Consider the following 288,358-nt stretch of genomic DNA (forward strand, 5'->3'; position numbering starts at 1 on the left):
CCCTCAGTGGAGAAAGACAGGGTGGCGTAGCCCTTACTAAAATGGCTGTACATTAGACAGAGGCTATTCCTGACAAATGTCATCAAATGGAATTTCAGCTCAAATGTACTGATCCAAAATTGGCTCACCAATATTCTTTTTATGCCATAATTGAAAATAACTATCTAACTTTATCAGTAATTCACCATTTGTGTAAAAGCCATTTACAAATATTATTTCATCACATTGACAAAATAAATGAATCAGAAGTGATGAATGTACCAGCTTTGCTTAACACAATTTAATTGAATAAAGGATGTAGGCCTAATGGTTTACAGAAAGTCACACATAAATAAGATAAGTTCAGGGTAAAGATCCACTTATAATCCATTAAAATGCCATTGAAATCATAGCCCTGCTCTACAGGAGAAGGTAATTGTACTGTCTAATGATTTAAAAAGAAAAGTCGTTATAAGGAGATGTAGAGAACTACGTAGTCTTCAAGATTAGAGAATGCATGATAAATCTTATATGAATGTATTTAGTACTTATATTCTTACCTTATTAATTTAACAAGTTAGAAAGCATAGTGTATAATAAAGCTGTATTTAAGTTCACATGTGGAATTAAACAGGAAGACTTATGTGGACAAATTGCAAGTTATGTTTGCCTTTCATATTTCAAAATTGCTTCTGTGAGTTCCTTAAAAGTGTTGAAAAATATTGTTTGGTTATACTATTGAGATGTTATTTAAAATTATGAAAACAATCTCTAATGGAGAGTTTATGTATGAAATTAAAATAACATCAATTTAGAAGAGAGCTCAGAGATTTTTTTTTTTTTTTTTAATTCAGTAGGTGAGGATCTAGGGCCAAGAGTTGAATGAGAGAAGATAGTCTTCTTTGTACTACTAATACTGTATTTCAAAATGGATGGGTTCAAAATTGAGAAAGGAGTACAGCAAGGCTGTATATTGTCACTTTGCTTATTTAACTTATATACTGACTACATCATTCAGATGCTGGGCTGGATGAAGTACAGGCTAGAATCAAGATTGCCAGGAGAAATACCAATAATCTCAGATATGCAGATGACAACACCCTGATGGCAGAAAGTGAAGAAGAATGAAAGAGCCTCTTGATGAAAGTGAAAGAGGCAAGTGAAAAAGCTGATTTAACACTTAACATTCAAAAACTAAGATCATGGCATCTAGTCCTATCACTTCATGGCAAATAGATGAGGAAAAAATGGAAACAGTGACAGACTTTATTTTCTTGGGTTTCAAAATCACTGAAGATGGTGACTGCAGTCATGAATTTAAAAGACACTTGCTCCTTGGAAGAAAAGCTATGATGAACATAGACAGTGTATTTAAAAGCAGAGACATCAATTTGCCAACAAAGGTCCATCTAGTCAAAGCTTTTGTTTTTCCAATAGTCATGTATCACCTATGGATGTGAGAGTTGGACCTTAGAGAGAAGGCTGAGTGCCGAAGAATTTATGCTTTTGAACTGTGGTGCTGGAGAACACTCTTGAGAGTCCAGTGGGCAGCAAGAAGATCCAACCGGTCAATCCTAATGGAAATCAACCCTGAATACTCACTGGAAGGAATGATCCTGAAGATGAAGCTCTGATACTTGGCTGCCTGGTGGGAAGAGGTGGCTCACTGGAAAGATCCTGAGACTGGGAAAGTTTGAAGGCAGGAGGAAAAGAGGATGACAGATGATGAGATGGTTGGATGGCATCATCGACTCAATGGACATGACTTTGGGCAAACTGCAGAAGATAGTGAAGGACAGAGAGAACTGGCATGCTGCAATCCATGGGGTCACAAAGAGTGGAACATGACTGAGTGATTGAACAATGAGTATCTTATATATTAAGCCCTTAAAACAACCAACATCTAATAAACAAGGCCTACAGAAAGCAATTTTATGAGCATTCCATTTTTCTTAGTAAATTTTGCCAGTGTGGAACAATTTTTACCAGTGTTGAGGTGAGATGGAAAAACAGTAATTCCAAACAGCAAGTTGGGAGTAGGGAAGCTTTGTTTACAATGGTAGATGAACTGTTTTTATTTATATTATTCCCCACTGAACTTAACCTTAAAATTCATATATAACAACAAATCAATCAGAATGGGGCTACCCATAAGCTTTTGACACATTTCTAGAAGACAGAAAGCAGATGATAAAGTGGTACTATTGCAGAAGGATAGAAAAATCTGTGGCCTAAAGAATATGAGGAAAAAGTAACAGTAATTAGGAAAGCGTCAATATATGCTACAAACCTACAGGATGTTTTGGAACCGGATTTTCCAGTTACCATAAAAGGGGATGAGTAATTTATGGCAGGTAGATGGAAAAATTAATCTACTCTATTTCTCACAACTGAATACAGAACACTTGACACCTATCTTTTTAACTATGAGATCAAAAATTAACCTTTTAAAGTTTTACGTGTGTGGAAGTAGCCACCCTATAAGACCATCTATATTCTGATTTAAGGATCCAAATACGTAACAATTCAGCTTTCTGACCTTATCCTAAGCAGGCTGACAATGAGCAAATACCTTACACATCAGAAAAACTGATACTCCTGAGGCCACATAAATGGATAACCAAAGTTGACAGGAAAGTTTAGGAAAGTATGAACTATAAGAAAGCCAAGTGAACAGATGAATAAGTGACTCTAAGGAAATGGATAATTAACCAAAGAGAATAAAAGATCCAAGAATTTAATAGGGTCATTAGATTTTTATAAACAATATACTGCTTTCATAATATAAGATTCTATGACAAAGAAGTAGTCAGAGAACAGAAGGTATTACTTAGCAGTTAATATTTTATTGCACCTAAAATAATTAATTAAGAAGCTTAATAGATAAACTCAAAGAAATTTCTCAAGAAGATAAAGAAGATAAAAGACAGAGAAGATCAATCCTTGGGACTGAACATCAAACTAGTAAAAACCTCTAGAAAGCATACAGAGATAATATACAAGGAAAGGGGTTAAAAAGAAATTAACAGATACTTGTGAAAGATGCTGGTGTAAGTCTACAGATTAAGAGGACTAATTTATTGTTTAGCAGAGTATGTGAAAAAGATACACATTTTAAAAAGTATTATAGAAGCTCAGTATAGCAAGGATAAAAAGGAGTTCCTAAAAGGTCAAACTGCTACCACCAGACTTCTTAACAGTAAAATTGAATTCTGGAATAAAGTGATATATGCCTTCAAAGTTGGTCAGTCTTCATCCTGGATCATATGGAGAAAATGGTGAACTGAATAAAGTCACTGCCACACAATTAAGCTGTCAGGAGGTTACTTTCCACATAGCCCTTTCTTAGGTGGTTCCCTAAGTGTGTGTTCTTGGTGGGCTACAGTCCATGGGGTCACAAAGAGTCAGACACGACTGAGTGACTTCACAACTCACAATAAGTGTGTGTTCCAGAAAAAAAAAGAGAAATAAATGAATAAACTAATATGAAAAACATGAAGACAGATATATGGAATATAGAAAATAAAGAATTCAATCATCAAGTCATATAGATATGGACCAAAACGTTTCATAGATAAATCAGCCCATATTGGAGAAGAACAAGTTAGAGAAGGAAATGACTTCATGAGGTAAAGAAGATTTCATAGGTTTGTTATTTTGAGAATTTCAAAGAACAAGAAAAGTAAAATTTACAAAAAAGAAAGTCACCTAAACTACAGCAAATATATAAATGATGGTGTGAAAGAATGAATGAAACTAGGTAGAAAAGAAAATGTTATCACAGTATGACATAGTTCCATGGTAAACACTATTTAGATGAAAATGAATTTTTAAAAAATACCTCATATTGCCTTTCAATTCTAAAACTAAGCTATAGGTAGAGACCACAGGGTCACTTATTGCTATGGAACAAAATACATTGTAACCAACCTTGACAATAAATAAGAAAATGTTCAAGTGACTGAAGAGAGGAAGTTGGAGAAGAGCTGGAGGAGAGGCTGTGGGTGGTAATAACATGCAAGTCTTAAACAATGATTCAGGAGATACTGGCTATTGTTGATGGAATAAGGAGTGAACGTGTAAGAATATAGTTTATAATAAAAATAAAACTAAAAGAGTAACAAAAAGTGATAGCAATTTCTCTTTTACAGGGATAGAAGATGGAAAGTAAATTAAATATTGTGTGAAATCTCTGCTTCCACCAATCAGTCATTCCATGAACAAGAAACATGATCTCTAAATTAAGAAATATTAACATAGGCCTTTATACATGTTTAAAATGAGACTAAACAAAGAGAGTACTTGGCCAGAGAATTGTAAGTCCACCTCTACTATTTTCTTTTAAAATTGGTACTACTTTTTAAAAAATAAACTTCCTATTTTGTAATACCTTTAGATTTACAGAAAAGGGGCAAAAAGTATACAGAGTTCATATATACTTAATTAGTTTCCCCCATTAGTAATTTATATTACCATGATACATTTATCAAAACTAAAAAACTGACATCGGTACATTGCTGTTAACTGAACTCTAGACTTTATTTGGATTCCACCAAGATTTTCATGAACTCGTCTTTACATTCCAGATTCAAGGTAGCGCATTGCATTCGGTTGTCAGGCCTCCCCAGTCTTCTTTGTTTTGTGGCAGTTTCCCTGTCTCTCTTTGCTTTTATAACTTTGACAGTCTTTAAGAATACTGGTCAGGTATTCTACATAATGTCTTCTCATCTTGGTTTGTCTGTTGTTTAATGACAATTAGACTGAGGCTAAAGGTTTTAGAAAGAATACAACAGAGATGAAGTGTCCCTGCCTTCTCACCATATCAGAAGTACATGCTATCTTGATTACATCATTCATGGCATTATTCTTTTTTGGTTAAGGTAGTGTTTTCTATGTTTCGCCACTGTACACTCTATTTCTCCTTTTGATGTTCTGTTCCTTGAAAGTAAACTATTAGGTCTTAGTTCAGTTCAGTCACTCAGTCATGTCCGACTCTTTGTGACCCCGTGAATTGCAGCACGCCAGGTCGGAGAAGGCAATGGCACCTCACTCCAGTACTCTTGCCTGGAAAATCCCATGGACGGAGGAGCCTGGTGGGCTGCAGTCCATGGGGTCACTGAGAGTTGGACACGACTCAGTGACTTCACTTTCACTTTTCACTTTCCTGCATTGGAGAAGGAAATGGCAACCCACTCCAGTGTTCTTGCCTGGAAAATCCCAGGGACAGCAGAGCCTGGTGGGCTGCTGTCTATGGGGTCGCACAGAGTCAGACACGACTGAAGCGACTTAGCAGCAGCAGCAGCAGCAGGCCTCCCTGTCCATCACCAACTCCCAGAGTTCACTCAAACTCACATCCATCGAATCGATGACGCCATCCAGCCATCTCATCCTCTGTCGTCCCCTTCTCCTGCCCCCAATCCCTCCCAGCATCAGAGTCTTTTCTAATGAGTCAGCTCTTCGCATGAGGTGGCCAAAGTACTGGAGTTTCAGCTTCAGCATCATTCCCTCCAAAGAAATCCCAGGGTTGATCTCCTGTAGGATGGACTGGTTGGATCTCCTTTCAGGCCAAGGGACTCTCAAGAGTCTTCTCCAACACCACAGTTCAAAAGCATCAATTCTTCAGTGCTCAGCCTTCTTCACAGTCCAACTCTCACATCCATACATGACCACAGGAAAAACCATAGCATTGACTAGACGGACCTTTGTTGGCAAAGTAATGTCTCTGCTTTTCAATATGCTATCTAGGTTAGTCAAAACTTTCCTTCCAAGGAGTAAGTGTCTTTTAACTTCATGGCTGCAGTCACCATCTGCAGTGATTTTGGAGCCCCTAAAAAGAAAGTCTGACACTGTTTCCACTCTTTCCCCATCTATTTCCCATGAAGTGATGGGACTGGATGCCATGATCTTTGTTTTCTGAATGTTGGTTGAGCTTTAAGCCAATTTTTTCACTCTCCTCTTTCACTTTCATCAAGAGGCTTTTTAGTTCCTCTTCACTTTCTGCCATAAGGGTGGTGTCATCTGCGTATCTGAGGTTATTGATATTTCTCCCAGCAATCTTGATTCCAGCTTGTGCTTCTTCCAGCCCAGCGTGTCTCATGATGTACTCTGCATATAAGTTAAATAAGCAGGATGATAATATACAGCCTTGACGTACTCCTTTTCTTATTTAGTCCAGCCTTAACTTAGGATAGGGACAGGAATTACTGTTTACCTCTTGTAGCATGGAGTATCTACACATATTATTCGGAATTCTTCTGGGAAGAAACATTTATTTATTTATTTAGTCATTTATTTATATCAGCATGAACTCATGTATACATATTTTATAGTTTAGGTTATAACCCAGTATGATGCTATTTGGACTTCCCAGGTGGTGCTAGTGGTAAAGAATCTACCTGCCTATGCAGGAGATGTGGGTTTGATTCCTGGATCAGGAACATCCTCGAGTAGGAAATGGCACATCACCCCAGTATTCTTGCCTGGAAAATTCCATGGGCAGAGGAGCCTGGCAGGCTATCTTCCATGAGGCCACAAAGAAGGGGACATGACTGAATGACTGAGTACACACACACCCTGTTATTTATTTTATTGCTCAGATTATTTGCGTTTAGGCCATTGGGAACTCTCTTAAGTTAGTCATGTCTCTTTGAAGTATCTCCATCCTTTCATTTTTGAACATTTCCTTTTCTTTGGAGCTATAAGATAATCTAGGTTTATTTATTTATTTTTTAACCCTGATCCTAGAAACAGCTATTTCTCCAAGGATCCACAGTACCTTTTTATTGGAAAATAATGTTTTGAGGCCAAGATCTAGGTATTGGATGTGCTTGCTGTTACTTTGTGTTATTGCTGATCAATGTATATAGCTAGATGATACACACACACACACACACACACACATACCAGCCATAACTCTTGAGGATATATGCATTAGAAAAACAGAACCAGTAGGGTGTGTGTATCATAGAAAGAGATTTACTTTTAAGAATTGGCTCATGCAGTTAATGTGGACTGACAAATACAAAATCTGCAAGATGGCCCAGCAGGTAGGAGCCTCGGAGAAGAACCAGTGTTGCAGTTTACTAGCAATGGTCATCTGCTGCAGAGTTCTCTCTTGCTCAAAGGATGACAGTCTTTTTGTTCTACTCAGGCTTTCAACTGATGGGATGAGTCCCACCCATTTTATGGAGAGCAATAAACTTTACTCACAGTCCACTGATTTAAATATTAATTTCATCCAAAAACATTCTCAGAGAAACATCCAGAATAATATCTGGCCAAATATCTAAGCACAGTGGGCCAGTCACGTTGACCTATAAAGTTAGCCATCTTTCGTATGTATCTATAACTGCTTCTGTTTCCATACATATTTATATGTATTTATATGACTGGTGTGTTACCATCCACCGGGTTGCAAAGAGTCAGATGAGACTTAGCTACTGCACAACAACAACAAATATAAGTTCATTGTAATAGTTCTGACTCTTAGCCAGTCTCAATGATATTTTTGTAAATATGTCTTAATTTTTTAGCTAAACATTTAAGACATGAAACATCTTGACTTTCATTAATAAATGTGAAATTGAGAATTGTATGTTACCTGTAATTAGAAAATGTTTGAAATTAGTGAAGCAGGGAAATGATCAATGACTCCTAATACATGTTAGATATTTCATATTTTTTATTTTGCTTAAACTATACAATTATGGGAGGGAAACATCACTGATAACATTGTTCAAGTCAGAAATCTTCAGCTCAGGGAGAAGAGAACTTGTATAGATCCTCACAGAATGTTAGTTTATAACAAATAGTATAATTCAGAGGAAAGGAGATGGAACGGTGCAGGAAGCAGGAACCAAAAATTAGTTAACATTAAATTTCTGCTGTAACAAAGTGCCTCAAACTGGGCCATTTAAAATGACAGAAATTATTCTGTCACAGTTGTGAGGTTAGAAGTCCAAAATCAAGGTGTTGAGAGTTCCACGTTTCCTCTGAACTCTCTATAGGAGAATCCTTCCTTGTTCCTTTCAGTTTCTGATAGCCCCAGGTGCTCCTTGGTTTGTGGTAACGTAACTCCAATCTGTCACCATAATTCATATGACCTTCTTTTTTTCAAGACACCAGTCATATGGGATTAAGGACCCACTCCAATGACCTCCTTCTAACTTATCTTTGCAAGGACCCTATTTCCAAATAAGATCACATTCACAAGTATGAGGGTTAAGACTTCAGCATATCATTTTGAGGGATACAGTTCAATCCATGGCTCCTCCCAAATAACGCTGACATAATTTAAAAAACCATTGAAACTATAGTCAAGACAATGTGATCATGACTTACATAGAGAAAAGATGTCCAACAGGATATAGCAGGGCCAGACAGTGATGACCTAAGGGAGGTGGAAAGGAATGTAGATTCCTGAGTACTACATTGTGTTTCTCCTGTGTTCATTCAGATTTATTCCCTTTCTTAGCTTTCTTTGTTTTAAAATCTTAGGTGAGGATTATAAAGTAAAATATGGTGAACATAACGTGCTGTAAATGCTAATAGAGCTATTCCCTGCAAAATGCAAACTTACCTCATACAGCTCTCTGTTACAAAGTATCACCATTTCCTTCCACTTCCAACCTTCTTTGGCATTGTGCACAGCAAAACTTTGTTTCCTTAGTGATATCCATATTTAATAGCAGACAGGGAGGCTTTGACTCAAAAGTAGAAGAGAAAAGAGACAGGGTACCTGACTGTAAGAGCATTAAACATTTCAAGAAATGCTTTTATACTAGTGGAGGACCTTCTTTGGGTTAAACTATTATACAAATTGACAAGTAGAGTGAAATATGTATCATCTATGTGACTTGATTAATTACCAGGTTGCAGTCTGAGAAAAGTAGATTTATACTTAAATCTATGCCAATCTGTGATTTTGTATCGTAACTTAAAAATAGTGAAAGTGAGCAGTGAACTGGTTATTTTTTCTAAGTCTAAATATGAGGAAAATGCTAAACTTTAAAAGTAAAGCACATTTGTTTGCCCTTCAAAATCTGAGAAGATAAAATCATAACACATGCAAAAATCTCACTGAGTATTAGCCAGTGAATTGTTGAAGCAGTCAGTGTTTAAAATATTGCCAAAGGCTACTTTCTCTCCTATAAGTAAATTATTGTGTTTCAATTTGCAGATACTCTCATCATGTTTTGGTTTCACTCAAATAATAATCCTAAAATAATTTAAAAAAAATCTGATAAGGGAGGAAATGCAAAAAAAAAAGGGGGGGGGGGAACATTTTGGAGTTACGAGTGCCTTAAATGAAAATGAAAGACTGTAAGAATCATAAGAACATTCATATTTTGTATGAAAGTGATATAAAACAAAATCATACCCCAGGGTATGTATGTGCATATGATGTTAAAGTATATAAAGAACATAAATTCCATGGAGAAACAACATATTGTGACCAAGAGCTTATGCACACTCAAGAGACTTACAGTGAAAGTGAAAGTCTCTGAGTCGTGTCTGACTCTTTGCGACCCCATGGATAGTCCATGGAATTCTCCAGACCAGAATACTGGAGTAGGTAGCTGTTCCCTTCTCCAGGGGATGTTTCTGACCCAGGAATTGAACCAGGGTCTCCTGTATTGCAGGTGGATTCTTCACCAGCTGAGTTACCAGGGGAGCTCCCAAGATAGACTTAAATGGAAGTTAAATAATGAAATATTTCCTAATATCGAAAATTGTTGCCTTTTAGAAACCTTAACAGTTGGTCTATACATTAAATAATGAAATATTTCTTATGTCAAAAATTGTTGCCTTTTAGAAACCTTTATATTCGGTCTATACATATATCCATAGGCAAATGACAGCATCAATAATTGGATGCAAGTTCTAATTTGTATTTTCAAAACTGAGATGATACCTTCAGTATACCTATGTTCTAATAGAGTTATATTATCTTTTAATGTTTATTCTTAAACTGTAGATCCAGAGTCAGAATATTCCTAGAAACTTTTAATATTTCTTCAAAATATATGGGTATGTATGGGGATAGGAGAGGTGCTGTTTTTAACTCCAGGAGAATAAATAGTTCATTCTGAAAAGAAAAGTTCTCCATATAAAAATCTTACAATGTAATGAATTTTCTGGGGTTACAGGTGCACATTTATACTTTCTAAGGGATCGATAGAAAAGTATCCAACAACTAGCACTTAATTCTATGGCTGGAGCTCAATGTCTCTCAATAAGATTTTATATATAAAAAAAAACTTCTGTACATTTTATAATATTTTATAAAAGTTTTATAAAATCTTTGAAGTTTTTAAAATTTATCAAACTTTTATAAAAATTTCATATTTTCTATTATGAAAAATATAGGAAGTACAAATGCTTTTTTCCCCCTACCTAATATGAATTTGCTATAGATAAATAAAAATAATATACCATGTGTTCCTGAAATAATATGCTTATAATTATAAATGTTTTGCATTAATTTACTCATCATAGAATTTTGTTTTGTTTTTAATTAATTAATTATGGGTGTGCTGGGTCTTTGTTGCTGCATGCAGGCTTTCTTTAGTTGCGGTGCATGCACTTCTCATTATGGTGACTTCAGTAATTTGTGGCTCACAGATTATAGAGCAAGGGCTTAGCAGTTGTGGTGCAAAGGCTTAGTTGCCTTGCAGCATGTGGAATCTTCCCTGCGCAGGGATCAAACCTGTGTCCACTGCATTGGCAAGTGGATTCTTAACCACTACACTATCAAGAAAGACGCTTCACAGAATTTTAAAACTGAATTGGTATTATTGGTGTTATTTTTTATAGCTCTTCATTTAAACCATAGATATATTCTGAAAATATATATGCTTTTAACATGAATGCCAACTAAACAAAATTTTTGGATCGATTGAAGAACCCTTTGATAAAGTAAGTTTTTAAAACTCATGCTATTATTACAGCATTAGGTAATCCAAGATATTTAATATATGATATTTTGTTAAATGATATATACTTAAAAGTAATGAAATTGGGATGAAATCTGCAGAATATGAAAATAAAATTTGTAGAAAGTTTAAATCTTAAAAGATTATACTTTTGTTGGTTCAAATTAAGACCTTGGTAGAAGAAAGCTTAAATGAAACAACTCTAGAGTAAAACATGAGAAGAAACAAAATTATATTCAGTTATTGGAAATAGATATTTTTTTCCCTTTCTATCCCAAGAGTTGCTGCTACTAGGCTCTTTTTAATCATGTATGCTGTTATTTTTATGTTTAATGTGATAGGAGTTTCCCAGAACCTTGTTTTAAATTTTAAACAGAGAACTCAAAACATGTTTTCTGAATTTTAATTTTAAACCTCAAAGTTTAAAATTTGAATTAATTCATACCACATGTTCTTATAGCAGTTGATTATCAAGAATGAAGCCAATTCAAATGTTCTCACAGATTTTACAAACTCAAATTAAAATTCAAATGCAGCCTGAAGAGGAAAATACAAACATAATTACCTTTGGGAGTAAAGTTATGAACCTTGGAAAGTAGTTACTTAAAAAGTCAGTAAGAAACTCCATATATTGCAATGAAACACTATTAGTAACAATAAAATATATTATTTAGGCTTCTTCAGGTCCACAAAACATTACTAAAAGAAAAGTTTGATATAGTTAATTGAGCAACGATTTATCAAGCAGTCACTGTGTACCGACTTGACTTTGCTTCTGGCTACAAAATCTCTAGAGGTCGATGTCCTGTCCTGTGGCAGTGGAGTTAAAGGAGAACATTTTCACACAATGGTAACATAAAATATACAGCAGAGACTTCCCTGGTCGCCCAGTAGTTAAGAATCCGCCTGCCAGTGCCAGGGACACGGGTTCCATGTCTGGTCTGGGACGATCCCACATGCTGCAGAGCAACTAAGCCCGTGAGCCACGACTACCGAAGCCCACGTCCACAGCGCCTACGCCCGCAGAGCCTGTGCTCCGCAACAGGACAGGCCACCGCAGTGAGGAGCGCGCACACCGCAAGGAAGAGCAGCCCCCTCCCACCGCAACTGGAAGAAAGGCAGCGTGGCAACAGAGACTCAGCACAGCCAAAAAAACAAATAAATACGTATTTTTTAAAGTATACAGCAGAGGGATAAAGAAATTTATGGCAATAATGAGAGAGAAGGTGTCATCATACATTATAATATCTAATTAACCATCAAGCTAACAGTAGTTGGTATAATTCTCATTTTAAAAATAATAAAAATAAAACTGGAAATCACACGATACTCAAAATAGTAAGTTAATGTATCAAAAATATAAATAAAAATCTATTTGACGTCAAAATTGATGTTATCATTTTATGTATAATACCCGACTTCACTAATGTTTGCCTAGGATTGTAGGAGTGTTCTACAGAGAGGATTTGTCTCAATGAATGAGAAAGAATTTGCCAAGTGGGTGAGATGGAGGAAAACAGAGGAAATGGCATGTGAAAACCACAAAAGGTGACGAGGTACAGTATGGTCAAACAATTGTAAGGCGAGGCATTTGATATATAGACGTTTAAGGAGCAAGGGGAAGGAATAGGTGAGAGGGGAATGAAGGATTATCTTGGACCAGTCAGTGAAAGGGAATGTCTGAGCCATGAAAATAAGCTGGAACATTATCCCCAGTGAATGAACAAAAGACTATTCAGAAACCCTGGTGACAACTGGCGTAACAGGTAACCTGTAACTTGCCGTTTAAAAGTCAGGTGTGACCTGCCTTGATATCACTGAACCTCATGTTACTTAGGCTTGAATTCACTGTGCAGATTTGTTTCTGGATTGGCTTTTACTATATTTACACAAGTAACAAACTAGACTTAAAGGAAGAGAACTAATTTGTTAATATATAACTATAAATATGTTCGGATAGATGATAAAAAATTATTCAGGGATTTTGTTTCATAATTGTGTGGTCTTTTACCTAGTCAATTTATTATTGATTCCTTCTTCTACCTATATTTCCTGAAATACTTCTCCATCTATATTTCAAGGCTGTTCATTAATCATCGCAGTTCTAGCTATTCTATAAATGCAAAGGAGAAATACATAGTGATTTTGCTTTGAAACTTCCTATACTTTCATGGTGATAATAAAACATCTGAATTTATAATTCAGATGTGTGAGATAAAGTATTTAGTATCCAACAAAAACAAAAAACCTTCTTCAGGACCTAAATAGGAAGCAAGGTAAAGTTTTCCACTTCTTCCTGCTTACCGGACTGAACCAATGTACTCACAGTAGTGAGAAGCGGACTTTGACACAGGCAGATCTGAATTCACTGCCTAGAGACAGGGCCCAAGTAAGAGCAGGTGACTCAATTTTTTTGCACTGGCTCTCTATTTGCATAATGTAAGCACTTATATTTTCTTTTTAGGACCATTAAGGAGTTTAAAAGAAATAGTGTTTGTAAAATATCTATTAAGTAACATGTGCGTGTTTGCTAAGTTGTTTCAGTCGTGTCTGACTCTTTGTGACTCCGTGGACTGTAGCCTGCTAAGCTTCTCTGTCCATTGTATTCTCCAGGCAAGTATACTGGAGTAGGTTACTATGCCCTCCTCCAGGGAGTCTTCCCAAACCAGGGATTGAACCCACATTTCTTATATTAGCAGGACGGTTCTTTGCCACTAGGACCACCCGGGAAGCTCATTAAATAACATAATCTCTTCTAACTCATACTCCTTTTTCTGGTACACTTCTGGTCTAAAATTCAACAAGCCCATTGCCATGGATACAATCCATCAAAGAAAAGCTATTTTGTGGAAATGTACCCCAAAGTTGCATATCTTATGTCACATTTTTTTAAAAAAATGAAAATTGTTTATCTCCTTTAAAGTTTTTAAACCCCACTTGAAATGTCAAAGCACTAATTATCATGACTAAAATTAATAACAAGTAGTTGATGCTTTTAAAATTTATCGCACAGCCTTCTCTATCTCCCAGAGATCAATGGTAGAGAAGACGACTTTGTCATGTAATTTTCATTATGAAACTGCCTTTGTTAGGATGTAAAAGTTGTTTATACAATTTAATATTCTACTTTCTAATCAACCACTTAAGGTTCATGAAGAATAGAAAAGTAGTAAAATTTGAAAATAACGTGGAAAAGGCCTTTGACTAGGTTAAAAAGCTGTAGATGGGAATTAGCTATAACTAACAATCCTGAACTCATTGCTCCAGCTGGTAATTATTTTTGAGCCTTGTTACACACATCTGACAATCAGAGGTGCTCACATTGGCCTCTTGTAGCTCTCCTGTGAGAACATGTGGGAAAGAGTTTTATACTGCCAGATAGAGAAACAGAGCTCAGGATACAATAGATCTAGCAAAGTGGTTGGCCTTTCTTAAGCAAAGTCTGATGGTGTGTGTGTGTGTGCATATATTCAATTAGTAAACTCTATTTATTAAGGAACTATCATTTACTTTGCAACTGCAGTTGTTGATGCTCAGTTGCTAAGTCTTGTCTGACCCTTTGCAACCCCATGAACTGCATCTTGCCAGGCTTCCTGGTCCATCACCAACTCCCAGAGCTTGCTCAAACTCATGTCCATTGAGTCAGTGATGCCATCCAACCATCTCATCCTCTGTTGTCCCCTTGTCCTCCTGCCTGCAATCTTTCCCAGCATCAGGGTCTTTTTCAGGGAGTCAGCTCTTTGCATCAGGTGGCCAAAATATCGGAGCTTCATCTTTACCATCAGTCCTTCCAATAAATATTCAGAATTTATTTCCTTTAGGATTGACTGGTTTGATCTCCTTGCTGTCCAAGGGACTCTCAACAGTCTTCTCCAGCACCACAGTTTGAAAGCATCAGTTCTTTGGCACTCAGCCTTCTTTACGGTCCAACTCACATCCATACATGACTACTGGAAAAACCATAGCTTTGACTAGAAGACTTTTGTTGGCAAAGTGATATCTCTGCTTTTTAATACACTATCTAGGTTTTTCATAACTTTTCTTCCAAGGAACAACTGTCTTTTAATTTCATAGCTGCAATCACCATCTACAGAGATTTTGGAGTCCAAGAAAATGAAATCTGTAACTGTTTCCACTTTTTTCCCATCTATTGTCATGAAGTGATGGGACCAGATGTCATGATCTTAGTTTTTTGAATGTTGAATTTTAAGCCAGCTTTTTAACTTTCCTCTTTCACCTTCCTCAAGAGACTCGTTAGTTTCTCTTCACTTTCTGCCATGAACAGTATGAAAACGCAACTGCAGTTGTTTACAGTTGATCTTGAAGACAGATACTACTCCCCTCATGAAGTTTCCCGTGAAATATTCCTATAAGGACAAAACAAATGCAGAGTTCACATTTTACCCCTGTGATAATATGAGTGACCACAATACTGTTTTACAAGCTTTGTCATGTGCACATAAAAAATAAAATAAAATCACTAACAGACTCTTACTACTGAAATTCCTTACCATTCTACTTCTGTGTTTGAAATACAGTAATATATAGACATTAGAGAGAACATACTTTTATTTGGCTGAGTTGGGAAATATAGAACTTTATTGTGTATGAACAATTTAAAAGTATTTAAAGTAATGCTGAACTAGATTTCACATTTTATAAAATCTTATACATTCACCTGCTATAAAATCACAAAGGCAAAAAGGTACAAAGAAGCAGCAATTTCTTTCTGGCAGTTTCTCTCTCCAGAGCAAACCACTATTGCCAGTTTATTTTGTTTAATGCCAGGAACTTTACAAGTTGAGAAGCCTAGGGTTTAGAACACATCAAAAGAGAAAGAGATCAAGGGTCAAGGATATAGATTAGCAATGGGTTAAGAATGAAAGTACAGATACACTCATCGTATTGAAAAATAAGGAATGATTTTAATGGAGGAAATACTAAAGCGTATTAGCCATGCAGATAGCAATTCCACACACATATTTCTAGACCAGACCTGTTTGACTGGCTTGGTCTCAGAACAACTAAGGTAACCAAAAGAGAATGCTGATGTGAACAAAGTCAATAGCCGTTTGCAGTACAAACGTTCTAAAGATATGGTTCAGGAGATTTAAAATGCTATCATCTAGAATTTGAGCAAATGAGGAAGTTAGGAGGCAGGAAAGTCAAAGAGGAGAAGAGAATTAGAGAAGGGAGGAAACATATAATATAACTCACATTGAAAAAATTAGACAAGTCATTCAATTAGTTCAAGTTATTTCCCACCTATGAGGACAGGGTCAAAACTGCATCCAAGAAAAGTGTCACTGGCCATTAATGTTTCTTATATAAGTCCTGTCAAGGTTTTTTAGGCTTCTAAGTAGTTTGGAAAAAGAGGGGCAGAGATAAATCTTATTATGGTCACCTATTGACCCTCTTAAAATTTCACTATATGGCCCAAGTTTCAGTCAAACATGAGAAGTAATTGTGTCCTTGTGCTTGAATCTGACTTGACTAATGCCTATCAATATTTTCATCACTCATTTTGAGGTGTGGTCAATGGTAAATGTCTGAGTCCTGTGCAAATACTATTAACGTCTCAGTACTGGGCAAATACCGTTCAGTTAAATACACTGAAAGAAGTTTATTCAGCAAGGAAAGAGAGTATCATAGCACAAGTTTCATAGACTGGTTAAATATAAGCTATTTTCATACCCTCTAAAGCCTTTTGAAGAATTGAGTTTTGGTAGTAAATTTGGCGTGCATTTCACCTTGCATTTCTTTATCTTGGTTCCCTGTGTAAATATATTCTACTTTGCATGGGTTTACAGATTAATCAGTGTCTAATGGGGCTTCTCTGGTGGCTCAGAAGTAAAGAATCTGCCTGCAATGTAGGAGATCTAGGTTTGATCCCTGGAGGAGGGTGTGGCAACCCATTCCAGTATTCTTGTCTGGAGAATCCCATGGACAGAGGAGCCTGGTGAGCTGTAGTCCATAGGGTCACACATAGTCAGACACAACTAAAGCGACTAAGCAACTGCAGCAGCAAGTGTCTAATGACTCCACATTTGGAAATTCAGGATTATACAGTTTGTTAATGCTCACTGCATTCTTCTTTCTAATGATTTATTCTTTTCCCTCCCTAATTTACAAATGCTGAAGGATATATACAAATACATCAGTAGGAAAGTAATAATGATCACTATAACTCGGATCTTAATCAGTTTCAGATGTATTTCAGAGAAAACCATGCATAGTGTTTACTCATGTTTACATCTGGTTTCTAATACTGTCAGATGTTTTGTCAGTTAAATTCATTATTACAAACATGTCAAGGAGCTGCTCGCATTTTTATTTCACTAATTATCACAAAAATAATGTAACTGTATTAGATTTTTTTAAAGAACAGATCCACTTAATTTGAAATTTCTTTCATAAACAGTTTGTGTCTGAAGATAATATTGGTCATGGAATATAATTTTTGAACACAAGTTTGCATTCTTATTTGGCATAATCCCTTCATATCTCACTGCACAGAAAAAGTTAGTGGCATAACATAAGAAGTGGTGCTTAGATACATGAAAGATGTGTCTTAATCACTTCTCTTCCTTCTAGTGAGATTTAGCTCAGCTGTCCCACTCCATCAAAGATTTTGCACTCTCAGAAGTATTTTCTATGATAGTTTATAAGAATTTAGTGATCTAACTTATTTCATAAAGAAAATTATAAGAAACACGGTAGAGAAATTTCACTCCATGTTCTCTCTGTATAGTGACATCTACTGGGCTGTAGCTCACAGTGATTTTTAAGCAAGTACCTGCTCATTTTATGGAGATGGAAGCTCATTCCTCCCCAAGTACAAATATGTAGTTAATTGTGATCCAGAGAAATAGTTTTCACTTAAACATCAACGTTAGTTCCAGAATTTAACAAGGTTACCTGAAGGTAGTGCTGGAAATATATACCCTTGATGTCTAGATTCGTAAACCTCTGTTGGTATAATTCAAAACAGGCTTCTTCTACACAACTGTGAAATAATTTCTTATAATTATGTTTTGGGAGTATCCCGGAAGGTAGGGTATTGTATATGAGTGACCGTGGAAAGGTCGACAAAGTTACTGCATTGGGGACATTAAGGAAGCACAATAGGAAACAATACCCATTAAAAGGATAAACTTCTGCGTTGAGACTGTTTTATGTCGACCGGTTTTAGAAAACGTTCTACAGGAAAAGGACGAGACTCATGCCTTTTAAAAACCCATCTACTTGCCTTAAAAGGATGCTGTGATCCTTTTCTGGCAAAAACTGCTTTGCACTTTGATAGTTAAGGCCAAGCTTAATCCTGAATGCCTTCCCAGAGCAGCCGGTAACAAACAAAAACCTTGGAACACACCCTGTAAGTTGCTCACTCCACCGCGGAGTGAGAAAGGAGCAGAGTTGTTTAGTTGGCCCCCTAGCCTGCTGCAGCGCATTCCTGTATCTCGAGGGCAGCTTGTCCTGGGGTCGGCCCCGCCCTGGCGGCTCCCTGCCACCCTCTCGCGGGCGCGCTCTGGGTGGGGCCTCGCGGCCGGTGGAGATGCGGCCGAGTGTGTTGGGCGGGTGATGTGAGCTGGCTGGGCGGCGCGCCGGGGCAGCCGGAGCCGTGCGCCGCGTAGCTGTAATCGGACACCCGAGCGCTCGCCCCTTGCGCCGGCCACTTTCCATTCACTCCCGAGTGCTTGATTGAGCGACGCGGAGCAGGGCTCCGGGTGCCGCGCCGCGGCAACGCTGAGGATTCCTTTACAAAGGAACTCAGAAGGCAGGAAAGAAAGAATTTCATCGCTGGGACGCCCTAGAAATTACGGTCTTTTGGGGAAAGCGCTAGAAAAGAGGATCCAAACTTGTAGCACATTGACGACTTTTCCGCGCTGATCTCCTTCCACCTCGGTAAGCCGGATTCGTTGTTTTCAACATTACAAATTTAGCAAAATACAACTTTGGATCTGTGTATAGACTTTTCACACATCCGTGTTCTCAAATCTGGGCATTTTCTTAAGAGCGCATGTAGTTTGTCATGGAAGTGTTTCCCTAGCAGAGAGCCTGGCTGGAATTGTTTTTTTAGGTTATGACACCTGCGGAGAGTTTAAAGTTGAGTATCCCTGCCTTCTAAGGCAAAATTACTGGAGAGAATTTTATAAGAGGCCTTTCATTACATGTTATTAGTGTTCAGTCGTTACAAGTGAACACAGTAAGCATCGTGTCTTAAGTGTTTGAGTTAAAGGGGAAAAGTCATAAAATGTGAGGGGCGGGGGCGTGTATAAGATACTTGACTTTCTCTCACTTCTCATCTCTGGATGGCTTGAAATCACGTTGCTCTTTATACTCACTCCACTTGACCTGTCATTTCATCTCCAATGTTATTTTTTGCAATTTGTGGCATATGTTGCTTTCATAGGGACATATCAGATAAGATATTGATAATAGCAATATGTAAAAATGTGTATTTATTGTCCTGCTTAATACAGAGGCAGAGGTTAGGCATATTTTTATATTTGGTGGGGAATTTAACTATGAAGTCAACAAAACCAGGGAGCAAATTACTAAGGGAAAATCACCGTATAAAATCGGTTTTCTTTCAAGTTAATTTAGGGATAACAAGGTGAAGAGGTTGTGGAAGCAGGAAGAAAGTGTTTCTTTTGAAAATTAGGAACACAAACATCTCTAGGGTTTTCTCCATCTGTGTGGTAAAAGAAGCATAGAATTTTTTTTTCTACCTCTTACATGTACCACCTAAGAAATCAATATAAGTTTTGTTTACAGTGGCATGTTCAGTTTAATTGTTCCTTTGATTCTGTATTACTGAAGCTTCTCTATTGCTCCTGTACTGTATTACTTGTCAAATTTTATTGGCATTTCTTTATTGAATAATTGTGGTAAGATTTTACTTTTAAAAGCCACATACTATTGAAGATCAGTATTGTTATAACCTGTAAAAATAAGTTTCTAGATTAAACTCTGTCATGTCATCTCGTTGTATAATTGTGTTAGACTCAAAATGATTTTTCTTTTTCATGGTCCTGAGTTTATTTTGCATGTGGCTAGTGGAGCTCCTATAGATTTGATATTACACATGTGATCTCTGGTGTTCAGACATTAGTTAATAGCATATATCAATTATATAGATACGGTTTTAAACAGTAATACCTGTCCCTCTGATTTATCCTTTGAAATTTTGACAGCCCACTTTCTAGGTGATTTATTTTAAAAAAGCATTGAGGGATACATGGTTCACTGGATTGCTCACCACTAGGTCATTGGTTTGTATTTGGCACAAATTCATGGTTACCTCATCTACATCATTTAACAGCTGTATGGTCATCTGTATAAACTGGCAGATAACTAATTCCAGTGATATAAGTGATGAAGAATTGAGCCCTGGTAGATTTTTGTGTAGAACTATCATTTCAGAGATGGTTACTCCAAAGAGCTAATGAGTGTGTGGAAGTGAAATTTTATGTGAGGTTTTTCTACTGCTACTGTATTTATGGTAGAAAGAGAAGTTTCCATCTCTTAATCCCTATTGGCACCATTCTCAAATCTTTTCAATGTAATGTGTTTTTTGTTGTTGTTGTTTAAAGAGAATAACAAGTTTAAATATTGGTTTGTCCTTTGGGAATTGACAACATTTTCCTGGCTGCTTTGTTTAATATTCACATTATTTTGCTGGATGATGAAATAATTTCACTTTTAACAAAGACTTCCAGATACAAATGAATTCAAATCCAAATTTTCACATGTAAGACAGAAAGTCACAGCACCTCCTACTGTTTGCATGACTCTGAAAGTTCAGATATGTCTTTGTGAATAAGGTGCTGTCTAGATTGCGGGTTTTGTGTGTATGGGTGGGTGTGTGCTCCTAAAGTGTGAAGTAAAATATAACAAACTTATTATCTTTATTGTAAAGGTATTTTCCCTTGGATATTAACTTGCAAATCTGAAGAAATGGCATTCCAGGCAGTTTGCCTCTTGGTTGGAGTATTTGTTTGTTCTACCTATGTGAAAGGATCGTCTCAGCCCCAAGCAAGAGTTTACTTAACATTTGATGGTAAGAAAGTTGATAAACAATCTGAGAAAAATGTTGAAGTCTGTTTTTTTTTTCTTAATCCAGATACAAAAATTAGTAAAGAGAGTAAAATAATAATTGAGTATTGATTAGCATTAAAAAATGTCTACTGGATTGCTTTTTGGATGATGTGGCTGTTTTAAATTATTGATTACCAGACAAAACCCTCTATTTCATTTGTTTATGAAAATGTTTGAAATGGATTCTGCCCTTTTTTGAAGTTCCTTCTGTGTTTACATGTACATGCATGAGGAGATGGTGAGGACGCCAAAGCCTAAGGTCTTTAAGCTTAGTAGTCATTTACCTTTGATGAAGAATACCCCTTATATGGAACTTCTCATCCATAGAAAGAGCTGTGCAGGTTTAGTTATTGAAATTTTTTTCTAATACCTTTTGAGCCTTAAATTCAAGACTGGGTCTCTCCATATATTGTTCTAATGGTGTTCTTCTATTTCCATGAGGAGATCCTGAGGTTGGCAAACTCTCCTAAGTAATTAAAAAGGACCTCAAATAATATGCTTTGGATTGCTGTTATATGCAAATGCTCTCTTCCGAATCTTGGAAAATGAGTGTGATTTCAAATATTCACGAACATGAAAGGCATATTAAGGTCCTCTGAGGGAATGGTTTGCCAAATGTGTGCGTGAGCTTTAATGTATATAATATAAAAGACTTGGAGATGGATGATTTTGGTTGTCATGTAACCCAAAATAATTGGACAGATGGAATAAGAGATGGATCAGGAAGATCATCTTGCCAGTCAGAGTCACTTATATTTTTATTGCTCCTTTCAGCTTTATCTCTGCATAAACATTAGTGTCACTGGGCATATTTTCATTCATTTGAGAAACGGTATACTCTCAGGCCTTATATAGCTGTGAGCCTTTGAAACTCTGTTATTTTGAATTTCAAACAGCAGTATGACTGACAATTATGAGTCAAATGTCCATCTTTTTTCTTAGTTTCTTAAATCACCAGTACTTTCCCCAGGGTAATCACAAGCACTGAAGGAGCCTTATTTGGAACTTAGAGTGTGTGAGCTTCTGATTGTTTCCTTAGCTTCTGAATTAGCCATTCCCCTCAAGAACCCGTGGCTATCAAGTTGGGAAGAAAAAAGACCTTTTGAAATGTCTTTTTTTTTTTTTTTTTTAAATTACTAACACAACTTGCTGGCTGCTTTCACCTCTTCTCCCAGGATGAAAACTGTGAATTGTTGTTGTTGTTTACTCACTAAGTTGTTTCTGACTTTTCTGCAACCCCATGGACTATAGCCCATAGGCTCCTCTGTCTGTGACGTTCCCCAGGCAAGAGTGCTGAAGTGGGTTGCCATTTCCTTCCTCAGGGGATCTTCTAGACCCAGGGATTGAACCTCCATCTCCTGCATTGCAGGTGGACTCTTTACCACTGAGCCACCAGGGAAGCCCTAGAGCTGTGAATTATCTAATCAAGTAAAAAAATAAAGGCATTAAGGAGCAGTGCAATTCCCTCCCTGTTTTCTGTATTTCTCTCAGGACATAGGAAGATGACATGGCAACCCACTCCAGTATTCTCACCTAGAGAATTCCGTGGACAGAGGAGACTGGTGGGCTGCTGTCCACAGGGTCGCACAGAGTCAGACACGACTGAAGCGACTTAGCATGCATGCATAGGAAGATGAAGTGATCGCATAGGTTAGGTATCTAAACCTGCTTTCTGTTACACTGATAATTAAAAAATTTTAAACTGAAACTTAAGCTTGAATATTTAACTGTTAAAAACAAGTTTGTCACTAGAGATAGTTCATCAAGGCTGTTTTTGAAAAGACAGTTACATTTTATCTTTTAAAGAGGAAATTAAGTAATACAGTCTTTTGAAACCAGACTTCAGTATCTTATAGGATAATGACTACTGTTTACAACATGACTGGAAATTATGATGAACTTTTAAAAATACTGTATATCTAAAATTTTAAGTGCTCTGAAATTTAAAAAAATTCTTATAGAATAATACTTAATTTATAACATATGCCGAATACAGCATGATTAGATAACTATCTGAAAATCTTATAATTCCTATTTTATTCTTCCCAAGAGTCTTACTTGGAAATAACTATATAGAATTCACTTAATTTGGATACTGTTTTAAAAATATATATCACCAAGGATAATGAAATCCCACAATTTATAAATTAATAACAAAAAAACCCTCCAAAAATTAACTATGTAATAGGAAAAGTATCTTGAGAAAAACCAGTTGTTTAAAATGTATAAATTTTAATCATTAGGTCATAGTAATTTTCTTAACTGATTTGACTGTACCTGCTTGAAGTCTTGTTCCAAATTTCTTATTACTTAAAGTGTCTCAGTGATCTTATTATGATTTGTCTGAGTATCACACTGAATAGGTTACTAAAGATATAGAATTTTTATACAGGGTTGACATATATACTTTCTTTCATTTATTAATAGTTTAAAATTTCTGAGTGACCCATTAGAAGAATCCTTTCAGTTTTGTCTTACTGTCCAGTTAAGAATCACAGTCAGGTTAAAGGTGTGTGAAACAAGAGATCTCTTCTCCCATACACATTCTGTCCCTTCTTGTGGTGGTGGAGTGATGGAGTGATAGCATTTGGGAAACAGTGACTTACAGATTTGCCTTCCCTATTAATCTAGCACAAGGTCACCCAGATGGTTATCACTCCTAGGGGAGAATATACTTCAGGTGTTATTAAATAATTACGTATGCTGGATAAATCTTGAATGTTAAAAGAGCTGTTATTCCGATTAGATACTGTGTTTCGTAAAATTTTACGCCAAATAGCTTTTCAAATGAATAAAAAGTTCATGCAAATTATTTTTGTTTGAATTGAATTTTTCTTGAAAAAACGCAGTAGTTTATGGATTCATATTTCATAACATTATTGTCATATTCTTTCCAGAAAATCTTTAGGACCAATAAGGTTCATAAGGAAAAGCAAGGCTATGTACATAAATAGAACATGTTTTGATTGCTAATATTAAATTGTTAATGTTCAGTCAGTCGGTCAGTCATGTCTGACTCTTTGCAACCCCATGGACTGCAGCTCACAAGGTTCCCTGTCCTTCACTGTCTCCCAGAGCTAGTTCAAACTCATGTCCATTGAGTCAATGATGTCATCCAATGATCTTGTCCTCTGTTGTCCCCTTCTCTTCCTGCCTTCTATCTTTCCTAGCATCAAGGTCTTTTCCAGTGAGTCGGCTCTTCACATCAGGTGGCCAAAGTAGTAGAGTTTCATCTCTAGCATCAGTCCTTCCAATGAATATTCAGGGTTGATTTCCTTTAGGATTGACTGCTTTGATCTCCTTGCAGTCCAAGGGACTCTCAAGAGCCTTCTCCAGCACCACAGTTCGAAAGCATCAATTCTTTGGCATTCAGCTTTCTTTATGGTCCAACTCTTACATCCATACATGACTACTGGAAAAACAATAGCTTTGACTCTACGGACCTTTGTTTACAACGTAGCGTCTCTTGCTTTTTAATGTGCTGTCTAGGTTTGTCATAGCTTTTCTTCCAAGGAGCAAGCATATTGAAAGATGTTCCCTCTATTCCTACGCTTAATATTTCTTGTAAATGAATGTGGAATTTTGTCAAATACTTTCTGTGCATCTATTTAAGACAATCAGTTTTTCTGGGTTTTCTCCTTCATTTTGATACTGTGCTATATCATGATGGTTGTTTTGCAGGTATTGAACCATTCTTACATCCCTAGAATAACTCCCAGTTGATTATGGTGTATGCTTCTGTTAATGTATTGTTGAATTCTGTCTGCTGATAGTTTGTTGATGATGTTTGTACCTATGTTCATCTGGGATATTGGCCTATAAATTTGCGTGTGTGTTTGGTGTCCTTTATGATAGATTTTCATGGCAGCCCACTCCAGTATTCTTGCCTGGAGAATCCCTTGGACAGAGGAGCCTGGTGGGCTACAGTCCATGGGGTTGCAAAGAATCGGACATGACTGAAGGGACTTAGTATAGCATAGCCTAGCATGATAGAGTTTGGTGTGTTGTATTTCCATTTTCATGTGTCCCAAGATATTTTCTTAATTTTTCTTTTGATTTCTTCATTGACCAGTTGGTTGTTTAGTTGTTGTTGTTTAACTGCTAAGTTGTGTTCAAGTTGTTCAGTAACATGTTTAATCTCCACCTATTTGCAGAGTTTTGTTTTCATTTCTCAGATTTTTCTTGTAATTGATTTCTAGTCTTATACCATTGTGATCAGAAAGAGACTTGATTTGATTTCAGTCTTCTTAAATGCATATGACCTAAAATGTGATCTATCCTGAAATATTCCATGTGCCCTTGAGAAGAATGTTTATTATGATGCTTTTAGATAGAATGTTCTATATGTATCTGTTAAGTCTTTCTGGCTTAATGTTTTGTTCAAGACTGATTTCTGTTGATTTTATGTTGGGATGATCTATTCATTGATTTAAAGGCGATATTAAAATTATCTCCTTTTATATTGCTGTCATTTTCTCCCTTTAGGACTGTTAATATTTGCTTTATATATTTAGGTATTCCTATTTTAGATGAATAAATATTATAAATTTATCTTTTTTTGTTGGTTTGACAACTTTATCATATAATAACCATCTTTGTTTTATTTTTTACATTCTTGGTTTAAAGTCTATTTTGTCTGATAGAAATATATCTACTCCAACTTTCTTTTGGTTTCTGTTTGCAAAGAACATCTTTTTTTTCATCCCTTAACATTTAGTGTATGTATGCCTTACATCTGAAGTCAACCTCTTGTAAGAAACATGTAGTTGGGTCTTGTTTTTAATCCATTCAGCCATTCTGTGTGTTTTGATTGTAGAATTTATTCCATTTATATTTAAGGTAATATTAAACAAGTCTGTATGATTTTTCTATTAATAATTGTTTTCTTGCTATGTTCCTTTCTTCTCTTATTCTCCTCCCTTGTCCATTTGTTGTTGTTGTTTGTTTCTTTTTTTATTGCTTGATAGTTCTCTTTTCCAATTTTTATTGGAATATAGCTGATTTACAGGGCTTCCCAGGTGACTCAGTAGAAAAATCCATCTGGCAATGCAGGAGACACAGACTATGCAGGTTTGATACCTGGGTCAGAAATATTCCCTGGAGGAGGGAATGGCACCCCACTCCAGTATTCTTGCCTGGAGAATCACATGGACAGAGGAGCCAGGCAGGCTACAGTCCATGGGGAAACGAAGAGTTGAAATGACTGAGCCAGTCAGCACACACCTCACAGTTGACTTACAGTATTGCATTAGTTTTGGTTGTAGAGTGCATTAAGTCAGGGATGTGAATGCATATATCTACTCCTTTCTTCCCTTAGATTATTTTCCCATATAGGCTTTTACAGGGTATCTTCCTTTGTGTTTTGATGGCTTTCTTTACTGTTATGCTCAGATTTTTTTCTTATCTTTTATGTACCAGTGAGATTTTTATTATCATATGTTTTCTTGTTACCTGTTGGTTCCCTTTCTTTTCAGCTTAATGAAGTTCCTTTAACTTTTCTTATAAGGCCAGTTTATTGGTTGTGAACTCCTTTGGTTTTTTCCTGACTGGAAAACTTTTATCTTTCCTTTGGTTCAGGACGATAACCTTGCGGGGCAGAGTAGTTTTGGTTGGAAGTGTTTTTTTTCTCCTTTCAGCATTTTGAATATACCATGCTGCTCTCTTTTGTCCTTGAAAGGTTTTGCTGAAAATTCTTATGATAAGTCTTACAGGGATCCCATTATATGTAACCATGTAACAAGTTGCTTTTTTTTCCCCTTTCTTGCTATTTTTAAGATTCTTTTGTGATCTTTAAATTTGACCTTATAATCACAGTGTGCCATTGTGTGGATCTCTTGGGTTCTTCTTATTTGAAACTTTCAGGGATTCTTGGATCTGGATGTCCTGTTCCAAAATTAGGGAAGTTTTCAACCATTATTTCTTTGAATAAATTTCCTGCCTTTTCTCTCTTTCTTTCACTTCTGGGACCCTGGTTAAGCAAATGTTACTCCTTTTCATGTTGTCATACAGGTACTGTGAAGTGAAGTGAATTCACTCAGTCGTGTCTGACTCTTTGCGACCCCGTGGACTGTAGCCTACCAGGCTCCTCCATCCATGGGATTTTCCAGGCAAGAGTACTGGAGTGGGTAGCCATTTCCTTCAAAGCTATCTTAACTTTTTAAAATTCTTTTTGTTTTGTTTTGTTTCCCTGTTTGGGTGAATTCTACTGCCCTGTCACCAGATTACTGATTCTTTCTTCTGTTTGATCTTGTCTGCTGTTGAACCCTTCTACTGTATTTTTCAGTTCAGTTTGTATATTCTTTAATTCTGAGACTTCTGTTTTGTACTTTCTTATCTTTTCTGTATTGTTCAGGTTCTCACTGTCTTCATTAGTCTTATAAATTCAGTGAGCATCTTTATGACTTATGCTTTGAACTGTTTATCAGATAAATTTCTCATCTCCATTTAATTCAGATTTTTTTCTGAGGTTTTATTTTGTTCTTTGTTTCTGTGTATTATATGAAATAGCTACCTCCCTCAGTATTGAAGGAATGGTCTTATGTAGGAGATGAACCTTAATTGTTCAACCTTGAGCTAACATTTACTTGTCTCTCAAACTTTTGTGATTGTCTGAAAGTGAAAGTGTGAAAGTGTTTAGCTCAGCTGTGTCTGACTCTGTGACCCAATGGACTGTAACCTCTGTTCATGAAATTCTCCAGGCCAGAATACTGGAGTGGGTTGCCATTCCCTTCTCCAGAGGATCTTCCCAAACCAGGGATCAAACCCCGCTCTCCCACATTGCAGGCAGCTTCTGCAAGCCTTTTGATTGTCTAAGGAAGCCTTGTGATTGTCTAAGCAGTCTGATTCATTCTTGATGGGTCACAGATGAGGATGTAACAATGACTGTGAGAGTTTCATAGCAAGGGATCTTAGGAAAAACCTAGTTTCAGGCTGATTGGAAGACTTTCCTCATGTAGCAGCTTTTGAGATATGCAAATATATACAGCTCTGTGGGACCACAATTTTAAGCCCTGCTGTCCTCTAGACCAGGTGATATGAAGGTATCCCCTAGATGACAGTTGTGAAACTCAGGGCTCCAAACAAGTGTATAAACTATTTTCTGGTAGGTACTAGTGAGCTGAAGTGAGGCCAGAGGAGAGTACAACCATGGCATTCTCTGGCCTACATTCCCTGAGAGCACTTCCATAGCCTCTGGTGTGTGGCAAATGTTAAGTCTCCCCCTAAGACTGAAGCTCAAGAAAATAGGTCTCTCTCTCTCTCTCTCTCTCTCTCTCTCTCTCTCTCTTTTCCACAGAAAGTCGGGTTGTGTTTCACTATGCTATGTCTGTTCAATGTCCTGGGTGTGGTAGCCTCCCAACAACTGACTCTGATTGTTTCCGTCCAAAAAGCTCGCCAGGCCACCAAGCCATATAATCAGGGTGCATCTTCTGTGTGGACTGGGCATACCTGCTGGCTTTAGTGATCCAGCAGGAGAGCTCAGGGTCATGATGAATCTGCAGACTTTAACAGTAGTGACGAAGCAGAAGAGTGCAGTAATGCAACTTCCAGCTTTAGGAAAGCAGCAGGAGAGCACAGGGCAAGTCACGAATGCCAGGAATATTGCAGAGCAACAGGAGAGTGCTGTGACTGTGCCTACTGGCACTAGCCAGGTACTGGGGAGAACACAAAAAAATGTCACTCGCCAACACCTCAGTCCCCAGAGAGAGTCCCAGCAGTCCACTACTCCTCCCCTGCACTGCCCCCTCGCCCCACCCCCGACCCCAGCAGATGCTTTAAGACTGGCAAATGAATTACCTTCACGTATAGACTAGGAACTTTTTAGGCTGCTACTTTTCTGCTGAGTCCCAAGGTGAGTTGTCTATAAGTCTTTAAATAGCAGAATCTAGGCTCTCACAGCCTTTTGGAGCCTGAAAATAAGCCCCTGGAAATAAATCCCTTGGTTTCAAAGGCAGACATATGGGAGCTCACCAAGGGTTGAGGTACTTGATATGGGGCACAAACCACTCCTCAAGGAGACATTCCATATTTGTGAGCTGATTGTGGGTTGCTGTACCAGAGATGGATTTTTTGGCAAGAAAACATCTCTGCCTGTCCTGCCGCTTTTACCCTTTGAGCTCTTTACCTAGTTTCTAGCTCTTTTTTTTAGAGGGAATCATTCCTTTTGTAGTAGAAGATTTGGTTGTGTTCATGTGAGATGGTGAGTTCAGGATCTTCCTATGTTTCTTGGCTTGAACTGACCAAATTCATTTCAGGTCAGTTGCTCAGTCATGTTGGACTCTTTGTGACTCCATGGACTGCAGCATGCCAGGCTTTTCTGTCCATCACCAACTCTTGGAGCTTGCTCAAACTCATGTCCATTGAGTTGGTGATCCCATCCAATCATCTCATCCTCTGTTGTCCTCTTCTCCTCCTGCCTTCAATCTTTGCCAGCATCAGGGACTTTAATGAATCAGTTCTTCGAATCAGGTGGCCAAAGTCTTGGAGCTTCAGCTTCAGCATCAGTCCTTCCAGTGAATATTCAGGACTGATTTCATTAGGATTCAATAGTTTGATCTCCTTAAAGTCCAAAGGACTCTCAAGAGTCTTCTTCAACACCATAGTTCAAAAGCATCAGTTCTTCAGAGCTCGGCTTTCTTTATGGTCCAACCTTCACATCCAGATATGAGCAGGTAAAAACATAGCTTTGACTAGACGGACCTTTGTCAGGAAAGTAGTGTGTCTGCTTTTTAATATGCTGTCTAGGTTTGTCACAGATTTTCTTGCAAGGAGAATGCATCTTTTAATTTCATGGCTGCAGTCACCATCTGCAGTGATTTTATAGTCATGTTTTTAATTTCTGTTATTAAGTACTGACTTATTTAGGAGTGTTACACTTCTTGATAAATTTAGCTCTTTTCCATTATGAAATATCTCTGATTATTCCTGGTAGTAATTTTTCTTCTGAAATGTATTTTGTCTGAATGTAACAATTTCATTTTTCTGGTAGAATGAAAAATATTAACAAAAATTTAATTATAATTTAGTGGGGGAAATATTAGTTATGATTTCAGTGCCCTTGAGGAAATTGTTAATAAAATATTATGAAATACATTTAAACAAATATTTTTATGTACATAAATGTATGAATATTAGATTGGCAGTGTGGTATAATGAGAACAGTGTTTACATGGAAATAAATCCTTCAGGGGTTTCAGTCCTTACTTCTTCAGTAATTAACTGTGAAACTTTGTCAGGACCTCAGTTTCCTCAATCAGGTACAAAAAAATTTGGATTAAATTGTTTCTAAGACCCCTTGCTATAGCCGTTGGTAAAATTATATGATATTTGAGCTTAGTTTTATATTATAAATATGACCTCCTTTGAGTAAATCTTTCACAATAATACCCTTAGTATTTTTAAGAACATTTGTGTGAAGAACCTAGGCAAGTGGAAGAAAAGAAACCTAAACAATTTTTTAAAAATTCGTGGGTTTTATTACTGGTTTTCAGTCATAGTTGTTTGCTCCTTTCTGGGCATGCTGTATTGGGGTGGTCACTTAATTTTCTTAATCCAGAATTTTGTAGTCTGTAACATGATGATACTACTTCGTAAAATCAGTTTGAAAATTAAATGAGTTAAGTTTGTAAAGTGTTTAATGTTGTATGTAGTGTTCATTCTATTATACATGAAGGCTTGCCTGAGTTATTGTTTGTAAATATGATCTTCATTTGGCCTCCTCTGGTGGCTCAAACGTTAAAGAATCTGCTCCAATGCAGGAGACCTGGGTTTGATTCCTGGGTCAGGAAGATCCCCTGGAGAAGGAAATGGCAACCCACTCCAGGATTCTTGCCTGGAGAACTGCATGGAGAGAGGAGCCCACCAGGCTACAGTCCACAGGGTCACAAGAGTCAGATAGGACTTAGTGACTAAACCACCACCAGAAAATACCTGACCATCACCTGCATAGCAGGGGATGGATCTAAATTCATTTGTGTAAAAAGTAACAAAAATTCCTCTCTCGTGCTGTTCCTGTTCTGGTGCTATGGTGAAGAAATGAGTATCTATTGCATTTTACCTGGTATCTATCAATTAAAAAAATTAAAATTCCCTGAAGAGTGATTGTACTGTACAAAAGCTTTATTGCCTGCGAATGTGTAGTGGTAAATGGGTATCAAAACTTAAGTTAATTCATCATTTATTGAGCAATAACAAATAGCAGTCTCTATGCTAAGTGGAGTGAAATGAATTACAGTACAAATGAAGACCATGTTGTTGTGTTAGTTAGCTGTATCTGACTCTTTGCAACCCCATGGAGTGTAGCCTGCCAAGCTCCTCTGTTCATGGAATTCTCCAGGCAAGAATACTGGAGTGGGTTGCCATTTCCTTCTCCAGGGGATCTTCCTGACCCAGGAATCAAAGCCAGGTCTCCTGCATTGTAGGCACATTCTCTACCGACTGAGCTACGAGGGAAGCCTCTATTTACTTCCAAACTCTTCACAGTATACGCTAAATATTCAGTGCGGTCCGGGAATTCACCTTTCTATGTTGACCCATTTCAGTTAATTCTCAAACTTCTAATTATTCTGTGTCTTTCCCCATCAACATCTAACCTGTAAAATTTTGGACATTTTCTACAAGAGAACCTTCTGTGCTTTTTGATTAGAAGCCTGGCTTCCAGTGTTAAATGAAAGATACTGCATAGAGGCCCTTGATAGGTAACCTGCCAATAGTATTAATAGTATTAATTGATAGGTAACCTGCCAGTAGTATTAATAGTATTAATTGATAGGTAGTATTGTCTTAATCCTCAGTGTCCTTGGCATTTATGTATGCTAGCATGTTTGGCATATCTAGATGTCTAGAATTTGGAAGTATTGACCCAAATGAATAATTTTTTTAAGATTCTGTTTTTCTAAAGTTGAATTTTTCATGATGAGCTTAAACTTATAAGCATATAATCTACTTTTTGACTGTCATGGCACATAGTATGTGGCTTGAAATTGTAGACAACAATTTGTCATTCTTGGCGCACTTAAGAGTATTATAAAACCTCAGAAAGGAGAGCATGTGGGATGATTCCTGATCCATTTCTGCACTATAATATAAAATTTATGTGTATAAAAATATCCATAAAAACATGCTAATAAAATCAATCACAAATATAAATATACCCATGTAAATAACAAATATGAGCATACACTCAAAACAATGGTTGTTAAATAGTTTGTTTTTTTCATACTTTTGATGTACTTGAAATTGATTCAGGAATATTTGCATTGTATAAGAAAATTTAATATACCTTAAGTCTGATATTTTAATTGAGAATTACTGGATTTGTTAATTTTATATTAACCAATGAAGATATATAGTATTAACTTTCTGAAAGAGTACAGTATCTTGGAGTGAGTGTGTGTGTGTGTGTGTGTGTGTGTGTGTGTGTGTGTGTTTAAGTTTGGATTGTTGTTGTTGACTCTTTTGTGACCCCATGGACTATAGCCCACCAGGCTCCCTGTCCATGGCATTTCCCAGGCAAGAATACTGGAATGGGTTGTCATTTCCTTCGCCAGGGGATCTTCCCGACCCAGGGATTGAACCCACATCTTGTATATTGCACTCGGATTCTTTACCACTGAGCCACCAGGAAAACCCCTAAGATCAGGTATCAGCTGCAATCCAGAAGTTAACTTATCGTGCATCATACAATAGCGTCCCCTCAGTTACCAAAGAAGCAATAATTCAATCATGTGGATTTTTTTTTTTTAGTACAATCCTTTATCAGACTTGATTTTTTAAGTAATCCTAAAAAATACTGGATTATCTTTTTTTATTATATGTTTTTAAATCTAGAAAGATAATATTCTGAAATAAAGAAGTAGGGTAAAACTAAGGTGTGCTCAGTTAACACACAGGGTTCAAAAAGTCTAAATATCATTTTACTAAACAGGCAGCTGCCTGGCTCTACTTCAGGTTTTCTTTTGGTTAAAAACTCTTATGAGTTATCATGGTACCTATGGAAATATTTTAAAATGCTTTATAAAACTATGAATGCTCACAAGTAAATTCACTGATAGTAAAACGCATGGCAAAAAAAGTCCATTATTTGTGATTGCTAGTAATTTTTTGCTTATGTTCACCAAAATAGATATGACTTCCCACTGCTAAAGTGTTCTACTCCCACTTAAGCCTGTGACTAATTTCCTAAAGCTCAAAAGAAAAGTGACAATTAAAAGATTAAAACTCAATGAAGATTTTTATTATTTGGATGCATAGCTATTATTGGCCAGTTTTCCAGTCCGAAGTTGAGTTTTACAGTTACATTTACATATGTATGAGAGCAGTTTAAAAACATAAAAATGTCAGTGTGAGTTGTATTGGGAAACAAGTGTATTAACTGCAGAGACTAGGGTTGCGTAAGAGTATAAGCTCTTTCAGTTATTTACCTTGTGATTCTTTCTGCCTTCTTTCAGTGCTATATTTTAATTAATAAGTTGTTAAAATCTCCAGGTCATTGATAATATATAAATGAAAGATGATGAAATTTTACAAAACCTCTTTTCTCTTTTAATATCTGTCTTATTTGACAAGACGCTTAGTTAATTAGACAATAAATGAAAGGACCCCTGTGAATTCATAGGCTAAATCTGAATGCTGATGAATTGTTACTGGACAATAAACTCAAAATAATAAATCACCTCTTTATGAACTCTGGTAGCATTAACATTGCAAGGCACATTTGTTGAAAACTGTCTAATGGCTGCCCAAGATATAAAAATAAACTCAATTGTTCTTGGTTTCTGCATTAATCTTAGAGAATGCTCACTCTGATTGTATGGAATCTTCTGAAATATTTAGTTCTTGGGAAAACTTATGCTTCTACAGTTTCCTTTAATTTCCCTTCCAGTGGTCTCAGTTAAACATCAATTAAACATATTAAATAACACCTGCATGTTTTAATAAACTTAGCTCAACAAGGGGTGCTGTGTGAATAAGAAGCTCTTAGCATTCTTCTCCTCTGAGAGAATCGCTGAACTCAGGAAGAGGTTGATGAATACAAGTGTGAGTTGGACATTACCTAAAGCATGAAGATTTTTAAGTAGAGTAACAGTAAGTTTGTTATGTAAAGAGCAAGTTAAAATAGTTGTAAAATACTATGGAGACAGAAAATGAGAAGAAATTGTCAGAAATTTTAAATGTATATTTTTCTGTAAGGAATATATTGACACGAGACTCTAGTAGTCAAATAAGACAGAATCTGTTTCGTAGCCTTGAATTGTGAGAAGTTTTAATTATTTCAAAGACTGTCTCTTGGGAAATATTAGAAATTATTATAGAATTGTATTGATTAATTAATTGTATTAATTAGTACAAAAATGCATTATAGTGATATGCTGTGAATCTCTTTCTAAATGATTTTTAGAAAAAAGTTGGAAACCTGTATTTTGCTGTCAATTCTTGTACTAGGTAAGCTTTCTCAGAATCTAATAAGCTTGATTATGTTGCCAAAGGATGATGCTGTGATGTTAAGCCATTCCTAGAGGTACAAGGTTTCTGCAGTTGGAAACAAAGAGGGTTGCTTCAGTGAAATGAAATCAGAAGAGTGAGCTTATGTTATCTGGTTAGTCAACCATCAATAGCAATTCCATGGAAAAAGGATGTTATATTTCATGATTATGATAGATACATGTGGATATTAGTGGTTGAACTGTCAAATGAAGATGGCTCAAGTGATGCTAGATAATTTTAATACATTTACATGTTGGTCAGGACTTCCCTGGTGTCTCAGATAGTAAAGAATCTGCCTTCAGTGAGGGAGACCCGGGTTTGATCCCTTGGTCCAGAGGGAATGGCTACCCACTCCAGTATTCTTTCCTGGAGAATTCCATGGACAGAGGAACATGGAGGGTTACATTCCATGAGGTCACAAAGAGTTGGACACGACTAAGTGGCTAACATTTTCACTTTTTTCTTTTTATATTGATCAAATATGTGAATATGTTCTTCACAAGAGTGAATAATGATGTATGTTACATAGACTTTCTCTGCAGTTTTGATTTAGATAATTATACCTAGAACTAAATATATGCATTTTCCATCCTTCATAGATGTGTGCTACCATTTTGCCTTCTGTGTTTCTAAAATATTTTGATAATTTATTCATCACTTCATGGGAAATAGATGGGGAAACAGTGGAAACAATGTCAGACTTTATTTTGGGGGGCTCCAAAATCATTGCAGATGGTGATTGCAGCCATGAAATTAAAACATGCTTACTCCTTGGAAGGAAAGTTATGACCTACCTACATAGCATATTGAAAAGTAGAGACATTACTTTGCCAACAAAGGTCCATCTAGTCAAGGCTCTGGTTTTTCCTGTGGTCATGTATGGATGTGAGAGTTGGACAGTGAAGAAAGCTGAGCACCAAAGAACTGATGCTTTTGAACTATGGTGTTGGAGAAGACTCTTGAGAGTCCCTTAGACTGCAAGGAGATCCAACCAGTCCATCCTAACAGAGATCAGTCCTGTGTGTTCATTGGAGGGACTAATGCTAAAGCTGAAACTCCAGTACTTTGGCCACCTGATGCGAAGAGTTGACTCATTGGAAAAGACCCTGATGCTGGGAGGGATTGGGGACAGGAGTAGCAGGGGATGACAGAGGATGAGATGGCTGGATGGCATCACTGACTCGATGGACATGAGTTTGAGTAAACTCCAGGAGTTGGTGATGGACAGGGAGGCCTGGTGTGCTGTGATTCATGGGGTCACAAAGAGTCGGACATGACTGAGCGACTGAACTGAACTGAACTGATGCATTGTAATAGTAATCACTAACATTAATATTGCCTTTGTGCCAGGCACTATTTATACACTTCATGTTATTTAATTCTGTAACTACACTGTGAATAGGGACTATTTTTATCCTCCTAAAAAAGTACAGAGTAACTTGCCTAAGGTCACAGGAATGGAAAGGAACATGATAAAGCACGAGCAATCAGCGTGTGGAACCATTTCTGGAAATACTGTTAGAATTAGTTTTAAGCTCCACAAAAAAGTCACAATGGAAAGAAGAAAACATTTTCTGCGGAAGTCATATATAACTCCCTTTATCACTGACATTAAAGGTGTCAGCATATTTTTGGTTACCTCTTGAAACGGCAAACCTTCATGAACATAATGGATATAAAACTCATTCTCTACACCATTCCTAATCCCCTCTTCAATTTCAGATTCATCAAGGTGACGATGAGGGAATTAGCCCTCTGGAACAAGTTTATTTTGTTGCTATAGCTGAGGTCTCCTTTTGTGGCTCTGAAAGTTAAGCCTAAACTCAGAAATGATAGAAAACTAGTTATTCACTCTCCTCACCTCACTATGCAGGTTTATCAGGATGTGTCTACATAAGTTCAATATAGCCTATATTTTCTTTTAAAGAAAAAAAAAATCATGTGTTCTTGTTTATGAATACCATTACAGTGTCAAGTGACTATAGCAGTGAGAGACATTCAATGTTTTCATTTCCCAAATATCTTTTATATAATGAGGTAAAAAAAAATCCAGTCATCTTGATTTAGTTCCATTACTATCCAAAATAAAAGTATTGAGAAAGAGAGCTGCAAACTTTGGGCAAATTCCAATACTCTTTTTTGCCTTCTACATTTTCATTTGTGTGTTACTTAGAACCTCTGTTGTTAATGAAAACAGAGTTAAAAGCGAGGAGCAGAAAGGTTAGACATTTTCTAAGGCAGAGTATGGTTGGCAAGAAGGGCACATAAAAGGCAGAGCTCAGAGCTGAGCCATGTGCTATTTTAGGGCAGCACTAACTATGAAACAATGTGCTGAGCTGTAAAAGATGGCAAGTACATACTACTTTTCCAAGGAACATGCTCAGAAACAATCATTTCAACCTTCCCTCCTTGTTTAGTAAGAATGAACTGCCTTTGAGCCCTCTGTAGTAATATGTTACTTCTACAGGGTGCTTTTCAACTTTTCAGAGAATTTCCACATGTTATCTCATTTATTACAGAATTCTTAGGAAATGAGTGGGCATGGAGTCCCTGAGGGACTGCATGTCTTGGTTAAGGACCTACAGCTTGATGGTAGCAGAGACAAGACTGGAAGAGGGAAATGGTATAGGAAGAAGCAAATTAATTATGTAGAGAATCAGAGACATTCTGCAAATGCATATTACAAAATCTGAAGAAATGCCAGGCCATTAATTTGAATATTAGCAAATTTGTCTCCTGCTGTTTGCTTTCCCAAATTATACACAACACTGTAGCTTTAACTTACCTTAAATTGTTAATTACTGATTTGTAGCAATAATTTGGAGTTTCCCAGGTGTTTCAGTGGTAAACAATCTGCCTGCCAATGCAAGAGACCTGGGTTCAATAATGCCTGGGTCAAAAAGGTCCCCTGGAGAAGGAAATGGCAACCCACTACAGGAATCTTGCCGGGTTGTCCCATGGACAGAAGAGCCTGGTGGGCTACAGCAATAATTTATGGATTATTATATGTCAGGTTGCAATATATTGAATAGTAAATCAGAAATGTCTCTAAATTTTCTTTGAAAAGATTGAGGCAATACATAAATACCAAAATTTCATATTTTTATTTCTAATTTATGTAAGTTAATGAACATACTTTCTTTGTCTTGCCTTCTCTGAGTTACTGCTCTTGTAGTCAGGAGTTTCACTTGCTGTGCTGTGTACCTCAGGATTATATTTTCTCCTTTGTCAATCCCTAGAAGAGAGTATTCTATGTATTATCTTAGAAGGAAGCAATCATTTAAATAATCTTAAGATCTGACTTGAAGTGATGCCAATGAAAGTGCCAAATATTCTTGCCTTTCTCAACTTCAACATTTTCTAGCACTTAGGGTTCTTGATAATAAAAATGAAAAATATTCTACGTAATTAATTCCTAAATTACTACTTCACTGAAACTGTTTTCTTATAAAAAATTAGCAGGTACCAGACTTTGATATGATTGCTTATATTAAATCATATATATAATGTAATAACTAATGTCAAGTCTCTAGCCAATACGGAATTGATAGACCGAAGGAGTCAAACCAACATAATTTTGCAGAAGGTAATTGCTGTTTCTTCTAAGAAGATAAGACTGCTGATCATGCAAAAAGAAAATCATGTCTCTTTAGGAGTAATAGTGTTAAAGAAACGAATGTTAAATTCTTTCTTGAAAAACTTCCTATTCCCTTGTTATAGGCTTTCACTTTCTTTTTCCTTTTGTAAAAATTTTAAATTAATTAATTTTTTTGGCAGCACTGTGTCTTTGTTGCTGCGCACAGGCTTTCTTTAGTTGTGGCGAGGTGGGGCTCCTCTTCCCAGTGCTGCGCAGACTCCTCCTCGTGGTAGTAACATGGAGAAATCTCCTGGAGGGGCATGGGCTCCAGGGCAAGGGCTCAGGAGTTGTGGACTGGAGCTCAATTGCCCTGACGGCACGTGGGATCTTCCCTTCCAGCATCGAATCTGTGTCCCCTGCACTGGCAGGCAGATTTTTAAGCACTGGACTACCAGGGAAGTCCAGCTTTTTACTTTCTAAAGATAAATTATTTATGGAGAGGAAATATATATCTGAGTTGAGATAAATGCACAGTCTTTACATACACATACATGTATACACATATGCTTTGCCGGTGGCCAAGCAGTAAAGAATCGGCCTACAATGCAGAAGACACAGGAGCGTGGTTCAGTCCCTGGGTCAGGAAGATCCCCTGGAGAAGGAAATGGCAACCCACTCCAGTATTCTTGCCTGGAAAATGCCATGGACAGAGAAGCCTGGCAGACTACAGTCCATGGGATCTCGAAGAGTCAGACACGCCTGAATGACTGAGCATGTACATATGCATACTCTGTGGGTAAAGATCTAGTTAGGGGCTTTCCTGGTACCTCAGCTGGTAAAGAATTGCCTGCAGTGCAGGAGATCCCTGTTTGATTACTGGGTCGGGAAGATTCCCTGGAGAAGGGATAGACTATCCACTCCTGTATTCTTGGGCTTCCCTGGTGGCTCAGCTGGTAAAGAATCTGCCTGCAGTGTAGGAGACCTGGGTTCGATCCCTGGGTTGGGAAGATCCTCTGGAGAAGGGAAAGGCTACCCACTCCAGTATTCTGGCCTAAAGAACTCCATGGGCTGTACAGTCCACGGAGTTGCAGAGAGGGGCACACAGCTGAATGACTTTCACTTTCACAGGTCAGTTATATTTCAGTATGGTTTCAGTCTTTCCTAAGTGTGCATTCTAAGTGCATATAACAAAACCTGAAAAGTAACAACAACAGAAAGAGTTGTATTCCTGACACCACTTTTATTATGCATTACTTATATGTTTTCTTACTTAAAAGTTGTGATTACTACAAATTTGTCATTTAATAATCAGATAATCAGCTTGACAAACACTTTAGTACTGTAAATATTAATGTAACAGTTATACAGTAATAGCTAGTACAGTTGCGCTGAAGACCAGGACAAGAAATTGGTGGCTTATGTATTTGAGCATTTCCTCCCTCCCATTACTGATGGCTAGAACTGGTGGGAACAAAATGACCTGTTGCCAGAACAAAGTAATCCATCCTTAGCATAGATAATAGGAACTTAAAGGAAGTGAGTGGGACAAAAACAATACGTAAAGTAACTGTAAAGTAAATACCTAAATTTGTTTACAACCTTTGCTTCTTTTACAGCAATTTAAGTCTTCCAACCCAAGTTGCTAGTGTTAACTATGGTTAGCATCAATTACCAAGGACTTAGCAGGGTCCCAATTGTAGCATATGAAACATAATCTTTCATTATGAGCTTCTCTTTCTAAAATCTTTGCAAAATTCAGATCAGAAAATCTTTGTTTTTTCTTTTCTAAATAAACATAACTCTATACAAACAGATGTGAAGTGCACCAAGCTTGGGCTTCATTCATTACTGAAATTTTATGATGGATACAAGGATCTGAAGCCTTTCAGACAACACTAACATAATTAGAAACTGGGAGTAAGGGGAATAGAACAGAACGTCTTAATACTCCTTTCCTTGTTTATTTGGGTCAGGTAGAAGTGGTGTATGTGGCCACACTTTGTTTTAAATGGTAGAGACTTACAATTCTACAGAACTGTAATTCTTAACACAAGACCTCTTTTTCTAATGAAGTGATTATAAATTTGGCTTGTATAAAAAAGCATTCCATTGAATTTCATAATGGAATTAAGAATTACATCTATATGTATCAAATCATTCAGTAGACTGAATTTTAAATATATTTATTTATATAAACTAAACTGAAGATGATGATAAGGCATGCAGAAGTTTTGATAATATGATGTGGTGAATATTTCAAAGCACTTTTTATAAGTTTACCAGCCTCTTAAATACACAGTCCACAGAATTCTCCAGACCAGAATTCTGGAACGGGTAGCCATTCCCTTCTTCAGGGGATATTCCCAATCCAGGGATTGAACCCAGGTCTCCTGCAGTGCAGGTGGATTCTTTACCAGCTGAGCCACAAGGGAAGCCCTAAACATACACCAGTTGTCATGAATCCAAGCAAAACCAAGACCTCATGCCTTAAATTGTCTCTTCATTTGAAAGATTCTCTGGATAATTAATTGTGTCAGTTGTCAATAAGAACCTTAAGCTTTCTCTAAAAATGATCAAACTGGTTCTGTATTCGTATCTAAATGTTATTGTGTAATAATGATGTAGACAGTGGGAAAAGATTGGAATCTCATTGCTGTTATTTACAAGTCTTAAAGGTTTAAATAGAGCCATAGCTTTTAGAGGCCGTTTTTCTGGCATCAAAAGTTTCCAAATTTTGTTGGTCCATCCAGCCAGACTGTCACTCCATAAATTCACATTCATGGATTTTTTTTTTTCTTTCCCCTGAATGGTAATACTCAGAACATTCCAGGAGACCAGAACATTAAGCTGGAATAAAACAATGAAGGTATTATCATCACCAAAAGAGCATTTTGAATTTTATTAGAAGAAACCAATTAGGATGTTATTTTCAAGCAAAGGGCCTGGCAAGGCTTCAGAAAGTTACTTTCCGGAGGCGGGTAAGGGTTTAGCTGGCACAGAGAGCAGATCTTTAGCTTAGAGTCTTGACAGCTTTAATGCACATGCAATTGGTTTTTTTTTTTTTCCCCTTTAAGCTGATTCTCCTAAAAGCCATGCTTCCTGCCACTGTTCAAAATAATTGCATCAATTCCATTTTCCATTAGTACTCAAAACCTGCTGATATGACTGGATTTTTAAAACCTTTGTGTGAAAATCTAGTTATACATATTTTTCCAGGGGAATCTGATAATGCATATGTTCCAGAAAGTTATTTTTTTATCATGATATCTAGCATCGATCTTTATACTAGTCATATACCTTGGTTATTCATTTAATTATATTCACTAGAGTGGTATAAGCAATTTTCTATTATGGGAGGAAAAGAACATTCAATAGATTCTATTATGTTGAAGGACAAAGAATCAGTTATCGGTCTGCTACAGATAATAAAATATTCTGACTTCAGGTGGAAGGAAATGACTCTTTCTCTTTTTATCATGTCTTAATATCTATGTCCCTTTTATAAAGTGCTTATTTTCAGCCGTTTGTCTTTGTAGATATTTTATAATGATCTTCATTGATTTACTTCATCTTATATATTTCTACTTTTTTGATACTTATTTGAAACTTTTCTATACTTATTGCTATGTATAGACATTTCAGATATTACTTTAGAAATTTTCTAATTTTTTCCTTGCATTCCTTCTTTGTTTTGTTTTGTTTTTTTCCTTTTTTAATTGAATTAAGAAAAAGATCATGAAGCTTAGCCTGGACTTATTCACAGAATGGTGAAGGCCTCAGAGCCAATGTCCTGATGGAACATGTAGCAGGAACCGAGTTAAAGATGGCCTGGAGTTAAGATGCGTCATTCATATGTGCTTTGGAAATGAAATTTAGCACCATAGACACTTAGATGAAATTATTGTTAAAGCAGTACTATCTTTGGTTTCCAAATTTTACAATAAATATTTGATGCTAAAGCAGAATTTTAACGTCTTTTCTAAAGTTGCTTCTGGGTTAAGAGAAAGAAAACTAGAATTTCAATAACTGAAGATAAGTTTGCTGAGGTCCATTGATAATAAAGCATGGATATTTTTCAAGATATACAAGTATCTGTATTAAATTCCAACAGCATACATTATGTTCACCTTAAACTAGAAGCTTGAAAATCTGGTTAGAATTGATTGTTGGCAAATTGTGAGTCAATGTAAGAAAATAGCTTTCAGGCTTTTATAAATAATGTTCTATCCACCTGTCTCTTACCTCTTTACTCCCCACTCATCCACCCTACTTTGGAGAGATTCCACTAAATACATTGTTCAGTTTTTTAAAGAGACACGAAGAACTTCATTGAATTCCATGAATATTTTAGAGAACCTGCCTTGTACAATGTGATTGCTACATATATAGGTACAAAGAGAAGTATGGCACAAATCCTGTCCTCACTGACCACCTATTTAGTCAACAAGATAAGCCAACTATATAAATATTACACCAGCTACTACCTAATGTGTGCCACAAAAGAGGCACAAACAAGTGACAGAAGATGCCAGTTATGAAATAAAAACATTATGTTTAACTTGGTTTTGAAAATTGGCTTTAAACCCATTGTGGTTATTAATCATTCTGCAAGCAGGGCTACAGTTTTATCCTGGTTATAAACTGGATTGAGGGGGAGTTCAGTTGGAATGCAGATGGAGACGTTATTGCGCTTCACCAAGGCTCTCTAAGCCTCTGGTGCAAAACACTTTTGCTAGGCTTTGTTTTGTCTTGTTATTCACCTCCAAATCTCTAGCAGGGCCTGTGCAATGTAGAATCATTATGAGTGATATACTGACAAATAGATTAGCACCAATTTGCCAAACTGTCCTCAAATGCCCAGGGTATTTAAAATCCCCTAGACTCTCTATAGAAGTGGTAGGGGTAGGGGACTATTTTCAGTCTTCTCCATTTCTCAGATTCCAGATCTCTCTCATTCTCTTATTTGATCTCTCTCTCACTTCTCTCCCTCTCACACACACACAATGTTGGCCATATTTGAAGGATGGAATAAAGACTTGAAGCAGCCTGCCTTAAACATCTAACTAAATAGATTCAAACTAAATAGCTCTTCACAAATATCTTGTTATGCACAAAAATGAATTCCATATTAGAGGTCAGAAGTTCCTTTCTCTGAGTTTTCATTCCCATCAGCAGTTTGCCATCTCGTCATAAGAACTACATGACAGAAGAATTTAGACCAGGAAAAAAAAAAAAATCTATAAATATACGTGTTTGAAAACACTAAGTTAAACCCAAGAATTTGTGGTAGTGATTCTCCGTGTTGGCTACACATTCGAGTCACCTGGGAGCTTTAAAATTCTGATTCCAAGACCACACCCAGACCAATTAAGTCAGTATCTCTAGGGATGGGGTGTAGCCACTATTGTCTTTAAACCACTCCAGGTGGTTCCGATCTGCAGTCATGTTTAGAGACCACTGCCTCCAAATCCCCCCAGATTCAGTTTCTGTTAGAGAATGTGTACTCTCCAAGGAGCTTTTAACGATAAAAGATAATTCTATTCAGTCTGTTGCTCTAATGGTTTCCAAAATAGAGTCTTTGCTAAACATTGAAATATAGTCACTTTACTCAACAGTGGAGATTTTCGTTGCCAGAGAAATCATCATTAATGTAGCCACAGTGCTGCTTGAGGGTTCACCGCCTATTGAGTGAGCAGATGCCCTTCACTTACTTCTGTGTAAGATGTGAAAGTCATGTCAAAGTCATGACCTGGAAAATTATGTTCTGTTTTCTCTTTCCTTTATACTTTGAAATGTAGTAACATCTCAGTGAGATTCTTGAAAGTCTAAGCTAGTCTTGACTTAGGTTATGGTCTAACCTAGAGCCTGATGCCAAGAGAATTCAGTATAGATCTGTACTGTTTCACAGACAATTTCATTTGTACGCATTTGTGTCTAAATGTGGGATATCAGATTCTCTAAGGCAAAGAGGCCCTCTATAATGGCAGTTGTAGGCAGAGTGGTAGTGGAAGATAGGGAGGGTTTCTTCTCAGAAAAAAAATCACCTATGGCAATAGGTCCTGATCTTTTTCTGTATATCATTCTTTTTCCAGTCTCTTTAATGATGTATAGTAGATGCTCAGTTAATTCCTAAAAGTAAAAGAATGAATGAATGATGTCTTCATTAGCAGTTTTAGAGAACTGGAAGGGAGCAGAAGTAGGTCAGGAAACAAAAAGTGAATAAAACCCTTGCCAAGTTTATGTTTCAGGATGATAAGTTGCCAATAATTCAAAGAGGACTTTCTTAATATGTTTTAACCTTCAATACCAAGTTATTATGGTAGAAATAAACTAAGCAATATTATGGGCAAGTCAAGAGTAAACAGAACACAAGCTGAGAAGTTTAGATCTTTGAAAATGTCAGTATTGGGTATGAAGGACATGTCAGGTTTACCTGTTCTTATTAAAATGACATGGGTTTAAAAATTTACTTGGCCATTGTCAGGAGCATTGTAGTATATGTTTACTTACCAATATGATGTCTTTCCTTAAAGGTGAAATCGAGAAAAACTCTTTTTATGGACACTGTAAGTTCAACACCTTAAAATGTATAGCATACCTCAGATGGACAAGTTCAGAAAACATGTTTTGCTCATTGGATGCAGTTTAGGAAAGAAAAAAAAAAAGGGCAGCCATCTTATTAAATGAAGAAACAAATTACATTCTAGGATAGTGTGAGTTTTTAGAATTCTAGTCATATGAAGCTAAGATGTCATTCTTTCCATGCTTCCATGTATAACTTTATTGATTGACCTATAATGGGAAGGTATGCATCTTGCCTTTGAAAGAATTAGATTTAATGTGTTCCTATTATTTAGGACTTTGTGGCAGGTCTTGCAAAGTACGTAGGCAAAGCAAAGTAAGTGGGAACTGACAAGTAAGAAATAAAAGCTTAAAATATTTCCAGGAATAAATATCAACATCTGTAAGAATACAACTCCATGTGCATCAAAATGTAGGTTTCCCAACTGTATTTATCTGAAGGTTATGAAAAATCACTTTGCTAAGTGGAAATTACTTCTGTAAAATACTGAAATAGCCACATTGATAAATCGTGGCGTCATGTACTCAAAGGTAGTTTTTAATTTTTCCTGGAGTATTTTATTTTTTTGTTAGCTTTGGAATATTGTTGTTAAACTTATATTATCATTTAATTCTAATGACAGTTGAAAAAATTGCTTCACTGTCTTATAACATCAGGTTCTTAATTCATTTCTGGAGTTCATCCACCAAAGTGAAGTGTGGTAATTCTTTGTACCACCCTCTTCAGCAGGCAAAACTATGACTCATTTCTACCACCCAATTATGCCAGAAGTGTTTAGTGCACTGTTATGAAATGAGATGTAATAGTTCAATATTTCACAATTTATGTTTGAGCCATTTGAACAATGTCTGTGCAACATCTTTTTGCCTTTTCATACTGTTCATGGGGTTCTCAAGGCAAGAATACAGAAGTGACTTGCCATTTCCTTCTCCAGTGGACCACATTTTGTCAGAGCTCTCCACCATGACCTGTCCATCTTGGGTGGCCCTAAATGGCCTGGCTCATAGTTTCAGTGAGTTAGATAAGGCTGTGATCCATGTGATCAGTTTGGTTAATTTTCTGTGATTATGGTTTTCATTCTGTCTACCCTCTGATGGATAAAGATAAGAGACCTATGGAAGCTTCCTGATGGGAGAGACTGACTCTGGAATCTGGGTCTTGTTCTGATGGGCAGGGCCATACTCAGTAAATTTTCAGTCCAATTTTCTGTTGATGGGTGGGGCTGTGTTCCCTCCCTGTTGTTTGGCCTGAGGTGAAACTATGATAGGGGTAATGAAGGTAAAGAAAACCTCCTTCAGAAGGACTTATGCCCACACTGTTGTGTTCAGTGCCCCTGACCCTGCAGCAGGCCTCTGCTGACCCACGTTTCTGCTGGAGACTCCTGGATACTCACAGGCAAGTCTGGCTCAGTCTCTTGTGAGAACACTGCTCTTTTTTCCTGGATCCTGGTGAGCACAAGCTTTTGTTTGTGCCCTGCTAGAGTCTGTTTCTCCAGTCCTGTGGAAGTTCTATAATCAAATCCCACTGGCCTCCAAAGTCAAATTCCCTGGGGGTTCTCAGTCCCTTTGCCAGATCCCCATGTTGGGATATCTGTTGTGAATCCTAGAACTTTCTTAACAGTGCAAGAACTTCTTTGGTATAATTTTCCTGTGGTTTGTGGGTCGTCTGCTCAGGGACTGTATGGTGGGGCTAATGGCAACCTCCTCCAGGAAGGCTTAGGCCACAGGCCACACGTCCCAGGTCTGCTGCAGCCAGAGGCAGTGTCCCTGTGTCAGGCCACTGCTGACCCGCGCTTCTGCTGGAGAATCCTGGATACTCACAGGCAACTCTGGCTCCATCTCTTGTGAGAACACTGCTCTTTTTTCCTGGATCCTGGTGAGCACAAGCTTTTGTTTGTGGCCTCCAAAGTCAAATTTCCTGGGGATTCTCAGTCCCTTTGCCAGATCCCCAGGTTGGGAAATTTGTTGTGAATCCTAGAACTTTCTTAACAGTGCAAGAACTTCTTTGGTATAATTTTCTGTGGTTTGTGGGTCGTCTGCTCAGGGACTTATGCCACAGGCCACACATCCCAGGTCTGCTGCAGCCAGAGGCAGTGTTCCTGTGGCAGGCCACTGCTGACCCATGCCTCTGCAGGAGACACTCAAAACGCCTCAAAGGCAGGTTTGGCTCAGTCTCTGTGTGGTCTCTGGGTCCTGGTGGACACAAGGTTTTGTTTGAGTGTCTTCTGAGCCTTTCTGGCAGGTATGGGGTTTGATTATAAATGCAATTTCGTCCTTGCTACAATTTTGTTGGGGCTTCTCCTTTGCTCTCGGATATGGCATATCTCTTTTTGGTGGGATTCAACATTCTCCTGCTGATGGGTGTTCAGCAGCAAGTAGCAATTTTGGAGTTCTTGCAGGAAAACAGTGCACATTCTTCTACTCTGCCATCACGTACCTATTTTTCATAATGTTTAAGGAAAACAATAGAATGGGAAAGACTAGGAATGTCTTCAAGAAAACTAGAGATACCATGGGAACATTTCATGCAAAGATGAGCACAGGAAAGGACAGAAATGGTATGGACCTGAGAGAAGCAAAGAATAATAACAGGTGTGAAGAATATACCAGAAGAACTATACCAAAAAGAAGAACTATACCAAAAAGAAGAACTATACAAAAAAGATCTTAATGACCCAGATAACCACGATGGTGTGTTCACTCACCTGGAGTCAGACATCCTGGAATGTGAAGTCAAGTGGGCCTAAGAAGCATTACTAAGAACAAACCTAGTGGAGGTGATGGAATTCAAGTTGAGCTATTTCAAATCCTGAAAGATGATGCTGTTAAAGTGTAGCACTCAATATGCCAGATATTTGGAAACTACAGCAGTGGCCACAGGACTTGAAATGGTCAGTTTTCGTTTCAATCCCAAAGGAAGGCAATGCCAAGGAATGTTCAAACTGTCACACAATTGCACTCATCTCACAGGCTAGCAAAGTAATGTTCAAAATTCTCCAAGCCAGACTTCAACAGTATGTGAGCTGAGAACTTCCAGATACTCAAGCTGGATTTAGAAAAGGCAGCGGAACCAGAGATCAAATTGCGGATAACTTTTGGATTATAGAAAAAGCAAGGGAATTTCAGAAAAACATCTACTTCTGCTTTATTTACTAGGCAAAGCCTTTGACTGTGTGGATCTCAACAAGCTGTGAAAAATCCTTATACAGATGGGAATACCAGACCACCTTACCTGCCTCCTGAGAAATCTGTATACAGGTCAATAAGGAACAGTTAGAACTGGACATGGAACAACAGATTCGTTCCAGATTGGAAAAGGAGTTTCCAAGGCTGTATATACAAGGCTGTATATTGTCACCTTGCTTATTTAACTTATATGCAAAGTACATCCTGTGAAATGCTGGGCTGGATGACAAATAAGCTGGAATCAAGATGGCCAAGAAAACTATCAATAACCTCAGATATGCAGATGACACCACCCTAATGGCAGAAAGCAAAGGAGAACTAAAGAGCCTCTTGATGAAAGTGAGAGAGGACAGCGAAAAAGTTGGCTTAAAACTCAACATTCAAAAAACAAAGATCATGGCATCCGGTCCCATCACTTCATGGCAAATAGATGAGGAAAAAATGGAAACAGTAAGAGACGTTAATTTGGGGGGCTCCTATCTTCCCTGGTGGCTCAGATAGTAAAGTGTCTGCCTATAATGCCTACCATGTGGGAGACCCGGGTTCAGTCCCTGGGTCGGGAAGATCTCCTGGAGAAGGAAATGGCAACCCACTCCAGTATTCTTGCCTGGAAAATGCCATGGATGGTGGAACCTGGTAGGCTACAGTCCACAGGGTTGCAAAGAATCAGACATGACTGAGCGACTTCCCTTCCCTTCCCAAGGCACTGCAGATGGTGACTGCAGCCATGAAATTAAAAGACATGAGCTCCTTGGAAGAAACGCTGTGACAAACCTAAACAACATATTAAAAAGCAGAGACATTACTTTACCAACGAAGGTCTATCTAGTCAAAGCTATGGTTTTTGAGAGTTCCTTGGACTTCAAGGAGATCAAACCAGTCCATCCTCAAGGAAATCAGTCCTGAATATTCACTGGAAGGACTGATACTGAAGCTGAAACTCCAATACTTTGGCCCCCTGATGCAAAGAACTGACTCATTAGAAAAGACCCTGATGCTGGGAAAGATTGAAGTCAGGAGGAGAAAGGGATGACGGAGGATGAGATGGCTTGATGGCATCACTGACTCGATAAACATGAGTTTGAGCAGGCCCCGGGGGTTGGTGATGGACAGGGAAGCCTGGCGTGTTACATTCCATGATGTCACAAAGAGTCAGACACAACTGAGTGATGAACTGAACTGTGAGCTTCAAAAGTGATAAGATTTTGAATGACAACAAACTACAAAATTCTTGAAGAGATGGAGATATCAGCCCACCTTACCTGCCTCCTGAGAAACCTGTATGCAGGTCAAGAAGCAACAGTTAAAACTGGACATGAAACAACAAACTGGTTCAAAATTGAGAAAGGAGTACATCAAGGCTGTATATTGTCACCCTGCTTATTTAACTTATATGCATAGTATATCATGTGAAACGTCGAGCCGAATGAAACACAAGCTGGAATCAAGATTACCAGGAGAAATATCAATAACCTCAGATACACAGATGACACCACCCTTATGGCAGAAAGCAAAGAGGAACTTAAGAGCCTCTTGATGTAGGTTATAGAGGAGAGTGAAAAAATTGGCTTAAAACACAATATTCAAAAAATTAAGATCATGGCATCTGGTCCCATCACTTCATGGCAAATAATGGGGAAACAATGGAAACAATGAGAGACTTTATTTTCTTGGGCTCCAAAATCACTTCATATGGTGACTTTAGCCATGAAATTAAAAGATGCTTGCTCCTTGGAAGAAAAGCTATGACAAACCTAAACAGTGTATTAAAAGGCAGAGACATCACTTTGTCGACAAAGATATGTGTAGTGAAGCTGTGGTTTTTCCAATAATCATGTACGGATATGAGAGTTGGACTATAAAGAAGGCTGATTGACAAAGAATTGATGCTTTTGAATTGTGGAGTGGAGAAGACTCTTGAGAGTCCCTTTGACAGCAAGGAGATCAAACCAGTCAATCCTAAGGACGTCAACCCTGAATATTCATTGGAAGGACTCATGCTGAAGCTGAAGCTTCAGTATTTTGGCCACCTGATGCAAAGAGTCGATTCATTGGGAAAGACCCTGATGCTGGGAAAGATTGAAGGCAGAAGGAAAAGTGGGTGACAGAGAATGAGATGGCTGGATGGCATCATCAACTCAATGGACATGAGTTTGAGCAAACTCCAGGAGATAGTGAAGGACAGGGAAGCCTTTGGTGTTGCAGTCCATGGGATCGCAAAGAGTCCAGACACAACTCAATGACTGAACAACAAATATTTTGCTAAATATTACCAGACAAAATAACACTGCCTGGAGCATATGTATCAATGTGTACATAAATTTTTGTATTATTATTATTATGTATTATGACATCTTTATCTTTGTTTCTGTTCTTATAATGGAGCTCAGTGTTACTCATCTTTAACAAAAATTATTTCACATTTAGCATTTGGGTTTATATATTTTTCATTTTTTAATCTTGGAGATTATCTAGAAAAAGTAAATCTTTTGGAAATGGTCAACATAAACTGTATCTAAATGCTCCCTTGTTATTCTTTATGACAGTTGGCAGGAGTTTTAGCAAGGCATGTTAAGCTGTAACTACAAAGAAAAATAATACAATTTCCAAGTTCATGAAAAGTTTAGAAAGTTATGTATTCATTCAAACATAATTTATGTACTGTCTGACTGTACTATCAATAAGTAAAGGTACTGCATAGCAAACTGAAAAAAATCCTAATTTGAAAATTCATAGTCAAAGTAGCACACAGGTTTAATCTTTAAACTGTAAATGCAGCAACCTTGTTCTCTTAGCCTGAATTTCCATTCAACTCTTTGTTTTCCTCAGTATCAAATCTTACAATCAATTAATTAGCTTCACACTGTTTTCCAGCATTTGTCCTTAGCTAGTTATCTTTCTTCTCTTTGAGTGTCCTGATTCTCATTCCTCCCTTCTTTACCTCTGAACACTCTTTTCCATCTGTGTGCTCTTGTCGTGTACATGCCCGCTCATTTTCGCATTCCCTTCAGTTTTCTTCTCTGGTGTTCTTGCAGGGAGACTGAAATTGACCTAGACATGCAGCTAAGTCTGAAGACTGTGGTTTAAAACTTACTTAAGCAACCATTTTACCACTAAATCTTATACAGCCCCCAGCCCCCGCCAAAAGGAGGACCTTCCTTCCCTCTGGGTATCTCCTTATTCCTCAAAGAACAAAAGAAATAAATGTTGACTTTTAATGGATTTTTTGTTTTTTATGTTTTGGTGAAAATTCATAAGTTTAATATTGCCTTTCAGTGCCCTACATCCCCATACTCTGTTGCACAAGCCAGGAATCAAAAAATGAATAGTTCATCTACCTCTAATTCATTTTAGATCTTTATTTTTTAAGGGAAATTTCCGTTTAGTAGATAGTAAAAAATAAAGATCTAAAATGAATTGTGCAAGAGTGAAAAAGTTGGCTTAAAATTCAACATTCAGAAAACTAAGATCATGGCATCTGGTCCCATCACTTTATGGCGAATAGATGGGGAAATAGTGGAAACAGGAAGAGACTTTATTATTTTGGGCTCGAAAATCACTGCAGATGGTGACTGCAGCCATGAAATTAAAAGACGCTTGCTCCTTGGTAGAAAAGCTATGATCAACCTAGACAGCATATTAGAAAGCAGAGACGTTACTTTGCTGATAAAGGTCCATCTAATCAAAGCTATGGTTTTTGCAGTAGTCATATATGGATATGAGAGTTGGACTATAAAGAAAGCTGAGCACTGAAGAATTAATGCTTTTGAACTGTGATGTTGGAGAAGACTCTTGAGAGACCCTTGGACTTCAAGGAGATCCAACCAGTCCATCCTAAAGGAGATCAGTCCTGAATATTCATTGGAAGGGCTAATGCTGAAGCTGGAACTCCTATACTTTGGCCACCTGATGCAAAGAATTGACTCCGTTGAAAAGACCCTGATGCTGGGAAATATTGAAGGCAGGAAAAGAAGGGGACATCAGAGGATAAGATGGTTAGATGGCATCACCAACTTGATGGACATGAGTTTGAGTAAGCTCCAGGAGTTGGTAATGGACAGGGAAGCCTGGCGTGCTGCAGTCCATGAGGTTGCAAAGAGTTGGAGAAGACTGAGCAACTGAACTGAAAAGGGAAACTAGAAGGTGAAGGGAAGAGAATTACCTATTTTCAGAGCATATAGGCCAGTGAATTAGTTGGGCCATGCAAGCTGCTGGATGGTTGCATAGCCCCATGCTGCCATATGGGGTCTGTGTGACTCTGTGTCTCTCTCACCCCCATCTCTCCCCAAAAGCCATGTTCTCCTCAAGCCTTGCTGCCTTACCACAGAGTCTTATCAGATCTCCATTTTTGAGAGGTTAATTCAGGAAGAAGCCTAATACAAAATAAAAGTTGGCATAAGAGGAAAAGAAGCCAAGATGTAGGCTAGCTGTGTTGCAAGATGACAATATTAGAGTAGACAACACAGAAGTGATGGCACTTCTAAAGGAGCAACTAACTACTAGGGTTGATAGAGGATCATAAGAGACCCATTCAACCGTTAGAGCTGCTAGTGTACTCCAGTTGAGGTCCAGTTCACTATTGGGCTGATACAGGTGGTTGTAAGATGACTTTTTATGCTTCCCTTTCTATCTTTCCTATATATTTTTCTGTTTAGATCCTTGTGCAAAAGGTAAACTGAGATATACCTGTTTTTGACATTAGGTATATGACTGTGTGTGTGCTTAGTCACTCAGTTGTGTCTGACTCTTTGCAGCTCCGTGGGCAGTAGCCTGCCAGACTCCTTTACCCTCTGAGCCACCGGGACTTAGCAACTGAACAACACAACAAACTTTATTTATATAATAGTATCATATGCCTAAAGATCAGTTAATTTAAGAGTGAATTGTATAAGAAAACTTTTTAAATGATGGCAATTGAAATAATCGATTTTTGTAGGATAAACTTTGCTTTAGATAGCCCTAGATTGAATCATCCTTCCTTTTTCCAGTTTACAGAAATATTTTAGAAAATGAAGTAACTGTTTGGATATTTAACAGGAGACTTTTTCAGGTGTTCTGCTTTGTGTTTTTTAGTGTCCCTCATTTTTCTAGATCTAGGTAATTAAAAGATTGCCTGTATTACTAGACCCCTTTTTGTTTAAACTTAATCTATACAATTTTCTAATCATTCTTTGCTAATGTATAGCTTTGTGAGCATGTAAAAAAATTGGATTTGTTTTATTTATCAGTGATTAGAATTTCTGTATATTTTTATTTAACACCTTTATGAAAGTTTGCCACTTTTTGAGCAAAGAGATACATTTTTAAAATTAAAAGATTGCTGTATCTGAACACTGGATGCAGGGAACACTGCCCTGCTTTGTCAGTTTACATAGGGAAAACTAATGAGGCTATAAAGAAATACTATCTGTTTTATTAGAACTTTTTTAGTAGTGAAACAGCTGGAAAAACAAGAGTTAGTCGGCTGGCTTCCATTTTCCATTGCTTTCTGCCCTTTAAATTCAGGTTTCCTCTTGTTCATGACCACATGCTCACCACACACAGACTCCTTAGTTTGTTACTTTAAGCCAACGGAGATTAAGCATCATTAGTAAAGACTAGTTTAGGAAAGGTTTTAACTAAAATAAATGGCGCTTTCAAAGAGAATCTTGATTTATGGAGTTTGTGTATGTGTGTGTGTGTGTGTCTGGGTAAATCAGTAAGGAAAAAATCAGATCATAGTGGTTGGGTTGAGTGCCATTAGTCATTGAGACATGTTTTCTGTTGCAGTCTTATTTGTAGTAAAAATGTACAGTTTAATTGTAGTACAAATGCAGCTTTGCGCAGCGGCAGTATTGTAGCCAATGACATTTATCTGAGGCAAGACTATTGCTAATTGAAACTAACTGTGGTAAAAATGCTTAGTAGCAGCCTAGTGACCAGAAAGAGTATGTATCTCTTTACTATATTTAGAATCAAAATTTTGTTGCTGAAAGGGAAATTAGGTATCACTTAATCTGGTCTTTTATATTATAACTGAGACTCAAAGAGATTAAATGTCTTAGTTAGTAGGTAGAATAAGTAGAATTTGGGTATACTTGTTAATTGCAGATCAGAGAAGGCAATGGCACCCCACTCCAGTACTCTTGCCTGGAAAATCCCATGGACAAAGGAGCCTTGTAGGCTGCAGTCCATGGGGTCGCTAAGAGTCGGACAGGACTGAAGCGACTTAGCAGCAACATCAGCAGTAGTTAATTGCAGATAGCATTCCCACATCATCGTCACTCTCTTTTCTACCTATCCTCTAAAGAGGTACATGGAGAAATTGGAAATTCAGTGTGAAGGAAGATGAGAGCAGATAAGAATGGAGCCAATCAGGCTTTAAAAATACATAATTGTGAAAGGTAAACTGACACCAATTAATTAGGAGCTTTGGGACTAAAAACAAATGAAAATTATTTGATTTAAAAAATACCTATTATTTGCAGTTTGATCTCAAGAAAGATGAAATTAAAGCATTTACAGTCATCTGCCTCCAAAAATCCATTAAGTGCTAATTAGCTGGTATCTGAGAAGGTCCAAATCTCTCTACATTGGAAACTTGTTCTTTAGTGAAATATATGACTTAAAAAACACACACACAAAGCATCTGTTGGTAGAAGCATATATCCATGATCTCTACATTTCTGAAAAATTGACATATTTATTGTAGGGAAAAAGAATCAGAAAAAAACAAGTCATGTAAGTTTAATTCTAACAAACATACTACTGCAATGATAATGTGAAATAACTATAAAGCATATGAAATATAGTTTATATTCCACTTTACTTGGGAGACACAAAGAATTTATCTTTATTTTACATGTATCTAAATTTAATTCACTGTGCTTTTTAAAATATTCTTTACCAATAGATGTCAACACATTAAATAAGAAAAATCAATATATTCTAATACACTCTGTTATGCAACTGCCACAAGAAAATTGTAATTCACAACATTCAGAAACCAGTCTGAAGTATTTGTACTGTCTACCAAGGGAAAAATTATCTCATTGTTGTCCTATAAATTGCATATTTATTTCATAACAGTGGCAAAAATGGGTTATCTTTGAGAGGTAGGATTAGTTTTCTCAGCATTCATGTGTGACAAAGGCTAAAACTCAAATGAATCATAGCAGTAGTATTCAAAGAACAGAAATGTCTTCAGTTACCTTTCAGTCATGGTACAGCATTAAAAGTCTTCTAACTTCTAAGGATTTGTTTACATTAAAAGTACTTGGCTATTTCATAATGACTAACTGGCAATTTAAGTTAATTTTTTGATAGAGTGATCTTTCTTTAGTTTTTAGGAATTAGCTGATATATTCTGGAAATTATGTTAATATAATTACCTAAGTTATTCATGAAATCTCAGAATAAGAGACTACATCAATACAGGATGAAAACTAACACAGTTCATAATGGTACATATGAATCTGACATGTCCCTTAGCCTTTCAATATATTTTCTAATTTAAAATATTCTGATTGAGAACCTACCACATTTAAGGCATTATCTCCACTGTTGAGTAGAATATCAGTAAATGACTGATTTCTTGCTTTCCAGGAATTCACAATCCCATTAAGAAGATGAAGAGAATAATAACTATAGAGCAGATGACATTGTTTATGATTAGTGTTGGAGGCTAAAGAGATAAGGAAAAAAATGAAAGTGGGGATATAAAATCTGAGCTTAACCTGAAACCTGAAGAAACAATACAGTTTAAGAATATATAACCAAGAAAGATGGTAGAGAGTGCATCTGATACACAGTGGTATAGAAATGAATTTCTCAACTCAATCTGTTTGAGTCTAAGACAGCATGTGATGAATTTGAACAATGTTGACTATAGGGATTAGGATGAAATGGGATTGGAGAAACTAACCTGGCTAATATGTGGTCCTAATGATGAGGCTGGTTGCCATAGCAAGGCAGTTGTGTGGAATTCAAGGTACAACAAAAGGAGAATGAAGGGCTAGGCAGGAAATCAATGTAAACTGAACTAGTGAAAGGGATTATTATGATTGTTAAAAAGTAGAAACTCCGGATATCACGTTTTCTGCCTCTTCCTCATTAATTATCTAATGAAAGAGTTTAGGTACAAAAGATTTCATAAGGTTTAGTACAACTTCAGACTATCCAGTGCAGCACCATTCCTAGCTTCCATCCCTTTCTGGACAATGGTAGAATAATCAATAGTCAATGTCAAAATACTCCTTCAGAATAAAATTACACGAAATATAATATTTTTCTTGTTAGAACAATAAGAAGTAGAGAAAAAGATGATAATATAGCCACACATTCCAGACTTTAACAGTGGAGGTAGTTATTCAGAGTAGGAGTTTTGTTGGGAACTTGAGCAGATAAAGAGCAAAGTACTTTACACCTGAATCATTAGAAATGCCTGTTTTAAAAAATGCATGTTAGCTGGCATGTTTTTCAATAGTCTATATTTATGCAAAATGATTTAGTAGCTAATACCCCTCAACTCAGAAAAGATCACTGCCCCTAAGGTATCTATTAAATGTAGGATATTATCTTGCTCTTTTTCCCTTCTGTTTCCGAGTGTTTTAGTGTATCATTTCCCTATCATGTCTAGGACCTACTTCTGTCTCCCTTTTAGACAGTGTACACAATGAACTTAATCACAGTTAGGTCTATAATAAGAAGCAGAGAATCGTCTTGAAAGAAGAAAACATCGTGACTGTCTTTTAAATATTGTGCATATACCCCCAAGGAAAGAATCCATGTAAGTGAAGGATATAAATTATTTTGGTATTATAATGATAAAAAACCCACATTAACTGGTAAAATTAAAACTGATTTATAAATACAATTCAATAATCTGTCCTGTCTCCTATAAAAACACTGATATGGAATCAACTTTAACTATGAAATATCACAGAGAACTGCAAGATGGATTAAATGTCAAAGTGGTCTAAGTGAATTTGTACAGCGATAGTTTATTGTCTCCTGTAAATATATTACCTACACAAGCCAGTTATTTTATATGTGATTCTAAAGTAGTACCATTATGCTGAGTGTTTATATGTTTAAATGAAACAGCCTACTTTGGGTTCCCTGCTGGCTCAAGTGGTAAAGAATCTGTCCGCAATGTATGAGACCCAGTTCAATCCCAGGGTCAGGAAGATCCCTAGAGAAGGGAGTGGCTACCCACTCCAGTGTTCTTGCCTGGAGAATTCCATGGACAGAGGAGCCTGGTGGGCTGCAGTCCATGGGATCACAAAGAGACAGGGACAACTGAGTGACTAACACTTTCACTTTGATTACCAACAGAAAAATAAACGGAGGAATATATGTACTTTAAAAATATTACCTGTTTCAGACTTTTGATAATGTTATTATCATAATCATATATTACTTTTAGAAAGACCAGAGAAAAAATAAATTTTCGTAGTTGATCACTGTTCCTTGAATTCCACAACTACAATTTCTAATGCTTTTTATATTCAAGAGTAAATGTAATAGTAATACCATTTGCTAGTTAGCATGGGGAAAATATTCTTCATTTAGGAAAGTGTAACAGTTCATTATCTGGAGAATGTTTTTTTATATAAGAAGGCAAAGTTACGAGTCTTTATCACTTTGTAATTTCTAGTTTGATTTTGAGTATTATATTTAGCAGAAAAGTGAGGACATTTTTTTCCCAGAACTTAAGAAAATAGTTTGCATAATTTTGTTTGTTCTTTAAGGAAATTTGGCACTTCCTTCTTTGAATATAGTTTTATCAATTTATCTTACTCATGAACTTTATTTCAAACAAGGGGAAAAGCATGAAAAGGAAGCATATTTATGCCTGCTTGTTTTCTTTGCTTTTTCTGTTCTCTTTTCCTCATTCCCATTCCATTCTTTGTATCCCAAATTATTTGACGATTTCATGTGTGTAATGTGATGGGTGAAGTCCATGAAGATAAGCTGGTCCTATAGGCTACTACTACTACAGAAGTAGTTGAGATATCATGAGGAGGAGGAAAAGTGGGGAGATTCATTCTGCAACAGGTTGTGCACAGTGAAGAGGGACAATTATCAGGAGTTTGGACTCAAAAGGGATACAGAGAAAATATGGCTGAGGGTTTCAATGATTGGTAAGACCCCCTCCTATCTCACTCATAGACTATTTGTAAATTTGCTAAGCATCACAGATGCTAAATGTGTCCAAAATTTCAGTGGAAGCCAACAAAAAGTTGAAATTCACAAGCCTTATTTTACATAGTGTAGATGCATGCTGATTGTTCTGAACCAACAGGTGAAAGAGAAAAAACACAACAGAATTTGTTGTAGAATTCCTAGATTTGTAACTGTATCAACCCCAGAAACATGGTGTCTGAAACAAGATTCACCACATCTTGTAAGTGCAGAGAAGCCTCAGGTAATATATAGATTGCATGTGTATATACTTCTCAAAGAAACACTGACATCCAGTACTACAATGATCATAAAATAATAGCGTTGCACCTAAATAATGCATGCATTTGCTGCATTAGGCATTTGACTGGTGCTTTGGATTTTGGAGAAAGTAGTAATATGCTAGAAGAATTGATGCTTTTGAACCGTGGTGTTGGAGAAGACTCTTGAGAGTCCCTTGGACTGCAAGGAAATCCAACCAGTCCATTCTAAAGGAGATCAGCCCTGGGTGTTCTTTGGAAGGAATGATGCTAAAGTTGAAACTCCAGTACTTTGGCCACCTCATGCGAAGAGTTGACTCATTGGAAAAGACTCTGATGCTGGGAGGGTTTGGGGGCAAGAGGAGAAGGGGATGACAGAGGATGAGATGGCTGGATAGCATCACTAACTCGATGGACGTGAGTTTGAGTGAACTCCGGGAGATGGTGATGGCCAGGTAGGCCTGGCGTGCTGCGATTCATGGGGTCGCAAAGAGTTGGACACAACTGAGCGACTGAACTGTACTGAACTGAACTGAATATCATATGGCCTTTGATAGTATTTGTCTAAAGCCTTGTCAGAATCTAAACTTTCTCTATGGAGACATTTCTCTGATACTGAGCTTTTGGTTCTTCTTTTGTTTTTGGAACTCCATGAATTTTGTAGTGTGCCAGACTAGCTGGTGAAGGTTACTTACTGCTGGACATGTATATTTCCACCTTCAAACCAACAGATTAAAAAAGTAGAAAGTATATATAATAAAATAACTCAGCCAAACCTCAAGTGAAGAGCAACTTTGGTCATTTTTTGAGTCTTTAGATTTAGTTGTTTATAAGTGGTTTCCAAAGTTTATTTTACCAAGTGCCCTTTCAAGATTTTAAGTTTTCTGAACTTACTTTCATTTCTTTATACACTCTTAAACTTAGCATTCATTTTTATTGAGCTTTATGGAGAAGGCAATAGCACCCCACTCCAGTACTCTCGCCTGGAAAATCCTGTGGACGGAGGAGCCTGGTAGGCTGCAGTCCATGGGGTCGTGAAGAGTCTGACACTGAGCGACTTCATTTTCACTTTCTTGCATTGGAGAAGGAAATGGCAACCCACTCCAGTGTTCTTGTCTGGAGAATCCCAGGGACGGGGGAGCCATCTATGGGGTCGCACAGAGTTGGACACGACTGAAGCGACTTAGCAGCAGCAGCAGCAGCATGGTCTGTATAGAAAAGGGTGCTACAAGTAAAGGGAAAGATATCTTTGGAACTTTGAAAGACCCTTCCTTAAGAAAGCATTTGCCCCTATCAACCACGGAGGACATAGTAATTCTAAAAAAAGCTTTCTTTTTTTCTTTGCCTTGCTCGAGCCATTGTAAAATTTTATCCAAAAGTGATAGCAATGGATATTAAAAATTTATCTACTGAAAATAGGATAAATTAAATTGAACAAGTGCCCAGATTCTCAAAGACAACAGACATTTTAACCACAATGTAAATGCCTTCAATATGCCAAACTTCTAAAAACAAAGTTTCCCCTAACACACATCTAATCTGATTCATTACTGAACATTTTAATTACTTTTCCCAATTATGAGGACAATAGACTACATATGAGGAAAGCAAGCATTTGAAGAATGAAGAATATGCCTTCCAATTTTACATAAAGTTGCCAAAGTTATGATTTGAATGATTGTTCACCCACTCTCAACTCCACGCGGTTGTCTTCACTGAATTAGTTATTTGTGATTGTGCCATTTAAAACTGTCATAAATGGAAAAATATTTGTATCATTGGACATTATTTAAGAGGGTGCTGCAAATAAATCATTTTTTCTTTTTACAGTATATTAATAGAATGTGTCCTCATTTTCGTCATCATATTTATGCTTAAGATAAATATAGCTCAGCCTTTAAAACACTGTGTTCTATTTGGAAATGTAGATAATTATTTTGATTTGATTATTTTATCTAAAATAATATGGAAAAACTGGCAGACTTTATTTTTTGGCCTCCAAAATCAATGCAGATGGTGACTGCAGCCATGAAATAAAAAGATGCTTACTCCTTAGAAGAAAAGTTATGGCCAACTTAGGTAGCATATTCAAAAGCAGAGACATTACTTTGCCAACAAAGGTCCGTCTAGTAAAGGCTATGGTTTTTCCAATAGTCATGTATGAATGTGAGAGTTGGACCATGAAGAAAGCTGAGCACTGAAGAATTGATGCTTTTTAACTGTGGTGTTGGAGAAGACCCTTGAAAGTGCTTAGGACTGCAAGGAGATCCAACCAGTCCATCCTAAAGGAGATCAGTCCTGGGTATTCACTGGAAGGACTGATGTTAAAGCTGAAACTCCAATACTTTGGCTACCTGATGTGAAGAACTGACTCATTGGAAAAGACTCTGATGCTGGGAAAGATTGAGGGCAGGAGGAAAAGGGGATGACAGAGGATAAGATGGTTGGGTGGCATCACCGACTCAGTAGACATGTGTTTGGGTAGACTCCAGGAATTGGTGATGGACAGAGAGGCCTGGTGTACAATAGTCCATGGGATCACAAAGAGTCGGACATGACTGAGTGACTGAATTGAACTGAATACTTATTATAACTAATAATGCATAATATATTTGTAACCATGCTTCCTTAAGGATACATTTTGCAGGTTAGACTAAATTATCATTTCAAGCCAATATAACAGATGCCAGATCTCTTACAGGAATGTGAGGTAATATAAGAAAGAGGAAATTCATATGTTCTGTACTAAAAGATGGAAAATAGATGGGGAAACAGTGGAAACCGTGTCAGACTTTATTTTTCTGGGCTCCAAAATCACTGCACATGGTGACTGCAGCCATGAAATTAAAAGACGCTTACTCCTTGGAAGAAAAGTTACTACTAACCTAGACAGCATATTCAAAAGCAGAGACATTACTTTGCCAACAAAGGTCCGTCTAGTCAAGGCTATGGTTTTTCCAGTGGTCATGTATGGATGTGAGAGTTGGACTGTGAAGAAAGCTGAGCACTGAAGAATTGATGCTTTTGAACTGTGGTGCTGGAGAAGACTCTTGAGAGTCCCTTGGACTGCAAGGAGATCCAACCAGTCCATTCTGAAGGAGATGAGCCCTGGGATTTCTTTGGAAGGAATGATGCTGAAGCTGAAACTCCAGTACTTTGGCCACCTCATGAGAAGAGTTGTCTCATTGGAAAAGACTCTGATGCTGGGATGGATTGAGGGCAGGAGGAGAAGGGGATGACAGAGGATGAGATGCCTGGATGGCATCACTGACTCAATGGACATGGGTTTGGGTGAACTCCAGGAGTTGGTGATGGACAGGGAGGCCTGGCGTGGTGCGATTCATGGGAAGAGTCGGACACAACTGAGCAACTGAACTGGAACTGGTACTAAAGAAAATCATGAATAATAATTATTTGCAAATTTATTTATAACACATAAGGTGATTGATTATATGTAACACAGGGTATATAGAATTGATATTGAGACCTAATTCTAGTTTTAATTTTACTATGTCTTATTCCTTTAAGCTTCACAAACTTTCCTTTTCTCATATTGAGATTAAAATAATTATAACTACCTTTTTTCAAGCAGGGCTACAGGGAGATTAAATGGAACATAAAATTCAAAGTCATCAACTCATGCGAAATGTTGACCCATTGGAAAGGACTCTGATGCTGGGAAGGATTGGGGGGGGGGGGAAGGGGATGACAGAGGATGAGATGGTTGGATGGCATCACCAACTCGATGGATGTGAGTTTGAGTGAACTCCAGGAGATGGTGATGGACAGGGAGGCCTGGCATGCTGCGATTCATGGGGTCGCAAAGAGTCGGACACGACTGACTGACTGAAGTGAACTGAAAATTCGAAACATAAGTATAATTCAGTTCAGTCACTCAGTCATGTCCAACTGTTTGCGACCCCGTGGACTACAGTACGTCAGGCTTCCCTGTCCATCACCAACTCCCAGAGCTTATTCAAACTCATGTCCTTGAGTCGGTGACTCCATCCTATCATCTCAACCTGTCGTCCCCTTCACCTCCTGCCTTAAATCATTCCGAGCATCAGGGTCTTTTTCATTGAGTCAGTACTTCACATCCGATGGCCAAAGTATTGGGATTTCAGCTTCAACATCAGTCATTCCTTCCAATGAATATTAAGGCTTGATTTTATTTAGGATGGACTGGTTGGATCACCTTGAAGTCCAAGGGACTCTCCAGAGTTTTCTCCACCACCACAGTTTAAAAGCATCAATTCTTTGGCGCTCAGCTTTGTTTATAGTCCAACTCTAACATCCTTCCATGACTGCTGGAAAAACCATAGCTTTGACTAGATGGACCTTTCTTGACAAAGTAATGTCTCTGCTTTTGAATATGTTGTCTAGGTTGGTCATAACTTTTCTTCCAAGGAACAAACGTCTTTTAGTTTCATGGCTGCAGTCACCATCTGCAGTGATTTTGGAGCCCCCCATATAAAGTCTCTCACTGTTTCCACTGTTTCCCATCTATTTCCCATGAAGTGATGGGACCAGATGCCATGATCTTCGTTTTCTAAATGTTGAGTTTTAGGGCAACTTTTTCACTCTCCTCTTTCACTTTCATCAAGAGGCTCTTTAGTTCTTCTTCACTTTCTGCCATAAGGGTGGTGTCATCTGCATAGCTGAAGTTATTACTGTTTCCCCTGGCAATCTTGATTCCAGCTTGTGCTTCATCCAGTCCAGCATTTCTCGTGATATTCTCTGCATATGAGTTAAATAAGCAGGGTTACAATATACAGCCTTGACTTACTTTTTTCCCAAGTTGCAACCATTCTGTTGTTCCATGTCCACTTCTAACTGTGGCTTCCTGATCTGCATACAGGTTTCTCTGGAGGCAAGTTAAGATAGTCTGGTATTCCCATCTTTTTAAGAATTTTGCACAGGTTGTTGTGATCTGCACAGTCTAAGGCTTTGGCATAGTCAATAAAGCAGAAATAAATGTTTTCCTGGAACTCTTACACTTTTTTGATGATACAGTGGGTGTTGGCAATTTGATCTCTGGTTCCTCTGCCTTTTCTAAATCCAGCTTGAACATCTGGAAGTTCATGGTTCACATACTGTTGAAGCCTGGCTTGGAGAATTTTGAGCATTACTTTCCTAGCATGTGACATGAGTGCAGTGTATGGTATTTTGAGCATTCTTTGGCATTGCGTTTCTTGGGGATTGGAATGAAAACTGACCTTTTCCATTCCTGTTGCCACTGTTGAGTTTTCCATATTTGCTGGCATACTGAGTGCAGCACTTTCACAGCATCATCTTTTAGGATTTGATATAGGTCAATTGGAATTCCATCACCTCCACTAACTTTGTTCATAGTGATGTTTCCTAAGGTGCACTTCACTTCGCATTCCAGGATTATCTGGATCTAGGTGAATGGTCACACCATCATGATTATCTGGGTCATGAAGATCTTTTTTGTATACATCTTCTGTGTATTCTTGCCACCTCTTCTTAATATATTCTGCTTCTGTTAGGTCCATACCATATCTGTCCCTTATTGTGCCCATCTTTGCATGAAATGTTCCCTTGGTATCTCTCATTTTCTTGAAGAGATCTCTGCTGCTGCTGCTGCTAAGTCCCTTTAGTCGTGTCCAACTCTTAGCGACCCCATAGACGGCAGTAGCCCACTAGGCTCCCCTGTCCCTGGGATTCTCCAGACAAGAACACTGGAGTGGGTTGCCATTTCCTTCTCCAATGCATGAAAATGAAAAGTGAAAGTGAAGTTGCTCAGTCGTGCCCGACCCTTAGCGACCACATGGACTGCAGCCTACCAGACTCCTCCATCCATGGGATTTTCCAGGCAAGAGTACTGGAGTAGGGTGACATTGCCTTCTCTGGAAGAGATCTCTATTCTTTCCCATTCTATTGTTTTCTTCTATTTCTTCACATTTGCATTTCAAGTATAAGGTTTAATCAAAATATGTTTTCTCCCTAAACTAAGACACAAAATACAGCATACTTTATTTCATTAATTAAACTTAGTAAATTTATTTAATATCAGTAATTGTCATTATAAATATTTAAAATGTGGTTTCCATCTAAGGATAATCAAAATCAGTTTAAGGGTCATTATACTTTTGAGACATGGAACAGAATTAGTGGTGTAGACCAAAAATCAAACAGCTAAGAAAGGTACCATACCTTCCTCATTCTTTGTTAATAACAGGGTAAATATGTGTTTAGTGTATACTTCCTTCCTTTCAGATCTCTCTTCACTACGTTATTATTATAGTGTGTGTACTGTGTGTAACGAGTGCATGCTTAGTCGTGTCCCACTCTATGCAGCCCCATGGACTATAGCCCACTTGGCTTCTCAGTTCATGGAATTTTCCAGGCAAGAATACTGAAGTAGGTTGCCATTTCCTATTCCAGGGGATCTCCCTGACCCAGGATTGAACCAACATCTCTTGTGTGTCCTGCATTTGCAGGTGGATTCTTTACCATAGGCACCACCTGGGAGGCTAGGTTAGTGTTACAAGCTTACTCTTTATGTCAGTATCTCATCAAAGTTCTCAGAGTTCTTTCATTTTATGTTTCCTAGAGGCCACCTAAGCAATCATCTCTTAAGTGGTTTAAGGGGGAAAATTGCCAGTAAACATCTTTCTAAAATGTTTCCTGCGTGTTAGAATATATAAATTCATTTATCTTTAAAACCTACAGAGACTTCTTTAGACAAATAGTATTAGTCTACATTCAGTTCAGTTCAGTTCAGTTCAGTCGCTCAGTCGTGTCCGACTCTTTGCGACCCCATGAATCACAGCACACCAGGCCTCCCTGTCCATCACCAACTCCCGGAGTTCATCCAGACTCACATCCATCGAGTCAGTGATGCCATCCAGCCATCTCATCCTCGGCCGTCCCCTTCTCCTCCTGCCCCCAATCCCTACCAGCATCAGAGTCTTTTCCAATGAGTCAACTCTTCGCATGAGGTGGCCAAAGTACTAGAGTTTCAGCTTTAGCATCATTCCCTCCAAAGAAATCCCAAGGCTCATCTCCTTCAGAATGGACTGGTTGGATCTCCTTGCAGTCCAAGGGACTCTCAAGAGTCTTCTCCAATACCATAGTTCAAAAGCATCAATTCTTTGGCGCTCAGCCTTCTTCACAGTCCAACTCTCACATCCATACATGACCACAGGAAAAACCATAGCCTTGACTAGATGGACCTTAGTCAGCAAAGTAATGTCTCTGCTTTTGATTATGCTGTCTAGGTTAGTCATAACTTTCCTTCCAAGGAGTAAGCGTCTTTTAATTTCATGGCTGCAGTCACCATCTGCAGTGATTTTGGAGCTCCAAAAGATAAAGTCTGACACTGTTTCCACTGTTTCCCCATCTATTTTCCCATGAAGAGATGGGACCAGATACCATGATCTTCGTTTTCTGAATGTTGAGCTTTAGGCCAACTTTTTCACTTTCCACTTTCACTTTCATCAAGAGGCTTTTTAGTCCCTCTTCACTTTCTGCCATAAGGATGGTGTCATCTGCATATCTGAGGTTATTGATATTTCTCCCGGCAATCTTGATTCCAGCTTGTGTTTCTTCCAGTTCACCTTTTCTCCTGATGTACTCTGCATATTGTCCTCCAAACTACATTCTGTATATAGACTATTTACTATTGATGAACTAAAATTCAAATTACAGGCTTTGGAATATCTAAGATGACATAAAAATCAATATTCATAAAGCTTCTGTACTGGATTATGTTAAATATTTGAATATTTCTGTAAAGAGATGAATATCTTTGGAGTCTTAAGATTATTTTTCCACGATAGATATGTAATTGCATGAAATACAGTCTCAGTTACTCTTTATATTTCGGATAGGCAGTGCTTTCAAATCTGTGTTATAATTAACTCGGAAGTGTGAAACCTGTAACCAGCATCTCAATAACTGGTTTGAAAGATTGAAGATAATAATCTAACCTTTGCCTCAAGGCTACTGTAGTTTTCATTACTGTAATTTGTTAGACATACTACCAGTACTTTGATTTGGTGATTTGATTCATCCATTTAATCTTGGTTTAGGGAGTTGAACCATTGTTTTAATTCTTCTGCTTATTATAAATTCAGTATATTTCCTGAAGATAGAACTTTAGTGAGAGGCACTCAAAAACTCAGTTATAAAATGTCAGAGGGTCACTCTTTTCTATTTATTAACATTAGTTCTTCAACCTGTCTGTTTCTGTTACACCAAATTGAAATAATTGTTTGGGCACCAGCTAAAAATTGCTAGGTTCAATCTGTTTAGATATTCAATACCTCTGTCCATTTAAAACTTTGGTTACTTAAAAAAATTTTTTTAATATTTAAATAAATTTAAATATTTCAGGTGAAAATGTAAATTTACTTGATATATTATGCTTTAAATTGCATCTGCTCTATAAAATTACATAGCTCCATTAAAATATAAACCTTTTCATGGGACATTTTAACTTAACTACCTAATAACTCTGAGTATAAACTAAACACTGAGTGAATGACAATGCATGCCATAGTTTTATTAAAAAACCTGTTATTGATTTTACACATAGATGTACACATTTAAAAAACCCTAGTGGTCAGTGTTGGAATGAGAGAAAAATCCATCAATATTTGTTACCTAGAAATATTCTAATAACTTTCTTATTCGTCTTGTTATAAGGAAATATTGAGTTAGTGAAATTTTTAAATACTTATATAAATTCAACTATATTTTCAGCGTTAAAAGCAAGACTGAATTCTGGTGACTTTTTAGCACAAAGCTGGCTCAATAAATTTTAACATATTACGTTTAACTAACTCCTAGAATTCTGAATCTTTGCTCACTGAGCAATTTCTAAAAGTTGTTTGCAATGGGAAAGCCTGAGAATGCAAGTAATCCTTTAAGAAGTTTAATTTCTGACTGTAAGTATTAACAGACTCAGCTGAGCCTTATACGTGAACATATCAATACATATTGCACATACAGTATAAGTTTATTGCACGAATGCCAGCTTAGAAACACTTTACCAGCTGTTAGAAATAAATTCACGAAAGTTAAAAAAAAAAATAGACAATATGTGCAAAGCTATAATTAATTAATTTGCTGATTGGTATTTACCTTTAGATGGCATCTTCAACAGGACATGCATTCAGTAGTGATTAACTGTCCTTCAATTTGAATTAGTTTGAATGGGTAATGTGAGTATGCTCTGGACTGAGTGGGCTCTTAGAAAAGCACAGCTGCTTTATAATCTTGAAGGGGAACAACTGAAACTAAAAAAAAAAAAAAAAATCAATATGTCACCAGCAGGTTTGTTGTAATAGATGCTTAGCACAGCAGGTTTGTATGAGCTAATGGCTTATTAGGCATGACAAGACAGTTATATTAAATGACTGCATAGGCAGAATCACTGGGGCAGCAAGATGTGCAACTATATAAATGCAGTGTTTTTTTGGCAGAAAGAGGGCCAGACAGGAGTGTGGGTCAGAGTTCATAGGTACCTGTGTTGGAATATAGTACTGAAAACATTTTAAACGTAATAAATTTACATGGATGTAACACTCACTTTGAATTTACCCGTGCATTTAAAACTCATCATCAAACAGCTGTTAATTTTTATTTTAAATGATAATAATTTTATATGAATTTACCAATGTACCATTTTCTTTTAAAGGCAAAAGTTATTCTTTACACAATTAATCTAGGGATCAAATAGGGGGAAAAGCTATGTTTCGAATGTCTGAAAAAAATAAAAAGAAAGTCTATGTATATTTAAGAGATCAGGTAATAGTCTGCTTCAGAAACAATATACAGGGAAAAATCCCAAGATGTAAAACATTTAACAAGTTAAATTCAATCATAATAATTATCTTCTTTTCTCATTCTAAAGTGAAATATTATCACCATATTGTAATCTTATGAAAGCTTGCAAATGAAATGATCTCATAAAAAGAATGACTTCAACTCACCAGTAAATTATTTTACATATACTTCCTCATGGGAACCAGAGATTTCCTTAGAAGACTTTTATACAGGCACTAAAGCTATGTTTTTTAATTCATGCACTGGCCTTAATGTTTATTATTCTCTAGTTAATTTCACAGTTTTTCTTTACAGTCAACATATTATTACAACCTGAATTGTGATGTTTCAACACAATCTTGTGACCTTTTAGCAGAAATTTATGGTATACATTGAAGCAGTAATATACACATAAGAAATTCTTCTACAAAGAAACAGTTACTTCAGTATTTCTGCTGAACATGTGGCTAGAGTTTACATCTTGGCTACCTTGCACAAGCTTCCATGAAAAACAGTTCTACTGTTTGTATGAGAATAGACTGCTGATGTTCTCCCATCAAAGAGGTTTAAGTTTCTACTAGGGCTTTCTGTTTAGATTGCTGGGAGACACTTGCTGCTCATCTTCACTATAGAATTGTCAGTACAAAAGGCTGTAAAAACACAGTTTTTTATTCATTTCTTTGCCATAGTATAGCATAGTTGTATTTTTTAAAATCAGATATTCTTACAATGTCTCTCATGTTTGAGAAGTTAGTTAATTTACCTTGATTCTTTCTGTAACAGCCTTTTGATCTTGGCCCAGTCTCAAATTTCCCACCTGTAAGTGTTTCTTACTTGTAAAATTCAAACGGATCCTTATATCTAAAATATTTCAAAGGTTTTAAGGGAAATAAGTTTATCAAATATATGAAATTTTACTCATATATGTCAGTATATAAAATTAGGGATGCATTTCTTTTTCTTACAACTGTTTTTATGACTATAAAAGGAAAATAAGTCTACCTATGAATTAAAATTTAAATTTGAAGCTAATAAAATTCAAATGAAGAGCGTTAACATAGTAGATGTTTTTTACTGAAATGCCAGTTTTACTAACAAAGTAACCTTGACACTGACTGACTCTCGAGATTAGGGTATAATTCCTCGCATTTATCATAGTGCCTCCCACTTAGTGTGGACTCTAGAAACATTTCTTATAGGAAATAATGGCTACCAAGTGAAAATGAAAGATGAGTGATGATTCTTGCAAATTATGGGTTATGCTGGTATGAGGTAATTTTGTTGACATCTTGGGTCTTTTCCTCATGATTTAAAGATATGCTTTGATACTGTGAAGGGCTGCAGAGCAGTGAATCACTGCAAAGCTGCTTGTGAAGTATGTCTTAGGAAAAATTGTGAGCTTTTATTTGTGTCCAGGGTGGAAGGAGCAGCAAGAAGCATGCATGAGTCATAGGACAAAAACACAGAATGCCATTCCAGAGAGAGTGGTGACCTTATGTCTGAGGATGCAGAAACCAAATTGGGGAAATAAGCTGTCTTGTCTCAAAAGTTCATGTAATGAGGATAAAACCAATTTTTTTCCCTTAGAAGGTTATACCATTGAATTACAGAATTACTTTTATTTGATATTCCAAGTGAGTTACCTCTGCTTCAGTTTGAAACTACCCCAGATGAGACAGAGTCCAAACATAGACCTTTCTTAGCCTACTACTGCTGTTTGTAATTTGGAACAAGGGATGCTGTTAAAGGTGTATGCTTCTGCCCCCTGAGAGTTGAAACAATTTCTAAATTCCGTGTTTCCTGTGATCTACTTAGGTAGAATCTACATTTCTAGGCCCCTTTCGATTTTAGAAAGAGGCTAAATGTTCGAATTAGCAATTTGTACATTTTTTTTTTTTTTTACTGATTGCTAAATATAAAAAGAAGTACATACGGAAGGTTGTGGCATATTAGCAAATACTCAAGAAAAAAATGTATTATAATAGTAAGATATGAGAGAAGTCATTACTTTGTGGAAGAGAACACTTGTTTCCTAAATGCCCAGTGTCATGGAATGTCAGGCCATGGAATCCTCATTCTTTTATTCCAAGTGTGTTTACTATCATTCCTCCTTTTTCAAAAATGAGTTTAAATGCTTTTCACTTGTTGATATGAACCTTCCATTCAGGATCTTTTTCTCTTTAAAATTTTCATATGTGTAGATCCATTTTTATGTGGAAACTGTCCAACTTAAACATTTGTGTATGAAAGTTTTCCAGAGAGCTCTCAAAGAATTCTACTGGATGTCTTTACTGTATTATAAGACTTGTACCAAGAAAAGGGAACAAAGACCATATCCAATTAAAACAAGGAAAGAACTCTTGAACCCAGCCATGCATACAAGAAAAATAAATTGTTTGAAGTGAGACATGAGGTAATCGTGACTCCTCAAGGGAGAAGCCAGTACTAATCTGGCTTCTAATGTGCTGGTTGGAGATGAAATGTTTCATTGACATTAGCGCTTAACAAATCACCAAATGTTCGATGAATACTTACTATTTCAGGAGCTCTGTTAAATGGTTTTTCTTCATATGCTCGCATTTCAGCAAATATGTAAATTATATGAGGCACAGTTGACAGTGTCAAATACCAGGAAAAAAAAAATGCATTTCCTAAAAATTCCAGAATGTATTCTGAGATTTTACTCAGTGCTATACAGTGATTCAAAGTTATTGCTACAGTCTAGCCTATGAGAAAATAAAAATACTAGAAGGCATGTTGCAGTTTAGGCCGTGAAAATACTTCCCAGTAAATGAAGACTGTGTTCATAGACATGACTAACACATCTCATTTCATATATTGAGATTATTTGAGATGGGATAGGAGCACTGTAGTGATCTAAGCCTTGCAATATTGAATCGTAGTGTTTGGGGAGCTACATGTAGTAACGTATACAATCACTTATGATGACTAATGTCAACTGTGAATGTGGTTCTTTTTCACATGATCACAGCAAATTTAAAAAATGATCAGGACATTTAAAAGAATACAGTCACTTCCTAGGTACCCAAAGTTTCTGTATGCTATGATTTTTCCCTCTTAAAGCTATGTTTAGGTTTTACTTAAATAAAATGTATTCCAAAATATTTATTATTATATTAAATCAACAGAATCACTGAGTAGCGTATTTCATTATTTTCAGCCAGTAACTATTTGTATTCATTTATGGCCAAACTGTTTCACCTTTTATGATTTTCAGCATTCTTTCTTTGTCACTACAAATTTTATGTGGCTTGACATTTTCTTCTCACACTGTTGTTCTCGTAGTGCACTGGCTCAGTTCAAGTTTGGTTCAGTCACTCAGTCGTGTCCAGCTCTTAGCAACCCATGGACTTGCAGCACACCGGGGGGTTTTGCTGTCCATAACTAACTCCAAGAGCTTGCTCAAACGCAGGTCCATCGATCGGTGACGCCATCCAACCATCACATCCTCTGTCTTCCCCTTGGTTCCTGCCTTCAATCTTTCCTAGCATCAGAGATTTTTCCAGTGAGTCAGTTCTTCAATTCAGGTGGCTGAAGTATTGGAATTACAGCTTCAGGATCAGTCCTTCCACTGAATATTCAGAACTGATTTCCTTTAGGATTGACTGGTTTGATCTCCTTGAAGTCCAAGGGACCCTCAAGAGTCTTCTCCAACAAAACAGTTCAGAAGAATCAATACTTTGGCGCTCAGCTTTATTTCTACTCCAACTCTCACATCCATACATGACTAAATGGACATTTGTCAGTAATGTCTCTGCTTTTTTAATATGCTGTCTAAGTTGGTCATAGCTTTTCTTCCAGGGAGAAAGTGTCTTTTAATTTCATGACTTCAGTGATTTTGGAGCCCCTCAAAATAAAGTCTTTAACTGTTCCCATTGTTTCCTTGTTTGCCATGAGGTGATGGGACCACATACCATGATCTTAGTTTTTTGGATGTTGAGCTTTAAGCCAATTTTTTCACTCTCCTCTTTCGCTTTCATCAAGAAGCTTTTTAGTTCTTCACTTTCTGCCATAAGGGTGGTGTTATCTGCATATCTGAGGTTATTGATATTTCTCCCGGCAGTCTTGATTTCAGCTTGTGCTTTATCCAGCCTGGCATTTCGCTTGATATACTCTGCATATAAGTTAAATAAGCAGGGTGACAATATACACCCTTGACGAACTCCTTTCCCAATTTGCAACCAGTCTGTTGTTCCATGTCCAGTTATAACTGTTGCTTCCTGATCTGCATGCAGATTTGACAGGAGACAGGTTAAGATAGTCTGGTATTCCCATCTCTTTAAGAATTTTCCACAGTTTGTTGTGATCCACACAGTCAAAGGCTTTTGTGTAGTCAATAAAGCAGAAGTAGACATTTTTCTGGAACTCTCTTGCTTTTTCAATGATCCATTGAATGTTGGCAATTTGATTTCCGGTTCCTCTGCCTTTTCTAAATCCAACTTGAACTTCTGGAAGTACACTGTTCACATACTGTTGATGCCTGGCTTGGAGATTTTTGAGTATTACTTTCCTACCATAGAAGATGAGTACAATTGTGTGGTAGTTTGAGCATTGTTTGGCATTGCCTTTCTTTGGGATTGGGATGAAAACTGACCTTTTCCAGTTGTGTGGCCACTGCGGAGTCATCCAAATTTGCTGACATATTGAGTGCAACACATTAGCAGCATCATGTTTTAGGATTTGAAATAGCTCAGTTAGAATTCCATCATCTCCATTAGCTTTGTTTATATTGATGCTTCCTAAGGCCTTGGAAGAAAAGTTATGACCAACCTAGATAGCATATTCAAAAGCAGAGACATTACTTTGCCAGCTAAGGTCCAACTAGTCAAGGCTATGGTTTTTCCTGTGGTCATGTATGGATGTGAGAGCTGGACTATGAACAAGGCTGAAGGCTGAAGAATTGATGCTTTTGAACTGTGGTGTTGGAGAAGACTCTTGAGAGTCTCTTGGGCTGCAGGGAAATCCAACCAATCCATTCTAAAGGAGATGAGCCCTGGGATTTCTTTGGAAGGAATGATACTAAAGCTGAAACTCCAGTACTTTGGCCACTTCATGCGAAGAATTGACTCATTGGAAAAGACTCTGATGCTGGGAGGGATTGGGGGCAGAAGGAGAAGGGGACGGCCGAGGATGAGATGGCTGGATGGCATCACTGACTCGATGGACGTGAGTCTGAGTGAACTCTGGGGGTTGGTGATGGACAGGGAGGCCTGGCGTGCTGCAATTCATGGGGTCGCAAAGAGTCGGACACGACTGAGCGACCGAACTGAACTGAAAGCCCACTTGCCTTCGCATTCTGTGAAGTCTGGCTCAGGTGAGTGATCACACCTTTGTGGTTATCTGGATCATGAATATCTTTTTTGTATAGATCTTCTGTGTATTCTTGCCACCTGTTCTTAATATCTTCTGTTTCTGTTAGGTCCATACCATTTCTGTCCTTTATTGTGCCCATCTTTGCATGAAATGTACCCTTGATATCTCTAATTTTCTTGAAGACATGTCTAGTCTTTCCCATTCTATTGTTTTCCTCTATTTCTTTGCTTTGATTGCTGAGGAAGGCTTTCTTATCTCTTCTTGCTATTCTTTGGAACTCTGCATTCAAATGGGTATATCTTTCCTTTTCTGCTTTGCCTTTCGCTTCTCTTCTTCTCTCAGCTTTTTTTAAGGCCTCCTCAGACAACCATTTTACCTTTTTGCATTTCTTTTTCTTGGGGGTGGTCTTGATCACTGCCTCCTATACAGTTTCACAAACCTCCATCCATAGTTCTTCAAGTACTCTGTCATATCTAATCTCTTGAATCTATTTGTCACTTCTAATGTATAATCATAAGGGATTTGATTTAGGTCATACCTGAAAGGTCTAGTGGTTTACCCTACTTTCTTCAGTTTTAGTCTGAATTTTTCAATAATGAGTTCATGATCCGAGCCACAGTTAGCTCCTGGTCTTGTTTTTGCTGACTATATAGAGCTTCTCCATCTTTGGCTACAAAGAATATAATCAATCTGATTTTCGGTATTGAGCATCTGGTGATGTCCCTGTGTAGAGTCTTCTCTTGTGTTGTTGGAAGAGGGTGTTTGCTATGACCAATGTGTTCTCTTGGCAAAACTCTATTAGCTTTCACCCTGCTTCATTTTGTACTCTGAGGTCAAACTTGCCTATTACTCCATGTATCTCTTGACTTCCTGCTTTTGCATTCTAGTCCCCTATAATGAAAAGGACATCTTTTTTAGTTCTAGAAGGTCTTGCAGGTCTTCATAGAACCATTCAGCTTCAGCTTCTTCAGCATTAATGGTTGGTGCATAGACTTGGATTACTGTGATATTGAATGGTTTGCCTTGGAAATGAACAGAGATCATTCTGTTGTTTTTGAGATTGCACCCAAATACTGCAAGGAGATCCAACCAGTACATTCTGAAGGAGATCAGCCCTGGGATTTCTTTGGAGGGAATGATGTTAAAGCTGAAACTCCAGTACTTTGGCCACTTCATGCAAAGAGTTGACTCATTGGAAAAGACTCTGATGCTGGGAGGGATTGAGGGTAGGAGGAGAAGGGGACGACAGAGGATGAGATGGCTGGATGGCATCACTGACTCGATGGACGTGAGTCTGAGTGAACTCTGGGAGTTGGTGATGGACAGGGAGGCCTGGTGTGCTGCGATTCATGGGGTCGCAAAGGATCAGACATGAGTAAGCAACTGAACTGAACTGAACTGAACTGCATTTTGAACTCTTTTGTTGACTATGAGGGCTACTCCATTTCTTCCATGACATTCTTGCCCACAATAGTAGATATAATGGTCATATGAGTTAAATTCATCCATTCCAGTCCATTTTAGTCCACTGATTCCTAAAATGTTGATGTTCACTCTTTCCATCTCCTGTTTGACCACTTTAAATTTACTTTTATTCATGGACCTGACATTCCAGGTTCCTAATATTGTTTTTTATAGCATTGGACTTACTTCCATCACAAGTCACATCCACAACTGTGTGTTGTTTTCACTTTGGCTCCATTTCTTCATTGTTTCTGGAGTTATTTCTCCACTTTTCTCTAGTAGCAGCATATTGGGCACCTACCGACCTGGGGAGTTCATCTTTTGGTGTCATATCTTTTTGCCTTTTCATACTGTTCATGGGGTTCTCAAGGCAAGAATACTGAAGTGGTTTGCCATTCCCTGCTCCGGGGGACCAAGTTTTGTCAGAACTCTCCACCATGACCCATCCATCTTGGGTGGTCCTACATGGCATGGGTCATGTTTTCATTGAGTTAGTCAAGGCTGTGGTCCATGTGATCAGTTTGATTAGTTTTCTGTGATTGTGGTTTTCATTCTATCTGCCTTCTGAAGGCTAAGGATAAGAGGCTTATGGAAGCTTCCTGATGGGAGAGACTGACTGTGGAGGATACTGGGTCTTGTTTAGATGGGCGAGGCCATGCTCAGCAAAACCTTAGGAGGGGCAAAATTGCCTTTAGAATCAGACCCCACACCCATCAGAGATGCTTGAATGGCTCAAAGAAAATCTTGTATGCACCAGGACCCAGAGACTCCATATAGACTGTGTCAGATCTGCCTTTGAGTGTTTGAGTGTCTCCGAAGGTACAAGTCATCAGTGGCCTACCGCAGGGGCAGGGCCTCTGGGTGCAGTAGACCTGGGTCACACAGTGTGGGGCATAAGCCCTTTTGGAGGAGGTCACCATTAACCCCACCATAGATCCTTGAAGCAGTAGACTCACAAACTGCAGAAGAATTAAACCAAATAAATTCTCTCACTGTTAAGAAACTTCTAGGACCCACAACAGATATCCCAACCTCGGGATCTGGCAAAGGGTCTGAACCCCCAGGGAATTTGACTTTGGAGGCCGTTGGGATTTAAATTCTGTAAATTACAGAACTTACACATGACTGGGGAAACAGACTCTTGGAGGACGCAAACAAAACCTTGGGCACACCAGGACCTAGGAAAAAGGAGCTGTGACCCCACAAGAGACTGACCTAAACTTGCCTGTGAGTGTCCAGGAGTCTCCGGCTACAGGGTTGGGGTCACTGAGTGCAGCAGTGCACGGGACCTTTTGAAGGACGTCACCATTATCTTCATTACCTCCACCATTGTTTGGTCCCAGGTCAAAAAACAGGGCAGGAACACAGCCCCACCCATCCACAGATAATTGGATTAAAGATTTACTGAGCAAGGCCCTGCCCATTAGAACAGGACCCAGGGCACTGGTTAATCAGGAGTTTTTAGTCCTATTCATTTGTTATCTCCACAGGGAACAATATCAGTCCAGTTCTCTAACTTTATTTCAACTCACTGCTGCTGCTCCTGCTGCTGTTATGAAACCAATTATAGATGCAAATAATTCTTTCCATGATTACTAAGATAAATACCACATGTAAGAGAGGACTGATTTTTTCATACTACAAAAGATCAACTCTGGGGAATGTAATAGCAATTGTAGCATTGTTTCCTAATCAGTTACACATGCAGAACTCTTCCAATGGTGCTATAACTTGTCCATTATTTCTTGTAAGCAATGTGTAAAACTCAGAGTGTACTCAGAGAAAGGTTTTAATTTCTTTTCTTGGAAGCTAGTGCTGCTACATTAATGTTAAAAATCAACACCATAAACCACATCTTACTGGTTGTTTTTTAATATGATCCAAGATTAGCTAAGAACTATAGATAGAAGGAGATGGAAACCAGTACTCTTGCCTAGAAAATCCCATGGATGGAGGAGCCTGGTAGGCTATAATCCATGGGGTCGCAAAGAGTCGGACACAACTGAGCAACTTCACTTCACTATAGATAGAATAATATTTGAGTTTCTTTTGGAAGAATAATAGTGTTGGTCTCAATGAGTTCTTGGGTAAAATGACTGATAAACTTGAGACTCTTGTGTGTCTGTGTGTCCCCGGGCAATAAAAAATAACAGGCTTAAAACTTTCTGGTAGAAGATCATTCTTTAAGGAAGCAACACTGTACATCCCAGCAATCAAAAAGTTACAGTTGCATAAGAATGATTATTATTGAATATTTACAGTGCAGGGGACATGCTGATTTATTTCTTACTGTAGTATGGTCTATATTTGGGTAGGTTATTGTTTTAAATGGAGATAAGAGTGAACATTTCAAAACCCTAAAAGGCACAGATCTTTTGAAAGATTTCAATCAATTATGTAGCATGTATTTCTAAGACGAGCAACCACTGTGATTTTTAAACATAGTGAATCTCCAGGGCATCATTCAAATGCATTCATTTAATTAACAAGTATCTATTATTTAGCACTATTATCCACTTAGAACACATCAATGAACACAACAGATCCCCCTTCTGTTGTGGACCTTATGTTCTTGTGGAAGGGGACGGATTTAGGAAAAAAAAAAAGGACAAATAAGTAAATTAGTATTTTAGACAGTAGTAAATACTGTGGAAAAGAAAAACGGAAAGGTTGATGGTGCTTTGCAGAGGTGGGGGAGGTCAGGTGGCAGTTTTAAAATGGTAGTCAGGGTAGGCCTCTTTCAGACTGTGAGGTTTACAGAGACTTGAAGAAGATGTGTGATAACCAGGGAGTATCTGTGGGAAGAGCATTCCAGACAGAGGAAAAGAGCCAGCGTAAAGGTCCTGTGGGGTGAGTGAGCACTCCTACAGTGTGCTAAGAAGAAGGCCAGCGCGACTGGAGCCGAGAGAGAGGGAGCGATGTGCATGCATGCACGTGTGCTCAGTCACGTCCAACCCCTTGAGACCCAAAGGACTGTGGCCGCCAGGGTTCTCTGCTGATGAATTTTCCAGGCAATACATCCTGGAGGGGGTTGCCATTTCCTTCTCGAGGGGATCTTCCCAATCCACGGATCAAACCCGTATCTCTTGCATCTCCTGCATGGGCAGGCAGATTCTTTACCAGCTGAGCCACCTCAAAGTAAAAATGCCTTGAAGGGACAGGTTGCTGCAGATACCTTTAAGACAGTACCATGATGACTGCCTTTCAGAGAAGAGCACTGGATCTTCTGCAAACTGGATAGAGAAACTTTTTAAATCTCTTGGCTCAAGGTTATTTGGAATTAGGTTTGGTATGGTGTCCAAATTCATTTTAAACACCAGCTAATGGCTTCATGATTTATCTTCTCTTATTATATTTGTACTCCATGCTGGTGTAGCTTTAGCGAGTGCACACGTGTGCATACACATTTGTTGTTGTTCAGTCATTCAGTCGTGTCCGACTCTTCTTGACTCCGTGGACTGCAGCACACCAGGCTTCCCTGTCCTTCACCATCTCCCAGAGCTTGCTGAAACTCATGTCCATTGAGTCCGTGATGCCATCCAACCATCTCGCCCTCTGCCATCCCCTTGTCTTCTTGCCTTCAGTCTTTCCCAGCATCAGGATCTTTTCCAATGAGTTGGCTCTCCCTGCATCAGGTGGCCAAAGTATTGGAGCTTCACCTTCAGCATCAGTCCTTCCAATGAATATTCAGGACTGATTTCATTTAGGATAGACTGATTGGATCTCCTTGCAGTCCAAGGGATTCTCAAGAGTCTTCCCCAAAACCTGTTTGAAAACATCAGTTCTTTAGCGCTCAGCCTTCTTTATGGTCCAACTCTCACATCTATACATGACTACTGGAAAAACCATAGTTTTGACTAGATGGACCTTTGTCAGCAAAGTAATGTCTCTGCTTTTTAATATACTGTCTAGGTTTATCGTAGCTTTCCGGCTTCCCTGTGGAGCCGCTTTGGCTCAGAGGTTAAAGCGTCTGCCTCCAATGTGGGAGACCTGGGTTCGATCCCTGGTCGGGAAGACCCCCTGGAGAAGGAAATGGCAACCCACTCCAGTATTCTTGCCTGGAAAATCCCATGGACGGAGGAGCCTTGTGGACTACAGTCCACGGGGTCGCAAAGAGTTGGACACGACTGAGCAACTTCACCTCCTTTCAAGGAGCAAGAGTCTTTTAATTTTATAGCTGCAGTCACCATCTTCAGTGATTTTGGAGCCCAAGACAAGAAAGTCGGTTGCTGATTCCATTGTTTCCCCATCTATTTTCCATGAAGTGATGGGGCTGGATGCCATGATATTAGTTTTATGAATAGTGAGTTTTAAGCCAGCTTTTCATTCTCCTCTTTCACCTTCATCAAGAGGCTCTTTAGTTCCTCTTTGCTTTGCTCCATGCGAGTGGTGTCATCTTCATATATGAGGTTGTTGATATTTCTCCCAGCAACCTTGATTCCAGCTTGTGCTTCCTCCAGTCCGGCGTTTCACATGATGTACTCTGCATGTTAAGTTAAATAAGCAAGGTGACAATATATAGCCTTGACGTACTCCTTTCCCAGTCTGCAGCCAGTCCTTTGTTCCATGTCGGGTTCTAACTATTCTTGACCTGCATACAGGTTTCTCAGGAGGCAGGTCAGGTAGTGTGGTATTCCCATCTCTTGAATTTTCCACAGTTTATTATCATCCACATCATCAAAGGCTTTAGCATAGTCAATGAAGCAGAGGTAGATGTTTTTCTGGAACTCTCTTGCTTTTTCTATGATCCAACAGCTGTTAGCAATTTGATCTCTGGTCCCTTTGTCTTTCCTAAATCCAGCTTGAACATCTGGAAGTTCTCACTTCATGTACTGTAAAATTTCTAGCTTGGTAAATTTTGAGCATTAGTTTACTAGCCTGTGAAGTGGGTACAATTGTGCAATAGTTTGAACATTCTTTGGCATTGCCTTTCTTTGGGATTGGAATAAAAACTACAGGGAGGGAACACATTCCCCACTCATCAGCAGAAAATTGGATTAAAGATTTACAGAGCATTGTCTCCCCATCAGAGCAAGACATAGTTTACCCCATAGCCAGTCTCTCCCATCAGGAAGCTTCCACAGGCCTCTTTTCTTCATCCATCAGAAGGCAGACATAATGAAAACCACAATCACAGAAAACTAAGTAACTGATCACATGGATCACAACCTTGTCTAAGTGAATGAAACTATGAGCCATGCAGTGTAGGGCCATCCAAGATGAATGGGTCGTGGTAGAGAGTTCTGACCAAACCTGGTCCCCTGGAGAAGGGAATGGCAAACCAGTTCAACATTCTTACCTGGAGAACACCATGAATAGTGTGAAAAGACTAAAAGGTAAGACACTGAAGGATGAACTCCCCAGGTCAGAAGGTACCCAGTATGGTACTGGAGAAGAGCGGAGGAATAGCTCCAGAAAGCATGAAGAGGCTGAGCCAAAGTGGAAGCAGTGCCCAGGTGTGGATGTGTCTGGTGGTGAAATAAAGTGCACACATATACATGCACACAAAACTAGATGGATGGGTGGATGACTAGAAAGAAATTTTCTTTTCTAGGACCAATTATATTCATGTATATAAATAAATATTCATGAATAAATGCATATATTTATGGTTCATAAAATTTCATGAATAATTTAATACATGTCCTGAAAGAGTGTTATATGTGTTTGAAATCTGTGCACCTTGGCCCCCACTTCCTTCGGCAGCATCTTGTGAGTTTTATCAGGTGGCTGCAGTCTTGCTGTCTTTATATCTGTCTCTTGCCCCCTGACTGAAAAGAATCAAGTGCTACTTTTTCTAGTACTATTAGATTCCCTGTGCTTTGAAATTCTGTAGCCTTTGTCTGTGAAGGGATTTTGTTCTGTCACCTTTTGTCCCTTGTATCCAACAAATTCTGTTTTTTTATATAGATTTTTTATTTGGACCTTTAAAAAAAAATCTATTGGATTTCTTGCAGTATTGTTTCTGTTTTACATTTTTACTTTTATCTGCAATTCCCATGGGATCTTAGCTCCCCAACTAGGGATCAAACCTGCACCCCCAGCATTGGAATGTGAAATCTTAACCACTGGACCTCCTGGGAAGTCCCCCAACGAATCCTGCTTTAAACGACCTTTTCCGTTAATACTTGCTCGATGTCTCCAGTCATTAAGCTATTGCTTTGTAGGTCCAGTTTTCTAGCAGCGTCTAACTGTTTTCTCCTGTTCAATACCAGGCTCTTTATGTGCATTTCTGTGTCTGCTGTTTGCACATCAAATCCTCCCCTTTCATCTGCAGGCCTCTGCAGTTGGGATTCTTCCCCTGTTATCTCACCGATGAGTCTCCTACCTCTTTACTGCTGTTAGTGTTCTTTTCATTCTTTATCTGATTTGATCTCTTTATAACATTCGAGGCAATGGACCCCATTTCTCCTTGAAAATATTCTTTTCTTTGGTTTCAGTGACAATATTATTTCAAGTTATTTTCTACTTTTAAGGCAACACAACTTATTTCTAATCTTTTCAAATCCCTCTTTTGTACCAACTTGGTAAATACCAGTGTCTGCAGGGCCACCTTCCACACTCTGGACAGTCTCAACTCCTGGCAAAACTTCCATCAGTATCTTCATGGTATCATCCTTCCCAGATGTATCTCCAGTTGAGGTCTCATCACAGTTATGTAGAACTGTGTCCTAGACACCAGTGTGAAAATCCATATCCCATAAGCACCCTCAAATTCAAGATGTCAAACCCTAAACATCTTCCAAACATCTTTCTCTTCTTTGCCCTATATTTAGTGAATGGCAGCCCTAAATACCCCAGTGTCCAAGCTAAGAACCTGAGCACCATTTTTAAGAGCAATTTTAAATTCATAGGAGAATTGAGAGTCAGGTACAAAGATTTCCTATATACTCTTCCGCTTGCACAGCCTTTCTCATTATTAATAGCCCCACCAGGGAGGTATATTTATTACAACAGGTGAACCTACTATGACACAATATTATCACCCAAAGTCCGTAGTTTACATTATTCCGTGGGTTTGGATAAGTGTATAATGACAGATATCCATCACTATAGTAGCATTCAGAATATATTCTCTTTGAGCACTATAATTAATTCCTTTTTCACTGCCCCTATATGATCAATTACTTTGATTTTTATAGTTTATAACATAAAACTTCCTAAATTACCTGTGTCCCAATGTAAACTTTTATGAAATTACGTTTATTTTTATTCTATAAAACTTGAAACAGATACAATAAATTCCATCATGAAAATAAAATTCACATTAAAGGAAGAGGCTCTAATCATCAAAAGTTATTAAATTTGAACAAATAATGTATAAATTTTAACCTTGTCATTGCAAAGCAAAAGTGTGATTTAGACTGAGAGAAATAATTCTACTTTTAGTGATAATTCATTACATAAGATCTACTGAGAAAAACTTTGCCTTTTTTGAGTCATCTTGCTTCCAGTTGCACTATATCCAACCTCACATGTCATGAACTATATTTTACATTTCAATGTCCATGAGTTAATTTGGAGAAAAAATTTTAAATACAAAATACTTTGTTAAATCTGTTTTGTTAATGCAGAACAAAAGACTAGGATGGGGAAATATTTAAAGTACATAATTCTAAAACTGTAAAAATGAAATTTAATTTTAAGAAAAGAGGGAAAAAGCAATGTGAATATATATATATATATATATGTGTGTGTGTGTATATATATATATTTTTAGTTACATCTGTCAACTAATAAGTGTATTTCAAGAGAAATGTAGTAAAAATACTGTTTGAGACATCAGTGGTCATTATCACCAATGGCCAAAGATAACATTGAGATAAGATTAGATGGTGGAGTATATGGTAATTAAAATCACACTTTAGATCACTCTTTAAAGGAATTTTAAAAATAATAATCATTTAGTATAAAGGAAAGTGTTTCTGCCAAAGTTAAAGAATCTCAGGATACAAAGAACTTAACAGTTGTAGGAGAATGAGGCAAAACATTCCAAATTTGAAAAAAAAAATTCAGTAGGATATGACTAACAAATATTATAACTGGGAATGCATAATAAGCTAGAACAGTTGCTAAAAATATATGGTAGCCTCTGCAGAGAAAGTTTGTCATTAAGAATGATTTACACATTTCCTGTGATACTGTGCTTAAATTTTACAATTGTATATGATCAACATATATTCATAATCTTACCATTATCTTTTTCCAGGATAACTATAATTGCTTTGGACTTTACAGAGTTGGCTCAGAAGCAAACTGTTGTATATCAGAAATGTAATCTCCACAACTTACAGCTAGCTAGTGGCCCTCTAACATGACAGATGGCACCCTGCCTGTCTTAAGCAGCTTGTGGGACAAAGCTGAATGTCAACACCACTGGGATGTAATTATTGCAGTCTCTTGGGTCCAGTTTGGCGTGACCCTGAAAGCAGTTCCCCAGAAACTGCTGGAAGCAATGCAGTGATAGAAAGAGCAAAGAAATGGGAGCTTTTTGAGACCAGTAGCATTTTCATTTTACTGACAAGTGTTTTCACACAGCTTGAGAATAAGTATTTTTCATGTGACAAATCAAACTGACAAGAAAATTGAAAAAAAAAATTATCAATTTCCTGTGTGACCTAATTTAAATATTATCAGAGTGTCTTTTATTTATATTGCAGAAGGAGCTGAATAGCTCAAAACGGTTTTGAAAAAAAAATGCTTTTAATGATTAAAAAGCAATATCAACTATATTTAAATTGTTTGCTAAATAACTTGATAATGCTTTGTTATATTTTAAGACATACATTGTAAATTACTCATTTAATTTAATCTTTAAAACAACCCTATAAGTTAGATATTATCATTAGCTCCAATTTATAGGTGGTGAATGAGGCACAGAGAAGTAATTTACGACACAAAACCAGTGGTAGATCAAGGGCCCTAGCCAAGACATCTAGTTTCGGAGTCCTTGTTCTTAATCATTTTACTTCTCTGTATTCTGCCTTGTATGTTTCTTAAAAATGCTCAATCTACCTGTGTAGCAAAGTAGTACCTATAAAGATTATGGGGCTTGATACTGGAAACATAATGGAAGATAATCTAAAATTCCAAAGATACTAAAAAATAGATCATTAGAGAAATTATTAATATATGAATTGATTACTCATAAATTTCTCCTCAGAAAAGGGCCTTTAAGTTATATATATAAAGCTTAAAGGCACTATAAGTGCCTCTATATATATATATATGCTTGCTGAGTTGTTTCAGTTGTGTCTGACTCTTTGCAACTCTGTGGACCATAGCTCGAGAGGCTCTGCTATCCATGGAGCTTCAAGAAAGAATACTGGAGTGGGTTGCCGTAGCCTCCTCCAGGAGATCTTCCTGACACAGGGATTGAACCCAAGTCTCTTGTATCTTCTGCATCGTGTGTGTGTGTGTGTAAATGTATATATACTAAGGATGCTGAAAAATGCTTTTTATTAGTAAAAAGTTAACATCCCCAAACAGATATGCTTTCATGTGCCTTTTAGTGGGGTGGGGGGACTTCATACAAATGTCCCAACTCCTTTTCTGATTTATAAGTGGCACAGACATTTCTCTTATACATGAAAACAGGCATCGAAAAGTCATCCTGCTGCTCGTAGTTAACAAAATCTGGGCACTGTGTATGTATTATCTCATTTAATCTTCACAATAGCCCATGAGAAAAGTGTTGCTTATTATAATTTCATTTTACAGATGAAGAAGCCAGAGAGAGAAGTAACTTGCCCACAGCATTTTAAATAATGCATAGAACAAGGTGATACATCTGTGGTAAAAGCAATTGCATACTGTGTAGATATAATTCGTTTGCTTATTGTATCGATCAACCACTAAGCAAGAGAGAGTGAGAGCCTAAACAGTGTGAGGAAAATACCTGAGGAACTGTAACCTAGTTGTGACTTTTTCTTGTAGGGGTGGTTGGAACAGTCTGTTCTAACTAGTAGAAGCAATAAATAGGCCCTTAAGGAATTTGCAGTCTAATTGTTGAAATTACTTATACTCTGGAAAACTGTAAAATGATGGATTATAAATTTTTAGTGTAAACAAGGAGTAGCATAAGAGTCTCAGAGGGGCAGTTGTGGTTTAAGGATACCTCCCACAAATCTCCACTCTGAGAAAGGGGCTCTGAGGTGGATCTTGGAGGAAGAAGAGGTAAAGTAAGGTGTCGGTGGGAGGAAGGGCTTTATCATTAGGAAAGGCAAACGCAGAGACCAAATTCATGATGCACTTGTGCACTTGAGAGCTGAAAGGTGTGGAGCCTGGTGAACATTTCATTGAAACTTCCGTTCTTGCCCCTCATGATCTACTTTCCACAAAACGACTGGTTGTCTTTTTAAAACAAATGAGAAAGTGTTTCTGCCTGTATACTGCAATTCAATAATTTCATACTTCACAGAGAATCAAGAACCAAATGCTGCAGAATGAGTCCCTGCTGAGAAGTCTCTCCCACACAGTGTGTGTGGGAAGAGAAAGGTGACTTTAGTCAGTGAATCAGGCCAGAACAGATAGCTCTGGGGAGGGCATCGGTCTTGAAGAAGCCGTGAGGAGTGGTGGAGCCTGTGGCTTCCTCAAATGCTATATGAAGTCCTACTCCCCTCCAACTGCCCCATGTAGAAGGAGCTTTTCTTTAGCTTGGTATTCTGGTCCATTTAAGAGCATCCAGAAATCCTGATTTTTATGTGAAATCCCTTTTTGAAAATATTTGGCTCAATAAGAATAAGTGGAAGGAAAAAAAAAAAAGCCCTGTGCAGACAAAATACATCTGTAAGACAGAGGTCTGGATCAGAACCACGGGCAACTAGTGTCTGACCTCTGCTCTGCTCGGTCTGGCTCTGCCTTGCTCCTCACCCTCCGTTCATACTGCACCTTCTCCTGCTCACAACATTCTCGCCGCTGTGGCTTCCTTTCACATTATAAAAATTGTTGATCCCTTCCATCCTCTGGGTCCTTCATGCTTGTTCTTTTCTCTGCCTACAGTTGTTTGGGGTCCTTCTCATTCTTCAGGCCTCAGCAAGACTTTCACTCCCTTAGAGTAGTATTTCCTGACTCCTGTCTAAAACTGTTACCTGACCCCTTGCCCTTTGTTTCCTTCCTTTCTTCCACTGGTTCTCAAAAGTGTGGTCTCGGGGTCCCTGGAGATCCTCATGATCCTTTCAAGAGGGCCCACAAAGTAAAACTAGTTCCACTGTAGTAGTAAGATGCATTGTTTTTGCTTTCTCTTTTCACTTACATTCTTTCATGATTGAGTAGTGGAATTTTCTAGAAGCCTTATGACAGGTGATACTGTAACAGACTGAATGCAGAAGCAGATATGAAAATTCTACTCTCTTCTATTATCCAGACAGAGAGATCTGAAAAACATCACTACTCTTGTCATTAAACTTTTACTTTGAAAATATAGATATTTTCATAAAATCACATGACTAACATTAATATGCAGTGGGCTTTATGGTGGTTCTTAATACATTAATACATATTATAACTTTTTCAGTTTTAATTTCTGTTACGGTAAATATCACTAAACATAGACCCAAAACAAGTTCTTTGATGTACATAATAATTTTTAAGGATGAAAGGGGTCTTGAGACCAAAATTTTGAGAATTGTTGCTTTATAGATATTGTATATATCAAACACAAAAATTGCCTTTTATTTACTTGTTTCTTCCACTAAAATACAGGTTCATTGTGGGTAGGTACTTTGTTGTATTCACCACTTCAACCATCTTCAGCATCTAAAACAGTGCCTGAAGCATAATGGACACTCAGCAAACATGGGGAATAAGTGAATTAGTAAATGAACATAAGATGTGTAAATGAGAATTCTGTTTGGAAGGATAAGTTTGAGCAAGTTCTGTAAAAAGTCCAGCATACGAGGAAGGGCTGTGAAATTGATCATGCACTTAATGCAGAAAATTAAAGGTCTACGAATGAGGAAGTAACAGTTGCAAGTGGTGTATTTAAGAAATTACTTTATAGTAGAAGTTAAATGAAATCAAATTATCCTTAATTTTTTTTCTTTTTCCCACACATCTTTGTCAACTCTCCAACCTACTCTTCCTTTGGCTTTTTGAGGAGGAAGTTTTTGAAACCCATGTACATTTCTTACAGCTGTAAATACATTATGTCCTAATGAATGAGGTCATATCAATTTAAATGGAACACTGACAGAAAACACAGTTTAGTTCATTAGTAAGGCATGACAAATTTATAGTCAGAAACTCGTGTTGACTTTTATAGAGGAACATAAATTAAATGTGGGCAGTATTAAAAGTCTGAACTCACTGGGGCAAAAATACACATATTCCTCCAAGGCAAGCTGCTAATATAAAGCAAGGAGATGTATCTGTGATGTAATTTGAAGGGCTCCAGGGGAGGTCTTTCTCCTTCCACCCAGGGGGCACAAGTGTTTAAACTCTACCATTAGAGAGACCTTCTTTGAAGTGACTCTTTCTGCTGTGCTCTTTTAAAATACAAATCCCATAGAGAACGTTAAGAATTTGGTACCAAGCTGCTGTATTTAATTCTGCCTCTATGTTATATTAGCTGCATGATCTTGGGCAACTAATTAAACATTTCTATGCTTTAGTTTATGCATTGTAAAATAGAGACACCAATAGAGTTGTTGTGAGAACTGAATAACATGTGTAAAGACAATTGGTATGGTCCCTACATGTGGTATGTCCTCTGGCAGTGTTAGTGTTTATTGTTATGTCATTGTGGGTAGCATAGGAGACTGGGTGTTAAGGAGAACTAACTTTAGAACTAAATGACTAAGAAATCGCAATTAAGTAATTTAGCATATCTAAGCTTTGATATCCTAATTTAGATGAATAAAAATAAGAGACAGCTGACTTTAGTTCAGTTAAAAGGAAGAAAATGTTTTTTAACAAATGGATGTGCTGAGTGAATGGAATACATAATAACTTTCTTTAAAAAATTAATGATGGGGAAAGAACTAATATACACTCTGTAGAGTGCTTTAATGGAGGCATCTACAAGACGCTGTGGAATCATGGAAAAGGAAGATGGCAGTTTTGATTGCCATCAGACAAGACATGAAAGAGAAAGGAGTTTTTTCAGATGGACTTTGGACATATTAGAAAGGTTTTATGCAATTCAAGTGGGATAGGGTAATTCCAGGTAGGAAAGGTTCTGATTGAACCTCTTTCTATGAGGAGGAGTGCACATACAGTACTTAGCACACAATAGGAGGTGACTTAGTGGAAACCTAATTTGGGGAAAAAAGAGTTCAGAAATACCGTAGAGAACATGGAAGTTTATGAGTTACAGATTGGGCTTTCACTCTTCAAGAAAGAGAGACACTTTGAAAATTTATGGACCTGAGAGGTTTTGATCATCTGTGGTCATCTCTTCTATAAAAAATAAACTTTGGTAACAAGGCAAGGGAAGAAATGGTGAGAAGTGATAGTAAAGTCTGAGAAAGTAACTGGAAGAAAGAGGGACCTGAAGTCAGAGTTATAGATGAGGAGATTCTAGACATGAAACCGGTGGACATGAGGCTCTTTTTTGGTTTGAGAAATGAAGGAATGAGAGTCAAGGATGATACTGGGGTCTGCATCCCAGAAACTGGAAAGATGTGTTTAAGTAAATAGTGTTCAAAGGAAAGGAAAAGCTGGTTTGGGGGGAAGAAAATAATACTTCTAGCAATAGAGGAAAACATATTAGTCAAAAACATGTTTGAGGTGCTCACGGCTCCTCTGATTCACCTCTCTGGTGCCGCAGTGCCTGGCATGGAGAGCATCATAAATATGAGTCCAGCTCTGATGCAAGGGCTCTGGTGTGGGGTCTGGAAAAGCAAAGAATGTAGAAAGAGGGATGAAGCTATGTAGAAAAGCATCATATATTGCACATTTTTACTTCTTCAGTGAGAGTTTTTATGAGGCTATAAATGTTAAAAGTAACACAGAAAATTTGTGCTCTTAACATTTAAGGATTGATCTATGAACAAGTAGGTTTATATATCAAGTGGTTTCTGCTTCTCTTGTAATGAGATGCTGATTTTCTTTGCTGCTAAAAACCACACTTACATTAGCATTTTGGTAGCTAATCACAGTTAATTATAACATTAAATTCATATGTGATTACTTACAAGCTTGCCAAATCTGTGTGTGCATGGGGGCATTCTAGTTCATTCATCCAAGTTACTAAAATTTTTACTGAGTTATAATAATACCAGGATTTTATATTAAAATACCCTTTTGAAAAATCTCCTGTATCCTCATTGCAGTTAAAATTTTAGTTACTCATAATTTATCCATTTGACATATACCAGGCATTTTATACTCTTAAACATACGTTTAACATAGGTTTGATGAATAGTAAATAGTCTATCATAATTTTAAATGTGTATTTTAGTGTTATAATATAACTTCTGCTTTGACAAAACAAGCTTGTAATGCATTTAATATGGGTAATTCCCAATTTGATAATAAATTATTTTCCGTGATGTTGTTAGTTGTTTGTTCTAGTTCCCTTTATGACACCTGGAATAGCCACAATAGCAACTATAGAATCACACAGACATCACCTATGGAGTCCTGCAGTTTGCTACTTGTGGAATTTCTCCAGCCTACTACAATAAACTCTCCTCCTCCTACTCCAAACCACACACTTTGACATCATCATATAACTTTCATAAATAATCTTTGCTTCCTGTGAAAGGAAAGCATATGGTCATCAGCTGGTTACAAATATATGACTGATGAATATCTGTATTAATAATCAGTATCCCATATTGATTTATAAGTAGGGACCTAGAGAGAAAAGAAGTGATTGTCATTTCTGGTGCGGCATCAGTCTGTCATTTGTTTTGTTTGTTTTAACTGGAGAGCAGAAGTTCAGCATCCTCTCTTCTAGAAGTCACAGTTTGCTACCTGCAGGTCAGTTTGACCCTCAGATCTACACAGTATTAAAAAAAAATCTGCAAAATTAAAAAAAATGATACAGATAAACTTATTTACAAGACAGAAACAGACTCACAAACTTCGAGAAGAATTTATGGTTACTGGAGGGCAAGTGGGGGAGAGGAACAGATAGATTGGGAGTTTGGAATTGACATGTACACACTGCTATATTTAAATAATATTACCAAATAACTAACAAGGATGTACTATATAGCACAAGGAACACTGCTCAATATTCTGTAATAACTAAAAGGGAAAAGAATTTGAATAAGTTTCTGTTTATCATCAGTTTATAGTATCTCCTGGCCTTTTTGACTCATTTGCATTACATATATGGTCTCTAAAGATAAAGAATGCTTCCCTCTCATGATATTTTCTTCAGGGACAAGGTTAACTAGTGTGTGTGGGGTGTGTGTGTGTGTGTGTGTTTATACTGAATATATAAAGAATTGATAAATGTACACTCAGCACTATAATGCCACTTTATATCCTCATTTTCGTCCCTGGTTTCAAATTTATCACATTCACAAAGCACCTGGTATAAGAAAGGGAAACACAGGGAGGTCAACAGACTCAACACTTTATACAAAGGAGAGTAGAATTAATTTCACATTATTTTTACGTATTAGTGATTTCTAAACTGTAATACTTTCAAATACTGCCATTTTCATTAGGATATTTTCCCAATATGAAAATAGTTGCCTTATGTATATACCAGCATAAATACATTTCTCTTTGCTTGAAAGGACATATTTTGATTATTTCAATATATTCTCCTGCAACCATTAACATAAAATATTATTAATTCTCACAGTAGCATGTTAAATTGGTAATTTATTGTTTATCTCATATATTAACAAACAAATACTTCCCAAATAAGTATTCCTCAAATAGGCATTCCAGGAGGACCCATTTCCTGGAATTCTCTCGTTTGTTCTGCTTATCAGAAACCTAATCATTTCTGTCAGTTCACAAGCATCATTGTTTCCATATCCTCAGTGTCACATTACTCTCTGTGTTCTCTCTAAGCACATCTAGTTAAGCAAATATGTCTTATTTAATTTTTATACCATAGAAATATTATGTTAAAATGCAGTGTCTCTAAATGCATAAAATGTTCTATATATTTTAAATGTTTTATATGTTGAGTGATTATTTTAGATTATAGAGTTACAAAAAATTATGAGAATGAGCCCCTTCACTGCTTGTTTCTTCAGAATGCCTAGTTTTCAATCAAAACAAACACCTTATCTGGCTGCCCTAGCACCTTGAAGGAGCGCTGATTATAATTATGCGTAGCCATCAACATGGAATGTACTGATAAAATAGACTTTAACCAGGTGACATGACTGCTTCTTAAAGAACTATGAAAAAGAAGTAGAAGTAAAAATAATTGTGTTAGAAAGATAATATTAAAGTGAGGTTTTAATTGTTCAAATACATTTCTTTTAATTTGATTTTTGACCATAATATTATGGAAAAAAAACACTGAACTCCTCAGAAAACAGTCTTTCTTTTTACCTCAGGCCTGAGTATCCTCATTGCTAGTTTCTATAATCACCAGTTATATAATCTTGACAAAAAACTTACCTAAGAATCAACTTCCTTATACATAAATTAAATCTGTGGATTTTGTGCATAGTAATTGAGGAAATATCAGAAAGCAGTTTTGGAATCATTACCTATAATTTCCAACTGTTAGATAACTATTGATAAATGTCATGAAACAGATATTTATTCAGTATTATATGCGAAATACTGAATTAGACACTCAGGGATAGAAAGAAAAGCAAAATATAGTGCTTCCTCTTAATATATTTATAGTTAGGTACTATAATGTCAAGCAGAGTACAAGCACTATAAATTAAGTGCTATGGACAATGGAACTAGAGAGACCAGGAAAATCTAGATCTTTGGTTTGCATCTTTAAAGATATAAAAATGAATTTCAAGAAAGAACATTCCAGATAAAAGCGACAACAAAATTCAAGACATGGAGATCTAGTGATTGGAATGTGTTTGTAGCGTGTTAATAGGAGGCTTCCCAGGTAGTTCAGTTGGTAAAGAATCCTCCTGCCGATACAGGAGATACAAGACACACGGGTTTGATCCCTTAGTCAGGAAGGTCCCCTGAAGAAGGAAATGGCAGCCTACTCCAGAATTCCCGTCTGGGAAATCCCATGGACAGAGGATCCTGGCAGGCTACAGTCCAGAGGAGCCTGGTCGACTACAGCCCATGGGATCACAAAGAGCTAGACATGATTGAGTGCACACACACACACCAACACACCTACTATGTAGACCAGTAGGCCAGAGTGAAAGATAAGTTTAGAGGCTATCATGAGTTATATGGCTCAGTTCAGTACAGTCGCTCAGTTGTGTCCGACTCTTTGTGACCCCATGAATCGCAGCACGCCAGGCCTCCCTGTCCATCACCAACTCCCGGAGTCCACCCAAACCCTTGTCCATCGCGTCAGTGATGCCATCCAGCCATCCCATCCTCTGTCGTCCCCTTCTCCTCCTGCCCCAGTCCCTCCCAGCACCAGAGTCTTTTCCAATGAGTCAACTCTTCGCATGAGGTGGCCAAAGTATTGCAGTTTCAGCTTTAGCATCATTCCTTCCAAAGAACACCCAGGGCTGATCTCCTTCAGAATGGACTGGTTGGATCACCTTGCAGTCCAAGGGACTCTCAAGAGTCTTCTCCAACACCACAGTTCAAAAGCATCAATTCTTCAGCAATCAGCTTTCTTCACAGGCCAACTTTCACATCCATACATGACCACAGGAAAAAGCATAGCCTTGACTAGATGGACCTTTGTTGGCAAAGTAATGTCTCTGCTTTTGAATATGCTATCTAGGTAGGTCATAACTTTCCATCCAAGGAGTAAGTGTCTTTTAATTTCATGGCTGCAATCACCATGTGCAGTGATTTTGGAGCCCCCAAAAATAAAGTTTGACACTGTTTCCACTGTTTTCCCATCTTTTCCCCATGAAGTGATGGGACCAGATGCCATGATATGGCTAGGGAGGTTAATTAATATTATTGTCTGAGCATATACGCAGCTACCCCTTGACCTACACAGGGTTTAGGGGTGCTGATCATCCACACAGTAGAAAAACTACATATAACTTATAGACAGCCTTCTGTATATGCAATTCCTTCGTATCCACAGATTAAACCAGTGGTGGATTGTATAGTACTGTAGAATTTACTATTGAAAGAAAATTCAAGTGCAATATCAGTGGACCCACACAGTTCAAACCCATGTTGCTCAAAGGTCAACTCTATTTTGGAGGCTTTAAGGTGTTAGTGGAAGTTTTGTTTGTTTTGCTTTATTATTTTTTAAATCTCCTACATTATATCCAATCTTTGTCAATATTTTCTCTAATCAGTAGATAATTGAAGATTTCTTTAGTAACTGTATAATAATCCTTACAGCAATAAATTAAATGTTAAATAAAAACTCTGTGAGGAGAGAAATATGGTGTTTAATTCATCATTGTATTGTCAGAGCCTAGTAGTTGGCAAATAATATGCACTCAAGAATATTCTTTGAAATAATTAACCTTGCATGGCAGTAATAGCTACATTTTTTAAACATTTAAGACCATCTTTCTAAAGGCTTTAACCATTTAATTTCACTTGATATATTTTCCAAATAATTCTTATAAAATGTGATATAGCCATAAAATGAAGTAATGTATAAAATTGAGGTATTTTATTGGATAGTTAAGGCAGACCCATAATATTGAAAACCATTGCAAATAAATATGTGACTGTGACATCATGCTGCTCAGTGAATTCAGTTGCATATTACACTGTTACAAATGGCTGAATTATTTCTAATATATTTATAATAAATTTTCAGAACTAACTCATCTGGAAACAGTCCTCATTGAAAACACTTTATGATGTATATCTCTTTTCTTGTAAGTATAGGCATTTTTATGGTTTAGGGGTAATGGATGTATGAACAAATTAAAAATCAAAGTTTTACTGAATATAGGAGAAAATATTTTTCATATGTCCTATACTTAAAATCTGTTCTAAAGTGCTGTTGTCAGGAAATAAATTACAAAGAATGCTCATACTACTAAAATCTCATTTTCTCATGTTTGTTCAACTGGATAAAGGTCTTTGTTAATTAAGTGAAAATCCGTATTATTTCATCTTGTTTGTCTTTGATTTAAAGTCACACAATAAAGCTATGTCAACACTACTGACATTAAATAAACAAACATCAATTAAAGAAGAAATGCAAAACTGCTTTGGAGGTACCTACAGAAGCAAAAGCACGCAGCAATAAGTAGGTCTCCCCAAACAGAATTTATCAAGCCCTACAGCATCTGTCTTCATGGTATCCTGTGGCAAGAAGCAAGCAAGCAAGCAAAGGTTTGTGTGGGTGGCCTTCTACTCACTGTCCATCCCCTTGATTAAATGTGCTTCCTGGTTCTGTCTCTGCCACTGCTGGAAGAATATTGGCAGTGGACCCTTGACCTCTGCAAGGTTTGGATCTCAAACCTGCACTTGGATTTCTACCAATTAAAACCTACGTCTTGTTCCCTGACTCAGATTATTTTGTTATTATTATCAAATAGAAACAGGATAATGTCTCTGTAACACTCAGGCTTTTGATCAGAGCTCAAGCTACATATAGGTTTTACCAAGTTAAATCAATTTTTTGTCATGTTGTAGCAATGTTTCAGGGAACATAGTTGGACCATTATATGTCCAGAGCCTCATGTTAGCAGAAATATGACAATGTTCCACTCTGAAAAGTGGCTGTAATAGAGATGGTAAAATATCTTGGGGAAGCAATAACAGTATTCATGCATTTCTAAAATCTTAATGAAGAAGCCAGAAAATAATTGGCACTCATAGACGATTCATAACCTTTTTTAAAAGGTTAGTTTTATGATTATAAACTTAGGCTGTTAGACTTTAGTCACAGTTTACTTTATTCAGTAAAAGATAGACAATAGTTCATATCTCCTAAAGAATAGTAGTATTGCTGAAACGTGAGTGTGGTAAAAAACTAGCCTATATTCGTTTACTGGCCATACATTTAACCACAAGGACTATTTCAATGAAATTAAGACTTACTTTAATAAAAGTTAAGTGGATTTTGTATAAATAGCCTTTTATATTTTTTTACATCTTCATTAAAATAGTTTTCCCAAGTTTAAATATAAATTTGTAGCCCAATAGATGAGACGTTCTTGAAAACTGATTGTTTAAAAAATAAGTTGTATCTGGCAGATTTATAAAGGGACTCCTAAGCCAAAACATATGCAAAAGGTGTTGGAGATTTCTAAATTTCAGTTCAGTTCAGAAACATTTTCTGTGCCAGCCGCTGAGCTGCGAGCTGAGCTATCAGCACCAAATAAGGCCTCATGCCTCGTCTCAGAGAGGAGCTTACCATCCAGTGAACATGAAAGACACCCAAATGGAGGCTGTCACCAAACTGTGGCAATAGAAGTGTGCTGATACTCAAAATGTATGCTCCTGAACAAATTAACATAGAAAATACACATGGCAAAGATCATATCTTTGTTTTCAACATAAGGAATTCACTTCATGCAGTTGCGTAGCCATGAATGAGATGACTAGTTGTTCCCCTGACTTAGAGAGGCCCTTGCAAACATTTGTGAACTCATTAGACCCACCTGAGGCTTGACATAAATCTTTAGGATGAATTTGGAAATGATAGAGTGGAAGATCAGTTATCCTTTCTGGAAAGGGTACTTTTCTGAAACAACCAAAACTCTAAGACAAGCATACCTAAACTTAGCAGTACACTTGTTATAAAAACCAAAGGAAGTGATTTCTAGACCCGTAAACATGAAGGGGCAAAAAAGTTATCTAAATATGCATGTCTAAGCATGTCTAAGTCAAGGCTATGGTTTTTCCTGTGGTCATGTATGGATGTGAGAGTTGGACTGTGAAGAAGGCTGAGCGCTGAAGAATTGATGGTTTTGAACTGTGGTGTTGGAGAAGACTCTTGAGAGTCCCTTGGACTTCAAGGAAATCCAACCAGTCCATTCTGAAGATCAGCCCTGGGATTTCTTTGGAAGGAATGATGCTAAAGCTGAAACTCCAGTACTTTGGCCACCTCATGCGAAGAGTTGACTCATTGGAAAAGACTTTGATGCTGGGAGGGATTGGGGGCAGGAGGAGAAGGGGACGACAGAGGATGAGATGGCTGGATGGCATCACCGACTCGATGGACGTGAGTCTGCGGGAACTCCGGGAGTTGGTGATGGACATCGAGGCCTGGCGTGCTGCGATTCATGGGGTCGCAAAGAGTCGGACACGACTGAGCAACTGAACTGAACTGAAGCATATAATTAGGCCAAATTATCACAATGCCTCATCTACGTAAATAATATAAATGTACTTATTTTTACATAGAAAAAAAATGGGGAATTATCTTGAGTTTTCAGCTCTATTTTCTCTTGTAATTTTGGTCTAAGAATTAAAGTGTGATGGAGGCCTGTTTCAGAAGGGAATTGTAGGCAGGATTTTCAAATAATAACAGTTTCAAATGATGAAAGATGAAAGAGAGGGAAAATGCTTTAAAAAATCAAAAGGTCCTATAAAGTCTGAGTGTTGCAGGGAAGGAGACAAAATATACAGCTCTTAAGTCAGGAGCCCAGACTTCATCCTCTTTAGATACCATTCAGTTCTATATGTCTAGGGGTCAGTTATATTCAAACTGAAGTTGTATTGGAAAAATTTGTTTTCTCCCTAAACTGCTGATGCTGCTGCTAAGTTGCTTCAGTCATGTCCGACTCTGTGCGACCCCACAGACGGCAGCCCACCCGGCTCCCTCGTCCCTGGGATTCTCCAGGCAAGAACGCTGGAATGGGTTACCATTTCCTTCTCCAGTTCATGAATGTGAAAAGTGAAAGTGAAGTCACTCAGTCTTCTCCGACTCTTAGCTAAGACTCCTAAAATAAATGGACGAGAGAAATGAAGAATTACCTCTAATTCATACTTGTTCTACATAAAACTGGACCCAGTCTCAGGTAAAATGCCTCTGGTCTAATTAAACTTTGCAGGGCAGTGTGAGAGGATTTAAAAAGAATGGGCTCTGATCTACACCTAGCAAATTTATGAATTGGATGGCTCAACTTGATGTATCTCAAGCTTCTTACTTCAGTTTATCTTGTGAAAGTGAAAGTCACTCAGTCATGTCCAACTCTTTGTGACCGCATGGACTATACAGTCCATGGAATTCTCCAGGCCAGAATACTGGAGTGAATGCCCTTTCCCTTCTTCAGGGGATCTTGCCAACCCAGGGATCAAACTCAAGTCTGCCACATTGCAGGCAGATACTTTACCAGCTGAGCCACAGGGGAAGCCCAAGAATACTGAAATGGGTAGCCTAGCCCTTCTCCTGGAGAAGGCAATGGCACCCCACTCCAGTACTCTTGCCTGGAAAATCCAATGGACAGAGGAGCCTGGTGGGCTGCAGTCCATGAGGTCACTAAGAGTCGGACACGACTGAGCGACTTCACTTTCACTTTTCACTTTCATGCATTGGAGAAGGAAATGGCAACCCACTCCAGTATTCTTGCTCGGAGAATCCCAGGGATGGGGGAGCCCGGTGGGCTGCCATCTCTGGGGTTGCACAGAGTTGGACACGACTGAAGTGACTTAGCAACCCTTCTCCAGGGGATTTTCCTGACCCAGGAATCGAACCGGGGTCTCCTACATTGCAGGCAGATTCTCTACCAACTGAACTATCGTGCATTAAGTTATTTTTATTCATTTTATATACTTCATTTGAGCATGTTTGATTTGTAAACACCAATACTTGATGTAGGGTTTACTTTATTTGATGGTTTCATTGTTTGTAAAAATAGGGACTGAAATTTTTCCTCCAAAAAGCTTTTTTGTTTTTATGACTACAACATAAAACTCTAATCTCACAGTCTCTTAAGCATAGTACATTAAAAAAAAAAAAAAAAAAAAAAAAAGAGTAGTACCTTAGTTTGCTGTAGAGTATTCACAGAGGTTTTTCACTTTGGAAAATATCTGGGTATCTGCATAACTGAAACTTTTCCTTTGGGACTTAGTGTCAAGTCATCAGTTAAACCAGATGGAAGCCCTGCAGGCAAATATCTTCATTCTTTCATAATATAGATTGTGTGTGTGCTCAGTTATGTCCGACTCTTTGCGACCCCAGGGACCGCAACCTGCCAGAATGCTGGAGTGGGTTGCCATTTCCTCCTCCATGGGATCTTTCTGACCCAGGGACTAAACCCACATCTTCTGCATCCCCTGCATTTCAGGCAGATTCTTTACCTCCAAGCCACTTGGGAAGCCCATATATAGATTGGTGAGTCTCAAACCTGCCTGAACTTCAGTATTCTCAGGAAGACTTATTTATAGAGTACATTTTGTCCAACTCTTTGCGACCCTATGGACTATAGCCCACCAGCCTCCTCTGACCATGGAATTCTCCAGGGAAGAATACTGGAATGGGTTACCATTTCCTTCCCCAGGGAATCTTCCCAACCCAGGGATCAAACCCATTGATTTGATCCTGCATTGCAGGCAGATTCTTGACCATCTGAGGCACCAGAGAGGCCTGCACATTTTTGAGCCCCACCTCAAGGAATTGTCATCCAGTGGTACAGTAGGGTCCAGGATACATATTCTTACATGACTCTCCTTAAAGCCTTCCTTATATACAGATATAGGAGCCTGCAGAACCTAGGATCACAAATGCCTAAGGGCATTTTCAGTTTGTCAGTGCTGTAAGTGTGGTTGAGTCCTTTAGATGCCTAACAGAATAAAGTGAAATTAAGGCAATACCTTAGATAACACAACAAAACTCCCCATATCAAGGTCTAATATGGAAACACTAGAAGTTTTAAGGAGAAAAGAAAACCTTACCAGGCTATTTGATTCACTTTCCAACTTTGTGAACATAGACTATCCTTAGTCATATTTCGAAACATCATGATTGATAACAAGATATTAACAGACATGTCGTATAACTTAAACACTGGTAAATGTTTAGCTGGTAAAAATGTTTGAGCTGGTAGAAATTTTTAGTGTGTTTAGTTAGCAAAGAATCTTTAGTTCCTGTAAAATATTCATCATGCTAACTCTAAGCTAGTTGGTCTAATCAAAATATTCCCTTAATATTATTGTCAGGTGGCCAGAACTATGGAGAAAGGGAAGAACTGGCCATCCTCATCAGAAAATGTTTTCAACAGATTTAAATACTCACAAATATATCATTTTAAATTTTATGATGTATTGTTGGATGGAGAAAAAAGTTCATATCAGTAATAAATGTTACGGGTTTCCCTGGTGGCTCAGATGGTAAAGAATCTGCATAACTTTTTAAATTGAATATACTCTAATCAAATATTTTATCTAGTGATAAATAATTCTAATTTAGCAATTAGTCATGAAATTAAAACATTGTTTTGTTTTTCATTTTTGGTCTTTTCTTGCCTTGTCCTTTCCTTTCTTTTAACTGCTAGACACTTATGAAAGTATTGTTTTGTTGATTTAAGAATATATGGCACATGAGCACATCCTTAAAAATTCAAATCCCCTTTGGTAAAGGACCCCTTTATCACTGTCACCAAAGACTGCATCATTTGAAGTATTTATATCCTCTTCTTGGAAGTTAGGAATTTGACTTGAATTTAAGGAATACATGTATAGTACATATATAAGCAGAAAGGAAAATGGATTAAATTCAAGAATCAATTTAATGAAAGGCTTATTAGGTGAAGGTGAAGAGAGACTTTTTCTTTAAAAGACATTGATGATGAAATTTGTGAGCTCAGTGACTGTTCATCCTGATACCATTATCCAGTGGCATGTGGTTGTTAGAATGAAATACGAGGGAGGAAGGGGAGGATGGAGCTAATGTTGATTTTTACTTCAGGCTCAACCCCAGAGGTTTTAATTTTCATCCCAAAGCATAGGGGAGACAAATGGAGTGACCTTTTAAGTTGATTAACACGTTGAATTTCCTCCATATTAGGTGGCATATGTTGGGGTAGGGTGTGTTTCATTGGTGGGGGCCATAGGACACAGTAAAGAATCAGATCTATTTCTTTTCCGTTCTAGCTCCTTCAGCAGTAGAGACATGTTGTTGTCTAGTTGCTAAGTCATGCCCAACTCTTTGTGACCCCAGGGACTGCCGCATGCAAGACCTTCCTGTCCTTCACTGTCCCCTGGAGTTTGCTCCAAGTCATGACCATTGAGTCAGTGATGCCATCTAACCGTCTCATCCTCTGCCACTCCTTTCTCCTTTTACCTTCAATCTTTTCTCTGTGAATTTTACTCAGTCAGAAAAGTATAAGATAATAAGATACTATTTAAAATTATTTTTTTTCCAGAAAATAATTTATATCCACATTGTTCCTTTGTTTATTAATCCTTAAATTCTAAGATTAAAGTGCAGTTTTTTGTTGGCATAAATTCTTCTTCTAACCTACTTTACCCAACCATTGTAGGATTGTGTGTCCTTTGAAAATCTCTGGTCAGGGTGGCACCATTATTTTGAATGAAGTGCAGTACGATAGTGCCAGCCTCTCCTTGCTTTTTCTAATTCTTATTTCTTCCAGATTATCATTTTGTTAGTTCATGGTGAATTCAAATTCTTGTTCTTTTTTTGTTTGACATGCTTTACCTGTAATATATAGGAAAAATGGACCAAACAAACAAACAAAAAAAACCCACAAAAATGCAGCCTCGAAGGGGTCACTTTTTAATTTTAGATCATCTATCAAATTCATTGCTATCCTGACACGCTTATGAAATTGGAAGAACAGTATATTTTTATCTGCATATTCAAGGATAGTCTTTTAAGAAATAATTATAATTTTAAAATTAAAAATTCATAACAATAGTTAAAAATTAATTTTCTAATTTATGAAAAACTATTTTAAACTATGTTAACTGAATATATTTAATCCAGATATCCCTCCACACACAAACCCTTTTTAAAGAAGCAAGAAATAAATTCATAAAGGCTTATCTTTTATGTAAATACATTTAAATAAGACTGCTAAAAATATACCAAATCTAGTTAAAACAACATAAGTGACAGAAAAGAAAGCTCTTTTTTAAAAAGAGCTTCATGATGAAGTGAAATCTAAACACAAATAAAAAAGATTTTCTCCTCAGTTCAAACTGGTGTTACAACTATTTCAAAGACAAATTGTTAACGTTATAATCTTTTATCTCTATCAGTTCCTTAGAGCTTACCATGTGTTGATGCTACTATAGTCCTCCAGGATTACAGTTAAGTTCAAGGACTCTGGAGGCAGGCTACCCAAGGAGCCAGGCCTGATTCTGACACTTACTAAATACTATAAACGTGAGCATATTATTGAAATATATGTTTCAATACTGAAAAACTGAAATGCCAGTTTCTTTCACTGTGTAAGGATAAAAATAATTCTCATATATATGGTAGCATCCATCTTAGTTTGCCAGGGACAGTTGCCATTTATGCCAGTTGTCCTGAAATAATTATTACTAGCTCTCCATTTCACACTCAAAAATGTCCTGTTTAAATTGATGAATTATAGAGTTTCTTTTCTTAAATTGCTATAGTAAATATTCACAATTATGTAAAGGACTTAGAGAAATGTTATAAATGTTTATAAATCTTATAAATGTAAGATCACTGTATTTCTTGTAAGATTATTATAATTTTTGTCTAATTCCAGTGTAATTCCAGTATTTAAAAAATCAGAATTGACAAGGGAAATCCAGGACTTGTACATGCCCTGTGCAATAACATGAAGAGTGGAGTAGCATGGGTGTCCAAAATACTCTTTATTTTCAAAGAATCTGGTTGCATCTTGTCTTATATATAAATATAGAAACAAAGTGGTTGTATTGGTAGGTCTACATTGTGAAATTTCATTGTGATTAATAAAATGCAAATATGAAAAATAATGTTACTGGTAGAAAACATGTATGGAAGTTGTCTTGGTCTTTCAAGCAGGTATTATTTTAGGCAAATGATATATTATACATTAACCATAATACCATATTACATAACCATAATACAGCTGGGCTTAATTTTTGGATAAACATCCTCTCCATAAAGATGTAAAAGAGCACAGATGGCCACTCAATACAGTGGATACAAGTCTGAAGTTCACCTGATAAGTAGTAGTATACCTATGCTGGTATTAAAATATCAAAAATCCCTAGATTGCCCTTTCTCAGTGTGGTTGCCTAAGCCCTTCCCGAGAACCTTTGTCTCACACAGGATCCAAGAACTAAGAGGATTATTTCTGCCCAGCTGTGGATCGCCATAACTTGGCTGTAGCATAAGGCTATAACCTTTCTAATGGGAGGTATCTGCACTATTCCTTTAATAGCCCCACTGGAAAAGGATGGCATAAGAAAACTGTTCCAAAGCATAATCAGATAAAGGAGAATGTATCTGCCCTTTCCATGTAAATTCATAAGCTTGTGTAAATTCACATGGAGTCTGCTCTGTAGATCTACTCAAGCTAAGGACAGATGGAAACACTTGGAAAGGCTTTCAGTCATTGTCTTTGACAGCATTAGGGGCCGGGGGTGCAGAATTCAAAGAATGTATTTCAATAACCTCACTTAAAACTACATAACCTATTTTTAAATATCATTTTAATGCCTAATTTATAATTGAACTATATTAGAGTAAAATAATTTTTAATCGTGTAGTAACCATAGTTTTCAATTATGGCAATGAAATTATATTTTTCTTTGTAAGGATGTCACAAAAGAAAATCTTTTGTTTTGAAGAAATTTGTAAATAGTATAGTGACACCAGCTACTATCCTGAAGGAACAGACCTGCATTTCAAATCAATGACATCAGTAAAGGCCAGGGATTAAACTGCGATTCTAACAATAATGTGAGGAGCAGATGTATGAGAGTATCTTGATTTTCCGGAGGGATTGCTTTCAGAGACCCAACTAGGGATTGTAGTGAAAGGGTTCTTCTGCTTTCAAACTGTGTCTGAGTTGTGTTGCAGTGCCAGGGTGATGATGAAATACTTCATCTCTAGCAACACTCTCTCATTTTGTTTGCGTTAGCAACCTAAGTAACTCTGCTTAACTGTAATAAGCATAGGCATTTAAAGAAGGCAAAGGTTTCAGAAGTGTGGAAAACAAACCAACATGAAAATTGTTGATGATTATTCACATTTTAATCATTTCATCACATTAAAATTACTTTTATCACATTAAAATGTGCTCATATTAAATTTTTCACTGGTATAAATTCTGATGTGGAAAATATAGCTAAAATTAATATTCTCGCAGTTCATGAAAATATACCATGTTTAGGCACATTGTTTAATTTCTTTTTACTAATAGTGGACTACATTAAACTTTGTTTTTCTTTATCACTTGGCGTCCTTTGTGGCCATTTTTTTTTTGAACTGTGATGGCCTGTTTTTCTCTACATGTTCCAGTACCATTATTCATGAAAGTGCAGTTTCCCTACGTCTGTTTTATGAGGAATTTCAGCTTATTCTAGTACTTGGTTATTTCTCCCCTCTCTGAACTCATAGTGATTAGCACTAGGTATGGTAGGCTGAGTAGTGGGTCACTGAAAGATAACTACATCTGAATCCTTGAAACCAAGAATGTTACCTTATATATTAATAGCAAAATCGACTTCACAGATGTGAATAAATTTAAGTAAGCTCTTGAGACCTGAGACTATCCTGGATTATCCAAGTGAGCCCTAAATACTGTCAGTGTTTACTTTTAAGAGAGATTTGACATGAGAAAAGGAGAAGGTAATGTGATTACAGAGGAAGAGAGCAGAATGAAGTGGTTTCTAGCCAAGAGAAACGAGAAGAGGCGAAGAACAGATTCTCCCCTCGAGTATCTGAGCGGAATGTGGTCCTTCCAACACGTCCATGTTAGCCCAGTAATACTGATTTTGGACTTCTAGTGTACAAAGCTGAGAGAGAATAAATTTCTTTTCTTAAGCCACAAAGCTCATCATAATTTGTTATAGCAATGAGGAAACTAATACACTTTGATTCAGAAACTATCATGAGTAAATGTAAATACCCTTTCTTTTCAAAAATACAATTTTCCACAAATCATAGATACAGAAAAATTATAAAAACCTTCTTTAAAAGTCAATTATCACATGAGTTAGCACATACTTGTTTAATTACCACCCAGGTTGAAAAATATATGTAATTCCTTTTTGTCCATCTAAATAAATATCTTTTCCCTTCCCCTTGTATGTATCTGCTGTCCCAGTTTCTAACACCATAGATGAATTTAGCCTGATTTTGAACTTTATATAAGTGAAATTGTATAGTATATTTTCCCTTTTGTCAAACTTATTTTGCTTAATATTTTGTTTGAGAGAGTCATTGGCATTGTTAAGACTGAAAGTAGTTTATTCATTTTTATTCCAGAGTATCACCCATTGTAGGAAAATACCACAATGTATTTATCTGTTCTCTTGTTCGTAGACATTTGTGTCATTTCCCATTTGAGGTTATGATGAATAAAGCCACTCTGAACTCTTGTACATACCTGGGAATTGAATTGCTGCATCATATAGTACACATATGTTGAAATTGAACAGATAAACCCAATTTATTTTTCTATGTAGTTATACAAAATTATATTCCTTCTAACAGTATATGAAGTTGTTCTACATCTTTGCTACACATGAACATGACCATACTTTGTTATTTTTATACTGAGGTATATTTGACATACATTATATTAGTTTCAGGTATATGACATAATGATTTAATATTTGCATGTATAATTGAAGAGTGGTCACCACAATAAGTCTACTTAGTATCTATCATCACACAGTTATAGATTTTTTTTTCTTGTTCTTAAAATGTTCTTAAAAAGAACTTCTAAGATTTATTCTCTTAACTTTCAAATATGCAATACAGTATTATTAACTATAGTTGCCATGCTGTGTTATTACATCCCCGTGATTTATTTAATTGATACCTGGAAGTATGTACCTTTTGACCCATTTTTTCCACCCACCTCAACCCTCTACCTCTGGCAAGCAACCATCAATTTGTTCTGTCTGTCTTTGATCTTGGGTTGGTTTGCTTGTTTTTATGTACTATACATAAATGTGATCATGAGTGTTTGTCTTTCTTTGTCTGACTTATTTCACTTAGCATAATGCCCTCAAGGTTCATCTTTGTTGTTGTAAATGGCAGGATTTCACTCTCTCTGAATGAAATAATGAGTAAATAATATTCCACTGTGTGTGTGTGTAGATCGATATAGATATAGATCTTCCCCAGTGGCCCTCGTAGTAAAGAACCCACCTGCCAGTGCAGGAGACATAAGAGAAGCAGATTTGATCCTGGGTTGAGAAGATCCCCTAGAGGAGGACATGACAACCCACTCCAGTATTTTTGCCTGGATAATCCCATGGGCAGAGAAGTCTGGCAGGCTTCAGTCCGTAGGGTCGCAGAGTTGGACATGACTGAAGCAACTTAGCATGCACATATTTCTCACATTCTCTCTATCCATTTATCTACCAGTGGATACTTAGGTTGTTTCAATATCTTGGCTATTGTAAATAATGTTGCAATGAACTTAGAGGTGCACATATATTTGTGAGTTATTGTTTTCATTTTCTTCAGAAATAGAATTGCTGAATCATATCATAGTTGTGTTTTTAATTTTTCATGGAACTTCCATAATGTTTTCTGTAGTGACTGGACCAAGATGTATTCTTATGAACAGTACACAAGAGTTCTCTTTTCTTCGTATTTTCACCAATACTTGTTATTTCTTGTCTTTTGGATAATAGTCACTCTAAGAGATGTGACGTCATCTCTCTTTTTGGCTCTAATTTGCATTTATTTCTCTGATAATTAGTGATGTTAAGCATCTTTTCAGGTACCCAGGTGCCTGTTGGCCTGTATGTCTTTTTTGGAAAATATCTATTCAAATCCTCTGCTCATTTTTTAATTGGATTGTTTACCCCCCCCTTTTTTTTTTCACTGTTCAGTTGTATGAGCTCTTTATATATTTTGGATATTAGTTTCTTATCAGATATATAATTTGCAGATACTTTATCCTATTCAGTTTATTGACTTTTCATTTTGTTAATGGTTTCCTTTGCTGTGCAGAAGCTTTTTAGTTTGATGTAACCCTACTTATTTGTTTATTTTTACTTTTGTTGTCATTTATTTTGGGTGGAAAAAATGGAAATGGTCATCTTTATTTTTTATTTTTATTAAAACAAAAATTTTAACAAATCTGATAGCAATATAGTAATATCTCACTGTAGTTGTAATTGGTATTCTCTGCATTACTAATGCATTTGAACACTTTTTACAAATGTTAATTGGTAATGTAGATATCTTGCAGGGTACAAGACACTGCCTATTTTATTTAGTTTATATTTTTCTTTTTTGCTTTTAGGAGTTCTTTTACATTTTGGATATCAGCCCTTTATAGTTTATACGTGTGAGTTTATAAATCTATTATTTGGCTTGCTTTTCACACACTTGATGCTTTTGTATAAATGCAAACACCAAATTTAGTTTATCACAATTCATCATTCTTTTCCTTAAGACTTACATGGGTTTTGCTCTATTTAACAAATTTTTGCCTATCCCAGACTTCTCTGGTGGTCCAGTGCTGAAGACTGTGCTTCCAGTAGGGGTCGTGGGTTCAGCCCCTGATCAGTGAACTAAGATCCCACGTGCTGACAAAAGAAAGAGAAGGAAAAAAATCTGACCTATTCCAAGGCCATTATAATAGTATTTTATTTTGTTCTCTAGGGGATTTGTTCACCAACTGAGATTTAGAGTACCCTCCTCTATAGTGTTTATTTTCTTTTTTCTTTGAAAAATTATTATGAAAATGTACATTATTATCTACTACATTCAGTAGCACTTCCTCCTTTAAAAATGTGTTTTTTTAAAAAAATATTTTATTATTTTTGTTTGCAGAGTATTCGTTGCTGCACACGGGCTCTCTCTAGTTGTGGCAAGCAGGGGTTACTCTGTTGTGGTGTTTGGGCTTCTCTTTGCAATGGCCTCTTTTGTCGTGGAGAACAAGAGAAGCTCTAGGTGCGTGACTTTCATTAGTTAAGGCACACGGGCTTGGTAGTTGTGGCTCGTGGGCCCTAGAGCTTTGGCTTAGTATTTGTGGCGCAGGGGCTTTAGTTGCTCCGAGGCATGTGGAATCTTCCAGGGTCAGGGATTGAACCCCTGTCCCTTGGATTGGCAGGTGGATTATTCTTAAATACTGTACCACCAGGGGAGTCCAGAAAATGTATTTTTATGCCTATGGATCTTTTTATTATGCATGTAGCAGAGACCATGGTAAAAATAACATATTGTTTATCAGTGTAAAATGTATATTAAGACTTTAAAATCAGGAAAAGATTTTATATCAACAATAGTAATTTTTCCGTTTACATATCTACTCTACAAAAGCATCAACATTCTTTAATTGTTACTATTACTATGACTTAAGTCTTGCTACTTCCCCTCTGGTTTGAAACTCTAGGTGGAAAAACTGTTTATAAGTGATACAAATGAAGGCTAAATAAATATTCTTGTGTGATTTTTAGTGCAGAACAGTAACTGTAGAAAAGGAAGCAATTATCTACTCTTGGTAGAATTCAGTTCAGTTCAGTTCAGTTCAGTCGCTCAGTCGTATCCGACTCTTTGTGACCCAATGAATCGCAGCACGCCAGGCCCCCCTGTCCATGACCAACTCCTGGAGTTCACTCAGACTCATGTATATGGGGATGGCCTTGATCCCTGTCTCCTGTACAATGTCATGAACCTCTGTCCATAGTTCGTCAGGCACTCTATCTATCAGATCTAGGCCCTTAAATCTATTTCTCACTTCCACTGTATAATCATAAGGGATTTGAATTAAGTCATACCTGAATGGTCTAGTGGTTTTCCCTACTTTCTTCAATTTAAGTCTGAATTTGGCAATAAGGAGTTCATGATCTGAGCCACAGTCAGCTCCTGGTCTTGTTTTTGTTGACTATATAGAGCTTCTCCATCTTTGGCTGCAAAGAATATAATCAATCTGATTTCAGTGTTGACAATCTGGTGATGTCCATGTGTAGAGTCTTCTCTTGTGTTGTTGGAAGAGGGTGTTTGCTATGACCAGTGCATTTTCTTGGCAAAACTCTATTAGCCTTTGCCCTGCTTCATTCCGCATTCCAAGGCCAAATTTGCCTGTTACTCCAGGTGTTTCTTGCCTTCCTACTTTTGCATTCCAGTCCCCTATAATGAAAAGGACATCTTTGTTGGGTGTTAGTTCTAAAAGGTCTTGTAGGTCTTCATAGAACCGTTCAACTTCAGCTTCTTCAGTGTTACTTGTTGGGGCATAGACTTGGATTACCGTGATTATTGAATGGTTTGCCTTAGAAACGAACAGAGATCATTCTGTCATTTTTGAGATTGCATCCAAATACTGCATTTTGCACTCTTTTGTTGACCATGATGGCTACTCTAATTTCTTCTAAGGGATTCTTGCCCACAGTAGTATTAGACACACTTAAAGCTAAATTTAGAAACTTAGATACGGAATGATGTTTTATATAACATTAAAAAGATGGATGAAACAGATTGTGAAGTCTCTTGCATTCAGAAATGTGTCCCTATGAAACATGATAAGAAGAAGGGTGCAAAGTGAATTTATGAGCAATCTTCTTATCATTTCCCCAAGTAAGAGACTATGGGAAATTGCAAGAGAGGGATTCTAGAGTTAGAAAAGGCAGAATTCCTTGATCTAGATTCTATAACAAAATTGTCACAAATAGACCCATCATAGATTGAAAAATGAAAAGAGAATATCGGTTAATAACAAGGAACTCTTCTCAATGTTATGTGGCATCCTAGATGGGAGGGGAGTTTGAGGGAGAATCAGTATTCAGTTCAGTTGCTCAGTCATGTCCGATTCTTTGTGACACCATGGACTGCAGCGTGCCAGGCTTCCCTGTCCATCACCACCTCCCAGAGCTTACTTAAACTCATGTCCATTAAGTTGGTGATGCTGTCCAACCATCTCATCCTCTGTCGTCCCCTTTTTCTCCTGCCTTCAATCTTCCCCAGCATCAGGGTCTTTTCAAATGAGTCAGTTCTTCACATCAGGTGGCCAAAGTATTGGAGTTTCAGCTTCAGCATCAGTCCTTCCAATGAATATTCACTGATTTCCTTTAGGATGGACTGGTTGGATCTCTTTTGTATGGCTGAGTTCCTTCATCCCTTCATTGTTCATCTGAAACTATCACAACATTGCTAACTGGCTATTCCCCAATACAAAACAAAAAGGTTTCTTAAAAAATTTTTAAAAGAAAATATGGATGAAAATGACAATGTTCTATAAAATACAAAGGCTGAGTAAATTATATGTAAGAAAGAAATAACATCATTAAAATAGGATAAATGAAGATTGATGAAAAAGAATGCTCAGTTGGAAGAAATTTTTGAACTCAGAATATTTTGCCTATATTTTCTAAATATACTTAATAGAGGAATAGGCAGAGTATAAATCCTTTGAAAAATAAAAACATCAAAAACTATAAAAAGGATGGGACTAAGATGTTGTTTTAGACTTCTCTAAAGAAGACTGCCTCTTTTTCCCCCAGATGTATTAAGGGAAGAAATATTTACCCATGCTCCATGACCTGACCTTGGCCATATTCTATGTTCAGGATATGGAGATATGAAAGTGGCAAAGCTCTCATCCAAAATATAATAATGTTTAAATTGCCTGGTTTATATATAGTGTATACTTACTGTTTAGTAGTTACACTCACAAACTTTCATGCTTGCTGCCACAGTTAACTCCAAACTGTTTATTTTTGGAAGACTTGTTGACTGCATTGCTGACTCATCTGAAATGCTTCATAAGCAAAATGAGAATGCCAAGCAAATTTGCTCTTAATTTTGGAAAAAGAAAAAACTACTCTGTACTAGTACTGTTCAGATTCAGTCTTCCAGAAATGGCAGAGAAGGCTCACAGTTGTTATGCCCGCAAAGAGGTAAATACAGAAATTAAGAGTACAACCACTTGACAGAGTACTATAATGTCAACTGAATCTAATGTTAAAAAATTTGGGGTTGAATTTTGTATTATTGAGTTGTTGTTTAATTTTCATTTACCTAGACATTCACTTTTCCTGTATGTTACAAACATAAACAAAACACTTGTCCATTAATCATTTGAAAAGGATTAGCCTGTAGAACTCTAGCTTCAAATTCCCTCCCTGCTGCTGCTGCTGGGTCACTTCAGTCTTGTCTGACACTGTGCGATCCCATAGAAGGCAGCCCACTAGGCTCCTCTGTCCCTGGGATTCTCCAGGCAAGAAAACTGAAGTGGTTTGCCATTTCCTTCTCCAATGCATGAAAGTGAAAAGTGAAAGTGAAGTCGCTCAGTCGTGCCTGACTCTTAGCGACCTCATGGACTGCAGCCTACCAGGCTCCTCCATCCATGGGATTTTCCAGGCAAGAATATTGGAGTGGGGTGCCATTGCCTTCTCGCTGAGTGAGCTTCAAATTCCCTCCCTAGTGAATGGCAAATAGTTGAAGTTAGGCAACACTACCTGATTGGACAGAGAGGGGAATGGCAACCTGCTCCAGTATTCTTGCCTGGGAAATCCCATGGACGGGGGAGCCTGGTGGGCTATAGTCCTTGGGACTGCAAAGAGTTGGAAGTGACTGAGTGAGCACTCAGTCTTACCTGGGCTTCCCGGGTGGCTCAGTGGTGAAGAATCCACCTGCCATTGCTGGAGACATGGGTTTGATCCCTGGGTCGGGAAGATCTCCTAGAGGAGGATATGGCAACCCACTCCAGTATTCTTGGCTAGGAAATCCTGTGGGCTACAATCCATGGGGTTGAGAAGAGTCGGACTCAACTGAGCATGTGCACACACACCTGCTTGGACAAATAATTGTTTTTCTTCTCTTTCTCCTCCCTCTCCCAGAAACTGGGTTAAAAATTGAAGGCCATTTTAAGCAATTTTTATTGAACAAATACAGTCTTCCTATCTTTCTAAAGCATTCTTAAGATTTCTAAAAAATAATAACATTTTTTTTAAGTACCCATAGTTATGAGACAGATGTATCCAGTGTGGTCTAATATGTGTAAGAATGGATGTATACTCACTATGTTACAATGGAAAAAACTTTAAAATCTAGCTTTCCTGGATTCTAATCAAGACTCTACCACTCCCCAGCTATAATCCATCAACACACTTAACTCCTTTAAGCATAATTTCTTTGTGTATAGGACATGAAGTACAAAATGTACACCTTATAGTGCAAAGATTAAATGTATACAATTAAAGCACATATCTCAGTGCCAGTAAAATAGTATGTTATTAAAAAGGTAAGTAATTATTTAAATTTTATCACAAGAGAAAATGGGAATTGGCTAAGACTTTATATAAAGTGTAGTATTGGCTAAACCTTAAAAAATAAGGAAAATTTATCAAGGCAAAGAGACTAATATGAACATAGCTGAGAAGCATGAGTTAAGAGGATCATTCTTAAGACATTACAGGCAGATCTACTGGCAGGAACATGAAGATCAAGGAGGAAAAGCCAAGTGTTGTGTTGAGGAAGTAAGCAAGGGTCAGGTCACGGAATGTCTTGCTTAGTATATTTGGAGGTAACAAAGTTTCTCTTTAGGTGGGACATTGATAACCTGAATGTATGAGTACCCCTCCCTCCTATGCACCCTTCTTCCATGGAATATGGAGGGGTACTAGAAGGAATTCCAGCATATAACTGACACCCTGAAGTTTCACACATTTTATGATTTATGACTGTGCTCATATATGAAATTTTTGAGAGAAAAGTACCCCATGGCTTCTAACGAACTAGCTCATGACTAGTGTTTTAGAAAATAGGAAGTCACTGACAATAGATTTAAAGTGGGACAGGAGTGCTATGTGTAAAAGACGCTATCATGTTTAGCTTTTGGACGGCACTTGTTTCCGATAGAAACCTGAAGCTGGTGTGAGAACTCCACTTGAGTTATAGCCTGGTGTCTGAGTCTTTTATCCCTAGCTCCCAGCACACAGACTGCCCCATGGTGCCCATCATTTCTCCAACATTCAATAAATATTTGAACAAAGGATAAAACTAAAGGCAGGAAGAGCAGTTAGAAGGTTCATGCAATTATCTGGTCAGAGATGACATGATAAGTGTCTAGAATTAAAGAGTGATAATTGGGATGGGACAAGAAATGTCAGATCTGTATACATTTTAGAGGTAAATCAGTACGACTCAGCAACTGACTGATTGGCTGTGAGGGAAGAATTAAGAATGGCTTCCTGGTTTATAGGTTGGATAAATGATGCTGGTGTCTGTGCCTCTCTTTAAAGACAGTTATCTTTTACTACCTTATATTATATTAGTTTGAACATACCCCATCTTTTCTTGAAGATTATAAGTGTCTAGAAAATTTTTTTCTTTTTAATTTTTATGGTAATTAGCAGTTGGCTTAGCAGTGTTCAGCCAAGAAGTACTCAAAAAATATATGCTTAAAAAAAATTAAAGATACCATAGAGGGTATAGTTCAATTTCTAGTGCCCACAGGAGCGATTACTTTTGTATCCTATTTTCAGACTTTTTGTCTTTTTTTTTTTTTGCCTCACAAAACTGTTTTGACTTTGTGTGAGGGAACAGAAACTTCTTAAGGAATGGAAGTGAAAAGCTGAGCAGTATGACTGTGCTTTGTAAATAGTGAAGTAGGAGAGGTCGGATGGAGAAGGAAATGGCACCAGATGGCCACTCCAGTATTCTTGCCTAGAGAATCCCCTGGACAGAGGAGCCTGGTGGGCTGCAGTCCGTGGGGTCACACAGAGTCGGACACGACTAAAGCAACTTAGCGTGCATGCATGAACTGGAGAAGGAAATGGCAGTCCACTCCAGTATTCTTGCCTGGAGAATCCCAGGGACAGAGGAGCCTGGTGGGCTGCCGTCTATGGGGTCACACAGAGTCGGACACGACTGAAGCGACTTAGCAACAGCAGCAGCAGCAGCAGCAGCAGGAGAGGTCAGATAGGTAGGCTTTAGGAGTTCCTACTAGGGACTCAAAAAGAGCTATTTCTTGCTGATCTATTTTATATTTTGACTTTCTGATTTCATTTGGCAAGTTCTGCTCCTCAAGCAGGTAGGGAATGAAACTTTCTGACAAAGAGATAGGTTTTCTCAGAACAGATACTGAGAATTTAGAGGGATATATTCAATACGGCTGTGTTTATATATCTTGAAAATGATTGCAATGATGTACTAAATTAGCATATTTCATGAATTTCCTCAAAAGACACCGTTCATTGATATTTGGGTAGAGTTCAAAGGTTAGTGCTGTGATAGTATATAAATATGGTATGGTTAATTGGAAAGGACAGTGTTTCTAGTGCCAAGAAGACCTAATTTCAATTTCCTTCCATTGGCTGTTTTCGATAGTGTGATCTTGAGAAAGGTATCTGATCTTTCTGAGAAATATTAACCATTAGTTCCTGAAAATAGGAGTAACGTAACAGTTACTATATTATGAGCAATATAACGTGACGGTAACTATTCTTACTGCTTTATTAACTTAATTTACCCTAATCACAAATCCGCAAGATGGATGATATCATTATCCCCATTTTACAGATACTAAACAGAGGCTTCAAGGAATTAAGTAACTTTGCTAGATAACACAGAAGTAAGTATCAGAGAGATCATTTACTCTGGCACTCTGGACTTAGGGCCTATACTGTGTACCACTATAAACCTTGTAGGACTGTAATGAAGAGAAGTAATTTATGAAAAATCTTAGACAAACTTTTGATTCAATATTTTCATTAGTAATACTACTACAACAATTAAGTTTTCAGGAAAAACTATGGACCTCAGTACAACTTATAACTTTGGGTTTTTAAAGGAAGATTTAGTTTTGAATCTCAAATGATTGGCTTGCTCATTCACTTTTGGATCATATTTGTATAAAAGATTGGGATTTGTGGTACCAAAAGTTGTGGAAAAAGGTTTTCTGCACAAGCTTTCAGTAGTTATGCGCAAGACTTAATCACTTTAACCAGTTTCCTTCTCACATAATTTTCAGATTCTTTCCAAATTCTGTGAGATTTGGGCAATCTGATCTTTACAAAGTCTTCTGAAGAGAAGTGAGCTCATCTTTTAAAGGATGTTGAATTCTTTGTTAGAGGGCTTCAAATAAATTGTCAAAAATTAGCACATAAATGCATAGACTCAAAAGTCATTCTAGTCACACATTGTTATTAATTCTATAATCAGCCACATACTATTTAAAACAAATCTGAATCTTAAGGCCAGAAATAATTTTAAGGTCTTGAAGATAATAAAAACAGAACAAATCCCTAAAAAACAAAATGGAAGAGGCTTCCTTAGATAAAGTGAAAAGGGTTATCCCTCCAGATTTGGTGTCATTTCAGATTAGAATCAGAAGAAAGAAGCAATCTTTAGAAGATCTGATTAGTCTCCTTAACAAGAGCCCTGGACTGTGTTCAACAGATGAATCTGCGAAGACCTTCTGAATAAATGATTATGGAAGGAACTAATTTTATTCCTGTAATTTTTCACTTTTAGTAAGCATTTCATGTATCTCTCATGTATGTTAAAATTTGAAAACCACCACTGTACTCAGGGAAAAGTGAAAGAGACCAAGTTTTTCAGCTGGGAATTCTTATCCTTCTTGAATTGGAGAAAATGGACTTTGGGTCCTACAGACTTAAATTGAAAACTTGGGAAAGTTACCCAAAATTCATCAACCATTTTTTCCATATATCTCATGCAGAAAACAATAGGGCAAGTTAATAGGATTGTTGTGAAGATTAGGTGAAATGGTTTAAACTTTTCTCAGTAAATTAGGGACTTTGTATGTTCTCTAGAGATAGTAGGTAGTGTTGAGTGATAGTTTAATAGAGGCAGACTGGATAAAGATTAAGAAAAATTGTATTCTACAAAAATCATTTACTTTTGTGCTGGAATTTGAGAATCAGTTTTGCTAGAATTTTTACACATTGTAACATTTTTATTGGTGCACAGATTGCACTTCAATACGAATTAAATGTTAACAAACTTTATTTAGTAGGATTGGTTCAGAATGCAACTGAAGAATAATGCTCCAAAGTTATGACAGTGTACAAATACCCGATTTAAACCTGAAACTCTTGTCTTGGCATGGAAACTAACAGCTGAGTGATAGCTACTATGCTCCAGGTGCTTCACACTTATTTTCTCTTTCAATTAGTACAGTTGTCCCCTCAGATAGATACTATTATTTCCATCATTTAGCTGGGGACAGTTAGTGACTAATAATTTAAGTTGGTTGCCTAAGGCCACATAATTAGTTAGATGCAGTGCCAAAAAGAACAATCTTTACTCCAGAAAACTGCATTAAAAAAAAAAAAAAAGTGAATTACCTGTATATAGTGGGTTGGGCTTCACTGGTGGCTCAGTGGTAAAGAATCTGCCTGCCAATGCAAGAGATGTGGGCTCAGTCCCAGGGTTGGCAATAGCCACTGTAGAAGGAAATGGTAACCCGCTCCAAGCAGCCTGCTGCAGTGTTCTTGCCTGGAAATCCCATGAACAGAGCAGCATGGCGGGCTGCAGTCCATCGGGTTGCAAAAGACGCAACTGAGCGACTAAACAACAGCAACATATAGTGGGATAAAAACACTTTTGGGGTTTGAATTGTACTGATTTAATTTCCACTTGGATGTTAAAAGACAATCTTGGTTGCTTTTATGTTCATTATGAGTAATCATGCTTGTAGAGTTTTTCAATTTGGGAAGTACAACTTGTATATATTTGGTGAATATAAGCCAAAGGTAAATGCCTACCTAAACCTGTTTAAACCTAAAACCTGGATAAATGGGTTTTAGGATAAACCTCTTCTGGTTTTAGGACATTAAGTGGCTTGTTTGACTTAGTTTTGCTAAGTTACTTGAATTTGTAATGTGAAATCCCTCAAATAACACTATTCCAACTATCTACACCTGTCATTTTGCCTAATAAAAGTATGTTGTGTTTTTGAGATTCAGGGATAAAAATGGTTATCAATCAAGTGAATCAAACTTCCGTCCACATTAAAAAGGCGACAGTGAGCTGTTAATATTCAGGTCAAACTTTGGCTTTTAAGAGCTTGTTACTTCCTCTTTTAAGTGTGCCTTATTTCCTCCAAAAGATTTTACTTGTACCCTGAAAATTAAAGAGACAGCCTTGGCTAATGCTTACCTCATGGAAGCAACAGCATTTCGTAAAATAAATAAGCTTTGAGTCTATAATCTGCTCTTATCCTTGAAGTGCGTGCAGGAATGATAAATATTTTGTCCCAGAGCAAAAGGAGAAAAGTGCAACACTGATCTTTTATTTTGAAAGATTGAGTAAGGCTGCGTCCACTCTATCTCAAAATCGGATCATGTGAGATTTGGAAACAAATGGTTTCCCAATATGGGATGTAGTAAAGAGAAACCCCTTACATATACATTGAAAAGCCATTGTATATATGATGAGTCTTGGGCTTTTCAAAGTTGCAGGAAACTTGGTCAGATCCTTTGTGCTTCTCTTGAAAAGAATCACCGGGTAGCTCTTTTTCTATGTAGAGGCACACTCCCAAGGACTGTTTAACTCTCCTCTCCAGCAGCTGAGTGCTGCAGTCACTGACCTTGTATTTTAGACAGTGTCAGGAGATAGAGATACAAGAGAAAAAGAGAAAAGGGGGCTTCTGCTTTGAATGACTGATGAATGTGTTTAAAGTGTAATGAACATGTCTCCTCTGTCCTCTACATTTTTCCAAAGTTGTTTCTTTGTTTTTAAGCCAAATGCAGTAACTCGGCTAAACAATGAGTCATGTTGAATTAAATAGTGTTTAGATAAAATAGCTGTCTCTTTAGGAAAACATCTCAGTATTCTTTGTTCATAAAGTCTGGTTCTTTAAATTTGAGATTTTGTGGTATACAGTTTATTATATCTTTTTTCCTGTGTGCAAAGGAAAATGGGTTTAAAGATGCATCAAGTGAAAATAGAGTTCAAGAATTTTGATAAGTTGGAGGAAGTGGGTGGTTAATTTCCAGATTGTCTGCTGAAATTTGTGGGTGGTCTTCCATCATGCTCTAAGAATCTAGAGATTGAAAAATTTTGGCAATATGTAGCTGTTTTCCAGTTAGTGATAACTGGTATTTCTTTCCTTGTCTAGTTCAGCGTTTTGTTACATGCAGTGCAACCAGAGTCCATTATGAGAATGCATTTAAATTACAAATGTCTGTAGAGAAAGTTTGTGCTGCTTGGTTCTTGACTAAGGAGTAATTACAGTTCTTTAAACTGACAGAATGTTGAATTGATCCATCAGTATTATCAGTCTCTTATTTCTAATTCAACATATCATGAAGAAGAATGTTAATAAGTTGAATTTTTTCCAAGACTTCTGTCCATGCATATTTATTTCTATGCAGGCATCTTATAGTTTAGTTGTACAAAAGGTTTTATTCTACTTTATTTACTTAATATTGCATTATAAAATAATCTCACTCCGGACAATTCTTTACTAGTAGAATGATCTTTGTATAGCTTGTAAGTTATCATGTAATGAGCTTTCTTAGATTTTCTTCATTGGTTTCTCAAGCAACTCTGAAAAAATTCAATCACTTTAGTTTGACATAGGAGGAATTTGTATCTTTAAATGTTACTTGCGTGACATTCAAGAATTTTGCAATTTTGCTTCCTGCTTGTTTCCTTGCTTGTGCCCACCCAAATCCTCTATTTTATCAACTCTATAAAATTCTAAATATATTTGAATTTCCCACCTCAGTGTTTCAACATAAGCTTTTTCTTCTCCCTGGAAAATACTCGTCTCTTTATTAACATGTTTATCCTTCAGATCACTGCTTATGTGACTCTCACAGAAGCTTTTTCTGATCCCTGATGTAAAGCAACTGCCCTTGCCTTAAACATTTATCCTGTCTTTTACCATACTGTGTGGCTTCCGTGCTGGCTCAGTGGTAAAGAATCTGCCTGCAAGGCAGGAGCTGCAGGAGACATGGGTTCCATCACTGGGGTGGGAAGATCCCTTGGAGGAGGGCATGGCAACCCACTCCAGTATTCTTGCCTGGAGAATCCTATGGACAGAGAAGCCTGGCAGGCTGCAGTCCATAGGGTCACACAGCGTTGGAAATGACCGAGCAATTTAGTATGCACACACGTGCATTTAGTACTGTGGTTATCAATTTAATAGAGTAGCTCAACTAATATTTCTTGAATGAAGAAATAAAGTCAGGCATGTCCTTCTATTTAAGATTTGCTTGTTATTTCCAGAAAGCTCTAATCTTCCTCCCTCAATGCTCCCTTAACTTCAGGCATCATCTTGTACTAGAGTTATTTGTGTACCTCCATTATTGAACTATCCGTTTTGAGGGGAAAGACCAAGAATTTTCATTTTTTACTGACCCCTTTCTCATATACTGTCTCTTGAATGATTGAATAAATATGTACCTCAAAAATGTTTGAATTTTGTGAACAACCTGTTATGTGTGAGTGTGTATATGTTTTTTTTAAATGTAAGCTTTACATCATCTTTTTAATGTAGGCTTAACCCTGGTGGCTCAGAGGTTAAAGCATCTGCCTGCAATGCTGGAGACCTGGGTTCGATCCCTAGGTCAGGAAGATCCCCTGGAGAAGGAAATGGCTAATCACTCCAGTATTCTTGCCTGGAGAATTCCATGGATGGAGGAGCCTGGTGGGCTACAGTCCATGGGGTCGCAAAGAGTTGGACATGACTGAGTGACTTCACTTTCTTTCACTTTCACTTTATATCATAGGGAACTGTAGCATGAAGGGTCAAAGAACTTTATGGGGTGAGACAGGAAAAAAGAGACTTCATTAACACATAGGATCGCCTGCTGTTCTTGCTCTAATCAAGTATGGTAACTAGGAATTCTCACTGAAGGGCTTCAAGGTATCCGAAGAATGTTTTATTGAGAGTGGTTAAATGTTGTGGTAGACAAGTATTAAATGTCTATCAAGTATTAAGTGCTACTGTAAAAATCTTTCCATATGATGCTTTGCATAGGCAGTGGTTCACTTGGGGGTTAGAGCTGAGGAACACAGGGCCTGTTGTATTCTCTCTGCCCTGGAATTTTGCTGGCTTGATTTATAGTGTGAGTGCTTCACCCCTCCCCACTGCAAACAGCTGAATCTGAGCTGTTGTCTCCCTTGCTACTGTTCTCACCTTGGACCCACTGTTTTGTTTTGTTTTAATAACTTTCCCCAAAGAAGCTTTTCCAAAAGTGTCAAGAGCTCTAGAAAGAAGGTGTCAGATGAAGTGTTTCCTCCTCCACAAGTTTACGTCCCTTGTTTACATCTTAAGTGGGCACTCTAAAGCCTTGCTGATAGCTGGAATGTCGACGATAAAGACATTTCAGCTCATCAGTGCTGTCCTCCACAGCTTGCCACTAGATTTGGTTCTACTTTCCAGACGAGTTTAAAGACTCTCAAGACATCTTAGCCATCCCCAAATTGTATATTTTCCTTATTCTGAGATAGACTCCAGCCACCACTTGCCGTACATTGGGCCAAAGATTGGCATCTAACATGTTTGAAGTCAGCGTCCATGTCTCCCAAGTAACCTTAGAAGAAGGGAAGTCAGAATTTATAAGTCTCTGGGTGACTGAATCACACAACACAAATGGAATATGCTTTAGGTGGGGGTGGGGGAAGCCTCGGGTTTTGGTTTAGCTTATTTTTCTAGAAAGGACGCAGTATTACTGTGTATAAATATGTTTCTAAGATAGATATTTAGAGAGGCTCTTTCTTTTTATCAGATTTATAGTAATGAGAAGGATTACATTGGCTTTATGGATATTTTGCAATAGTAGATAATACTTGTAAGCACATAAAAAGGAATTAGTTTCATGGACAATTTTATTGCTACAGGGAACATTGGAGACCATTCTGGTTAATAAATAATCTCATTCTTCCTTCTATTTTGTGGATGTATAACTTAAGGCGGGGGAAGTAGAAAGATGGGTAATTGGGTGAAGGGGGGCAAACCAAGCCCTGTATCAACAAATGGTGAAGCTAGAAATTCAGCTCCATTTGGTTCATTTCAAAATTGCACCTTTTTTCCTACCCCCTACTTTACATTTTCATAGTAATAAATTATTATCATGAAAACATTAATTTAAAAAATTCAATAACAGTTTTCTCTCATTTTATTGGTTCATGCTCCTAATTTTTAATTTAGCAAGATTCAGTTCAGTTCAGTCGCTCAGTAGTATCCGACTTTGCAACCCTATGAATTGCAGCATGCCAGGCCTCCCTGTCCATCACCAACTTCACCCAAACTCATGTCCATCGAGTCGGTGATACCATCCAGCCATCTCATCCTCTGTCGTCCCCTTCTTCTCCTGCCCCCAATCCCTCCCAGCATCAGAGTCTTTTCCAATAAGTCAACTCTTCGCATGAGGTGGCCAAAGTATTGGAGTTTCGGCTTTAGCATCAATCCTTCCAAAGAACACCTAGGACTGATCTCCTTCAGAATGGACTGGTTGGATCTTCTTGCAGTCCAAGGGACTCTCAAGAGCCTTCTCCAGCACCACAGTTCAAAAGCATCAATTCTTTGGCACTCAGCCAACTCTCACATCCATACATGACCACTGGAAAAACCACAGCCTTGACTAGATGGACCTTTGTTGGCAAAATAATGTCTCTGCTTTTTAATATGCTATCTAGGTTGGTCATAACTTTCCTTCCAAGGAGTAAGCATCTTTTAATTTCATGGCTGCAATCACCATCTACAGTGATTTTGGAGCCCAAAAAGATAAAGTCTGACACTATTTCCACTGTTTCTCCATCTATTTCCCATGAAGTGATGGGACCAGATGCCATGATCTTCGTTTTCTGAATGTTGAGCTTTAAGCCAACTTTTTCACTCTCCTCTTTCACTTTCATCAAGAGGCTTTTTAGTTCCTCTTCACTTTCTGCCATAAGGGTGGTGTCATCTGCATATCTGAGGTTACTGATATTTCTCCCAGCAATCTTGATTCCAGCTTGTGCTTCTTCTAGTTCAGCATTTCTCATGATGTATCCTGCATATAAGTTAAATAAGCAGGGTGACAGTATACAGCCTTGACATACTCCTTTTCTTATTTGGAACCAGTCTGTTGTTCCATGTCTAGTTCTAACTGTTGCTTCCTGACCTGCAGATAGGTTTCTCAAGAGGCAGGTCAGGTGGTCCGGTATTCCCATCTCTTTCAGAATTTTCCACAGTTTATTGTGATCCACACAGTCAAAGGCTTTGGCATAGTCAATAAAGCAGGCATAGATGTTTTTCTGGAACACTCTTGCTTTTTCCATGATCCAGCAGATGTTGGCAATTTGATGTCTGGTTCCTCTGCCTTTTCTAAAACCAGCTTGAACATCTGGAAGTTCACGGTTCATGTATTGCTGAAGCCTGGCTTGGAGAATTTTGAGCATTACTTTACTAGCGTGTGTGATTAAAAGATCATAAAACTCAACATAACAGTAAAATAGGGTAGAATGTGAATAAATGAAGAATTCTGTCTCTTAGTTAGAAGCAGTTTCATCTGCAAAACTATACAGAAGACAGAGTGGGTCTTAGCAAGTCTTACAGTGTAGTCCCCCAACCCCTAATCCATGACATCTAAACTATTTCAAATGATCTTCCTGGCAGCCTTTGAGAGAAGAGAAAAATTCTAAGGGAAATAAAGCAAATTTCAGCAAATCTGAGACCTGACATCATCTAGAGGATCAGGAAAGCCTTTATGCTGCTGCTAAGTCATTTCAGTTGTGTCCGACTCTGTGTGACTCCATAGATGTAAGCCCATTAGGCTCCCCCGTCCCTGGGATTCTCCAGGCAAGAACACTGGAGTGGTTTGCCATTTCCTTCTCCAATGCATGAAAGTGAAAAGTCAAAGTGAAGTCGCTCCGTCGTGTCTGACTCTTCACGATCCCATGGACTGTAGCCCACCAGGCTCCTCCATCCATGGGATTTTCCAGGCAAGAGTGCTGGAGTGGGGTGCCATTGCCTTCTCCGAAGCCTTTATGAAGCAGTCCAATTTAAATTGCATTGAAATTACTGCTTGAGTTATGAGTAGGAGCTAGTAAAAGGCAGGAAAAATCCTGTTACCAGGAGGAATAGCATATATTAATACAAAGGCTCTGAGGCAGAAAGGTGGAAGATAAGTTTGAAGATGTGAAAAGGTCAGGAGAACGAGAACACACAAAAAAGTGAACAAATAGTGATGATTGAGATTTTCTAGTGAGATAGTCTTGAACCAGATTACATCAGGCCTCAGAAGCCATGTTAAAAATTATTGATTTTGTTCTAAAAGTAATAGAAACCCATTCAAGACAGGAAGAGAGAACATAAAATTAAAATGATCATTTAAACATGAATCTCTTGAGAGTCTAAAGAGGGCACTATTGATAATTATACTGATAAACACCCCAAACTATGCTGTTTGGGGCAAGTTAAGATGAGAATCATCCTTATATTGATTAATTTTCCTTCAAATGCAATGCCTGGGAGATACATTCTGTGTTTACTTTTGCCCTTCCTTAGCCAGAGTCACAGAATAGAACTCTTATCACTTATTCTTTCTTTCATCCATTTGGCAATTTGGCTTCCACTTAGCCAATCATGCCCATCCATCAAAAACATAGAAAAGTGGAACCTTTTTACCTCTTACAGGAATCTATGTCTGACTGCTGTTCTTCTCAGACTTGCTATGATGATTCAATGAGAATAGCATCACTGAGAATTTGACTATTCTCAAATTGTTTGGAGAATGTGCTCCTCACCTTGTCCCATGTAGCCCCCTCACTCATCAAACTGGCAAATAAAGAAAATTTGAGAGACTAAGACATTTTTTATACTATATTTGACACTGAACATGTTGCAGGAAGATCGAATTCTGACTCCATGATGGATCTCTTTCTCTGACTTTAACCTTTGTTTTCAGTTGCTTTTGTTATTATGTTAATATTGTTCAGTAGCTAAGTCATGTCCCACTCTTTGCAACCCCATGGACTGCAGCATACCAGACTCCTTTGTCCTACACTCTCTCAGAATTTGCTCAGATTAATGTCCACTGAGTTGGTCATGATATCTAACCATCTCATCCTCTGCCACCCTTTTCTCTTGCCTTCAATCTTTCCTAGCATCAGGGTCGTCTTCAGCGAGTCGGCTCTTCCAATAAGGTGACCAAAGTATTGGAGCTTCGGCATCAGTCCTTCCAATGAATATTCAGGATTGATTTCCTTTAGCACTGAATGGTTTGATCTCCTTGCTGTCCAAGGGATTCTGAAGAGTCTTCTCCAGCACCTCAACTCGAAGGCATCACTTCTTCGGCACTCCACTTTCTTTATGGTCCAACTCTGAAATCGGTACATAACTAAGAAAAATCATAGCTTTGACTATACAGACCTTTACTAGTAAAGTGGTCTTTGCTTTTATAATACGCTAAGTTTGCCATATCTTGTCTTCCAAGGAGCAAGTGTCTTCTAATTTCGTGGCTGCAGTCACTGTCTGCAGTGATATTGGAGCCCAGGAAAGTAAAATTTGTCACTGTTTCCACTTTTTCCCATCTATTTACCATGAAGTGTTGAGACCAGATGCCATGATTTTAGTTTTATGAATATTGAGATTTAAGCTGACTTTTCATTCTCCCCATTCATTCTCCTCAAGAGGCTTTTTAGTTCCTCGTCACTTTCTGCCATTAGAGTGGTATCATCTGCATATCTGGGGCTTCCCTGTTGGCTCAGGTGGTAAAGAATCTGCATGCAATGCAGGAGACCTGGGTTCGATCCTGGGTTGCAAAGATCCCCTGGAGAAGGAATGACTACCCACTCCAGTATTCTGGCCTGGAGAATCCATGGACAGAGGATCCTGGCAGGCTGCAGTCCATGGAGTCACAAAGAGTTGGACATGACTGAGCGACTTTCACTTCATTTCATCTGTATATCTGAAGCTGTTGATATTTCTCCCAGCAATCTTGATTCCAGCTTGTGATTCATTCCAGCTTATATTCCATTTCTCATTATATACTCTGCATAGAAGTTAAATCAGAGAAGGAAATGGCAACCCACTCCAGTACTCTTGCCTGGAAAATCCCATGGACAGAGGAGCCTGGTAGGTTGCGGTCCATGGGGTTGCTAAGAGTCGGACACGACTGAGCGACTTCACTTTCACTTTTCACTTTCCTGCACTGGAGAAGGAAATGGCAACGCATTCCAGTACTTTTGCCAGGAGAATCCCGGGGTCGGCTGAGCCTGGTGGGCTGCCGTCTATGGGATCGCACAGAGTTGGACAAAACTGAAGCGACTTAGCAGCAGCAGCATAATATACAGCCTTGACCTACTCCTTACCCAGTATTCAACCAGTCCGTTGTTTATGTCTGGTTCTAACTATTGCTTCTTGACCTGCATACACGTTTCTTACGAGGCAGGTAAAGTGGTCTGGCATTACCATCTCATTAAGGATTTTCCACAGTTTGTTGTGATCCATAAATGGATCCATAAAAGTCAAATGCTTTAGCATAGTCAATGAAGCAGAAGTAGATGTTTTTCTGGAATTCCCTTGCTTTCTCAATGATCTAACAGATATTGACAATTTGATTTCTGGTTCCTCTGCCTTTTCTAAATCCAGCTTGTACATCTGGAAATTCTCAGTTCACATACTGTTGAATCCTAGCTTGAAGGATTTTGATTATTACCTTGCTGACATGTGAAATGAATACAGTTATGCAGTAGTTTGAACATTCTTTGGCATTTCTTTTCTTTGGGATTAAATGAAAACTGATCTTTTCCAGTCCTGTGGCCACTGCTGAGTTTTCCAAATTTGCTGGCATATTGAGTGCAGCACTTTTACAGCATAATCTTTTAGAATTTGTAAGTAGCTCAGCTATAATTCCATCACCTTCACTAGCTTTGTTTGTAGTTATGCTTCCTGTGGCCCACTTGATTTGACACTCCAGGATGTCTGGCTCTAGGTGAATGATCATACCATTGTGGTTATCTGGGTCATTAAGTCTTTTTTGTACAGTTCTGTGTATTCTTGCCACCTCTTCTTAATATCTTCTGCTTCTGTTAGCTCCTTGTCATTTCTGTTCTTTATTATGCCCATCTTTTCATGAAATGTTCCTTTGGTATCTCCAATATTCTTCAAGAGATCTGTAGTCTTTCCCATTCTATTGTTTTCCTCTATTTCTTTGCATTGTTCACTTAAGAATTCTTTCTTATCTCTGCCTACTCTTCTCTGGAACTGTGCATTCAGTTGAATATATCTTTCCCCTGTGAGATGATTATTTTGTGACATTAGTCTGCCATCTTATTGTTCAGCCAACTTTCTGAATAAAGTCATATCCCTTGCCTCAACACTTCATCTCTCATTTAATTGGCCTGGCATGTTGCAAGCAGACCAAACTTGGACTAGGTAACACACAGGCTCATGTGCAGGTCAAGAGCAAGATAAAAACCCAATAAATAAGTGTTTAAGTTGTCAGGCTCATTTGAAAAACAAAAGGGTGTCTGACTGACTTCACAGATGAAGGAAGCCACCATGCTTTGATTCCTGGCTCTGGCCTCTTCTATCAGTATTCATTACTATTTGGCCTTGGTTAGATTGCTCAAATTAACTGAAGTTTAGTTTCCTTAAATACGGAGAGGAGTAGTATTAAAGCCTAACACAAAGGTTTCAAATGGGAATAAGCTTCTTAAGTACCCAGAATAGTTAATTTCTCCTACCGTTAATCCCACAAATGGTAGCTATTTGGGACTATTATTTTTGAACAAATGAACTTTTACTACATTCCTTCTGGTCTCTCTTTGCCTTAGAAATTAGGAACTATAGTGTCAGCCTGCTGAAGTTTCAGTGCTCTTATCTTTATCTGCCTGTTTGTCCTAAAGGGGTAGGTGAAGTTCAATTTCTATCCTAGTTTCAAGATAGTAAGCCTCCAGGAGAGAATGGGTCACTTAAGAGCACTCTACTTAAAATTCTTCTGAGATAAGACAATTAGGAGAGGAAATTGTTTTCTGAGTAGCAATGTCCTGAAAGTAAAAGATATGCTAAGGATTTTCTTTAAAATCTGTTGGTGTGCATTCTGCAGATAGGTGAGGTGAGGTTTGTGGTAAGGAAACTGTCATGGTGGACTTAACCAAACAAAATTAACAGAGAAGAGTGAAAAAGCTGGCTTAAAACTCAACATTAAAAAAAAAAAAAGGAAAACAGATCGTGGCATCCAGTCCCATCACTTCAAGGTAAACAGAAGGGGAAAAAGTGGAAGAGGTGACAACATTTATTTCCTTGTTTTCCAAAATCACTATGGACGGTGACTGCAGCCATGAAATTAAAAGTTGCTTGCCCTTTAGGAGGAAGGAAGGAAAGCTGTGACAAACTTAGATAGTATATTAAAAAGCAGAGACATTGCTTTGCCAAAAAAAGGTCCGTATTGTTAAACCTGTGGTTTTTCCAGGATTCATGTGCAGATATGAGAGTTGGACTATAAGGACAGCTGAGTGGGCTGAAGAATTGATGCTTTCAAATTGTGGTGCTAAAGAAGACTCTTGAGAATCCCTTGGACTGCAAGGAGATCAAGCCAGTCAGTGCTAAATTTCCTTTATTCAATCCTGAATATTCATTGGAAGGACTAATGCTGAAGCTGAAGCTCCAATACTTTAGCCACCTGATGGAAAGAGCCGACTCATTGGAAAAGACCCTGATGCTGGGAAAGAGTGAATGTCAAAGAAGACTTGGGCGACAGAGGATAAGATGGTTGGAGAACATGACCGAGTCAATGGACATTAATTTGAGTAAACTCAGGGAGATAGTGAAGGACAGGGGAGCCTGGCATACTGCAATCTGTGGAGCTGCAGAGTCATACCCCATTTAGTGACTGAAAAACAACAAGAACAAGGCAAGATTTATAATTGTCATAGAGGCTTGATATTTTCATATTAGTGTCCTCTTTTGTGAACAGATATGTAGTGTGCCATGATAGTTCAGTTCAGTTCAGTCGCTCAGTTGTGTCCGACTCTTTGCGACCTCATGGACTGCAGCACGCCAGGCCTCCCTGTCCATCACCAACTCCCAGAGTTGACCCAAATTCATGTCCATTGAGTCGGTGGTGCCATCCAGCCATCTCATCCTCTGTCGTCCCCTTCTCCTCCTGCCCCCAATCCCTCCCAGCATCAGAGTCTTTTCCAATGAGGCAGTTCTTCCCATGAGGTGGCCAAAGTATTGGAGTTTCAGCCTCAGTATCAATCCTTCCAATGAACACCCAGGACTGATCTCCTTTAGGATGGACTTGTTGGATCTCCTTGCAGTCCAAGGGACTCTCAAGAGTCTTCTCCAACACCACAGTTCAAAAGCATCAATTCTTCAGTGCTCAGCTTTCTTCACAGTCCAATTCTCACATCCATACATGACCACTGGAAAAACCATAGCCTTGACTAGACGGATGTTTGTTGGCAAAGTAATGTCTCTGCTTTTTAATATGCTGTCTAGGTTGGTCAAAACTTTCCTTCCACGGAGTAAGCATGTGCTGTGATAAGGGCTCAATAAATATGCATTGAATATATAAATTAATAACACATCATGAACTATTAAATATAATTTTAAATGACTGTTGCATATGCTTTTCATAAAGAGACTCCTAAGAGTTGATTTTTCAATCAAGCAATCTTTTGTTTGTTTTGAAATTTATAATAGCCTGAAAGATGAGATAGTATTCTGAGGGAATAAGTTCCTCTACTTAGTAGTTTAACAGATATATATATTTGATAGAAGAGAATCCTAGACTTTCCCATCTTTCCTCCACCAAGATCACATTCCACATCACAGGAATAAGTTCTTATTGACTTAGTCACCTTGGAATTGTTAAGATCGCTAACAGTACAGAGTGAAAGTCACTCTGTCATGTCCGACTGTTTGTGACCCCATGTACTGTATAGTCCATGGAATTCTCCAGCTCAGAAAACTGGAGTGAGTAGCCTTTCCCTTCTCCAGGGGATCTTCCCCACCCAGGGATTGAACCCAGGTCTCCGGCATTGCATGCAGATTCCTTACCAGCTGAGCCACAAGGGAAGCCCAGAATACAAAGGGTAATTCTTAATATGGTTAGGGAAAGAGTGTTGTTAACAGAGAGAATACATTCCTTAAATTAAACTATGTTTTAATTGCTATAGTAAGATGTTGACGATATTCAAGTGGTTCTAGAAATTTATATTGCTAGAGTTTATATTTTGGGGAAACTTCTTGTTTTCCCAGCCTTGGTTAAATTCTTAAGGCTCACAGTGGTTTCCATATCAAAACAGGAATTCCAGGTAAGCATATAATGCTACAAATTTTCCCTCCCTGGCATGGAAGACATTACAATAATTTTCTACCCTTGAACTCTACAGTAATGTGGATTTCAAACTAGAAACGTGCAAGTTTTGTTGTGGCTGTTTGTTTGTTTTAATACTGTTTCCCAGGAGATCTTCCCAGGGACTTAGAGACCTGTACTGCCCTTTGTGGTGCCACTGCATTTTCTAATAGCACTTATTCTCAAAGTTCCTTCTCAATCAGTTGAACGTGTCCTGAGAAACAGTTCAACTGGATATACTTCCAATGCTGTAAAAAGGATGACATAATTATTAAAATATAAAGAGACAGATGCAGGACAGTGCTATTCTTTGACTTGTTTAGATGAGAGACTAGTAATTGTGATTTCCCTCTCTCACTGTTGCCAAATCATTGTATCAGTTATTTTCTGTAACTGTGGTCAAATTATTGAATCATTCGTTGACTTAAGTTGGGTCTGTGTTAAGTCAAAATAATGAATTCTTTGTTCTTTTTATAGATAAAAATTCTGGATGCTTTGAACTCCTCTCTTTATTCTTTAAGGGGAAAAAAAAAAATGTTTGTTTATATTTTTTTTAGTTTTTCCCAGGCACCAAAGTTCAATTTTGGCTAACTAACAGCAGTTTAAATAGAGTTTAAAAAAATAACCTCAGCTTTTAGGCTTCTAACAGAGGTACCTCTAAAGTAAATCTTCCTTGTTTAACAGCTGTCAACTGTCAATGAGCTACAGGTAATTAAATTTGAAGATAGCTTTATGGCCCACAAAAAGAGATAAAATCCTTGAACCAGAAAGGTCTTAAGTTAATGCAGTTATTGCTCCCTCTGGTATTTGAATTTAATGCAAGAAATTGATTGTTTTCTAATGAAATAGGTAAAGAGAACTGTCATTGTTTGTTACTTGCAAATAAAATTTGGTTGAAGCTGTTTTCCCAGCTCAGTTTTATAAACACTCTTGGTTTTATTTCAATATAGATTAGGAAAATAAGGCAAAAAGAAAGAAAAAATGAAGAATATTTTGAGGAAAAAAAATACCCAAACTCAACAAACCATGGTAGGAAGAGTGAGAAGGTGTTAGGGGCTGTGAACACTGGAAACTCAAGGTGCCTTAAAAAATTCAAGGATTTTTTTTTTTTCTTTAATCATATGTAACAGAAGTAGTCCTTAGACTTCCCTGGGCCAGTGGTTGAGACTCAGAGCCTCCACGGCATGGGGGGCAGTTTCCATCCCTGGTTGGGGAATAAAATCCTGCATCCCATGCAGTATGGCCAAAAAACGAGAGAAGTAGTCCTGTAATAGAGCAGTTCTAGGGCTAGTTAGGGCATTAAATGATTTCTTAGAGAACTTAAGTTTTTTTTTTTTTTAATTTCTGCATTCTCAGAAAACAGTCTTTTTGGTGGCAGCAACTGCTGAAATATTGTACTTACATGCCAATATCCAGAGGCAGAAAAAGAAGGCACCTCTCTTTTGTGTCAGTTTTAAGACCCAATACCCTCTTCCAGTAACTTTGCAGAAGACTTTCTCTATGTCTGTTGAGTCAGAACTAGTCATGTGGCCACATTTTAGACACTAGCTTTCTAGGGGATCCAGTGTAGTTGGCACAGACCAGTTCTGCCAACAGGAAAGAAAAAGAAGCTGTCTGTTAGACAGAGGGTCACTGATCTTTCCTGCAGAAACGAGCACACTGATCCTCTACCGTGTGCTAGTGCGGCTTTGAACTATGTATTGACATAACCAGTATATAGATGAGAACATCAAAACCCGGGAGAAAAGAGGTAATTTGTTTTTTGATTTTTTTTAAAAAACAGATTAGTAAGTGATGCAACTGGGATTTCACCTCAGAACTGTTTGACTCCAGCTCTGTACTTTTTCCACAATATCATGTTGCTTCAATACTTCAAGACACACTTTGAATTTTGATTACAGAGCTAGTCTTTTTGGATCTAACAGTCAATGTGTCTCTGTTCTTTGCTTTTCACTTATATTTACTCTTCTTCAGAGCTTCTACCCAGAACTTCTTCAGACCTGTTTACTCTCAGAATTGCATATCATCCATGAGAGGAACTGGAGGTTTCTCCCTTAAGATTTTATATTCCTGATGGGAAACTAGTTATCTAAATTTTACATGCTTGTGGAATATTTCTGCTTTGATTTGAATTGAATCTATCAACACTCAATCTCTTTACCAAAGAAATTTCCATCTCAAATCCCTCAAAAGTAGTAAAGGCCATGTTCAATTCATCCTGTTCTTAGTTTACAACTTTGGAAGATGATTGCCTCTTCCTTATACCTAAGGGCCAGCTTCATATAAAATCATTCCAAATCCTTTCGAGTATCCCTCACATCTATTTCTGGCATGTCAGATCTTTATTAACATCATAGCTGGAACAGCATCTCCTAGTTTTCCAGTCTCACATGCCCCCAAATTATCCTGCACACTCAAATTATTATTCTTAAAGATAGTTTATTATTTTACAGTCCTGCTCAAATAAGTTGAGTAGATTCTACATGGGAAAAGCAGAAATCTGATATATATATATTAATAAATATAAATCAGACAGTGTGGTCCCTCCATATTTGCTCCCTGTGTAACAAATTGTCCTTCTTACTTGTCTGGCTGAAGCTTGCTGTCTTGTCCCAAGTCATAATAATACATAACCCATGTAACCCACATCACCATAAGACAGATACTCTTTTAAGAACTTGATGCATATTAACTATTTAAACCTCACAATCCCCCTGTGATGTAGGAACTATTATTGTCTTGACTTAATCGGTGAAAACACTGGAGTCTAGAGGGGTAAAGGCACTTGCCAAGTATATCGATAAATGAAATGGCAGGGCCAACATTCAGACTCTGGTGGTTAGATCCCAGATGCGATCCACTCAGTTGCATTTTACTTAGTCCGTGTGTTTCACTGGAGAGTTTCTTATTCATGAAGTGTTTGTTGAAAATCTATCCTGCTGCTGCTGCTAAGTCGCTTCAGTCGTGTCCGACTCTGTGCGACCCCATAGACGGCAGCCCACCAGGCTCCCCCGTCCCTGTGATTCTCCAGGCAAGAACACTGGAGTGGGTTGCCATTTCCTTCTCCAATGCATGAAAGTGAAAAGTGAAAGTGCAGTCGTTCAGTCGTGTCGGACTCTCAGCGACCCCATGCACTGCAGCCCACCACCCTCCTCCGTCCATGGGATTCTCCAGGCAAGAGTGCTGGAGTGGGGTGTCATTGCCTTCTCCGATCCTGCACCCAACTGGAACCCTACAAATGATGTTTTAAGAGGGAAATTGCGAAATCATGAATCTGCTCCATAGGGTGAAAAGCAAGCTTTATTAAACGCTCTGGATTTTAGGCAAATTTAAGCAGAATGTGTCTTCTCCACCCTTTGAGTGACATTTGTTGTATTTTATATTCTCCCATGTTCTGAAGTCTTGGATTTTTTTTTTTTTTCGCTATTTCAACAATAACCTCTCATCTAGCAAGGACTGACATGTTTTCCTGAATGACATCTCTCCACTCTTTTCCACTCTGCTCATGAAAGAAGGTGTTTCAGTTTCCAGGCCTGTTACACCAGGACTGCCAGCTGCATCGCTTGGCTGTCTGTGATATCTAGTGAGGCTCAGTAACTAGGTTAGCATGCTACACCCTCATGTCTGTTATTTCCAAAGATCTGTCATCTGAGTCTCTTATTTAAATGGTCTTTCTATATCTTTTGTTCTTGTCTTCTCTCATGATTTACTTCTTAAGATTCTTCTGAAATACTTTACTAAGTTGTTAATGGTTCTTTCCACATTAAAAAAATCTTGCGCTTTACTGTCACTGAGTGGACAGAATGTCAGAGACTATGATTTAAGAGAATGTGTTAGTAATTTTAGGAATCTAGCTTTTTAAATTAAAAAAGAAAAAGAAAAAAATGGGAAAATTTGCATCTTTTTTCTAATTATGCTTTCCTATAACTAGTAATTCAGATTATTCAGACCAACAGTAAAGATTATTATAATTGAATAGCTTGTTATTCATTTCAGATGTATATTTACAGTATCAATTCTATTGATTTTCATATAGACTCTCAGTAGAGCATACCATTATTGTTGTTTTTTCCCAATGAAGAAATTAAGGCACAGTGAGGTGCAGTAAATTGCTCAATGTCACAGGAAGTTTGGTGCCACAGTCTGGCTTCATAATCACTATTCTGTTCCCACAGTATTTTTAGATCATTGGCTAGATATAAAACCACTTGAAAGATATTATGACAGGCATTCTGAACTGGTGTGCCCAGAAAACAGGTTAACTTTGTTGTTCTCTGTCTTCACACTTGAGCCTGAATGTTCACAGAATAAAGTTCATGGCTGCCGATAAGAATTCACAGAATGTTTAATTTTGTTTTAAGTCAAATCACAGCCCTATGGGAATTTCTCGAAATGTATTTGCTGTTCAATGACTAAAATTTAGAAATAGTTCAACATTGAAAGAGTAATGCCTGAAAACAGACGGTTTTGTAGAGTTTATCACTTTCTTAAGATCATAATCAAAAGAACAAACAACTTTTGAACCATTTGAGTGGAAAAGTCTTTAATTGTGCAGAGGAGCATTTTGACTGGCAAGAAAATTGAACCTACTACAATGATTATTGATTTTTTTAATTGTCACGCACATTCATTGTATTGAAAATTTAGCTATACAGACACATATTTAATGTACAAGAATTTAAATGCACATATGTCACTGACCATTGAGATACTGAAAATCTAGAAATTCAGAACATTTGAAAATTCATGTTTTACTTTCGATACATATGTATATGATAAATATTTAAAGTTGGAAATAGTCCTAAAAAGATGAACATATTGAATCCAACAATAAAACATTAAGAGAAGCTAGGAGGACATTTACGCTGTCATTGCTTTTGTTCTTGTTCAGTCTACTCAAGTGTTTTCGGTTGATTTATCTTAACTAGTTTTGAGCTGATGAGAAACTAAATAACTGAGTTGAGATCTTATGAAATGTGTGTAATTTTATAATCAAGTAATACTACTATTTAACATTGCATTTATTGATATATGTTTTAATTCACCATAAAGGCAATAAATTAAAAAATCCAATAAGACAACTGTTTTAAAATTAATTTGTTGTAAGAGGAAAATATATCTTGATTTTTTTGGGTAAATATTTCAGTAATATAATTTTCATTAAAATAATAAGATCAAGATTCTCAATTTTCACTTGTGGTATTCACCATTTCAGAGCTTCGAGAAACCAAGACATCTGAATACTTCAGCCTATCCCAGCACCCTTTAGACTACAGGATATTATTAATGGATGAAGATCAGGACCGGATGTACGTGGGCAGCAAAGATCACATTCTTTCCTTGAATATTAACAACATAAGTCAAGAACCTTTGAGTGTAAGTTTATCATTTTCATGAGGGCAGTGCTGAATTCCTAGATGCCTTGTTCTTTAAAACTTTCAAACATGACAAAAAATTATGAATTTCATTAGAATAGGCCACATGTCAATAAATAGTTGAAAGTACTTATTTCAAGGACTGAAAATATAATAAATTCAGTTCTCCATGTCTACTTTCATAGTTTTAACCATCTAAAACTTGAAACTAAGTGCGAAAATCCTTCCTATGTATACATACATCAAATGCAAAAAAGAGAAGCATGGAGTATAGCATGAAAAATGGTGAGTTTAAAGGATAACCTACCTTGTCATCTGTATGTAGTCCAAGACAGCCTTGAAAGGAACACAATTATTAAATTCACTGTTCTGTGAACAAGTGTGGCCTGCACAGCAGGGATTAGAACTGCATGGGTCCAATTACATGCAGATTTTTGAGGGTTATAAATACTATATATTACATGGTTGATTGAATCTTTAGATGTGGAATTGGAATATAAGGTCAGTGTCCCTAACCAGCAAGTTGTTCAAGGGTTAACTATTTCATTGTACTAGGTTGGTGCAAATGTAATTGTGGTTTCAGACTATGAATTTTAAATCATTAAAACTAGGTTCCAACACATCTTGATTAATCAAAATAGGAACCATTACAAGCAACACATTTTTGCCAACAAGAAGTAAATTTGTTTATTTTTGTAGCATAAAAACCTCTGCTTCAGGATTTAACAAACTCTTTCAAAACATTTTCTGCCTCCTGCTGGTTGTGGAAGCATTTTCCATACTTGTCTAGCTGCTTGAAGAAGTTGTAGTCAGTTGACGAGAGATCAGGTAAATATGGCAGATGAAACAAAACTTTGTAGCCCAATTCATTCAACTTTTGAAGCATTGGTTGTGTGACGTGGTCAAGCATTGTTGTGGAGAAGAATTGGGCCTTTTCTTTGACCAATGTCGACTGCAGGAGTCACGGTTTTCAGTGCATCTCATCGATTTGCTGAGCATATTTCTCACATGTATTGGTTTTGCCAGGATTCAGAAAGCTGTGGTGGATCAGACCAGCAGCAGACTACCAAACAGTGACCATGACCTTCATGACCTTTTTTTTTTTGGTGCAAGTTTGGCTTTGGGAAGTGCTTTGGAGCTGCTTCTCGGTCCAACTACTGAGCTAGTCATCACCAGTTGTCATATAAAACCCACTTTTCATCACATGTTGCAATCTAATCAAGAAATGATTTGTTGTTGTTGCACAGAAAAGAGAAGACAACACTTCAAGACAACAGTTTTTTTGATTTGCGGTGAGTTCATGAGGCACCCTCAAGCTTTTTCACCTTTCCACTTTGCTTCAAATGCCAGACAACCTTAAAATGATTGGCGTTGAGTTCTTCAGCAACTTCTTATGTAGTTGTAAGAAGATCACCTTCAATGATGGATCTCAGTTGGTCGCTGTCAGTTTGCAGTGATGACTCTCTATTGGTAGTTGTCAACTTGTGATGGCCAGGCACCATGCTCCTCATCATCAAGGCTCTCGTCTCCTTTGCAGAAATTCCTGAACCACCACTGCACTGTATGTCCATTAGTAGTTTCTGGGCCAAATGCATTGTTGATGTTGCAAGTTGTTTCTGCTGCTTTACAACTGATTTTGAAATTTAGTAAGAAAATCACTCAAATTTGCTTTTTGTCTGATATTATTTCCACAGTCTGTTGCTGCTGCTAAGTCACTTCAGTCATGTCCGACTTTGTGCAACCCCATAGGCAGCAGCCCACCAGGCTCCTCTGTCCCTGGGATTCTCCAGGCAAGAATACTGGAGTAGGTTGCCATTTCCTTCTCCATTCCATAGTCTAAAATACATGTAAAATAAAAAATAAGTAATAAGTCATAGCAAAAAAAACCCATAAAACAAAAATGTGCATTAAAATGTACAGTATATCCACATTTATTTATGAATATATTCTGATGTTAAACAGCAAATTTCAACAGTGCAAAACCACAGTTACTTCTGCACCAACCCAAATATTTCACAGCAAGGAAATAAAATGAGGTTCATTGGAGTAAAGAAATAAAAGTAGATTAATTATAAATTTGTTACAACAAGGAGACTTTTCAATTTATTATTTTAACATGACAATTAAAAAAACATCATCCTCACCAGCCCTAATCCAAGGCTACAACAACTTAGAATGCTGTCACAGAATGTCAGACAGAGTCTTTAGTCGAGTCATTTTAGCTGTTGAAGTACATAGTTTCAGGTAAATCTATCAGCCTAGCTCTGTAGTTTACTGGAAAAAATGAGATAGCAATATGAACATAAATTCACTGTGATATAACCAGTTGTGCAAAGTGTACTGTAAATCAGAAGGAGGGAAATACACATTATACTGTGCATCTTAATAATTTCCTTATTTGAAAAATTGTACTACTAGTAAATGGGCACTTATCATAGAAAGACTTGTTAAAGGAAAAATTCACAGAAGAAACAAAAACATAATTGCTAAAATAAAGTATTAAAACCTTATTAACTTGAATTCATAAGTGAAAGAATAATTTTGAAATATAAATATAGAAATAGCTTTAAAATATCTGTTAGCATAAAGTAAATGAAGAACATTGGGCTGTCATATGTACAAATGAGATTATGCAACCTTTGTTTTCCTTTCTGAGCAGGTTTTCTGGCCAGCATCTGCAATCAAAGTCGAAGAGTGCAAAATGGCTGGCAAAGATCCCACAGTGAGTGCTTAAAAAAAAATCCAAAACTTATGGTCTTTGAATTCATGTACTTTAAGTGCAGCCAAAAGTAAGACAAAGGGTGTTGGTGTTCTGAATCCTCTGCAGGACATATGGCAAAAAATGTAAATGCAAAGTGATTGGAACTCTTAAACACTGTAACTTAGGAATTCCTGACTGGGTGAAAATTTCCTGCTTTGCTTTTATTATTGCACCCTGACACTTTTCATGATGGATTTTAGTAATAACCCCTGTTCAAAGTGGATCCAACCTGCAGAATTCTCAGCATGCTGCTAAAATAATGATAATTCAAGTGTCTGGAGTAGCTCCCAGATACAATGTGGGCTTTTCCAAAGAAAGATTCTCGGCAAAGGGTTATGGTTAGCCAGCACATTCCAGAGGTATAAATCACCAGTAATGACTGGTATCTTTGTTGATTAAAAATAACCACAGAAACAAAATCAAGACGGATATAAGCATAAGTAAGTGTTCAGTGTGCGACACTTTTACAAAATGTATTCCTTTAGGTGAGATTTCATATACAGAGTCAAGGAATAAATCTATATTTATTTCTACAAATAGCTTGCTGAAATGGACACATTAAATTATTCTTGAATGTTATTTTTAAAATGGAGCAACTCTTTAAGTGCACAAGTCATTTAATGATTTTCGTTGTTTTTATTTATTTTTGCCATGCTTGCAGCATGTAAGATCTGTTTGCTACATTTAACATTTATAATGAAGCTTATATTCATTTCACCTCTTGTCTCAGACTTTTCCTTGTGGAAGAAGAAGTGTGGAACTTAAATTTTATATTTACTGATTCAGTTTAGGTATCAATACAAGGTTCTGAAAAAGCCTGCCATAAGGCAGGGCCACAGAAGATCTTCAGGTATCACCAGATGGTGTTTTGGCAAGAGTGCTTATCAGGAGTGACTCAGCTCAGGGTTTTATTGTTTCAGTTTCATAATTCGAGAAAATTCAAAATGGACAGGAGCTCACTGGAGCATATTTGCTACCCACAGGATTTGTGGACCAAAATCAGAAAGGAAAAAATCCAGAAAAATGTGAAAGAAACATTCAAAAGAGTATATTGCAGTTGCCTTCTTGGAAACCAATAGTAGAATGAAGCTTAATGTTGTAGAAAAAACACTTTTTTTTGGTTCCCTGAAGCTATTATTCCAATAATTTTACATGAAGTAAACTATTTTCTTTTAATTCTCTAATGTAGAGATTTTTCCCATGGATGCATAGATGAACATGTCTCACCTTTAGTCACAATAATATCCTGGGCTACAGTTACTGTATTTAATTGTTCTTTGTTTAATTTTTTTTTTTCCATTCATACAAACTGCCACAGGCAGAATATATAGAATTTAGATTCCTTTGCACATTCTCTTTCCAAAAAATGTTGTTGATTTTCTTAAGGATATTAGCCTAGTCATTTGATTCCTTTCTCCCTTTGGCAAGGAAGAAATGCTCTGCTATTTGCTTTATTATAATTAAAGGTCTTTAGATGAAGCCATTAATACATGCTTATGTCTTTACATACTTTTATCATGGTGTGATGTCATCCATGAATATCTTTATATTTTGCCAAACAGCCAGTTAATATATATAGCAGAGGTAACTGTAGAGAGTTGTAGTAGAGCCAACATTGTTGGGTCCTAGGAAATAAAAATCAAACTAAATTTCAAATGTATGTTCTGTTTTTTGCAAGAGAGGAGAATGTTGACAAATTCATCTCACTTAATATGTGTGAGGTTCTTATAAACAATTTTTTAAGTCAAGATACTAGTGGTAGAATGATAGTTAAATAGAAGTTCTGTAGAACAAACAACGTGTTTTAATTATACTTCTCATGAAACCAAATATTTAAGAATCTTTTGGATCTCTTGAAATAAATATCATTTAATTACTTAATATTTCATTTTTTTAAATGCAGGAACTGATTAATTTGTACAAATCAGTTAGATCTTATGAAGAAACCAGCGGTGATTAAAGTGGAATTCCTAACTTTAAGAGTCTCTACAATATCCTAGAGATGACATGACATATATACAGTAATTATCAACTAATATTAGCCAATACCTGATAGACCGGCTGGGTGCTATTCTGAGAGTTGTGATTTAATCCTTGTGACAGCGCTACAAGATGGACCTTGTCATCATCCTCATTTTTAAGATAGATAAACTGAATCACTGAGAGAATGAGGAATTCACCCAAAGCTGCACTACTAACCAGTGAGAGGCCTCTGTCTGGCTCAAGCACATATGGCTCTAGACCTTTTGCTTTTAGTTGATGAAACGCCACCTCTCCAGGGAGATTATGATAAATGCTAAGGATACACACAAAAGACAAAGAAAAATTCATCGCAGGTGGGGTATTTCTGAAAAATCTGATAGATTTGGTGGCAGCTATGTTAGGTCTTCTGTTAACTTTTCCCCTGTTTATTTCAGTGATACTGAGATTCAAACAAGTTGTACCCTTTCCCTCTTTCAGCCGTTGGTACAGGCTTCAGGTGACTCCCTTCTTGTTTGATTTGTTGTTGTTCAGTCACTCAGTCATGTCCAATGCTTTGTGACCCCATGGACTGCAGCACGCCAGGCTTCCCTGTCCTTCACCATCTCCAGAACTTGCTCAAACTCATGTCCTTTGAGTCGGTGATGCCATCCAACCATCTCATCCTCTGTCATCCCCTTCTCCTTCCTTCAGTCTTTCCCAGCATCAGGGTTTTTTCTAACGAGTCAGCTCTTCACATCAGGTGGCCTAAGTATTGGAACTTGAGCTTCTAGGATTGACTGTTTTGATCTCCTTGCAGTCCAGGGGTCTCTCAAGTGTCTTATTCAGCACCAAAGTTCAAAAGCATCAATTCTACAGCTCTTAGCCTTCTTTATAGTCCAACTCTCACATCCAAACATGACTACTGCAAAACCATGGCTTTGACTGTATGTACCTTTGTCAGCTTTTTAATATGCTGTCTAGGTTTGTCATAGCTTTTCTTCTAAGGAGCAATTACCTTCCCATCTTTTTAGCCTTGGAATCATCTACACACCCTTTCAAATGACAGTTCAGATGTCACTTCTCTGGAGAATCTTCTGTTGCCACTGAGAACTAGGCTAGCTGCCCTTCCCTGTATGTGCACTTGAAACCCTCTAGAACTTATTTCACTGCCTTTTTAGTGGTTGGAAATGCCAGGTAGTAAGTGTCATTATCTCTAGTGCCCAGATCTGTATCTAGGCACTTCATAAAATTTAAACAAGATCTGGAAAAAACAGAAAGGGAAGCAGTAAGCATGGGAATCTATTCCAAGTCTTTGTCTCATGTTGGGAGTAGGACATACTGGATAATGAGTTATTAATGCCTTTAGCTTACTAAATTTATAAATTCATTATGTATAATTTTAAAGATATATGGTGGTTAAATTAATGTATTACTTTAAAATATTATATTCATTGTCTACTAATAAAAGCATAATCTAGTAACAGACTTCCTACTTCTATAGCAATCAAAAAGCATACCAACATCCTTTACTTCTTCATATTTTTTATGTATGAAATTTTAATTAAAATTATAAAAATAATGCTCATTCATTAGAAAAGAATTCAATATAATTTGAAATTTGACCCAAGGTAATATCACAATAATACTATATAATAAACTAACGTTTATAAATAAAATATCATGGTAGCAATATAGCTTATTTTCTACATCAGCTAAAGAGAGTATAACTTACCTCCCAATTTCCCTTTCTGCCCCTATTTATTTATATTCCTACATGCTCCATTTATTTCTAAATGTTGATATTTTATTAATACTATAAATAATTGAGTCCTAAACAATAGCACATGCTGTCAAACATATCCAATGAGATAGGATATAATGAATGTGCTAAGTAAATACTGTAAGAGATCATTAAAAAAATTAAGCAGGGTTGCATATATTTAGACCTATATACATTACATATGCACAATGTCAAACTTGATTTATTAATTGTAGAATATCAATTTCCATGTTTCTGTGACCACAAGACCCTAAACTACTTGAAAATGTATTTTCTTTAGCAATAAATATATCAAAATACCTTGATACATTCCCCAGACCAAGAGGAAAAAATGTAGTATGGACCATGAAGAGTCATATTTTTAAAGCCCTATTAATCTGAGCTCCAAGACATATTTTCTAAAAACATCTATTTTGAAATTATACAACTAATACCTGTTCAACACAAAAATCTTTGAAGGCCCAGAAGACCTCATAGAGAGCAACAAAAAACAGTGTCATTACCTCTCCGTGCCTCATTTTTCTTATCTGTATAATGGATACATACATAAAACCTACCTTATTGAGTTACTAAGGGGATTAGTGAATTAACATTTGCAGAGAGCTTAGAACAGTACATAGCACATAGTTAGCACACACTGTTAAATAAATAACATAAATTATACTGCCCAAAGTTAGTAACTTAAAAATTTGAGATATAGTCTTCCAGCATTTTAGTATAGGTCGTGTGTGTGTGTGTGTGTGTGTGTGTGTGTGTGTGTGTGTGTGTATACATTAAATGGTATTATATTCTCCATAATGTTAGAAGCTTCATTTTTCTTTTAGCTTTATACCTTGAAATAGTTTTGAAAGAGAATTAAGCAATAAAAAGAAAGCATCCACAGTATTGAATTTTCCTAATGTCTCATGTCACTAACTTTTTATGGATGTCTGTTGTGGTCAGGACCTGTACTAACTTTATGCAGGACAGTTTCTGTCCACTACACAGGGTTTGTACTGACAGTTGGAACTGAAAGTATATATGAAAACATCTGATACCTAACGTTGGGTATATTTATTATGTGCCACACACTGTTCCAAGTACTTCAGTGGGATGCTGCTTTCAGCAAATACTATCCTCAGCATTTACAGGGAAGATTGAAGCACAGAGAGGCAAGTACATATCTCAAGCTCAAACAGCTGGTAAAAGATAAAATCAGAGTTTGCACCTAAGTCATCTGGCTCTGAGAATTCACACTCTGCTGCCCATCATCCTGCAGCATGGTGACAGTCCAGTTCTAATTGCCCCTCTAGTTTCATCACAGAGCAATCCTCTCTACCCTCTAGGCACTATTCAGCTAAAGCCTGCATTGTCACGCCTTCAGTTTTTTTTTTTTTTTGTTCATGCTGTTTTCTGTTGGAATGTCCCTTTCTTCTGCTTTTGCCTGTGAAAATCTGTAGCTTATTCTGCAAATTACAGCTCAGATGACATTCACTCTCAAACCTTTATACCCAGTTCAGTATTACTCATTTTCTCTTCTTTCCTTGTATAGCACATTTTGAAAAAATAACCTTATTATAACATCTGCTACAGCCTGATGTATATGCTCTCCTTGCCCTGAACATGGGAATTGAATCTGTTTATTTCAGTGTTGCTAGCACCATATACTGGAGAAGGCGGTGGCACCCCACTCCAGTACTCTTGCCTGGAAAACCCCGTGGACAGAGGGGCCTGGTAGGCTGCAGTCCATGGGGTTGTGAAGAGTTGGACCCAACTGAGCGACTTCACTTTCACTTTTCACTTTCATGCCTTGGAGAAGGAAATGGCAACCCACTCCAGTGTTCTTGCCTGGAGAATCCCGGGGACGAGGAAGCCTGGTGGGCTGCCGTCTATGGGGTCGCACAGAGTCGGACACGACTGAAGTGACTTAGCAGCAGCACCATGTACAATGCTCGCACAGAATGAGTTCAGTAAGCAAATATTTTCTGGATGGAACTGACACGACTGCAGTGGTCTAGTTCAGAAATAATGTGGATAGAAACTAAATACAATGGAAACGGAAAAGACCTAGAAAATGATTTTCATAATTAAAGTGACTGATTTATTTTTCCTTTTATGTTTTTCCCTTTGAAGAGGGTTTGGAAGAGCACAGTAAAACATCATCAGATAGTATACAAATTTGCCTTCATGGTTGAAGTCTAGTCACTCAGTCGTGTCTGGACCCCATACACTGTAGCCCGCCAGGCTCCTCTGTCCATGGAATTCTCCAAGCAAGGATCATGGAGTGGGTAGCCATTTCCTTCTCCAGGGTATCTCTCTGATGTAGGGATCAAACCTGGGTCTTCTGCACTGCAGGAAGATTCTTTACCATATGAGCCACCAGGGAAGCCTTCATGGTATAGGACAACCATATTTAAGACACATTTAAATTCATACCTGAGTTACTTATTAAATCTAGAGCACTTCATTTAACCTTTTGGTGGACTCAATTTCCTCACCACTAAAATGGGACTAAATATTTTAATTGGAACATTGCTGGGAAGATTAAAAACATCAAAAGATTGGGGAGGGAGGTGGGAGGGGGGTTCGTGTTTGGGATCGCGTGTACACCCGTGGTGGATTCATGTCAATGTATGGCAAAACCAATACAGTATTGTAAAGTAAAATAAAGTAAAAATAAAAATTAAAAAAAAAAAAGATTAAGAGCTCTGTAAATATTAGTAACTGTTATAAAAACTTCCATCTAACAACTGTGGGGTTCTTACCAAATGGCAAATTATAAAGTGGCTAAAAGTACAAGATTCAATGTTAAACACATCTGTGTTTGAAAATCTGCTTTACCTATTTCTAGCTATATGACCTTAGGTAAGTTAACTAAACAAGATCTAAACTTTGTGCTTCTAAAACCCAAGTTGAAAACCCTAGTGAATATACATAGTTTGCTCAATAAATGTGATCTCTAAAGGTTAAAAAATCAATCTTCCTGGAAAGTAAAAGAGGTTAAATATATAAAATGATTGTTCTCATGTCTAACGCATAATAAATTTTCAAAAATAGTAGCCATAATAAAGTCATATATATAACATATATGTAGACATAAACATATACATGAAACAAGTATAATCTGTATTTTAGGTGTAAAAGAGATATTAGTGACTTCTTCCTTTATCCCAATACTAATAATTCATAATGGCAAAATCTGCAAACTTCAAGATGAAACAGACAAGCCTCTTATTAATAGAATTAAATCAAATTCATGTTTTGCAGGAAAATATTATGAACAGAATCCCAGAATGACTGAACTTGGATATGAAAAAAAAATAAACACAAGTCTCATTGCTCACATTTACCTTTAAACATAGACATACTGTATATACACCATAGTTCATCTATGATTTTTCTCCAGAGAAACGCATTTCAACTGCAGTATGTAGTCAGTTTCTAGGCACCTCTATAAACAGGTGTCAAGATACAATGACACTATATATATAACAAAAATTCTTAATGTCTTAAAATAAAAATAAAGAATATAGTCTGCTCTGTAAGGTTAAATTTATATAACAGCAGAGTTGGTGATTGATTATTTAACAATAAAAATCCATAACAGAATCATATATATGTATACAATTACTACATATGAAAATAAGCATATATTTGCTGGCAAGTAATAATGAGGATAAAAGGAGAAGATGATGAGAAAATATAAAATAATATTGACTTTAAATTTTGGCAATTTTTTAAAAACTTTTTAATAATATAATAAATGTGCATTATAAAATATTAGTAAAGTATGTGGTACCTAAAAGAGAAAAAAATACACTGTATGAACACCTATCGGAAAACCACTGAGCCTGACATATTTCTTTATGAAAATGTTTGTCTCTAATGTGTAATATTATTAAACATTGCTAGAACAATGACTTAGTGAAGGGAAGAATATTCAGCCTCAGGCTTGATTAATGTGTACTCAGCAAAGGATAGTGACCCTGTAAGTATAGAACATGCAATGGTTAATTCAGTCACTGAGCTCTGCATTTGGTGCTGACCATATTTATGTATTTCTGCAAGGTCATAATGAGCTTATAATCACCATAATCATTTTGCGTTTCATTGAGTGAATAAATGACAGCCTTTCCAATGGTTGGACTGGGAGCAGGTGAGAAAGGAGTTTTGGGAAAGAGGAAAGTATTTTAGGGAACCAAGAGCAGAGAGGTCATGATTCCATTATTTTTCATAGAAAGCGACGATGCTGGCATTTGTGTAACATTTGTCTTAGTCACCCCATTATGAAGGCTAATACTGTTTGCCACTGTAACTAATGATAACACATGGACCTTCTATAAGCACAATTAATTCACATGTTTTATATAACATGGGTGAGTGTGTGTGTGTGCGTGTGTAACGTTTTGAGGAAAAATTGAGAAACAGTTTGGTATACTTTTCAATTTCTAAGCTTTCTTAGATAAAGAGTAAGTTAATAAAATTTCAGAACATAAAAACATACCCAATATAAAAAATACTGAAATATGAAAGAGACATATCATTTTACTCATCTGTTAGACAACCTTCCTCCTAAAATACACCATGGAATAAACCATGTTCTCTTGTTATCTCCTAACTAATTAAAAAGTTAGGGCATAAAGCAAAACGTACAGCAGAGTGTCACAGTAATACTTAGAAACAGCAATAAAAGTCATTGGCTTACTAACTGCTCAGTTTTCCTTTTCTTTTAGCATGGCTGCGGGAACTTTGTCCGTGTAATTCAGGCTTTCAACCGCACGCATTTGTATGTTTGTGGGAGTGGTGCTTTCAGCCCAGTCTGTGCTTATTTGAACAGAGGGAGGAGATCAGAGGTAAGTGCAACAATAATTTATTCTTATTTTGATGTCAGTGTCAAAGATTTCTTAAAACAGTAAAAACTTGGAAATATAATTAGTGGCCATAAAAAGTTTCAAGCCCTTGAAACACAAAATATGCTTGGTTCCTATTTGCAAGGTTACTTAAAATGTAGCCTTTTTTCCTTCAACTAAATGTACAAGCTGCAGAAAACAAAGAAAGGAGATGGTGTGATTTCATAATTACTTAAAGTGTAAGGTATTGATAATATTTGATTCCAAAGTGGGATGTTTGCAAGTGGTTCAAGATGATATGAAATGTTAAAATTCTTAAAGAAAAGCAAAGGTATGCTTCTTAGAAGGGTACAGTTGTCTGCATTGAGCTTGTCGATCCACAGGTCTGTGATCAATTGATTAAATAAACTACTTCCCCAGACATCTGCTGTCTGTCAGACACTCCACTGAGAAGGGCGTGCAGTCACTGTACAGGCCAGTGACAGCATTGCACTTTTCAGAGCACAGATTTTTAAGTAAAATCATTTTCCCATGTACAAATTGCCCAACATACACTTCAAGCCTTAATTAGAAAGTTGGTCCAAAAAGTAATCTCCTTTGGAAAACCAGCATGAAATAAATTTTAATCACTTTACTAAATAAGAACTACTTCAGTCTCACTTCAAAACGTATGTTTCAAAGGGGAAGCATTTCCCTTAGTTAATCCCTTTAAATATCTTAAGAGCATATTTAAGTGTGAAAAGGGTTATAAAATTTTAAGCTTTATATGCTTTACTTAATAGTCAACTTAAATCAGTGTTTTTCCACATCATATTTACATATCTATAATATGTAATTAATAATACAAATACAAAATGCACAGTTTTATCAAACACCTAATGTATTTATTTTATTTAGTTTAAAGTAAAAGACCATGATGCAGAACATTGTATTTTGAGAGAGTTCTATTTATTCATCACTAACACTGTATTTTGTAGTAATCAGAGGCGGTACTTACTGCTAACATCCTGTTTGTACTAAGATAGGGCATGTTTCTTGTACTTCAAACCACTTTGAAAATGAAGGTTAGGGTGACACATTCATTAAGTATTACATTTTATTTCTGAGACACTGTCCACTACCTTTTTACCTGTCTGTCTAATAGCAATTTGTTGGTTCTCAAAGGATATTATATAACCCTGCTTGATGTTTGGAACATCACATACTTTTATTAGACTCTATGGCCCTTCCATTATATTGTGAAACTGAGTCAGTGCTTTCCTAGCGCCTTTAGTGATGCTTCTCAAAGAGTCTACAGTTCTTGCTGCATAGATTCCTAACATGGTTCTTCTCTTTTATCCCCTGTCTTCTGGTCCTGGAAAAAAAAAAAAAAAGCGACACAAGTAAATGATGACTTTAAATAATGAATAAAACATTAATAAGAAACAATTGGTTAATTTTGCTGTGCAGTCTTAGAATGTTACATCTCATCTCTGATTGCTTTTATCAGATGCATCTATAGCATCAGTTCCCATAAGTGAATACTGTTTAAGCTCCTGATGCTGCAACTCATCAATCAGATAACTTTGACTTTGACTAATCATGAATATCACAGGCATTCAATTTATTCCTTGTGCTTTTTAAAGCAAATTAATCACCAAACTTTTCTTACTGTAGTTTTTCTCATGTCAGAAGAAAAGCTGTGCATTTTTCTTACCAATAAAGTTATTTAGTCTTTAGCTTTCATCACTGTTTCACATCTTCTTTCCTCTCCCCTGCATTTACTCTTTTTTTCTTCTTTAACAGTAGGTTTCCCTTCCCGTGACTTTTTCCAACCCTCTCCTTTCACTCCCTTTTACTTTATCACAAAACTTCTTGGACTAGTAAACTATTTTTCAGTTTTTATATTCCTATTTTCCCTATCTTGCATTAAATCTTCCTAATCTGAATTTAATTTTCACCTACTAATTAAAACTCTTTCCTAACAACCAGGACTCTCAGTGATCATATTGACTCCCCTAATCAGCATGTTTTCTCCTAGACCAAGCTACAGCATGTAATGCCCTCTATTTTTCAGCACCTTTATTGACATCTTTGGTCATGGCATATTTTGCTATGCCTTTTTTCCTGATCTTTCACCATGTATTGTCTTTCTGGTCCTATTTTTTCCTCTTGTCGATCCAGTCTACAAAGATGTATTCATTTAATGGCAGAAAAAAAAATCATGTCAGAACTTGTAAGCTACCTTTTGGGTACTGATCTTTGTCTTGTGTGAAAGGAGAAGCAACTGAAACAATCTTAAGCAGGAAGTGTCATGAACAGATTTGCGCTGTCACTTTTATTTTGTGTTACATTGACTCTTCTGTTGTTCATTTTGTTTGTTAGCCTGGATATGATTCTTTTGAGTCTGAGATGCTACTGAAAGATACAAGTAAAAATATCAAGTAGGCAGCTGAGTATAAAATTGGCTATATAAATATTTGAGTGATTATCTTACAGGAGTAACTGAAGCCCAAACAAAGTGTAAGTTAATCATGTAGGAAGAATACGGCTTGAAAAGAGAAGAGTGACTATGATTGAGACTTGAGGATCTTCTAAATTAAATAGCCACATGGAGGAAAAGGAATCTCCAAAAAAAGACTAAGAAACTAGAGAAGGAGAGGGAAAAAACCAAGCATGTGTTGATGCTGAGAATAAAGACAAGTCATTATAAAAAGATACAAGTGAGCAACAATCCCAAATACCATTGAGATCCAAGAAAGAAGTCTAAAAATATAAGTGCTGAATTGTATACACGATAGGCATCAGGGATCTTGTCAAAATGATTTTCAGTAGAGCAACTGAGGTGGCTCAACTGAGATGGATTGAGAAGAAAGTAAGAAGTCAGAAATGGTGACAAGTGTATGTTAGTCTCTAAGAAATGTAATTCTCAAGAAGAGCAATGTTTAAGAACTGAAGGAGTTGTTGAAATGATATTGGAAAGGATCCAGTTAATAAAATTAAAGAAATAGTAAGGACAATGGAAAGTATACCTAAGTGTGCCTAAGAAGACTAAGAGGATCTGAAACACTGGTGAAAGGATTGGCCTTGCAGTAAGAGAAATGTTTCCTCACATGTATTAGTGGATGCGTTAGTTTATAGTTTTTAGTAGTGTATGTATTTGGTAGTGATGAACTCAAGATGTCTCATTTAAGGACTTCACTTTCTCAACAACATGTCAATCAAATGAGCTGAGAATAAATTAGGAGATTTGACAATAGTGGCATTGGTTTGAAGTGATTAATGGAAGAACCAGTTGGCATAGCACCTTTGCAAGATACAAGAGGTATAGCGGATTCATTTTAAGTTGATGATCACAAATCTGTACTATGTTGAATGTACCTTGTTGGATCACCTTTGGCAAAACGCTTAGATGTTTGGAGGCAAGTATGAAGAAAGCAGATAGACATGTGTTTACAGGTTGTGGGTGCAATGAAAAATCACAGAAAGAAGGAAATTAACACTTTTGCCAAAAAAAAAAAAAAAGATTAAAAAGCATGGACCATAAACTGGTTATGAGAAAGCAAGAAGGGAAAACAAAGGTGAATTGTAAAAAATAGAGTTCTTAGGAGTGAGTTTGAAGAATTGTTGCAGGATGCTTGAATTAGTGACTGTTTGGGTCTACCACATACGTTCCTGGTGATGACAAGATTTAGACTCTACTGTATGAGCCCAAGGAGGCTGTGCAATGGAGAAAGAAGTCAGTGATACCTACACAATCTCCTCAATTCCTGCAGTGACAACTATCGTTGTTACCATCAAATCGGTATATGACTCTGGCTACACATACAGGTTTACTGAATTTTATTTTTTCCAGCAAGTTTATCATTATTTGTTTAAAGAGTAATCCAGGTCTATGCCCCAACCACTAAAGCTGAAGAAGCTGAAGCTAAACAGTTTTATGAAGATGTACAAAACCTTCTAAAACTAACACCAAAAAAAGATGTACTTTTCATCATAGGGGATTAGAATTCAAAAGTAGGATGTCAAAGATACCTGGAGTAATAGGCAAGTTTGGCCTTGGAGTACAAAATGAATCAGGGCAAAGGTTAACAGAGTTTTGCCAAGAGAACACACTGGTCATAGCAAACAACCTCTTTCAGCAATGCAGGAGACTACTGTATATGTGGATGTCACCAGATGGGTCAACAGTGAAATCAGATTGATTATATTCTTTGCAGCCAAAGATGGAGAAGCTCTGTACAGTCAGCAAAAATTAGACCAGAGGCTGACTGGCTCTGATCATGAATACCTTACTGGAAAATTCAGCCTTAAGTAGAAGAAAGTAGGGAAAACCACTAGACCATTCAGGTATGACCTGAATCAAATCCCTTATGATTATACAGTGGAAGGAACAAACAGATCCAAGGGTTTAGATTGGATAGAGTGCCTGAAGAACTGTGGACAGAGGTTTGTAATATTATATAGTAGATGATGACCAAAACCATTCCCAAGAAAGAGAAATGCAAGAAGGAAAATTGGCGGAAAATTGGTTGTCTGAGTAGGCCTTGTAAATAGCTGAGAAAAGAAGAGACGCTAAAGGCAAAAGAGGAAAGCAAAGATATACCCAACTGAGTGCAGGGCTCCAGAGAACAGCGGGAGAGATAAGAGAGCCTTCTTAAGTGAGCAATGCAGAGAAATAGAGGAAAACAATAGAATGGCAAAGACTAGCGATCTCTTCAAGAAAATTAGAGATACTAAGGGAACACATCATGCAAAGATGGGTGCAATAAAGGAGATAAATGTTATGAAGATGCAGAAGATATTAAGAAGAGGTGGCAAGAATACACAGAAGAAATACACAGAAGAGATCTTATTGACCCAGATAACCACAGTGGTGTGATCACTCACCTAGAGCCAGACCTCCTGGAGTACAAAGTCAGGTAGGCCTTAGGAAGCATCACTATGACCCAAGCTAATGGAGGTGATGGAATTCCAGCTAAGCTATTTAAAATTCTAAAAGGTGAGGTTGTAAAAGTACTGCTGCACTCAATATGCCAGCAAATTTGGAAAAGTCAGCAGTGGCCACAGGACTGGAAAAGGTTGGTTTTCATTCCAATCCCAAAGAAAGGCAGTGCCAAAGATTGTTCAGACTACCATATAGTTGTGCTCATTTCACATGCTAGCAAAATAATACTCAAAATCCTTCAAGCTAGGCTTCAACAGTATGTGAACCGAGAAGTTCCAGATATACAAACTGGATTTAGAAAAGGCAGAGGAACCTGAGAGCAAATTGTGAACATCTGCTGAATCATAAAAAAAGCAAGGGCGTTCCAAAAAGACATCTACTTCTCCTTCACTGACTACATTAAAGCCTCTGACTGTCAGATCAGATCAGGTCAGTCGATCAGTTGTGTCTAGGTCTTTGCCACCCCATGGACTGTAGAACACCATGCTTCCCTGTCCATCACCAACTCCTGGAGCTTACTCAAATTCATCTCCATCGTGTCAGGATTGCCATCTAACCATCTCATCCTCTGTCGTCCCCTTCTCCTCCCACCTTCAATCTTTCCCACCATCAGGGTCTTTTCCAATGAGTCAGTTCTTTGCATCAGGTGGCCGAAGTATTGGAGTTTCAGCGTCAGCATCAGTCCTTCCAATGAATATTCAGGACTGATTTCCGTTAGGATTGACTGGTTGGATCTCCTTGCAGTCCAAGGGACTCTCAAGAGTCTTCTCCAATACCACAGTTCAAAAGCATCAATTCTTTGGCACTCAGCTTTCTTTATAATGCAGTTCTCACGTTCATACATAAGTGTAGATCGCAAGAAACTGGAAAATTCTTAAAGAGATGGGAATCCCCAACCACCTTACCTAGCTTCTGAGAAACCTGTGTGCAGGTCAAGAAGCAACAATTAGAACCTGACATGGAACAAGCAACTGGTTCAAAATTGGGAAAGGAGTACATCTAACCTGCATATTGTCACTCTGCTTATTTAGCTTCTTTGCAGAGTGAATCATGAAAAATTCTGGGCTGGATGACTTAAAAACTGCAATCCAGTTTGCTGGGAGAAACATCAACAACTTCAGGTATGCAGAAGACACCACTCTAATGGCAGAGAGTGAAGAGAAACTAAGGAGCCTGTCGATGAGGGTGAAAGAGAGTGAAAAAGCTGGCTTAAAACTTAACATTCAAAATAACGAATATCAAGGCATCTGGTAGTGACAGACTTTATTTTCTTGAGCTCCAAAATCACTGCAGACTGTGACTACAGCCATGAAATTAAAAGACACTTGCTTATTGGCAGAAAAGCTTTGACAAACCTGGACAGCTTATTAAAAAGCAGAAACATCACTTTGGACAAAGTTCCTTATAGTCAAAGCTATGGTTTTCCCAGTAGTCATGTGCAGATGTGAGAGCTGGACCATAAAGAAGACTGAGCATCAGAGAATTGATGCTTTCTAATTGTCAGCCTGGAGAAGATTCTTGAGAGTTGCTTGTACAGCACAGAGATCAAACAAGCCAGTTCTAAAGGAAATCAACCCTGATTGTTCATTGGAAGGACTGATGCTGAAGCTGAAGCTCCAATGTTTTAGCCATCTGATGCAAAGAGACAATTCATTGGAAAAGACCCTGATGCTGGAAAAGATTGAGGGCAAAAGGAGAAGGGGGTGCAGAGAATGAGATGGTTGGATGGCATCACCAACTCAGTGGACATGAGTTTCAACAAACTCAGTGAGATAGTGAAGGACAGGGAAGCCTTTTGTGCTGAGTTCATGGGCTTGCAAAGAGTCAAATGTGACTTAGCAACTGAACAACAACATTATATAAACAATACCTTCTTGGAAAGCAGACATGACTGAATTTTGCTTTTGTCACTATTTATCTGTGTGTGATCTTGGAAAAGCCATATTTTCCTCATTTTTGGAGTCAATCCATAAAGAGTATTGGGTTGTAGGACCTTTCTAGGCTAGAGCACTGTGATTCTTTTGAAGCGATATGATTTCCCATTACCTCAGAGATTTCTTGCAATACATTAAGCTCAGTATAACAAAAATGAAATAGTTTTTCTTTAAAGAGAAAACTTCAGAATCAACTTTATTTTCTTCATCTTCTTGAACTATATCTAATTAGTTATTGTCAAGCTCTATTTTCACTTTACAGATCTTCTCGTATCTTTACCCTAACCAAGAGATCCTAGCATGTCAGATAATTATTCTCTAATTCCTGGACTACTGAGTTGAAAACAAATTTATTTTCTTGAATTCAGTGTCTGTTTTTAAAACCACCATTCTCAGTCTTCTTAAAGAACAAGATAAGGTCCAATCTTCTTAAAACAATGTTTTGATCCTTTTATTCCATACTCAAAAAATGTTGAGCTTGCATTTTCTTTGGGGTAGTTTTGGAAAACAGCTAAATAATTAAGGTCTTCATCATCCAATACAATCAACAATGTGATCATTTTTTCTTTGAATTTTAGTAGTAGCTTTTACTAACTTTATTTAAGTAAAAAGATAAATTACAAACAAAATGCTCCCTCTCAGTGAAGCTACACTGACCATTATATTTCTAATTGAACCCACTGCCCCCATTCCCTGCTTAAATTTTCTCCAAAGCACTGAATACCATCTAGTATACTCAATATTTTGCGTGTTGATTCTTTTTATATTCTGTATTTCCATTCTCTATCTTTGGTTTATAAATTACCTACAGGTAAGAATTTTTGACTGTTTTGTTTACTCTGTCCCCAATGTTTTGTCAGTGTTGGGCACATAGTAGATGCTTGTTAAGTTTTTGTTAAGTAAATGAATAAGTAAATGAAGCATTTTAAACTAAATTATGAATTATTTTGTTAAATCTAGTACAATGCTTTCTATAACAAAGTGGTAATATAAAATTTTATATTTAAAAAAGATCTTGATTATTTTGAAAGTATCATAATCCTTATACACATTGTTTCTCTGTGAACAGTTTTCTTCTTTTGGACAATGTTCAACCTATCTAGTTCAGGTTTACAATGATCCTTGATTTCCAAGTGTTGATTTTTTAATATTTTTTTAGTATAGTTGCTTCACAATGTTAGTTTCTGCTGTACAATAAGTGAATCAGCTATAAGTAGACATATATCCCCTCCCTCTTGGGTCTCCCTCCCACTTCACCCCCATCCCACCCACTAGGTCATCACCGAGCACCAAGCTGAGCTTCTAGAGCAGGTTTCCCACCAGCTTTCTCTTTTACACGTGGTAATTTATATATGTCAATCCTAAGCTCCCAATTTGTCTCACCCTCCCCTTCCCCTGTGTCTGCATGTCCATTCTCCACATCTGCATCTCTATTCTTACACTGGAATAGGCTTATCTGTACCATTTTTCTAAGCCAAGTGTTTTTATTGATGTTAATTTGAGAACTTGTTGGATTAACTTTATGGGGAGTGTAATAGGATGAGAACTTGACATGCTAAGGTTAGTTTATAACTTACAGATGCATTCTTCATATAGGCCAAGAAAACTTTAACATAGTAAAATTGGGAAGGCATAAGCCACCAAGTAGAAGGCGTGTTATTCATCATGATGCTTTGTTTTACCAAAGAACAATTGGTTAACTAAGATAAAGCAATTTATTTTTTTTTTACATTTTCAATTTTATCTATAATAAAGGACCAAGTTTTCATGATTGACTCCAAGTGTGAATCTGGAAAAGGACGCTGCTCTTTCAACCCCAATGTGAACACAGTGTCTGTTATGATCAGTAAGTGGAAAATAAAAGGGGAGGTTTAAAAAAAGGAAATTAAAGAAAATAAATACATTATACCATATGTCCATTTTGAATAGTTGTGTGGATGATAGTATAGGAGTAAAATAATAGAAAGCAAGTTGTGAGAAATTCTAATTTCTTATTTCTAAGAATATTCATGAGTAAATGATAGCCATGTGTTTTTTTCATCTAATATGACTAATGTCATTCATAGAGTAAGTCAACTGTTTAAAAAGTGTATGTATCTATACATATGTTTATAAATAAGTATACATATATCAATATATATTAGGAAGTAAATTTCAGTGTAGTTGTTATTTTGTGTATTCTCTTTTTCTGATGTTTTAGTTATCTTTTACAAACAATTAAAACTGGTATTTCTTTCATGTGAAGAAATAGCAAAGTGCATATGTTAGCCAAGTACATTCCCTATGAAATGTCTAAAAGTTCCCATACAAAAAAAACAGGTACTAGTAAAATCTCTTTTTTATTTCCTCATATTTTGTAAATTATATCAGTTAAGAATCAGGCCCAATTTCTCCCTGCCACATACATAAACAAATCAATGTACTTGAGTCTCAGTCATCAGTGCCTATCTATAACTCACTTGAAAGACACTCTAGAATATGTCTTAAGACATATTATAATATGTAATTAAGACACTGCTGGAATACGTCTGACTTAACATTAGTTGACTATAAGATGAATCTTAAATTTCAGTATGCCAATTATATAGTAAAAACTTTGTCCTTTCTGTTTCTCTATGTTTTGCCAGTGGTAAAATCGCATCATTTAACAAAAGAACAGGTGGGAAAATTATTATTATGTTCAACAGACTTTGCTTTGATTCATTTTAAAAAGCAACTCATCTTTCTTTCTCAGATCTGGAAACTAAATTAAGATAAGTACTCCAGCATTGACTAAAATGTGAACTTGGAAATTATCCAGTAAATTATTTCCATATAGTCATTCAGATTGGTCAGGGAGGAAATGAAAGTGTATCATTAGGACAAAAAATTAGAAAGCTTTGAAACTGCAGGATATATAATTAAGTCTGATGCAGAGTATTTTCAAATAAGTATCCAAATATTATTTAATAGAAGCAATGTCTCAGAAAGTATTTGCCTTTAGAAACTATGATTTGTATACTATTAGATAAATATAAAAAGTTTTCACTTATTTCAAGTTAAATGCCATGAATTTCTAAACTTAGAAATTCAAAATTATTGTTAACACTGATACTAGAAATTTTATCTCATCAAGTATTATTTAGGACAAAAAAGAGTTAAAACAAGGCATTGTAAAATTTTCTGTTAAACTATGATAAGTCATGTAATAATTTTGCCCTTAGCGAATTAGATTCATTTACAAAATGAAGATAATAATTAGTCTTCATTTTTCAAAGACCTAAGACTTTGATTCCTAGGCTCACGTTCTTACACTATACTTTTTAACATTTTGGTTAACAAGATTCTTACTATCAAAGAAAATCAGTAAACAATTTGCTTAACTTAGCTGAAACTAAAAAGAGCATGAAGTTTTATAACCTTGTATTTATCATTTTATTTATTCCATTGATTATCTCTGTAATATTATCTCCAATATTGTGCATTTCTTTGTGTAGCCATCTCACTTTGCCATTTGATGTTTTATCATTTCTGTTCAATTGCATTGCACTATATAATTTGGTTAAAATATTAAAGTGCCAAGAAATGTTGAGAATTAGAAGAATTTCAAATTTCACAATATAGCATGGCATCTGGCCCAATGCACTAGTGTTCTTTTGCTATTTTTAGTAATTGTTGTAGCACATCGAAGTCAGATGACATCTCTTATTAAGGAAGCTATCCAAAACCTCTTGAGATATTTTTTAGTCAGTGGAAGTACAACTGGAAATCAAAATATTTTTGGATTAAAGTTTAAAAGAAGCAAGTTTATCTTTGCATAAACCTTACAATGAAATTCTGAAAAAGATTTTCTACTCTTAAAATTATTTCCAAAGTGATGTTAATTAACTGTTTCTTACACAAAATAAAGAAGAAACTTTATTATTTTAACTTGCTGTTAAAGTTATTGAGAATTTATGACAGGAAATGAAGCCAGTTAACCATCTAACTCTTTTAAAATAATCTTATCATTATTTCTTTATTTTTAATTTATTTTTAAATGGAGGAAAGTAGCTTTACAATGTTGTGTTGGCTTCTGCCATGCTACACAGATCAGCCATCTAATTCTTTTGCAATGTTTATTGTTTAGTCACTTAGTTATGTCGGACTCTTTTGTGACCCCATTGATTGTAACCCTTGAGGCTCCTCTGTCAATGGGATTTCCCACACAAGAATACTGCTGTAGGTTGCCGTTTCCTTTTCCAAGAAATCTTCCCAACCCAGGGATCAAACCCAAATCTCCTGCATTGGCAGGTAGATTCTTTTCCACTGAGCCACCAGGGAAACCCTTTTAAGACAAAGCTAAAAAAGTGGTATGCAGTAGGATTAGAATCAGTCCCCTCCACAATAAACCATCCTCTGAGTGTCCTTTTTTTTTTTCTTCCTGTAAACGGATATGAGATTATAATTCAGAGCTGTGCTAATAAATCTATTGAATATAAGAAATGTATAACCTACTCTTTGGTGGCATAATTGGGTATAACAAAGCTGTGAAATAATTGATTACAAAGTTATCTCAATTTAACAATCATTGTATCTACAGAATACTTGCATAGATGCTTCACAAACATTCACAAAATTGTAAAGAAACTTAATTGCTCAAAATCCTTTCATACAACTCTTTTTTCATTGTCTCCCTATAATCTGTCCCCATGGACTTCAGCTCTCTACTAGGAAGCAGAAAAGGCAACACAATGCCTGACATACCCACTTGCTAACTGGTAGGGGTCCAGTTTGTGACCTGGTGAGCACATATTGAAAACATTCCATTCTTCATTCTATCCTAATCCAACTGGGATTGCTTGTTACTAAACAGTGAGCTTAGAATGCTCTAAAATGTTTCAATTCTGTCAAAATGACCACAATCTGAAGTGGCGAGGGGAGTAATTCTAGAATATCAGATGCTTGGTAGGTCAGTGGGCCAGACCTGATAAACTTTATTATTTTTTCAACTCAACTATTGTTTTGTACAAAAAAGTCACACATACCAATTTGCTATTTACTCTCCTTACTAGACTAAAAATTAATGTAGATGTTAACAAAGAAGCAAAATGTTGAATGTTATGCACATACAGATTAGGATATCTTATTTTTGTCAATAAAAATGATAAATTAATTCAATCTTAAAATATCTTTTTTCTTGTCTTTAAATTTTATTTTATATGAGTTAATATGTTAAGCTATAGATGGTTTATTAAAATCGTATTATATTATTAACATAATGTTAATATGTTATGTGCTACAGTTGATAAAGTAGCACTTTGTTTATCTTATAGAAACCTTCTAGCATCAAAGAACAAAACATCTACTTTTAATGATGAAATTGTGTTAATCATAGAGTTTTTAATAAACAGCAAGAATTATCTGATCATAATCCAGTTCCTATAGAAGATTGAGATTCAGGGTGCTAAATGATTTATCCCTAATTTCCAGTTTGTTAATTCCTGCCAGAATTGGAAATCAAGTCTTCTGATTCTTAGAATATGTTTTTACTGATTAAACAAGTAATAAGTAAGTCATTTCTTTTTTTTAATTTATATATTATTTCTGCCATTACTGATACACAGTATATGAACATAGGTATTTAGTGTAGCTAAGTCAGGCAGAGGAATTTTATCTCTGTATAGGAAATGTTGTTTTGGTAGTGATATATGAGACCAGATTAAACTTTATCCAAATTTTTTTATTTGGTGGACAATGGAAAGCAATTAGCAACTTAAACACTTAAATACTCTATAATATATGTCATGATCTAATAAGCAGATTTTTAAAATACCCTTTAAAACATTTGATTTGCTTTTAATTTTGTTGACATTTGCTTTTTTATAGATGAAGAGCTTTTCTCTGGAATGTATATAGATTTCATGGGGACAGATGCAGCTATTTTTCGAAGTTTAACCAAGAGGAATGCAGTCAGAACTGATCAACACAATTCCAAATGGCTAAGTGGTAAAATAACAGTTTATCCATTTTTTGAGAGCCAGACTTTAAACTACTTTGTTTAATATCATAATGAAAATTACATTAAAATTGTTAAAAAATTATGAGTGACAACAGTTTTGTACTCTGTGATTTTAAATATTTAGGCTAAATATATGAATGAAATGATCCAGGTTTCACATTGTAACTCTTTATTAACAATTATAGAATTATCATAGGATATATTAATAATAAAGTGACAGTGATATTCATCATATGGGCCTATAGACAAGAATCTTCTCCAGTTGTTTAATTCTAACATATTACAATGAAGTGTCATTTATTCATTTGGTCTGCTTTTGTATTTTAATGCCAAATCTAAAATTTTTCCAAAATTTATGACAGATATAATGAGTAGGGCTTATTTAGAAGCTCTTCCTAATTGTTTTATGCTTAGATTCTAAAGCTATAAAAGTGGTATATATTATTTTTTTCACAAATTGACCAATAATTTATGGAAACCATAAGTATGCTAATTTTATTATATTCAGTATTCAGATGTTTCTTATTTGGGGGGTCACATGGAATTCACATGATGGAAAGTGCTCATTTGACTTTAATGTACACTTCCATTGTACAGTTGCTCCATTGTACAATTGCTATTGTTTAGAGGAGGAAGAAACTAAGATCTTTGTCGTTTCACCCTTGGGATAGTTTAAACTGACCTTAAATTTGGCAATTCACTCAACATTGCACAGCTAAGCATGAATCACTATAGTTGAGCATCCTATTTCACTGATAGACCAGCATAAGAAAGCATTGATTGTCCATTTACTTCTTCAGATTTTTCCTCCAGTACATCTGGAAATAGAGTATTCTAAAGGTTGTTTTGTTCTTGAAATAAGGAATCCTTCTATGCCTTCAAATGACTACATTTTTTGTCTTGAAAAGTTTCTCCTTCATTTCACATGCTGTATTTTAAGAAAAATGTGTTTTTCAGATCTTGGACTCTGAACTCTTCATTCTGCTTCAGTGAATTTGAATTTATATGTACTAGATTGAAAGCCACACATTTAAAAACAAACTTTTTTTTCTGTGAAATGGCTATCAGATCCCATGGGAAATAGCTGGTAAAAAACTTCAATTTTTTAAAACTCATCAAGGCACACATTTTGCAATTACTGTACTTTCAGAATATATTGCAGACAGAGGAAAATAGTTGAAGCTATAATGTTATAGCTGTACTTTGTGGCACTTGACATTCCAAATGCAGTATGTTTAGTGAATATAATTAATTGCTTTTAGACTTTTTGCCTATGAATGTTGAATTGTTCCTTTATACCAAAGATGGAGAAAGCACGTGTCTGTGGTCTACATGGATGGAGAGCAGAAGGGTTTTCATCATGACTATATATATCATCTTTGTATTTTTTTCTAGAACCTATGTTTGTGGATGCACATGTCATACCAGATGGCACTGATCCAAACGATGCTAAGGTGTATTTCTTCTTCAAAGAGAAGCTGGCTGACAATAGCAGGAGTACGAAACAGATTCATTCCATGATTGCTAGAATATGTCCGGTAAGTATTAAAGTTGTTCTAATTGGAAGAGTAAGAAATTCATGTTTTATAAACACATTTTCTTTTTTGAAAAGTTTATCTTCCTGCTTTTTATTATCTTCTATTACCAATTAATAAAATATTAAAAGCATACATTTAGACTTAATGTTTTTTTCACATTAGTCATATGAGATAAGCATACTATTTCAGTAAAAAATCAATCCAAGGAAATTTGTCATGCTTTTATAAAAATTAGCAGTTTTTATTAACTTTGCTTTTGCATTTAAAGTATTAGTATTAAAAACAAATTGCTAAATTGTATACTATAGAAAGAAATAAAGCAGTTCTTCTGAATACAGCAAAGCAACAGTAAAAGACAAATATTGAAGAATTGTCTACAATAGTGAAATTAAGAAATGCTTAATTACACTACAGTTCTAGTTACAAACAGGGATCAAAATGTTCTTGTTAATCAACAGTGAGTATACATGTTGTTGTTGTTTAGTTGCTAAGTCATGTACAACTCTTTTGTGACCCTATGGACTATAGCCAGGGTCCTCTGTATCTGGAATTTCCCAGGCAAGAATATTGGAGTGGGTAGCCATTCTCTTCTCAAAGGGATCTTCCCCACCCAGGGATCAAACCCTCGTCTCCCGTATTGGCAGACAGGTTCTTTACCGCTGAGGTACCTGGGAAGCCCACGACTCAAAACGCATGATGTCTTCTCACATAGGAGTATTACAGGCTTATCCTGATGTATTTATGATTAGCATCTTTTGTACACAAGCATTTCTTAGAGCATTTAATGTTTAAAGTAGTATAATTTAAAGTGCTGCAATATTCCACTGATGGTGGAGCTCATCTGCTTCTCAGTCGTTTGGAACAAGGCGGTAAGACCACCTGCTGAGGTAAAAGGCTTCAGGGTGTACAGGAAAAAAAATGTTATCAATAGAGACTATTTGTGAATGATCCAAATACCATTTTCTCTGCCCTCACCAGAGAAATATGCATATAAATCATCTGATTAGAAATATTAAGAATTAAATAATAATGCAGAGAAATGAAGGCAGGAAAATAGAAGTAATGGGAACTACTTGGCATAAGTACAAACCCACTCTCCTGACCACTGTAGAATCTGCCAGATTCCCTGTATACATTAATTTATGTTTGTGTTGAAGACAGTGAGATATTTAGAAAGTTTTGAGGTGTATGTGTTTATTCAATTCAGTTTGATACATTTTCAGTTGAACTGAAAATAGAAGAATAACAGTATAACTGTTTTTTTAAATTACTATATATCAACTCGGAGAAGGCAATGGCAGCCCACTCCAGTACTCTTGCCTGGAAAATCCCATGGATGGAGGAGCCTGGTAGGCTGCAGTCCGTCGGGTCGCAAAGAGTCGGACACAACTGAGCGACTTCCCTTTCACTTTTCACTTTCATGCATTGGAGAAGGAAATGGCAACCCACTCCAGTGTTCTTGCCTGGAGAATCCCAGGGACGGGGGAGCCTGGTGGGCTGCCGTCTATGGGGTCGCACAGAGTCGGACACGACTGCAGTGACTTAGCAGTAGCAGCAGCAGCAGATAACAACTATTCCTCTTTATTGATATGCAGATTTGGTTAACATTTCCATCCTTCAGATTATAACAAATCCCCAAATAATAAGAATCCAAATTCAATTTTAAATACATTTCAATGTTTATTTAAGCAGTCTGAAATATGTTTTCAAAATGATTTCAGAATGACACCGGTGGACTGCGTAGCCTTGTCAACAAGTGGACTACTTTCCTAAAGGCGAGGCTGGTGTGCTCAGTAACTGATGAAGATGGCCCAGAGACACACTTTGATGAATTAGGTACATAAATGTGAGATTTAAAAATGCTTTTGAAAGAGAGTTTGTAAAGTTTACAATTCTGAATTAATGATCTGGGTACTACTCATGAATTTCCTGAAGTAGTTTTTAAATCTTTCTTACCCCTGAGTGCACTGCTGAAACATAGTTTGTTGAATCCACCATGATATATAGATCAGTGTGTTCTGTATGTGTGTTTGTATATGTGTCATAGAGACTGACAGAGAGAAGTACTTGTATAATTTATATATAAGTAATTATATTCTTGTGCTTTTTAAAAATGATTGTGTATTTCAAATATGTTTGAATTCAGATATTCTAGTTTAAAATCAATTTGCATGAAAATATAGCTATACATTTTTACCACAGTTAATAAAGAGAATTAAAGGTTAGAGAAGTGTCAGAGTGGAAATTAGACTTATTCTCCAGTTTTAGTTCTTCTTGGTGACCCTGGGACCAAATATTCTCAGCATGTGCGACGTCAGAAGGGTTATACGTTCCAGGTCAAATAAGGACAGAAAATCTGATTCCTTTCTACCAACGAACGGTTCTCTTTTTAACCAGAATAACTTGGTACATATCATAGTATCATGTTTACCAAGTTATGTTTAGAAATGATTTTTATTTTGCTTTAATTCATTAAAGTATAAAATGATTGATGAGGCAAGTAATCAAAAGGTGTTATAATATGATTCTGTTGTTGTTTAGTCACTAAATCAAGTCCAACTCTTTGCTACTTCGTGGACTGCAGCACACCGGGCTTCTCTGCCCTCCACTATCTCCCGGAGTTTGCTCAAATTCATGTGCAAATATGGTTCTAGCAGTTACAACAACTGAAGTAGACATTTGGTCTCCTGAAAAGCCATTATGTTGATCATAGAAACACAAATTTCTACTTCAGTTTTTTCTAGAAAAAAAGTTTTAAGTATGATTTTGTGTTATAACCTAGTCACTATTTCCTCCCGAATTCTTTGCAAGTATTGTATATTTATGTTTCAGTGACTTGGGATGTTTCAGTTTCTCCTTATTTTAGGGAGAGCTAGACAGTGCCAACCTTTGTTCACACATAGAAAGACTAGGGGTTATTACTTTATTACTTAAGATGTCCTAAATTTATTGTGAATAAAAATACATCTTTCTTTGTATTGGTCAGAAAGAATGTTATTTGCAAAAAGGCCCCTAAATCCAGATATTTCTTGTATTTACAACAATTGGTTATTATTGAGATTTGCCATCAGAAATCTACTCCCAGATTCTGTCATTTATTGCACCTGCACCTCACCATCTGTAATTTTCCTTTTGCCTCCATATAGTTTAAAATGATTATAGCAATTTTGATTGAAAGACAAAAGGTCTTACTTTATAAAGTCATTGTGAAAAACTTTTCTTCCATGTTCAAATTCTAACCCTAGGTTAAAAAGAAATTGAGATTTGTAATACTTTTTAAATTAAAATGTAGTATTTTATCATTAAAGGATATTTAGAAATTTCAGGAAAAAAAAGAAGAAACATAAAAATTTCTGTAGGTTTGTCAACCAGAAATGCTGACTGGTCATCTTCTTGTATTCTGATGTATAGTTTAAAGGTTTACATGGTTCTCAGTTCAGTTCAGTTCAGTCACTCAGTCTAGTTCATATTAAATAATGTTATGCCTCTTCTACTTAATATTATTTTATTAACATGATTTCCATAAGGCAATAGTCCTCAAAAATTCTTTTAGTGTTTATTCAGAAAACTAAGATCATGGCATTCAGTCCCATCCCTTCATGGCAAATAGATGGGGAAACAATGGAAACAGTGACAGACTTTATTTTCTTGGGCTCCAAAATTACTGCAGATGGTGACTGCAGCCATGAAATTAAAAGATGCTTGCTCCTTGGAAGAAAAGCTATGACCAACCTAGACAGCATATTAAAAAGCAGAAACATTACTTTGCCGACAAAGGTCCATCTAGTCAAAGCTATAGTTTTTCCAGTAGTCATGTATAGATGTGAGAGTTGGACTATAAAGAAAGCTGAGCGCTGAAGAATTAATGCTTTTGAACTGTGGTGTTGGGCAAGACTCTTGAGAGTCCCTTGGACAACAAGAAGATCAAACCAGTCAATCCTGAAGGAACTCAATCCTGAATATTCACTGGAAGGATGGATGCTGAAGCTGAAACTCCAGTACTTTGGCCACCTGATGTTAAGGACTGACTCCTTGGAAAAGACCCTGATGCTGGGAAAGATTGAGGGCAGGAGGAGATGGGGACAACAGAGGATGAGATGGTTGGATGGCATCACTGACTCAATGGACATGAATTTGAGTAAGCTCTGGGAGTTGGTGATGGACAGGGAAGCCTGGCGTGCTGCAGTCCATGGGATTGCAAAGAGTCAGACCCGACTGAGCGACTGAACTGAATATTTTATTCATTCTACCAAGTGCTTATCTTTTAGTTCTTGTCAAATTATAATAATGCTGTAGGAATATCTTTCTGAATAATACTTTTCATAGTTGAAATTGTTCTCTTAGGGTAAATTTTTTAAATATTTGGAAACTTTAAAAAATTATTTTTCCCTCTTACAGAGGATGTATTTCTGCTGGAAATGGATAACCCAAGGACAACGCTAGTGTATGGCATTTTTACAACATCAAGGTAATTATTAAACAAATAAATTGTATGAGTTAAACAATAACCTTTATTGAGTAATAGTAATTATAAAAACATTCTGTCAACTCTTTAATTATTTATGACATTATAAGAGCACTTTTACATTAAAATAATCTTAAGACAAGGAGATAGAGTGTTCCCTTATCAGTAAGATTTATTTTGTGAGTTAAACTATGATAGGCTGTATCAATAGTGACTTAGAATTCAAATCATATTTTTTAATAAATCATCAGTTCTTTTTTTGGTGCCAAGACAAACCAGTTAGAAATTACTTTGATTTGTTCTATATTTTGGGCCAGATTCATTGAGTCCTTTTTTATAACTTAATGTCTACTACGTTCATGGATGACTGTAAATAAATGTCTTAATGCTTTTTATATCAATGGCTATTTCAAAAGTTTTTTTGCTTAACTTGTGTACCATAACATTCAACTTTTTATCATTGATTTTGCCATTTATTTTTAAGTTGTATATAAATTTATTTATCTATTTATTTTTAACTGTTTATTTTACATTGCAATTGAGCTTTCCCAGTGGCTCAGTGGTAAAGAATCAACCTGCAAAATGGGAGACTGAGGAGACATGGGCTCAGTCCCTGGGTTGGAAGATCCCCTGGAGGGAGGAAATGGCAACACACTCCAATATTCTTGTTTGGAGAGCCCCATGGACAGAAGAGCCTGGTGGGCTGTGGTCCATGGGATCACAAAGAAGCAGACGCTACTGAAGCCACTGAGCACGCATAGTCAAATAACAACGTTGTGACGATTTCAGGTGCACAACATTATGACCAATACAATCACTTTAAAATTGAGGAAATAGTAAAATTAATATTTTTCTGTTTTCTTTTTTTTCAGCTCAGTTTTTAAAGGATCAGCAGTATGTGTGTATCATTTCTCTGATATACAGACTGTGTTTAATGGGCCTTTTGCACACAAAGAAGGGCCCAATCATCAGCTGATTTCCTATCAGGGGAGAATTCCGTATCCTCGCCCTGGAACTGTAAGTATCCAGCAAATGTTCTTTGTTACTTTACTTTTTAAAAAGATATAACTTACTGAGAAATGAATATCATGTTGATGTTAATTAAATACAAACATAGACCTACTGGTATACTCATTATAATGTTTCACTGGATGAGTTCTTATACTTGGGGTTTTACAAATATGCATATTATAGAATTCTATACATTTTTTTCTAAATGCTCTTGATATTAATAATAAAATCTCATTTATATTTTAAGACAGCTGGATATGTTAGATAGGGAAGAGATATTTTCCTAATTTTAATGGCATAGAAACTATAGCTTGGAAAATGGTAACATTTTGGAGGTAGTCTACTAATTTGAATTCAAATTGCTTTTCTCAATTTTATTTATTTCACCAAGTGCTTATCTTTTAGTTCTTGTCAAATTATAATAATGCTGCAGGAAGAAATTTCATCTATTTTAATGAAATTATCCTCATGTGAGAATTAATTTAGTAATCAATCTGCAAAGCTATTTCAATTTTAGGAATATATTTAGTTAAAAATTATGTATTGTATGTTTCTCAAGGAAATAAAATGCTGTTTGTGAGCAAATAATGACAATGAAAGTGAGGTTATAATTCAAAGAAAAAGTTTTGAGTTATTCAAATATAAACATGTCTTGAAGCATTGTTCTATTAAGGGGTAGATTGAAAACTACCTTTTTCAGCTCAAGGTGTAGGCAGTGCACTGGCAGATCAGAACTGAGTTTTTTCAGGACAGTGGTCATGGTCTTAATGTGTGTGTGTGTGTGTGTGTGTGTGTGTGTGTGTACACACGCGGGCACGTGGTAAGTCATGTCTAACTCTGTGATCCCATGGACTGTAGTCCACCAGGCTCCTCTGTCCATGGAATTCTTCAGGCAAGAATCCTGATGTGGGTTGCCATTTCCTTCTCCAGGATATCCACTTGGGAAGACCACAGTGGCTCAGACAGTAAAGAATCTGCCTGCAATGTAAGAGATGTAGGTTCAATCCCTGGATCAGGAAGATCCCCTGCTGAGAAAATTATATAAAAGAAGGGAAAGCTGAATAACTTTCAAAATCCATCATGACTCAAGGCTCGCATTATTTCATTGAATGTAATTCGTGTATTTTCAAATTATTCACTGATAATGTATCCAAAGATATGTCATATTTTTGAGAATGACTTGCTATTTGAATTGGATCAAGTCACTGTTTCATCTTAAATCAGAAAATTAAGAGATGGTTGTGGTTGCATTTGTTTTCATCAGTTACTCTATTGAACAAAATACATGTGAGATTAATACAGGAGCAATTGATTTGTGAACTGAATAAAATTCCATTTTCTCCCATAAATCCTTAAGATAAGTACCTCAGATACACATAAAGGAGAGCCATGCCAAGTAAATAACAGTTTGAGGGCTCAGAGCTCTATGAGTGCTGGAGTCAGCTTGTACCTCACTGGCAAGAAGAGATTGCATTCACCTCATCTCAGTCAAAGAGATCATAGTAGCAATTTGAAATCAGTCATGGATGGAGTCCTGCATCATGGAAACTGACGATGTTACTAATTAGGATATTTTTCCCTCTGAAGAAAACCACCCGCCTTGGTCCCACAGTCCCTCATAAGACTCTTCACCCAGTGGCAGCTCAGAAAGACTCTGAGAATGACAGTGAGAAAAACACTCATGTCAAACTTCTATTGTACATAAAACATGAGAGTAGATAATTCCTTTTTAGTAAAGCATGTAAACCACTGCCAAATTAGAAGATTCTGCTAACAGTCCCACTTTGCATTATTTCTGAGCTCCTAAGCATAAGCATTTTTCCTCTTCCAAAGCAGTGTGAAATAAGCCAGGGCTTAGTGGCACATCTGGAGCAGACTCTGTGAAAAAAGGGAGTGAGCTGTCAGTGCTTGAGACATATTTCTATAATGTGGTTGCTTACATCTGGTGTTGAGATCACAGCAGCTCCTTTAAAATAAAAAAAAAGTTGTCAGATGAGTGATCTTTAGAGAATAAAAAAGGCTGGGTGGAGGAATAACCTCTGGAACTCCTCCTGGAAAAGCATACCTTCCTGAAGATTCAGTCCCTCCACCCTTTACTGAGCAAAACACCATGAAGTCAGCTCTCTGACTCAGAGCAGTCTGCATATGTCTTTTTCCTAGGTTTTTAAGGTTTAATATCCATTCATGTAGCCAGAAGACTCACAGCCAAGTGACCCAAAACATTGCTTTTTCTCTAGGGTTAAGAATGTTGCCTCTGAAGTCCTCCCAATGTAAGATCAACTATGATCATCATACTTTAATTCCCTATGTAGTCCAGTTGTTGGGTCAACCTCATAACTGTATGACTGGATTCTTAAAGAAATGACACTCGCAGAAATCTGATACCCTCATTCTAATGTTCCCTGTAGGTGCTTCTCGTAAAGCAGGGTTGATAGCTGTGTTAGCAAACTGTCCCAACCAGCAAGCCCAAGTCAGTAGGAAGAAGCCTGCCAATTGTGTCATAATGTTTTTCCATAAGTAATACAAGTTTGTGGAAGAAACAGGACACCTTTGGTATTTGCAAAGGGCAGCCAAAGACTGCAGATTCTCTCTGTGGCTGAGCTAACATATAACATTATTCTGATGCAACATGTATAAGCTTCTGTAGAAGACTGTGACTGTGTTTGCTTACCCCATACTGTTAAAGCAGAACCTCATGAAAATGATCAGTTTTAACATGTGTTTATAAGTGGACCAGAACCATCTGCTTCATTCACTGTGCTTTGAATAGGTCTACACCCTGGTGCCGCAAAAGAACACAGAAAATGTATGATCTACATAGTTAATAGAAAGTTAATACTAGAAAAATGAGGGCCAGCTGGTGCATAAATTCAAGAAGAAAAAGAGAAACATTTTTGCTGACACTTTTGTCAATTGCATGCATCTTCTAGTTGTTTTTACAGTAGAAGCATTTCAGTTCCTCATAGATATTTTAAAACATTGTTAGCATAGTTTACAATAAAATTCAACACAGAAGGCATATAGACATGAAAAGTTAATTACATATTGTTTCACATAAGTATTCAAGGCATGTGAATAAATCAGACAATAAATATTATTGAAATCTAGAGAAAAAAGAGATTGTCATGGGACAGTCTAGTTTGGAAAGGCATGTAAAAATATGTGAGATTGACCTGGCCCTGAAGGGTAGTTGTGGATAATTTGAAGAAGTAAGGAAGGATGCTTCAGGCAAAGGTTACTGTGTACATTACAAGGCAGAGATAGAAATTAATCAGTGAGTCCTAGAAGCTCTGCATGGGCTAGCTGGACTGCAACAAAGGGCTCTTTTAAGTCATGGAGGATAAATACCAGAAAAATGAGGGCCAGCTGGTGCATAAATTCAAGTCTTCAGCTATTTAATTCTTTGGACTTTAAGTAAAGGGCCCAGATTACCAAGGGTTTAAACATCAGATCAATTTCTTTCAGAACACAAGTTTCAAAGACTAAAAACTAGCCCAGATTCTAGAATGTCATTTATTTATGTCCATTTATTTATCCACACGCCATTTGTCCTTCAAGTGTTAGGTCAAGCTCCTTTTGAACGTGCTGGGTACTCCTTCTGTAATTAGATTTGCCTTTGTTTTCTGCTACCTGTCTTTAGTGTCAACTCCTACTTCTTCCCTTCACTTGGTGCTTCGTGATTTAGGATTGCTCCAGGCATTGTAGTTGCCAGAATATTCCAAACTATTTTTGAAATCTCTAAACCTCTTCACTAACTCTAGTAGCCTTAAGTTCTCTGATAAATTCATTTTAAAAATATTGGTTCTTATTGATTGTGAGTCAAACTCTATTTTTATTTTACATTTATCTTAAATTATATGTCACAATTGTTATGTTACTTTGAATATGTCCATAGAACACTTGTGTCTAGAAGACAGTGGTTGCTTCCTATCCTTAAATCCCCCGCTGAGCGCTTCAAAATGCAATTTGAATAAAAGCTATCCAAAAGATTGACATATGAATTGATATGTGAACACATTAATGCTGAAAACCAGTATAATGGGTGAGTGGATTAGGAGCAGATACTCAGGAATACCTGAGAATAGGAAGGAAATTAGAGATACTTCCTGGTAAGATACATGGCATCCTCATTGTTCCTAGCATTTCACTTTAGCACTTTAGTAATCGAAACACTTAAAATGTCTTTACACAAAGAAAGGAATGCTTATTATCACTTGATAAACAGAGAGCTAAAACTAGAGGAAAACAAATACCTGAAGGGGAAGTTTAACCAAAATTACTTAATGACTATTTGTAGAGCAAAATTATCCTTCCTATGAATGAGACAGCCGCCCAGTTAATGGATAAAGGCTTTATTTTATAGTAGCATGTGGGTATTACATTTTCTTAAGGTTTCAGTACACATGCTTTCATATTTCACAAGGTGAGGGATATGTTAATTGCATCTTTTTTATACTTGACAGTTTTATACTGAGCAAACTCACAAGTCCAGATAGTCTGCAAAGGGTAATCAGTTTTCATTCTTGTCACATCATTGTCATTCATTCTTTCTCTTATCTGCAAGATTTAGGCCCTGAATCAATGGGAAAAAATTAATTATTAACTAAAGGAATTCTTCTGTAATTTTGAAAATATACTTTTACTAGGAGACATTGTTTCCAAGTAAAAAGTTTATTGTGACTATAATATAAAAGTCCCACATGGAGAACATTTGAATGAATATAAAATAATTGATTGCAGTTGATTTATTTGGGTTACCTATTTAATAACTGGGCTTCCTGGATGGTTGAGTGGTAAAGAATTTATCTGACAATGCAGGAGACCCAGGATATCGAGATGCAGGTTCAATTTCTGGGATGTTCCCCTGGAGGAGGAAATGGTAATCCACTCCATTATTCTTGCCTGGAAAAATCCCATGGACAGAGGAGCCTGGAGGGCTACAGTCCATAGAGGTCACCAAGAGCTGGACACGACTGAGCAACTGAGCACACACAACATTTAGTAACTATGGTTGTGAGCAACTGAAACATAATTTTTAGCTAAATTTCATTTACCATTAAGTAAAACCCAGAAACTAGACACGTGTAATTTAATAAAAGCTTATGGAAGTAATTGCTAGCTGGAAATTATAGAAATTGCCTAGTAATCTATGCTAATTTTGGATAATCCTGGAATGTATAAAAACAATGGTTGCAAATATTTAAGAAGACAGCTCAGGAAACCATCCTTTAAGTGGTGTTTTCTGAAGGGCTGGAGCTATTTAAATTGCCCATGCGTTTGTACTTTCCATGTTTTCATTCGGTGAAAACTCATGATCCACATGCGTCTTCTGGTTGTTGTGTTTCCCTTTCTCCACTTTGTGTGAGAAATGACAGTGGAAAATACCCATAACACTACATCTTTCAGAAGTATGGAACACTTTCATCAGTTTAGAATATACTCACATGGAATTGTTTGTGCTCGTTTGGTCTTTTATTGTAGTTAATTTATAAATATGCATATTTGAATATAATACTTTTGCCTAAAAGACAAGCATATGAACCCTAGATGAAAGTCTTGTTAATGGGATAATGAATGAGAAGCTTAGTTTTATTACTTGTCTCATTATCTCTCTTTAGTGAAGTCATTGAATTACTCCTTATGCCTTTCTACAAAAAGAGAACTATATTTACTAGTACTACAAAATATTCTAGTAATGTTAACTGGTTAAAGTTAGTCTAAAAATTGCATTAGTGAAGTCGCTCAGTCGTGTCCGACTCTTTGCGACCCCATAGACTGTAGCCTACCAGGCTCCTTTGTCCATGGGATTTTCCAGGCAATAGTACTGGAATGAATTGCCATTTCCTTCTCCAGGGGATCTTCCCAACCCAGGGCTCGAACCCGAGTCTCCCGCATTGTAGACAGACGCTTTACTGTCTGAGCCACCAGGGAAGTCCTAAAAATTGCATTCAGTTCTGTTCAGTCGCTCAGCTGTGTCCGATTCTTTGCGACTCCGTGAATCGCAGCACGCCAGGCCTCCCTGTCGGTCACCAACTCCCGGAGTTCACTCAGACTCGTGTCCATAGAGTCCGTGATGCCATCCAACCATCTCATCTTCTGTCGTCCCCTTCTCCTCCCGCCCCCAGTCACTCCCAGCATCAGGTGATACAATTCAAATGAGGGAGGGCACATTCATAGTTTGCGAAGACTTATTTGCAAATGTAGGACTGCCTGGCAGTAATGGCTCAGAAGCACTGACATTGTAGGATAGCCATTACATGAATTTAACCCAGAGATTGCCATGTTGCATTTGGTCCCTAAAGTTGTTTTTCTTTTTGCACTGGGCTAACATTAAAATTTTGGCAGTTGTTCAGTCGCTCAGTCCTGTCCAACTCTTTGTGACCCCATGGACTGCAGGACACCAGCCTTCCCTGTCCTTCACAATCTCTCGGAGTTTGCTTAAATTCATGTCCATTGAGTCAGCAATGCCATCCAACCATCTCATCCCCTGTTGTCCCCTTCTCTTCTCGCCTTCTGTCTTTCCCAGCATCAGAGTCTTTTCCAGTGAGTTGGCTCTTCGCATCAGTTGGCCAGAGTTTTGGAGTTTCAGCATCCATTCTTCCAATGAAAATTCAGGATTGATTTCCTTTAGGATTGACTGGTTTGATCTCCTTGCAGTCCAAATGACTCCTATGAGTCTTCTCCAACACCACAGTTCAAAAGCATCAGTTCTTCAGTGCTCAGCCTTCTTTATGGTCCAACACTCACATCCATTCATGAATACTGGTAGCTTTGACTAGATGGACCTTTGTTGGCAAAGTAATGTGTCTGCTTTTTAACATGCTGTCTATTTTGATCATAGCTTTTCTTCCAAGGAGCAAGCGTCTTTTAACTTTGTGGCTGCAGCCGTGATCCGCAGTGATCTTGGAGGCCAAGAAAATAAAATCTGTCACTATTTCCACTTTTTCCAGGTTTTACAAATTTAGGTTTAAGCCATGTTTTTCACTCTCCTCTTTCACTTTCATCAAGAGACTCTTTAGCTCCTCTTTGCATTCTGCTGTTAGGGTGATGTTATCTGCATATCTGAGGTAATTGCGATTTCTCTTGGCAATCTTGATTCCAGCTTGTGCTGCATCCAGTCTGGCATTTCACATGATGTACTCTGCATAGAAGTTAAATAAGCAGGGTGACAGTATACTGCCTGGACATACTCCTTTTGAATTTGGAACCAGTCTGTTGTTCCATATCTATTCTAACTGTTGCTTCTTGACCTGCATACAGGTTTCTCAGGAGATAACTAAGGTAGTCTGGTATTCCCATCACATAAAATTCTACATTTTTGTTTTCCTTTGAAATTTAACCACACTAGATTTATATTCCTGCATAGGAGCAGTCACCTAGAAATAAGTCTTCACTGCCACATTTAAATAAACTGTTATTTTCATTTATTACTTACTGTATCACATCTTGCTATTCACCACAGACACTGTACCTATTTCTGTTGATCAGGAAGCTTGATTTGTTGCTTTCCTTTCAATTTGTACCTCTCTAAAGAGGATAAATGAAAACTAGAGCAGTAGTGCTTTTGTTTAAAAAAAATATAACCAAGTATTTTTGTTTCTGAAAGTAGAGATATTGACAGTGTTTGATAGGGTTAGACAAATAATGTTTTATGTGTTAAAAAAGATTATACGTTGCTCATATACCTTGATACTCAGCTCCTATTAGTGCATGTGTTCAAGTTTCAAGCTTCAGCACCTCCCAGCCTGCCCTTGAGTTTGTCCTCAGGTGACTTGTAAATGGAATCCTCTTCTTGGAAATCCTTGTCATGCTAGAACTGCTGAAACTGTCCTGCAGTCATTTTTAGGTCTCATTACTGCTTTCTCTCTGCCTCCTTATACCTGATGCTCTGAATCTTTCCCCTCCTCACCAGAATTAATGCCCCTGTTTCATATAGCCCCTACACCAAAATTGGATGACAGATATCATAGAGTATTTCACTCATCCAACTACTCTGTCAAATATCTAATATTTGTCAGCTTTATTATAGGTCTGAGGGTAAAATAATGAACAAAACATACCCAGTTGAGAATAATTCACAGCTTACCTTCTAGAGGAAGAAACAGACAATAAAGATACAAACAACAAATATATTACACACAGGTATACAGAGCTGTGAAAAAAATAAAGCAAGCTAAGGAAATAAGAGGGTAGAAATGGTGATGGGGAGCTATTTTTAATTCATCACCTTAAAGAAAGTTACTTTTGAGCTGAGAACTGAATGAGGCAACAGAGAAAACCATGGCGTTGCCTGGAGAAGAGTAATCCAGGTAGGGAACAGCAAGTGCCAGGGTCCTCGATGGGGAGCTGACTTGAGGCTCAGGAAGAGCAAGACCATGGCCGTGGTAGACGCAATGCAGCCCAGACACTCAGGAGCTTATAGCCATGCTTAGTTGCTGGGATTTTATTCTGAGAGTAGTGGAAGTTACTGGAGTTTTCCAGAGGGAAATTACCAGGTGTATTGACCATATCCAATCCAAGCTCCAACTTCAGAGAGTCCTCTTTGGTAGGGAGGGGATCAGATGGAATGAAAGTCTTGCCTTAGAGTTCTGATTGAATTTGATGATAATCTAATTTATTCTAGCCAGTAGCAGCATTAGTGGAGAAGGAAATGCGACTCACTTCAGTACTCTTGCCTGGAGAATTCCATGGACAGAGGAGCCTGGTAGGCTACAGTCCATGGGGTGGCAAAGAGTCGGACACAACTGAGCAACTAACACACAGCAGCATTAGGTTATATCCGCAAGAGCATTTTTTTGTCTCTAGCAACACTGAATCTGGCAAAGGATAAGAAGTATAAAAGTGATGGATGAGAAAGGTGATAAGTTACATCATGAACCAAATGACATCAGCTTCACTCTGAAAACAAACAGGACAGGATACTTGGACTTAGCCTATTTAAATGATCAAATTATATATATTTTATGTTTATTTTCTGTAGATCGTACTATGTATAATCATGCTGTTTTTTCCTCAGTAGTTAGCAAATACACTTACAACAACTTGAGCTCCTACGTATTTTGAAAAATAGAGGTCTTTTGATTATTATTAACATAAAGTTACAATTGTATTAATGTAGTCCTTTTAAAAATATTTTTTTAGTGCCCAGGAGGAGCATTTACACCCAATATGCGAACCACGAAGGAGTTCCCAGATGATGTTGTCACTTTTATTCGAAACCACCCCCTCATGTACAATTCCATCTACCCAGTACATAGAAGGCCTTTGATTGTTCGTATAGGCACCGACTATAAGTACACAAAAATAGCTGTGGACCGAGTGAATGCTGCTGATGGTACATACAACGTCCTGTTTCTTGGAACAGGTAAGTATTTTAGCTAAAACTACTCTTAATATGTAGTAAAAGAACATGGTTGTTGAGGGCATGATATTGAAATCAGAAAAACTCCAGTGTTCGCGCTGTCTGACGCTTAGGTGTTAAATGTCCCTGTGTTTCAGTTTCTGCATTTGTAAAATGGAGTTAAAATAAATTACTTTATGAGATTGTTGGGAGGATCCAATGGCTTAATATTAACATATGTAAAGCACCTTAAACAGTTCCTGGCACCTAATATGGTGCAATAAGATAATGAAATAAATGAAGGGATGGGAATTTTTAAGTGAGTGTCTTCTCAGCTAAAACAAATTCTGTGACCTCTTCATAAACACATGAAGCCATCTATGCTTTCCTGCCATCTCTACGACATTTCTTTATCAATTAAATTTTTTGTTTTACTTTTTTAAAATTTATTTATTTAATTGAAGGATAATTGTTTTTTGGAATTTCGTTGTTTTCTGTCAGATATCAGCATGAATCAGCCATAGGTATACATTTGTAATATCAATGTAATATCAATAACATTAGTACAAACTTTATTCCTCCATTTCATCCTCCCCTGAAACCTTGGCTTAGCAAACGTGTGCCAGCAGATGAGATCAGGCCTGTGCGTTCAGCCGCCTCTGCCTCTGCTATGCTGCTGATTCTGCCGAGGTCTTCAGCTTTCTCATGATAAGAGAGTCCAACATCCTTTAACCATTCAAATGCCTCCGTGCCCTTCTATCATTTGATATTGTAGAATCACTCTTTGCTTGTTGCTTCAGCCACAAGTCACATAATTTTCCTTTATCTTCAACAGTTCCCTCTCAGTCCCTTCATTAGTCTGGCTTCCATCTCCTCATGAGTGAACGTGTTTACTGAGGTTTTGTCCATAATCCTCTTTTTACATATTCCTTGGCCATCTCATTCACTCATTTGGTTTTAATTCGTCTGTGCAAACAAATCCCAAATGTGTATCTCTAGTCCTTGCAATTTTATGAGCTCAGTATTAGTATTTACAATTTATTATTAGGTAACAGAAGTTGTATAACCCATTAACATTTCAAACAGCATGCTTCAAACTCAGTTTATTCACTTCTAAGACTGCTTAACCAATGCTCAGTCTAGTTTCCCATGTTTGTATTCACTGCTACACGTTCCTCTCAAGGTTCTATTTCTCCTTGATATGTCATTCTCTCTAGATATATTACGGTTCTTGGTAAACTCAGTAAATATTTGTCAAGATGAATTGAAAATCATAACTATATCCATTGCTTCTCATGCAATGAAATGAATTCATAACTGATTGCAGAAATGAATCTTTGTTTGCTTAAAAACTATGGTTTCAAAAGATGTTGTCTCCATATAAATAGCTACAATCTTTTAGCCTTGATTCAGATCATCCACTGTGGAGTTCGCATTTAAAAAAAGAAAAAACAAAAACTTTTGTTCCTGTATTGCTCGTTTAGAGTTACACCTGTCCTTAATGTATTATAGTACTTAGGGAAAAATGACTGGTTTCTTATTTTCCTTTTGAAGCCAGTCTTAAAGGTGGACCCTTTTCCCAGTTTTACTGAGATATAATTGACATACATCACTGTATTAATTTAAGGTGCACAACATAATGGTTTGACATATATATTGTGAAATGATAATTGCAGTCATTTTAAGTATCCATCATATCATATAGATACAGTAAAAAGAAAGAAAAAATATATTTTTCCTTCTGATGAGAACTCTTAGGATTTACTCTCTTAGCAACTTTCATATGTTTCATACAGCAGTATAACTCTAGTGCATCCCATAACTGTACAGGTGTAGATTACATCCCAAGTACTTATGTATCTTATAACTGGAAGCTTGCACCTTTTGATTGTCTTCATTTAATTCTTCCTCTCCCCATCTCTGGTAATGAATGTGGTTTTTCATTTTGTTTTTGCTTTTTTGTTCCATATATAAGTGAGAGCTTAGCATAATGCACTCAAGTTCCATCCATGTTGTCGCAAATGTCAAGATTTCATCCTTTTTATGACAGAATAATATTCGGTTGTGTTTTAAACCACACTTATTTTTCCTTTTTTAAACATGACTTTTGAATGAAGTATAGTTGCTTTACTTTATAGTGTTGTTATTTTCTACTGTATAGCAAAATAACTCAGCCATACGTACACATATATCTCCTCCCTTTTGGATTTCTTTCCCATTCAGGTCACCACAGTCAGTACATGAAGTAGAGTTCCCCGGGAAGAATGGGAAATTGATATCGAGGCATATACCCCGTTGATACTATTCTGTATAAACCACGTATCTGTAGACAGACACTTAGGCTGTTTCCGTGTCTTGTCTATTGTGAATAGGCTGCAGTGAACACAGAGGTACAGATATATTCTGCTGTTAGTGTTTTTGTTTCTTAAAGTTGGACTCTGATGTCACATTCAGGTTGCTTTTTCGTGAAAGTCTACATTAGATACACAGGTTTCATGGATGGAATTTTCTAGTCTTTAAAAATTGTCCAACAATGTTCACTGAGATAGAAAGCAGTAAGAAACATGCCTTGCACAAGTTCTTTGACTTTTCTTACTACGTAAGTATCTGGCACCTTTACTCGGACATTTTTATATTGGTATTTAAACACTTGTGTCATTTTCAAAAACAGTATTTAGGCATATGTTTTTAATTGTAGTGGGAAGCTCCACTAATGACTGCTTACAAAGCCACATAAGTCTCTTGAAGATTGTATTCTAATAGGAAAATTTATGCTGTGAAATGCCTCTGCCAAGAGCGTCTTTCTGGATAAATGGTAACTCACTTAACCATTGAATCTAATCCTCATGGTTATATCAGATCCCATTGTAATTGATTTCAACTTGCCTGTAACTCTAACAAACAGTATATTGTTATGAAATATTTTCTCCCTGAGTAGATCTTGAATTTCTGGTGAAATTTCTTCAAAACAAAGTTCTCTATGTTTGTTTGCTACTGAAAGTGAATAAAATAGCCTTTTCTGAAATAGAAGTTGGGAGAATCATGGTTCACTATTCCCAGAATTTCTTAACTTTCTGTATCTAAATGTCTTAGGAAGGATTATAGTATGTCTTTTGTGTTGTCAAATCCCCAAGTATCAAATAGCTCTTTAGTTGTTATTAATAAGTAATGATGCTTCAATTATTGCCACAATTAAGCAAGCTTCTCTCATGGCTTCCCTTTTCTCTGGATCTTCATGGAGAGTTAAAGGGAATTTGATGAAGATATTGGTTGTCAAAAAAGTTGCCATAGGAAAAACTTATGTGACAAGTCATTGGAACGCAAACAGGAAATCTTGTAACTGTATCCACTTTGAATAATAGGAGTGATTTGCAGTTGTGCAGGCTGAATGCTCGGTCAATGTTACACCTAGTCTATGTAGTTTACTACTCCGGCTGAGGTTGAGAGGCTGGTATTCTGGCCTTCTACTCTTCTAGGACTGCCTCATTATTTTTTGTGTACGGTGAGCTGGCACAATAAACAAACACATACATACATAGGTACTTGTATAAGTCAGTAAATGCAATGAAGGGAGGGAGGAAGGGAAGGAGAAAGAAAAGTGAATTTTGTCCTGTCATCTTTTATTTCTTGGTTTGCATTATCAACGTCTAGTGTATGGATGAGATAGCCCACAGCCTGCTACAAATATGGTCTAAAAGCTAAGAATAATTTGAATTTTTTAATGACTGAAAGAAAAATGGCAAGAAGAATATTACATGAACAGCGAAAGTTGTAAGATTTTTAGATTGCAGTGCCCACAAATAAAGTTTTATTAGAACACAGCCACATTCATTCACTTACATTTGTCTGTGGCTGAGTTTGTGCCACAGAAGAGTTAAGTACTTGCCAAAGAGACCACTCAGCCCACAGAGCCTAAATTATTTGTTATTTGACCTTTAACAGAAAAAGTTGGATGACTTTTGTTTAATAACTGTATAATTGTAGAAAAATTAAGACTTTGGAAAGAAGCTATTGTCTAGGATGTAGCTATAATACAATAATTTATAATGATGCTTCGTATAAAAACATCTTATTTAGCCTCCAGTAAAAAATGTCTTGTTATATCTATTAAAATTTAAACTAGAAACCATGTTACTTGATTATTTTCCAATTCATTACTGCTACTATGGCCCTAACAAGGAGCACAGGTTGAAACAATGTATTTTTGTTGTTGTTGTTGTGCTCCCTATTATTTATTGGTTTTGTGTGTGTGTTTTAAAATCAGCGCTTTTTAAAATCTGGTAGTATTATTTGATGTTTTGTAGAATTTGGGGTTTAGGTTTTTTTTGTTTGTTTTTGAGATTAATTTTTAGTGTTAAGATGATGGGTATTTTTACTGTTCCTTAGTCTCTTTTTTCAGTTTAGGAAAGACTAAAATAGCAGGCATGTATTCTCATAGGATTAACATTTCTGTTTTAACTTTGCCACCTACTCTTATACCCCGGCTATTTGTTCAAAGTTGACTATAAAGTACAGTGAAGAGATTTGCCTGTTTCCCTCTTGCCTCTGGAGTTATGAAAATAGTTAAGTGTCTGGGTCAAGTTTAGACACATTTGTCAAATTTACATTTTTAGCACTAAATATGAATCAGAATGACATGTGGTTTCTGATGAAAGAGAGAATGTTCTTGTGAATGGATGTTAGAGGTTTAGGATGATTTAATGCCATTATGATTTTTTAATGTATGGTTGATACGTGTAGTGCTTTGCCAAAATTCTTATATAGTATGTACTGTTTCATGCTTCGTACTAGCTTCTGTTTAACTGGATGATTACTAAGTTTGAATGTTGGCTCCAGTAAGTCCTTTGAAAATGTGGAGATTTGAAGTGTGTGCCACATATGTGAGTAAAGCCTTAATATATTTGCCTTGCAGCATTACAGGGTCACTGCCTTTATAGTAACTAACCAGTTCTGACAGTCACATCTTTTGAAATGTATACCTAATGAACTGCAGAACTAGGCATTTTGATTTTTACAGAACTCCCTAAACTAAAAACACCCAAGATGTAAAATCTGAGAGCTGGAGCCATGCATTTGACTTCAGAAAAGACGACTATCAGTTGTAAACTGTGCGTGTCAGTTACTCTAAGGATAATGTCTAGTCTAGACTTGCCCTTTGCTTAGAAGTAAGGAACAAATCCCTTTATAAGTCACTGGTTTTTAATAACATTGTGGTTCATTGCTTTCCAAATCAGAATCTAGAAACATCTGAGAGTTTACCAAGGATTCTACAGGGATTGTCACAGCAGGAAATCCTAATAGAACAGAGTGGAATGATGACTGAATTGAAAGGGGAAAGATGATAAATTATGGTGCGATGACTGCTTGATCATGTAGAAGAGTAGCAGAGGCAATATGTGAAGAGAAAAATATGCAAGAGAGCCCAGATTGTGATGGTTAATCTAGAGACAAATGTTCTTATTTAAATTTTACTTTTAAAAAAGTTTACCAAGAATAAATATATGATAATTGCTGCAAAATATTTTTCAAAAGGCATAAGTCTTTTCCTTTAAGCTGCTTTTCAGAGAAACATTCTATTAAAGATAGTGTGAAATCTCACATAATCATTATACAAATTTCGGTGTTGCTAGTTTGCTGGAATTATTTCTCTCTTTCATATGCTACTTCTTATGCAAATAAGTACACTTTTTCAAGTTTTGGAACTATTTTATTACTAGTATAGTGATGCTAATTAAGGTTATTTACAATGCTTATCTTTTGCCAGGTATGTTATTGAATCTCATCCAAACCTTGGAGTTACCCTGTGAGGAACTGTGAGAATGTAGACTCCGTTGAGAGCAAGGATATTTGTCTGATTTATTCATTGGTACATCCTCAGAATAGCACATCACTCAAAGTTGTCAGTCAGTAGATATTCTTTGAATGAATGAGTGGATAAGTGGCACTTATCCTCCACCATGTTTAAACTGAAGCTCAGATAACTGAAGACCACACTGATACTGGGTGTATGATACAACCAGAATATAACCTTTTGGTATCTGATTTCATATTGTGAGCATTTGTCCTCTTCAAGTTAATTACCTCATCCACCATCACCACTTTATTTACCTTTTATGAAGTTAAAGTAATTTCATTTTGTTGTTGTTTAGTCACTAGGTCATGTCCAACTCTTTTGGGACACCAGTGGACTATAGCCCGCCAGGCTTCTCTGTCCATGGGATTTCCCAGGCAAGAATACTGGAGTGGGTAGCCATTCCCTTCTCCAGGGGATCTTCCCAACCCAGGGATCAAACCCGCATCTCCTGCATTTCAGGCGGATTTTCTTACTGCTGAGCCACCAGGGAAGCCCCATTGTCTCATTTTACTGTGAATTAAATGTTTCCTCACATATGTCAGGAGGTATTTGCTGATGTGTTGACATTCAACATTAGCTCAGCACTGCTTTGTTAGAATAACATCACTCACTTTTGCCCATCCACACATTGTCACCAAGTCGTACGTGTGAGAGAGATACATCTCAGCAATGTGACAGAGAAAACCTGGAACAGACTGGATTTGTTTGTGAATTAATCAGTTAACCTGTGAATCTCGTATCTTTTTATGTCAGCCACCGTATATTTAGGGTTGAAGGAGGTAATATTTTGGGGGGAGAGGAGAATACTGAAATGGAAGAGTAATTCATCTCATTTTTTGATGTATTACTAAATCTTTGTGCATTTTAAAACTTGTGCCTTTCACCAGATGAGATGGCAATGATATGCTCTTTATTACTGGTGCTTTTACTATTTACTCACTAATATAAAACATGTGCAAGCAAATCTAAATCCTGTAGGTTGCCTTCATTTTAACCCTCACTCTTTCATGAATGTAAAAAAATTTCTAACCCAAAGACATTAAGTTATAAAGTCTTTTGTCTGTGTTTTAACAAGAAATAATCACACTATGTTCTTGTTCCTGATGCACTGCCGAGTTTCCCTGAAGCAGACTTAGCAGCCTTTGTCCCTTAGAGAAACTCTCATAGCCTATTACTCAGCCTGGCCAGCCTTCTCTATGTGACTACCTAAGGAGGTACATATCCAAGTGTCAGTTGTGGGGGTGGTCTTTGTTGAAAGCCGGTTTTGTTTTATTTTGTTTTTAAGTTGTATGGAACTGAGAAAAGTTTTCAGATTGTTGAAAGTGTAGAGAGAGATTTAATTTGGAATATGAAGTGTAGTGTGAATTGAACCAAAAAGGTTTGAAAGTGAATTTTCTGAGGTGAGTCTGTGTTATTAGAGTTATAAATGTTTTCCTTAGTTGTATGCGTATTTTCTCTTTCACTAATGTAGTGAGCACAATAATAGTCCCCCAAAGATTATATCCTAATCCATGGGAACTGCTCTTTCTGCTCAGGGTCCCACAAAGCCACAACGTGTAAACCAGACTGCGTTCCTTTCTGGAGTTGAAAATCTTTTCCAAACTCACACAGTATTTGGAAAAATTAAGTTCCTTCCTGATGCTGGGATGAGGTACTGCCTTTCCCTGCCATTTCCATTCAAAAAACACCTGTTTGTTCCTTCTGTCTGCTAAAACAGAGTCTCATACAATGTAGCATAATCATGGGATTGACATACTATCCATTGAGCATCATTCTGTGGTTTTAGAAGCAAATCACACATCTACTCTTATTCAAGGGGAGGAGTTACACAAAAGGGTGACTTAGGAAGGCTCTTGTTAGAGTAGGTCAGTCACTTCCCAGATACATTTATGTAGCTCCCTTTGGCATTGATAGGGAGGATACATTACCGACAGAGAAAAAAGGCTGGTTAGGAGACTTGGTTTTTTATAGGCAAGAAATGATGAGAGCCTAAATTAAAACAGGTGCTAGAAGTCAGAGATTGAGAGGGATTATCAAGAGATATTTAGGAAGAAGAAAGGACCTGATAGTGACTAACTTGATTTGGGAAAAGTAGGCATATGGAAAAAAAAAAACGTGCCTAGGGTGTTTTGTAAATATATGGTCTGTCACAAGGATGAACAGAAGTACCATTCATTGAGCAAGGGAATATAGAATCAGCAATCAGATTTGGAAAGTAGTGGATTCCTTTTGAAGGGCACACCTGTCCTTTCCTATGACCTGTTATGATTAGAAGCTGAATTTACCACCTAAAATATATTATCTCATTAAAATCTCATAGCAACTGAATGAGAGAGAATCATTATCCCCATTTTAGAACTGTGTAAACTGAGGCTTTGATAATTAAATGGCTAGCTTATGGTTATGAAGCTATTAGAAACAGTAACTAAATTCCAACCCAGGTCTGTCTCCCACTGAGTAAGAGATTCTGTGGACCACTCAGATGGATAAGCCAAAGAGGGTGTTGTTGCGGATACACTTCAGCAGAGAGGGCCGTGCTAGAGATGCCGATACAGAAGTCATTAGCTATATAGGTGTTAGCAGAATCCTTGACAGTTCTTGAGGTCATTCTAGGAACTATGCAGATAAGGATTTAACTCTGGGGAGCTCATTTAAAGGGTAGGAAAAGTAAAGATTATCTACTAAGAAAATGGAGAAAAAGTGATCTTAAGGTAACAGGAAAATAAGAATTAGTATCGTGGTGACCTCAAGAAAAGAGAATAGCAGGCAGGAAAAAAAGCCGTGGCCAAGATCACCAGTTGTGACAGTTCTGTCCGAGTGCCCTTGCCATAGGTTCCTTTCCTCATTAGCCTGTCTTCTTGGAGACCAGTGAAGCTTGAGAGGAGAAAAACCATTTCAGTGGAAAGAATGCGTTGTGAACAGGAGGAAGTAAGAATGGGTCAGCATGAGCAAGTGTATTGAGAGATGACTAAATGAAGAGGGAAACCTCCTCTTTGTACCCGAGCACCCAAAAACGTAGGCAAATGTTCCAGGCCAGCTTCTCTATGTGCTTTAGTCTTTGCAAACTATTGTAGAAGCACCCATCTTATGGTAAAACTGGTGCAGAAAATAAACTAATTAATAGAGGCCATAAAATCCATTAATCTCGGATGAGTAATTCTTTCCGCAAATTTTAAAGGATTAAATAGAAAGAGTTAGCTCCTTGCGTCATTGGAAATTTGGTTGTTTCATCCTGTGTCGGTTCTATAAAACCTTGCATATGACATACACCTGCATGGAAATCCATTTATTTTAAATTGATATTGTAAATAAAGCATTCATAATACAGTACAACAAAGGATACAGAAATGTAATTTGTTCATTTTGGTAATTTACACAATCCTAAAACATTAATGTTGGTGATTCCTGAGACTCTATTTGAGTATTCTTTTTAGCTGTGTCACCAGGAAATAATTATAATAAGCCATATGTTAATGGAATATCACTTGGTCTAATATTAGATTTTTTTTCTAAATCATTATAGGGAAAATTAGCTTTGAGAACCAGAACATATTATACTGTAACTTATTAAACACATTTTACTACATCAGATATATCATTAATAGATATTTTGCATGAGGACAGAAACTTTAGTTGAAAAAATAATCAAATCAAAAATTTTAAATGGCACATTTTGCTGTATTCTATTTTTTGGTAAGTCTCAGCTAAATCAAAGCTTATAATTTAGTCACTCCTTATAAAATTGTCAGATCAGTAAAATCACTGGCCTTAAAAGTTTGCCCTAGAAATCTACTTCTCCATTAACTTATCTAAATATGTAACTCCCAAAGCTTTCCACAGCAGTAATGGATACAAAGCATGTATAAAATCCTAGCTCCTACGCATGGTAGTGTGAAATGGGAAATTAAAATTCCCAAAGATATTCCTACAATAACCAATTCCAATTATGTTTGGGATTTCTCCTAAACCTTGTTGCAAACAGAGTAACTTGTTAGACGAGGCTAAGGATTAGGAAACATGCTTTAACTTCAAAAGACCTATGTTTCAATCCTGCTATGTACCATCTACCAGTTTTATGTCTGGGAGCAAATTATATAACATCTCTAAGCCTGCTTTTCTTAATTGCACTACTTTATGGATGTATTTTAAAGATTAAATGAGATGATGTGTACAAAACTTGGAGTGTACTGCCTAACAATTGGTAAGCATTTGACAGGTACATATATGTATGTATCTATACAGTGTGTGTATATATATATAAATTGACATCAATCATACTATCTATACATATATATGTTTGTGAATACACAAGTATTTTTGAATTCTGTTGCAAATTCTGATGCCATTAACTAGAATAAGCAGTGAACAAAATACACAAATGTCTCTTTAAAGTTTATATTCTTGTGGGAGGAAACAGGCTATGAATAATATGTACATAATTATTTTACAGCGTTACATAAATTTGAGTACACTGTGTTAGGAAAAGTAGAAAGGAAGCAAAACCTTTCATGACAGATCATAGATGAATCTGCCTGGTATAAAAGAACAGTAGGTAATTTATGTAACAGAAAAAGACTCACAATAAGGAAGGACAATTTCAGAACACTGAGAATAAAAGTATACTGTTTGTAAAGTTTATAGTTCAGTTCAGTTCAGTCGCTCAGTCGTGTCCGACTCTTTGCAACCCCATGAATCGCAGCACGCCAGGCCTCCCTGTCCATCTCCTGGAGTTCACTCAGACTCACGTCCATCGAGTCAGTGATGCCATTCAGCCATCTCATCCTCTGTTGTCCCTTTCTCCTCCTGCCCCCAATCCCTCCCAGCATCAGAGTTTTTTCCAATGAGTCCACTCTTCGCATGAGGTGGCCAAAGTACTGGTTTCAGCCTCAGCATCATTCCTTTCAAAGAAATCCCAGGGCTGATCTCCTTCAGAATGGACTGCTTGGATAAGGTTTATATAGGATTTTGGCTTTGATCTTGAACAGCCTTGTCAGATTTGTAAAGCAAATACTATATCCACATGTTATAGAAAAACACAAAGGATTACAGGAGGCAGGTTTGTTCAAGTTTACACCATTGTCAAGTTTAAAACCAGAATAAGAATAGTGGACACTATTGCAGGTTTGGGGAAACAGGTATATGTTCTTTTCAGTAGTAGTGTGGAGATTGCCATTAACTGGGCTGTTAATGAGTAATGTTTATCTACTCTTGAAAGCTAACAGCAAAAAGAGAACCATCATAGAGCAGTTACACTTGTAGTAAGCATACAGCCTATGGTAAAACGGTACTAATTTGTTGTATTCCTTCTAATGTGAATAGCATTAGGCAGACTCAGTAGCAGTGTCCTGAATTATATAGTAGCTTTCAGTTCAGTTCAGTTGCTCAGTCGTGTCCGACTCTTTGCGACCCCATGAATCGCAGCACGCCAGGCCTCCCTGTCCATCACCAACTCCTGGAGTTCACTCAGACTCACGTCCATCGAGTCGGTGATGCCATCCAGCCATCTCATCCTCTGTCGTCCCCTTCTCCTCCTGCCCCCAATCCCTCCCAGCATCAGAGTCTTTTCCAATGAGTCAACTCTTTGCATGAGGTGGCCAAAGTACTGGAGTTTCAGCTTTAGCATCATTCCTTCCAAAGAAATCCCAGGGCTGATCTCCTTCACAATGGACTGGTTGGATCTCCTTGCAGTCCAAGGAACTCTCAAGAGTCTTCTCCAACGCCACAGTTCAAAGGCATCAATTCTTCGGCGCTCAGCCTTCTTCACAGTCCAACTCTCACATCCATACGTGACCACTGGAAAAACCATAGCCTTGACTAGACGGACCTTTGTTGGCAAAGTAATGTCTCTGCTTTTGAATATGCTGTCTAGGTTGGTCATAACTTTCCTTCCAAGGATTAAGTATCTTTTAATTTCATGGCTGCAGTCACCATCTGCAGTGATTTTGGAGCCTACAAAAATAAACTCTGACACTGTTTCCACTGTTTCCCCATCTATTTCTAATAGGTCTAATTTTAAATACTTACATTCTACTTTATCTTTTTCAGTAATAACCAGAACATGATTTCAGTCTATAGCTTGACTTAATTACATCTCAAATTATTTTTTTACTGCTTGAGCTAAATGTTAATTTTTTAATCAAGAAAATAATAGGTGAGCAAAAAGAAAAAGGAAGAAAAAGCAATCCTAGTTCACATTCCCTAATATGAAACTAAATGTATTTCAGTGTTCAGAAGTATGTGAATAGGAAAAGGTAATGTTCACATATATTAATATATTAGGTAAAATGGCTTGCAGAACCTTGGATCACAGGGAAATCCATAGTACTATTGCTACAGTGAAACTTAAAAGTCCTCAAAGTAAGTATAACAAATACAGGTTATAAGTAGCCTTAGGTAAGTGCAGGTCAGATTTTCTGACTGAAGTAGTTCAAGTTAGAACAGATTTTACCATCAAAGCAATTAAAAAAAAAAAAAAACTTTTGAAATTTAGAGCTGCAGAAAAAAGATTATAAGCCCACATTACAAATACAGTGTAACCCCCTACTTATATAGAGGGATTATAATATAAATATTTTTTTTACTCTGTAAAATATCACAAATATCTCTGCTTGACATATTTGGGGGAGAAGGGAGGAGTATTTTATTTTAGTATCACGATTCTCAGAAATATTGTTATTTACATTTTCTCACAGATTTATTGGATCACAAAATGGGAAAACACAATTTTAGACAGATTTTACATGTGGTTTGACCTGGGCCCCAGCTTCTTTTTTTGGAGTTTTTGGCTCTGTCCTCCTTAGCTGGGGGCAGAGTTAAGCTTTGGTCTTAGGTCAACTTTCTCATTTTTTCAAATGGCTTCAGAAATTCCAAAACATATCTACAGACCAACCAATCAACCCTGATGAATAGAGGTCATATTGGATTCTCTTTAATCTTCCTATGAAGTGTTTCTATTTTTTATTATTTCCATTCAGACTAAAAGACATCCTTTAGCATTTCTTCAAATGTAGGGAGTCTGCAGGCAAAAAAACTTCTAAGCTTTCATTATCTAAAATGATTGATTTCATCTTATTTTTTAAAGAATATTTTCACTGGATATAAAATTATGGGTTAACTTTTTTCTTTCATTAATTAAACAATGGTTATTTCATTGTCTTCAGATACCATTGTTTGTAATAAAAACATAATGCCTTTTTTCTCTGGCTGCATTCAGAGATTTCTTTCTGTAAATTTTCTTTTCAGCAATTTAAATATGATGTGACTTTTATATCTGTTTAGCTAAGATCTCATGGAATTCCTAGATCTACAATATATTGAGTGAGTGAGTGAAGTCGCTCAGTCGTGTCCAACTCTTTGCGACCCGGTGGACTATAGCCCACCAGGCTCCTCCGTCCATGGGATTCTCCAGGCAAGAATACTGGAGTAGGTTATTTTTCATTAAATTTGGGAAACTTTCAGCCATTATTTTTTCATATAGCTTTGTCTTCCCCAGTCTTCCCTTATTCTCCTTTCAGAACTCTAATTATATGTACATAAGACCATTTGATGATGTCAGCCATGCCCAAAAGACTGTTTTAATTTTTTTCTCTATGTTCTTGCAACTGGACAATTTATATTGATCTCGCTTCAAGTTCACTGACTTTCTACCCCAAACTGCTATTGAGTCTATAAAATTGATATTTTATTTTAGCTATCATAATTAAGTTCTAAAATATCCATTTGACTTTTTATAGGTTTTATTTCATTGCTGAGTGTTTCATATATTTTCATTTATTAAGACCATATCTTCTTTTCATTTCTGTTTTGATTTAATTTTTTAAACATAGTTATAAAAATCTATAATAGCTGCTTTAAAGTTGTTGCCTACTAAGTTCAGCATCTTGGATAACTTTACTTCTTTTTCTTCCTGAAGACCATCCCTTGATTCATCCAATTTTTTCTCTTCCTCTCTCTCTCTCTCTTCATGTACAATACTTTTTGTTGTTCTTGATCCTGGACATTGTAGACAATACCTTGTCTTTAGGTTCAAGCATTCAGTTATCAGCTGATCACCTTGAATTTGTTAAGACTTGATTTACTCTGTGTTAAAATTCTAGTGCTCAAGTAAGTCACTCTAATTTAGCAGGACACAAACTCCACATTCTCTCCCTTGTATGTGTTTTCAGATGTTGGTTACAAGTAGTGTCAGGACAGACTTACAGTATATCTTAACTCTAGAACATGGCACCTATTCTTACAGCATCAGCTTTTTTGTGTGTCAGCTGCATACCGGAAGTTCTAACAAGGTGTCAGTGTGATCCGTATGTTCTGATAGAGCCAGAACTACAGTTTAATGCAGCACTGCCTTTCTCCAGAGCTGCTGCACCCATAATTTGTCTGTTCCATACTCCTATTAGAGGCTACAATCCATTAAGCCTTGGGAGTGTCCTCCTGCAAATACATAGCCCAGTAATCAACCATAGACCCATAGGAGATTGCCACGTGGCCTTCTAGAACCGCTTTTCTGGACAGCTTCCTCTCTTGATACTGTGTGCCACAGAATTAGTTTACTTCCGCTGCCCTAAATTCTCATACCTGCCTTCTCATCTCAGTGGGATGGCTCTGCTCTACTTGGACGCCTGCTCTCTGTGCCTCTGTTGAAAAATTGTTCCCAGGTTGAAGGTGGAATAATCATGAAGACTACCTTGTGAATTTTTTTCTTCTTTTAGTCTTTTGCTGTCAGTTGTTCATTACCTAGAAAGTATTAGCTCTATAATTTATCCAGTTTTATAGTTATTTCTTGCAAGAAAGATATTCTAGTCATAGCATCATGACCAACCAACATATTGCCCTCCAGAAAGATTTTTCAAAATGCATTTCTACCAAAAGTATATGAAAATGCATGTTTATATCCATACCAGCTCTAGGTTTAATATTATTGTAATGTTTAGAGATTAAGTAATTTTTTAATATCGTGTATATAGATATATGTACTTTTTCATATATGTATACTTTTATATACTATATATATATATATATATATATATATACACTTTGATTTCCAAAATATCTGAAACTTTTTGTTATAATTTTGCCTGGGGACTCTCCCAGAATACTTAAGTATATTCCAAATAAGTCATTAGTTTTACACATTCATAGAAAAGATGTTATTTTAGCTGAAATTAGGCAGAAAAAAATCAAGAGATATTTGAAAATTAATTTAGCCGCGTTTTTGGGAATTACAGACAGTTACCAAAAAATGAAATATATTAGAAAGAATTACATTGTTCATCTTCTGTGATTTTCAAATGTTTGAGCAGATATATATTTCTTTTTTAAAGCTTATTTAAAATTAGCACTTCTAAAAATGATAAATCTGTGATCTGACATGGAAATGAACATCTAAATTTTTTTGAAACTATCTAATTTTTTGAGTGAGGTGGACTGAATACCAACCACACTTTGAGAAACTATTTGTAAAATAGGACCTGATTTCTAAAAGAGCATGAGTGGTAGGTGCTTGGGAGTCAAATGAAGTTATGGTATCAACAAATAAACTTGAAAGTCACTGAATACTACATTTTCTTCACAATGCAGAAAAGTATTCGAACAATTCTGAAAGGTTCTGGAGTAAAGAGCAAAGAAACCTATTTAACTTAGATTAATCTAGTACTAATACATGGTGCAGTGGTAAAGAATCCGCCTATCAGTGCAGGAGACACAAGAGACACCGGTTCCATCCCTGAGTCAGGAAGATCCCCTGGAGTAGGAAATGGCAACCCACTCCAGTATTCTTACCTGGAACCCCGTGGGCTACAGTCTATGGGGTCGCAGAGTCCAACACCACTGAGCACACTGCACACAATTAAAATCCAAGTTTACTTAACTCTGCAAACTTTTTAACATTATCACACTCTGGGAGACGCAGAATAGAGAACATTTGTTGATACAGTCAACTCTAAGGACTTCCCATCAAGTAAAGATATTTGAGATGCCTTTGATGATTAAGTAGGGCCCTAACTACCCGAGAGCTGAAGCTACATGTGTCACCATCACGGCATTTAAATTACCTATTGAGTGAGAAAGGCTCTGCTAAACGTGAGAAAATGTGCTGGATGACCTAGTTTAGGAATATACATATATATGTAGTAAATTAGGGGCGTACATGAATAGAGTCACCACATCTTAAAGGTGTATTCACTAAACTCCTAATAGAAATTTTATAAACTTATGGTTCAACTTTATTCTCAAGTTTAAAAAATACTATTAATACTATAAATACTAAAAACACTATTTTAAAAATACTATTAAAAGCATGTAACAGCAGTTTGATAACCTGAATGGAAAAGGAAATCTTTTATGAGTATATGCTGTAACTAGTACAAACTAAAGCAGCCAATTGTTAAGATCTAATTTAGAGGTTAACAATGCAAGATTTCTCATCATCATATTATCTATAGAGGGTTCATTTACTAAACCCAGCTTTTGCAGTTCTTTTTCTGGGGGAGCTTTAAAATATATTTCTTAAATTCAGTATACAAATTGATGTAGAAAACTATAAGTAAATAAAATAAGTATTTATAAAATATAACAATTTTTATCTTTGATAATAATTTTCATTAATAAATACTAGAATTGGAGAAGGAAATGGCAACCCATTCCAGTACTCTTGCCTGGAAAATCCCATGGACGGAGGCGCCTCATAGGCTACAGTCCATGAGGTCACAAGGAGTCGGACACGACTGAGCGAGGACATGAGAACTGATTTCCCAGCAGTAATTTACCTCTGAAGTCATGCAGAGGGCTACTTGACATTTAGGGACACTGTGGTAAAGACTGAGAAAAAGGAGAAAAGAATTAAGTATTGGACTTTGGAATTTATTTGTTTGTCTTTACTAAATTGAATGAGGGTCCCTCCTTACCTGGTACAAACTGCTAGAAATTATGAACACCTAGAATCAGATTGGCTATGTAATTTGCAGGGTCTGGTACAACATGAAAATTCAGGGCTCCTTTTTAAAATTATTAAGAATTTCGAAGAGGTGACAACAGAGCATTAAAGTAAGTATGAATCCTTCTGACCACAGAAATATGTGTGACTGAACAAGTCTAACACCCATGAAACCAACCCTGATTGGAATATTTTTATAGAATAACAACCAGGTTTATGAAACTGACTAAATCTCATTAAGGAGGCAGAGTTCTTCTAAATCTCCAGGCAACCAGAAGCCCAGTGGCAAGCACACAGTTCGGCAGAACAATTTCTAGGGAAACCTCTAACAACTAGTTTAGATGAGACTCGGTAGAAAGATACACATAGGACTGTTCAGATAACCTCCTGGTAATGAGTTTTTTTAAACTATGCTATAAATACAAGCTGTTCTTTTATCTGGAGACTGTGGTAAATTTTAAAGATAATATTGCTATCATCTCTTGCACTACAAAGAAAAAAAAACCCTAGATGGTATGCAATATATAATACAGGAAATAAGTTTATAATACAGCAAAGAAATTTGTCTGGGAAATTTTCTTAAAAGATTCAATGAAATAAAAGAAAATTAAGAGCACTAATATGGGTTGATGGATCTACTGTGGTATCTTTGTATATAAGTTTATATTATGCAGCTCTCCTATGTGTCCTGCTTGATTCATGTCACAATGCTTTATTGTTTTCAAGGCATGCCTATTATGTATATCTCATAGATAAGACAGTTGGTCTTCAGAAAAAGTTGTGACTCCAATCATGTAAAAAGTTGAGTTAGTGGTCGAGCTAAAAATATCTTGCACTTATTGACGGTATACTATGTACTAGACATCATACTAAGCAGTTTCCATGTATTATTCGTTTAGATTTATTAGAAGTTTTTCAACAGAGAGTGACTTTGTTTACACTTTACTTAAACTAGTTAAAAATAGTAAATTTTCGTGTACTCCACTGGGAAATGTAGGAGGCAGCATCAGATATAGCTGAGTTTGTGTTGCCAAGTGGTGTTTTCAGGAAATTATCTCACCATCTTTCAGCTCTGCCTTCCTCTTTATTGTTTGTTCTCAGATGGAGTCTGTGCTTGTGGTGGCAGGAATGACCTCCAGATTTACAAGCCTTTAATAGTCCTGATCTCAGATAGAAAGAGGCTCCCACCTATCTAATTCCCAAGAAGGGCTAAGCCTTGACTTGTTACTATGCCCACTCCTGCATGAATCATAGGGGCAAAGACATGTTCTAATTGCACAGACCTAAGTCATGGCATCTCCCTGGGGCTGAGAGATTCTCCACTCCTTAACTGTGTAGATGGAGAATGAGAGAGGTGTTGTTTCCAAAAGTTGTCTCAGGGTGCTATTTCCAAGAAAGGGAAAGTGATTCTGGATAGACCATAGTAACAGAGACTCATTACAAAATTTATCATTGTAATTTATATTTACACACAAGCAAACTGAGGCTTAAGGAGAAAAGAAAGATACTCTGCTTCACTGTAATTATATTGCAGGCATGATGCTTTTCCTGAGGAAATATAAGGTGTTGTATATCCCAATCCTTCAGAACAATAAAAGAAATTTATGTTATATATGTTCAAGGAATGACTCACTACCTCCAGAAGGAAGACGTTTGTTAACTGTATTACCATCTTCAAGCTAATAGATTCAGAGATGACTTTATGTAGACATAAGTAATTGGGAATTTTATAGACATTCTGGAATGCATATTTTCTAAATAACTAACATTTAATGGGTACCCACTATTAAAGAATCATTTTTAAAAAAAGCAAATTTTAGACTTTGAGCTCTTGAGACATTAGTAATTTTTTTCTTAAACCTATATGTAGAAATTGGTGGAAGACAACCTAAATCCATTTATTTACTTAGTAATGAGTGATTTAGCCCAAGGATACCTCAAAAGTATTTTCTGTATATGGAACTGAGGTTTTGTGAATAAGTTTGGAAAAGAAACCAGAACTGTCTACCATACATTTTGAGAGAAATTATCCAATTAACCTGGGCCAGCTTAGAGAGTAGCCATGGGGAGTTTCATGTATATTGGCTTGCTTCCCCAACTGATTGAAATGACAAATTAGCACTTGACAGCTGATATGTCCACCAAGCAACGGTTTACAGTGTGCCTTCATAATGACTACATTGAACCAAATTAAATCTGTCTCTTGAAAATCTGAACTGGAGACTATAGGAGTCAGATAGTTTGTAAGAGGAACAGAAATACAAACACATCTAGAGTGGAGCCTTGTCAGTGTGTACACACTGGAGTTGAGATCTCTGTTTCTGAGATTACAAGTACTAGAGATCCTGACCAGTCACCTAAGTTTGTTGGTCAACTAGGAAAACTACTGCTGTGTCTTTTAAATAGTCCCATCTCAGCAAGGTCTGCAGAGTGGTGAAACAACTGAATAGTCATGGATAATTCTAAGCATCACAGTTTAAATAGGATAATCCTAAACTGCAGGGTATTCAGAGAATGGCAGATAAGAAGATCTGATTTTTGAATTTGAAAAAGACCTACTTGAACGTAGTGCTCATGTTTAGACCAGAGAAACAGAGTGTGGAGGGTATAAAGATATACTCAGAGAGATCTGAGAAAGAGATTGAGTACTGTGTATTCTTGGCAGCTGTAGAAGAAAGGCAAGCAGATTCTTTACCGTCTGAGCCACCAATCTGCCTGCAGAAAAAAGGCCAATGAATAAAACAGACAGGCAGTAGAGCTATTTACACTCAACTAATGAAGACATTTTCCAACCTTTTGCTACATGTGAAAACTGATCTTGGATGATAAAATTGTAGTGGTAAGATATTGTAGGCAAGGTTTCATTGGATAATTAGATATTCTTCAATTTAAAGTGTTATTGTCCAGTTTTATAAAAACTTTCTTTTTTAGAAAATTAGACTAATTGTCAGAGCTGAACTTACCATAAACTTTAGAGTTCTGCATTTGTAACTGGCTTCCCTGGTGGCTGAGAAGGTAAAGAATCTGCCTCCAATTCAGGAGACCTGGGTTCTATCCCTGGGTCAGGAAGAACCCCTAGAGAAGGGAATGGCAACCCACTCCAGTATTCTTGCCTGGGAAGTCCCATGAACAGAAGAGCCTGGCAGGCTACAGTTCATGGGGTCACAAATAGTCAGAGAGGACTGAGCGACTAACACTTTTACTTTCACTTTTAAGTGTTTGGGAAAAAGCCAAACAGCTCTCTTTTTTGTGTTTATGTGTTATCTTACTTAAAATAGGGCTTCCCTGGTGGCTTAGAGGGTAAAGCGTCCACCTGCAATGCGGGAGACCCAGGTTCAATCCCTGAGATGGGAAGATCCCCTGGAGAAGGAAATGGCAACCCACTCTAGTATTCTTGCCTGGAAAACCCCATGGACGAAGGCGCCTGAGAGGCTGCAGTCCGTGGGGTTGCAAAGAGTCGGACACGACTGAGCGACTTCACTTTCACTTTACTTACAATAGTAACCCTATTATAAAAGTTCAAAGTCTCAAAGTTCAAAATCTGAATTGTTAATAGTGATGATTCTCACAGGATTTAAAACTATTCCATTCATATTTGAATCCACAAATTTGAATGACTATTCTAATTTATGTATATGAAAGCTTTATTATGTAGAATGAGAACAAATGTGTTCATTTGTGACACACTGATGAAAAAGGGACCAGTATAATGAACTCTGGAGGTATGCTACCTCATAGAGTGTCGATTCAAGTATAAATATGAAATAGTACAGGAATTAAAATGCATATTTATTTCCTTGGAACAATGTATTTTTATCATAGATCCAAGCACACAGTAGGCATCCATTAAATATTTGTTTCTCTATAGGGATCTTGCATTTCTATGATTTTTTTTAACTTAATTTTGCAGTAGAAACTGATACTTAAATTACTGATATTTAATATTTAACTGATTTTTTGTAAGAATTTCAGATAAGTTGATGTTTTACTAGGTAGAGAATGTATTTTTATCTTTTAATAATCTCTCAAGGGAAATCTACTCACATTAACAGTAAAACAAAAAGGAACTAAAATAGGAAAGCAAACAATAAACAAAAGTAATGTTCTAACTTTCATCACGAATGAGTCAAAAGTAAGTTTTTGCTTCTTATTAGCCTAATTTTATAGCTGTTCATTGTGCTATATTTTGTAAATGGCTGGAATAAAATATGTTTGTTATAGGAATTTTTCAGAAGAAATGATTGTTTCTGTAAAATAATGTTCTCATACCCTGGAGAAGGGGATGGCTACCCACTCCAATATTCTTGCCTGGAGAATTACATTCTCAGAGGAGCCTGGCAGCTTACAGTCCAAGGGGTCGAAATGAGTTGGACACGACTGAGCAACTAACACATACACAGTTAGTTAAAACATTAGGTAAAAACAGTAGTCAGTTCTCTCATTTGAGAATACTTAATAAAATTATTTTCCAAGCTGATAGTTTTGGCTTTAATCAAGATTCCCTTTCACGCAGCTTGACTTGAGATTGTGCTCAGTTTCCACTCATAGCTTCTGCACAGTCTCCACTCAAGAAGTGTTCATTGCTGCCATGTGACGGACAGGAGGCCTGGCGAGCTGCGATCCCTGGGGTCGCAAAGAGTCGGACACGACTGAGCGACTGAACTGAACTGAACTGAGGATGACACTGGTCCTTGCAAGCTTCAGCCGGAAACCATAAAACTGTTGTGACTTTAAAAAAAATAAAAATAAGAAGTATGGTTTTAGAAAGGCAGAGGAACCAGAGATCAAATTGCCAACATCTGCTGGATCATCGAAAAAGCAAGAGAGTTCCAGAAAAACATCTATTTCTGCTTTATTGACTATGCCAAAGCCTTTGTCTGTGTGGATCACAATAAACTGTGGAAAATTCTGAAAGAGATAGGAATACCAGACCACCTGACCTGCCTCTTGAGAAACCTATATGCAGGTCAGGAAGCAACAGTAAGAACTGGACATGGAACAACAGACTGCTTCCAAACAGGAAAAGGAGTACGTCAAGGCTGTATACTGTCACCCTGCTTATTTAACTTCTATGCAGAGTACATCATGAGACAGGCTGGGCTGGAAGAAGCACAGGATGGAATCAAGATTGCCGGGAGAAATATCAGTAACCTCAGATATGCAGATGACACCACCCTTATGGCAGAAAGTGAAGAAGAACTAAAAAGCCTCTTGATGAAAGTGAAAGAGGAGAGTGAGAAAGTTGGCTTAAAGCTCAACATTCAGAAAGTGAAGATCATGGCACCTGGTCCCATCACTTCATGGGAAATAGATGGGGAAACAGTAGAAACAGTGTCAGACTTTATTTTTTTAGGCTCCAAGATCACTGCAGATGGTGATTGCAGCCATGAAATTAAAAGACGCTTACTCCTTAGAAGGAAAGTTATGACCAACCTAGATAGCATATTCAAAAGCAGAGACATTACTTTCCCAACAAAGGTCCATCTAGTCAAGGCTATGGTTTTTCCGATGGTCATGCATGGATGTGAGAGTTGGACTGTGAAGGAAGCTGAGTGCCGAAGAACTGATGCTTTTGTACTGTGGCGTTGGAGAAGACTCTTGAGAGTTCCTTGGACTGCAAGGAGATCCAACCAGTCCATTCTAAAGGAGATCAGTCTTGGGTCTTCCTTTGGAAAGAATTCCTTTGGAAGGAATGATGCTAAAGCTGAAACTCCAGTACTTTGGCCACCTCATGCGAAGAGTTGACTCATTGGAAAAGACTCTGATACTGAGAGGGATTGGAGGCAGGAGGAAAAGGAGATGACAGAGGTTGAAATGGCTGGATGGCATCACCGACTCGATGGATGTGAATTTGAGTGAGCTCTGGGAGTTGGTGATGGACAGGGAGGCCTAGTGTGCTGCGATTCATGGAGTCACAAAGAGTCGGACACGACTGAGCGACTGAACTGGCCTGAACTGAACTGATGATCTTTATGATAACATGACCTAAAACAAAGATAGTTTTACACCCTAAACTTTCACCTAGCCACGCACACAGACACCACATACACAGACAGAATATCACACAAATCCTTCCCTAGGTGTTATAATTTCAAGACTTTAATTTTAGGGTTTTTGGTATATACTATTCCCATAGAAGTGTACACTATTCTCTGTGCTGAATTCTTAACAGAAACTAGGAAACACCTCCAAGCGCCTTCATCTATTTTTAGTTGTGGTGTGTCTCTGAACTATATGCCTAAATGTTTTTCCACTTCCAGTTTATACCTGCATTAATTATCTTCCAAGAAACTAGCACAAATTGGTACAGAACTAATTCTAAAGAAGTTAATCGATGAAACAGAGTAAATTCTAGGTTTCTTAATTATGCCTAGAGCCTACAAATCTTTAGGATTTTTATGTATTTTTAAGTATGGCTTAAGAAGTGAATTTTGTATTACAGAGTGTAGTTTGAAACTTTAACAGTTAGGTGCTTAAACTTATCCTCGTAAAGTTCCAAGGATTGTTTGGACAAAATCTCTTAGGTCTTATTTTTCTGTATAAACATCACTATTATTATTTATAGGTTTTAATTTTTTTAGTTGGTAAAATCTTAGAGTTTACTTTTTATTAAGAATTATTTTATTGTACAGTTAGATTCATAAAATAGAAATTATAAATAATAAATGGAATTTTTATGTCAGAGTAATGCTTAGCTATGTAATCGCACAGCTTGAGATGTGAGGTTTGGGACTTGTATTGGTTTCAAGTTTTTTCTTTTAAGTGAAAGTCACTCAGTCATATCTGACTCTGCGACCCCATGGACTATACAGTCCATGGAATTCTCCAGGCAAGAATACAGGAGTGGGTAGCCTTTCCCTTCTCCAGGGGATCTTCCCAACCCAAGGATCAAACCCAGGCCTCCCGCATTCCAGGTGGATTCTTTACCAGCTAAGCCAGAACGGAAATTCATCTCTAATAGACACCTAGTTGTTAAGTCCTGTACGATTCGGTTCAAGTATCTCTTCTTAGTGACATTTCTCAACAGAATTAAAAGATGCTTTAGTGTCTGTTGATGATAATGCACCTGTCAAAATTATAAATTCACAGTTACATGCTCGTACTTTAAGAGAGTGATGACTTGATATTCACAAAGCAACTCATTAGTTATTTTAACAGGAACACATTTTGGTGAGGAAATATATTTTTACTTTCTCAAAGCACTCAAAAATTTCCTTTAACCTCACATGACCAAGTTGCAACTAGTTTTTTTTAAACCTAAAATTTAAGTGCTTGGTAGAATAACAATTATATGTTTAGAAAATGCTTATGTTGCAGATGAAATTTTCTTAACTAAATTTTTTGACATAAGTAACATTTCTGTATATATTGCATTTACTTAGACATCTTCGTTTTGGCAGTCTCTAATTGAGAAATACAAGTACTTTTTAAAGATGTAATAACTTATTTTTGGCTGCCCGGGGTCTTAATTGATGCGCTGGCACTTTCTCAAGTAGTGGCAAGCCAGGGTTATCTTCTGTTGCAGTGCTCAGGCTTCACGTTGCAATGGCTTCTCTTGTTGCAGAGCATGACCTCTAGGGTGGGCAGCTGTCGGTAGTTGCCTCAGTATTGTGGCCTGAGGGCTTAGTTGCTCCATGGCAAGTGGGATCTTCCTGGACCAGGGATCAAACCTGTGTTGTCTATAGCTGCAAGCAGTAGACCACCAAGGAAGACCCAAATACAATTACCTTTTTATTTACTTAAGTTTACTTGACCCATCTAACTTGAAACTTTCACTATAGTTTAAATATTCTAAAGAAACATGCCCAACTGAAAACGATAATCATGAAAATCATAGAATTGTTCCATGAATCAGTTCACTCACTCAGTTGTGTCCAACTCTTTGTGACCCCACGGACTCCAGCACGCCAGACTTCCCTATCCATCACCAACTCCCGGAGCTTGCTCAAGTTCATGTCCATCAAGTCGGTGATGCCATCCAACCATCTCATCCTCTGTTGTTCTCTTCTCCTCCCGCCTTCAATCTTTCCCAGCATCAGGGTCTTTTCCAATGAGTCAGTTCTTCAGTTCTGATGGCCACAGTTTTGGAGCGTCACTTTAGCATCAGTCCTTCCAATGAATATTCAGGACTTATTTCCTTTGGGATTGACTGGTTGCATCTCCTTGCAGTCCAAGGCACTCTCAAGAGTCTTCTCTAACACCACAGTTGAAAAGCATCAATTCTTTGGTGCTCAGCTTTCTTTATGGTCCAACTCTCACATCCATACATGACTACTGGAAAAACCATAGCTTTGACTAGACAGACCTTTTTCGGCAAAGTAATGTCTCTGCTTTTCAATATGCTGTCTAGGTTTGTCATAGCTTTTGGTGCCCACATCTGAAATAAAGTCACAGCTAGGTTTCTGCTTTTAAAATTATTTTGAATTGTGAGTGAAACATTTTACTATGTCTAAACTCTCTGCAGCTACAGATCGAATGCCAATTTCTAGTACTAGTGATTTACAAGACAATGATTGCAGAAATTCATTCATAATAATTTTTTCTATAATAATATTATTAGATAATAATTTTTTCTCATAATCAAATCATTATATGTCAATGTTAACAGAAATATGAAACTGTCACTTTATAATGTTGGTTAGGAGGAGTAATATTCTTAAGGGCTAAACTTAAAGTTAAGACTATTTCACATACTTGGTTCAGAAACAGAACTTTTGACTTCATACAACATTTGGACATTCTTTTCTTCTCTCATAGTTAAATGGCTTTACTGCACATGTGCAAAATGTAATAAAATGTTCCTATTAATTCCTTTTGAATTAATCTCAATTTAAACATATAAGACTTACAGTGAAATAAGAATATTGCAAATGGTAATAGCTCAATGTATACAGTCTCATTTTTGATGACTAAGTAATTATATAAATAATATTGTAAATTGTTAAGCCAGTAGTCTTATGTCTAAATGTCTTTGTTTCCTACATCTCATTGTTTCTTTCTCTTAGATCGGGGTACTGTGCAGAAGGTGGTTGTTCTTCCTACTAACAGCTCTGCTCGCAGTGAGCTCATTCTGGAGGAGTTGGAAGTCTTTAAGGTTTGAACATCTATTCTGTTAACCTCAGCACATGCATGATAAATGGAATTCTGTAATCTTATGACCACTTGGGAGGAAAAAAAATTGATAAAAGATCAAATAAATGAATGTTATAAATTTTTGAGAGTAGGAAATACCAGATAAAATGAGAAGAATAGAACAAATATTTTTCTGAAGTCATTTTTTACATTTCAAGTTATCTTAAAAAAAATTAGTATTTTAGCTATCATCACAACTTGAAGAATTTTGATGTCATCATTATTTTTTTTAAATGAGTTCTTATGGTCAAGGTCTAGACTATCTGCCCTGAAAGGGCTTTTATCATTTGCTTCACAAGCCACTGAGACCCAAATAATTCCACATTATTGATTGTTAGAAAAACTTTCTCTTATTTTTTTTCCAGGAACTTCAAGAAAAACTGCTTTGTTCTCTCGTTTTATTGCTTTCAATTCAACTGTCACTCCAGTTAAATAAAACAAACATTGTTGTCTCTTTAAACTTAGAACTTCATGTTCTGTCTTGAAATTGCATTGTTTATTTTCTTTGTCCTGGAATTTGGGATAAAAGGAAATGAAAACACAACAAAAAAGGCATAGAGGAAAATTCAGGCCCGGTGATGCTAGTGGTAAAGAACCCTTTGCCAGTGCAGCAGACATGGAGATGAAGGTTTGATCCCTGGGTCGAGAAGATCCCCTGAGGAGGTCATAGCAACCCATTCCAGTATTCTTGCCTGGAGAATCCCATGGGAGCCTGGTGGGCTACATAAGGTCACAAAGAGTCAGACATGGCTAAAGCAACTTAGCACAGAGGCTCACATGCGTGAGCCTGGGAAACAGGTACATGGTGTCCTGAAAACCCTTCTCTCCTTAAGGTATAGGTCATTAAATTGATAGTTCAAATGATCCCTCTTACCTGCATTTGGAAAAATGAGTAAAGCGCAGCCAGATTTTGAAGAAACTTTGGTATGGAGTCAATTCACTCCAAACTTATATTTCTTACTAAAGTAACTAACAAACAATGGTCATGGACACCAAAAGACCGGAGTGAGCTTGTACTGGAGTGAAAATAGCACTTCAAAACCCCTCACTGCAAACTATTGCTAATCCAGAAAGTTGCCTTGCTCAGTTGACTGAACTCAGAATGTATTAATATATGTTCCCACAGTCACCAAAGATACTGGATTTTAAGCACATAAGTAACTAGGATACAATGATGTTAGATCATGCTAATACATTTTAAATATGAAGAAATATTTTTTAAAAAGCCAATACAGAATCTGAGTAATTCTGGCAATTTCCCATTATGTTATTAAAGTTACAATTTTTAATGTTAGACTAACTTTGGCATCATGTTCCTTGTGATTAGTGGATTAATATTGTGCTCATAAAATATTAACCATGTGCATTCAAGTGCCATTTCTATGCCTTGCTTTGTAAAGCAATGTCACTGGATTAACCAAAATCACATTTTACCAAACAATACATTTCTCATTCAGTTCAATAGGGGCAACATGAGGGGCCAAAATAGTATGAAGTGTCTTATTCAGTAGTTTTCTTGAAGATAGCACAAAGATTGTATTTCAGCACTTCATTTTTAATTCTGAAATATCTTTTTGATAATTGGAAAATGTTAATTGAGTTTGACACAAACCCAAACATATACTCTATGGAAAGGTCTTAAAAATGTGAGGTATTCTGATCATGTGCTAACTACTTATGATCTGTTATATGAGTTATGCTGGTGTTATCATCATAAAGAATAAACTCTCAGTGGAAAAATAGAGTCAGTCCAAATGCATGTGGGGGGAAATCAACCCAAGAGAGACTAAGGATGCTTGAGCTTTCTTCCGGATGTGTGTGGCAGTGATTGATATGGCTAAACTGAGAGACACAGTTACCAAATAAAGTTACTGTCTTCAGCATGGTGTTTGTGTCACATTTTTTGAGATGAGGTAAAAATAATTGGGTGTGTATGATACACGGTGATAGGTACTTGAGGAAATAATACATTTAAATTGGAAAAAAAAATCCTTAGCTAAGTGTCACACTGATATACTGCAGAAAACTCACTGTAACTTTTAAAAACCAAGCACTTTGTTTTTAAAGAGCACAGAACCATAATATCTTCTTTAATCCTCGTTTCGGAACTTTTTCTGAAAATATGTCCAACTTCCCTAAACTTAACTTGAATTCGAAGTACAGCTATTAATATTTCCCTAGGTGGATACAAATTGCAAATCTTGCCCTGTATGTGTGTGCATTTCTAAATGAATGTCATGATTTGTTGCAATTGAGTATTTAGAAATATCACTATATTCTCTTTTAAATGTTTTTATGAACACGTAACTCCAGAAAGTGAAATAATTATGGGCAGAGTTGATTTTGGCAGCGTGTGCACACTTGAGTTACTCAGATCATGCTTCACAAAACTTTATCACATAATCACAAATCTAATCCTTAATCTTTAAAAGGCACTAATGATATGTAACAAGTAAAGTTAAGAACAGAGGAATTTTAAAAAAGGATAACTATTTCAGATAACTGTTAGGTTCTTTTACTAATTCACACTTATCAAAAGAAAACCTTATCTAACAATGTTCTTCTGTTTTCAACTAAGAGAATTAATAAGTGTACAGTTCAGTCGCTCAGTTGTGACCAACTCTTTGCGACTCCATGGACTGCAGCACGATAGGCCTCCCTGTCCATCACCAACTCCCGGAGTTTACCCAAACTCATGTCCTTTGAGTCAGTGATGCCATCCAGCCATCTCATCCTCTGTCGTCCCCTTCTCCTCCTGCCCCCAATCCATCCAGGCATCAGGATCTTTTCAATTGAGTCAGCTCTTCGCATCAGGGGGCCAAATATTGGAGTTTCAGCGTCAACATCAGTCCTTCCAATGATCATTCAGGACTGATCTCCTTTAGGATGGACTGGTTGGATCTCCTTGTAGTCCAAGGGACTCTCAAGAGTCTTCTCCAACACCAGAGTTGCAGCACTCAGCTTGCTTTATAGTCCAACTCTCACACCCATACATGTCTAGTTCAGGCAAATACTTCTTTTCATAACAGCATTTGACAGGTGAACAATAGTGTCTTATGCAGAATGCTTTTGTTGTGGAGGAATAAAATGAGGTACCATTCCACTGCCCCCCACCCAAGCACCCAGATCCAATCCTGAATTATTCATTGCATTCAATATTTCACATACAGTTTTTTCAATTATCTCAAGTTTTGCTAATTTTCATTTATTTCTAATGACTATATTGATAGATGTGTTATAATTTCTACTTAATTTTTTAGTTTAGGCATATATTTATGTAACAAATCCATCCGTATTTTGAACAGAAGAAATGAAGTTTATAGATAATTATTGCTAAACTTTGAAAATATATGTGCATATAGAGAGAAATAATGACTTCTTGAATTTTAGCATAAAAAGTATTTTCATGTAAAATCCTTTTTGAGGATTATTTGAGCAACTAACAATTTTTTTTTTATTTTTTAGAATCATGCTCCTATAACAACAATGAAGATTTCATCCAAAAAGGTAAAAACAAGACCATGTTTATTTTCTTTGTATCTAAAAATTTTACTATTGTAGAAGAATGTATTTTATAACTTTGAAAATTCAATTTGGTGTTAGCAAAATAATTAATAGTGTTCATAATATACCACACATTTAATTTTGATATGGAATTTACTAGCTTTTAGTGGAAGACAAAATAGGTTTATTTGGTACAGAAATTAATTAGAGTAGAATATATATGTGTGTGTGTGTGTGTGTGTATATGCAGCAAGATATTCCAATCTTTTTGTATCCTCTGTTCTTAAATATTACAGTGTGTGAAGCCAACCAAAATAAAAATAATCTTTCTGAAGGAAGAATTTAGCATAATATTTGGGCTACTATAACATCACAAGCATTCTCAGGGACTTGAAATGCGTAATCAATCCTCTTTTCCTCTTTTGAGTTCCTGCTACTGTCAAATGTTTGAAATATGCAGTGCGTTCTTTTATGCTTATTTCTAAGAACGTACTATTTTATAAGGTTTACCTGTCACTTTAAAAATCTGAATGTCTCAAATCTAAGCCATATCAGGCTTCAAGGTTTGGGGAATAAATGTTTTACTATGATTTTAACCAGAAATGTTTGATCTAATTTGCACCTGCATATGCAGATACACAATGATCATGGAAAGAAAAAGTCCAATTCCAGTCTCTACATTTGCAAAACATGCACCTCTCCAGACCCTAAAGGCACTATCTGCTAAGCAAAAGTTCTAAGGGGCAGAGCAGTTTAGTCAAAAATGGGATAGGCTTCAGAATGATAGTGATGTGCATTTGAATACCAACCTGACCCTAAATTATAAATAATTAACTTCACTGACCTACATCTGCCTCTGCAAGGTAATGCTTTTCTCACAAATGAATTAACTTACATAAATTGCCTAAATTAAAGTGGTAACACTTGTTGTAAGAGCCTAAGACTTATTTTTCTTGGAATATGGAATAAAGTTTTTATGTGTTAGCATAACTAATGATATAACTTTGGTGTTCTTCACCATATTTGGTCTGTTATAGATAAAGAAGTATTCCAATCAGTCTTGTACTATTTTCACTTGATGACATTTTATGAAGATAAATAAATAGGGTACAAGGAAGCTAAAGATCTCATCTGTCAAAATGTTTGCATGGTGCATAACAAACATTTTCCCAAGTAGCAAGAAGCCATTTGTCATTTTCTCCAATTTCTTAGGGAGCTGAGCTCAAGTCAGAAAATCTTTGAAATCAGCAGGGAATCCTTTCGTTTAAAGTAGTTTAATGGAAAGAGAAAGTATCAGAGCAAAATTCAAAATGGACACAGCCATTTGTGTGTCATAGTAGCCCAATAAACAATTATAGATTCCAGCTCCTAATTCAACTGGTAACTTGTAATACACAGTCCACTCCATTAAATTACAATGTACAACACACACATACACAGGAAAATCCAAGTATTAAATATGTCTCAGCTTCTTCTATTACAGATCATTTACAATCTTTAGTTAAATCAATTATATTCAAGGCAAGGTAACTGATTTGGGGGAAATTGATTTTAACAACTACATATTGCACTATTTTTTAAATGTAAAAGAACTGTAAATCGACAATGGTATTTTGTATATACTTAAATTCCGTGAATTTAGTACCTTTTCTCATGCTCAAACTAAAAAATTTATTGTTCATTTTATGCTCTTCTATTTTCTAATTTATCCTTGCATTCCATGACAGAAAATAGATTAATAAAAAGGTTATTTATAGAATGAAATTACCTGTATCCTTTCCTCACATAAATACATTTCCTTGGAATAAGTTAATGAAGCTGATGTATTATTTGTTAATGTATTCAATAAACATTTATTTAAAATATTTCTTGGGAAATGATTATTATTGAAACATATAGTTTTTTCTTATAGCTTGAATGTCTCAAATGAGGATCAGTAATTTTCAGCCTATTTTCTGAAAAATTTATTGATATGAACAAAGTATTTTATATTAGGCACAGTAAACTGAGATGTGATTCAAATAATTAATTAGAATTGAAAATATATAAATTGCTAGCTTGTTCACTGGTAGTTTACTCTATTACAACTACTACTATTACTTAATATTCATTAAACACTTAGGTCCCAGAAACTATTTTAAGCAATTTATGTGGAATTAGTCCTTATATTGTTCTTACAAAACATCTATGGAGTAAGTGCTGCATAGTCCCAATCTTACCAAAGAGGAAGCTGAGATTTAGAACAGTTACCCAGCAAAATTTTGGAAGCTAGGATCTGAATCTCAGAGATATGCCTCCAGAATCTGTTAGACCAATGATGCCCTCACTGATTTAATTGTGAATCTATATATAATTTGCAAACATATATATATATATATATATACACACACACACATGTATACACACATGTTTGTGTACATGTGCATATATTCAAGTTCCAACTTAGAAATTCTATGTTAACTTGAGTTACACATCATTAGTCCTTTGTAAAATAAGGACTCTGAGTTGGAAACTTATCCCTTCAACTCCTGAGAACCACTTTATGCATAGCCAAGAGAACTGGGGCAGTATCATAATAAGCTCTTGACACCATACAAATGAAGGAAGATGGAATCTTTACTTATAACTTAGGCTCTTGAAGATTTGTGGATCATACAGAACATTTAAAACATGTCTAAATATAAATACAGTCCTCTGAATTGTTTTAAAATTGCTCTAATGAGTAATAATTCACTTTCAAAAGCAGGTGAAAATTGTTTTAAAATTTTTATCTAATGCTTACTATTTTTTCTCAACTTAAAAATGTCCTGCATTTTAGACTTGACTTTTTCAAATTTACAAGGTGATGAGTTGCCAGACTTGAACACTCCCTTGTGCTTTGCCAAGAGAAAGCATTCAAAGAAAAAAAACAAACATCACAATTTAAATCTGTAATACATCAGCTCAAATCTGAGAGAACAATGAATCTCAACGTCTAAAACACATTACATGGTACTCAGAGTACATGATGCTCTGAGTTTTTTGTTGTTGCTTTTTTTTAAACGAGTCAGGTAATGTTATAGGCGTATTAACATAGGGAAAGTCTATTTATTTTGGCATTATACCCTTCTGTACTTTGCTTCTTGTTTCAAAATGCATCCAAGGGTCTGTGGGTATATATTATGTGTTCCTGCTGAAAGGTCTCTTTTAACTTCCACGTCTGAAATAAATCACCATCATTCTTCTGATAGCAACAGCTGTATGTGAGCTCCAATGAAGGACTTGCCCAAGTGTCTCTGCATCGCTGCCACATCTACGGGTCAGCCTGCGCTGACTGCTGCCTGGCAAGGGATCCCTACTGTGCCTGGGATGGCCATTCTTGCTCTAGGTTCTATCCAACCGGAAAGCGGTGAGTACTGAATATTCAGCTGAAAATCAAAATCAGTATCATCAGACGGTTAAGCAATGCTCCACATTATTGGAATCAGTTCTATTGCAGTATCCTGTAAAAATGACACTAAAAGTAGTAGCTGTGTTCAGCGCCATATGTAGTCTTCAAATAAAGAAAATGGCCACTCATAAAAAACAAACGTGTGGTTACCAAAGGATACAGAGGGCTGGAGGTCAGGGGAGGGGACAAATTTTAACTTGGGATTCTCACAGAAATATTAGAGTGCAGTAGTTTGGAAAAAGGAGAAGGCAATGGCACCCCACCCCAGTACTCTTGCCTGGCAAATCCCATGGATGGAGGAGCCTGGTGGGCTGCAGTCCATGGGGTCGCTAAGAGTTGGGCACAACTGAGCAGCTTCACTTTCACTTTTCATTTTCATGCATTGGAGAAGGAAATGGCACCCCACTCCAGTGTTCTTGCCTGGAGAATCCCAGGGACAGAGGAACCTAGTGGGCCACTGTCTCTGGGGTCGCACAGAGTCGGACACGACTGAAGCGACTTAGCAGCAGCAGCAGCAGTTTGGAAAAATTTCTTTTTCATTTTAAAGTTCCTCTGCAACACAATCCTCTACCTGCAGCCCTTAAAATATGTCAAGCAGCATTTAACTTTCACATTTACCCAGTGTTTATCTTTTTTGTTTTATATGCTTCAGATATCCTTAAACCTAACTTTCCTAGGGTTTCCTTGTGCCATTTAATTCTTCTGTAATCAAACACTTGTCCCAGTTCAGGCAACAGGAGCTCGCTCCAGAATGGATACCCTGAATACTTTTGAAACCTTGATAACCATGCTTTACCCCCTGCAATGGTGAGTGTATGATTATTGGTTAGATTAAGAGGTTCAGGTAGTCTGAGGCACAGTGCGTTTTAGCCAAGAGAAGACTTAGGAAGGAAACTCTGAACCAACTTTCACCAAGTTGGAAGGAAACACCAGTAATGAAATTATAAAGCAAAGAATATGCGGAATTTAGGATCAGTCAAAGTCACAGCTATTTTCACTCAAAGTTTAGTATGGGTCATGATGAGTGACAAGGGGAAAACCCATGAAACATAGGGTCATCAGGAGACAGCAAATACGCCTAGCCTTGAGTGCCAGTGATCTTTCAAGTAACAGGTTGACAGATTAAAACAACCCAGCACTTCTGCATATCAAGATTATTCTGATCCTTTTATGCATTACTTCAAAGTATTTGTATCATAGGGAAACTATTTGCCAGGCAGTAGCAAAGAGCTGGACACGACTGAGCGACTGAACTGAACTGATTCTAGAGCTGGGCACATAACATTAAAAAAAAAAAAATAGCTACAAAAAGGCAAAAATCCCTCCCTGGAGGGAGAATAAGTTTTAGAGGGGGAATACAGACAATTAACAAGGAAACCCTAGGTATATCAAATAATGGTAAGACCTATGACTTTTTGAAGGGCAGGGTAGAGAGATGGGGGCTGTGAAGCAGGAGACTGCAGTATTAAATGGGTGGTCAGGGGAGGTTTACTCAAGGTATATTTGAACAAAAGCTTGAATGTGAGGATGTGTGATGAGGATGAATGTGTGATGAGGATGAATGTGTTATGGCATTATTTGGGAGAATAGCATTTTAGAGAGAAGCACCAGAACCGTTAGAGCTGGAGCATGCCAAGATTGTCCAAAAAACAACACCAAGACTAATGAGGCTACCTATTCTGGAATGAGCAGGGGGAAACGTAGGAAGAAATGGGATCAAAATGCCAGATGACACAGGATTTAGTAAATCAGCAAAGGACTTTTATTTAGAGTTAAGTGGAAAACTGCTGAAGGGTTTTTGAGCACAGGAGTAGTATTGTTTGAATTTTGTTTTAAAAAATTCATCTGGTGGGTTTGGCTGGGATCGAAGCCCTGGGATAGAAAGAAAATGTGAGGAGAGGAAATAGAAGGTGCAAGACAGTTAGACTACTAACTGATGATCAACGTGAGAGAAAGTGGTGGCTTGGTAGAGCTGGAGGTGGTCAAAAGTCTTCCGATTCTGGATAGGGCTCACAGAATCTGCGAACATATTACATGTTGGGATGTTATAGAAATAGAGGACTCAGAAATAAGCCAGTTTTTCAGAACTGAGCATTGGAAATATCTGCATGTCATTTCCTGAGAAAGAGAAGACTATGAAAGGCACAGGTTTGTGGGGAAAACGACGATGTTAAGTTGATGATGCCTGTAAGGTATTCAAGTGGAGTTGTCATATAGGCATAGACATCTGAATCTGAGTAAGGAAAAGTGGTGCAGATAATTTCAAAGTCTTCTGTATTAAAGGCATCAGGTATGATGGAAAGTCCCACTCTTTACCCAGAAGATTTTAGTATCTGTTTTCAAAGACCCATATTCCACCATGTTATTTTAAGATTTAATCAGGAGGTCTATGGCCTCTTTTCATTTCTACATAGAATTTCTGGACTTCATTATCCTGAGATGTGTCTGCACCTGGACACAAAGTATGAGGGAAGCAAATTCTAACTAATCTCAGATAAAAAATGATTTTTGTGCTCACTTGTGGTATTTTTGACTATATATTCACTCACAGTTATGATAGCAGCAATATTTAAGAACTATTTTCATAACTATTACTAAGGCAATAATTAATTTTTCTTGGTAAGCAGCTCTAAAAATTGGCATGTCTAACACCCAGACGGCTTCCCAGGTGGTAGAGAATACACCTGCCAATGCAAGAAATGTGCATTTGATCCCTGGTTTGGGAAGATCCCCTGGAGAAGGAAATGAAAACTCATTCCAGTATTCTTGTTTAGGAAATCCCATGGACAGAGGAGCCTGGCAGGCTACAGTCTTTGGGGGGTCACAAAAGAATCAGATACAACTTAGGGACTAAAGAACAACAAAACACTTGAAAAACAATCTTCAGTCTATTATTAAACAAATTTAGTGCTCAAGGGAACTGAAGCACTACACTTTCTAAGAAAGAAAGTGATATAGGGACCACACAGTGAATCTTACCATAGTCCTATACACAAATCCACCTTCTCTATGACACGAAGAAATTGAAAATGAGTACTCCTTCCCTGCAAAATTTTCAGACATTGGCTTTAGCCCCAAGCATTTTTATTTAACAAACAAAAACTATTTCACAATTAAAATTCCATACTTTATTCAAAAACTATCATTGAATATTTGAGATTTTTTTACATTATAGAAGTTTCTGCTGAAATATGAGTTAACTCATTTGTTCTAATATTCTCCCACTAGTCTTTTCTAAAATGTGTACTTAAGCATAGTTTCCACATTGTCATCCTAATGCAACAAATTGTTATTTTAATCAGATGCTCTTAATAAAAAACTGAAACATTCTTGAAATTATTAATCTTGCGATATAATGTACATTATTAAACCTTGTATCATGGGTTTTCTGCTAGAACTAATAAAATAATTTAGTAAAGTTGCTGGATACAAAAATCTATTGTGTTTCTTTACACTAAATTGCCAACATTCGCTGGATCATTGAAAAAGCAAGAGAGTTCCAGAAAAACATCTATTTCTGCTTTTTTGACTATACCAAAGCTTTTGACTGTGTGGATCACAATAAACTGGGGAAAATTCTGAAAGAGATGGGAATACCAGACCAACTGACCTACTTCTTGAGGAACCTTCATGCAGGTCAGGAAGCAATAGTTAGAACTGGACATGGAACAACAGACTGGTTCCAAATAGGAAAAGGAGTACGTTAAGGCTGTATACTGTCACCCTGCTTATTTAACTTATATGCAGACTACATCATGAGAAATGGTGGGCCAGATGAAGCACAAGCTGGAATCAAGATTGCCAGGAGAAATATCAATAACCTCAGATATGCAGATGACACAACCCTTATGGCAGAAAGTGAAGAACTAAAGAACCTCTTGATGAAAGTGAAAGAGGAGAGTGAAAAAGTTGGCTTAATGCTCTACATTCAGAAAACGAAGATCACGGCATCTGGTCCCATCACTTCATGGCAAATAGATCTGGTCCCATCACTTCATGGCAGATAGATGGGGAAACAGTGGCTGACTTTATTTTGGGGGGGCTCCAAAATCACTGCAGATGGTGATTACAGCCATGAAATTAAAAGATGCTTACTACTTGGGAGAAAAGTTATGACCAACCTAGATAGCATATTGAAAAGCAGAGGCATTACTTTGTCAACAAAGGTCTGTCTCGTCAAGGCTACAGTTTTTCCAGTAGTCATGTATGGATGTGAGAGTTGGGCTATAGAGAAAGCTGAGCGCCAAAGAATTGATGCTTTTAAACTGTGGTATTGGAGAAGACTCTTGAGAGTCCCTTCGACTGCATGAAGATCCAACTAGTCCATCCTTAAGGAGATCTTTCCTCAGTGTTCATTGACTAGACTGATGTTGAAGCTGAAACTCCAGTACTTTGGCCACCTGATGTGAAGAGCTGACTCATTTGAAAAGACTCTGGTGTGGGGAAAGATTGAAGGCAGGAGGAGAAGGAGATGACAGAGAATGAGATGGTTAGATGACATCACCAACTCAATGGACATGAGTTTGGGTGAACTCCGGAAGTTGGTGATGGACATGGAGGCCTGGAGTGCTGTGGTTCATGGGTTGAAAAGAGTCGGACACGACTGAGTGACTGAACTGAACTGAACTGAATAACAAACCAGAAGAAAGAAAAATTAAGGGAGAATAATCCCATTTATAGCTGCATCAAAAAGAATTAAATATTTAGGAATAAATTTAATGAAGGAGATAAAAGATTGAAACTGTAAGTCATTTATGGAAAAAATAATTGAAGAAAACACAAATAAATGGAAAGTTTTTTCATACTCTTGGGTTAGAATATTTATATTGCTAAAGTGTTTATGCTACCCCAAACAATAAACAGATTAAAGATGATCCCTATCAAAATTCCAATGATATTTTTCACAGAAATAGAAAAAAGAATCCTAAAATTTGTATGGAACTACAAAAGTCCCTGGCTATCTGAAGCAATCTTAGAAAGAAGAATCTTGCTCCCTGACTTCAGACTGGGAGTATAGTCTTCAGATTACTATACAAAGTATAGTAATCAGGAGAGTATGGTATTGGCATAACAACAGGTACATAGATCAATAGAAGAAACTGCTGCTGCTGCTGCTGCTGCTGCTAAGTCGCTTCAGTCGTGTCCGACTCTGTGTGACCCCATAGACAGCAGCCCACCAGGCTCCCCCGTCTCTGGGATTCTCCAGGCAAGAGCACTGGAGTGGGTTGCCATTTCCTTCTCCAATAGAAGAAACTAGAGAGCCAGAAATAAACCTAGGCATTTATGGTCAATTAATTTGCAACAAAGGAGCCAAAAAAATACACAGTGGAATGGACAGTCTCTTCAGTAGATGGTACTGAGAAAACCTGACCTTCACGTGCAAAAGAAAAGAATGAAACTAGACTACTGCCATATGCCATATGCAAGTATTTACTGAAAATGAATTGAACAGTTGAACATAAGACATGAAACCACAAAACTCCTGAAAGAAAATGTAGACAGCAAGAGAACTCCCCACTCTTTAAACCATTCTAATAGGTATGAAGTGATGTCTCTTTATGGTTTTGACCTGTGTGTGTGTGTGTATACACACATCTATAAGATATTACTTGGTCTCTTACCTGTCTTTGGCTAGCATACTGGGAGTTTCATTAAAACTATCTATAGTATTTAAATTCTCCACATTATTCCCAAATTTTTTAAAGCATACAGTTTTAGTGAATGCAAAACATGTTTGCTGTATGAATTATTTCCTAAATTCCCATATGTAGTAGTTATTTTGTTTGGAGATTAAATAGCAATAATGTAAAGGATCATTTGGAGTTTTTTTTATCTTATCTGATAGTGTTAACTACTTTAGTTTTATTTTCAATTGCACTGTAACTGGAAGACAAAGATCATGCAGAGGAATTCATAGGCATTAAAATCAAAAGCATGTCCCTTTGTGTGGAAACAAAGAAGTACAGCTATACTTGGAAATCAAGGGAGGTGTACTTTGACATAATAAGGTTGTTAATGTCGTTGGCTCAGTAGTTTCTTTTTTTAAAAAGACATCTTTTTCATAGTAACGTTTTACTGTTTTTCACAGTAAACAGCGTTAAGCATTTTTCCTCTTTATCCTCAAGCACATTAAATGTTTGTGCATTTGTATCAGTTCAGTTTAGTCACTCAGTCGTGTCCGCCTCTTTGTGACCCCATGGACTGCAGCACACCAGGTTTCCCTGTCTATCACCAATTTCCGGAGCCTATTCAAATTTAAGTTCATCACATCAGTGGTGCCATCCAACCATCTTATCCTCTGTTGTCCCCTTCTCCTCCCACCTTCAATCTTTCCCAGCATCAGGGTCTTTTCCAATAAATCAGTTCTTTGCATCAGGTGGCCAAAGTATTGGAGTTTCAGCTTCAGCATCAGTCCTTCCAATGAATATTCAGTACTGATTTCCCTTAGGATTGACAGATTGGATTAACTTGCAGTCCAAAGGACTCTCAAGAGTCTTCTCCAAGACCCCAGTTCAAAAGCATCAATTCTTCGGCACGCAGCTGTCTTTATAGTTCAACTCACATCCATACATAACTACATACAATTTAATCTCTAATGTTATTTATTCTGGATATAGACATGTAGTTGGAAATGTTAAAACGAGAATCAATTTACCCTTCAAGTAAATATCTGCTTTTTACACAGTAAGAAAATAATCTCATTGTTTATCTAAAAGAATAGACTATGATGGAGGAAACTGACATCTTGAGCCAAATCCCCAGTCCCACATGCAGTGTAATATGACTGTCTACCATCATGCTTTCACGATGTTCTACAAATACCTAAAAGGGAATCTATACGTATAGAAGGGGCTTCCCTCGTGGCTCAGACATTAAAGAGTCTGCCTGCCGTACAGGAGACCCAGGTTTGATCCCTGGATGACAGATATAGAGAACTCAGATGGCTGCCTTATTGTTCTCATTGTTAAAGCAAAGCCGTAACAATGTTTTTCTATATTTGAAAGTCTGGAAATACTGCAAATTCAGATTGCTAAGCATAAAGGCCCATGTACTTGAGTAAACCATAACATAGTGCTGATCCTGTGACAATAAATTAAACTATTATGAACAATATTGCTTACTTGCTGCTGCTGCTGCTAAGTCACTTCAGTCGTGTCCAATTCTGTGCGACCCCATAGACGGCAGCCCACCAGGCTCCGCCGTCCCTGGGATTCTCCAGGCAAGAACACTGGAGTCCGTTGCCATTTCCTTCTTAGACGGCTGAAAATGACCAGTTCAACTATAAGAACTATCACGTGGTTCTCATACAATATATACTCACAAGTTGGCTGGTAGTAAATAATTGTGTGACTTCATAATATACCAAATACAATGCAGTAAAAACCTGATTTAGGACCTATTCTAAAGTACAGTATTAATCATAATTCCTGAGACAAGAGTGACTTCCACTAGTTTGTGTTTGTAATTGTCGAGAAATATTCAACTGAATAGGGATCATGTGGCTTTCGGGGGAAGAGAATCCTTAAATGACACAACGTTTTATACCTATATTTCATAAATAGATTTATATAATCCTTTGATTATATAAACTATTATCTGTTTGCCATAACTTTTTTTCATTATTATTGACCTTGAGGTTAATTATGATTTGCAAATTTTATAAGCCCAGTGTTAATATTTTCTTTCTCTTACTGAATATTTTAATTTATCATTAAGGATAAAAATATTAAGAGAAACTTCACTAGCCCAGTTAAATGGTATGCTCATCCATATATACTTTTCAGAATTGATAATAGACAATCAGTTTACCCCTGTTAATCACAATAAAGAACATTCTGTTCCTTCTCCTTTATAACAAGGTTCATGTCCATAATTCATTGCTAAGGTCATTTCAATCACTCTGTTTTGCTTTGTTGTATTACGTAATACAATTGACACTAAGAGATAAGTGAATCTAAGACAAGAAATTAGTTTGCAAATAATTTTAAACTTTTATTTAAATAGTGAACAATTTTAAAAGGATGAGCTAAAATTTTGAAATGCTTAAATCGATGATATGTAACAACTAAAGGCAACAATTGAACCTTGTTTGGATCCTGAATAAACTTTTAAAAGTGCATAAGAAATATTTTGAGTAGCAAAGCTAGTGAAATTTCAATATAGAATGTACTTTGTATGATATCATTAAATAAATATTGATATGGTTAGTATGATTATAATGTTATGTAGAGAAATTACTCATTCTTAGACGGTACATACATTTAAGCATATAAAATTATCATGTCTGCAACTTGTTTTCTAAAGATCTTCATATATGTGCATACGTGGTATGTGTATAACATATACTTGGATATGAGAGAACATACAAACGTGGCGCAACACAACGATTTATGAGTGTAGGTTGCCATCATTCGTTGTATGTGTATATCCAGGTTTCTACAGTCTTGAAAACTTTTACAATAAGAGCATGAAGGAAAATGCTTAGTCTAGTAAATGAAACATTTTGCTTAGCCTTATATAAATATCCATTTTCTTTGTCTCTGGTTCTGGACACTTTTTTAATGTTTCTGGAAATGGTTTGAAAGTAAGAAAAAATTACAAAGTGGAAGATGCTAGTAAGTTTATACTTTGGAGGTTATTGTATTAGAAACTTTTCTAGGACTGTCTCTAAAATAAAAATTTACCCTACTAATTTGGAATCTAGCATCTATGTAGGAAGTACATATAATAGGAGGTTCATCTATCGTGAGTGATAGATAGGGAAACCCTGAATTAATTCAAATTGAAAACAAAGTGCCCACATGATATTTGAAGCACTGAACAAAAAATACGGGTAATCGGATCCTTTTTCTTTATGAAACCTTAGGCAATCATAAGATTGCACAATTTAAAATGAAGTCTTTTAAATACATCATAATTGGCAATGTTAATTCTAAGTCGCTTGTATATATTTCTGCACTTCATAGGAGGAGCCGAAGACAAGATGTGAGACATGGAAATCCACTGACTCAATGCAGAGGATTTAACCTAAAAGGTAATTAAAAGTGGTCAAACTTGATAAAGAGTAGCAGTGCTCCATATCATATTTTAGTAAGGGAAATCTGTGATAAATCAAAATGTGTCATTTTAAATAAAGATTCACTGTGCAAGTTAGAGGCATTCATTATGGTCATTAAAAATTAAATATTATTTGTACGTATACTAAGATTTATGTAAAAGAAAAGTCCAGGAACACAGATATCCTTGGATATGTTACTTGGTAAGTCTTTCACAAAGATAGTTATTATAGATTTTTCTAGCCATTATTTTCTTTCTGAAGAAAAAATGTACTTTATTTTTGTTTACCACTGAAGAAAAGATATCTTGTTTGTTTTTTCCTGTGATAAATAGCATAACAGAATTTACTATTTTAACCATTTTCGAGTGTACAGTTCTGTGGCATAAAGTATATTGACGATGTTGTACGACAAGTACCACCATCCATCACTGAAATTTTTTCATCATCCCAAAGTTAAACTCCATACCCATTAAACACTAACTCCCTATTCTCCTTTCCCCAACTTGTAGCAACCACTGTTCTAATTTCTGTCTCTATGAATCTAAATAGTCTAAATATCTCATATAAGTGGAACCATATAATATTTGTCCTTTTATAACTGGCTTATTAGCCTAATGTCTTCTTCAAGATTTCCTGGGTGGTTCAGTAATAAAGAATCTGCCTAAAATTTAGGAGACACAGGTTCAGTCCCTGGATTGGGAATATTCCTGAGAGAAGGAGATGGCAACCCACTCTAGAATTCTTGTGTGGAAAATCCCATGGACAGAAGGAGCCCAGCAGTGAACCAGACAACAACAGTGTCTTATATAGGGTTCATTCATGTTGTAACGTGTGTCAGAATATTTTTCCTGCTTAAGGCAAAAATGTAACCCATTGTGCGTGCGTGCGTGTGTGTGTGTGTGTGTGTGTGTGTGTGTGTGTGTGTGTGTGTGTGTGTGTGTATCCGTCAAGGAACACTTGCACTGCTTCCAATTTTTGGCCATTACGAGTTATCCTGCTCTGAATTTTACAGTTTACAACCGTACTATACACTTTCAGCAGTCTGGCCGTGTGTCTTAATTCCTTTCTTCCCATCCTGACGTGGAGACATTATGTTATAATTTTTCCACTGAACCCCTCCCTCCACCTCCACCCCACCAGCAGAGAGACCTTCCTCGAGGCTTACCAAGGTGCTATAGAGGTTCTGTAGTTCACGGTTAGAACAGACTCCTGTCGCTAACCTTTGTGAGCACAGGCCTTTTTGTTTTTATTTAAATAACGACATTCTTGTCACTAGCTACACAAACCACAAGAAGAAAATTAAGACGCATTTTGGCTAATTGTTTCATACATCTAACTGAGGGAATAAATCCAGATTACTGTTTCTCTGTTTGCTGAGTATTTTAGAAATCTGTGTGTCAGTTCCCACTTACAGTAGCAGTAGTCATAGTGGTAAGAGTATTGGCAACAGAGGTCATGAGGAACAAACATGTGTTGATTTTTGTGTCAAAACCTGAGCTAAGTGCTTTTTAAAATAGATTATGTCACTTACTGCTCAAGAAATTATTCCAAAGTCGGATCTATTTCTATTCATACTTTATGAATGAGGTTACTGCCCATGTCTAAGCTACCACATAACTATGCTGAATACTCTTCCTAATTTAAGAATTTAATTATAAAAATGTCTTAAAATAGCTGTTTTAGAACCAAGTAAAACTGAAGCACAGAGATGTTAAATAACTTCTCTAAGGTTATACAGCTGGTAGTGATAAAGTCAAGATTTTACCTCAGGTATCTCTGAGGTCAAAGACTATTTTCTCAACCATGACATCCCACTGTGGCCACACCTTGCTTTCTGCCTTTTCCCAGTGTTTCTGAATTTCATCTATACCACACTGAGTGTGGCGTTTAGGGGTGGGATGAACCTGGCCTTGGTATTGCCTGGCACTTACTAACTCTTTGCCTAGGATATGTTTTTTTCATAACTCACAGCCTATGAAAGCTGAGAAAATGTAATTCACAAAGATGTTGTAATAATTAAATGTTCAAGGTGATATTAAGTGCATTCCTTGGTGTAAAGTAATTCTTTTTTTTTTTTAAAGTAATTCTTGAATAAACATTGATGCCCTTGTATCTTTCTCTCCTTCCTTTTAGGTTAAACACACTAAACAATGTATAAACTTGTTAACTAATTAAGACTGTCTTTGGGCTTTGCTTTAGTTGCTAACAATTTTAGAGAGAAATAAACATTTGTATAAGAAAATATGATCCAAATTCCATTGCTTCTCTCTCATTCTCTCTCATTTTATTTTTGTTCTTCAGCATACAGAAATGCAGCTGAAATTGTTCAGTATGGAGTAAAAAATAACACCACTTTTCTTGAGTGTGCCCCCAAGTCTCCACAGGCATCTATCAAGTGGTTGTTACAGAAAGACAAAGACAGGAGGAAAGAGGTGAGTAATGCGGGAGCAGCAATCAATCAGGGCTTGGAAAGAGCATTAAATCACCATCCCTCAGTGAGGCACAGATCAAACAAAAAAGGAAGGACGCACGAACATCCTTTAATGTCTTTGGGATGACAAGCGCCACCTTCTTTAAAATCCTTTGTCCATTGAGTTGATGGATTAATTAGAAATCCTATCTGCCTGCTCACCTCTATAACACAGTGATTAAAGCAAGAGCTTGCACACTCAGATGGGGGTACTGATGTAAGGAGGCGTTTGTAAAAGAAACAAGATGTACACAAATCCAGAAGCCAGGTTCTCACACAACAGCACCTTTGTGTGATTCACAAGATAAAAGGGGCTTATGAAAAAATTCAATTTTTCTCAACAAGAATTTCCACTTAACTATAACCTTTATGGTAAAGAGCATTTTTCCGCTGTGTGGTAATGCTTCCATTGCTTTATTATTCATAACTCTTGGGGTTTTGTTATAGGTAATGTGTGGAACCACTATTTATGGGACCATTGCCTTTATTAATTGATAGGTAAAAAAAAAAACAACCTTGACTTTCAAATGAAAGGACACTTGTATTAACCTTTCACTGATTATAAAGAGCTGTTTTAAAAGGAAAACATTGTAAAACAGCATAGAGTGAAATATTATAAATAATGAATTCCGTAATATTGATGTCACATTGTCCTAACTAATGAGGGGATAAGAAGAAAAATACATATGTATATATAAAGCCTTAAAGTACCCGAAACTGCAGTGGTGTTAAGAGTATGTCACAAAGCATGATGGAGGGAAGGGAAGAATAGAGCCTTCAGCACTTGGGTGTTTTCTGTTACGCAGTTTCCATACTACATATTAGGTTAATGAGAGCTACGTAGAATGGATACAGTCCTAAGCGAAGCATTGCATCAGAATTACTAAAGTAGATGTTAGCTCTTTTTGAGGAAATGCTTTCCAACTCTCACACCTGCCTATTCAAAGATGTTATGAGCTGTTTAGGAAATTTTGTGTTCCCTGTCACAGGAATATTAAACCATAAGCTGATGACGACTTGCATAAGATGAGACTTAAATATCTGGGAAAAGATGGGCTCAGTGGACTTCAGGGCCCCTTCTTGCTGCAGAACTTTATAAAATTTTTAAAATGTTTTCATTAATAAAAAATATTGAGGCTTGTTTTGTTGCTATCTATCACCAAATTAGTCTTGAAATATCTGCAGTCTAATTAATTTTAAATTGTTTTGAGTGGATGTGGAGCATAAGAATGATTGCCTTATAGACTGCTCTGGGGTAGAAGTCATAATGTATGATGGTGATGATTATCATACAGGGATGGATTCTTAGGCTTGAACATGTTGTGTGGACACGAACCATCCTGCCAAAAAAGTCTGTATATGTGCATGTGAGTTGGAAAGCCACAGCTCAAACAGGGGCTTACCTAACATAGATAAAATGCTGTTCTTTTATTCAGTAGGAAGTTCAGTGGAAAATATGTAATGGATGAATATAATTTCTATTGTGTAAAATTAAAATACATGAATATATACAGGCTTGACTACATGTCACAGAAATTAACAAATGAAATTTTAAAAGGAATGTATCTTGTGTTTTATCTCTTTCATGATATTTATAATGTTTTATTTCAGAATTTCAAAAATGTGGAGACATGCATGGCTATCTTGATTTTTCTCCCAACCTCAAAAACAGAAGAATACTATAATTTAAGATAATGAAAAACCTTAACCCTAATTATGAAACTCTGGTCTGTCTAGAATTTAAGCAGAGCACATTTCCACTCACTATCACTTTATTTGAATAAGCTATTAATATTTAATTAAATTTATCTTAATTCTTCCTCAGTAATTTAGGCAAACATACACATATTTCTCACATTTATGATGTGTAAATACTGAACTTTTTTTGTTTTTAGTAAGACAAGTGGTAAAAATTTTCAGAGAAAAATGCAAATAGTTCATATTGAATAGCATAAAGACTAAAAGCCCTCCTCTCCTCCACTTCAGTACTCATTCCCACTTCTCAGCGTATAGGCTGCTAAGAATTATATAGTCCTCCAACTAGTCTCCATAATTTTCCTATTTTCCTCTCTTTCCTTCTTTGTATATCTTTCTCTGTGAGACACACACACACTTTTCAGTATTAGTATGTATGGAGCCACTTTATTTTTCTTGGCTGCATAGTATTTGCTATAGGACCATACTTTGCCTTTACTAAAGCTATCTACTGATTACATTATTTCTTGTTTTTCCTCTTATCAGAAGTATCAGGTAGGGACTTCCCTGGCAATCCTGTGGTTAAGACTCCATGCTTCCACTGTAGGGGGCATGGATTCAATTGGAGAGCAAGGATCCTGCATGCTGTATGGTGTGGCCAAAAAATAATTTAAAATTTTTGAAAATTCATGTGAGTGAATATCTGCATGTTAGTTAGACCACGTATTCTATATAAATTCCTATAAATAAAATATCTGCACTGAATCTTATATATAAACATTAATGAATATTATCAAATTAGCCTCCAAAATTTTTCTCAATTTCATGCAAATAGAAAAGACTCTCTTTTTTACTTCTGTATGCATTTATACATGATTTAAGCTATTTCTAAGGCATATTAAAGTTTTAAAAACTGAATGAACGTAAAAGTTTTGCTTTATATGTTTCAGTACTTAATCTCTCTTTTCTAGTTCGGTTCTGTTCATATTGCAGTGCTATATTTTTCCTTTTTCTGCTTTTGTATGTGAGTTACTTTTTATCTAAAACAACCTATCTTTGGTTTGTATTTCATTAATAATAAAATATGTATTTATATAGAAATTTATCATTTAGAAAAACATTTCACATTCATTCTTATTTTTCTTTGGGTCAAATTTCTTTCCCTCAATGAAAGAGCATTCCTGAGTATATATATGAAGGAACTACTTACCACTTAGGTTTTTGTGTGTTCACTGATAATACTATAGCTGGCCCTGTAAGGAAATGGATTTCAGAATTTAGCTTACATCCAGAAAATAATATTTTTCCAGCATAAGCCTGTAAAATAATTAAATATTCACCTCATAGCTTATTACTTTTTTTGGAAAGTAAAATCACTTGGAGTACTTACAATAAGTTCCAGCTTATTTTTAGTCATTCTTTGTGTTACATAATTGGAAAAACTCCTCAATAATGTTCAGAACTCTGCCTCAGCTTAATCAATTATTGGTTAGGAGAATATTCATTCATTCATTGAAAAAAAGGTAAAATTCAATGATTTAATTATGGCTTCATGTTCTTACTCAATAAGTATTTTTGTTACAATAACAGGCAACAAATACAGGGTAAAATAGATAGTTTAAACTGTGAATTTCATATATATATGTTGTCTGTAATTTGCATTCTAGAAACATTCAAAACTCTCACTTAGATGTGAATAAACTACTTCTACCCAAAGGGAATGCACTTTAAGCTATTTGGGACAATATGGGTGATACCTTTACTCTCTCTTTAATACATTCAGTATCCCTGAAACCAGATCTCCTGTGCAAAAATAAGTAAATAAAAAATAAAGAGGCAATGGAATTTGCCAAAAATGTGCGTCCACTAAGATGAAAGTTAATTAGTACTCAATACTTTTGTAAAACTTATGAAATTCTTTTTACAAGTCACACCTTTTTAGCATCCATAGAGTTGAATTTCAGAACTCTGATATCTCTGTTTTAGGTCAAACTGAATGAACGAATCATAGCTACTTCACAAGGACTCCTTATCCGCTCTGTTCAGGATTCTGACCAAGGATTGTATCACTGCATTGCAACAGAAAACAGCTTCAAGCAGACCATAGCCAAAATCAACTTTAAAGTTTTAGATTCCGAAATGGTGGCAGTTGTTACAGACAAATGGTCTCCATGGACCTGGGCCAGCTCTGTAAGGGCTTTACCCTTCCATCCGAAGGACATCATGGGGGCTTTCAGCCACTCAGAAATGCAAATGATTAATCAGTACTGCAAAGACACTCGGCAGCAGCATCAACAGGGAGAAGAGTCTCAGAAGATGAGAGGGGACTACGGCAAGTTAAAGGCTCTCATCAATAGCCGGAAAAGTAGAAATAGGAGGAATCAGCTGCCAGAGTCATAATGTTGTCTTAAATGGGGCTTATGCTTCCATTAATAAAGGTCTGTCTTCAGTGATCAAATTTTTAGCAAAGAATCTTGTGCTTTACCCGTGGGAAACTCCTAAAGAAGGTGGTTACTCACTGAGAAAGGTGAATGTTACATGAACTGAAATGAGTATGCATTTTCTTGTTTGATATTGACAACCCTAGACATGTCATGGTCCTCATGGTGCATAGAAAGATTTAACTTAACCTAGATTTTATTTATATCTTTATGTACCTTTTCTTCAAAATCAATATGGCGGCTATGAAACTAGAATTCTTACATCCCTTAATTGAATGAGGGCTATAACCTGAGAGCTTCTATCCTTGCTTTAAGGATTTAGGTTTCTAACTGATAGTCATCTGTATACAAAAGCAAATGCCAAGTTCACAATTTTTACATAGTAAAAGTGAAATAAATGCGTGTAACAGAGTCAAGAGAAATGTAGAATAAAAAGTAAAGACAAGGAAGAGGGGATCTAAAAGTCGCATAAAACACCAGCAGTTCATTAAAAGATAATATGGAGTTTATATGCTTCCAGTGAAGTGTGGTATTAGTTATTTTTATGATGGCAAAAATTGTCAGTTGCTGATATCCGTCACTGATCTCTGTTCCCTTGTTTCAGGAAGATAAAAGGAACCCTCACCAATAATATCTGACTGGAGTTATGTCAGTGAAGCTTTTAAGTTTATATTGTCACATTGTCATCTTCCAAACAACAGCACTTTCCTTTTTGGAAGATATTTAAGTTATTTTAGACTCAGAGAATATAATCTTACACAGTTTAATCGATTAATATGTTTATTCTAATTTTGTAGTTTGCATGGCAAGTTAAAAAATATAAGAAGAAAAATTTTTTGAAATACCTAACTTGTATATGAGGTCTAAAACCATCAAAATGGGAGAAAAAAGAAAAACAAGGTAAAAAAAGAAATTTTATTGACAGAAGTTTATTAAAAATATTACTAATTTTTAACTTCAGTAATTAATTTCATTGGTTAGCTTACTTTACCAACGTCAGATACCATTATGGAATTTTAAGTCACCAATTCTTTTTTTTTAATGCTCTTTTGTATATGCTGGAGAGACACTCATCTTATGGAGAAGTGAAAAAATTTCTAATTTGAACAATAATAGACATACTTTATTTTAAAAGAATGTTGGTACATCATATTCACTGGTATATAAATACAAATGTGGTAAGTCTGTGATGAATAAAATAACTATCTTATTATTATATACTTGGATCCTGTGTTTAGAGTAATTTAATATTCATTTTTTTTATTCCAAATACCAATTAGATGGGAGAAGTATAAAATTTTCTTCATATCCTCGTATTTCTTTTAAAAATACAGCTTTTGCTGTTTTGTTTTACATTTAACAATTTCCATGTTTCCAGGTGCAAAGAGAAATTATATAATATACCTAATCAAAATCTGATACAAAAGTTTTATTTGTAGTTAACAATCCATAAAGAAAGTAATCAAGATAAATATATTACTTTTCTAAGCACTATAGTATAAAGTGTCAAGAACTGAAATCATTGTCAAAATTAATCTAATCACTTATCAGAATCTAAGAATATGAGTAACTTATTTAAGTGGTAAATTATGATATTACAAGGGGAGGCCTCAATGGAGCAAAAGTAGCAGTGACAAACACAACATAAATAATGTTTCTTCAAAAAGAAAGGTATTAATAAAAGCTATTGTTCCAAATGTGTGTATGATTCTAAAGTAGCCTCTAAAGAAGTTTGTTATACAAATAGTTCTTTATTTCCACTCTAACGCACAAATAGAAATGTGTATAAAGCTGAAACCATCTTCTGTGTTCGTGGTCAATCTATTCTATGTACAGAGTTAAAAGTAAAATTGTTTTAGACTCAAAGGATAAAGTAAATTATACAGGTCCCCTTGCTTCATGTAAACGCAAACTGATAGACAATAAGGGTGTTTAGTTTTATAACATTATTTGTGCTATTTAATGCCTTCTGCTTTAAACATTATTATATTGTATATACTTTTATCACTTTACTTTTAAAATTATAGAGACCCTTCTTGAACAAAACTGCCAAATGTAAAGAAAATTTTCTTTCTCAAAAATATTGTTAACACATACTAAATGTTGGTGGTTGATTGGTTGATTTTACTTTGTGTAGTTTGACAGTTCAATGACTTGATGTGTTTTTCATTTGTATTGTACATAAAATTTCCTAGAAATGCACTTTTTTTCAAAGTGTAGGTTTGTGAATAGATTATAGCATGATGAAACTGTCATTACAGTGAATGTTCACTCTGTGTAAGGAAATGTAGTTAACACAGTAATACTTAATTGGATATTGAAGAAATCATGTGCCTGGCAAAATAAAACATATTGAATTCCCCAAAGATGTCTTTAATTTTCCTTTTTAATGTTGAGTTTATAATTTCTTGTTGATATGATAGAATCTGCTGACTCTTACAATTGTTCTTATTTTCCCCATTTATTTATTTGTGTGTGTGTGAAAGTAATGCATCTGGATATTTCAAAATTCAAAATTTCCAGTAGGATACACTTGAAAACTTTCCTTGCACCTCTATGTAAGTCCTGCCCCAGAAGCACCCAGTATTGTCAGTTTTTGTGTATATTTCCATGATACGTTATACACAGCAAGCAAATTCATATTTGTTTTCTCTTTAAGAGACATTTTATATCCACTCACATCTGTGGACAGTTATTCAGACTTGTGTCTACAGTTGGGGGCGGGGGGAAAGTATAGTTTATAAATGCTTGAGTGTGGAGCCAGACTGCCAGAATTTGAAGTCTTATCATGGGAAAATTGCCGAATCTCTTTTCTCTATTCTATAAAAATATTCCAATCAGGGTTGGTTTCATGGGTGTTAGACTTGTTCAGTCACACATATTTCTGTGGTCAGAAGGATTCATACTTACTTTAATGCTCTGTTGTCACCTCTTTGAAATTCTTAATAATTTTAAATAAGGAGCCCTGAATTTTCATGTTGTACCAGACCCTGCAAATTACATAGCCAATCTGATTCTAGGTGTTCATAATTTCTAGCAGTTTGTACCAGGTAAGGAGGGACCTCGTTCAATTTAGTAAAGACAAACATAAATTCCAAAGTCCAATACTTAATTCTTTCCTCCTTTTTCTCAATTTTCACCACAGTGTCCCTAAATGTCAAGTAGCCCTCTGCATGACTTCAGAGGTAAATTACTGCTGGGAAATCAATTCTCATGTCCTCGCCCAGTCGTGTCCGACTCCTTGTGACCTCATGGACTGTAGCCTACGAGGCGCCTCCGTCCATGGGTTTTTCCAGGCAAGAGTACTGGAGTGGGTTGCCATTTCCCTCTCCAATTCTAGTATTTATTAATTAAAATTATTATTAAAGATAAAAATTGCTATATTTAATAAATACTTCTTTTATTTTATTTATTTATAGTTTTTGCCCAAATTAATACCTGTAAAGTATTAGGGCAGAACTTATATAATAAGTGTTCAATAAATATCTTAATATTTTATTTATTTTGAAAGTACCCTATTGCTGCAACAGGAAGGAATATTTCAGTTGTGTCCTTTGACAAGTTAAATGCCAATGGTCTAGGCCAGGGAGCCTGTAGTCAGTAGATCAGATGATACCTTACCAGGGTAAGACTTTATATGAGTCTTAATAAAAGTGAGGGGAAGGAAGCCACAGGGAAAAGAACAACTGTAAATAAATCTCCACGAATCTTTCAACCTGATGATTTTGAACTACTCCCTAATTGCTTCATTTCCCAGTATCTTGCTTATCTTTGAATTTAAAATTATTTTTTAAATCAATGCATTTCTTATAAATTTAGTATTTTTCTGATGCTTTACATTTCATACCCAAGTTTTAAGAAACCAAGAGAATCACCATTTCCTGTATTTACTCTTCTGGCTGTAAAGAGAGACACGTCTCAGCTTTGTTTTGCAGCACAGTCAAGTCCACTGAAAGCTTTAATCTAGACAAGTAAATAAACAGACTAAGTAAAACGGTTACTCAACAAGTGGCATTGAGAATTTCTTTGAATTTTATGCATGGTAACAAAACTCTGGAAGACTATTGTGAAAAATAACTTCCTTAGAAGTGTTTATGCCTCTGTCATTTTACCCAATCACATTTTGCATGGGAATACAAGCCCCTCTGCAAAGTTGAAGCCAGTTGCAACAAATTTTGTGTATGTGCCATTGAGTGCACTTCATTGTCAATGAACTGTTTTTCCTAGTGGGCCTCTGGTATATATTTCAATTTTTATAATTTCATAACTTTACTCTCTTGGTGCACAGATACTGAGAACTGGAAGAACTAGCTCCAAAATAAGAAAATGCCATCTTCACTCTACTGGCTAGTGCATTTGTCCATTTACCTCATAACACAATACTTTCCACCCAGGTTGAACTGTGTGTTTCTCAGGGCTATTATGTTGCCATGTGTGAGCGTTACTTAGATAAAGTGCTATTGAAGAATGAGATGATAATAAACACATTAAAACTCTTTATTCTTTGTAAGGTTACCTCTCAAACCTCAAGTGCAAAAGTAGGGTGAATTATATTCCTTAAGTGATTTTTTCCTCTGAATTATTTATATAAAAATGTCATCCAAACATTTTATGAAATCAAAAGCATAATGACTTCTGCATGGCCAAATGGATATGTGATGGAATTATTATAAAAATCAAAGCCATTCCTATTGTTTCTCTGAATATTTTTCAATATACATACAGTCTTTGGCTCATAACGGGGTACAATAAGATGAAAGTAATTTCCTACTTTCTTATATCTTTTCAAAATGTCATTTTTACAATTCTATGTAGGAAAAGAAATTATAACCTCCTGTTTTATTATCTCCCCCTTTACTCATGTATGTGGGTTGAGGGGTGGAGAGGGTATGATTTATAATCAACTTCCCATCTCTGCTGTACCGTAGCTCATCAAACAAAGAACTTAGGACCTCGATAGTACCTCTGAGTTGAGAATTCACAGTTGTAAGCTGTGGTTTGATGTTGAGAGTCAGCTTGACTCATGAATAGAAAAGCAACCACTGGAAACAAAATAACTGAGGAGGTACTATCCAGGCCACATCTGCCTGAGACACTCACTGAATTCCCGGTGATATTTGTACGGATGCAGATGTGTGTGTGTTGTATCCACAGGTTATGCACGTCGAGATCCCCGAACCAGCTATATTCAGTTTTTTATTATTTCAAAACGAATCTCAATTTCTGCTCCAAGTTACCATTCCAACTCCTCCACTGAAAATGATATAGCCTGGGAATGTTCTGTCTTTCTTGATGAATTGCTGCTTTCTCTAAAATTGGAATTATAGTAATACCTTTCACATCCTTTAGTTGTGAGAATTAAATGAATTAATACACGAGGAATTCTTATGGTCTGACACGTAGTAAAAGCTCAAGAAGTGTATGCGATTATTTTTTCCATCAGGAGAGCAAAACTATTTTAAGTATTTGAACTTTAGTCCCTCTTTTACCTCAGATTATATCTAAATGGTTCAACTGATATTTGATGTCATTTATCTATATTAGTGTCTGTGGTGGCAGCATTTTTCTTTTCTTTTTTTAAACTTTTATGGGAGTATAGTTGTTGTTGTTGTTGTTTTACAATGTTGTGTTAGTTCCTGCCGTACAGCAAGGTGAATCAGCTCTATGCATACACATATCCCCTCTTTTTTAGATATCCTTCCCCTTTAGGTCACCATGGAGCTCTGAGTAGAGTTCCCTGGGCTACACAGTAGGTTCTCGTTAGTTACCTATTTTACACATAGTAGGGTATATATGTCAACTGTAGTCTCCCAATTCACCCCATCCTCTTCTTCCCACCTTAAGTTTCTATCCAGAATTGTCCATAAAGTTATTCTCTACATCTGTCTCCATTTCTGCTTTGCAAATAAGTTCATATGCATCATTTTTGTAGATTTAAATATTATACATTTAACCAATATTTTGAATATAATATTGTAATATAAATATTATAGATTTGTGCTTCTCTTTCTGACTTACTTCACTCTTTATGAAAGTTTCTAGGTCTATCCGGGCTTCCCTGGTGGCTCAGCTGGCAAAGAATCCACCTGCAATGCGGGAGACCTGGGTTCAATCCCTGGGTTAAGAATATCCCCCTGGAAAAGGGAAAGGCTACCCACTCCAGTATTCTAGCCTGGAGAATTCCATGTATAGTCCACGTGGTTGCAGAGAGTTGGAGATGAATGAGCAACTTTCATTTTCTAAGTCTATATCCACATCTCTGCAAATGGTACTGTTTGGTTCCTTTTAAAAATGTGGTTCAGTTCAGTTCCGTTCAGTCGCTCAGTCGCGTCTGACCCTCTGCGACCCCATGAATCGCAGCACGCCAGGCCTCCCTGTCCATCACCAACTCCCGGAGTTCACTCAGACTCGCGTCCATCGAGTCAGTGATGCTTCATAAATTTGCGTGTCATTTTCTATTTAACTTTTGCAAACAGTTCATAGCTGTGCTCTGCTTTGTCTCTTGCTGCTGAGACAGTCTTTCAGAGCAGGTGAGCTTTCCACTACATCCAAACACACAGAGAAATAGGAATTTTTCAGCTCTTCTTGCACTATTGTGGAAGATGAGCCAAAGTCCACTTACACTAAAAGCAGTAGGAGCTGTGTATATGTGTGTGTTACTTTCCCTTACACGATATTGTTCCTTCTCAGGACACAAACCTAGATGCGAGGCAGAAATACAGAACTCATAGCTCCGTTTGCTCACCATCTCTTCCCCTCAGCTCACCCTTCATTGCCGTGGCCACTGACAACAAAGAGGAATCATTAAATATCTCCCATGAGCTTGACGAGATTTCACCCTTTGACACCCAAGTACCCTCTAATAGAAGTTTGAAAAGCTATGTAGCCCAGAGTGCATTTCTACAATAACATCTCAAATGTTATTTTTTTAGTAGCTGAAAGGATATGATTTACAGTAAGATATGAATTTTGACATTTTAAAATGAAAGTTATATTACTTTTATTATGGTCTAAAATGACAAAAATAAAATCAAAACAGAATTTGGTACCCACCATTTTATTTTTAAATCATAAAGAACAAGCTCTTTTTTAACAGAAATTTTAAATGATTCCTATTTTCCATATTCATATTTATATTCTATTTGCTTCACACAATTTTATGCTACTATAACAAGGTTTATATTTTCAAAACTATTAATTACCATTATCTAAATCTTATTTAAAGTATCACATGACCCTACGACTCTAAGTAATAATATTTTTCTTTTAGATTAAGTTAAAATTACAAGCTGTCAAATTTGATCAAAGAACACAAACCCACTCCAAATTTTGAAAATCACCAAACAAAAATCACTAAAAAAATCTTGAATGAAGATATATATGAGATGAATGTAGCAGCTTTTTCTTTCTGAATCATGTCTGAATTCATATTGGCAAAGAAGGCAAACTATGTGTTAGGCAACTCCCAGCATCATCAGATAGTACCATGAAACTATCACAATTACATCCTCTTAAAGATAACTATTTACTGAGCATTTTTCTGGGAGAATTCCTATGAGCCTAAAGGTGCACACTATACATAATTATCTGCTTTATTCATAGGATCTGCTGAAGGTATTAGTCTGTTTTATAAATTGGCAAAACTGAGAGTCAAGTGCATTTAGTTACTTTTCTGGAGTTAAATAATTTTTTAAGAAGACAAAGTATGAAGTATAAAGAGTTTAGATCCCAACTTAAAGTATCTTCCATGTGTCATTACCTAGAATCTCACAAAGAAGTCTTTCCACTACAAAAACAATCATATTCAACAGCCTTCATAGTATAACTTATAGGACGCTAGGTAACACGGAGGCCAGGCCATGGAGGCAGAATGCCTAGATTAGATATTCTAACTTACTACCACCTAACTTTACAGGTCTGAGATCATTATGATAATACCAATCTCATGAGAAAGTCAAGATCAAGATACTTCATGTAAAGTGCTCAAAACTGACTTGATGTAACATGAATACAGGTAGTATTAACTATTTTACTACTATGTTTTGATACTGGGAATATAATTTATTAATTCTTTCACCAAATATTTATTGAGCACTTACTATATGTCTGGCAGTATTTTAGGCTTTGAAGGTATCAGTCAGTCAGTTCAGAAGCTCAGTTGTGTCCGACTCTGCAAAACCATGGACTGCAACATGCCAGGCTTCCCTGTCCATTACCAATTCCCAGAGCTTGCTCAAACTCCTGTCCATCAAGTCAGTGATGCCATCCAACCATCCCATACTCTGCCGTCCCCTTCTCCTCCTGCCTTCAGTCTTTCACAGCATCAAGGTCTTTTCCAATGAGTCAGCTCTTCACATCAGGTGGCCAAAGTATTGGAGCTTCAGCTTCAGCCTCAGTCCTTCCAATGAATATTCAGAACTGATTTCCTTTAGGATGGACTAGTTGGATTTCCTTGCTGTTCATGGGACTGTCAAAAGAGTTTTCTGCAACACTTTCAGAAGCATCAGTTCTTCGGCACTCAGCTTTCTTTAAAGATCAACTCTCACATCCATACATGACTACTGGAAAAACCATAGCTTTAACTGGACGGACCTTTGTTGGCAAAGTAATGTCTCTGCTTTTTAATATGCTGTCTAGGTTGGTCATAACTTTTCTTCCAAGGAGCAAGCGTCTTTTAATTGCATGGCTGCAGTCACCATCTGGAATGATTTTGGAGCCCAAAATAAAGTCTCTTACTGTTTCCATTGTTTCTGCATCTGTTTGCCATGAAGTGATGGGACTGGATGGTATGATCTTAGTTTTTTTAATGTTTAATGTTAAGCCAACTTTTTCACTCTCCTCTTTCACTTTCATCAAGAGGCTCTTTAGTTCTTTGCTTTCTGCCATAAGTGTGGCGTCATCTGAGGTTATTGATATTCCTCCCAACAATCTTGATTCCAGCTTGTGCTTCATCCAGCCCAGCATTTCACATGATATACTCTGCATATAAGATAAACAAGCAGGGTGACAATATGCAGCCTCAACATACTCCTTTCCCAATTTGGAACCAGCCTGTTGACAATGCAACATCCTTGTTGTTGTGAAATTTACTTCCTGGATGGAAAAGACAAAACAAACACACAAATAATTATGTAAAACTTAGGCTGAGATAAGTTCTATGAAGGAAATTAACTGTGAAAAAATCATGCAAAGATCAGGGGAAAGGAATATGTCAGGCTGAGCAAGAAGCCAGTAAAAGCTCTAGGGCAACAACAATTCCGGCAGATTTGAGGAAGAAAATAAAACCTGAGTGGCTCGATCCAAGTGAAAGAAGAGGAGTCAAGTATTAAACTGTATCCCAAAGACAGAGAAACCAAGTCACATGGGGCCTGATGACCACAGGGAGAAGTTTAGGTTTTATCATAAGAAATACAACAGTCATGAAGGCAAGATGTTACATGAGTGATTTACATCAATACAAAACATCCCTGGCTGTATTTCAGAGGACTTTTGAGAGCAAGGAATGCAAACAAAGAGAACAGAAAGATCAATGGGAGCCAAAGACATATAAGAGCACATAACTGGTAGGTTTAAATATTGACTTTCACTAAAGAGATGTATAAACAACCGGTAATAATTTCTCCTGGAGTGTACTTTTGAAAAAGAAGGCAAGGGTGATATGAGACAGTATTCATGCTCTGAGGTTGAGGAAGACTTGTTGGGATGGTATGTCTCCAAATGGAAAACAGGACACTGAAAGAAGTCAAAGGTGGCTTGTAGAGAGCTCTACAGTTGGTCCTGGAGCTAGAAAATGCAGAAACTGACAGAAGGAGGGATTTATTACTCATTACAGGGAGGCCTGGCGTGCTGCTATTCATGGGGTCGCAGAGTCGGACATGACTGAGCGACTGAACTGAATATCCAGAAGAGGAAGTGACTTAGGTTTCAATACTCAGAATTTAAAGAGTCATGGATAAAAATCCAGGAGCCATTAATGACAATCTTATGCGAATGTTTGAAGATCAGCTGGGGTCACATGGTCAGTGGCTGTAAATAGCAGCAGATGCAAACCTTTATGGATGAGAGTCCACAATAAATAACCTCCTGAAGATAGTGCAACATGACTGAGAGACCAACAGTTTGTAAAGACCAGCTGCCTTAATAACCCAGTTACTTAATACTGATTTTATTTACCTGGCAAGTGATACAGTTTCATCCCTCATTTAGAAACAAGCTGTCTAAGTGAGAGAGGACCATTTCTAGAATGGAGTGTGTGGTAAAATATCCTTTTTCAGAAGGGTGAAGTTACAATGCAATGTATGTAGATACTCAAATCTTTAATTAAGGCACCAGGGTCAGCATTGAAGTAATGATTCTGAAAATGTTACAGCTCCTCATAATCGACCCTTCCCCACCTCAGATGACTGCTTTCCTCTGCCATGTTAAAAAGGAAAATTAAGTGGTGTTATAAAGATGGGTTCTGGACTGACTCCTTTGAGACGGCTTCTTTGGAAGCTGGCATTGAGGCTTTGAAAATGGAGGGGGTTCAGGTGTGTTCTCAGGAACAGAATAATTATGGATATTTGAGGATAAAAATATTTATGGAAGATGAATTTGAGGAAAGAAAGAAGTAATAAGAGACATTTGTTTCTGAATAAAGAGCATTACCCTGCACCATCCCTACCACTGCCACCACTCAAACTGCTAGCTGGGTCAAGAAAAAAATATTTATAGCCAGAGACCAGTAGAGGAAGTGCTTAACATTTTCTGAGATTACCAGAATTTGTTTTACTTTTTTAAAAAAGTTATCAAGAGAAGTCATAAAACCTTTTCTGCAGACTTCCTCACAACACTTTTATTGAGGAAAAAAAAATTGCAATTCTATGAGGCTTTCTTCCACTTTCCAAGGTTGGCTTATCCCTCTGTGCTGTTCCACATGACTTATCCATCTGTGTTACAGCATTTGCCCCATTTATTAACATTTAATGTCTTATTTTTATCTCTTGCCAGCTACATTGTGGGCTTTTAATTTAATCATTTTTTATTCTTAGTATCTAGGACATTGTTAACTACATAGTAGGTGCTTAATAAACACAAGGGGTCATCCCTTTTGGATAGTACACAGTAAATCATTTTGAAGTCTAATATATAATGAAGAGAGGATCAATTCTATATGCTGTAATACAGATTTCAGAATATGAAACTACTGGTTTGAAAATCCACTATGGTAACTAAACACTTAAATTATGATCAATAATTTGAAATATACAATCTATCTCCATGTGAGAAATAAATAACCCCATCTCAATCCTAGAAGAGAAAGCTAAGACAAATTTTAAATATGTAGTAATAAAAGATGACAAACAACAGTGAAATGATTTACATCACCAGAGCAAGAGGACATGATTAAAATAATCTACTTTGTTTTTGTTCTATTAGTGTTCGACTAGCCATAAGTCCAATGTTTTCAGTAGTTCATCTAATTTCCTCAGCAGTAATGATTTGGTAGGCATTGTTATATGAATTTTATGGATGAAAAAACAAGCCCAGAGGTTCCACAGCTAGCAAGCACCTAGACTGGGGTTGAAAATGACCTTTACTTTTTGTCCCATACCACTCAAGGAATAGCAGTGGAGAGAACAGAGACTTCACTATATTAACCAGATACGGTTCTAGGCTGCAGATAGATCTTCAAATGGACTGTGGTGAATAGAATTCACATGGCTTAATGTGGGAGAAGAAGGACATTTCTGGAGCTTCAGAAGTGGGAAACCAAATAGATATGCAAAAAAAGAATCCATTGATTGATTTTGAGAGTCAAAGGTATGGAAGAACAAAGATAAAGTTAGACATGTACACAAGTGGAGTAAATGATGAAATAAACATGGTTTGCTCTTTGTTTTTGAGGATATATTTAAGAAGGAAGAAATGAGGGGCAGACATTTACTTTGCTTGATGGATGGATGCCCCTGGCTGCTTCTCAAAGGAATTTGAAGTGAGAGGATACCGTTAGAGATGGATAAGCTTAACCTTCTAGAAGAATAATTAATATTTATCATTTCTCAATAACTCAGTGGGCAAACTGAGGTTAGGTTTATATTGCATAAGTGTGTCAAAATTAAGAAAGCCCTTGATATTAATATTTAGATGTGGATTAATTGAATAATTGCTGAATGAATTAGAATATTTCCTACATTGTGCTTTATTTAGTTTTTTATATAAGAGAAATACTTCTACTGCTGCTGCTACTACCACTGCTATTTATAATGACAATACAGCCCATGTCAATGGGATGCTCAGTAACTTCCAGGTAGTGTTGCTTATATACATTATTCTGTTTAATTCTTATCATCAAACCCAGGAATTATATACTACTATTGTTTACTCTCTAACAGATGATGAAACCAAGGCATAAAAATATTAAGAAATTTAACATTAATAAGAAACTAAGTAGGGTATTCTAAACCATGAGACCCTGTTATATTATAATGTATTCATAGGTACTCTGTCTGACTCAAAGTGATCTTTAATGTTGGTAACAAATTCTAATAGGAAGTATTATACCAATATCTATTAACGAGGAATTCCAGCTTTATCTTCCTATTTATAGATATTTATCTCTTTAGATAATATGGCTTCAGCATACCAGAATTTCTAGTAACTACCAACTACACCAACAACTGTAGCATCTCAGGACATCACTTAATCACAAGAAAACTCAACGATTAAGATTAGGTTAAAATAACACTCATATGTAGAATTATTTACAATATTTCTGCACATTTTAGTTGATAAAATCTTTCTGTCAAATTTGACAAATGTATGGCTCAAGAATTCAAAAAATCTAGGGCAAGGGGAACACAGTCAGGACACACTGAAACAGAGCCACAGAATAAACATTCTTAGTGAATGGCTCTTTCAGATGAGAATACTCTGGGGTGAAATATGTGAGGACAAGTGGAAAGGCCAAGGTGGTCCCAAGAGTTGACATGCACAGCCGTTTTACAGATGGTAAAACTGAGATCTGCAGAGAGGTCACATATATTGTTATTAAGGCTGGTCTTTTATTTCTCAATGTAGGGTTTTTTCCATATTTATATGTGACCTAGAGATGTGGTTGTATAGTGCAGAAAAGTGCATATGAGACCAAAAAATTATTCTTTTTGGCTGTCAGCATCAAATAAGTAAAAACTTGAGTTTCTGGGATTCCAAATGATTGTCTGGATGCTGTTCAGTTGTGCTAACTAGACCAGATTTTGGGGGGTCAGTCTCATTTGGCTTTGTTCACTACACATGGCCTCAGTATAAAACAGGGCCAAAATGAAAGAATGCGCTTTTCCTTAGTCCACGTTTTCTACTTGGTGAAAAAATGAAGAGCTTCACCCTCGGGTCACAGCGACAACTTTCTCCACTTTTCTCAGTTGAAGTGTATCTTGTCAGCATCACTGTCTGCTTCAACAGCTGCTGGGAGGGGAACAAGCAACCACAGGTGTAGGGCATAGAAAAGTCATCTGAAACAAATGTTCTTAAAAAGTCCAAGTTTCTCGTCTATTGTGTCTGTCCTTTGTAGACAAGCCAGTGTACTCTGTACTGACAACCCAACGGATACGCCTCTGGCCTAAGCCAACATCACCACCCCAAGCCCCTTTCTTTTACAACCTCTCCTATACTTCCATCCCCTCGATTCCAGTGCTTCTCAAGCATTAATGAGTGTATGAATCACCTGAACCTCGTTAAGAGGTAGATTTTTCATTTGATAGGATTGTGCTGGAGGGCCGCATTTCTAACCCATTGGTAGGAGAAGCCAGTGGCTACCGGTCTGCAGATTACACTTTTGAGTGGTAAGGCTCTATTTCTTTTATAATTGATAGCTGAGAGGATGAAGGTAGATTTTGGAGGAAGAGACAATTGATTTCTTTCTCCTTTTCCCACAGGCTTCACAGTGAAACAATTGTTTCATTTCTTTGCCAACCATGACAAACAATCTTCAACTGAGACAGCTGAAGCGGACTTGAAGGTATACAATTATCTTTGCACACAGTTACCTGTCTCTTGTGTATAATATAGGGACAACATGTCTCCAAGAAACATTGTTTATTTTTCATAGCAATAACTCATTAAATTAATGTGATTTTGTATGTTTATTTTAAAAACAAATGTTATTTTCACCAAGGTTTAATCTGAATTATGATGGAATTAAAATCAGTGATGTTCTAGTCAAAGTTTTAACTAGCTCTCCAGAAGGAAAAAGAAAGAAAACAAAACCCTTGTCCTGTGCTTAGTCGCTAAGTCGTGTCCGACTCTTTGCGACTCCATGGACGGTAGCCCTCCAGGCTCCTCTGTCCATGGGATTCTCCAGGCAAGAATACTGGAGTAGGTTGCCATGTCCTCCTCCAAGGGATCTTCCCAAACAGGGAATCCAAGCCAGGTCTCCCACATTGCAGGCGGATTCTTTACCACCTGAGCCACCAGGGAAACCCAACAAAGCCCCTGCTGCTGCTGCTGCTAAGCCGCGTCAGTCGTGTCCAACTCTGTGCGACCCCATAGACAGCAGCCCACCAGGCTCCCCTGTCCTGGGATTCTCCAGGCAAGAGCACTGGAGAGGGTTGCCATTTCCTTCTCCAATGCATGAAAATGAAAAGTGAAAGTGAAGATGCTCAGTCATGTCTGACTCTTAGCAACCCCATGGACCGCAGCCTGCCAGGCTCCTCAGTCCATGGCAAGAGTACTGGAGTGGGTTGCCATTTCCTTCTCTGAACAAAGCCCCTAATGTGTAGCATTTACCCATTTCTGTGGTAAAAATACCACCACCACGGTTACCAATATGAGGTCACCAGATACAAGACCAGGAGGATATTCATACAAAAGCCTTCAGAACTGGCATAGAAGTCACTAAGAGGCTCTCTAGAAGTGGAGAGTTGAAGCTGCAAGGAAGGATGGCATAACTCAAGGAAAATTACAAAGGATAAAGAATGCTGATGATCATCTTCTGTAGAATTTTGTATCTATATTAAGTCTTATGTTGAATTTATCTTTGTCTCATAGTTAACTTTAGGTTTGTTCCCCAGACATTAGATCATAAGTCATATTCTAAATGTCTTTGCTCCTTTATAGTAAATGATTTTTAAAAATAGATGTTGAACTACAAAAGAAGGGGAGCATAAAAATTGACTCCATTAAACTCTTTTTGAAGAAAGAAAAAGACTAAGTTTACAGATATAATTTTTACTGAAAAAAAATAAGAGTATTCATAGAGTAAATACCTAAAGTGATCATCTGTGACTTTTAGGGAGAATAGACAGTGTTTCCTAAGTTGTGGCTATTGTAAGGAAATTTCTGAAACTAAATATAATTTTATCTAAAGTCGTGAAGCAGCCTTCCAGATTTAAGTTGGAAGAAAGGTGAATGATAGAATCCTGAGAGAGGCACGAGGTGGTTAAGTGTTTGCTTATGAGAAGAGAGATTAAATTTAGTTGAGGAAGCAGAAAACAGACAGGCAATGGAGCCTACACTGGAAGCTAAGGAACAGAATTATACAAAGATCTCTCTTCACATAATTTAAACTCTTAGACAATTAAAACAAAGAATCAAGAGACTGTGAAGAATTATTAAACAAAGTGGTATTTAAGTAGAACTCCGACACATGCGTACCTAAAAATATGGAAATAAATAGAAAGCTTCTGGGTAGAATAGTTTTAAAATGAAAGAACAAAATTATATATTAAACTTTTAAAATCTGAATGTTTTATTGAACTATAGACTTGTCAGTGATCTAGCTATATATGTTTCCTACTTTCACACACACACACACACACACACACACACACACACACACACACACACTCATGCAAACACTCACACACAGAGACACTCTAAAGCCTTATAATTTTAAGTGACTTCTTGAGAATGTTGAGACTTGGCTGATTTATTACAAAAGATAACTGGAAATGTTATCTAATATTGAGGTCAAGGCTATGACTAAAGAGCTTATTTGATAATAAGCCTGGTTGTTTTATCACAATATCTAAGCAGATGCAGATGTCATTATTTTAGAATGTAAATTATAGCTTTGAATAATCTATTTTCTCTCATATTTAGCACCTCACTGATCAGCACAGGATACAAATGGAAAAATAGGTATGCGACATCTTTTAGAAGTAAAAGTATTTGCACTGTTATTATCATTGTACTGCACTTACAATTATATAGTTTAATGTATCTGACATCTGCTTCTCTAATAATAGTTATGCAGAGGTACAGGTTTAGATCTGTCTTAAGAAAAGTGACTAAAATTTTTTCTTAGCTAATGAATGGGTAACGATGCTCTCAATTTTATCACTGTGCAAATGTATCTTTGGACACTGTATTCAGATTACCCCCAAAAGTGCATTTAAGTATCAGATACCACCTAAATGTCAGAGGGAGAAAAACTAGACGCCTCTTGGCAGTCTGGAAGAGCAATATAGTCAAAGGTCATCAACAAGTCTGACAAAACAGCCCTCATTAACAGTGTCTGTCAGCACCTCCATTTGGAAGTAATTTGGATATTTGCAGTGACCCCATCGGTTCTGATTGGCTGGGCAGTGACCTTGGCCAGGGTGAAACCTGCTCAGTGTGGCTCAGATAATGCACTATAGGTGGAATCCAGGATGACAGATGGCAGCAGGGTCAGTGAAGAGGAACTTGTCCATCACTTCCATTGAAGATGAAGCCACTCACCAGAGTAGTTCAACTGACACAGGAGCTGTGGTTTGTATATGCCACAAGAGAATTACCCAAGTTCCTTTATTTTTAAAGAAATGCTATAGTCTCATGATCTCAACTACATGAATCTGATGAATCAGTAGGCAAGAAAGCCTAGCTGTTGGAGTTTAGCAATAGACTAGACATTTCAAAACTTGGTCTTTTACTCAGTAATCAAGGTCTGAAAAGTCTTGCTGGCTGTATCTTTATTGTGGATAACTTTCTGACCAAAAACTAGTTCCTATGATACTTTTCTTCATTCTTAGTAACAAACTTGGTTAGTGAAGAGTAGTAACCTTATCCTTCTAGTGGACACAGCCCTTCTGTTTACCTCCCTTACATGCCACAGAATCAATACGAAATATAACTTTGATAATAGAGTATATTAAGCATTCCAAGTGTTAGACTAATGAGGCTATAAAAGCAATTATATTTTGGCAATAATTAACCTTTGAAAAAACAATTTGGATCAGTCTTTGCAGTTTCAGTAGCATTTTTTGAAAAACTAGGGATGGATATGCTATTGAGTGACATGTAGCGCAGCGTTTTGATTCTGGGTTCTGAATCTCTATCATTCAAAAAACACAAGAGCCAAGGTTGATAGGCAAAGGACCTAATAGAAGCACATGAACATCCAGGCAGTACGACATGATGAATCAGTAAGAAAATACACCCGATTTTCAACCACTCATAGGACATTTAACAATCTTGAAGATAATCTTTTAAAGACCTTTTCTACACACTGACTGCTGACCTCGGGAGTTTTTACTAAATCTTCATCATTGGCCTTTCCTTGTAATGTTTTTGGATCAAACAGCTAACCAGTCAGCTCCAACCAAAAATGAATAAAAAACAAAAAGTAAATTCATTTCAAATAATAATAAAGTATTCAAACTCTAATAAAACTGATAGATACTATTGTTAAATTTATTTCCTGCCTTGTGGGTTACCCAATGTCCATATCGAGTATGTAGACTTGACTCCCTGAATCCTGCTTAATAATTAGACATCATGTCCCCTATTTGTCCTAGTTTAAAAAGGAGCCTGCTGTCAGGCAAAATGCTATCCTGCCCACCCAGACCCTAATATATAGACATTTATGCTTTTGTTATCAATTTAATTTTTTCATTTGGTCATTTCATATATAGCAGATAAAACCTTCCAAATGGCTTTTAAGATAACGCACTATTTTCACTGAAACACTTTGCCTAACTGAATTTGAGATCCTCCCACTTGGGTAGAGCAGCTTTTATAAAAATTGCCTCAACCAGGCTCATTGCAGCTAAATTTATGCCCCCTGTTTTAATGTGCTATTGTTATGACCGATAGAGACTGCATTAAGTAATTAAGAAGCAGGACACATAGTGTCATTTGCTGTAACTGAATCTGTGAATTCAATCAATAACCACCTGACAGTGCCTAGAACTACAGGATTAGGCAAAACGTGCTGAGGCAAGTCTTGGGTGGACCAAATGGGGGGTGAATTAATTTGCGACACCATTATGCGGTTTTCAGTCTCATTTTAATTAGTCATAAAACATAGTATAACCCACGTTGTTAACAAAACCATCCAAGACAGATTCTGCTTTGCCTTAGAAAAGATTCAAAACAGAGCTCAAGATAAAATCAAATAGCCAGTTGAGCCAAAGAAGAAAAGACATTAATCTTATCTGCTTTTCTAAGGCATGGTTTATCTCCTGAAGAAGAGCTGAACCTTGTGATTGCTGCAAGCTTTCTTATTTTCTGCAGACTAAAGAAGAAAAGAAAAAATAGCCATTATTTAATAAGTGTAAACACAATTTATTTTATTTGCCTTTTTATAGGTCTACTAGTGAAAGGGCCGGGCAGCTGTTGTTTGCTAAATTGTCATTTGTTGGGTTAAAAGTTCGTCTTACTCATCCAGAGTATGGTCACTGCTCAGGAATCAGATAACACACCAGAGCTACATGTTATATGGATCATAGAATTTGTTTTGGATCAGTTTCCTTCCAGATGCTAAAATCTGGTGTATTTGTTAAGAATTGGCTTAAGCCTTGCTTCACTTGAGTTCAGCTAAAATAGACTAATTGAATGGGCCCCATCCCAACACACATGCCTCCTCCAAACTGAAGTGAGTTAGAGTTTTGATGGCAGCTGATGACCACTGGGTGGATTTGTATTCATTCTAGGCAGTCAGCAAGCAACCATGTTTCCACCCTACAAGGAAACTTGAGGTGAATATTTCCCAGATGGCTTTTTCAGACAGAGGTCTGTTACAAAAGAAGAAATGCTTTGACAAAGTCCAAAGGGCAGCTCATATTTAAGAATTTTTGATGGACAAATTCAGGGGCCTTTTCAAACTCTACAGGGTGCTTTTGGAATGTGTTTAGAATGTAAACACTTACTTGAATTGCCCAGCTGCCACCTGGCTTAGAGTGTGACCTCTCATAGACTTTTCGTATTTTCAAGCAAAAAGGAGTCTTGGTGGTCATTGGAGTCAGAGTCTTCCTTTATAGAAAGGAAGAAAATGGGGACTAAGGTAAATTAAGTCATTAGCTCACATGAACTTGTTTTCCATCCAAGCCTGGACATTCTGTGCTATTGCAGAGGGCATCCCGGGACCGGTGGCATAGAGGCACCTCAGCAGAAAGGCTCTTACTTATGACATTCTCTCTCTCTTCCTTGTATCTTCACTTCTGTCCCTTTCACTTCCCCTTCTTTTTCTTGCTTTCCTCTACATTACTCCTGTTCCCCACTCCTTATTTTGCCATTTCTCTTTTTAAAACATCTCTGAATTCTAGCCCTAAGTTTAAATTACAGTACAGTTTTGAAATAAAACAGAAGACCAACTGAATAACTGCTCATGCGATTTCTAATTTCTCACAAGTTTCAACTGAATATTGTCTATAGAATTTATCTGAAAAAAGGTACTATTTTTGATATTTGGGACTTGCTTATTATATATTTAATTTAACTTTCATGTATGTATGCAGAAGCAAAGGCTTCAGATTATTTTGAATTCTTCCCAGGACCTAGTACAGGGCAGACTACCTGATTATTCAAAGAGGCTGGTTTTCCATCAGGATCTTTTAGGTCAGTGCCTTTGATTTATGAAATGTGTGTAATCAATCAAATGGTTGCTTACAACTAGTGTTTATCAGGGAGGGCTTCCAAAATGCAGATTTATCTGTGTACCTTGAATAGGACTGGAATTTGAATGCTGCATTTCATAGTGGGATAATCTTGGTATTTAATTTAGGCATTCTAGAGTTTGAAGGATTTAACTTCCTTTCATAAATGAAAAGTTGTTTCAAAACTTTCATTAATTCTTTGTTTCCACTACATACACAGCCCTATACCACTATAGCTGGAGGACAAATGTACAGAAGAAATGAGTTCATTTTAATCATAAAAGTTTATTCACCTAATCTTTAGTGCTATACATTCAGAATTTCTGCAATAGCCACAATAAAGTGAGCGTTAGAAATACTATGTTGGAAGAATAAAAATATGTCGTAATTCTGATCATTAATCATAACAGAGTCTATAAGGAAATAGAGTAACCAAGACAAAGAAAATTCCTTGTGAAAGAGCAACAGAAAATTTCACAGAAGACGCAAACAGGGAAATGCGGCACAAGAAATCCAAAGGTGACTCACAGAAAGTATGGTGACCTGGGAAGACGGGATGCTAGAGTGAAGCTGCGGAGAAGGCATGGCACCTCACTCCAGTACTCTTGCCTGGAAAATCCCATGGGCGGAAGCGCCTGGTGGGCTGCAGTCCACGGGGTCGCTAAGAGTCGGGCACGACTGGGCGACTTCACTTTCACTTTTCACTTTCATGCATTGGAGAAGGAAACGGCAACCTGCTCCAGTGTTCTTGCCTGGAGAATCCCAGGGACAGGGGAGCCTGGTGGGCTGCTGTCTATGAGGTTGCACAGAGTCGGACACGACTGAAGCGACTTAGCAGCAGCAGCAGCAGAGTGAAGCTGAAGCCCTGTGGAAGGAAGAACAGAGCACGCTGCACAAGGTGCAACGGCTCATGATGATGTAGCTAATGAATGACGAGACAAAGGAGTGAGTGCATAGTGTCAAACCATCACCTCTGATAACTAATGCGGGTCACAGTGACATGAAGGTCAGTGACTGGCAGATTGGATGACACAATTTTTACCATAGAACTACATGAGTATCGGAAATGAACTATTGAAAGTGCGTGTGTATTCAACTGTGGCAGGATAGATTAAGGAGATACTTTGTTTTGTTCTCAGGGTGCTTGTTCCACTCTTACAAGCAGAAGAATATGAAGCCCCTCATACTCCAAAGCAAGTAACCAGGCATGGCACTCTCTTTCCCCTACAGAGATTTGTGTGACTTGTTTGAAAATCAAAATTGCCTTGGAAAAGTTAGCCCTTCATGATTCATTACAAGCTCTAGTGGGCTTCCCAGTGACTCAAAAGTAAAGAGTCCACCTGTAATGCAGAAGTCGCAGGAGACACAGTTTGAACACTGGGTGGGGAAGATCCCCTGGAGGAGAGCATTGCAATGCACTCCAGTATTCCTGCCTGGAGAATCCTACGGATAGCAGAGCCTGGCAGGCTACTGTCTATACGGTCAACAAAGTCAGGTTCGACTGAGGCAACTTAGTACACTCACACATGCTCTAATATTATGTTAATCACCTATATAAATTGGAGTAGGAAATAGCAACCTACCCCAGTATTCTTGGCTGGGAATTTTCATGGAGAGAGGAGCCTGGCAGGCTGCAGTCCATGGGGTCACAAAGGGCTGGACACAACTGAACATACACACACAATTATATAAATTAACTTTCTTTCCCAAATAATTAGATTTAAAAGTATGTTTAAGGTTTATATTTCTGTTAATTTACTTTTTCCCAGTTTTATTGAGACTTAATTGATCTACGTGTGTGTGTGTGTGTGTGTGTGTGTGTGTGTCTCTGTGTTAGTCACTCAGTCATGTCCAGCTCTTTGTAACCCCATGGAGCATAGCCCTCCAAGCTCATCTGTCCATGGAATTCTCCAGGCAAGAATACTGGAGTGGGTTGCCATTTCCCTTTCCAGAGAATCTTTCCTAGCTAGGGACTGAACCTGGGTCTCCTGCATTGCAGGCAGATTCTTTATAGTCTGAGCCACCAGGGAAGCCCTTAATTGATCTATACCACTGTATAATTGCTATATGCTAAGTGCTATAAGGTGTACAGCATAATTATTTGACCTGTATATATTGTGAAACAATTACCAAAATAAGTTTAACATCCATCATCTCACATAAATATTTTTAAAATGTGTTTTTTTATCCTTATGATGGGAACTTTTAATATTTACTTCAACTTTTATATAGAATGGAGCTATATATATTTGTCTATATTATTGTAGTCATGTTGCACATTATATCTCCAGTACTTCTCTGTCTTATAACTAGAAATTTGTACCTTTGGCCACCATTAGCCAATTTTCCCTCCCTCAACACCTGTCTCTAGTAGCCACAGATCTGATCTTTTTTCACAGGTATTTTGTTTTTCTATTTTTCTTTTTGGATGGAAAGCAGGTGAAGGAAGCAGTTACCATTGTCGCTGGACGTGGTCTTGAATGCCTTAAAGAGGAGGTGCTGCAACACAGTGTGGGAAGATGGGGGTATGTATATTGATGTGGTTCCTTGGATCATCTTCCAGTATTTTCTTGAGAGCTCAGGAGTCTAACTGGCAATTGCAGTAAACCCAGTGGCAATATTGAAGCACATGAGAGTTCCAAACCTTTAAGAAGCAAGTCATCTAGAGTGAAGTTCTAGCTAATGGTGAGAAAAGTATAGCAATGGTGACAGAAGAAGGAAATAACTATTGCCTATACCTTTTAAACTAGTAAATTGTCTCAGTAACTTTGCATATTAAGTCATTTTGTGTATCCTAGAAAAAAAATTTTTAAATAAATATATTATGACGTGGTCAGCCAATAGGCACATTCATACATAAAGTTATAGTGAGTGGGAGTGAGAGTTATTAAAGAGTAAAAGCATTGTTAAAATTAATTAGGTAATGTGCTGTGCTTAGTCACTCAGTCATGTCTGACTCTTTGCAACCCTATGGATTGTAACCCGCCAGGCTCCTCTATCTGTGGGATTCTCCACGCAAGAATACTAGAGTGGGTTGCCATGCCCTCCTCCAGCTGATCTATCCAAACTTAGAGATGAATGAACAGAGAGAGATCACAGAAGTAGATTTTAAATTATGTCAAATTATTTTTAAAATGCTAAAGAGATGTAAATGTAGGATATGAAATGATAAAATACTAAAGTAAAATATGAATTTATGTGAGGCTAGAAAAAAGGGCACAGACGTCATAAATAAAAACATAAAAGGTAAATTTATACAACAAAAATTATAACACAAATTATAAAAATAAGTAAAAGAGCCTCTAAACAGAGAAAAAAGTCCATAAACTAATTAAAATAAGCAAATGATATTAACCAATCATCCACCGAAGATGGAAATATGAATGTCTTTCACATAAGAAACGATGCTCACCCTCACTCAAAAATTGAAATGCCATATTTAAATCTTAATTTATCTGTCAAAACTTAAATTGTGTCATATCTATTGCAATGCTGTTTTCATGACAAAAGATTGAAAACAACCTAAATGTCCACCAATAAATTATAGTGATCTGTATATACAGTGACAGCTCTCTCTATATACAATGATAGCTCTATATAATCAATGAAATCATTTCTAAGCTATGATACATTTTTCAAACTAAGGTTACGAACAAAGTATTTAACAATCTGTAGATAAAATGGTCACGTGTGTATAGTATATGTGTATGTGCTTGTATATGCTTAGATTTTCTACAGATATATGTGCTATCTACAATTATGTTTATCTTTCAGGGGGAAATAAAATGGAGACTGAGGGGAGATGATTACTTTTCACTATAATCCCTTTCATATTGCGGGGAATTTTCAGGGCTGGCCACCTGATGGGCAGAGCCCTTATTGGTGGGTCTGATCAGTCAGTTTGTGTGGAAAGATGTGGCCTGAGATTGGTGCCTCTTGAGTGTTGTACCCCACATGCCTCTCTTGCCTCACACTATCCTGGCCTTGCACACAATCAAGGGGTCTGCGGGGCCTGTCACTTTACTGCACAACTCAGAACCAAGCAGCCTGATGGAGATGGATTGGCCTCTTAAAAGCATAGCTGAGGTGCCAGCTTACGGGTAAGGGGGCATCCAGAGAGGATGTAACCACCTTCCAGGGTATCATCTACACCTTCCAGGGTGTCATGTACAACCTTAATCAACTAGTGTTCATGGAGCTGTGTCCACAGTAGGGAGAATTCTGGAGCCTGGGAACCAAAGGGTTAAAGTAGGAGTGGCTCTGATTACAACAACTCAAAATGATCCACTTTGAAGGCATTTGTGTTTTCCACCCATATAGTGTAGATTCCACAGATCTAAAGGCTCTCGTTTCCAGTAACAGTCGCACGGACTCCTGCTGCCACCTAAGATCCTCCTGCCGCGAGGCCAGCAGGGAAAGAAAGGAGCCACCCTCCCGCAGTGGGGATGGATCCCATCTTCAGGGGGAGGCAGGAAAGCTGTGGTCCAGAGCGGGAGGAATGAACATGTTTGGCCCTCAGTTGGTCCGCTGGGATGCCTGTGGCACCGCCATGCCTGGTGTCAATGGCGTGTAGAGAAGCAGCCATCGCCTGGAGATGGCACAGTAACCAGGAGCTCCAGAGCTTCAGGAATGATGGTGTAGCTCACATCCAGCCAGGCAAAATGCCTGGACCAGCAGAGGTACTGGCTGAGGGAAGAGGGAGTCTAGGATCGGTGGTAGAGAGAGAGATGGTGAGTATGTTTTAGTTCTGAGATCAGACTCAGCAACAGGGGCTGTAGTTCATCCTACCTGCCCTTCTCTCATGATTTTCCCTCCAGGAAATCAGGCCAACCAGACCCCTGGCAAACTTTTTCGCTGATGGGGAGAAATTACCTAGAAAGCCAGAGGTTGTGAGTCCCTGGAGCGGTGATGGAGCAGATACTGTGGTTTCACCCAGGTCCCTGCTGTAGGACCAGTCACTCCATTCTCAGCCGAGAGTCCCCATCTGCATTGGCAACTGTCCTCAGTTGCAGGGCACCACCGTGCACAAGGCAGCCCAGCCCAGCAACTGTCTGAGGTGGGGGCTTAAAGGCCCAGCACCCTTGCTTCACTTGGAGGGATTCCAAGTGAGGAACCCCCCACAGGATCAACTGGGGCCTCAGCAGGAACTATTAATACACTGTAGGTCACTTTCTCCATCTGCTCAATCCTGCCCCTTCACTTCCTTACTAGTGCATCTCCTGAGAGAACATCCTCAAACCCCTTTAGTCCAGAATTCTCTGGTCACAGATTCTGTTTCCAGAGGCCCAGTGTGAGTCCTGAGGTCTGAAGGCAGGCTGCTGCAGGAGGGGGAGCCGGAGCGGAAGAAGCACAGACAGTAACAGTGGCAACTCTTTCCATCAAGGAAACCAATGTGGCGGTAGCTCCAAGAAGCAGGTGGGGCTGAGAGTTTTTCTTCTGTTGTGACTGGCTGTTTAAGGTGGGAAAGACAAGCATGCTTCATTCTTGACAGAACAGAAAGGGAGAGGAGGAACATGCAGTAAAGATGAGGAAAATCAACAATGGATTTGTGGGAGTGAAAAGAAGGATGGGAATTAAAGAATTAAGTAGTAAGGGAAGAGTTAACTGTATAATATATGATATGGCTTACAAATCTGACAGTTTTGCAAATGCTTAGAAAGGCAACGCCAAAGAATGCTCAAACTGCCACACAATTGCACTCATCTCACACGCTAGTAAAGTGATGCTCAAAATTCTCCAGCCAGGCTTCAGCAATACGTGAACCATGAATTTCCAGATGTTCAAGCTGGTTTTAGAAAAGGCAGAGGAACCAGAGATCAAATTGCCAACATACGCTGGATCATGGAAAAAGCAAGAGAGTTCCAGAAGAACATCTATTTCTGCTTTATTGACTCTGCCAAGGCCTTTGACTGTGTGGATCACAATAAACTGTGGAGAATTCTGAAAGAGATAGGCATATCAGACCACCTTACCTGCATCTTGAGAAAACTGTAGGCAGGTCAGGAAGCAACAGTTAGAACTGGACATGGAACAACAGACTGGTTCCGAATAAGAAAAGGAGTACATCAAGGCTGTATATTGTCACCCTGCTTATTTAACTTATATGCAGACTACATCACGAGAAACGGTGGGCTGGAAGAAGCACAAGCTTCTTTCCGGAATCAAGATTGCCAGGAGAAATATCAATAACCTCAGATATGCAGATAACACCACCCTTATGGCAGAAAGTGAAGAGGAACTAAAAAGTCTTTTGATGAAAGTGAAAGAGGAGAGTGAAAAAGTTGGCTTAAAGCTCAACATTCAGAAAACTAAGATCATGGCATCCAGTCCCATCACTTCATGGGAAATAGATGGGGAAACAGTGGAAACAGTGTCAGACATTATTTTGGGGGGCTCCAAAATCACTGCAAATGGTGATTGCAGCCATGAAATTAAAAGACACTTACTCCTTGGAAGGAAAGTTATGACCAACCTAGATAGCATATTAAAAAGCGGAGATATTACTTGCCAACAACGGTCTGTCTAATCAAGGCTATGGTTTTTCCTGTGGTCATGTATGGATGTGAGAGTTGGACTGCGAAGAAAGCTGAGCACCAAAGAATTGATGCTTTTGAACTGTGGTGTTGGAGAAGACTCTTGAGAGTCCGTTGGACTGCAAGGAGATCCAACCAGTCCATTCTAAAGGAGATCAGTCCTGGTTGTTCATTGGAATGACTGATGCTGAGGCTGAAAATCCAATACTTTGACCACCTCATGCAACGAGTTGACTCATTGGAAAAGACCCTGATGCTGGGAGGGATTGGGGACAGGAGGAGAAGGAGATGACAGAGGATGAGATGGCTGGATGGCATCACTGACTCGATGCACATGAGTTTGGGTGAACTCTGGGAGTTGGTGATGGACAGGGAGGCCTGACGTGCTGCGATTCATGGGGTCGCAAAGAATCGGACACGACTGAGCGACTGAACTGAACTGAACTGAACTGAGTCACTCATTTCAATGCTGTTGTTAGTCTAGTTCATTCTTTCCCCACTTGTAAATGTCGCAACTTTTATCACAAATTTAATCCTCATATATTCATGAGCATGTTTTAGACTCTTGTTTGATAATTGTATCTATTCCTCAACCAATATTGATAAAATTACTGTATTTTGGTAACTGGTAGGATAAAACATTCCTCCTCATTACCCTCCATTATTTAAATTTCAAAATTTATTTCATGTACATCATGTGCTTTATTTTGCTTTTCAGAATTCTATCTAAGCTGATCAATCTTTTTGTTTTTACCTGGAATTTTGCCATTACATTTTCAGTTTCTGTTTGTTGACACAGGAAAGGCCTTAGATTTTATTGTATTGCTCTTTTAGATTTTAATAGATTTTTGTGTTTTATTCCTTTATTGATCCTCTTATGGAATTTTTATGAGTTTTTGCATTTATTCCTTTTCTTTAGTTTTTTTTTTTTTCCAGGTAGAAATTTTTTCTTTTTAATAATTTTATATAATTTCTCTTTTGTCTTATTAATAGAATCTGCTATGTGATCATCTGAATGGAGATTTGAGTGCCGGAATATTTGGGGGTCATTCTCTCGAAGGGTGAATGAAGAGAAGGAAATACAGTTAAGCAGATAGGGCTTCCCTGATGATCCAGTGATTAAAAATCTTCCTGTCAATGCAGGGGACACGTGTTCTAGCCATGGTCTGGGAAGATCCTACTTGCCACAGGGTAAGTAAGCCCGGTCACCACAACTACTGAGTTTGTGGTCTAGAGCCCGTGAGTTGCAGCTACTGAGCCGAGAACCGATGCAATGAGAAGCCTGAGCATGCCAACTAGAGAGCGACCCCCACTGGCCACAGCTAGAAAAAGCCTACGCATAGCAAGGAACACCCAGAGCAGCCAAAAGTAAACAAATAAATAAGACTGGGAAGATGGAGAGGGTGGGTATTATGCAATCGCAATAAAGACCTTAGCAACCTGCGGAGACCTCTAAAGTTTACAAGATCATTCAGTTTTGGCAGGGACCCCAGATGTCCACTCACTGGATACTGGCTATTCCTGAAGTGGAGCAGGGCCCGAGGACAGTGACTCACATCAAATGATGCAGTTCCTGAAGAGAGCTGAGGGCTGCTGTCTGGGCATCACTCCCAGCAACCCCTTAGCAGGGAGGAAGGAAGTGTGCCTGTCCTGAGGGGTATCTGGGTAGCATGTAACATTCACTACACAAGTTCAATGAAAAATGAGGTAATTTGTGTATGTGTGTGTTGACCCACACTTTGTGTTATTATTATTTAAAAAAATATATATTTATTTGGCTGAGCGGGGGCTTAGCCACCACTGGCCGGATCTTCTATCTTTCTTGCTGCATTCTGGATCTTCATTTGCACCTGCGAACACTAGTTGCCACATGCGAGATCTAGTTCCCTGACCAGGGGCTGAATCAGTTCAGTTCAGTCGCTCAGTCATGTCCGACTCTTTGCGACCCCATGAATCGCAGCACGCCAGGCCTCCCTGTCCATCACCAGCTCCCGGAGTTCACTCAGACTCACGTCCATTGAGTCAGTGATGCCATCCAGCCATCTCATCCTCTGTCGCCCCTTTCTCCTCCTGCCCCCAATCCCTCCCAGCATCAGAGTCTTTTCCAATGAGTCAACTCTTTGCGTGAGGTGGCCAAAGTACTGGAGTTTCAGCTTTAGCATCATTCCTTCCAAAGAAATCCCAGGGCTGATCTCCTTCAGAATGGACTGGTTGGATCTCCTTGCAGTCCAGGGGACTCTCAAGAGTCAGGCAGGCCAATTGTATGCCAACTCCCCTGCATTGGGAGCCGAGAGTCTTAGTCACTGGACCATCGGGGAAGTCCCCGTGTTGTTTCCAATACGATCACTGATTTAACTAATTTGGGAACAAACTACTAATAAAACCTACCTGCCTATGCGTTACCTTTCGTTTTGGCAGTTAGCAGGATTTCCCCTCTCCTGCTCCCCGCCCCCAGCCCCTCTCCACTCTGTCCACGCTGCCCCTCCTCGCCCCAGAGGCCTGGGAGCTCCATGGGCCAGAATCTAGCCCAGGAGGTTCGCGTTCAGGTTTCGGGAATTGGAAACACCTGCTCCAGGCTTGAAAAAAAAGCTGCGGCCGCCATTTTCACGTTCTTCAGGCAGCAGGAGCAAAGGCCCGGGTTTCAGCAGAGAAACTGCAGCGGCTTCTGGGCATTTTCCTGTGAATCTTCTGCCTCAGTTTGCAGAGCACAGTTCAGCCCAGAGTTTCGCAAGGTATCAACACCACCTGGGAGCCTGAAACAGTGCAAATTCTCAGAACTACTGCAGACCGACCCGTCCAGACGCTCTGGAGGTAAGCGTTTTCCTGAGTCCTCGGGTTGATTCTATAACCAGAGTTTAGAACCGCTGGAGCGTGTTTTAACACAACAGATCATGGTGTATTTTTCAAACTGGGTTGGTTTTCAGAAATACCAGGAAAGACTCTGAAAACTACAGATTTCCTGGGTCCCATCACATATCTCCCTGTAAATAACACTCTACAGGCAAAGGCCCAGTGAATCGGTAGTCTCACGAGGATCCCGGGTAGTTCTGATTGTCAAGTGTAGAAACTGTGGTCTCCCCAGTTTCTTGATTAAACAAGCATTCCCTTTTCCTTAGAGTTGCAAAGGTAAGGAAAAGCCATTATAGTTTAATGAAAAAGCTGTGACTTGTTTGGAAAAGTGTGCTCACTCAACATAATATCCCTTTTAAAAACTTGCAGTCTGCAGTTTTGCATTTCTCAGCACTAACCTGGGATGACTTCATCACAGTCACTTAAAATTGCATATACCTGGGCTCAATTCAGACTTATTGAACTTGATATCAGGGTGTGGGTCCTGTCCAACAAACACATCGGCACATGAAAATTTCAGAGGCACCAGGCATGTTTTCCCTAGTTTATTCTAGACCACATGAAAAAGTGTCAACTAGATGTGCTATTTATACTACATGGAAATATGAGAAAAGGATACCTGCAAAGAGGGCTGCTATTAGCTCTGAGTTTTAATTTCTTCATGGGGAGATGAGACTGTGGAAATAGGTGATCTCTAGTTCCTCTTTCTTGTTCTAAAGTGTTTTGATTCAGTTGTGTATTTACCAATCTGTACACATAGTCACTTCCAGGAACCATAAATCATGTTACATGGTTTTCCTTGGGCTTCCTGCTTGACCACATTATTTACTGTATTGACTAGAGCCAAGTATTTAGAATTTGTCACTCTTCTTGGTGCAAAACAAAGGGGAAAGAGACAGGAGTGCCATAAATATTTAATTTCTACTTTGATCCATTTCTTACATATTTATTGTTTCTTTTTTCTCAAAATATTAAAAGTCATCATATTCTTGTACAGTCTTACAAGATAACTGATTTAGATTTTACTTCCAAATGAAAATATTAAATACTTAAAACATCAAAAAGTCAATAATATGGCAAACTTTCTATTTTATCTCAGTAGCTGATTTTAGTCGTACTCCTTATTATAAAAATACAGTTTATACTAATGTTCTTTTAATGGCTAATGGATCTGTATGTTTAACCATTCAGATATTTTATGATTGTTTTTACCTAAATGTGTCTCCTTAGCTTATGAATAAATAATGAAAAGCAATCTATACCTTAAAGAGAAACTAAACCTGTATTGAGAAGTGTTAATGCCATGTCTTCCATTGGTGTTTAGTAAATGTTTCTTGAATGGTTATTAGTTACTCCACAAATTATTTCTGACAAAACAGTGAGTTTTCAAAATGCCTTTGCATGATATGAACTATAAACAGTAAATCCAACTATGGGCTTACAGATGCTTCATCTTGAGGTCTTTTGTCTACAGTTTTAATGTATCTTAAAATAATTTCCCATTGCCATGAAATGCTGGAATTGTTCTGAATAAATTAAGAGTTCTAAAGAGCGTGGAAGTGACAACTGTGAGATTGCAGTAGAAACCACAGTTTCTTTTGTAATGGAGTTTTGGTGTGTTCAGGGGCCATCTTACTGAATGCAGGTGTATCAGGAAATCTTTGGGTAAAGGTACAGTTAAGCAAGCATCCAAAATTGAATAAAAGTTCTCATGTTCCATTGTTTAATCTGGAATAAGTTAATAAAAAGTGTTGTTTGTTGGCTTTTCCTGCCAGTTTTTAAGATTCTCCCCAAAGCTGATTTAACAGCCATTTACTTCTAGAATATTCCAGCCTGGTAAAGTGTTCTGAGTTAATGACAAGAAAAGTCCAGAGTTATGGGTCACAGTCCAATAAAGCCAAGTCTGTTTGCCTTCAGTGATCAGTTCAGAATCTGTTGAGCCAGATTGTTTTTCTCCTAACTGGGAAAAAACCAGGCAGTTCCTTCATTTCAAAACAGCATCATTTCATTTTGATGGTTTTATTTTTATATTCATAGTTTTGGTGGTGTTTGATACTGGTACATTTTTTAGAAATAAAAGTCTGTGGTGGTATGTTTTGGCTTTTGAGTATATTTTGTTTTGTTATTGTTGAAAATAATACTGGTGTATAGTTTGTACAAAACATGCCAAGCATTTTAAAACATGTGATTTAAAAAAATTATTCAATATGAAAATTCCTTGCTATCCATAAGACTTGATTCACTAGTTGACATAAGAAAGGTTAATGTGCTAAGCAGAAAAAGTATTACTAAGAATTTTGACATTGTGGAAGTCATTTTTTTTAAATACTAAAAGTTATTTTATATGGAGAGACATTAAATTCCTGACCTAAGTTATATTTGATTATACAGTTAAAGTAAAGGTAGGGTTTAACTTTTAATAAGAGCTTTGAAACGATTTGTGTACATTCAAGAAACACATCAGACTTGACTAAAATCAAAATTTCTTTGGTAATATTTATCCAGAGGAAAATAATCTTTTTTAAACTAACAAAGTTTCCTAAAGAATTCAAAAAACAATAGTATCACAAAAATAATAATGAATCAACATGATCGGAGTTTGACTGAGTTATGAGATAGCTGACCAACCCCAGATGCCGGGTTTGTCATAAGTTGCAGACTCATTTTAGACAGAAACATTGGTCAGTCATCATTATGGTGGGCAAGCTTTTTCTAAATCATGTACATTAGTGAATCATCATATTATTATATATTCTCTCATTCTAAATTATTTAAAAAAAACATAAGAGTCAGTATACATTGTATTGTGAGGAAATCCTTCAAGGCTCTATTTACATCTCACATCTGTGATCAAATCCTACCATAGTTTCTTCATTTTTGTTTCCATTTTTATGTTTTTACAGTACACAAGGTGTGAAACTAAAAAGATTCTACGTATCTAAAGTAATAAAAGAATAAGAAAAGTCAGTTCCTCTAGTAAAATAATAAATCATTTTTAAAGTTCTGATTTCCAAATTGATTACCTTAGACTAGTGGTTCTCGAAGTCTGGTTTTTGGACCAGCAGCAGCGCCTTAGTACCTGTTATACATGTAAGTTTTCAGGTCCCACTCAGGCCTACTGAATCAGCAGCTCTGAGAGGGGCCATCAGAGCCTTCACAAACTCTCCATGGACTTCTGAAGCCTACTAAAATTTGAGATCATCTGCCTTTGACTGTGAAGCCTAAATTAACAAGCTGAAATAGATAGGCCTGAATTTTTGGGTAGACTCATTGGCTCTTGTTGGATCTCAGCCCTCCCTGCTGATCCCTCATGGGGATGTTTCCAGGATCCCAACTCAGATAAGTTAAATCAGTATCTCTGTCTTAGCATCAGCATTTAAAAGTTCTGTGGTGGTTCTGATGAGCTTCAGGATGGAGAGATGCTGTTGTAGGTCAGCCACTTACTGCAGATTCAGACAGACTAACCTGTGGTTGTTCCTGTTGCCTTTTCTGTTGACCCTACTTTTCTGTGTTTCTCCACTGGCTGAAATACACAGAGCCAAAGAGGGTGTGATTTAGCTGTCAAAATAGCTTAGATATGACTTAACTCTGATTTTGGAACATTTTACATTCAATTTAAGAATCAACCCGCTATCCCTTGGATCATCTACTACTGATATTTTTTCCTCTTCAGCTTATCCCTTTCTAATTCATTTCCACATTGTGTAGTCAGTGTTATCTTTTTCAAAACAAAGTTAGTGAAGTATAGTTGATTTAGTGTGTTAATTTCTGCTGTATAGCAGAGTGATTCATTTATATATATATATGTTCCTTTTCATATTCTTTTCCATTATGAGTCATCACAGAATATTGATTATAGTTCTCTGTGCTATACAATGAAGGGAACTATAACGCATGGAACTATAATCAATATTCCATGATGAATCAATAGGCCTTGTTTTATTCTGTTCTCTGTATAATAGTTTGCACCTGCTAATCCCAAACACCCAGTCCTTCCTTCCCCTGCCTCCGTTCCCTTATGGCAACTGCAAGTCTGTTCTCTGTCTGTGAGTTTGCTTCTGTTTCATAGCTATGTTGATTTGTGTATTTAGACTCTATCTATAAGAAATATCATATGGTATTGGTCTTTCTCTTACTGACTTTCCTTAATATGATAATCTCTAGGTCCGTCCATGCTGTAAGTGGCGTCATTTCATTAGCTCCCATTCCCATGGCTAAGTAATATGCCACTGAGTGTGTGTGTTTGTGTGTATATACACATATGTATACGCCAGGTATTCTTTATCCATTCCTCTGTTGATGAAGATTTACACTGTTTTTAAGTCTTGCCGATTATAAATAGTGTGGCTATGAATATGGGGATGGATGTATCTTTCTGAATTGTAGTTATGTTTGGGTATATGCCCAGGAGTGGGATTGCTGGATCCTGTGGCAACTCTATTTTTATCTTATAAAAAAAATTATAATGCCCTATTTAAACTCATAACCACTTAACCTCAACAGCATTCCTAAACTTTACACTCTCACTCCCTTCCCTCTTCACAATTTAGGTTACTGATGTTACAGTTTACATAATTTTCATATCCAACCAATGACAGATTATTGTAGTTATGGTTATTTTTGCTGTCTTTATTTTTAACTTAAAAAAAAGTTGTAACTGATTTATACACCATCAGTACCATATTTAAGAATTTAAATGTGACTATATTTAGTATTGCTAGTACGTTTTCTGCTGTCTTCTATGTTTTATGATGTTTATAAGCCTTCTTTTATTTCCACTCAGAGAATCTTTACCGTTTCTTGTAATGGTCTCTTTCAGCTTTTGTTTGTTAAGTGAAGTCGTTGTCTTTCTTTGTTTCTGAAGAACAACTTTTTGGGGAATGGAGTTCTTGGTTGGCAGGGTTTTTGTCTGTGTGTTTTATTCAACATTTTAAATATGTCATCCCCTTTTCTCCTGACTTGAAAAGTTTCTGTTGAGAAACCTGGTGAATGTCTTATGTTGGTTCCCTTGTACGTTCTCTCTAATCTCTTGTTGCTTTGAAAATCCTTTCTTCGTTTGTACTTTTGATAATTCAGTTATAATGTTTCTCAGCACAGCCCTGTCTAGGTTCAAACTCTGGGAGTCTTACGGGACTTTTTAATTTGGATGTTCATTTCTCTTTCCAAGTTTGGGAAGTTTTCAGTCATTAATACTTTTTTCCCCCTCACCTCCTTCTGAAATTCCCACAGTATAACTAGTTAGTTTTGTTCTGTTTTGTTTTTTTCCTGTTCCTTAAGTCTTGTACGCTTTCTTCATTCTTTTCTCATCCTTTTTCCCTTTTGCTTTTCTGACTCTGTAACATCAAATGCTTTGTCCTTGAGATTACTAATTTTTTTCTGCGTGGTTGGATCTGCTGTTGAAGCTCTTTATTGAGTTCTTCAATTTAGTCATTGTAATTCTCTGCTTTAGGATTTCTGATTTTTTTTTTTTTAACAGTTTCTGTTTGCTGAACCTCATCTTTTGGTCATACACTGTTTTTCTAGTTTTGCTTAGTTGCTGTGTATTCTTTTAGTTCACTAGACTTCTTTAATGGAGAAGGAAATGGCAACCCACTCCAGTGTTCTTGCTTGGAGAATCCCAGGGATGGGGGAGCCTGGTGGGCTGCTGTCTATGGGGTCACACAGAGTTGAGCACGACTGAAGCGACTTAGCAGTAGCAGCAGACTTCTTTAAGAGGATTATTCTGTGTTGTTCATCTAATAGTTTATAGATCTCCATGGCTTTAGGGTCAGTTATTGGAACTTTATTAGTTTCCTTTGATAACGTCACATTTACCTGGTTTATTATAATTTTTTGATATTTATTTTAGCTGTGATTAGTCTTTTCTGCTTTCTCTAGTTGCTGAGAGTCGGGGCTGCTCTACCTTGTACTGTACTTGCTTCCCATTGTGCTGGTTTCTCTTGTTGTGGAGCATGGGCTCTAGGTGTGTGGATTGCGTTGTTGTGACAGTTGAGACACACGGGCTTAGTTGCTCCACAGCATGTGGGGTCTTCCCAGACCAAGGATTGAACTGGTGTCCCAAGCATTTCAAGGCAGATTCTCAACCACGGGACCACCAGGGAAGCCCTTATTATAATTCTAGTTTTGCTTAGTTGCTGTGTATTCTTTTAGTTCACTAGACTTCTTTAATGGAGAAGGAAATGGCAACCCTTGACCTGTCTGGCCAGGGAACTCAGCTCATAATTCTTATTATAATTCCTTACTTTGGTATCTGTTCATTTGAGTCATCCGTCTTCTTTTGCAGATTTTATGATTTGGTTTTCTGGACATGTCTGATGGTAACCCCTTGGACAGGTGGGGCTCACTATTGAGGTTTACTTTTGAGTAAGGCTGTTGCCTAGCCCTAAGCTCATGGGTTGAGGTGGGGGATGCTGCTTGTTGAGAATAGTTGGATGGGTCTGCTGACTTGGTTTCCAGTCCAGGTAATGCTATAGAATGGGCATCATGGTTGCTTGCTTCTCTAGATAATCAGATTTTTTTTCTAGGTTGTCTAGGCTTTCTAGATGATCAGACTTGGTACTGTCCTAGGCCACAGGTAGGCCCCTGCCCAGGGCTTGATGGGGGTTACTCAACATAATGGACCCCGGAGTGTGTTTATGTGGCTCACTGTTTGGGGCACTCAAGTCAAGCAAGATTATGAACTGAGTTCCCTGGCCAGACAGGTCAAGGATTTTGTCCTGCAAACAGGGAAAGTGATGGGCTGTACTCTGTTCAGGTGCCTCTGTAAGCAGGGCTATTGGATGTGCTATGCAGTTTCCCATGTGCTCCTCATAGAGGAGTTGAAAACTGTTCAGTGATCGCTGGGGCTATGCATTAGTTTCCCTGACTGGTCAGAATGGAGAAACCAGCTTCAAGTTCAACAAGACTCCTTATGGTCTTGACTCAAGCCAACCCACTCCCCAAGTTCTTGGCTGATGAGTGCACTGACTTTGCTTCAAGAGCAATCAGCTCTGTTTACAGACTCTGCCACTCAAGCGTTGCTGGGATAGGTAGTTTCCGTGTGTCCCCAGTCATGCTTTCTGGTCAGGAGGGGCTGGGAGCTAAACTCAGCAGTCGTTTGGACTAAGATTCAGCTCCTCTTCCTGGGAAGGGGCAGGTCAGGATTGGCAAAGTTCTTTATTTGAGGACCTGAATCAGGCAGACCTTCACCCTGCTGAGTTGCCTGGTCAGGCTGTACCGCTGTCTTGGCTCCGCAGATGAATAAAGCTGCTGGTGGGGACTACACCCTGGGCCCTGGCGGCGGGAACTTGATCTGCCGCCGTCCAAGCGCTAGTTATTGCAAGCCTGTCATGGCTTCTCCACAACAACCCAACTTCTAGTGGTCAAGTGCTGGCAATTCCCCCACAGTTCTTAAGGGGCAAGACTGGAGTGAAAGCGCCCAGGAAGCAACGTATAATTCTGGGGGAGCTGATGTCCACCCTGGGCTCTCTTTTCCACCTGGAGGAACTGAAGGTTTAGGGTAGCTCTCTTAGCAACGTGCTGTTCTGGCCTGGGGGAGGGGCGGTGTGGTCTGTGTGTGTGATGGTCACCTCAGCCTCATGTTCTCGGATTCTCTCAGTGGTGTCTTGGAAGTGAATGAGGGGAAATAAAGTCAGGAAGGATTTATGTCATACTCATGGTGATATATGGCATATTTTATCATATTTTTAAAAATGTTTCTCATAAATATAGTGCATATAATGTATTATATATTAAATTGTGTATTATATATAATACTTATATTTTGTAAATTGTGTGTGTTATATAGTGAATAAATGATATGGATATATTTATATTATAGGAATTATATAAAGGATCTGTCAAATAGATTAATTTGAGTATATTATTATAGCTAATAATATTCACATCTTTGCTTCCATCACTTGTCTGGATAAGAAAACCACCCTCCATGATGGCTGAGTCTGAGAGCTTTCATTTCTTATCTCTTTGATATTCTATCCTTTAAGTTTGAAATGAGAAAATTAGACCCTTTGCTTGCTGGGTTCTAAGAAACTACTGACCCTCTTGTCAGTCTGTAGCAGGAGATGCTGTTTTGAGGCACATTGTTAAATAACCCCAGTGCTCAGAGTGTAACAACTCATTAGTATACGGATACCATGTCCTGAAATAGGGCAAACTGTAAGTCCCAAGAGAACATTGTTCCTCAAATATGAGATGAGTAGAACACTCTGAAAATTATTTTTGAAAACTTTTGGCTAATAAGATACCCTTCTTTCTAAGAATTTAAAACCTCTCCACACAAAGATGGGAGAACCTGATATTCTGTTTCAGGACACAGCACAGCGCTGGCCAACAGGAAAGGTGGATTCTTCCTCAGCTTCTATCCTGCCACCACTCAGCCCCTTACCCTAAGAATGGCAGTAGAATCTATTCAACTTTTGTGGCTCTCGAAGATGAGTCATACTCAACTGTGTTACCAGAAGAGTATAGTTTATCGTGTTCTCATATTGTGCTTTCAACATCCTCAGCATACCAATTGTTTCTTGAAATACATACAGAAAATCTGGTCACTAGGTGGGGAATATCAGCTTTTTACTTTTATTTCTTAAAGGATATTATACCTCATTGAACATAACTTCTTTGTCAAATTCCGTGTTTATGTGGACTCATGATGGGCAATAAGTTGCTAAAGTGTGAGGTAGGGCCAAGGAGATGATAAACTTTGCTCTACTTTCAATCTGGATAGAAACTGCAAGTGGAAACTGATATTTGTATGATTAGGTGATGATGCCTTTGGTACCCACGAGGTAATGCAGTCAGTAAACTGCAGTTAACCCTTGAACAATGCAGCACTCAGGGGTACCAGTTCCCTGCACAGTCAAGTCTATGACTTTACAGTCAGCCCTCCACATCTGCAGTTCCACATCAGTGTCTTCAGCCAACCAACCTTGGATCATGTAGTACTGTTGTATGTATTTTTAAAAATTTGTGCATAAATGAACGTGCCCAGTTCGAACTTGTGTTCAGGGGTCAAGTGTACTTAGTTTCTCTATTCTACAGGAAAAAACAAGAGCACCAGAGAGCAGTTCGGGTGATGGTCCTCGCCGGTGTTGGAGCTAAAGCAAATTCAAAACCGTGGATGAATCGGGAGCTCATGTGTGTGCATGGCCTGTGTGAGCCTGTCGGTAGTGACGCCCTTTTGGAGCATATCTTAGTCGTGCTCTCTGGAACGCGAATCCTGCCCCTGCCAGCAGCTCCAGCAGGCAGTGCTATACACTCATTCCTGTCTTCTTAGGTATTCACACTGACTAATATTTACTAACAGCTGAAGGGTTCTGCAGTAAAGCAACCCGATTAGTTTTGTGTGCTCCAACAGCTTTGCTCTGACTTACTCTCAGTCTGTTACTTGTTTTTATTTTTATTTTTTCCTTTGAGTACATAGCATTAACATTCTTAGGGATCAATATTCCAGGGTCATGTTTTGGAGGACACTGCTCTTGACCGTTTAAAAGTGAGTCATGTCCAAAGCAAAATAGGCCTTGCAAAAGTAGAAAGCTTCTATATTGCCTTCCAATGATTTTTACCTTGGCTTCCCTGGTGGCTCAGAGGGTAAAGCGTCTGCCTGCAATGCAAGAGACCTGGGTTCGATCCCTGGGTCAGGAAGATCCCCTGGAGAAGGAAATGACAACCCACTCCAGTACTCTTGCCTGGAAAAGCCCATGGACAGAGAAGCCTGGTAGGCTACAGTCCATGGGATCGCAAAGAGTAAGACACGACTGAGCAACTTCACTTCTTCTTCACTACACTTTTAATTCTCTAACAAGACAAAATTCTTTAAGTTATATTAAACATTTTTAACTTCATTGTGCAGTGGAATAAAGGAGAAAATGGGAGTGTCCTAGTGCAATCGAATGAGGGATAAAAATTAAGAAATCTAAATCCTGGCTGTGTACCGAAGAAGGTTTAACCTTTGCCTGGGGATTAAGACTTGGGCAGCTGTCATGCTGGACATGCTTAGCTCACTGCACTCCCCAGTTCATAGAAGCTGAAAGCACGGTTAGGCTCACCCAGATGTTAGTCCCAGTTGGCAGTAAGAGATATCCAGGAATTCTGGGCCTGCCTCCCTATTCTCCAAGTCCCTGGGCCAGATGCAAGACCACAGGGGAGTAGTGACTCAACAAGATGAGGAAGAAGTTGGCAGTATCACATGTAAGTCAGCAGGAGAAAGGTTCCGGGTGGGAGTGCCTGACAACAAAATGTGCAGTGTGCTATGTGTGAGGGACTTCGTGTGAGCAGAGAGCCAAAGGGCACCCCTGGGACTCTGAGAGGCCAAACTGAGTCAATTACATATACAAGAAGAGGACAGCTGGGTGAAAGGGAGTTTTCAGTTGTAGACTGGAGTTGCTTGGTAATAATAAATACAAATTTATAGCAGACATGACAGCTGTATTTATCACACTTCCAGCATTTGGAAATGCCGGCGAAAATGCTTAAAAATTACAGCTCTGACCAGAAATAACCATTATTTGCATGTGGTGCATTTATTAAGGAGAAGGCAACGGCAACCCACTCCAGTACTCTTGCCTGGAAAATCCCATGGACAGAGGAGCCTGGAAGGCTGCAGTCCCTGGGGTCGTGAAGAGTCTGATGTGACTGAGTGACTTCACTTTCACTTTTCACTTTCATGCATTGGAGAAGGAAATGGCAACCCACTCCAGTGTTCTTGCCTGGAGACTCCCAGGGATGGGGGAGCCTGGTGGGCTGCCGTCTATGGGGTTGCACAGAGTCGGACACGACTGAAGCAACTTAGCAGCAGCAGCAGTTATTAAAGTTGTAGCATCATGTAAAACTTCCCATTTTATTGTCATCTTCTTGGCATGCAGTTAGAAAACTTCCACATTCTAATTCTCCAGAATTATCTAGGCACTGAAGCTAAGTGATCACTTTTACATACCACCTTACCCCAGTCATTGCAGGGTCTAACCTCTGACTGAGCATGGGTGGAAGAAAAAGGAGAAGGGTTTAGTAACAGCAGCCTCAGTTGGGTGAACACGAGAGACCCACATACAGGAGCGTGTACCCTATATCAGTGATGAGTTGGGCTTTATAAGCTTTGTAAACTCATCAAGACCATCTGCTTGCGCATTATCAGAGAAGATAATGTGCTCACTGAGTAACAGAGGGACAATTACGCATTTTATACATGTCACACATACTTCAGTATTCTTGCCTGGAGAATCCTCATGGACAGACGAGCCTGGCGGGCTACAGTCCATGGGTTGCAAAGAGTCAGCCACGACTGAGTGACAAAATACACACTTACATGTCACAACATTCTTGCTACCTTTTTTTAGTTTTTTGATGACTGTACATTCTGAGGTTAAGTTGCTGACCTCTTTTTCTCATCTAGAAGTCTTGAAAGAGTTACATACAGCTTTTTTATACTTCTAACATTTCATTCACTCTTGGGCAGTCTGGTTTCCACCCCCACCCTTCTGCCTCTGCTACCCTCCAGGGTTCAGCTTAAGCATGGATGCTGCTAATCACTGATGCTTCCTTCCCTTCCTAAAGCAGAAGCTTATCCTGGCTTCCATGGTGGTTCTCCTTCTATAGTTCCTGGCGTCCCTGTTAGTGTCTTTGGAAAGGCTTCCTCTCCTAGCCAATCCTTTAAAATTAGTGTTTCTTGGGATTCAGTTTAAGCTTTTCTATTTACTTTATGCACTTCTGTTCAATGAATTCATTCACTTCCATGGCTTTAATTAGAGCTCTGACTCCATCTCTTGAGTTCCACTTACACATTCCATATGCAGCTGTGAAAATCTCAGCACATCTATGGCTCAGCACATCACTTCACCCCACCAACTTTTGTGTTGCCTGTGTCGGAGATTGACATATCATGTTACCCAACCATTTAAGGTAAGTCGTCCTATAGCCCACAGGTTAATCAACAGATCCTGTCAATTCCATCCCCTTTGTATGTCTTGACTACCTTCCACATTCATTTCAAACTTGAACTAGCTTTGTTCAGATTGCTAACATCTTTCACTGAGTTTGTTATAACACCCTTCAGTTTATTCTCTACACAGTAGCTAGAAAGATCTTCCTAAAATGCTGTCTGGCCAAGTCACTTTCTTACCTAAAACCTTCAGTGTCTCTAATTTACCCTCAGAATGTCCAGTACTCCTTAGCCTGCTTCATAGATTCTTAACTGTTCATCTCTCAGCCCTAGTCTTGCCAGTCCCTAATTTGCACTTGAAAAAAGCAGAAACATTAATTTACCAGCAAAGATTTGTCTAGTCAAGGCTATGGTTTTTCCAGTAGTCATGTATGGATGTGAGAGTTGGACTATAAACAAAGCTGAGTGCCAAAGAATTGATGCTTTTGAACTGTGGCATTGGAGAAGACTCTTGAGAGTCCCTTGGACTGCAAGGAGATCCAACCAGTCCATCCTAAAGGAAATCAGTCCTGAATATTCATTGGAAGGACTGATGCTGACGCTGAAACTCCAATACTTTGGCCACCTGATGCAAAGAACCGAATCATTGGAAAAGACCCTGATGCTGGGGAAGATTGAAGGTGGGAGGAGAAGGGGATGACAGAGGATGAGATGGTTGGATGGCATCACCAATATGATGGCCATGAGTTTGAGTAGGCTCCAGTAGTTGGTGATGGACAGGGAAGCCTGGCGTGCTGCGTCCATGGTGTCACAAAGAGTTGGACACGACTGAGCAACTGAACTGAATTGAACTTGCACCTGAAACTGTAGGCACATGAAACTTGTGTTTTCTTCTCCCTTCTCTCTAAATGTTTTCATATAATATTAATCCTGCTTAGAATTCTCCATTTTGATTTTGTTAACAATTTGTTTTCTGATCCTTCCTGGTTGTTGTTGTTGGGTTTTTTTTTTTTTTTCCATTTCTCTCAGTCTGATTGACCATACATCGCCTACTATCTTAACCTGATTATAACAATGAACATTGTATTACAGTTTCCTATTTACCTATTTGTATCCCCACTAAAATGAAAGCCACTTAAGTTGATCTTTACAGTGGGAAAAATGATGGACTCATTCACTACTATGGAGAATAAAAGGAAGGGATGGGATGGAAAAGGGCGATTAGTTTAACACATGTCTATTTGCTTTCTCTGATCTCTTCATTTTGCATCTACTGTATTTTTTTCTGATTTTGCATTTATATTAACTTCTCATTATATATAAAACTGAAAACTTCAGTTTTTGTTGAAAAAAGTATGAAGTTGAGCCTCAAAGCCTACAAAATAAGTAATAATTGTTTGGAATTGGATTTAAGAATTTCAAGGAGAAAGACAACAAGAAATTTACTGTATTGCATGATGGCCTGAATTAAATTTGATTTAGCATTTTTCCGTAAGTCACAAGAAAAGTTTTAAAACTATCTAGGCCTCATAATAGCAGGGGAAAATATCCTTTAGAAACAAATTTAAAAGAGGAAAATCAGTCAGTGAGTGTATTGATTGTTAGATCCCAAAGGATACCACTTCTGTTTTTCTTAATTAGGAAATTAAATAGAGAGTTCTTAATTTTTATAATTGTGGTATTAGTAAATGTATAAGTCATTCCTCTTATTTTTCAGCTCAGTGTAACTCATATCCTTAAATCTTAAATGCCATAGCCTTTAAAAATATTTTTGAACAAAGCATTGGTCACTTATTTATATGAGTTATTTCCTGTGGGGTTGCATTAGATCTTAATATGCTCAACTAAGCCATTTATCTCCTCAGACATTAAATTTCTTTTGTGTTTATGTCTTATCTCACTAATTAGATAATTACTTCCTTGGAGGCTTCCTTATAATTCTCTCATTTTTCTCACAGCAAATAAGAACATAGCAGATGTTCAATAAATATGCTTTAATTGAGTACACTTGGATCTTTTTCTGTTTAATGTTTGCAGTGTTAATCACCATCTGTGGCTGCATGTAATCATTTGTATATAATTATACCAAAAACAAGCATGCTACCTCTGATGATGCTCTCCTCTAGGACACACACACATGTTCTTGGGCAGGAGATGAAGTTGCTGGGAATACTGATGGTGTTTTCTTTAGGAGTAATATATTGCTCCTTCCCCATCTGGTGGTGGTCTTAATTCCTCTCTTCCTACAAGCTTGTTTTCAAGGTTACCTTGCATGCATGGGTTTAAATGTTTATCCTTTCAACAAACTTTTGTAAAATCTAAATTTTATATTGTCTACCCTCAGAGACTTTTATAGGGGACACAGACAGTTACACTCATTTGTGATAAATGGTGTATTTAAATGAAATAAAAGATTCTGGAAAGCACATAGAAATAGCTACCTTAAACCTGAGTGGGAGAAATGAGCAAGGAAACAACTGAAAATTCTTTTCTGCAGAAATAACTGGCAGAAGCCTGTAAGATGAATAAGAATCACCAATGTTCTGGTTTTCTATTACTGAATATCAAATTATACCTAATTTAGTGGCATAAAACAGCAATAATGAGTTGCTATTATCATCGTTCTGGTGTGAGCCAGCCTGAGGCATTAGAATAGGATTTCTGTTGAATCTTGTGTCCCCTCAAAATTCATATTACCTGACAATGTGGTAAGATTTGGAGATGGCGCCTTTGGGAGGTAATTAGGACCAGATAAGTCCATGAGGGCAGAGCTCTCGTTGTGAGGTGAGCGCTCTTATACCGAAGAGACACCAGAGGGCTTGCTCTCTCTCTCCCCACACCATGTGAGAACACAGCAGGAAGGCAGCTGTCTACTAACCATTTCTTGTTAGTGGACAGTAGACTGATGCCGATAGCCCAGTCTCAGACGTCCATCCTCCAGATTGCAAGCAAATTCCTTCCTTTAAGCCACCTAGTCTGTGGTATTTAGTTTCAGGGGCCTGAGCTAACTGATCCAGGTCTGTTTTGTTGTTATAGTCAAACGGTGTTTGAAGCCCAGGTCATCCCCAAAGACTCCTCTCGCCTGTGTTGGAGGGGGCTGAGGAGAGTCACACAGCTCAAGACTGGAAGCACTGGGGCTTCATAGACATTTCTCTGTCCCTGCTTTCTCATTCTGATCTCTCCAGCATTGTGGTTTCAGAGTGGCCAGCCGTAGTGTTACTACATCGTGGCCTGGTGCTCCAAAGGGTTGTGCTGGAATAGACAAAGCTAGGAGGAAGCTGCGCCAACTTGTAGGACTCGACCCTCCGCAGCCTTGCAGCACTGCTTCCACCACATTCTGCTGGTTAGAAGTGAGTCCCTGAAGCCCAGACCGCTCCCTGCGAAGAGAATTTGATACTGCCTCTTGATATCAAAGAATTTGTGGGTGAGTTAGAGTCACCATGCCCAGTGAAGGAGTATTAGCGTGCTTTGTGTGTATGCTACGTAGATTTGTATGTATGTGTGCTGATTAGAAGAGAAGAGGGAAGAGGAGGCTTGTTTGGTGAGAAGAAGCATAATGCAAGAGTGATCTTGGAGTATGTGTAGCGTTTTATCAAATTTATTCTCAGAGTTCTTCATGCCACCATATCCAATAGAATGCATTTTAGTCTCTATCTTTTTGATAATCCTGGCTGTTTCCACTCTCCAGGAAGAGTTCATCCTTTGCCTCTCGTTATGTCCTCACGTCCCTGGCTTTTTTGTTTGCGTCTTCTCCTTTGTTGGCTCTCTCTCCACTAACAGGCCATATCCCGTCACTCACTGAGCCTTACATCTCTGTCTCCTCTGTGTTGCTCACATCTGTCTACTCCTCTCCAGCCTAACTACCAACTCTCTTAGTCCATACCAGTATGGTAGTCTCTTTTGTTCAACATGTATTTCCTGAGCAAGAGTGAAGGAACCAAGAGTGGCATGCAGAATGAAATGTGAGGGAAGACCTCCTGGAAAGGTGATTTGAAAGCAACAAGGTTTAATGGGTGAGGGGTTGAGTCATTGAGTCTAGACTCACTAGTTCTAGAACTGAGTGACATAGGGAGAGAAAGAACAGAAGGTAAGGTCGAGAGTTAAAGGTGGATGGTAGAGTGATCACCTGGGATCTGGAAGGAGAGGTCGTGAACTTCAGTTTATGCTCTGTATGAGGGTTTTAGGCAGAGGAAGGACATGAATCAACATTTTAACGGGGACACTCTGACTCCTTGGTTGAAAATACACTGGGTGGGGAGTGGGGAAAATGGCAGGGAGGGGAATGTCCTTCGGTTGGGAAAGGCAATGATTGCTTTGACCACTTAGCTAAAATACTACAGTAGCAAAGGAATTTTTGTTGGTTTATTTCAGTTGAATGATAGGAAGTATTTTAGCATGCTTATATGCTCAGGTGGAAGAATTAGCCTTAGGAAAAGAGAATACTTCCTGCACTCATATGGCATTGAAGAAATATATACGGCAATATGTGAAATCATTTTGCTGGGTAAAAAGTTTAGTGATACAGTAGACTGTTTGCTCTGTGACTTAGGGGTGAAATGATGAGCAGTTTAAGCAAGGCATGGTAAGATGAAAGCTGGCCCTCAATTTCCATCTAACACCTTTAAGGGGTTTAAGTAGAAAGTATGTCAAGGTTGGCAACTTATCAAAAATTATTCTACATTTCTTTAGACTGCTACAGGTACTAATATGCTAACATATTTTCTTAACTTGATAATAGCATAATAATAAATAAAGTTATTAATAGAAAATTTATGTACCACTGTTCCTCCATTGTGTTGCTCAGTCTGTGTAAATAATTCTGCCACACATTCTGGAGTTCCTTAAGAGAAAAGCATATATTAGCACCTGATTTTGGAAGATCTGTTCTTGCCACTCTCAGCTTAGGGGGCTTCAGTTAAAAGCACTGTGTTTTCTCTATATGAAATATCCTAATTTGTCTGATGCTCCTTGGCCCACAGGAAGTCACAGGGGCCTTCATTTATAAAACCCAGTAGACTTCACTCTGGAGGCTGCCTGCTTGTGTCTTTGAAATGTGCTCCTTGGGCATTTCAAAGTCATTTTTACATCAGTTCAGTTCAGTTGTTCAGTCCTGTCCGAATCTTTGCAACCCCATGGACTGTAGCACACCAGGCCCTGTTCATCACCACTCCCGGAGTTTATAAAAACTCATGTTGATTGAGGCAGTGATGCCATCTAATCATCTCATCCTCTGTAATTCCCTTCTCCTCCTGCCTTCAATCTTTCCTAGCATCAGGGTCTTTTTGAATGAGTCAGTTCTTCACATCAGATGGCCAAAGTATTGGAGTTTCAGCTTCAAAATCAGTCCTTCCAATGAACATTCAGGACTGATCTCCATTAGGATGAACTGGTTGGATCTCCTTGCAGTCCAAGGGACTCTCAAGAGTCTTCTCCAACACCACAGTTCAAAAGCATCAGTTCTTCGGCACTCAGCTTTCTTTATACTCCAACTCTCACATTCATACATGACTACTGGAAAAACCATAGCCTTGACTAGACAGACTTTTGTTGGCAAAGAAATGTCTCTGCTTTTGAATATGCTATCTAGGTTGGTCATAAATTTTCTTCCAAGGAGTAAGCACCTTTTTATTTCATGGCTGCAGTCACCATCTGCAGTGATTTTGGAGCCCAAAGAACATAAAGTCTGCCACGGTTTCACTGTTTCCCCATCTATTTGCCATGAAGTGATGGGACTGGATGCCATGATCTTAGTGTTCTGAATGCTGAGCTTTAAGCCAACATTTTCACTCTCCTCTTTCACTTTCATCAAATGGCTCTTTAGTTCTTCTTCACTTTCTGCCATAAGGGTGGTGTCATCTGCATAACTGAGGTTATTGATATTTCTCCCAGCAATCTCAATTCCAGCTTGTACTTCATCCAGCCCAGTGTTTCTCATGATGTGCTCTGCATATAAGTTAAATAAGCAGGGTGACAATATACAGCCTTGACGTACTCCTTTCCCAAGTTGGAACCAGTCTGTTGTTCCATATCCAGTTCTAACTGTTGCTTCCTTACCTGAATGCAGATTTCTCAAGAGGCTGGTCAGGTGGTCTGGTATTCCCATCTCTTTCCTAATTTTCCACAGTTTATTGTGATCCACACAGTCAAAGTCATTGGCGTAGTCAATAAAGCAGAAATAGATGTTCTTCTGGCTCTTGCTTTTTTGATGATCCAGTGGATGTTGGCAATTTGATCTGTGATTCTGCTGACTTTTCTAAAACCAGCTTGAACATCTGGAAGTTCATGGTTCACGTATTGCTGAGGACTGGCTTGGAGAATTTTGAGCATTACTCTGCTACCATGTGAAATGAGTACAATTGTACAGTAGTTTGAGTATTCTTTGGCATTGCCTTTTTAGGATTGGAATGAAAACTGACCTTTTCCAGTCCTGTGGCCACTGCTGAGTTTTCCAAATGTGCTGGCATATTGAGTGTATCACTTTCACAGCGTCATCTTTCAGGATTTGAAGTAGTTCAACTGGAATTCCATCACCTCCACTAGCTTTGTTCATAGTGATGCTTTCTAAGGCCCACTTTACTTCACATTCCAGGAGGTCTGGCTCTAAGTGAGTGATCACACCATCATGATTATCTAGGTCGTGAAGAACTTTTTTGTACAGTTCTTCTGTGTATTCTTGCCACCTCTTCTTAATATCTTCTGCTTGTGTTAGGTCTAGACCATTTCTGTCCTTTATCGAGCCTATCTTTGCACAAAATGTTCCCTTGGTATCTCTAATTTTCTTGAAGAGATCTCTAGTCTTTCCCATTCTGTTCTTTTCCTCTATTTCTCTGCATTGATTGCTGAGGAAGGCTTTCTTATCTCTTCTTGCTATTCTTTGGAACTCTGCATTCAAATGGATATATCTTTCCTTTTCTTCTTTCCTTTTTGCTTCTCTTCTTTTCACAGCTATTTGTAAGGCCCAGACAGCCATTTTGCTTTTTTGCACTTCTTTTCCTTGGGGATGGTCTTGATCCCTATCTCCTGTACAATGTCACGAACCTCATTCCATAGTTCATCAGGCACTCTATCAAATCTGGTCCCTTAAATCTATTTCTCACTTCCACTGTATAATCATAAGGGATTTGATTTAGGTCATACCTGAATGTTCTAGTGGTTTTCCCTACTTTCTTCAATTAAGTCTGAATATGGCAATAAGGAGTTCAAGATCTGAGCCACAGTCAGCTTCCGGTCTTGTTTTTGCTGACTATATGGAGCTTCTCCATCTTTGGCTGCAAAGAATATAATCAATCTGATTTCAATGTTGGCCATCTGGTGATGTCCATGTGTAGAGTCTTCTCTTGTGTTGTTGGAAGAGGGTGCTTGCTATGACCAGTGCATTCTCTTGGCAGAACTCTATTAGCCTTTGCCCTGCTTCATTCCATACACAAGGCCAAATTTGCCTGTTACTCCAGGTGTTTCTTGACTTCCTACTTTGCATTCCAGTCCCCTATAATGAAAAGGACATCTTTTTTGGGTGTTAGTTCAAGAAGGCCTTGTAGGTCTTCATACAACCATTCAACTTCAGCTTCTTCAGCATTACTGGTCGGGGCATAGACTTGGATTATTCTGATATTGAATGGTTTGCCTTGGAAATGAACAAAGATCATTCTGTCATGTTTGAGATTGCATCCAAGTCCTGCATTTTGGACTCTTTTGTTGACCATGATGGCTACTCCATTTCTTCTGAGGGATTCCTGCCTGCAGTAGTAGATATAATGGTAATCTGAGCTAAATTCCCCATTCCAGTCCATTTTAGTTTGCTGATTCCTAGAATGTCGACGTTCACTCTTGCCATCTCCTGTTTGACCACTTCCAATTTGCCTTGGTTCATGGACCTGACATTCCTGTTTCCTATGCAGTATTGCTCTTTATAGCATCGGACCTTGCTTCTATCACCAGTCACATCCACAACTGGGTGTTGTTTTTCTTTGGCTCCATCCCTTCATCCTTTCTGGAGTTATTTCTCCACTGATCTCCAGTAGCATATTGGGCACCTAATGAACTGGGGAGTTCCTCTTTCAGTATGCTAATATTTTGCCTTTTCATACTGTTTATGGGATTCTCAAGGCAAGAATACTGAAGTGGTTTGCCATTCCCTTCTCCAGTGCACCACATTCTGTCAGACCTCTCCACCGTGACCCGCCCATCTTGGGTTGTCCCGCAGGCATGGCTTAGTTTCATTGAGTTAGACAAGGCTGTCGTCCGTGTGATCAGATTGACTAGTTTTCTGTGATTATGGTTTCAGTGTGTCTGCCCTCTGATGCCCTCTTGCAACACCTACCATCTTACTTGGGTTCTCTTACCTTGGTTGTGGGTATCTCTTCACGGCTGCTCCAGCAAAGCACAGCTGCTGCTACTTACCTTGGACAAGGGGTATCTCCTCTTGGTCGCCCCTCCTGATCTTGGACATGGGGTTTCTCCTCTCGGCTCCTCACTACCCCAGTGCCGCACAGCTGCCCCTTTCTGCCCTATATGTTGACTGAAAGAAATGAGCCATCTAAAAAATGAGTATAATATTTTATTCAGCAGACATACTGAGAAAAAACAGCCTCTCAGGTGCCCAAGAAACAGCCTCTCTGATGCTCTGAGGGACTGTTCTGAAGAGGAAAGGGAGGAGCTGGTATACATAGGAGTTTTTGCAACAAAAACCAGGTGTTTGAATATCAAAAGATTATTGTTAATTAAAGAAAAAAGACATCTGAGGTTAACGAATTTAGCACTTCTCTACGTGTGGAAGATATAAGAGTCTGAGCTCATTGAAATCTGTGCTCTGATGTGCACCTTAACTATTTAAGGCTAATACCCTGAATCCCCTCAGGGTGCACTGTCCGGGGACAGCTGCAGTAGCTGATGGTTTGATGGTGACAACATTCTTTGTTGACTGATATGGCAGGTGACATTCTTTGTCAGCAGTGCATCCTCTTGGTTTTAAAATCAACCAACATTTGAGAGTTATTCCATGACCAGTTTTGTCCTATAGCACGTAGAGGGCTAATTCCTAGACAAGGCAGAGATTCTTTCGATAGGCCACTCAATGTGTTAATGTTTGCCTTAGGCCCTGTTGATAATCTAAAATTCCCTGTTTCACCTGTTTGATTAGTCTGTGATAATCCAGGAGATGTTTCCCCTTATTGCTTCTTCCCATAATTAGAATTGGACTATTACAATTATTCTAAATGGAGTGATTTTTTTATATATGTGCAAGTATATATAATATTCATATATATGTATAGAAATATATAAGTGAATATATATAAATTTACATATATGTAAATATATCAAATGCCTCAAGATTTTTGGTCTTCATTCATTTTTTTGGAGACCTATTTACACAGTGGATAATGCAAGAGACAGTCTTACAAAATAGACAAAATAAGTCATACAGGTAGTAACATTAGTAAGATCCTACTATACCAGAGAAAGACAGAAAGCATAAACAATTTTGTAACAAAGAGAACAAATCAAAACAATGATTAGTATAACTGGTTGAGTCTACAGGGGAGCCAGCTGGAGAAGCCAAATTCTGGAAGGATCAGGTAGAGAGAAAAAGGCTAGATACAGCCTTTGTTTACAAAGTATACTTTATCAGCTTTTTGATACATAACTTGTTGATAAAAAATTATGTATCAACCCGTGCATACTGATGTGCACTCATGTAGCCTCTTTCAACTCAAATCATTCCAAGCATAGTCTTCCAATTTGTTGCTACTTTCATAGCAAAAAGGCAGAAAGTTAATGCATTCGTGTAGACCAGTAAAAGATGCTAGGATGGCTCAATCTAATTTTTTTTTTTTTTTTTTTTAGGGACCTTAGAAATCATTTAAAATCTCAACCATTCTTCCTGATTCATCGTGTTGTAATTCCTTTAAGAAGTGAAAAGCTTTGGAAGCAGTGTTTAATATAATCTAAATTTACCAGGCATTTATCATTCAGTGTAAATGCAGATCTGAGAGGTTGAATTTAATAGGTATGAAAAGAAAAAGCTTGAGTTTAGGGACATTACTAGAAATTGAGAGAGGCGTGTGATCAGAGAGGAGGCACAATGGACCCACTCCCCCTCCTTCACAAATGAGGACAAGAGCTTATCCTGATGACAGTAACAACTGAGAAGGTAAAGCCTTATTGTGAAAAACTTAACAGAAAGGACAGAGGAAAGTTTTCGTGATAGAACACACGTTTCAAAGAGCCTGTAAATTCCAGATAAATATTTCATTATTTGAAGTTTAGAGTTTATTACTCAGAAGCGTTATTATGTTGGAGTATAGTTCATTTTTGGTGTTGGAGAAGACTCTTGAGAGTCCCTTGGACTGCAAGGAGATCCAACCAGTCCATCCTAAGGGAGATCAGTCCTGGGTGTTCACTGGAAGGACTGATGCTGAAGCTGAAACTCCAATACTTTGGCCACCTCATGCAAAGAGTTGACTCATTGGAAAAGACCCTGATGCTGGGAGGGATTGGGGGCAGGAGGAGAAGGGGACGACGAGGGTGAGATGGCTGGATGGCATCACTGATATGATGGACATGAGTTTGGGTAAACTCTGAGAGCTGGTGATGGACAGGGAGGCCTGGAGTGCTGCAATTCATGGGGTTGCAAAGAGTTAGACACGACTGAGTGACTGAACTGATAGTTCGTTTTTAATGTGTTTGTTGAACATGTGTAGCAACGAGATTCAGGTATCCATATATCTATGTCTAGCCTTTTTCATAGGCTTTACCCTTATAGGTTATTTCAGATGGTTGAGTAGGGTTCCCTGTTGTATACGATGAGCCTTCTGAATGATCTGTTTTTGTATAGTAAGTGTGTATATGTTAACCCCAACCTCCTTATTCATTCCTCACCCACCAGTGTTTATCAGTATGGCTAAGTTGGTGTTCAAAGTGATAAGTTTCGAACTTATCACTAAGTTGTTTTTCTCTTTCAGCTTTGTAAATAGTTCATTTGTATCAATTTTTAGATTGTACCTATAAGTGACACCATACAATTTCTATCTTCCTTTTCTGACTTCCTTCGGTTAGAAGGATGTAGTGATTATCCTACTGTGTTGCTGCAAATGACATTATTTCAATCTTTTTTTTTTTTTGGTCTGAACAACGTTCTCTTTTTTTCTGAATATAAATGTACCTTAGCATGTTTATCTATTCATCTGTGGATGGGCATTATGGTTGCTACTATCAATAGTGATGGGTTAAACATTGGGGTGCATGGGACTTCTCTGAATTAGTTTTCTCTGGATAGGAGCCCAAGAGTGACACTGCCAGATCATATGGTATCTCTGTCTTTAGGTTTTTAAGGAATCCACCAAGATGTTCTTTATAGTGGCTGTTACTAATTTGCATTCCACCAGTGGCCTGGAAGGGTTTCCTTTTCTGCAGGCCCTCTTTAGCATTTATTGTTTGCAGACTTTTGATGATGGCCATCCTGACCAGTGGGAGGTAATACTTCTATGGGTTTTTGATTTCCATCTTTCTGATATTGAGGGGTACTGAGAATTTCTATACATGTGTTTTCTGTAAGCCATTGATAAAAAATTTTGCCGGTTGAAAAGAGCTTCTTGAAAGCTTTGTCCTGTTTCCAGTTCTTATGCAAATACCTACCCCAGACCTTTTCTTGAGTACAGGAGTCTTTTTCAGGCCCACAGGCCTTATGAGTGCCCATGAGCACCAGTTGTAAAGGTGTTGTTACAGGAAATGGCCACGGGGTGGCAGAATTTCTTCATTCCTCACTGGTTATTGGAGCACCTGAGGCTTAGTGAAAATGTGTGTGTCTGGTGTGTAGGTGAGAGTGGAATATACCAGAACACACGCCCAGGGGCTTGTGTCTCATTATTTCTACCCTATTAGTCTCCCCCAGATGGGATCAGCCCCACCGTCTTCAAATCTACCCTGCTGAGGATGAAGCAGTCTGAAAGTGAGGTGACACTAAGGAGGGAGGCTGGAGGTGGGAGCCCCAATGCCTAGAGACAAGGAGAAGAGATCAGTTTTCAGAGTTCTTGTAGCCTGGAGGGTTGAGCATTTTTTGAGTGCATTAGTCTTGGTGAGGGCTAGTGAGGGCCTACCTGGTCTGGAGATTGTGATTTCATCCAGAAGAAACACATAAGACAAATCCATCTGGGGCTCACTTGCTGATACATCCTTCTTAGCTCCACTGGCCCAGGGCAGTGCAGCCATGCGACCCAATGGCTACTCAGTCCTCAGAGAAGCCACCTTCACTGAGGGGAATACAGTAGGCATTTCATTTTACTTGTCACGTTAATCATTGATCACATTGGAGAATAGTGCATATCTAATGGTGGGTTTGTTGATGGTGTACAGCCATAAAGTTCAGGTATACATAACCCAATGTCTAGGCTTTCTTGGAGGCATTAACCCTACAGCTTGTTTCAGAGTGTCGAGTAGGTTCCCCCATTCTAAACAGTAGACCCTGGTGGATCGTCTTTTTCTATAATGAGTGTGTATGTGTTAATCCCAATCTACTGATTTGTTTTTCACATTCTGTCTTTCCATCAGTGTCACTAAACTGGTTTTCCAAGTCTGTGAGTCTCTTTCAGTTTTGTGAAGTGAGTTCATTTGTATCAATTTTTAGATTCTCCCTGTAAGCGATTCCATGCGATATTTGTCTTTTTCTGACTTCATTCACTTGGAAGGACCTAGTGATCTTCCTACTATGTTGCTGCAAATGACATTATTTCAAACCTTTCTTTTATGGCTAAGTAACCTTTCCTTGTCTGTATATGAATGTATCAAAATTTTTTAGCCATTTATCTGTGGATGCACATTGTGCTTGCTTTTGTCTGCATCCTGTGAACAGCACTGCATTGAACACTGGGATCCATGTGTCTTTTTCAAATTATAGTCCTTTCTGAGTAGAGAACCATGAATGGAAGTGCCAGATCATACGGTATCTCTGTGTTTAGGTTTTTAAGGAGCATCCATGCTGTTCCCCACAGGGGCCGTTAGTCACTTGGATTCTCACCAGTGTCTTAGGAGGGTTACATTTCTTTAGTCCCTCTCCAGCACTTACTGTTTGTAGATTTCTGGTGATGAGTGTTCTGACCACTGGGAGGTGATACCTCTCTGTATTTTTTATTTTCATTCCTTTAATATTGATTGATATTGACAATTTTTACATATGTGTGTGTGTGTTTAAGCTATTTGAGTAAAAGTTACCTGTTGAAATTGGCTTTTTACATCATGCCCTGTCTTGAATTCTTATGCTGTTACCTACCACAGCCATTTTTTGAGAGCAGGAGTTATTTACAGGCACACAACCTTATGAATAATATATACCCTAGGACCCCACTCAGGTACTCTTGCCTGGAAAATCCCATGGACGGAGGAGCCTGGAAGGCTGCAGTCCATGGTGTCGCTGAGGGTTGGGCACAACTGAGCGACTTTCACTTTTCACTTTCATGCATTGGAGAAGGAAATGGCAACCCACTCGTGTTCTTGCCTGGAGAATCCCAGGGACGGGGGAGTCTGATGGGCTGCCGTCTATGGGGTCGCCCAGAGTCGGACACGACTGAAGCAACTTAGCAGCGGCAGCAGGACTGCTGCTAAGGACAGGAGTCATTTATACAGGAGTTCTTTGGAAGCAATGATGCTGAAGCTGAAACTCCAGTACTTTGGCCACCTCGTGCGAAGAGTTGACTCATTGGAAAAGACTTTGATGCTGGGAGGGATTGGGGGCAGGAGGAGAAGGGGACGACAGAGGATGAGATGGCTGGATGGTATAACTGACTCGATGGACGTGAGTCTGAGTGAACTCTGGGAGTTGGTGATGGACAGGGAGGCCTAGCGTGCTGCGATTCATGGGGTTGCAAAGAGTCGGACGCAACTGAACTGAACTGAACAGGCCTTGTGAGTAAGTGCCCGTCAGAGCTAGTTCTGGTGGAGTTGTTAAAAGAAACGGCCACAGGGTGTAGGATTTCTTCATTCCCCTCTTTGGTTATTGGAGCACCAGGCATCCCTGGTGGCTCCGCTGGTAAAGAATCCGCTGCAGTGCGGGACACCTGGGTTCCATCCCTGGGTTGGGAAGATCCCCTGGAGAAAGGAAAGGCTACCCACTCCAGTATTCTGGCCTGGAGAATTCCTTGAACTGTGTAGTCCATGGAGTCGCAGAGTCGGACATGACTGAGCGACTCTCACAAAAGAGCACAAAGAGAGCCTTAGGGGTGGTTTGTCCTGCTGCTGGTTTGTAAATGAGAGTGGAATGTGCCAGAACACACACGAAGGGCCGTGCCTCACTACTTCTATCCCGTTAGTCTCCCCCAGACTGCCAGGATCAGCCCCAGCCACTTCTACCTGCTGAGGTTGACGATGTCTGCAAGTGGGTCACACTAAGAAAGGAGGCTGGAGTTGGGAATGCCAACGCCAGGAGATAAAGAGTGGAGATCGTTTTTCAAAGCTCTTTTAGGCCAAAGGAAGTAGCGTTCTTTGGGTGCATTAATCTTGGTTTAACTGGTGAGGGCCAAACTTGGTCTGGAGATTGTGGTTTTGTCAGGAAGAAATAGGACCATCTGGGGCTCATTTGCTGGGACATTTCCTTCTCAGCGTCATGAGCCTGGGTTAGTGCAGCCTTGGGTCTCAAGGCTGCTCAGTCCTCAAAGAAGTGCCCTTAGCCCAGGTCACAGAGGGCTTAGAGGAATAAAACAGGCATTTCATTTTACCTGTAAAATTAATCAGTAATTGTATTGGACTACAGTTCATTTCCAGTGTTGTTTGGGGAAGGTTTATAGCCTTGAGGTTCAGGTATACATAGACCAATGTCTAGGCTTTTTCAGACCGTTGACTCTATAGCTTATTTCAGAGAGCTCAGTAGATTTCCCCATTCTATACAGTAGGCCCTTGTGGATGATTGTTTATTCTATATTGAATTTGCATGTGTTAATCCCATCTTACTGATTTATTCCTCACCTCCAGAGATTCCCCATCAGTGTTGCTGTGTTGGTTTTCTAAGTCCATGATTCTCATTCAATTTTGTAAATGAGTTCATTTATATTAATATCAATGTGTAGATTCTGCCTATGCGTTCGTGATAAATCCCCTCAGTCGTATCCAACTCAGCAGCCCCGTGGACTGTAGCCTGTCAGGCTTCTCTGTCCATGGGATTCTCCAGGCAAGAATACTGGAGTGGGTTGTGATGCCCTCCTCCAGGGGATCTTCCTGACCCAGGGATGATTGAATCCAAATCTTTTATATCTCCTGCCTTGGCAGGTGGGTTCTTTACCACTAGCACCACCTGGGAAGCCCCTGTTCTACCCATAAATAATACCATAGAATATTTGTCTTTTTCTGTCTTCACTTAGAAGGACCTAGTGATCATCCTACTGTGTTACAGCAAACAACATTATTTCAGGTTTTTTTTAAATGACTAAGTAACATTTCCTTGCCTGCGTATGAATGTACCAGAATTTCTTATCAGTTTATTTGTGGTTGGACATTATTGTTGCTTCTGTGACTGGCATCCTGTGAACAGTGCTGTGCTGAACAATAGGGTGCCTGTGTCTTTTCCAAATTATAGTTCTTTCCAAGTGGAGGCCCAAGAGTGGAAGTGCCAGATCATATGGTATCTGTCTAGGTTTTTAAGGAACCTCTGTGCTGTTCTGCACAAGGGCTATTACTCATTTACATTCTCACCAGTGTCTTTGGAGGATTCCCTTTTCTCCAGGCCCTACTCAGCACTTACTGTTTGTAGACTTCTGATGATGGGCATTCTGACCAGTTGGAGGTGATCCTTCCCTCTATTTTTGATTTGCATTCCTTTGTTATTGAGTGATATTTAGAATTTTTACACGGGTGTTTTTTTTTTTTAATGGTTTGAGTAAAACTTTCCCATTCAAATTGGCTTTTTAAAATCCTTCCCTGTTCTAATTCTTATGCAGTTTTCTGCCCCAGACCATTTCTCGATGGCTGGACTCACTCACAGGTCCACAGGTCATGTGAGCTGTAAGTGCCCGTTAGCATCAGCGCTAAAGCTGTTGTTACAAGGCGGCAGGATGTCTTCCTTCCCACTCTGGTTTATTGGAGCCCCAGAGGCTGAGTGGGAGTTTCTGGGTTGTAAGTGAGAGTGGAGAATGCCACAGCACACTCACGGGCTTGTGTATCATTCCTTCTTCACCGTTAGTCTCCTGCCAACTCCCAAGACAACTCTCAACATCTTCAAATCTACTTTGTTAACGATGCTGTGGTCTGAAAGCAGGGCAGCACTGAGTAAGCAAGGGGTAAGTGGGTGTCCCACTATCCCATGACGAGGAGACAAGATCAGTTTTAAAGTTCTTTAGGACCAAGGTCTACTTTCTTTGGGTGCATTAGTCTTTGTTAAGCTATAGAGGACCAACCTGGATCTGAAGGTTGTGGTTTCATTCTGAGTGGGTAAAATCACAGGTCCATCTGGGGCTCATTTGATGGCACATGCTTCTCAGCTCCATTAACCCAGGACAGTGCATCCTTGGTGCCAAGGCTGCTCAGTCCTCAGAGAAGGGGTGTTAGCCCAGGTCACCCAGGACTGGAAGGGAATAAAGTAGTCGTTTCATTTTACTTGTGCAAATAATCCTTAATTGTATTGGAGTATAGTTCATTTCCAAAGCTATGCTTGTGGAAAGTGTACAGCAAGGTTCAGGTATACATAGAGCAATGTCTAGGCTTGTTCCAGGGCCTTGACACTAGAGCTTATTTGGGGAGTTGAGTAAGTTTCCCAGCTTTATACAGTAGTCCCTTGTGAATGATCTGTTTTCCTAGAATGATTGTGTATGTGTTAACCTGCTAATTTACTACTGAACTCTGTGTTTCCCAGTCAGTGTCACTAACTTGGTCTTTGAAGTCTGTGAATCTCTTTCAGTTTTGTAAATGAGTTCATTTGTATCAGTCTTTTGACTCTGTGTGTAAGTGATACCAGGTGATGTTTGTCTCTATCTACCTGAGTTCTTTCACTGAAAGTACCTAGTGACCATCCTGCTGTGCTGCAGCAAATGACGTTACTTAGACCTTTCAATGGTCGTGCAGTCATGTCTGACTCTGCGACCCCATGGAATTCATACGGTCCATGAAATTGTCTAGGCCTGAATACTGGAGTGGGTAGCCTTTCCCCTCTCCAGGGGATCCTCCCAACCCAGGGATCAAACCCAGGTCTCCTGCACTGCAGGCGGATTCTCTACGAACTGAGCTATCAGGGAATCCCATCATTTCCTTGTCTGTATGTAAATGTTCCAAACTTTCTTATATTGTGGCTGGACATTATCGTTACTTCTGTGTCTTTGTAACAGTGCTGTGTTGAACATGGGGGTGCACGTGTCTTTATCAACTTATAGTTCTTTCTGGGTAGAGGCCCAGGAGTGAAAGTGCTAGATCATATGGTATCTCTGTCGTAGGCTTTTTAGGAACCTCCATGCTGATCTCCACATTGGATGTTACTAATTTAAATTCTCACCAGTGTCCTTGTGGGTTCGCCTTTTTCAAGCCCCTGTCCAGCACTTACTGTTTGTAGACTTTTGATGATGGCAGTTCTGATCACTTGAGGTGACATTTCTGTGTATTTCTGGTTTTCCTTTAACACAGTGATATTGAGAATTTTTATGTGTGTTTTAAATCACTTTGTGAAAAATTGACCCATTGAAATTGACTTTTTAAATCCTTCCCTGTTTCAAATTCTTATGCAGTTATCTCCCCCAAGATAATTCTTGAGGGGAGGAATCATTTATAGGCCCACAGGCCTTGCAAGGTAGTAAGTGCCCATCAGTATCAGTTCTTAGCTGTTGTTTACAGAATTGGCCACAGGGTGGGAGGATGTCTTTATTGCCTCTCTGGGCACTGGAGCACCAGAAGCGGAGGGAAAGTCATATTTCTAGCTCGTAATGGAGAGCGGAAAACGTCAGAACATGCAGTCAGGGGTCGTGTGTCATTATTTCTTCACCATTAGTCTCCCACAGACCTCAGGACAAATCCCAGCCCCTTCACATCTACCTTGCTAGTGATGTAAGGGTTTGCAAATGAGCCAACACTGAGTAAGCAAGGGGTATGTGGATACAGTGCCACTCAGTGTCAAGAAGGTAAGATCAGTTTAGAAGCTCTTTTAGTCTCAACATATAGACATCTTTGGGTCATTAGTCTTTGTTTTAGCTATGGAGGACCGACCCTAGTCTGCTGGACAAATACATTGGGTTCATCTGGGTGCATTTGCTGTTACATCCCTCTCCCGACAGTGAATCCTTGGATCCCAAAGATGCTCAGTCCTCAGAGATGTGACCTTTGCCCAGGTTACCCAGGACTGAGGGGAATATAGTAGACATTTCATTTTACTTCTGCCATCATTTGTTAATTGTACTGAGAGACTGGGAGTGTTCATTAGTTTCACACTTGTGTCTGACTCTTTACAGCTCCACGGACTGTAGCCCGGCAGCCTCCTCTGTCCTTCGAATTCTCCAGGCAAGGATACTGGAGTGGTTGCCATTCCCCTCTCTTCCTGACCCAGGCATCAAACCTGGGTCTCCTGCATTGCAGGCAGATTATTTCCTGACTGAACCACCAGAGAAAGCCCGTCTGTGCTGGAGTATAGTACGTTTCCAATGTTGTGTTTATCTTGGGTGCACAGCGATGAGTTTTGGGTATACCAAGACCAATGCCTAGGCTTATTCCAAGACCTTGACCCTATAGCTTATTTCAGGGTGCTGAGTAGGTTTCCCCATTTTATGCAGTAAGCCCTTGTGGATGATCTGTTTTTCTTTAATGAATGTGTATGTGTTACTCAGCGAAGGAAGTGGCAACCCACTTCAGTATTGTTTTCTGGAGAAACCCATGGACAGAGGAACCTGGTGGCCTGCAATCCATGGGATCAAAAAGAGTTTGACACGACTGAGCATGCACGCTTCCATGCACACTATCCCAACCTACTCATTTATGCCTCACCTCCAGTGTTTCCCCATCAGTGTCACTAAGGTGCTTTTTGAAGTCTGTGAATCTCATTTTTGTAAATGAGTTCAATTATTTCAATTTTTAGATTCTCCCTGTAAATAATACCATGGTATATTTGTCTTATTCTTTTCTTTTTTAGCTTAAACACTGTTCAGTATTTATTGTATACCTTCGTGGCCAAGTTCAGATCTACATAGCACTGGATGGAACATGGTACCTGACCTCAGTGAACATACATGTTAACAGGGATGAGTGGAGACAATTATATTCAAATAAATTAAGCCATGCATTTTGCCGGATGGTCTTTTTCTGTCTGACTTCCTTCACTTAGGAAGAGCAAGTGATCTTCCTGCTGTGTTGTAGCAAACAGCATTTTCTCAGACACTTTTTATGGCTCAGGAAGATTTCCTCCTCTGTATATGAATGGACCAAAGTTTATTATCGATTTGTATATGGATGGACATTATGGCAGTTCTGTATCTGTGAACTGTAAATAGTGCTGCATAAACACTGGGGTGCATGCGTCTTTTCCAAATTGTACTTCTTTCCGGGTAGAGGCCCAAGAGTATAAGTGCCAGATCGTATGGTATCTCTGTCTTGAGGTTTTTAAGGAACCTCCATGCTGTTCTTCACAGTAGCTGTGACTAATTTACATTCTCACCAGTGTCTTAGGGGGTTTCCTTTTTTCCAGTCCCTCTCCAGCACTTACTGTTTTTAGACTTTTGATATGGCCATTCTGACCAGCTAAAGGTGATGCTTCTGTGAATTATTGATTTGCATTCCTTTAATATTGAGTGATATTGAGAAATTTTACGTGTGGATTTTTTTGAAGTGTTTGAGTAAAATTTACTCATTAAAATTTGCTTTTTATAATCCTGCCCTGTTTTGAATTCCTGCCCGTTTACCTATCCCAGGCCATTACTTGAGGACAGAGTCATTTCCAGGCTCACGGGGCTTGGGAGTAATAAGTGCCCATCAGTTATCAGCAGTAAAACTGTTATTACCAGAATGGCCACAAGGTGGCAGGATATATTCATTCCCCACTAGTTATTAGAGCCCCATCGTCTGAGCGAGTTGCGTTTCTGGATTGTAAGAAAATGGAAAATGACAGAACACACACCCAAGGGCTTCTCTCTCATTACTTCTTCGGCATTAGTCTCCTGCCGACCCCCAGGCCATATCCCAACCCCTTTAAATCTACACTGCTGATGATTAGTTGGTCTGAAGATGGGCTGACACTGAGGAAGCAAGGTGTAAGGAGGTAACCCACTCGCCAGTGGTTAGGAGATGAGGTCAATTGTAAAAGCTCCTTTAGCCCCAAGATCTAGCATTTTTGGGTGCTTTAGTCTTTGTTTGGAGAAGGCAATGGCACCCCACTCCAGCGCTCTTGCCTGGAAAATCCCATAGACGGAGGAGCCTGGTAGGCTGCAGTCCATGGGGTCACTAAGAGTCGGACACAACTGAGCGACTTCACTTTCATGCATTCGAGAAGGAAATGGCAACCTACTCCAGTGTTCTTGCCTGGAGAATCCCAGGGACGGGGGAGCCTGTTGGGCTGCCGTCTATGGGGTCGCACAGACTCGGACACGACTGAAGTGACTTAGCAGCAGCAGTCTTTGTTTAGCTATGGAGGACTGACCCTGGTCTGGAGATTGTGGTTTCATTCAGAATGGACAAACACCACACGTCCATCTGGGCTCATTTGCTGGCACATCCTTCTCAGCTCTGTCAGCCCAGGACAGTGTATCCTTGTGTCCCAAGAATCCTCACTTCTCAGATAATTGATCTTAGCTCAGCTCACCCAGGGTTGAGGGAAATACAGTACAGATTTTACTTGTAAATTAATTGTTAATTCCACTGGAGTATAGTTCATTTCCAGTGTTCTGTTTGTTGAAGGTACATAGCGAGTTTCAGTGTACATAGACTAATCTCAGGCTTTTTCTGAGGCCTTGTTCCTACAGCTTATTTCATTGTGTTGAGTGTGTTTCCCCATTTTATGCAGGTGGCCCTTGTGGACGATGTTTTGTATAATGAGTGTATATGTGTTCATCTCAAGCTATTGAGTTATTCCTCACCTCCAGTGTTTCCCCAGCAGTGCCACTAAGATATACTGAGAAGTCTATGAATCTTTTGGTTTTGTAATTGAGTTCATTTTTATCAGTCTTTAAATTCTCCCTATAAGTGATGATACCATATGGTATATATGCTTTTTCTACCTGACATCCTTCACTTATAAAGACCTGGTGATCATCCTACTGTGTTTCATCAAATGGCTTTATTTCAAACATGCCTTATGGCTGAGTAAGATTTCCTTGTCTGTGTATAAATGTACCAAAATGTCTCATCCATTTATTGTGGTTAGACATTATGTTTGCTTCTGTGTCTTGCAGACTGTAAATAGGGCACTGTTGAACATTGGGGTGCATGTGTCTTTTCCAAATTATAGTTCTTTTCAGGTAGAGGCCTGAGAGAGGAATGCCAGGTCATATATTGTTTTTGTCTTTAGGTTTTTAAGGAAACTCCATGCTGTTCTCCACAGTGGCTGTTACTAATTTACATTCTCACTGGTGTCTTATGAGGTTCCCTTTGCTCATGCTCTATCCAGCCTTTATTTGTAGACTTTTGATGATTGCCATTTTGACCAGCTGGAGGTGATACTTCTGTGTATTTTTGACTTGCATTTCTTTAATATTGTGTGATAGCGTGAATTTTTACATGGGTTTTTTTTTTTTAATGTTGAGTAAAATTTTCCCGTTGAAGTTGGATTTTTAAAATCCTGCTTGGTTTTGAAATCATACTCAGTTACCTGCCCCAAGCCAATTCTTAAGGGCTGGACTCATTTACAAGCCCACAGGTCGTGTGAGTAGTAAGGGCCTGTCAGCATCAGCACTAAAGTTGTTGTTACCAGAAATAGCCACAAGGTGGCAGGATATATTCCTTGCACGCTGGTTATTGGAGCACCTGAGGCTGAGTGTAAGTAGTGTTTCTGGCTTGTAATAGCGAGTGGAAAATGCCAGAACACACAACCAAGGGCTTGTATTTCATTACTTCTTCTCCATTAATCTCCCACTGACCCCCAGGATAAATCCAAACCTCTTCAAATCAACCTTAATGCTGCTGTGCTCTGAAATTGGGCCGACACTGAGGGTTAAGTGGATACCCCAGTACTTGCGGATGAGGGGGTGAAGTATGTTTTAAAAGCTCTTTTAGCCATGAGGTCTAGAGTTCTTTGAGTGCACTAGTCTTTGTTTAAGACCTTGGATCGACCTTCGTCTGGAGATTGTAGTTTCATTCAGCGTGGACAAAATACCACGTGTCCATCTGGGCTCATTTGCTGGCACGTCCTTCTCAGCTCTGTCAGCCCAGGACAGTAAACTCCGGGTTCCAACATTGCTCAGGCCTCAGAGTGACCTTAGCTCAGGTCACCCAAGGCTGAGGGGAATATAGTCGACATTTCACTTGAGCAATTAATCATTGATTATATTGGAGTATAGTTCATTTCCAAGTTGTGTATGTTTTTTTGATGCAAGCAACAAATTTCAAGTATGTGTAGGCCAGTGCCAAGGCTTTTTGGTATACCCTCATGCTCTAGCCTATTTCAGAGTGTTGAGTAGTTTTCCCCATTTTATACAGAGGCCCTTGTGGATGTTCTGTTTTTCTATATGAGTGTGTTATATGTTAATTGGAGGAGAAAATGGCTACCCACTCCAGTATTATAGCTTGGAGAATCCCATGGACAGAGGAGCTGGCAGGCTGCAGTCAGTGGGGTTGCAGAGCTGAACATGACCAAGTGAGCTCTCATGCACTCACACCTGTTAAGACCAACTTTCTGATTTACTCCTCACCTCTAGTGTTACCCCATCAGTGTCGCTAAGTTGGGTTTTGAAGTCTGTGAGTCTCTTTCAGTTTTGTATCAACTTAACATTTTCTGCATAGGTGACACCATAAGATATTTGTCTTTTTCTCTCTGACTTCCTTCAAATAGAATGACCTAGCAGTCTTCCTAATATGTTTTACCAAGTGGCATTATTTCAAACCTTTTTTATGACTGAGTAGCATTTCTTTGGTGTGGTTTGGAACTGTGGTGTTGGAGAAGACTCTTGAGAGTCCCTGGGACTGCAAGGAGGTCCAACCAGTCCATCCTAAAGGAAATTAGTCCTGAATATTCATTGGAAGGACTGATGCTAAAGCTGACACTCCAATACTTTGGCCACTTGAAGCGAAGAACTGACTCATTGGAAAAGACCCTGATGCTGGGCAAGATTGAAGACAGGAGGAGAAGGGGATGACAGGATGAGATGGTTAGGTGGCGTCACCATCCTGATGAACATGAGTTTGAGCAAGCTCTGGCAGTTGGTGATGGACAGGGAAGCCTGGCGTGTTGCAGTCCATGGTGTTGCAAAGAGTCAGACACGACTGAGTGACTAAACTGACTTAGCATTTCCTTGTCTTATATAAATGTACCAAAATTTCTTATCCATGCATCTGTGATTGTACTGTTTTTTTTTTCTGTATCTGTGTACTGTAAATAGTGTAAATAGCGTAAACATTTCCAAATTACAGTTCTTTCCAGGTAAAGGCCCACGAGTGCAAGTACCGGATCTTACAGTATCTCTGTCCTTAGGTTTTTAAGGAATCTCCATGCTCTTCTCCACAGCGGCTGTTACTCATTTACAGTCTCACCAGTGTCTTAGGAATGTTCTTTTTTCTCCAGTTTCTCTCCAGCACTCATTGTTCATAAAGTTTTGAAATTGACCATTATGACTGGTGGGAAGTTGTACCTTCATGTATTTTTGATTTTCGTTTCTTTAGTAATGATTGATACTGAGAGTTTCTCCTTTTTTTTTTTTTTAACGTGTTTGAGTACAATTTTCCCAGTTAAATTGGCTTTTTAAAGTCCTGCCTTGTTTGGAATCCTTACGGGATTACCTACTACAGGGCATTAATGAGGGCAGGTGTTATTTACACGCCCACAGTCGTTGTGAGTAATAAGTGTCATTCAGCATCAATTCTAAAGCTGTTACATGAAATGGCGAGAAGGTGGCAGCATGTCTTCATTCCACACTCTAGTTATATGAGGCTTAGTGAAAGTCATGTTTCTGACTTGTAGAGAGTGATTAGTGCCAAATCACACACCCAAGGGCTTGTTTCTCATTCCTTCCCCACTCTTAGTCTCCCACTGACCCCCAGGACAAATCCAAACCCCTTCAAATCCACCCTGCTGATGGGGCGATCTGAAAGTGGGATGACGGAGGAAGGATGGTGCCAGTGGCTACCCCACCACCTGGGGAGGAGGAGACCGGATCAGTCTTCAAAGCTCTTGTAGCCCAAGGTCAGGCATTCTTTGGGCTCGTTTGTTTATTCTTCCCTGATGGCTCATTGGTAAAAGATTCCGTGGGCCGTGCAGGAGACGCAGGATGCACAGGTTTGATCCCTGCACAGGTTTGATCCCTGAGCCTGGAGGATCCCCTGGAGAAGGAAACAGCACCCCACTCCAGTGTTCTTGCCTGGAGAAGCCCGTGGACAGAGGCGCCTGGCAGACTACAGTCCGTGGGGTCTCAAAGAGTCAGACATGACTGAGTGACTACGCGGGCAAATCCTGTTTACCTGTGGAGGGCTAACTCTGATCTCTAGACTGTGATTTCATTCAGAGTGGACAAACACCACAGGTCCATTTGGGGTCGTTTACCGGCACCTCCTCCTCAGCTC

The 288,358-nt window shown here is 37.6% G+C and overlaps 1 protein-coding gene and 1 pseudogene across 1 annotated transcript; both read left to right on the forward strand.

The window, feature by feature from the left end:
- Nucleotides 1-18,647: 18,647 nt before the first annotated feature.
- SEMA3C (semaphorin 3C) lies at nucleotides 18,648-222,573 on the forward strand. Its single transcript, XM_052638572.1, has 18 exons — nucleotides 18,648-18,818; nucleotides 20,836-20,976; nucleotides 133,414-133,574; nucleotides 136,233-136,295; nucleotides 144,789-144,908; nucleotides 153,522-153,612; nucleotides 157,614-157,733; nucleotides 159,142-159,284; nucleotides 161,006-161,120; nucleotides 163,683-163,752; nucleotides 164,622-164,766; nucleotides 173,902-174,124; nucleotides 199,890-199,978; nucleotides 203,482-203,523; nucleotides 206,751-206,908; nucleotides 215,917-215,984; nucleotides 218,310-218,440; nucleotides 222,160-222,573. Exons 2-18 carry the CDS (start codon nucleotides 20,874-20,876, stop codon nucleotides 222,571-222,573), a joined length of 2,256 nt encoding a protein of 751 aa, XP_052494532.1. The 5' UTR covers nucleotides 18,648-18,818; nucleotides 20,836-20,873.
- On the forward strand, nucleotides 53,656-53,806 carry LOC128047106 (uncharacterized; annotated as a pseudogene).
- Nucleotides 222,574-288,358: the final 65,785 nt, after the last annotated feature.

This window comes from Budorcas taxicolor, chromosome 4 (assembly GCF_023091745.1).
Source record: "Budorcas taxicolor isolate Tak-1 chromosome 4, Takin1.1, whole genome shotgun sequence".
NCBI lineage: Eukaryota > Metazoa > Chordata > Mammalia > Artiodactyla > Bovidae > Budorcas > Budorcas taxicolor.

What these genes read in the sequence shown, in the direction of transcription:
- SEMA3C (XM_052638572.1), top strand. Translation starts at nt 20,874, where the DNA reads ATGGCATTCCAGGCAGTTTGCCTCTTGGTTGGAGTATTTGTTTGTTCT. An exon ending in AGTTTACTTAACATTTGATG is followed by an intron (nt 20,977 to 133,413) that starts GTAAGAAAGTTG and finishes TCACCATTTCAG; the next exon opens with AGCTTCGAGAAACCAAGACA. An exon ending in TGGCTGGCAAAGATCCCACA is followed by an intron (nt 136,296 to 144,788) that starts GTGAGTGCTTAA and finishes CTTTTCTTTTAG; the next exon opens with CATGGCTGCGGGAACTTTGT.